Here is a 268,667-nt window from a genome sequence, read left to right as displayed (position 1 = left end):
TGGGCTGAATCATCTGGCCACTCAGTCGAGGGAGACAGTGAAGGGCATTTGGGAGAGTGAACTGAAAGGACAAGCAGGGGTGACTGCACGTGCGGGGCGTGTGGGGCCGTCACCTTCAGCACCGCTCTGTCATCCCTGCTGCCACACAGCCTGCTTTTTACTTCTGTCTGAATTGCTTGGTTGGGTTTTAGTTGCATGGCTGCATGCCATAATTCTTTTCTGTTTGGTTGGAATAATTTCTCTTTCTTCAAACAGGTGCCTGGAGAGCCAGCCAACCCAACTGGGTCATTTTGTAAAAAGAGGCATTACCTGTGCAGAAATGGAAATTCTTATTCTTAGCAAACATCCTCCAATGTCCCAATGACCTCCCTGAACAGTTTCACACCAGCTGCTTGGGGAGCATTTTCTACTAGTGCCGACTGTGATCAGGCCCCTACAGTGTGTTCCTCCACCATCCTGGGAGTTGCAGGGGTTGTCCTATTGGGATTATTTTATGGTAAATCAGGTGGTCAGAGCCATTGCCTTTCTATGTGCCCCTACACGGTCTCCCCTCTGCTCTGTGGTGCAGGATGCTGGCATTGCCCGTTGGCAACTGCAAAGACGGGAATTCATCCATTCATTTATGAATGTACCCACTTAGCAGACATTTCCTGTGCACCCACCACATGTCAGGAGAATACCACAGTGAGGATGAAACTTGGTGCCTTCCACAGGGGTCCAGGGGTGGTGAGAACCACGTGAAATAACCCTATAGTGAGGACACACTAGCTCAGGAAAGAGGGGGGCCTTTCCGGAAGGAGAGGGCTGTGTGGGGGAAGCTGTGCTGGAATGGAGACCTGCAGGGCCATAGTGGCTAACCTGGCTCCATGAGACAGAACATTCCAGAAAGATGCGGTGGCAGGTCCAGAGGTCCTGAGTGAGGGGAGAAGAGAGAAGGCTGGTGAGGCAGAGAGTGGTGTGGGAGTAAGTCAAGATAGATCTGAAGAGGTCGGCGCCTGATGAGAATTGCCGGGAAGTCTTGTTCCTACCCCAGTGCCAACAGGGGGCTGTCAGAGGGGGTTAGGGAGTGTTCGTGTGGATGTGTGCGTGTTAAACATGACTGATGTCCATTTTGCAAGAGCCTGGCTGACTGTGGGGTAGGAGGGACTGAAATGCCAATGGGAGAGCAGCCAGGGGAAGCCAGGGAGAGGGGTGGGAATGGAACCAAGTCAGTGCTGGAAATAATTGGATTTTGAAAGCAAGTCGGGAGATAAAATGGACAAGATGTTATTATGGATTCAGAAACCGAGGTGACAGAGAGGTGAAGCCGGAAGGGAGACATTTAGGTTCCCGACCTGAGACGGGGAAGGAGACAGGGCGGAGGCTGGGCGTGGAGAACCCGGAGCCCTCCTGGCACTTTCTGGGCCCTGCCTGGACATGTCCTGTGCCGCTCCACCCTGAGGGAGGTGCTGTGTCTGAATCCGATGTCACAAGCACTCCGGGGACAAGCTTCCAGCTTTCCCTTCAACACCACCAAATTGCTCCATTTTGTGTATTCCTCAGGACCTCAGTTCAGCCTGTGAGTGGCCAGCAATGCCATCCAGACCATTCGTCAAACTCACTCTACTTTTTGTGATGAATAGCGATCCTGAAAGCCGCCATGCCTAAGGGGCACCATGCTGGGACTTACCATTTGTGATTTCCCAGCTCAGTGCCAAGGTCCAAGCGCCAGCAAGCACCATGCCCCGTCTGGTTTAATGGTCAAGGAATTAACTCGATGATGTTTCTCCTTTGCTGTGCTATGCCCTTGGGATGTGAAAATAGAGGACAAGAACCTGTCGTCTGAGTGGGGAAGAATGAGCCTGTGTTGTGTTCACTACTGTGCTGGGCACAGGCACGGGGCACTTTGCTTCCTCAGCGAGGTAGGGACTCAGCTGGAGACAGGTCCGTGTTCGTTTTGTTGACCACTTCACAAGGGACAGTACCCTCTCTGCTCTGCTGCAGCCAGTTAGAGACTCAGGCCACTGTCCTGAAGTGAGTGTCCACGTGTGTCTCAACAGCACTGCCGTGGGCTAGGCACTCACTCATACAGGCCACAGGTCCTGGCTCGAGGAGGGAAGTTAGATACGTCAAATCCTGGCTATCAGCAGAAGGAATGGGCTCTGGATTGCAGTGGGAGAGGGATTAACTTACAGAAAGGATTGGGCAGGCTTCCTGGAGGGGGTGGCACTTGCTTTGGGGCATGAGGGATGAATAAGAGTTCAGGAGGTGGTGTGCTCATGGGAAGGACATTCTGGGCATAGAAAGGAAGTCCAAGTGCAGGGCCTGTTTGGGGGCTGCGATAATCCCAGATGTAAGCATGGGGAGATAGTGAGAGAAGGGGCCGGATAGTGGAGGGCTCGGTGCTACGGGTTCTGCAGATGGGTGGAGCTATGATCGATTTTCCAGGAAGGGGCTGACAGGGCACTTCTCAAATTTAGAAGAGTGACCCAGGTCAGTTGGTGGCAAAGTGAAGGGTGAGTGGCAATGGAGAGTATTTGTTTAAGATTTATTTATTTTAAAGTAAGAATTACAGAGAGAAGAGACAGAGACAGAGAGACAGAGAGACAGAGAGACAGAGATAGAGAGAGAGAGAGATCTTCTATTCTGTTTCACTCCCCAAATGGCCACAACAGCCAGGGCTGGGCCAGGCAGAAGCCAGGAGTCGAGAACTTCATTTGGGTTTCCCGTGTGGGTGCAGGGATCCAAGTGTACTTGGGCCATCTTTCCTAGGTGCGTTAACAGGGAGCTGGATTGGAAATGGAGCAACCGAGACATAAACCAGTGCTCATATAGGATGCCAGCACTGCAGACGGTGGCTTAACCCGCTTTGCCACAGTGCCACCCCCCGGAATGGGGAGATTTTAAGCCCACGTTTCCAGACTAAACCAGCTGTTATAGATTGAATTGTATACACCCAAAAAGATATGTAGACATTCCAACCCCCAGGGCCTGTGAATGTGATCTTATTTGGAAATAGGGTCAAGTTCAGCTGAGGTCATTAGGGACAGCCAGACACACTTGGATAGTGCAATGTGACAGCGATGGATGCAGAGACTGGAGGATGGGAGTAGCTGCCGACCGAGGAATGCCAAGGGTGACGACGGCAGAGTTGGGAGCAGCATGCCACGGATTCTTGCCAGTGGTCTCCATGCCTTGGTTAGAGCTGTGCGAGAGTGTATTTCTGGGTTTTGAAGCCACCGGGTTGTAGTAATTTGTTAGAGTAGCCTCAGGAAATCAATACACAGAAAACCATCTCGCCCTGGACTCACACAGAGTCTGCTGAGGGCTGTGGAATCCAACCACAGGGAGAATTTACAGCTTCAACTTTCTTGGTCAAGGGCAGCTGTGAGTGTCTGCAGCAGCCCAGGCAACTCCTCACGAGTCCCGCGGTTTCCAGGGAGGGAGCCATGAGCATCTCCACCTCTCCAGACGGGGTGAGGCCACTCTCCGGAGAAAAACGGAGAGGAGCAGCTGCTGGTCACCAGACAGCCGTGCTGCCCACCGAAGCCTCGGCTGCACCTGGCCCGCTCGGCAGAGTTAGAAGGGGAATGGCAAAGTTAGAACATACTTGCTGCCTCTGAGACGCTCAGAGCCTGACAGCTGGGTGAGAGTCGGACTTCCCGTGTGCCCTGCCTGGAGAGGGTGCTGACGGGGTCACGTGGAGGCTGCTTGTCTTCCCTTTGGGCGAAGGTGCTGCCTCCTCCTGTCCCCGACTACAGTGGCAGGTTAAAAATGAAAGCGAGAACCTCACTCCATAATTAAAGAATGCAAATCTGAGTGCCAAAGAGATGCCATTGTTCACCCATCAAGTCGGGAAGAATTAAATTCAGAGCTGTTGGGGACAGGGGAGGGAGGTGGTGCTTGGCAGTCAATCTCTGGTGTTGATGGAGTGGAAATGTTTGCAGCCACGTAAGGGGATAATTTGCTGATGTCTATCAAAATGTTTAACGCACAATTCGTGTTGATGAATTTGCCCTATGGTTATGCTTGCAAAGCTTTGCTAATCACATGCAATAATTCTAAATTAATAATTTCAGTATAATTTTTAAATTTTAATTAAAATTTTTCATCTAATTATTTGCCAATAATAATAATAAACTTTGCTAATCACAGTGCTGTTTATAAGAGCAAAATGTAAAATCTTAAAAACTGTAAACAACCCAAGTGTTTTTCAGTAGGAGATGGGAAAATTTAATTATGCACATCAATAGCACAGATGACTAAAATAAATTGGGATATTTATTCTGGAATCATTATGCTATTCGTTGGAATACAAATTAGAACAACTACGTTGGAAAACTACTGGCATCTGCCTGCGCTGAACAAATTCGTGCCATGCAGCCCAGCAAGCCCGCTCCTGTGTGTGCACCCCTCAGCTAAGCGTGCATACAAGTCTAATTACCAAAGACATTGTAAGGATATTCTTAGCTGCTGTATTTATATCCCTTCAAACAGGAAACAGTCCAAATACCAAAAAGTAAATAGATGAAGTCCACACGTTGTGCGGTAGTTGTAGTGAAAGTGGGTAATCTGTGCAACAACATGGATTAGCCTCCCAGGAGACACACGGAGGAGAAGCAGCAGATGTCAGAGAGTGGAGTGATCCAAACAACTCGTGTGGATCTAGGTAGCTAAAGCTCCCAGACAATGATTGGCATGAAAGTTGGGTGGGGTGACCTGTGTGGGGTGTTTCTAGCTGGGATGGGGCATGTGTGAGCCCTTTGGGGTGCCTGTTTATTAGAAAGGCACAGTTACAGAGAGATACAGAGAGAGAGACAAAGAGATTTTCCATCCACTGGCTCAGCCCCTACATGGCTGCAGTGGCCAGGTCTGGGCCAGGCCGAAGTTAGGAGGTTGGAACTGCATCTGGGTCCAAGCACTTGCTTCCTCAGGCACATTAGCAGGCAGCTGGATCAGAAGTGGAGCAGCTGAGACACAAACTGGTGCTCAAATGGGATGTGCTGATGTCACAAGCGGGACTTAACCCCCTGTGCTACAACACCAGGCCCAATATTTTCTCTCTCAACAGAGATAATGATCAATTGGTTTACTTTGAGGTTCACTGATGATTTTGGCATTTTATATACATAATAGTTCAATTTAAAAAAAAAAATTACTGGAAAATAAATAGATACAACTGGAGAGCACAAAGAAGAAATGACCTAGTTCCAAAGCGGGCAAAAGGCTTGAGACATCTCCCCAGGCGGGAGAGGCAGGTGCTCAGTCAGCACGGGAAAAGATGCCCAGCAAATCAGAGCCACAGGGAGATGCTGCTTCACACCTGCTCGGACGGCACTGTTTAAAAAGGACAAAAGCAAGCATGGTGGCAATGCCGGGAAGCTGGAGGCCTTGTGCGCTGCTGGTAGCAAGATAAGATGCTACAGCCTCTGCAGACGCCCCAGAAAGTTAGATGTGGAGTTCCATTCCCAGCTGAGTGTCCGGTGGAATTTAAAGAAGGGACGCAGCACATGACAGACACTGCCACAGTGGCTGCTTGCAGTGCGATTCACAAAAGCCGAAAGAGGGAAAGAACTCCAGCGCCCGTCAGCACATGAACAGATACGCAAAATGTGGTCTTTACAGTCAAGGGACTCAACCTCAGCCTTAGAAAGGAGGGGAGTTCTGACGCAAGCCAGGATATGGGTGAGGCTGGAGGACATCACGCTAAGTGGGATGAGCCAGGCCCTAACAGACACGTATTGTAGGAGCTGAAACAGGCAGCTGTGTGGAGACAGTAAGGAGGAGGAGGTTACCGGGGCCTGGGGGAGGGGAAGATGGAGAGCTGTTATTTAACGGGTAAGGATTTCTATCTGGGATTGTAAGAAAGCTCTGAAAATCGATACTGGTGATGATTATACAATATTGTGAATGTACTAAATGGCTTTGAATTATGCACTTAAAAATGGTTGAGATGGACAGTTTTACATTATATACCTTTTACCACAAAACCAAAATATAAATATAAATAAAAATATGACATATATATGATATGATCTTCAACATATACTAAAGGAAAAACCAAGAATAGAGAGTGGGGGGGTGGCATTAGCCTAATTCAATCTTGTGTTCTTTTTTTTTTTTTTTTCATTTTTCATATTTTTATTTAATTTTCATTCTAGAATCTCCAGTACAGTTTTTTTTCTTTGATTTTATTTTATTTTTTTTTTCAGATTTTTTTTTAAAATTTTTTTTTTAATCTTTTATTTAATGAATATAAATTTCCAAAGTACGACTCATGTGTTACAATGGCTTCCCCCCCATACCGTCCCTCCCACCCACAACCCTCCCCTTTCCCACTCCCTCTCCCCTTCCATTCACATCAAGATTCATTTTCGATTATCTTAATATACAGAAGATCAGCTTAGTATACCTTAAGTAAGTATTTCAACCGTTTGCTCCCACACAGAAACATAAAGTGAAAAATAATAGATGATTTTTTTAAATGATGATGAAATCAGATCAGACCTATTGTCATGTTTAATCCCAGTGAGAGTCAAGTTGGGAATTGATAATTTCTTTCTTTTTTTTTTTTTTTTTTTTTTTACAGAAGATCAGTTTAGTGTACATTAAGTAAAGATTTCAGTCGTTTGCACCCCCATAGAAACACAAAGTGAAATATACTGTTTGAGTACTCGTTATAGCATTAAGCCTCAGTGTACAGCACGTTAAGGACAGAGATCCTACATGAGGAGTAAGTGCACAGTGACTCCTGTTGTTGACTTTACCAATTGACACTCCTGTTTATGGCATCAGTAATCTCCCTATGCACCAGTCATGAGTTTCCAAGGCTATGGAAGCCCCTTGAGTTCTCCGACTCTTATCTTGTTTAGACACGGTCATAGTCAAAGTGGAGGTTCTCTCCTCCCTTCAGAGAAAGGCACCTCCCTCTTTGAAGACCTGTTCTTTCCACTGGGATCTCACTCACAGAGATCTTTTTGCCAGAGTGTCTTGGCTTTCCATGCCTGAAATACTCTCATGGGCTTTTCAGCCAGATCCGAGTGCCTTTAGGGCTGTCAATCTTGTGTTCTAATCATGCTTTCATTAATGGATATCCACGGGCCCACCCTGCCCCCCACCACCACCTAATTGAGTGCTTTGGCAGCATGTGCAATACGCGCAGTTACTCACGCGAGTGTTTTCCTGGAGGGACGTGCACTGCATGGTTGTCTTTGCTAAGGACTGGAAGTCAGGGCAGAGTGAGCAGTCCTTTGTGATTTCAAACCTTTCCCTACCTCGGTTGAGCTTTTCCTTTCCCCTCCCTAGGGTTAAGGTTAGGGTTGGGGCTATTTGGCTTTATTAAAATAACAGCACGTGTGATAGAAGATGTGCAAGGAAGATGACCGGTGGAAGTTGCACGCACATCTGTGCTTGGACTTGCTGGTCGCTCCTCTTCCGAGCCTGCGGTGCTGCATGGTCTGGGGCAGGCTGAACCTCGCAGCTCCACCCTGGGATGCGCCAAGCCTGTTAGCGCAGGGCTTCTGTTCCTGGAAGACCCAGTGCATGTCATTTGTGTAGGTCAAATTATGGAATTATTCATCTGCATTTTACATAGTCATTTTAATAACAGGTCAAAAGGGCACCAAATATTGATCGAGTCACTTGCCAGAGAGGGAAAGAGGGAAAGGAGGGAGGGATACAGAAGAGCTGTGTCATTGAACAATTATCGGTTGTGTAGTTAGTGCCTGAAAATCACCGACGTTCGCACATCAGGAAGAAGTACTTCATGTGCTTTGCACTTGCTGGAGTTGTTTGCATCGGCATCACCGTGGGGTACAGCCATTATCCTATCTAACCGTGACTGCTGTGACCACACAGCTGGGTCTTCCTGTCCCCTTGCTGCCTCCTAGGGAGGAAACAAGAAGTGCCTTGGGTGGGGACTGTTTGGTTCATTCAGGGAATTATTTGTTAGAATACGTCACGGGCAGCAGGGACAAAGCCCCATGTTCCTGGAGACTGTCACTGCAGAACAGCCCTGGTGCAAATGTTCCCAGAAAGTCTGGGGGTGTCTCCGCTGTTAACAGGCCCCCAAGAGACATGACAGAGACTCTCTGCTTCTAAACCACAGGACAGGGCACTGTTTAAGTACCTGACTACTAAGGAGTTTCTAATTGATTCAAGAGTTTAACTTCTCCTTGGAGGCGCATTGATCGTTTTAAAGTGTTATTAAATGGGGAAAAATCAAAATTTCAACAGATTTCAAAGCTGAGATTGATGCTGATTGCTGTGAGATGCACGTGTGTGTCCCACATCCCTACTTGCACACTGATTGCCGCTCCCCGTCTTTGTGGAGGAGCGACACAGGACCCTGCGCTGTTCTTTTGTCTGCTCGGCCCTCCCCGGGTTTGCTGCTGGTTCTTCCCGGGTTGGCTACTGTCCCTTCCACCTCCGTGGAAGGGCAGTTCCCCCTGCCACTTTCCCCACTTCCGCGGGGGAGCAGCACACCGCCGGCCGGCTCTCTCGGGGGCTGCACAGGTGTTCCTTCAGATAGATGTTCCTGGTGCATGTTGTCTCTCTCCTCCTTTATAGTCCTCTTCCACCAATCCCAACTCTGCTACCCACACGCCGAGTACGCTGCTCTCCTCCAATCAGGAGCAGGATCAGCTCCTGCAGGTCATCATTCAAGTTGGTGAGAGGCAGCTGCGTAGAAGTTGTTTACTCCCTTCTCAGTGCCATATTGTGGGAGAGCAGATGCATAGAATAAGTCTTAATTCCAGTAACTTAGTCTAGTCCGAGTTGCTCCCCACAATTGATGCCTCCATCTTCCATGTGTGGGCATTTGGAGGCGGGGCCTTTGGGAGGTACCTGGGTTCAGATCAGGTTACCAGAGTAGAGACTGTGTTGTGGGACTGGTGCAATCAAAAGTGACCATGTGAACACACAGTGAGAAGGTGGCCATCTACAAGCCACACACTGAGCTACTGGCCCCTTGGTCTTGGGCGTCACAGGCTGCAGAACTGTAAGAAATGAATGTGGTTGAAACTTCCCAGTCTATGTTTTGTTACAGTAGCCTGAACTGATTAAAAGTAGTATACAGGAACTTCATTGGACATAATCAGTGGGTACTTCGCAGCACAGTTTTGCCTGCGTTTTATGACACAATAGATCTATGGGAGCTGATGCTCTAGTTTCCAGGAATAATCCCCTGTGGAGTCAGTTCCAGCCTTAGTCCCACGGGATGCTTCTTTGGTAGTGGCACTGGCATCCACTGAAAACCAGGGAGTGTTAATGCTTGGATATGGGGCTCTTTCTCTTAGGAGTGGTGTGCTCATTGTTTTCACTGGAGCATACATAACCTGCAAGTAGCTACCACGTCCGCATTTCCACTTGACAACGGGGGTGTCTGATCGGTACCGACGCCATTGGTGTATTCAGTGTGGCGCCAGCCCGAGGTGGGCATATTTGGGATTCATCGGAATGTTACTTGGCATCTTTGCTGTTTGGCGTTGGTTAATTTCCTCTCTCAAAACTGGAAGCTTCAGAGTACACTTTCAAGGCACTGTAAAACACAAGGAACATGCTGGCGTTTGCATTTGAGCAGAGCCTGGAAGATGCCACAAACCAAATTTCGGATGCTCTGTGACTCAGTGGACGTCCCATGTGTTGCCTCAGAACTGCATCCTGTCATCCTATGACAGTGGGTGGTAGGAAGAAGGCTCCGGACAGCTGAGCGGCAGAGACGTGCTTCCCCTAACCAGCCCAGCCCAGGCTTTCTTGCCAGAACCGTGCTGTCCGAGTTGATCTCACCAGTGATGAGAATAACATAGTGGGCATATCAGGAAGTATAAATTAAGCTAAAGTCACAATGGCTGCCAGTCCTTTGGGGAAATTGCACTAAGAAGTAGATAGCATCTGCTTTTTTGTATGATGGTCTAGAAATAAGTCTTGATTCATTTTTGTGTATTATTTTATCAACCATGAGGATTCCCCCCATGCATCTGATAAGCTGTCATTTGCATCCTTCAATTGTTTTTTATTAGCCTTGTGTTATTAGATTGATCAGTCTTGTTTGTTCTCTACTCAGTGTTTTCCCAAGGAAGAAAGATGAAAGTGTAGCTATCCCAAGGAAGAGACCCCCAGGTATGAGAAGGGAACAAGCCCCTCCGTTCTTATCATGTGACTTCCTGGGCTCACCAGTGCCTGTGCACATGCTGCTCTCCTAACAGCCCTGTCTTCACTTTGCACACCTGCGGAATCTTGCTTTCCTAAGATATCTCCTTTGTGAGAGCTTCCGTGCCCTCCCAGGACATCTGTTCATTTAGACACCATCTGACATTCCCTAACAGGTTCTTGCTGGGACACTGAGGACATGCGGTTAATGTAGCAAACTGAACACTGGCTCACCAGTGAGGGTGTGAGACAAAAAGTCAGGAAATAAACACAAATGCTCTAAACTAGTGGTAGGTAACCTAAAGACAATCCAGTGCTAAGATGGGGAATGACAGAGTGGACCCTGGGGGGATAGGGAGGAGCCATGCCTTCCTAGAGCGGGGGGGGGGACAGGCGTTTCAGACCCTGAGAGCCAGCAGGCCTGGAGCATGGATTAAGGTCCCCAGGCTGTAGCCTGTAAGTGTGTGCAGTTCTACCTCCAGGGTGCGTCCTAGTTCCTGCAGTTGATTTTCTGGACTCCCATCATCTAGCCCACGGTTCCAGCCTGGGCAGTGGCAGGCACACAGCACACGCCTGTTGAGAGGAGGGGCCAATGGCTCCATCATCCTCTGTGTGCCGAATACTGTTATGTGCCTTCTTGTAGGTCAGTATTTGTAAAGGAGGTGGTAGGGACAGCAGGTCCTCCTGCAATGGCATCAAGAGGCCGTGGTGCCACAAGTTCTGATTGCCGGGATCTCTCCAGCTTTCTCCTGGGCACACATTATCCAGACTGTCTTTCAGCATCGGTGCCTTGCTCTGGTTAACTCTTGATTGCTTGGATGACTTTGTGGAAACTTTGGCTTAATGCCCTAAATTAATTCCAACAATAGAGTCATGTAGACGTTCCAGGCTCTGGGGCTGGGACAGACCACACAGGATAAGGCCATCCACAGTCACGGTTAGGCACCAGCAGGATAGATGATCACCTGGACCCTTGGGCTCCTCATCTTTTTTTTTTTTCTGGGAATTTTTTTTTATTTAGTAAATATAAATTTCCAAAGTACAGTTTATGGATTACATTGGCTCCCCACCCCCAATAACTTCCCTCCCACTCGCACCCCTCCCATCTCCTGCTCCCTCTCCCATTCCATTCACATCAAGATTCATTTTCAATTATCTTTATATACAGAAGATCAGTTTAGTACATATTAAGTAAAGATTTCATCAGTTTGCACCCACACAGAAACACAAAGTGTAAAAATACTGTTTCAGTACTAGTTATAGCATTACTTCACATTGGACAACACATTAAGGACAGATCCCACATGAGAAGTAAGTACACAGTGACTCCTGTTGTTGACTTAACAATTTGACACTCTTGTTTATGGCATCAGTAATCTCCCTAGGCTCTAGTCATGAGTTGCCAAGGCTGTGGAAGCCTTTTGGGTTCGCCAACTTCGATCTTATTCCGACAGGGTCATAGTCAAAGTGGAAGTTCTCTTCTCCCTTCAGAGAAAGGTACCTCCTTCTTTGATGGCCCCGTTCTTTCCACTGGGATCTCACTTGCAGAGATCTTTCATTTAGGTCTTCTTTTTTTTTTTTCCCAGAGTGTCTTGGCTTTCCATGCCTAAAATACTCTCATGGGCTCTTCAGCCAGATCTGAATGCCTTAAGGGCTGATTCTGAGGCCAGAGTGCTATTTAGGACATCTGCCATTCTGTGAGTCTGCTGTGTATTCCGCTTCCCATGTTGGATCGTTCTCTCCCTTTTTGATTCTATCAGTTAGTATTAGCAGACACTAGTCTTGTTTGTGTGATCCCTTTGACTCTTAGACCTATCAGTGTGATCAATTGTGAACTGAAGTTGATCACTTGGACTAGTGAGATGGCATTGTTACATGCCACCTTGATGGGATTGTGTTGGAATCCCCTGGCACGTTTCTAACTCCACCATTTGGGGCAAGTCCGATTGGGTCTTCTCATCTTACTATTTCCACTTTGTACTCGATCTCCCATTAGCAGCAACTCTCACTGTTTCCCACATACAGAGAGGTGGAAGAATGTGAGCTCTAGATCAGGCAGCCCACATGTGGATCCCAGCTTCACTGCCTGCCCTTGACTACAACATTGAACGAGGCCTCAGTTTCCCTATCTACAAAGTGGGGTAACAGCTAAATTTACCTTTTGGTACAGGGATAATATAATAAAATAATTAAATGAAACAATGCATGCAAAGAGCCTAGCATTTAGTGGGACCTTCCTAGCTATCAGCTGTTATCACTGTTCTTCCTCAAAGTGCTGCTCTGGAGACAGCACAAGCTCACTCAGCGCGTGTTATCAATGTGTTATCAGCTGTTATCCTTTCCTCTACCTAGGCACTGGTCTTGCTTTTTTTTTTTTTTTTTTTTTTTTTTTTTTTTGCCTACTGGCTACTCCACTGGATTTTCTTTATCCAGCTCTCCCTGGGCAGATGCTTTTAGCTGTTGGTTAAATTATAACCCCTAGTCATTATTTCCTTATTACATTTCAGGAAATGACACCACAACGCTTATGATGCATTCCTGTCCAACACTGACAGAGTGGAAAGGAGGCTTATTGTGATTAGAGAAGTTAATTAGTCATGCACAAGCAAAGCAAATAGCGTGGAGGAGAAAGGGCCTCTCTGGAGAGAAAAAAGCTTGAATTATGGTCTCGAAGATGAAATTATAAATGAGACAAGGGATTTACATGCATAAAATTTATCCTTATAAAGAGAAATTGAGAAAATGTAATTAGAAGTAAAGAGGTTTGAAAAGGCTTCCATTTTCTAAATGAAACACTAAACATCATGGTTTGTACTTACCAGGTGCATAATAAGGTTGTAGGTGGAATAGATGCGTGGGTAGTAGGAGGATGGGTGGACAGTAGGTAGCCAGGTAGGAGCATGGCTGCCTAGTGGGGTGGGGTGAATTTGTGGTTGAGAAGATGGATGCATGGGTAGATGGAAAGGTATGTAGGTGGTCGGCTGTGTTTGTGGTTGAGATGAATGGATGGGACGTGGAAGGTGGAGGGTACGGATGGGTGTGCGGATTCAAGTGAAAGGATCATCTGATTTTTTATATTAATTTAGTTGGTACGGTACTCCTCTGGCTGTGTCACTGCCTGGGACGGCTGATTTTATGTATCAACATGACTAGATGTAAGAGTACCCAGGTATCTAGGAAGTGTCATCTCTGGGTGTGTCTGTGAGGGTGTTTCTGGAAGAATCAGTAGACTGAGTGAGGAAGATCCCCTGTCACCAGCGTGGATCAGCATCCTTCCATCCACTGAGGGTCCACCAAGCAGGACAAGAGTGTGGGGGCAGGACAAATTCTCTCTCTCGGACATAGATCCACATATTCTCCTGCCCTGGGACATTGGAGCTCTCGGACTCTGGGACTCACACTGCTGGCCCTGGGGCTCCCAGTGAGGCACAGCATGGGCTTTCCTGGGTCTCCAGCTCACCCGCAGCGCATCACGGGACTTCTCAGCCTCTATGATCGCATGAGCCAAGTCCTGGAATAGATTTCCTCCCGTGTATCTCTACAGCCTCTTTGAAGAATCCTGACTAATGCAAACTGCCCGAATGGCAGAAGAAGTGTTACAAACAGTGTGTGTATCCGTGTGAAGTCACAAGTCTTATTTGCTCCAACTATCAGGAAAAACAGTATCAATCAAACTTATTAGAGAAAAGAATGAGTTACCTTTCCATTTCTGCATAGAAAATATCAAAAGGGGCTGGCACTGTGGCACAGTAGATTAATCCTCCGCCTGGATCACCGGCAACCCATATGGGTGCCAGTTCGCGTCCTGGCTGCTCCTCTTCCAATCCAGCTCTCTGCTATGGCCTGGGATAGCAGTAGAAGATGGCTCAAGTGCTTGGGCCCCTATACCCGCATGGGAGATCAGAAAGAAGCTCCTGGCTCCTGGCTTTGGATTGGTGTAGCTCTGGCCATTGCAGCCATTTGGGAAGTGAACCAACAGAAGAAAGACCTTTCTCTCTCTGTCTCTCCCTCTCACTGTCTGTAACTCTACATTTCAAATAAATAAATAAAATCTTAAAAAAAGAAAATATCAAAAAATTGTTTGCATATAAATAAAAAGTAGGAAATTATTGTAGTACAAAGTTGTGTTAATAAAAATTATATGCTATGCTTGTGGATTTAGTGATGTGTGGGGAGCAACTCAGACTAGACTAAGTTACTGGAATTAAGACTTATTCTATGCATCTGCTCTCCCACAATATGGCGCTGGGAGAGGAGTAAACAGCTTCTACACAGCTGCCTCCAGTTCAACCAATAAACTGTAGGACCTGCTCCTGATTGGAGGAGAGCAGCGTACTCGGCGTGTGGGTAGCAGAGTTGGGATTGGTGGAAGAGGACTATAAAGGAGGAGAGAGACAACATGCACAAGGAACATCTATCCGAATAACACCTGAGCAGCCCCCGAGAGAGCCGGCCGGCGGTGTGCCACTCCCCCGCGGAAGTGGGGAAAGTGGCAGGGGAAACCGCCCTTCCACGGAGATGGAAGGGTCGGTAGCCAACCCGGGAAGAACCAGCAGCAAACCCGGGGAGGGCCAAGCAGACAAAAGAACAGTGCAGGGTCCTGTGTCGTTCCTCCACGAAGACGGGGAGCGATATAATGGTGCCGTGACTCGGATAGGAAGCCTAGGCAGGGTTTAGTGTCGTTCCTCCATGAAGAGGGGGAGCAACAGTGATGTTTGATGATGTATTGAGTTTAAAATTTGATTTGTTATGATACATTTTATCCTTTTAAATATTCACTTTCCTATTAATTTTATATTTGTGATTTCTAAACTTTATCTTAAAAAGGGCACCAAAAGTGTCAGAAGTCACAAAAGCTGGATTCCTCCTGATGCCAAGGCATAAACCTAGACTCCTGGCTATCCTCTCCTCACTTCTTCACACATCTCTGACCATGCCCCAGCCTGATTCAGCCAGAACACCCACGTGCCAGCAGCTGAACGTCTGAACGTGGCTGGGAAGATTCCAGACTGCAGTGGCAGCTTCCATTCTCAGGTCACGGCTGCGTCCTGCCCCAGTCTGTGCAGCACTTCTGTGATGATTTCACTCCCCTACACTTTCCAGTGACATTTCCACACGTTGGTGCTCCAGCCTCCAACGCTTTCCCTGTCCACATCTGTAGCATATGATCTCCTTCCTTATTTCACTGAGAACATGGATGAGAATGGCCTCATGTCCTGAATCTACTGTTCTGATCCTGGTGCACTGTCTCAGTCACCTGTCCCTCACAATGGAATTGGGTCTGTTGCTGTCCATGGCAGCCTCCCCACCTGGGCACCAGCCCCAGCCCTTCCCCAGGACACAAAGGCCCTAGGGTAACAGATGCTATGAGTGTCCCACCCATCTCCTTAACCCGCCTTGGACCCAGGGGTGGTTGTTTGACATGCCAGCAGCTTCCTGGTTCTCGTTGGCCATGAGTGGAGAGTGGTTGGTCTGGAAGAGCCTGGAAATTACTCCCTGGAGAAGCCCTGAGTCTGCGGAGATCAGGGATTGGCAGATAGCAGCTCCAGCGCCCTGCCCTTCAAAGAGCAGTGTCGGCCGGTGCCGCGGCTCACTAGGCTAATCCTCCGCCTTGCAGCGCTGGCACACCGGGTTCTAGTCCCGGTCGGGGCGCTGGATTCTGTCCCGGTTGCCCCTCTTCCAGGCCAGCTCTCTGCTGTGGCCCGGGAGTGCAGTGGAGGATGGCCCAAGTGCTTGGGCCCTGCACCCGATGGGAAACCGGGAGAAGCACCTGGCTCCTGCCATCGGATCAGCTCAGTGCGCCGGCCACAGCGGCCATTGGAGGGTGAACCAACAGCAAAGGAAGACCTTTCTCTCTCACTGTCCACTCTGCCTGTCAAAAAAAAAAGCAGTGCCGACTGAGATTGGCCTGAGCCCAGGTGTCCACAGTGGTGAGCTCACCCTCCAGTGACTTTCGGCCATGCCCTCATTGCTTCTTTTTTTTAAATTTTTTTAATTTTTAATTCATTTTTTGACAGGCAGAGTGGACAGTGAGAGAGAGAGACAGAGAGAAAGGTCTTCCTTTGCTGTTGGTTCACCCTCCAATGGCCACCGTGGCCAGCACACTGCACCCGGCGCACCACGCTGATCCAAAGGCAGGAGCCAGGTGCTTCTCCTGGTCTCCCATGGGGTGCAGGGCCCAAGCACTTGGGCCATCCTCCACTGCACTCCCTGGCCACAGCAGAGAGCTGGCCTGGAAGAGGGGCAAGCGGGACAGAATCCGGCGCCCCGACCGGGACTAGAACCTGGTGGGCCGGTGCCGCAAGGCAGAGGATTAGCCTAGTGAGCCGCGGTGCCGGCCTCCTATTGCTTCTGAGGACCCACTCCGTGGAAACTACTCACACTTTACCTTTGCACAGGACCTTCACCATCTTTAGACTTAGCCCAGATCCACTGGGTTCTTATTACCCCCACCAGCTGGCCACTCCAGGCTAAGCTGCGGGCTTCACCGCCCACTGCAATACTGCAATAGCCTCCCTCTTTCTCTCTGCCTCTACTTTTGTCCCAATGTAGTTTAAGCTACACAGACTAGCCAGTATAATCTTAACTTTAAATCAAATCATGTGACTCTTTGGCTTCACGTCCTTGGGTAATTTCCTACCAAGTGTAGGGTAAAATCCAGGCAGTGTACTGCATGCCGTCCTGTGGGCCGTGTCTCATGCCCACTCTGTCCACTCAGCTCCATTTATACAAGTCTTTGCTCTTAAATATGAGAAACTCACGCCTGCCTCAGACTCTCAGCTTCAAACCCTCCTCCTCCTCCGTGGCTTCCTTCTTATGGTCGTTCCTAACCCTCTGTGGGAGAGAGAAAAGTGGCCCAGCACAGATGGCTGTGTCCTCATCTTCCAACCTCTACTTACTTTACATGGTAGAAAGGAACTTTGTGTGAAAAAGAACATGGGTACTGCTTCAGCAGGGAGGGTATGGGTCAGCATGTGTCAGACGTTCTTATATCAGGGTCCGAGTGAGGAAAGGAAAGATAGGGAGGGAGAGACCCTGGAGGATGCTACTGGAAGGTGGGTTGAGGATGGAGGATGGGCCATGAGCCTAGGGTACCACCCGCCAGTAGAAGTTGGAAAAGCTAGCAAGTGGGATCTCTCCTAGACTGTCTGGAAGGCCTGTGGCCCTGGCAGCACTGAGAAATAAAGACGTGTGCACTGCACAGCTGTGAGAAAATACACTCGTGCTCTTTTGAGCCCTTAGATTTGTGGAAGTTTGTTACAGCGGCTACAGGAAGCTAACCTTCCCTCCATGCCAGCTGCCCTGCGTTAGTTTTTCTCCAGCAATGACTGCAGTCCGATGAGTCACACCTGCGGTTTATTTGCCAGTGTGCTTGCATGTCACCTGGGGGACCTCTGTCAGAAGGGCAGGGGTTCTGGGTCGGCACTGCTGCTGTTGGGTGTGTAATGAAGACTGTTCCTGAACCTGCCCTTAGACACACGCTTTCCTTCACCCGCAGAGGCTCATGGCGGCCCCCTCCTTGTTGCACCTGCGTTTGAGTTTTCTCCCCCCACAGCGCTGATATGTTGACTGAGCTGGCTGCACCTGCTGCTTGGTCTTCTTGTAGGACCAGCCGCACTGGCTTGGGTCTTTTGCTGGCGAGGACCATTCAAGTTACCCCCAGTAACAGGAAAATTATAAGCATATGTGCCAAATTGGTAAGAAGAGTCAGTGGCACAGCTGCCCTTGTAGGGGACAGGAAGGCCATTTGGGTTCCAATGCCATCTTTGAGGCCACATTATTACAGCTGCTCAGAATGGCCAGCTATTGAGTCGTCGCTCCGTGTTCTGGTGTTCAGCCTGCAAGGAAACCACGCATTCTATTCATTTTTGCCACCGCCATTATTTGCTCTCTGTCGTGTGGTTTCTACTTCCTCATAGGTGCCGTGCACCTGGCTTTCCTCAGCCTGTGATCCAGAATTTCTGCCTTTCAGAGAGGGATGAACGCCTGATTTACAGACATCAAGTTGGTTCCTTGTTCCCAACAATGAAGGAAATGCAGGTTTTGTCGGTTTGCAGTGTAAACTACTCTTGATCAAATTAACAAATAAATTAAAGGGGCTGTGAACTGAGCACTGAACAATTTACATTGGGAGTCAAAAATTTACCAAGTCATTTCCTCATTAAAGGAGAAATCACCTTGAGCAGCTATCACAGGCCGGGTGAAATCAGCATTTTGAAACAATTCAATGCTTTCTTTCATCTTTCATGCTGTTACAGACTTTAATGGTGTAAACATAGACAGAAAACAGTTAGTAAAATATGAAAAGGAGAAATTGGACTGCTAATCCTGTAGCAGAATTAAACACAGACGCCTCAAAGGTATTTCTGAGTAGTTCTACAGAAAATAGCTAAATAATTAATTCGCTTTTTGTAGCCTCTTGTGGCAGCAACCGCCAGATCTCTCTGAAATGCAATGTTTGTTTCTGGGTGTCTCAGGAAAGTTCCAGGAGGAAGTGTTGTGATTCCCCCCATCATACAGTGGAGATGTCTCTGTGGTTGTGTGGGCGATCCCGGAGCCAGGGCCGCGTGGAGGAGGGCGCAGACCACCCCCACTGCAGTTTGGTGAAGGGGTTTTGAGCCTGTGAAACTTCGTCTTGGTCCTGGAAGCCTGGGGCCTTCGGTGGGAAACTGGAAGAATCATCGAAAGGAACCCTGCGTAATTAGCATTTCCTTCTTAACCATTCATCGTTGTGTTGGGAAGCTTGGAACTCCCCTCTTTTCCTTCTTCGTAAAATGTGTAGTAAATTGTTGAGGACAAATCGCCCCTGAAGATCCTGCAAAGCATTCAAGAGAAACAGCTCCAGGGACCTGAGGAGGGTCAGGACAGAGGTCTCCGTCCTACCCCCAGGCCAACCCGACTGGGTCCTGCGCACACGGGGTCTGCTCCGTCTCAGCCCTCTGGAGCCACCTTGCTCAGTCCTTTGTTCTTTATCCACACCGTCCTTATCTGTTCCAAAAATGTCTTCCTTAAAATTCATCAGCAGCCTGCTTTGCAGCATATCTTGTTTCTAAAGGTGCTTGTAATCAATCATGTTATAACAAATGGGATCTGCAGCCTATGAGAATTTCACCTCTGTTCACCTAAAGCCGGTGCTTTTTCACTGTGTAGTGATAAGGGAAACTCTATTGTCACAGTATACATACATCCTGACTAGAATTTGACCACTCTGGGACATTTCCCAAGACTCTTTACAGACGGCTGGGCTTCTAACTCCCTGGCCCATGTAACTCCTACTTTGCCTCATTAAACCTAACATGAACCTCTTTATGGCTCCTGTTTATTTCCATTAACAATTGCTGGTGTCCAATGTGGGCCTCAGAGAAGGCATTGGGACCCCCAGAGGAGGTACCCAGATCAGCACCTGGCACTAGCGTAGGCTCCTGGGGCCTCCTGGACCCCGAGTTTCTCCTCCAGGTAGAACCGTGAAGCCCTCCAGGCCTCGGGGCCTCTCTTCTTTGGCAGATGGTCCCCTCCGCTTGTTCTTGGCTCGTCTTTGTCTTTCTTGTTCAGAAACTTGGAGAATTATTTGTAAGAACCTTAAGTCATGCATCTAAAAGGCATCTTGATCTTCTCAACTGGCTGTGATTAAAATAGGAGAAAGCTCAGACTGTCCTGCCTTTGCTAGGACAAAGGGGACGCAGCTCATCAGCTCTGAAGAAATGGGGCCCCAGCTCCTCCTAACAGAAAGGTGCCCGAGTGACAGGGCCCTGGTGGGAGTGTGGAGGGGGTGTTCTCCCTATGACGTGTAGCAGCTCTGCAGGGACCTCTAACCAGGTCGCTAACATGGGCACCTTCAGGATGTACGTAAGGGCTGATCCCTGGGCTCTCTGTGCCCTCCCAGAAACACTAGGTTCTGCTGAGAGAAGACCGAGATGAGGAGAGGAAAAGACAATGACCCAAAGCAGCACACTCAGATCTAAGACGCACGGACCCACTTCCGGGCATTCCAGCCGCACGCTCTCCTTTTACAAAAATGGGCAAGGAGATTTCAAAGTCAGAGGACAAGTGGCTCAGCCTCCTTCAGGCACGCCAGCTGGCTTAATGCTTAATGTTCAGTGATTATGATGCCTTCGACTCGCAAGTGTTTGAGTAAATGGGAAAGTCTTGCCAAAGATGATTTAAGTCTTAGGTTTCCAAGCCAGGGGCTTTTGAGATTCCAAAACTAGTTTTTCTTAGGTCAAAATTGGGAAGGTTAGGATCTTGATAGAAAGATCAAGATGGGAAAATTATTTTGACTGATATCTTGAGGCATCAAAAAGAGGGGATGATAAATTCGCCTCCTCACAAGATGTAAATCTGAATGTTTCTGAGACTGACTCAGAACTTAAAAGGGCAGCTGAGGCTGCAGCAAGCAGTAAAATCAGCTACCCTCTAGGCTGTGCACCTGCTTAATTTACCCATAGTTCCTCCCTGTCTTCCCCTCTCTGAACGACTTTGTGCTGTGCATCTCAACTTTCCTTCTCCCCCTCTGCCTGAAACTTTACCTATGATTAGTGAAAAGAAAGAAAACCCAGATGACAGGATGAATGCTGTAATTGCTCTTTTTAGCAAAGCATCTATTGGGCATAGGGAACCAAGGGCTAGCTATGCACCAGGACGAAAACAGAATCGAAAAACCTTAGTCTCAGCATTCCCTGATTCAGTCCAAGACCCAGTAGGATCTTCAGTTACTCTTAGGATTTGTAACCCTGAACACTAGATCTAGTGGAACCCGTTGGTTCCATTATTGGTACCAGGGAGTAATTGAAAAGAATGATTTAGATTAGTAGAGTGGCAGAAACCACTAGAAAATTTTGATAAAAAATAGATGCTGATGCCAAAATGCTTGTATGGAGCTTGGTGATGGTTTGTGTACAGTGTGGCCAAAAGTTTTCCTAGAGGTAGAGACTTAGCTAAGATACAGCAGTACAAGATAAGACCAATGAAACTATTCCCCATTTGTATGCTTGATTTGAAAACACCTTTAAACAAGGCCCTAGGATTCTTCCCTCCTCCAGAATTTTGAAAACAAAAAACTTAACAGTTTTCCAATTCTGGCTTCATAGAAAGGCTCGATGAAGAGCCAACTGCCCTAATAAAAAGAGATGATGTAACCTGGACAGCTCTTTCCACCGATGGACTAGTGACTCATTGAGCTGACCAACTGTCTCAGACTACAATTACAAGGGGAAAAGAAACAAACTCCAAAATCATAACCTTGCAACTAAATTATATGTGTTCCCAGTGAGTTCCTGGGAATTCAAGACATGAAAAACTGTGGGCTGAACCCTGGGGACTTCACATATTACAAAAGCCATCAGTGAAAGGACTCCCTCCAGCCACAGTGGAAAGGACCCTATCCAGGACGTCTCGCTGACTTCGGTGCCGCCAGATTGAAAGGAGTCAACTCCTAGATGCACACTGTGTGTTTCAAGCATGCACCTGACTCAGCCCTGAACCAGTGTGAACTTCTAAACTATCCCCAATACTCAACTAAAGTTACATAAGATAACACAGAGTAATTGATGACTCCAGAATTTGTGTTTGACCTATATGTTGTCACCTTGTTCCTCCAGTGACCCTAAAAGTTTCCCTGTTGAAGAACTTGCTGGGAGTACTGGGTATTATCCTTGGCATATTCCCTCACTTGGTTACATAATCATTAGAATTGTGGTTAAGCTCTCTGCTGTGGCCCGGGAGTGCAGTGGAGGATGGCCCAAGTGCTTGGGCCCTGCACCCCATGGGAGACCAGGATAAGCACCTGGCTTCTGCCTTGGGATCAGCGCGGTGCGCCGGCCGCAGCACGCCGGCTATGGCGGCCATTGGAGGGTGAACCAATGGCAAAGGAAGACCTTTCTCTCTGTCTCTCTCTCTCACTGTCCACTCTGCCTGTAAAAAAAAATTATGGTTAAACTTTACCATATACTCATGGTTGGTATACTCCTTTTAATTAATCCTCTGTCTTCCATAACTACCACCTTATTCCTCCTTATAAAGTAATCTCAGTGGAAACGGCTTGGCCAAAACCAAAAATGTTAAAATGATTATAAAATCAATATTTAATAACACTGCCACAAACCTCTAATGGGGTCTATCACACAGTCAAAATGGCTAGAGATAGAAAGATAAACACGGTGTGGAGTTGGCATAGGAATGCAGCAATGCAGATAGGGAAAGTTTTGGTTGGTTAGGACGCAAGTTACCTTCTGATTCAAGGTGCTGTTCTCGGGACATACACCTTTTGTTAACATTGTTGGTTGTTTAATATGTCACCTGCAAAAGTTGATCCAGATGTCATGGGAGTCAACAGATTCAAATAAAAAACTTAGATCATGATAGCAGAGACACTGGATGTAATCCAGGATATGTTAGATCTTATCCACCTGAAATTGCTGCCACATTGCCATTGAGAGACCCCTTGGGGTGACCTTCCCAGGTAGGTGGGAGCAGCATGTCAGACCCGCTCCCTGCCTCTGGGTTCTGAAGAGTAGTGGGACCACAGCCAAGCACAGCACACGCAGAGAAGCGCTGGGGAAACCACTGTGCAGTGGCACAGATCAGCAGGAGGAAGGGCTCATTGCATGGAAATGAACCCTGGAGCTCAGACATCAGAGATGGAGCAGGTTCACTGGAGGGGAGGCCTCGTGCGAGCGTGAAAACAGCTCAGGGTGTTCCCGGAGCTGGGGAAGGCACACGTGAGTAGGAGTCGTCAGTGTGGGGAGGAACAACTTTGCTTGTATCCTCTTAAGTTTAATGACTGCAAATACAACAGAAAAAAAAAAAGACTAACAGAAGAAAAAGAATTCACATTTTATATGGATGAAGGTTTATAGAAAAGTAAATCTCACAGGAGCACTTGGACTTAGGACTTATATACCATTTTAACAAAGGCAAGAGAGTTGAGTTCTGAGGCACACTGACTTGTAGGAAGTGTGTGGTGGAAACCAATGGGAGAAAAGGACCATTTTAGTAAGATTTGTTTGTGCAGAGTCATCTCCATGCTGACTCTCCATCTCCAAGAATGAGTCACTCTTCTGTTCTTTGTATGGGGGTGGGGGGCATCTTCACAAAAGGAAAGTGATGTCCTGATTTTAGGCAACAAAGGGGGGGGGGCAAGAGAGCCATTTCTGCATCTGTTCATTCTCAGATGCCTTGGCTCAAATGATCCTGATGCCAAAGGGGCATGTTGTGGGGTCATGTGTCCTGGTCCCCATCAAAGAAGACACAGATGACAGGAGAGGCAGAGGATATACTGCGGGGGTATGCATGGAGAAGCCTGAGGATTTTATTCCAATTGTAATGGGGGTGCCATTGGAGGACTGTAGGTGGGGGAAAGTGGAGATTGAGGTTGGCCATCTCTATTGGAAGCCAGTGAATTAGGCAATGCACCCTGAAGCCTAGAGCCCTCCCCGTGGTAGTGGGGTCAGTTACCACTTTATAAGGGGGTGTCCAAGGGCATGACTCTTAATAGAAGTTCAAGGCAGAGCAGTGCTCTATCATCTGTCATGGCTCCCCCTGTCTGGGAGTGGACGAGGCTCTCCCTACTCCTTCCCCTTCTCAGGAAACCAAAAATATGGGAAGGACTTGAAGTATTACAGGCTCAAACCAAAGCTCTAATTGGAAAATAAGCAAGTCCTAAATAAGATGAGAATAAAATTGTGAATGATTCCCTTGTACTACATTAAATATAAAATCTTAATCATAATGACCAAAATTAAAAGAAACAACATTGAGACTGTGATTTAAAAAAAAAAAAAAATACCAGGGCTGGCGTCATGGCGCACTAGGTTAATCCTCCACCTGCAGTGCCGGCATCCCATATGGGCGCCGGGTTCTAGTCCCGGTTGCTCCTCTTCCAGTCCAGCTCTCTGCTGTGGCCCAGGAAGGCAGTGGAGGATGGCCCAAGTGCTTGGGCCCCTGCACCCACATGGGAGACCAAGAAGAAACTCCTGGCTCCTGGCTTCGGATCAGTGCAGCTCTGGTTGTTGCGGCCATTTGGAGAGTGAACCAACAGAAGGAAGACCTTTCTCTCTGTCTCTCTCTCACACTGTCTGTAAACTCTACCTGTCAAATAAATTTTAAAAAATACCAAAGAAGTCATAAATGCTAGGAAGTACTTAACATGCAAAAAGGAGGGGAGGAATAAATGAAAATCGTTTAAACAAGTGCTTTACTGTGTAGAAAAACTTGGCTGAATCCAATAAACCAAGGGCTTAAAGAAGACAATATAAATTAGATAATAGATAAGAGGGAAACTGAACATTAGAAAAAATTGATGAAATTGCAAGAAAGAATGAACAAGGCAGCGATGGCTAAATTAAAAGTCTGAGGTGATCACTATGATAGCTGAGGACCACAACAGAGACATTGAAACAGAGCGATCCAACTCGGGGTAACTGGGTCCTTGACAGCGAAGAAAATGAATGGTGTAGACAGAATATTCAAAAACATGTTAGAAAAATGCTTTCTCCCACCCAAAGGGAGACCTGATCCAGAGGCAGTATTGTTGGGGAAAAAAAAAAGATAAAGACTAATTAATATTAAGATATAAGTAACTCTGCCTTTCAAATAAATAAATAAATCTTTTTTAAAAAAAGATATAAATAAATGGAAAAAAAGGAAGTAAGGAGTTGAGGTATCTAAGGGGTGGAGCAGGTTGGGGGATGAAGTTGAGTGGGAGAGAGAGCAGGAGCTAAGCCTTGAGTCCTGGTCACGCACAGAGAGAGCCCAGGCTGCTGCCACAGCTGCAGAAGTCACTCAATACCATGACGACAACAATGACAGAACAACAATTTGACAAATACACGTGTGAGCTGTGTCTGTGTGAGAGATGAGAAGAAGAATAAATGAATGTTTTCATTCAGGAAGAGGATTCGATAGGTGCATGCAATACGCATAAATCAGCTAATAGAGAGGTTCAAGCAGATTTATGAATGCATACATGTAACCAATCGAATCTAAAAGATGAGAAAGATTTTGAAGACGTGAGAGCGGAAGGCTGCATGTTGTAGGTAAGACTGAGAAGCGATCACCACATAGCAGAAGAACGTGAAGAGAACACGTGTACAAAATAAGACGGCCAAGTAAGACACACACAGAACCAGGAGAACGCAGGACTGAACTGCTCACTGAAATAAGAAAATCGCAGGCTCAGTTTTTTGAGAGTTCAAGTTCTGAATGAAAGAAAGACATTTAAAAGTGATTTAAAAGTGTGGAAGCAGAGGGCTGGACAAAGACATGTTAAGCAAATGTGAGGATTAACAAATAGTACTAATGTCACACAAGGTTAAATTCCAGGAAAAGGATGAAGTAAGGAAACCATGGCACTGGAAAGTGATAAAAGACATTGTCCACAATGAAATCATAGTGCTAACCTGTGTAGACCTGGTTCTATGGGGGGCAGAATGACACCCCCTCCTTCGTCCATGTACAAGGCCCAGCACCTGTGAATACGGTACCTTCCCTGGCAAAGGGACATTGCAGATTCATTAAAATGAGGATCCTAAGTTGGGGACGTTATCCTGAATTATTCTAGAGGAGTCAGTGTGGTCGTGGGGATCCTCGTAAGTGGAAGAGGGAGGCAGGGGGTCGGAGAGGGAGACACAGTGGGAAAAGTTGAGGTCAGAGTGATGCAGTTTCTGGCTTTGAAAATAGGAGAGGGCCACAGTCCGGTGACCATAGACAGCCTCCAGGAGCAAGGAATGCAAGAAAACAGACTTCCCCCAGAGCCTCCGGGAGGACGCCGGCCCCAGCAACACCTTGACATTAGCTCAGTGGGATTTCTGGACTCTAGAACCATATAATACTGTATTTGTGTTGTTTAAGCCCCCATGTTTGTGGCCATTTGTGATAGCAGCAAATATACCCAATAACAAAGCATCAAATTATGTGCAAAATAAAGAACAAGGAATACAGTGAGAAATGGAGAAGAACATAAAAGCCATTAACTCACATTTGCATGCACAAAGCATTGAGCCAGATATTGCTAGCTGCTCGTCACAGCCAGGGTTCCCTTCTCCCCAGACCACATGACCCAGCTTCCCTGGCAGCTGAACGTGGCCACGTGACTGGTTCCTGCCAGAGTGATGTAAGGCATTTTGAGGTGAAGGCTCCTGAGAAGCTCCTCCTCCCTCTTCCCCCTCAGGTGGAGACGGCACATAATATTGGACCTTCGTTTTATACCTCACTGATAAGGCCTGGAGGGACAGGTGGGCGAGCCCCAAGGCAGAAGGAACTGGGTCCTTGAGTCGCTGCCCGGAGGAGAACCAACTTACTCCTGGGATATTTTATAAGCATGAGAAATGAATTTCCACTGTATTTGAACCATTGTGTAGTTGGAGGTCTTTTTTATGTAGTCATCTACTGTAGCCTAGTAATTAGTTAAAATAAGGGGAATACAGCATACTTAAGAATTTGAGGGCCGGCGCTGTGGCGCAGTGGGTTAACGCCCTGACCTGAAGTGCTGGCATCCCATATGGGCACCGGTTCTAGTCCTGGCTGCTCCTCTTCCGATCCAGCTCTCTGCTATGGCCTGGGAAAGCAGTAGAAGATGGCCCAAGTGCTTGGGCCCCTGCACCCACGTGGGAGACCCAGAAGAAGCTCCTGGCTCCTGGCTTCAGGTCGGCACAGCTCCAGCCGTTGCGGTCAATTAGGGAGTGAACCATAAGATGGAAGACCTCTCTCTCTGTCTCTACCTCTCTGTGTAACTCTGTCTTTCAAATAAATAAATAAAAAGAAAAGAATTTGAAAGACCTTAACAATGTAACTTATAAGGCCAATCTAAACAGTTGATGGAGACTTAGCTTCAAGTTGTGTCTTAACATTTATGTAAATCAGTCATATAATGGATCATGGAGAAAATCATGATAAATTCTATTAAGTCAAAAGTTTTCTAATCACTATGCAGGAAAAAAGACAAGGCTTCTGTGTTTCCTATAGATCTGAGCACCTTGACCAAAAATACTCCCAAAGTCTTAAATTATACATTTGTATGCTTTTGTCTTTTACTTTACACATTTGCATAATATTTAAAATTTCTGACTTTATTTATTCTTGTGAGTCAGGACAGAAATCCGGTGAGTATCAGGGACTCGGGGTAGAGAAAGAGATGGATGAGCAAACAGACCTGCGGGGACTTGTGGGACTGAGCCTCCGTGGTGCTCATGATTCCATGACCTTACCCAAAGTCACTGCACCATTCACTCACAGAAGGGTGAACTTTATCATCCTTGGACCATATCTTCATACACCCAAATCTCAAAAAAAACTAAAATTCAGTTGGTGTTTTACGGGCGATAGATTGGTGGGATGGTTTCTCTTAATTTTCCGTACATGGAAACCACACCCATAGATGTTATTTAAAATGCCGGTTTGAACTGGGCACTGGCACGGGGTTCTCACGAGCTGTAGGAATTAGTACGAGAAGCTGGAAGATCGTCTGTTACGTTGCTGCAATGCCGGTTCCCAGACTGTACTGCAACATCTTAATCTCAAGGAACATCTGGCTGTTCTCTAATTTGAAGAGGGAAGCAAATCACTTTTGCACACACTCATCTCAAATGTGATTCAGTGGAATGGAGAAAAACCCTTCTGGGCTCATCTGGGACTTGCACCATCAACCAAACTCTGCCTCCAGCACCCTGGAAAGCCATCATCCTGACATCCATAACTTTCTCAAAGTGGACCATTTTATCTTAGAAAGGCATGTCAACAAGGGTTGAAATAAACCTTTAACCAATGTTTAACAAACATTACTTACCACCCTCCCCTAGAGTGCTACAGACTTGATCCAAAAATGACAAAATGTCTGTGCACCTAAGGCGCCGCGGAGGCTCCAGGCTGAGATGCCAGTGGGCGTGCTCATGCTCTGATGTAAACTGGCATTCGAGGCCCCCACCCTGTTACCGGGGCCCAGCCTGCCCCTCTCACGTCTTCTCCCACGTCCATAGCAATCCACCCTTGAGGCTTGAGCAGTGCCAATCAGCTTGTTTAATCTGCGTGCATTCACTGCGTGCTTGATTTGGGATGCTTTCCTCATCCTTCTTTGCCTAAATACTCTGCCTTGTCATCTCTGTCTCCTTATGGACGTCTCAGAATCTTCCAGCTAAGCAAAGGACTCGTGGTTTTTGTCCTCAGAGCTCTCTGTGTATGCTGAAGAGGGCTGATACTGAGACTGTGTGTACCTGTGTCAGTCTCCTGCACTGGACTAGACCAGGAAGGCAAGTTCTGTCTCTTACTGGCCATCACCATCCAGGCCTTAAAGGCAGGGTTTGGCTCCCCTTGGGGCTCAAGACACTTACTGGGCAGAAGTGGGAAGTGCATCTCTTCTCAAGCCCACGACGTGCTGAGCTCTCTTCCTCCCTGCTTGCTGTGGGGGTTGGGCTCAGAGTCCCAGGGACAAGTGTAGCTGCTGCTAGGACAGGTGTGGAGGGCGGGGACAGGGCAGGGGCCAGGCCACCCAGGGAGAGGTGAAGCAGGAGACACAGGCATGGCTTTGCCTGGGCACCTCAGCTCTTCAGGATATTATTGTAGTGATGCGACTGCAATGCAACCAATGCCAAATGACTTAGACTTCTCAGACACTGAGCTGATCTATTTCAGAATCTTGGAAGGCAAACCAAATCCGTATGGACACGGCAGAGAAAGAGTGCAGTGGAAAAGCTTTCTCTAGCTATGTCACCAGGTGATGCTACGAATTTGCCCTCTTATAGCTATAGATATGGGGAGTTTCTTCTTTCTTGAGCTTTGAGACCAAGGGATTTTTAACCTTACCTCTGGGGCAGGGTAAGGGAATCTATGTATAAGGAAAAGGAAGCTTCTTAGGTTGGTCCAAGGTCAAATGGTGGGTGCACGGCCAGATGTCCTGAGCCTTAGATGACACGCACAGGTGGGGTCAGGGATAGGCCAGGAGTCCGAATCCACTCACGGCTGGCCTAGGTGAAGCAGGAGCCAGCAGAGTAAGCTGGAGATTCAAAGGCAGGCTGGACCAGGCCGTGTGCCCAGCAGGGCTTCAGCTGAGCAGGGCTGTTGTGGAACCCTGTGGGACACCTCCCAGGAGCCTCCTCTGTGTGGTGATAGCACAGGGCCTTTACCTCTTACTTTTTTTTTAAATTTTGTTTTTAAGATTTGTTTTATCTACTTGAGAGGTAGGATTACAGACAGTGAGAGGGAGGGACAGAGAGAAAGATCTTCCTTCCGTTGGTTCACTCCCCTGATGGCTGCAACAGCCAGAGCTACACTGATCCAAAGCCAGGAGCCAGGTGCTTCTTCCCAGTCTCCCATGCGGGTGCAGGGGCCCAAGCATTTGGGCCATCTTCTACTGCTTTCCCAGGCCACTGCAGAGAGCTGGACTGGAAGAGGAGCAACCGGGACTAGAACCCGGCGCCCAAAAGGGATGCCGGCACCGCAGGCGGAGGATTAACCTACTATGCCATAGCGCCAGCCCCTGCCTCTTTCTTTTAATGGAAGATTTTTAAAGAAAATCATAGCCATGTGTGACTGTAATTTCCTATAAAAGTCAAATATTTTGGATTTTTTTTAAATCCAAGTCCTCTTTCCTCTGTTCCTTCCAGGAAACCACAGGTAAGAACTTGCTTATTGTTCTTTCAAAAGCATCTCGGGGCTGGCGCTGTGGCGCAGCAGGTTAAAGCCCTGGTCTGAAGTGCCGGCATCCCATATGGGCGCCAGTTCTAGTCCCGGCTGCTTCACTTTCGATCCAGCTCTCTGCTATGGCCTGGGAAAGCAGTAGAAGATGGCCCAAGTGCTTGGGCCCCTGCACCCGCGTGGGAGACCCAGAAGAAGCTCCTGGCTCCTGGCTTCGGATTGGCGCAGCTCTGGCCGTTGTGGCCATCTGGGGAGTGAACCAGCGGATGGAAGACCTTTCTCTCTATCTACCTTTCTCTGTAACTCTGTCTTTCAAATAAATAAAAAATAAATCTTTGAAAAAAAAGCATCCCAGACATTTCTCAGCATACGTGTTCATCCGTGTGTGTGCATGTGCGAATGTCTGTGCCTACACGTGCACAGCTTGGGTTTCTTTCTTTTTAAATGCTTAAATGGGACGTTTTGAACACAGTCAAATGCTACGTGACTCTTTGCACTTAGCACGATCCTTTCACATGCGTCTTGATCAAAGTCCTTTTTAAAAATTGTTCCAGAATATTTCACACAATATGATGGTGCCATACAGGTAGTGCATACTAATCGATGTAGTTAGTGGATTTCACTATTAACAAATACTTGACTTTTTAATCATCCGTTTTGGGGCTTTGTCGATAGCTACCTTTCTACACCTCTTTAAAGATTTGCAGGGACCTTGGCAGCACAAATAATTGAAAGGGAAATCACAGTTGAAAGTCTTGATTTCTGCAGTTTGTTTATTGACCCCACAGATTCTCGGTGAGTAGCTTCCCTGTTTGTCCACTTTGACACCGCGAGAGGCTCTTCCCTTGTTCTCCAGCCGTGCTCTGTGTTTCCAGTGTCACCAGCAGATCCTCTGACGGACGGCTGTCCCTCTCACCAGCTCTCTCATCTGGACAGCACAGGGTCACCCACATCAGTGTCCTCCCAGGCAGGTCTTTTCCGACGCTCTGCGGTAGCTTTGAGCTCTGAGACGCCTGCGTGGCGGCCTACGCTGCTTTGTCGCTGTGGGTGTGCTGAGTAATTACTTGTCTAATGTTCGCCCCACACTTCCTGCTCCTCTCTTCCACTCGTCCTTGTAGTCATTCATGCGTTTGCTCATTCATTCATTCAAAAGTCCGACAAGTCGAGTGCTGGCTTAGGAGGCCATGTGCTGGAATCCAACTTCCTGGGTTGAAAATCCAACGTCGTCTCTTAGTGTGTGGCCAAAGAATTCAGCATCTCCCTTCCTCTGCCAGCACTCGCCTGGCAGGCTTGCCAGGGTGCTTACGTCGGAGCCCACACGCAAGACTCTCCAAAGGGTAACTAGCGCAGGTTAAGCGCCAGGTAAGTTCTGTCTGTTACGTCTCTCTCAGTGTGAGACGGTGTCCCAGGTCCTGGGGATACAGGAGGGAAGACAAACAAAGAAATACAAAAGGAAATAAATATGGGTACTTTCACAGCAGCCATGGAGAACATTCAGGCAGGGTGCAGGGGGAGGCTCTTGTTTAGGCGATGTGGTCACGGAAGGCCTCTCTGAGCCAGGGCCGGGAGGGTGGGGAAGGTGCAAGTTCTATGAAAAGTCAGAAGAAGAACACTTTAGACACAGAAAACAATAAGTGCAAACGTCCTGGAGTAGGAATAGGGTGTGCAGAAAGAGCCTGTGTGATGGGAGAAGGGAGGGCAGATGAGAGGTCAGATCTGGGTCCTGTTCGTCATGGCATCCCAGTGGCCTGGCACAGGGCACACCCCTGTGTGTGTACTCCACACATGGAATGAATGAGCAAGGGGTGAGTGAATGAGTGAGTAGAGAAAACAAGGAGTGATGAGGGTGGGTTAGAGGCTTTCTTCGCTCTCCGGCAACCCCTGCCTGTCCCTTTCATTCCAGTCTTGTCAGGGGGAAGCGGGTGGGTGTCAGCTTTGGTGTGCTGACCGGTCAGAGCAGAGACAGGGGTGGACAGCTTAGTCTGGGTGAGACCTGAAGGCCTCTCAGATCACACACGGCACGCAGGCACAGCCGGAGGTCACGCGCGGCACCCGGGCACAGCCGGAGGTCACGTGTGGCACCCGGGCACAGCTGGAGGTCACGCGCGGCACCCAGGCACAGCCGGAGGTCAGCACGGCACCCGGGCACAGCCGGAGGTCAGCACGGCACCCGGGCACAGCCGGAGGTCGCGCGCGGCACCTAGGCACAGCCGGAGGTCACGCGTGGCACCTAGGCACAGCCGGAGGTCACGCGTGGCACCTGGGCACAGCCGGAGGTCACGCGTGACACGCGGGCACAGCTGGAGGTCACGCGCTGCACGCGGGCACAGCCGGAGGTCATGCGCGGCACCTGGGCACAGCCGGAGGTCACGCGTGACACGCGGGCACAGCTGGAGGTCACGCGCTGCACGCGGGCACAGCCGGAGGTCACGCGTGGCACCTGGGCACAGCCGTGCCTGCTGAGAAATGGAGACTCACCTGGCGCCAAGGTTGCTGCTGTGACGCCCATCACAGATGCCAGGGTTATGCAAGATGGTAGCTCCCTGGGGGGCACAGCTTCTCAAAGCCTTGGAATGCAGGGTCCTAGCCCTGAAGTTCAAAGGCTAAAGGTCAGCTTTGTGAAGAGCCTCTGGCATCCCAGAGCCAAGAGTGCCCCAGCTTCTTGTCCCTGCCTGCAGCTCTGCAGGGCCTTACGCATGAGGTCCTGATGAACGCAGAACAGAATCCTAATGGAGCCGGAGGGCCGAAGCCAAAAATGCCCACCCAGGAGGCCATGGGGCCTAGCACTGGTGGCCTGAGAAGGGACGAGGCTAGGGCTGGTGTTCAAGGGAGGTGGGCACTTTTGAGGATCATGTGTATGGAAAAGGTGACCAAGTCCGTTGCAAGCAGGGGAGCCTGGTGGATTTGGATGAAACCCTCCCATCTCCAGCAGTTGGGTGAAGTCATTTGCCCTAAACCAAACCCTGCTCAGAGTCCGGGCACCAGGCTCCAGGCACCAGGCACCTGCTTGGCGGGTCCTAGAGGCTCGAGGTTTCCCTTCACTGAACAGAATCCTGCTGCCCAGTGCTGGGTGTACGTGTGCACACACGTGTGTACTGCTCCTTGGGCGCTGGCTGGGCCTGCAACCATCCACGACCACAGAGCAGGGGTGTTCCAGACCCGCTGCACCGAGAAAGGCGGTCCAAATTAGCAGAAACGGAAGACCCAAGGCTGGCAAAAGGGATCACCCAGACGTTGTTAGTATTGATCGAGTACTTCAGCTCTTCTGATCTGTTTGCAATCATAGACTGTCTTGTTTATTATCACAGCCGGCCTCGGGCACAAAAAAAAATAGCTTGGTCAAAACCCCAAGTTTTTCCCAGGAGCCGGTGTTGATGTCCTAATTATAAACGACAGTGCCTTGGGAAAAGTCGCTCTTGCCGGCTGCTCTAGTATTCCAGGCAGCTTTATGGCAAAATTAAACAGATTTTTCTACGTCTCCATGAGAGAAGTCAGTTGTATAAACCATATTCTTCGTTTTTCTATTAGAAATCTCAGTTTTTGAACAAACTGCATGCCAGGGAAAATGAGGAAAAAATTCAGATTTCAAAATGTCACCAAGCCTGAGTCAGTGGGGTGAAAATTAGGGCGATTTCCCTGCAATCCCCTTTGTTTGCCATCCCTCAGTCTTTTTCCCGGGGCTGGCTGTCGGGGGAGAAGCCCTCCAAAGAGGCACCCGCCCTCTGCTGTGTCTGCCTGTTTTTCTCATGAAGTCTGTAGCACTGGGGTGATCTTGGTCATGAGACTCCAAATATGAAGGGTCAGGTTGCCATGGCAACTAATGCAAACAGACGGCTCCTGCAGGGGGTGAGCAGCAGCCTGGAACCCTCCCGACTCGGGGGCTGCCGCGGGGTCCCTGCAGACATCACCAGAGGGGCACTGTGCGGGAGCTCCGTCTGAGCTCCAAGCCCCACGCCGGCCACGTCTGAGGCCCCGTCACGCTGCAAGCTCAGACCCAGGTCTGCGTCAGGCTTGCATCTCGCACAGCTGTTGGCAGCAGCGTCACAGAGCTGGCCTGTGTGCTCCGAGGGCTGCATGATGGTCGTGAGGGTTGCATGATGGTCGTGTTGATTTTCCATGGGAGCCTAAAAAGCCCAAGAAGAATGGGAGGCTCCCATGTCCTCATTCTGTCCTTTGACAAGTTACACTGTCTCTGTTATACTGCAGACAACTGCTTCCCCCCACGATCGCTTCCAGGCCCCCCGCAGGTACAAAAGTCCACAGATCCTCCAGTCCCTTAGAGAGAGTGGCGTGGGATTTGCATACAGTCCATTCACAAGCTCCAGCACATTGGCCGTCACCTCTGGGTTCCTTATGCACCCACTGCTTTGTAAGTGCTGCAGAAACAGTGTGTCACTCAAGGAACAATAAGGAAAAATGCCCACTGAGCACCCACTACTGCCGGGTGCTGCCTTAGGAATAGGGGACTCAAGGAGCCAGGGTCAGGGGACCTGCATTACTATCGTACTAACCACGTGGGTGCTTCATAACTCGCCGCGGGCTGTTTCTGGTGGAGGGAGGGGGCCACAGTGCCCTGAAGTCTCTCCTGCAGGTGTGCTGTACACAGTAGGTGCTCAGCAAACACTGTCCACATCAGAAATGAGGGCAGGAGAGGCAGCGATGGCCATGGATTCAACCCAGGAGGCCGCTGGCTCCAGGCACGTCACTTCTGCCTCTCTGGATCTGCTCCATTCAGAGATGGGATTAGTGACACCTCCCCTGCAGGGCTGTGTGAGGAGCTGCTAAGGTCACATCCGTGAAAGGGGCCGTGCAGTGGGTGAAGGTGAGGCTGGAGCAGGCCGTGGGAGAGGAGGACATAGCAGGAGCAGGGGCCAGGCCAGGCAGGCTGCATGGGGCACCCTTGCCATCTTGGACCTTCCTCTAAGAGCCAGTGGGAGTCCCTACAAGACAGAGGGTCGGGATGGGGCCCGCCTTTTGAGGAGAACCCTCTGGCTACAGCCTGGAGCGGGGCAGCACAGCCGGCAGACTTTTGTCTTCACACAGATGTAGCCACCATGGCCTGTGCAGGGAAGTGTGCCTGGCGGTGGGGAGCAGCAGGTGCACTCCAGTGCTCCCGGGGAGGCGCAGTGAGCAGGGCTCGGTGCTCATCACTGTGGGCCAGGAGGAGGGGGCTCTTCCAATGCAGGGGAGACAAAGGACACCCTGACTGCTGGCTTGGGCAGCTGCCCGGAGAGAGATGCTAACAGGAACAGGCAGGAATTGTGGGGCAACACGCAGGGGGTTAGCTTTGAATGCAGAGGGCGAGGCATGTGAGGCCAGCTCAGGTAGATGTCTGGGAACTTGCACCAGCCAGTCCCCAAGGCACTGCTCAGCAGGAGCCAGCCATGCGTGGACCCAAGCCACGCACCTGTTCAGCACAGGGGCTCACTGGGCACCTTGTCCAGAGGCGCACGAGTGGATGAGACAGTGTGGACCCCTGGGGGTTACTGTTCTGGGAATGTGAGGCATGTAGCTGGCACGCGGCCAGGGCAGGACTGGGGTCAGAGAGGTCGGAGTGTTCAGCACGACCCGGTATGAGTGGCTGAGCGTGGCTTTCTACAGATGGCTCAGAGAAGGGCTCTCTGAGGAGACGGCATTTTAAAATCAGGCCGGAAAGAAGGAAGGGCTCAGGCAGGTCCCACCGTCCCTTGGAGCCTTGGGTCCAGCATCCTTGCACCTCGGCGGTTATCATCCATCAGGGAGCCCCGGGAGAGGCGTTGCTGTTGGGTGACTGGCAGCGTGGGAAGGTTTGGGCTCTGTCCTGGTGGTGTCCCCGGTGGCCTCCAGGAGGAGAGAATGTTGTTTTGTAACCGCTTAGCTTTTTTAACATCGGAGTTCTGGCCTAGAGAAGAGGGTCACCATTCACACTCAGACTTTAGATCCCACCCGCAACCTCCCACTCTGGGGCAGAAGTGAGGCCCTGGCTGCACTGCACGCGGCAGCCACAAGAGGGCTCACAGCTCACAGCCTTCGTGTGCCACAAATCTTCCATGTCCGCTCTTGACACAGTTGCATCCAGTCTGTAATGCTCGAAATTGCTATTTAATTATGCGCGATCGTTGGACAATTATAAGCACTTGTATAATAGCTAAACATTAATTTCAGCATCTTAATTTTATAAATGTTTAAGTGTGTTGCTCATGCACAGCTATTCAAATGCAGATGATTCAATCAAATTATTGAGTTGATGATTTTCTGGGGGTTTTGCCTTTGAAATTAAATTTCCCCATTAAAAGTTTCTCTTTCTTGCCATCAGCTGTCGGGTCCATGTTCATGTTCATGTTCACGGTGGTGATTGTTCTCTCTGCACTGCACGCACACCCCTGCCTTGGTGGTGTCAGCTGTTGATTTGCTAGGCGTGTGCGTAGCGTCCTGTTAATGATTCCCCACCTGACCCTCTGGTGTCAAGCTGGAAAGAGGCAAAAAGATGGCCGTGCACTCACAGGAGAGCCGTGGGAGGCTGGCAAAGCGGGTCAGTGCAGGGGAGACGCCGTGTCAGGTCCAGGCGGTGTAGGCGAGGACATCGGATGCAGCTCGGAAGGAAAAAGCAATCCTGAGACTACAGTGACTTCCCTGCTGATGGGAGGTAGGCAGACCGGCATGAGCTTGACCTCTTGAGCACATTTTCCCACTGTGTTTCCTCTGAGTGCTGGCTGCTCAAGCGTGCTCATGCTGGGCTCAGGGCCGAGGTGGTTCCAGCCCACTGACTCTGGGAGAGCTTGGTCCTCCTCCTGGCCTCTGCTCATCCATCACTAGTAACAACGATCTTGTTCTTTGGTTGGTAGAAGGACCTCAGGGTCGTAGGGTCCTCCTGAGTGGAGGAGGCCTTTGCCCAAGCCTGACAACCTTGACCCTCAGGGAGAAAGACTCTCAGAGCAGAGGTGTTTCTGTCTGCATGACTCTGAGTCCAATTCTTAACTTCTTTGTGTCTCAGATTCCTAGGCGTACACAGCATATCATAGCATAGTATAGTATGGTATCATGGTTCTATCACCCCTAAAGCTGTAATAATAATGAAATTCATGATGACGTGTGAAGGCCCAGTGAGTGCTCGGTAACAATAGCTTTTAATCATTATCTGTTGATTTGTTAAGAGGATTAGTTAGGCGATGGATGCAATATGTTTAGCATAATTACTGACACATCTGAAGGCTCATGGAAAAATGGGGTATTCTAAAAAAACTATGTATGAATTTCCAAATTTTTTGGCATCAAAATAAACTTACTTTAAAATTCAATTTTCCATAGAGTTTTTAGAGCCCGCTCATTGTTGGTGCACAGTCGTGATTCATGGTTGCCACCCCTCATCAGGAGGACGCTTCCCCCTCTTCCAGATCTGGCCAGACCCCTCCGTCTGTCTCGGACTCACCTGCTCTTGCTGGGCTTAGTGCAGAGGGGTGAGTGAGCAGAAGAGTGATGAGCTACACGTTTGGGTTAGGAATTCAGCTGAGAAGGGAAAGAAATATCCTGCCCGTCAGCTTGGCTCCCCTGGGCTGCGGACAGCTCTCGGGCTCCAAAATCAAGAAGCAGGTGTGTGGCGAGCTGTCACTGTAGGCTCCAACCCGGTCCTCACTGAGCACCACTGGTTTTCTGGGTTCTGGGTGTGCGTCTGTTATTTTCTACTCTCCCCTTTGGTTTTGGAAAAGCTTTGGTAGGAAGTTCCCAGCCAGAGTGGGAGGATGCAAGGGGAGGATATTTGTCCAGGGACAGGAGAGCAGCGTGTTTGAAGGTGGGTCATGGTCATGGGGCCGCAAAAAGTGAGGGGCCTTGGAGAGGGCATGGTGGGGAGCTGGAGTCTGCCCAGGCACAACCCCGCCTTCCTTCCTCATCCCTGGTGCTGCCCAACTCTGTCCCGTCGCTACCCGGAGCCCCCACTCCCACCCTTCTATAGACATACTCATTCTTCGATGGGAGAAGACTTTGTAAGAAAAAGGGGGAGTGGGACAGAGGAGACAGGATACGCACTCACAGCCAAAACAAGCTTATTCAAAAGAAAAATAAACTTGCAAAGGTGGCCAGCTGCTGGCAGGCACACAGACCAAACCTGTGGTGCAGGGCGCAGGAACGAACGACTGCTGTGTCCCGAGCCGTCACCCAGAAACAACCCAGGATGTGCTTCTTCTTCAGCCAACCCGATCCAGAGTGTAGGTACCCATCCTGCGTCGACGCCCTATAACAGCAGGAAGTAGCCAGAAAGAGATCGGCGCCCCACCTCCCCGTCTGTACTCAGTCAGGGTTGGCGGAACAAGGACATGAACCTCAGCCATTCTAGTTCCTTGCCTGAAAGTAAATCAAAGTCCCCGATGGGCTCCTTTATCCCTGCATTCTTTCAAGAGACGGTTCCGTTCCACACACTACACCCTTCCCCACCCCACCCTCTGCATTCGTTTCCAAGTTTGAAAGCTCACAAAATCCTGAAAAATCTATAAGAAGAAGCTCATCTCCACCCACTGTCTCCACCTCCGGACCCTTAGCCCACCCTAAGCTGTGTAAGACCCAGCCCCCTGGAGTCTGTGTGCATGCCGGCTGCCGGCCAACTCTGCAAATTTATTTTTCCTTTATTAAACAGAAATTCGTTCTGGCTGTAAGTTCGTACCCTGTCTCCTCTCTGGTCTCCTCTGTCGTCAGGATCCTGGGAGTACAGAACGTGGATGTTCAAGACTAATAGTAGGATGAGGTTTGGCTGGGCAGATGCGTATTACAGATGAAGGATTCCATCAGTGATACTTGACTGGGTCCCCTCTGTACTGCTGAGTTGGGGTGGCTGTTTCTTAGAATTCCCACCTATGACTTGCAGACAATCTTTGCCCTCTAACAGTATTCCCTGTCAGATCCAGGCACCAGGAGCAATGGTGATAACAGCCAGAAGCAGGTCTGGAGCAGCCGCCGTGCTCTGTGCACTGGGAGCAGCCAGCACCTTTGACTTTATTCACTCCAGGTGATGCTGTAAATGTCCGGTCTTACTGCCATGCCACAGAGAAGCAAGCTGAGATGTACACTGTTTATTAAAAAATCCATTTATTTATTTGAAATGGAGAGAGACTGAGAGACAGAGAGAGCAGAGAGACCTACCATCCACTGGTACTCCACAAGTGACGACAGCTGGAGTTAGACCAGGCTGAAGCCAGGATCCAGGAACTTAATCTGAACCTCCCACACAGGTGGCAGGGACCCAGCTACTTGAACTATCCCCCGTCTCTTGATGTACATGAGCAGGAAGCCGGAATTGGGAGTGGAGTCAGGACTCCAATCCAGGCACTCCAACACGGGGTGCCGGTGTCCCAGGTGGCGTCCTTACTGCTCTCCCAAGTGCCAGCCACAAAGGTTGCAGTTTGGACGACTTGCCAAAGGTCGCAGCGGCAAGGATTTGATTCTAGATGAGCTCGTTCACTATCCAACTCATGGCGTGGAGTAGACACAAAGCGCTTACCATGCTGTGCACTCAGTTCAGTTATTATTTTTCTCAAACTTGGAGGGTGTGTTAAACACAGAATGTTGGCTCCTGTCCCACGGTTTATGTTACAGACTTTGCATTTCTAATGTTTCCGGTGACCTTGATGCTTCCAGTCCAGAGACCACATGTCGAGCACCACTGTCGTAGAGCAATATTGATGATTGTGTATCGGCTGGAAATAGTCAGCCTTAGAACTTGGTTAATTTAGACCCAGCTTGTAGGGGCTTTCTGATGAAAACCCATAGCCTAGGGCTATGATGTCCGTGTGCACAGGAAAGATAACATCTTTCCCACAAATCAGCAGCAAACAGGGTTATCAAGAGGGAGTTTCAGCTGTGAGAAACCAGATTGCCCTCCGGCACTCAGAGGTGCAAAAGCAATGATTTTCCCAGAACCCCTTTCCCTAAGAGATGCGGTACATTGTGCCCTGCCACGTGGTAAATAACTGACCCACAGAACAAGAAAGTCACTCATTTTATAGTTCTCTTTCAGTTCCAGCTATGCTAGTGAGAAAGCTTCAGTTTGGGGCTATTTTCTTTAATACCCCTGGAAACACGCCTTCATCACCCCTGTCAACAAAGACAGTGAGCTCCAGGGCCGGCAGCAGCAACAGCATTGACTAGCCCGTTTGTTTTTATTGATGTGCTTTATTTTTTCATTAACTTACATGCACCCTAAATTAACAGCTTGGCACACATTGTGAAGACAGACCGTGCTGGCTTGTAGCAGCTCTGCCGTTTCCAGCTGTGTGACTGTGAGCAGAGATCTAAGCCTCTCTGATTCAGTGGCCTCACTTTAAAAAACAAAAAGTATTTATTTATTCATTTGTTTGAGAGGCTGGGAGACAGAGAGCGCGTGAAATCTATCTGCGGGGTTCACTCCCCAAAAGCGTACAGTGGCTGGGGTGAGCCAGGAGCTCAATCCAGGTCTCCCATGCAGACGTCAGGGACCCAACTACTTGAACCGTCCCACTGTTTCCCCGGATCTGCACGGGCGGGAAGCTGGAGTCAGCAGCCAAAGTCAGGAATCGAACACAGGTTCTCTGATATGAGGTGCAGAGGTCTTTATTGGCATGCTAATGATCTGGCTAAACCCCTCCCCCCTGCCATGCCTTAATTTTAAACGAGGATAAAGACAGTCTCTGCATCAATATTGCTATAAATGTTAAATGAATTAATATTTTATAGGTTCCAAGATTTTCTGGGGCATAGAAAATGCTATAGGAGGAGACTTCAAAAAGTTCATAGGGAAATGGGATTTTTTTAAAAAAAGATTTACTTGTTTATTTGAGAGACAGGGTTATAGAGAGAAAGGTCTCCTGTCTGCTGGTTCACTCCCCAAATGGCTGCAAGGGCCGGAGCTGGACCACTCAGAAGCCAGGAGCCAGGAGCTTCTTCCTGGTCTCCCATGTGAGTGCAGGGGCCAAAGCATTTGGGCCATCTTCCACTGCTTTCCCAGGCACATTTGCAGTGAGCTGGATGGGAAGAGGAGCAGCCGGGACACGAACTGGCACCCATATGGGATGTGGGTACCTCAGGCAGAGGCTTGACCTACTATGCTGCAGGGCTGGCCCCGAAAAGGAGATTAAAAGATAATTTTGATTCAAAATAATTTTGACATCCATGCGATAGTTTTTTTCCATGAGCTTTTTAAAGACCCCCTTGTGTAAGGACTTGTGAATGAACACGTGAGTAGGCGATTCACTCAAGAATGAAGAATCCGCTGAAGGCTTCCAAGGGCAGAGAGGCAGGCCTGGCCCTCCCAGGCCGTGCTGGACATCGCTGACTCAGCTGTCCCCCACCACAGCCCAGCAGGGCCCCCCATAGGGACGGGAGTCCACACACAGGACCACGATGGGTTTGCCTAGCGGGTCTGCTCTCACCAGCAGAGCTAACCAGGGGGCTGCAGGGTCTCATCAGGGCAAGGAGATTGGAAAGGGGGGTGTCGGGAGCCATGAGGCAGCGGGGCTGAGGCACGTGGGGAGGGGACGCAGACTGACTGTGGAATCACTCAGGCCCTGGGGCCTACCTGTTGCCTCTCCCAAGCCAGCTTTCGACAGAGACCCTCAAGACCCGAACCAAACTTGGTTGTGCGCGTCCCCTTGCTCGGGCAGGCCTTCCCCTCGCTTCAGGGACTTTTATACTAAGAGGCGGATCCAGGCTCTGCACCCCGGGATGACTCGGCGGATCAGCTGCGTTTTCAACAAGCGCGCTAGTGGCTGAGTCAGAGGGCTTTGGAAATCCTGCTTCTTCAAGGGGGTGCCCCTGTGTCTCAGAACCATCTGTGTACCTCTGCTGCTGCAGCACCTTGGGAAAGACAGAACGTGAGACAGGCTGCCAGGGAGACGAGTCTGGAATGCGTGGTGAGCGTCAAAACAAGAAGTCAAAGTCACTCTCCCCACTTGACCTCCCCTCCTTTGAGTGATCTAAAAATTTACAGAGGTAGCTCTCAGGTTATCAGCAGGAAGCTTTATGTGTCTTTACAATCTTTAGCTAAAAACACACGTTTCAGAGCTTGTATTTTTCTATAGTAAAAAAAAAAATTCACTTCAATATGAATGTCCTTGCCAGATTTTTTAAAAACATAATTGTTTATTTGAAAGGCAGAATGATGGAGTTGCGGGAGGTGGGGAGAGAAAGAGAGAGAGAGAGAGAGGTCTTTCATCTGCGGGTTCACTCCCCAAATTCCTGCAATGGCCAGGGTTGGACCAGGCTGAAGCCGGGAACCAGGAACTCCACCAGGTCTCAGCAGGGCTGATCAGCTGATGCCTCCCGTGTGCGTTAGCAGGAAGCCGGGCTGGAAGCGGAGGTGGGCGACTCCAGGCTCTCCTGTATGGAATGCAGGCTTTGGTGGCTTCACCCAGTGCGCCACAGCGCCCACTCCCCTTTCCAGGGTTTTTGAAACAGGGGTTAAGAGCTGGTTTTTATTTTAGCTTTCCCCCTAATATCTTCCTTGTGGAGGAAAGCCTACTCCACAGGACTTCCAACTTAGAAAAGTATCAGTTGCCAAGGAATCCTACCATGTCAGCCCCAAGGAGGATGTGGACGACGTTAAAACAGAAACAACTTGAACTTGAGGGTGCTGGGAACCACTGCTGTGCTTGGTTCCGTGCTTGGTGTAAAGACATCAAGACGGGAAATTCTTCCAGCAGGAAGATTTTTTTTTTTTTTTACTGTAGTGGAATATAATAATTTAAAATGTACCCCTGTAACTGTTGTTGAGTGCAGGGTCTGTGGCGGAAGTCGCATCCACGTTGTTGTGTAATGGTTCCCGGCCATCGTCTTCCCAAGCTGAAGTTCTGTACTCATGAAGCCCCAACCCTGTCTCCCCATGTCCCTCGGCGCCTGGCCACCCACACCCTGCTCCCTGTCTGTGGATCTGGGCACCGCCTGCAAGAGGCATCACACAGTTGGCCTTCTGTGACTGGCTCACTTCCTTTTGCATACTTATCTCAGGTTCACCGAGTTGTAGCTCGTGCTGGAATTCCCAGCCTTTTGAAAGCTGAGCAATATCCCATGATCAGCGTATACAAGGGGGCTTCAAAGTGTTCACGGAAACTGGGTATCATGAAAAAAAAAAAAAACTCTGCATGCATTTAAAAATTCTCTGTGAATTCCATTTGCCCATAAAGTCCCTTCACAGAAGTGACTCTGTTTGTCCATTCATCCGCTGGTGGCTCCTGGGTGGCTTTTGTCTTGTGGCCACCATGAGTCCTGCTGCTGTGACCCAGGGTGCACAAGCGCCCAGCAGGGGATTTTAATCTAGGAAGTGGTGATCTCCTTGCTGCCTGCCCTGCCAAGCCTGGCCTACCACCCCAGAGCAGGCAGGGGGGCTGGCCTATTGCTTGAGTGACCAATTAGCAGTGGGAGAGGCTGAACAGGTAGTTAACTCTCAGGATCAGTGACCAAGCTCTGGCTCATCTCTCCTGACTCAGTTTGTCTCTGTAGCGCATCAGTTAGAGATCCTCGTATTTTCCCTCACAAGGAGACCCTTGCTTCCTGTTCCGGATTTTTCTTTTAATCGAATGAGCCCGAATGATTCCAGTCGAGGACTGGAAACCCCAGAGGAGGAGGAGGCTGCCGCGGGCAGAGACGCGGGCACAGCACGATAATGTCGTCAGCTCTGGGCCTCTGTCCCCAGCATTGCTCCCTGTCTGCAAGGGGCATTTCTCTGTGTGCAGAGGGCAGTCACAGAGAGGCGGAGAGCTCCTGGGGAGTGCCACTTGATGTCCAAGAGACAGCACGTGCTGCCTGCTAATTGTTTGCCAGTCTCACCATGCTGTGTGTCCTGGTGGGATGTAGAGCTTATTCCCTGGGCACCCTGTGCCAGTTTTCACCCCCAAAGCGCCAGGTACCACGTGGGAACAGGAACAGATGAGACAGGTGCCTGCCTCTCATCTTCAAGGCTATGTATGAGGGGGTCATCGTCCACCCACTCCCTTGGGAGGGTGGGTTTTCAAAGCCGTGGGGGCTCTCTGGAAGGGCGGTGGGTGGTCAGCTCAGAGCACCTGCTGCACTCGGGTGTGGCCCGGCAGGTGCCTGCACAGGTCTCACCACCTCTCCCACTCTGCCTGGCATCAGCCACTCTGCGGTGCCTCCTAGGACACTGGGCTGTTTCTGAACCCAGTCTTTGAAAGGGCTTTGAAGATTAAAAGAGGTGTCTTCCCTTCCTGCTTCTTTATCTCGCTCCCTAGCGGTGATTCTGGGAGCTGTGGGGCTGGGATCCCCCTGCGCCTCTAGCGAGGCCCTGGCTCACCTGCCCCCGAGGGGGCCACAGGGGCTGCTTCCAGGCCATCCCTCACCCTTTCTCATCCCAGCTCTGAAACAGAGGGAGCTGGCTTAGAGCTTTGGCAGTGAGTGAAATTTGGTGACATGATAAACAGCGAGTTCATTATTTTTTTTTTAAACTTATTTATTTGAGAGACAAGGAGAGCGAGCTCCCATCCACTGGTCCACTCCCCAAATGCAACAACAGCCAGGGCCAAAATTGGAGTCAGGAACTCAGACCGGATCTCCCACACTTGAGCTATCGACACTGCCTCCAGGAAGCTGGAATCAGGAGACGGAGCCAGGACTCGAGCCCAGGCAGGTGGGGCACAGACGTCTTAACCAGGAGGCATCCTGAAGTCAGAGCTCCGGTGCTGGATTCAGAGTCAGCCTGAGTGCCGCCACCTTGGGCTGGTTCTCCAACCTCACCAAGCCTTGCTTTCCTCTTCTGCAGCGCGTGTGCTGGGTGGAGATCGCCCCAGGTGATCTAGACCTGGTGTCCTATGTGGGGAGCAACTCGGACTAGACTGTTACTCGAATTAAGACTTATTCTATGCATCTGCTCTCCCACAATATGGCGCTGGGAGAGGAGTAAACAGCTTCTACACAGCTGCCTTTCATCAACTTGACAAGCTGCAGGAGCTGCTCCTGATTGGAGGAGAGCAGTGTACTCGGCATGTGGGTAGCAGAGTTGGGATTGGTGGAAGAGGACTATAAAGGAGGAGAGAGACAACATGCACCAGGAACATCTATCTGAAGGAACACCTGTGCAGCCCCCGAGAGAGCCGGCCGGCGGTGTGCTGCTCCCCCGCGGAAGTGGGGAAAGTGGCAGGGGGAACCGCCCTTCCACGGAGGTGGAAGGGTCGGTAGCCAACCCGGGAAGAACCAGCAGCAAACCCGGGGAGGGCCGAGCAGACAAAAGAACAGCGCAGGGTTCTGTGTCGTTCCTCCGTGAAGAGGGGGAGCGACAGTCCTACACACTAACTTCTCAGCTGTTGTTAACAATGGTGGCGAGAGGGGAGAACAGCAGATCCTATTCTGCTCTGCCCATGTCCCACCCGGCCTCACCCCTACACCTCCAGGTCTCAGTACCTTTGCCCAGGGCTCTCTTTCGTCATTGTCTTCTGCTTGACCAGAGCTCTGGGAAGGTCAGCTGTGCCTTGAACGGATCCCTGGGCCCCGCAGGAGTGGTCTCTGGTGACTGACAGCAGTTGGCACAGGGGAACTCTGTAGGGGGGCTGGGCGTGGGGGCACCCGGAGACTGGGCTCCCATAGCTGCCCACCCTGGCCACCTGCTTGGCCACATGCTGTGCATGGACTTTCCTCCTTTTTCCGTCGCACTTCCTTACTCTTCACCAGGTTTCCTTGTATAATCTCGTCTGATTTCTTGTTACAGATGAATTGGAATTTGGGAGTATAAATTCCTACTTACTTCCCACATAAGTTACAGGTGTGTGTACCCTCCTCTTAGTGCTGGCTCCCATAGGAACCCAAACTAAGACATTATAGCGATTGACAGACACCTGTATGATTTTCCCCTTTTCTTCTGTATGTGGTTTGATTTTTACAGAAGAGAAAAATTCTGCTTTCACTCAGGTAGAGTCACAAATACTGGCAATAGGTCTTCAAGATCTTCGCACTTGCAGGCTATAATCTTCAATTAAACTATTCTAGAAGCATAAGAGATGAGTAATAATTATTTTTGGAATTGAGTCATTAGCAAAATCTAAGAACCACTCTATTTCACAGATCTTAGTCAAGCAAGAAACAGCAGAACCTTTTAAAAATTATTTATTTGATGTGTGTGTGGTGGGGTTCAGAAACATACAAAGAAGAGAAAGAGCTTCTAGCTACAAGTTCCGCCCACTCCCCCACTCCCACCCCTCTGAATGCTTGCAAAGGCAAAGATTGGGCCAGGACTGAAGCTCGGAGCCAGGAATGCAATCCACACCTCCTGTGTGGGTGGAAGGGATCCAGTTCCTTGAGTCAACACTGCTGCTTTCCATCAGCAGGAAGCTGGAGCCAGGAGTCAAACCCAGGCACGCTGACACGGGATGTGTAGGCTGCACGCCCACTCCCGGAAGAACCTTTAGATAAAGTGAAACCTGCCTGCAGCCTGCGGTATTGTTCTGATGGGACCGCTGCACGTCTTGCCTGGCTTGCGTGTCCATTCGTTCACCATTCGTTCACAGCTGATGGTTTCAAAATGATGAGTGTGCACTGGGCAGGCAGAGCCGTCCTCGTGTGTGTGTGCGTGTGTGTGTGTGAAGGCTAGAACTTTGAGAACCAGCTTTGCAGAGCAGAGCGTTCTGAGCCCCATCACCTTTATGTGATTTGGGCAGAGGTAGGAGACGGATTTTCCCAGCGTTTGCACAAAATTGCGCTCCTGAAGCTACACCAGCTCACACACTGGCCACCTCTGATGTGTTGGGACTCAGTATGCCATAGAGGCAGGTGCACATTCTTCTTTTTTTTTTTTTTTTCTTTTTACAGTTTCTGAAGTGGTTAAAATATGTTATCCGGGCCGGCGCTGTGGCTCACTAGGCTAATCCTCCACCTTGCGGTGCCGGCACACCGGGTTCTAGTCCCAGCCGGGGCGCCGGATTCTGTCCCGGTTGCCCCTCTTCCAGACCAGCTCTTTGCTGTGGCCAGGGAGTGCAGTGGAGGATGGCCCAAGTGCTTGGGCCCTGCACCCCATGGGAGACCAGGAGAAGCACCTGGCTCCTGCCTTCAGATCAGCATGGTGCACCAGCCGCAGTGCCCCGGCTGCAGCGGCCATTGGAGGGTGAACCAACGGCAAAGGAAGACCTTTCTCTCTGTCTCTCTCTCACTGTCCACTCTGCCTGCCAAAAAAAAATAAAAATAAATAAATAAATAAATAAATAAATAAATAAATAAATAAAACCCATCCCATTCCAGCAGGCAGCCTGCAGAAAGCCAGCCCCTTCCAGCTCCAGGGGAGACAGATGGACGCAGAAGACTTTGGCTGCAAGTTGCTGAGGTGGCTTGAGCCTTTTGACCCATCCGCTCTGATCCTGGCAACACAGTTGTTGCCTAAATAGCACCTGCTCCCACTGCCTGGGCACTGGCACGGTGCCACTCATTCTGGACCCGCAGCTACCTGCTTCATCTCACTGGGCACCTCAGACGCCCTGCCAGGCAGGTCTAATTCTATCACCTTTTATAAAAACCGAGAGGTCGGGCCTCTTGTTCAAGGTCACACGGTGAAGGAGTAGAAGAGTGGGGTTTGACTCAGACCTCTTGGGCTCCAGAGGTGACGTCAAGACCATTTCCCCAGTGGGCCTAATTTCTTTTTTTTCTTTTTTTTTTTTTTTTTTTTTTTTGCTATTAAATCAGGGTCGCTTTATTGGATTCCAACCAAGACAGCAGGGAAGGGGGCTGTGGGGGGCCGTGGGTGACGCCGGGATGGGGCGGCCGGGGGCGGGGAGGCCCCAGCGTTCTGCCGTCGCTGTCCCTGTCCACCCCGTCTGTGATGCGGCTGAAGGCACTTGGATGTCGTTTTGGGGGGCCCTTGGGGTTCTGCCTGCCTCGCGGGGGCGGGGTTTCAGCCCCAGGCGCGCCCCTGCGTGGCCAGGGCTCCAGCCGGGCAGGAGGGGACCCTGCCTCCGGACGCACACCCCTGAGCCTCGGCCCCGCCCTGCAGAGGGCGCTGTCGGTCCCAGGGGCCCCCGCGGCCGGGCAGCACAGCTGGCTCCGGGCCTCCCGGGGGTGGCCAGGCCACACGCGGTCACCATGCTGAGGTCACGGACGGTCACCATCTGCCACCCGAGTTCTGCTCGCTCACCCCGGTGACAGGGGCCCGGCCCTTCACAGCCAGCGGCAATGGTGCTGGGGGAGCTGGGACCCCCCCCACGCCCCGCAGAGCGGCAGCAGCCGGGGTCGCCTGGCCATGGCTGGGTCCCGCCCTCCCCCCAGCGGAGTCAGCTTCCCTGGCCGCCCCCACGCTGCTGGGCTTCCCCTGTGGGCAGTGGGTTAGTGGGGGCCGCAGCGGGGGGGGGGGGAGGGAGGTCCCCCCAGCTGGCCTGGCGAGAGGACCCCCGGAGGCCCCACCCAGCGCCAGCTGCGGGGCAGGTGGAGGCGGCTGGAGTTGTGTGGCTCCCGACCACGGGCAGCCCCAGTGGGCCAGTGTCCCGGCGTGAGCCATGCTGTCTCTAGTGCGAGCCATGCGTGTTCCTGTGTGTCATGTATGTCCATTGGGCCATGCATGTCCCTGTGTGAGCCATGTGTGTTCCTGTGTGGCCTATGTGTGGCTCTGGTGTGTCCGTGTCAGCTATGCGTGTCCCTGGCGTGAGCCATACATGTCTCTGCTGTACCATGTCTGTCCCTGTATGAGCCATGCATGTCTCTGTGTGTCATGTATGTCCATGTGAGCCATGCCTGTCCCTGTGTGACCTATGTGTGTCCATGTGTGACCCATGCATGTCCCCGGGTGTCATGTGTGTCCCTGGTGGGAGCCATTCATGGCTCTGCTGTATGTCCCTGTATGAGCCATGCGTGTCCCTGTGTGTCATGCGTGTCTCTGGCGTGTCGTGTGTCCGTGTGAGCCATGCCTGTGCCTGGTGAGAGCAGTGGTCTCAGAGCATCCCTTACGCCCCCGGGGGCCGCTCTGGAGCCCACGGCCTGACCCAGGGCTAGCTGGGTGCGAGCTGCGTGTGGGGGTCCCAGGTGTGCAGCGTGTGCTCTGTGTGTGGGGGGCGGCCAGGGGACAGCGGCGCAGGCCTCCCAGGCACCGCCCCTTGGCCCCCCACCCCGCAGGAGCCAGCCAGGTGGGACAGGGACAAGGACAGGAGCCCTACGGGGCAGCAGCTGGCGCCTCCTGGCCTGCACTGAGGGCCCAGCCCCCAGCCGCGCGCTGTCCCCCACTCCAGCAGGGCGGGGCGTGGAAACCTCTAGAACCCGCAGCTGAGAACCAGCCCTGCCCGTGCGGCCGGCGAGGAGGGGGAGCGGAGCCCAGCGCTGGTGGGGCCGCCCCTCCCCCTGCACAGGTGGGGCCCCCACCCCGCACGGCGGCCGTGCGCCCTCCCGCCCCGCGCGCGCCCTCAGATCATCTTCATGTTGGACTTGCGCGCGCTGTCCGGGCCCGCGGCCGTGCGCCCTCCCGCCCTGCACAGGTGGGGCTGCAGTGGGCCTAATTTCAAAGCCGTGTCTCCACTGCACAAATGTGTTCACCTCTCCTGGCACAGAGGAAGAAAGGACGAGAGAAGGGGCTTTCCCCTCTGGGAACGGGGCGGGTTTTGTCCACCTGATGCTCCTAGGACTTGGCACAAATGATGAAGAATTGTGTATAATCGTGTTCCTCTTTCATTTGAAAGGGAGAGGCAGAGACAGTCTCAGTCTCCCATGTGGGTGGCAGAGACCCAAACACGTGGGCCCTCACCTGCTGCCTCCCAGGGTGTGCATCAGCAGGGAGCTGGAACTGGGAGTACAGCTGAGACTTGAACTTGAGAGCTCTGATAAGGGATGCGGGAGTCGTAAATGCCTCCCCACGATCTCTATTACAAATCAGGACTTCTGATGCTCAAGGTATAGGAGTACTGCATCTATCTCCCATAGAGATCTGAATTCTCATTTTTCTTTATTACCAACAATTCTTTGGAACTGTAAGTATTTTCAATAAAAATAACAAAAATAAGCTGGTAGGGAGTAACTGGCTTTGACTGAGAGATCTGCAAGCTGCTTGGGGGAATTTTAATTTACTTGCTTTAGAGCCAAACAGTGAGCAGTAGGATTTCCCTCTGAGGGTTCCAGCAGGCTCCCTGGAAAAGGGGAGAGTCCTCAGGGTTTGGATTTGCAGTTGAGACCACAAGCATGGTTACTGAGCAAGAATGTCAGTAGAGAAACTGAGGGTCAGAGACGCTGGCTCACATGCCAGGGCTCCGTGGTGACAGAGCCTGCCTGTCTGAACTCAGCCCGGGAGACCTGGGCTGTAAGACCTCTGGGAGTTGCCCAGGGCAGCCTGGGAGAGAGGAGCCCATCAGGAGTGGGTGGGTGGCTGCGAAGGAGGTCTGAGCAGGAGCCCCCAGGCAGTGCCAGTCCTGGTCAGTTTGCAGTGACAGAGCTTTGGCTTTAGGGGCCTCACACAAGTGCACAGCTGGGTTCTAACCATGCGTATTTGTAACACTGCATTCCAACAGTTTTTGCCCACTTTCTCTATGTGTCTTGGTGACTGCCTTCCTTCCACCCCTGGGTTTTTGGGTTCTGATCCAACATGAGGGGACCCAGGGGTGTGCTCTGGTCATAGTTGGGAGATTGGGGTGCAGTCCCAGGACTGGGATGGAGGGGCAAGCTGGGAAGTCAGGGAAGGTGGGTTCAGGGCTCTCGTCTGGGGGACATGTGGGTGCCCGGGGTCCTCACCAGCTTGCAGTCCACCAGTCTTCTGTCTGTAAATTAATTCCTCCCCATCCCCAACTCGCCTTCCTCCTCATGCCTTCTGTGTGCAACACAGGCTTACTTAATGCCCACTCATGTAAGGCTGAGCGTGTGGGTTGGTGGTCTCTGGCACCTAAAGGGCCCGGATGCAAGGCTGATGGTCTACACAACCGTACGTCTTTTCAATGACAAGGGGAGCATCGTGGCATGATCTGGTGGTCACCGCTGGAGCCATGGACTCCCATTTGATATCATCAATAAAGGGCCAGCGTTTGTCACTAGGGACTTCCTGATGTGAGGCAACATGGAATGTCCAGACTCCTCTGTGAGTCGGTAGTGTCCAGAACTTTTCCCGGCATCTAATCAAGCCTGTTACATAACTCCCAGTTTGTAGGAACTCCCTGGGGGAGGTAGCAGAGGAACAAGTGCAGGGATACCCGGGGGAAACAGCCAAGTCAGGAATGAGAACTGGACAATGTTGGCAGTAGACAAGACAAATAGTCTGGATTCTTCAAGATTTCAATGCCATGAAAAAATGAGAGAGGGATCCAAGGGTGCTGAAGAGACATGATAACCCATGAGATGTGCTGGACCAAATCCTTACACATCTTAAGATGTATTTTGGGACATTTGAATATGCACTAGATAATGGGTAATGTTATGGAATTATTTTTAATTTTTCTCAGGTATAAAAGTGGTGTTGTGGTTACATAGGAAAATATCCTTTGGAGGTTGATACTGAAGTTTATAGGGTATCATGTCATAATATCAGCATATTTTGAAGTGATTCAGTGAAGATGAGTAGGCGTGCACACACACACACACAGGGGACTTCAAAATATTTCTGGAAAATGGAATTAAAAGATGTTTATTTTGCGGGCTGGCGCTGTGGCGTAGCGGGTAAAGCTGCCTCCTGCAGTGCCAGCATCCCATATGTGTTCTGGTTCAAGTCCTGGTGGCTCCACTTCTGATCCAACTCTCTGCTATGGCCTGGGAAAGCGATAGAAGATAGCCCAAGTCCTAGGGCCCCTGCACCCACATGGGCCATTTGAGGAGTGAACCAGTGGATGGAAGACATCTCTCTCTTTGCCTCTCTGTAACTCTGCCTTTCAAATCAATCAATCAATAAATAAATATTTTTCACAAAAAGATGTTTATTTTGGTGCTAAAAAGTGTTGAATACAATAAAGGCTCTTCAGAATATTCATGAAAATGCAAATTATGAAAAGTTATGCATGGACTTCAAAAATTTTTTGCACCAAAATCAACTTATCATCTAATTCCATTTTCCATGAATTTGTTGCAGCACCCTCATATCTATCTATCTTTTCTTTCTTTCTTTCTTTCTTTTTTTTTTGGACAGGCAGAGTGGACAGTGAGAGAGAGAGACAGAGAGAGAAAGGTCTTCCTTTGCCGCTGGTTCACCCTCCAATGGCCGCCGCTGCAGCCGGCGCACCGCGCTGATCCTGGCAGGAGCCAGGAGCCAGGTGCTTTTTCCTGGTCTCCCATGGGGTGCAGGGCCCAAGCACCTGGGCCATCCTCCACTGCACTCCCGGGCCATAGCAGAGAGCTGGCCTGGAAGAGGGGCAACCGGGACAGAATCCGGCGCCCCAACCGGGACTAGAACCCGGTGTGCCGGCGCCGCAAGGTGGAGGATTAGCCTATTGAGCCACGGCGCCGGCTTCTTTTCTTTCTTTCTTTCTTTCTTTCTTTCTTTCTTTCTTTCTTTCTTTCTTTCTTTCTTTCTTTCTTTCTTTCTTTCTTTCTTTCTTTCTTTCTTTCTTTCTTTCTTTCTTTCTTTCTTTCTTTCTTTCTATCATATCTAGCTACCTACCTACCTATCATCTTTCAATCTATCACCCATTTGTCTATTCATCTATTAGAGAATAAAACAAATGTGGCAAAACATTAGTGCTTGGTGACTGTAGGTGAGAATTTATGAACGTTTGTTACACTATTTTTTTTTGACAGGCAGAGTGGACAGTGAGAGAGAGAGACAGAGAGAAAGGTCTTCCTTTGCCGTTGGTTCACCCTCCAAATGGCCACTATGGCCGGAGTGCTGTGCCGATCCGAAGGCAGGAGCCAGGTGCTTCTCCTGGTCTCCCATGGGGTGCAGGGCCCAAGTACTTGGGCCATCCTCCACTGCACTCCCGGGCCACAGCAGAGAGCTGGCCTGGAAGAGGAGCAACCGGGACAGAACCGGCGCCCCGACCGGGACTAGAACCTGGTGTGCCGGCACCGCAAGGCGGAGGATTAGCCTAGTGAGCCGCGGCGCCAGCCCTCGTTATACTATTCTGTAAACAAAATATTTCAAAGAGATTTAGAAGATCTGAAATCACACAGGTGGTGGTGCAGACTTGATCCCGTGTGGTGCTCCTAACCCATGTCTCTGCTGATGTCCAGTGGCGATCCACTCACTCGCCCCACCACCGGGCCCCTTGCTTTGAACATGGCCATTATTTATTAAAAGGCTATTTGGCTGCCTCACATGGTGGGCCATCTAGAACCCTGCCTGTTTATTAACCTTCTACTTCAACTCAGCAGGACACACCAAAGCTATTCTAGGTTCTTGGCATGGATTCAGTTCTCCGACTGCACGTTGCTTTTCCTTGTGTGGATTATAGATGTTGTTGGTGTTTGGGCCCAGTGATGATACAGGAGTTGGAGAGGGGAGGGGACCACTTTATTACTTTGGCAGATGTTGGGAATAGAGGAGATGTGACACCCGTTCTCATTAGCACTTTTTGCATGTAGAAGGGGAAAACATCTTGTGAATATCACTTATTACTCAGGTGTCAGAACATCTCGTATCCTGGAAAGTTACAAAGCAGACTGTGAATTAAATAAGGAGATGAGCTGATCAGGTAAGTTGGGGCGGGGCTGGCCTGGAGAGATCACTTCTCCTACTGCCCTCCACACGGCTCACTACAGGGCAAGGAGGGAGCAAGCCCCTCTGGAATGCGATTTCACGCTAGAGCTGATGGGTGTACTGAAAAGGCACGCTCTTGCCAGCATTCAACATGGTCCCTGGTCGTGAACGTCTTGCTTTGTGGGTGATGATCTTGCCTTCCTGTCTAAACCTGGGTGGCCTCTATGCCTTCTGTATCCCTCAGGGGTGCTTGGCTCAAGGTAGATATTTGGTAAATAACCTGGGTTTGATACAATAGATTTTAAAGATTGTGTCTGGTCTCAGTGATAGAAAAAAAAAAAATCCCCCAAATCAAACTGTGTTAAACAAAACCAGGGATGTAAGGGCAATAAGACTGGGAAGTCTGAGGATTAATGGCTTTAGGTACAGCTTGCCTCAGGGACTTCCGCGGTGTCAACAGGGCCTGCTATCTCCGAATCTTATCTCTGGTTCACTGCATATCAACTTGATTCTAAAATCAATTGGGCACAAGGCGCCTTCTGCAGTTCTACCTCCTCCAAAGTCTGAGTTCAAATGAGAAGGAGGAAGAAGTTCCACTGTATCCCATTGGTTCAAACTGGGCCATGTGCCCATCCCTAAGCCATTCATTGTGGCCAGGAGAATATGCATTCTAATTGACCACGTGAGAGTCAAATGCATATCTCTCAGGCCAGAAGCAACCTCGTTGTCACTGGAAGCACAAGATCTGAGAGCGGGGGAGGGGCAGTTGTCTTAATCACTTCCTATTCACCCCACTGCTGAGTGGGAGAGTCCTGTCTATGGTTACCAGGTCGTCTGATCTGTGACACCTGACACTGCACAGACCAGATTGATGCAATTCATTAGTTACAGACACCCACAGCCGGGGGAAGAGGTCACGGCTGACCACGTGGGGCAATTAGGAGCCTGCATCTGTGCACAGAGGAATAACCAGGGAGACTGGCTTGCAGGATAGAGAAAGTTGGGTGACCCCTGATGCAGTGGGAGGCTGTGATTGGCTTGTTTGTTCCAGTGGGAGGCTGTGATTGGCTTGTTTGAATAATTCTGTGGGCTTGAAGGAACTGAAATCTCACACTCAGGACACGCAGGAGCTGCTCCTGGTGCCCTCTACAAGGAGGACCATTTGGCTTGGGGACCTTATCTGTGGGAATGGAGTGGGAGGGAAATCTGCAGTTAGGTTACCTGAAGCTCTCTCTGTCTCTCCAGATGTCAAGACAGCACATACTACTGGCACTTCCTTTTCTCACCTTCTATCACCTTGTAGTGGTGTCAGCTGAGGACTGTTTGCCCAAGAAAGGCAAACTGGGGCTGGATGACAAAGCAGCAGGGGCTCACGCTTCCTGAGTCAAGCAGCTTCAGCAAAGTGGTCGGTGGGAGCTGGTCATCAAATGCCAATTTGCTGTTTGTCTGGGCTGGTCATCTTCATGCTGACCCAGTCTTGGGAATCTTGCATAAATGTCTCTAAGGTTTTAAAGGAGGAGCTAAGACAAGCACATGTGGATTGCTGGAGGACCAAGCCCTGAGGATGACAGCTCTAGGGAAGTGGGTCATTCTTTTGGAAAAAGAGCGTTTGGAATTCGCAGCCTCCAGGGAGACTTTGGTAGACCTACTGCACTGTTCCATGCCAAGTCTGAAAAGGCACTCTCGCTGTTCTCTTGCCAGCATTCAACATGATCCCTAGTGGTGAACTTCTTTCTTTGTGGGTGATGATCTTGCCTTCCTGTCAAACCTGGGTAGCCTCTATGCCTTCTGTATCCCTCTCTTTTTCATATGCAGGGGCCTCCGCTGAATTGAGTATTTTGGTGGACTGGGTCAGGTCAGTTGCTTGGGTGGACTTGATTCTAAGTCTGATGATTTTTTAATCTGGTTTGTGTTGCTTTAACAAAATACTATAGGATGGGTAACTTATAAAAATATTGTTAAGTTCTGGAGGCTGGGAAGACCAAGGTCAAGGGATCCCCATCTGGCATGGAATCCATGCTGTGTCATTCCCTGGTGGAACGCAGAGGGCCAAGAACCAGGGAGCTGGAGGGGCTGAAATGCTCATATTGCAATCTACTCATGATAACTCATGATAACTAACCTGCTTTTACAATGACTTCAGTCCGTTAACCAGCTCTTAGTAGGCCCCGCCTCCCATCCCTGTGGCACTGAGGATGAAGATTAGAGCTCATGAACTTCTGAGAACACATTCTGACCACATCACTACTCATGGCAGGAAATTGCTGTGATCCAACTATAACCATTTATAAGATGCCATCCATTGCTTGGGGGTGTGTAGTGTTAGAACTGCTGCTCATCATAGCTTGTTGGGTTCATAACTGACTTGACCTTATCATTATGCCCACAGAGGTTCTTGAATTATTTTTTCTATGAAACTTTCCGAGATGAAGATAAAAATTATGGACTTATCAGAAAAATAAACACATAGATCAAACAATTTCTGAAGATTTCATGTAGCTCCAAAACTCCAACGTTTTACCCACCTCATGATGAGAGAACTCTGTAAGCTTCACGGGCGTATTTGGATAAGTTGTTAGTAGCAAGTCAGTAAGGAAGATGTATTCCAAGAGGAAGGCTGTTTTAAGTTCCATACCTGCAAAGACTGCACGTCCACCCCAAACAGCTTGGGAAATCCAGGTGGCCTGTGCTGCTGGTCATCAGCTGTGCTGTTTGGGGCCACCGAGTCAGGGAAGTCCATCCATTGCCACTCTAAACATAGTATCCTCCAGTGATAGGCTCTTCTTCTTATCTCTGAGGGAGAATAGGAAATGGGAAAGACTTTCAGAAATTGGACTCCAAGATTCAGTCTTAATACATATATTAACTTGAGAAATCCATCAATGTCAGTAGCACTGTGCTGGAAAATAACAGGTACTGTCTGCTTTAAACTCAGTGGCAAATGACCTCTCAGGCAACTGAATTTCACATGAACAGAGAGAGCTGTTGAGTATAGCTGGGTCCATACTCAACTCTGAAGTCCAGAGTTAGCAGCTTCTCTCAATGCATGACTTTTATTTGTCCATACAACAAATATGAATACTGAGCTCCCATTCTGTGCCACTTACTTTTCTAGAACAAAGGTTCTGTTCTAATAGTGACTACTGATCCATGCATAGACACTTGAAATTTGCCTTCCCAACATCCCTTCACCCTTTTTCTGATCACAGCATCTGACTTTAGCTTGAGGATTTAACCCTTTTCTGGTCTTGATCATTTTGGTTTGAAGGATGGGTCTTTGACCCAAAGCTAATTGAATCAGAATAATTAAGTCCCAAATCCTTAGTCACAGTGGTCCCATGACCCAAACTGGTCTAAACAGAACAAATTTCAAAGTTTTTGCAGTATCTGTTCATGTGACCGGTGTTGACTTGCTCCACAAAGAGGCAACCAGTTGAGCATGGAGACAAGAGAGAAGTGGTATTGGGTGATTTTTACCAAAGACACTGAGGCTTCAGCGTCTGATGCCTGGATCAAGCTGAGCATGAACATCAACCAGGGAACCCCGCTGGACACTATTATCCTGGCCAGTTTGAGCTGGGTTTCCACCTGTTGCCACTAGAGGAGCCACAGTAGATTCACCTGCTGGCCTGGAACATTTGGTGAAGTCTTGCAGCTGTAAGTATATTCTGACTACCTCCGCGGCTCAATAGGCTAATCCTCCACCTAGCGGCGCCGGCACACCGGGTTCTAGTCCCAGTCGGGGCGCCAGATTCTGTCTCGGTTGCTCCTCTTCCAGGCCAGCTCTCTGCTGTGGCCCAGGAAGGCAGTGGAGGATGGCCCAAGTGCTTGGGCCCTGCACCCGCATGGGAGACCAGAAGCACCTGGCTCCTGCCTTCGGATCGGCACAGCACTCCGGCCATAGCAGCCATTTGGAGGGTGAACCAACGGCAAAGGAAGACCTTTCTCTCTGTCTCTCTCTCTCTCTCTCACTGTCCACTCTGCCTGTTAAAAAAAAGAGTATGTCAGTTCTCTGAGCACAGATTTGCCTGTTCAAATGTGGGACAAGAGAAGGGGAGTCTGGTCACCCCTGCTTCCTATCATCAGACCTTGCTCCTCACCCCCTAATGCCCTATCCCATGCAATCCTCTTATCTTTCTCAGGCACTGGTACTGTGTTCCATTTCTGCTCCCCCGGGAGCCAATCAATCTCTACTTAAATAAGTAGAGATTAAATAAGGACCTTGGTGAATGGCAACAGAGCTGTACCTGGCTGGCTGGGCGAACCATGCAATTGCTTGATGTTTATCATCCCAAGAGAAAAGTGGAAATAGTACTAATATCCCATTCTCTTTCACCTGAACTCCTGCTAAGGCTCAAATGAGGGGATGCATGGGAGACTGCTGTGAATAGCAAACTGACAAATGAAAAATAAGATGCTGCCAATAAACAGATGCATGCGGGACTTTCCTTGGGGCATCCTGCACTTAACAAGGGGATCTTTGAGGAGGGAACTCCCTTCACTACCTGCAGGAATGAGGCTGTAACAGTGAAATAATAGCCTTTGGTAAGGGTTGCTATTTAGAGATGAAGAGGTTCTGCCTCACTCTGCAGTCCTCTTGTGTGTGCTTCACTGGGGATTGGCTGCTGACTTCATTCACAGGGAGTGCTTTGGACCCGAGAGTTCCTGATTCATAAAAGAGAACATTTTCCTTTTCATGGGTGGAGGCTTGTGCAACACTCATAGGGCACGATGTGATGCTAAGGAAGGACGATGGGTTGAATGAACAGTCTGGCTTCCCTTGGCTCCCAGAAGATTGGAGATGAGGAGTTGGGTGGAGCTGTCTTCTTCTTCTGAATGTTAAAATGTGACCAGCACATGAAAGATTGGAAGAAAGAAGATTGTGGTTAAAGGAGAAGAACTTGCAAACAAATGAAGAGTTGGCTGGAAAGTATGCAGCTCACCGGTTGGAGCAGATCAGTGGCCAGATTCATAACCGGCAGGGATCCTGGAGAAGAGACCTTGGTGTTATGGGTTGAGCAGCACTTAGCTCTCCAAACCCACGTAGATGTTTAAACTCTGCAGTTGGGTCGGCGCCACGGCTCACTAGGCTAATCCTCCGCCTTGCAGCGCTGGCACACCAGGTTCTAGTCCCAGTCGGGGCGCCGGATTCTGTCCTGGTTGCCCCCCTTCCAAGCCAGCTCTCTGCTGTGGCCAGGGAGTGCAGTGGAGGATGGCCCAAGTGCTTGGGCCCTGCACCCCGTGGGAGACCAGGAGAAGCACCTGGCTCCTGCCATCGGATCAGCGTGGTGCACTGGCCGTGGCAGCCATTGGAGGATGAACCAATGGCAAAAGGAAGACCTTTCTCTCTGTCTCTCTCACTGTCCACTCTGCCTGTAAAACAAACAAACAAACAAAAAAACCTCTGCAGTCTTAACTTGGAAGGACTGGGGATGAAGACCTGAACTAATTATGGCATCTGAAGGTGGGTCTGGCGAGGGGGTCTTGAGATCAAGGGGGCGTGCCCTCAGAAGGGAGTGCTCCTGAGAGGGCTGGCTCTCTGCGCTAGTTCAGCCTGGCTTCTCTCTGCTTCCTGGCCCACCGGAGTGATCACCCCTCTGCACCTGCTCTGCCGTGGCCTCCACCAGACACCAGATTGACACCACCTGATCCTGAACTCCAACCTGGCCCTCCGAACCGTAACATGAATTCAACCTTTTCCCGCCCCAGCAGCCCCTCTTGGGTGTTTTAGTTGATGTAGTGAGAGGCTGACTGCTACGCCTGGTTTCAACGAAGGCTGAACAGATAGTGTCAGAGTTCTGTCCACTCCAGAGATGCCAAGATCCCGAATCTTTGGTGTTTACCATGCCCACCGTGGGGAAAGCCTTACAGATTCTCCCCTGCCTCTTGGCTCCTCTACCCAGTTGCATCAGGAAATAGAACGTTACATTTTTGACCACCCTTTTGGGGTAGCTTCTTTTTCAGAGTGAGTATATTTCTTCAGAAACAATTTACACCATTATCTGAGTGTTTCCTTGCAAAGGAGCATTTGAGGAATTTCCCAGTATTTTCTGGAAGCAGCCTTTTAGTCTGGGTCTTTGTGAGACAACATAGCATTGTTTGTTGAGTGCTTCTGACTCACTGGCAGGCGGAATACTTGGACGGATTGAGGAGCTGGCATGATTTGCTTGGGAGAGTCTCACTGAGAATTTCCCTCCACATCCTGTGACCTATTATTTTCTTTTAAAAAATTGAAATATAATTTACACAGAATAAAGTCATGTTTTTTTTTTTAATTTTTGTTAAAGATATATCTATTTTGAAAGAGTTACACACAGGGAGGGAGGGAGGGAGGGAGACAGAGAGAGAGAGAGAGAGATCTTCCATCCGCTTGTTCACTCCCCCAGAGGACTGCACTGGATAGCTCTGGGCCAGGCCAAAGTCAGGAGATTTTCCAGGTCTCCTGCTTGGTGGCAGGGGCCCAAACACTTGGCCATCTTCTGCTGCCTTTCCCAGGCTGTTAGCAGGGAGCTGGATCAGAAGTAGAGCAACTAGGACACAAACTGGCACCATATGGGATGCTGGCATCACAGGCAGTGGCTTTTCCCGCTATGTCACAATGCTGGCCCCATAACATCATAGATATGAAGTGTAGAGTACTGACAAATGTTAACAACATTTAAATTAAATATAGCCTGTTTCTAACACCTCACAAAGTCTCCTTTACTTCTTTCTTGTATCGCCAGGAGGTGACCACCATTTTGCTTTCTATCACCAGAGCCCTGTTCTGCTTGTTCTGGACTGTGCTGTAAATTCGCCCACATGGATGTCTTCGGTTATCCACTGGTTTTTTGCTTACATGTGCATGTGCTTTGGAGATCTACTCATGTGTTTGCATCAGTACCTCTCTCCTTTTATTATGTGGGTAGAATCCCACTGTCTGGGCCACTATCAGTCCATCCTGTGAGTGAGCATGTGCATGGATTCCAGCGTCTAGGATGTAAATTATGAATAAAGCTGCTAGGAACATTTTGCCCAAGTTCCCTTGGTGTTGACTATGAGCAGGACCTCAGAGAAATGGGGGGACTCCTACAAGTTTTCAGTCCTCCTGCACGGGGTTGAACTCAGTGACCTACTTTGAAATTCCTCTCGGATCTTTTGGTGTCTCAGGCACAGGTTTGCATCTCCACAGGGAAGGGCCACTCAGGGCAGCTAGACACTTGTCAATCTGACACACAGCGTAACTTTGGGAAATGAGATTATAAGTTGTTGCCAATTTGTGTTCTCTGAAAGTGGCTTTGGATTTGTAAAAGTCTGGCCAATCTGGGATCATTGTGCTGGACAATTCTGCTGAGGGTTTAAGAACCCTCCAATGACATTGGCCATGCCTGCAGAGGCATGACGGGAATTTTCTTGGCATGCCCATAAGCTCATTGTGAAGTATGAGAGATTTCTTCAAAGTGGCGCTTTGAAAATGTGAATCTCCGTGAAAACACTGGGGACAGCGCCACTCAATGAGTGTCTAAATTCTGGACAGGGCAGGCCCAAGGCACTGATGTTAAGTTGCAGGACAACGTGGTGCAGTTCCTGATCCGACAGAGCTATCTGCCGAAGGCATGAGCTCCCTCCAGGGTGAGTCTGCTGCCCGCACAGGACCACAGCAGGAGGGCACAGTGTAGAATAACCTGCAGCATCACATTGGCAGGGCAGGGGGCGGGGGAGGGGCTGACCTGGGCAGCTCCTGTGGTCTGTGTGCTCCAAAGTCACTTAATGTCTCCAGTGATAGCCATGTGCCCAAATGCCCTCCCTGGGTATCACAAACAAGAAACATAGTATGGTGCTAAGTCCTCATTTTGTGATCCTGGTAATGACCGCCACACTCAGCTTCACACCATCACCCCAGACTTGGCTCCGTCCCTGCACGCTGGCCAGCTCCCGTCTTGAGAGCAACGGCGGATTCGGAACGCTGCACCCAGCACACAGCCACGGCGGACTCGGAACGCCGGCACCCAGCACACAGCCACGGCGGACTCGGAACGCCGGCACCCAGCACACAGCCTTGCAGGGCTGTGCTCAATGCATGCTTGTGGATGGGCAATGCCTCAATATGAGGGGCTCCTGCCGGCGTCTCCCCTGGAAGATGGCCACCTGACAGTGTCTGGTCTCGGCCATCAGAGTTCCCTGGGCTGACTTTGCACTCTCCCATCCCATTTTGTCAACCCATGGGGTGTCCTGTTCTGCTCAGGGTGCTGCTGGGCCCGACACAGGAGAGACAAACACACCTCTCCAAGTCTCTCCTACTCCTTTGCACCTGACACTCGCAGGGCCTGATGAGCTAGCTACCTAATCTCCCATTCACTTATTCATTAATTGAATACTCACCAAGGACTAGGGGTGGGCCTTGGCATTGGGTTTACAGTGATGAGGAAGGCAGAGACAGCCCTTGCCACACCGAGCCTGGGTCCCTTCCCAGAGATGTGTCTGAGACAGAACCGGAGAGGTCTTGGTTCTGAGATCTGGGATCTGTCACGCGTTTCCTCTGGAGGTAGGGTCAGTTTGCCCTTTGCTCCAACCCTCCTCTTTTGTCCAAGATGGAGAACAGGGCGCCTCCACCCCAGGAACCACCTGGGGCTCCCGAAATCGTGGCTGGATCTCTCCTAAAAAGCAGGGAAGCCCGGAGCTCGCTAGGAACGACTTGATGGTTACTGATAATGCCGAGTTGCGCATTTCGCATGTGTTTTTGCTTTAAAGTATTAAGGCCCAGCTCAGATTCCAAGAGAAGTCTACAAAGTCCTGACAGGTGATGGAAAAGCAAAGCCAAATCGGGCTCCAGCTTGCGGCCACTGTTGGGGGGTTGGGCTTTCAGCTCTGAACCCCGAGGAGGGAGCTCCGGTTCCCCCTGCTGCCTGAATGCTGTGTCAGCCAGGAGCGCCCCCGACCGCCCGCCGCGCGCAGCCAGGGGTGCCGCGCCACAGCCAGCGCACAGCTGCGGGCGCCGGGGAGGGGGTGGTCGAGGGGGATCCCGCCCCTCCCCGAGCCACCTGCCGCCGTGGAATGGCGGGGAGCCAGGTTCGGTTTTGCTCTCAGACTGTATCAGAGCTGGCCTCCTGAGAGCAAAGCGAAGCCCGTCAGTGATCTCTGGGGAACTTCCTAGAGAAAACAAAGAATTTCAGGTTGGAAAGGTGTAGGGAGGGCAGAGAACGGAAGGGAGGAGCGATCCGCGGCAGGGACGGAAGGAGCCTGGGCTTCCCCGAGCCCAGAGCCACCCCAGAGCGCCCCAGACTCCGAGCCCACGTGCGGGCGTGCGCCAGGGGCCGAGAGCCGAGGGCGGGGGTCGGAGGCAGAACTCCGGGGCGCAGAGGGGCGCAGGCAGAGCCCCGGCGAGCGCGCCGCCCGGGCGCGGAGCCCAGGGGCCGCCCACTGGCTGGGGAGCCGAGGAGCGCGCAGAGGCGGCGGCGGCGGCGGCCGCGGGGCTTCCCCGGCCTCCCTTCCCCGGGCCGTGGGCGGCCAGCGCCGGCTCCGGACGCGGAGGTGGCGCCCGGCGCGGGGAAGCGGGGAGTCCCCGAGGTGTCCCCCGCTCGGTGCGCGGACGCGGCCCCGCGGCGCGGCGTCCCGGAGCCCCGGGACCCGAGGCGGGCGATTTGGGCTGAGCCCTCCCCGCCGCCTGCCCGCCCCCGCCTGGCGCCCGCCTCCCGCCCCCGCCCGCGGCCTGGAGCGCGCCTCCCTCGCCGCCCAGGGTCTGGCGAGCCCGCGTCGGCCGAGCTGCGGGAGCCGCGGAGAGCACCAGCCGGCGCCGCGGGAGCCGCTCGGGCCGCACCATGCGGGAGCTGGCCATCGAGATCGGGGTGCGAGCCCTGCTCTTCGGGGTCTTCGTGTAAGTAGCGGCGAGCTGCAGGCGGGGCGCCCGGACCGGCGCCCAGCGACCGAGCCTCTCTGCGCCCCAACTTTGTTGTGCGCCGCCGCGTCCCGCCGCGGCCGGGGTCCCCTCCCCGCCGAGTGCCCGGGAGGTGCCCTCCGGGACCCAGAGAGCGCCTTTCCGGGACTCTGGTCTGCAGGAGACCCGCGCGCCGTGGGGCTGGGACCTGCTCCGGCCGCCGCCACCGCGCCGGCACGCGGGACCAGCCGCCGCCTGGGGGTCCGGGGCTGCTCCCCTGGCCCGCGCCCCGGGAAGTTCCCCGCCTGTGCGGGTTTGCGCGGCGGCGGCGGCAGCTTCTGCTCCTGGCCGCATCTCGCGCTGGCCCCGCGGCGCCCTTCCGAGTCCGGCCCAGCGTCTCCCAGGCGGCGTTTGCGGAGCCTCTCCCGCGGGAAAACTGTTGCGGCGGAGGCTCGGGCGTCCGGCGCCGCAGCCCGGGGTGGGGGGGGGGGGTCGAGTCGGCGTCCGCCCCGGGCGCTCTCGGCGCTGGAGCCTGGGATCCGCGGTCCGGGAAAGAGGCGGGGAACTGGCGCAGGTTCTCTCGGAGATGTCCGACCCTCCTCTCGGGCTCCAGCGGTGGGGAGCGGGCGCCTCGCGTTCGGAGGCGAGCCCAGAGCCACCGCGCAGCCCCCGGGGGCACCTGCCACCCAGGCGCCCCCGCCTGCCCTTGGCGCTGCCTTCGCGGCCGGGCTGGCTGTCTCCGCTTCCGCCCGAGGCTGCTCTCTGACACATTTTGGATATGAAGTTGCATGAACTTTCTGGCCTTGCCTCTGTTTGAGGGCACAGCCCCTCCCCTGGCTTTCTGCCCGGTCCACGGCAGGTGTGCGGGATCAAAGATGATTTCTGTTCCCTGCAGGCCAGGGCATGACCGTGGAAAGAAATGCCCTTTCCTGCGTGTTTTTCTTTCCTGGGGATTAAATTCATCCGGGGCGCTTATTCACTTCTTCAGAAAAGGCGGTGAGTGAGCCCCTCCAGATGCAGGCGAGCCCCCCTCTCCCGCCCCGCGGCCGAACACTGGTGTCGTTCTCTGGGAACAGGAGCGAGACTTTCCGTTGGGTTTTGATGGCGTTTGGGAAAGCAAAGCACTTTCCCCTGCTCTCACCCCGTGTTTCTACCTCTGGGATATGCATTGGGATTGGTGATTGCTGTGTGACCAGATGGGGACAGTTTCCAGTCGGCAGATAAGCCAAACCCCCATTAAAATATGCGTTAGAAAAGTGCTCAGTGCACAGAAGTTAATGTGTGTTGGAGGAATGCATGAAAAATGCCGAAATAAAGCAAAACAGCCGCTTAGGCTGTGTGGTTTGTTGGCTGCAGGGGAATCATATGTAAAAAAGTGTTTAAAACGTCTGTAAAATGTTTAGACTGCATTGCTTCAAATAGCCCCCCTCCCAAATACTCATGAGATGTTTATGAATATACAGTGGCCCATGCAGTGAATTTGGAAACTCGATGATCAGTGTTCCTGTGTCTCTGGCTTCCTCTAAGGATGTTATGTAAAAACCAGACCGGTCGGTTACAGCGTTTTCCTCCGAAGTCCCCTCTGTGTTACTTCATGCCGGGTTGGCTGTCCTTGCCCACGGGGGGACAGACATGGGCACCCAGGGTAGTTCTGAGTGATCCCTGGGTTTCCCAGCACACTGGACACGTCAACCGTGGGTCCAACTTGTGGCTCTTAACACCTGCTCCGCTACTGCTCCCGGTGGGAGCCTCCCTGGCTGGTCAGATGCTGTTCTCGGCAGGCGGACAACGACTTCCGGAGGCCGGCCAGGAGCACATGGAGACAGATGACCCTTTGTTTTCTCAGACGCGCTTCTGGCGCCTTGGCAGAGGCCGGCTTTGGGGACGATTTGATTTGGTTTTTCCTTTCACCAGCACTGGCATGATGGCAAGAGGCAGTGGGTCTCTCCCACTTCTGCCCTCGGAGATGGGGGTCCTGGTGACTTGAGTATATTTCTGGAAGGTCTCTCCAGGCAGGCTGAATTCCACTTGCTGCAGCGTCCAATTTAGCTGATAGAATCCATCATCTATTTCTTGTTGGTATTTCTACTCTCTTTCTCTGGGTGAGAGACTGTTGAGGGGTGAGGGTGCAGGGCATATCCCACCTCTTTGTAAACTCGGGAGAAGCATCCCCTGTGGCTGTGTCTCAGCACGGGGACCCTGCAGCACTTGGCGTCCCACGTTGGTGTTAATGCAGTGGGTTGTGGACTCGAGTAGTGGGGATGCAAGCTCTCCCCTGCTGACCGCTGAGGAGCGAGTTTTCTGTTTTGTAGATCAGGTGTGGTGCTGGGGTTTTGGGCTTTCAGGATTCTATGAGGATGCTGTGCAGACAGCCCCCATGGACGCTCTGCACCTTTTGGGCAGTCCCACCTAAGAGCCTCAACTCCTTGGGCCGAAACTTAGCCCAGGAGGGCTGGCACGGGGAGCTTAACCTAACAAGAAACAAATCAGCTACATGAGCCCAACAGTGAAGGAAACCACAAGTGCAGTGTGTGCGCTGAGGCCGCACTTACTCGTTCTGAACCTTGTGGGCCTAAGGCTCTGTAGCTCGTACTCAGGGACCTCGGGAGAATCTGTGTTTCCTCAAATGCCACAGCCGGCGCTGCACCTTGCTCAGCAGCGCTGCAGACCAGTGGCGCCCACTGCTGGGCAGCGTTACCTGTGCGCCACGGTCGCCAGCGCAACGCCTCCTGCTTGTTGCGCCCTTGCTGCGTGGCAGACAGTCAGGAAGAGCATCAGGTGTGCTGCTGGAACCCGCGACGGTTCTTCATCACGTGCGAGGAAGCTGAGGCGCCATCAGGTCAACAAACGGCTCAGCTTAGGGCGCTCATAGGGGAAGCTCTGAGATCTCAGTCTGGATGCATCAGCCGCCTCTCCTGGACTGGCAGTCACCTCCCTTGAGGCAAAGTGACGGCCAGTGCTGGTCAGGAGAGGGCTTGCCCTGGGCCACAGGCACCCCCTGGGATTTCTCCAGGAAGTTCCATGTCCCTTGCGGTGGACATTGTCCATTTTCCTCACTTTACAGATGGAAACACCAAGGTTTAGAAAGGCCGACTAACTGGCCTGAAGACGCTCAGCCGGCAGGCGGTCCAGCCCAGGTTCAGACAGACCCCCTGTCCCAGAGCTGTCAGCCACTGAGCCGGTACACCTCCAGCCTACAGAAGTGACCTAGAAGCAGTCGCCTTGTGGGACCTGTTCCCTCCAGAGAAATACGTGCCTGTCTCCAGGGCCACGCATGGAACTGAGGTCACTCTGGCTCCAAAGTCCAACCCTAGGGTGGTTCCTCAAAGGTGGAGGAGTGGCAGTGGTGGCCCACACTCCCTGTAAGATGGGACTTGGTGGTGGTGGTGGGGGGGGGGTCGTTGTGGTGCACTGGGTTGGTCCTCCGCCTGCAGTGTCGGCATCCCATATGGGCGCCAGTTCTAGTCCCGGTTGCTCCTCTTCCAGTCCAGCTCTCTGCTGTGGCCCAGGAAGGCAGTGGAGGATGGCCCAAGTACTTGGGCCCTGCACCCGCATGGAAGACCAGGAGGAAGCTCCTGGCTTTGGATCGGCATACCTCCAGCTGTTGCGGCCATTTGGGGAGTGAACCAACAGAAGGAAGACCTCTCTCTCTCTCTCTCTCTCTCTCACTGTCTGTAACTCTACCTGTCAAATAAATAAAAAAATCTAAAAAAAAAATAAATGGGACTGGGACTTGACCTGTACCATGAGGCTAAGGGGTGGTGAGCAGAGTGCTGCTGAGAATCTAAGCAGTAGTGATCAAGAACAGGTGGCTCTTTGCTTTCTCTCATTGGCCATCTCCCCTGGGACATTGGCTGATCTGAAGGCCCCTCGTCTTCAGCAGTGCAAGTGAGGATCCCGGGAAGGCACCAACCTTCTGCTGGACCAGGGGCAGGGGGTCTGCCTGCCTCACCTGCCAGCCTGTGTTCCCTGGGGTCCTCCATGACCCACCCCCCCACCATCTTCCCTTCTTTTCCTTCCGCCCCATGGCTTCCTGCCTGCAGAGTCCTCACAGGAGTTGTGGGTCTGCTCAGGCTGCCAGGTGCTTGGGCACTTGTGTTTGCCTCTCCCGGGACCAGCCCAGCATCCCGTTCTGAGGTCCTCCTATGTGGGGAAACCTCGCCAGGTGCTGGGGACGCGAGGAGAGGGCAGGCCAGGCGGGCTCCAGGGAGCAAGCCCATGCTGGGCCACTGCTTGCTAGTTTCCCCTCGTACCATCGCTGGGGTTGAAACCCCCAGTAGGTCTTGTTGACCAGGTGTCCGGTGGACAGGCCCTGATCTGGCATCTTTGAGGTGCCGGCACGCATGGTGGCTATTTTCTCTGTTTTGTTGGTAAACTTTGGGTGTTGTAATTCCATCCAATCCCAGGGGAGCTTGGGACTTGAACTGTTCCAGGTGACTTGTGAGGGCATTGGATGTCAGGTAGGTTATGGCAATACTGACAATCACAGATCTGTTGTTATTGCCCTAAGCGGCCAAGTCCGGGCTGGGAGAGCAGAGTGCTCAGTGTTACTGAGGAGGAGGGGTGCTAACTGCTCAGTGCCAGGGAAGGCTGCCAGAGCTGGTGTCTCCCCTGAGTCCTGAGTGCCAGGGGTACCAACCTGCGCCCTGAGCACTTTCCTACAAAGCAAAGACCTGGGGGCACCTGCTGGGTGGGGAGGAGGTCCGCAGGTGTAGCTTCAGGCAGTGTGGGACTCAGGTGAGTGGGAGGTGGTGGGGAAGCGGAGAGGAAGTGAGCCTGGGGTGAGGACGTGAACGGTGTCAGCACTGCCAGTGTGGATGCCTCCTTGGGGCTGATGACTGGGGAGCTCTGGGGTTTGGAACAAAGCGACCACGCTCTGACACTTGGCTGCTGGTGGGACGGCCCCGCTCCCTTCTGAGTGACGGTACAGGGCTCGGCTGTGCTGCGCCACCTTGATGCTCTCTGGGACAGGGCCTTGGCTCTGCCCTGCATGGTGGTCGGCCCCCTCCGTGGCTGGCTGCTGTCCAGGGCCGGGGGCTGCATCCTCATCGTCTTTGCTTTCCCCCATCCCTCGCGTGGCCTTGGCACGAGTGTAGCTGGTGCCTCCTGACTCCATTCCCAGTCTTGCATCTTGTGAGCGTGACGCCTCTGTCGAGAACAGAGCTACTTAAAGGGCTGAGTAAATCAACATAGACAAGGGAGCCCCTGGAATCCGCATTTTGAACAGGTTTGGGAACTCTTGCCATGCAGTCTACAGTAATTCGAGGGTCTCCTTGGCGTCCTCTCTCCTTCCTGGCCACGCAGGAGGTCTGTCCCCCTGCCTTTGCGTAGGGCCACATGACAAGCTCTGGCCAATGGAACATGGGCGGAATGACAGGTGTCACCACCCTGTGGAGGCAGCATAAATCTCTTCAGTGCTGAGCACTGAGCTGTGGGCTGAGATGGCAGAGCGGCCCTGGAGGGCCCTGCCATTGCAAGTGCACTTTGTGGGAGAGAAGCAGATGCCTTGTGTTAACCGGGATTTGGGAGCTGGTCTGAGGCTGTAGCGTCTGCCTACTCTTTCTCACTAATACACCTGCATTAGGAAGTTCATCTAAGTTCTTTGGGGCGCTAGCTAGCTGTCTTTGAATTTTGAGTCTGACACCAATTAGCAAATTGCTAAAAATATCCAAGCCTCGTTTCTTTGTGTCCAGGAAATGGAGATAATACTTCACTGGATTTGGGTAGACAGGGCACTTTACGTGTGGTCTGTTGGGTGCCTTTTCCCTGCTCTCGTTAATTGCTGCCTCCCACAGGTGGGGTTCAAGGGTGGCGCTATAGCGTAGTGGTTACGAGTGTGGCATCAGGTTGCTGGGGCTCGAATCCTGGTTTTGCCCCTTATGGTCTGTGTGTGTCTTTGGGTAAATTATTTATACAGCTTAATTCTTTGTTTCGCCATCTGTTCAAGCGGAATGCGCACACTGTCCACGAATGCAAGGCTGGTGAGTGTTGAAGGAGACAGCGTTCAGCTGGTTGTGTGTGCTTGCCAGATGTCATTATTATCCTGCTCTTGAACTGTAAGCATCACATGTACCAAGGAGAAGCATGGCGGGCAGGTAACGACATTGTTATCACAAATGATTCACTGTGGGGTTTCTGGAAAAGGATTGAGAATATTCCAGATTGTTCCTTCTAGCACCCCCAGAGTGAGGTGTGTGACTTGCCGTGGTTCATTCAGTGAGGAAGACCTTTGCAGTGGATGGGGGCCAGTCTCAGCCCTTAAATCGCTGGCTCTTTATGACCGTGACTCTAGGACACCGCATCGGAAGTGTGGGCGGTGCAGCTGCATTAGGTAACGTTCGTGGCAGATGCTGTGGCTCGTGGTCTGTTTTCATGGTGTGGAGTTGGGCCAGAAGCCCCCTCCAAGGCTGTCTTCCCATTAGAACCTCTGTTTCCCGTCCCACGCAGGCCGCAATGAGTGTCCCGGGGCATTGCTTCTCCTACCCCGGAAGGCTTCTGCTCTGTTGTCTGATAAATCACCATTCTGTTTGAAATATTGTTGGCCACCGTGAAATGCGCCGGCTGTCCCTGGAATTCTGCAAATCGATGATATTTTCCCATAGGGAGGTGAATGCTCATATAACAACACTACAAAGGGAGCTTCTTGGTTTCATACCTCGTGGATACAGGTATCTCAATTAGTTATAAAGACTGCCTTTTACGATGCAAACCAGGCTTGTTAATGTGAGAGTTATCTCAGTGATACTCTTTAAAAAAAAAATCAGGCAGACGTTTGACGTCGTGGTGAAGTTGCCCATATCCGTCAGTGGAGTGCCCGAGTTCAGGTCCCAGCTCCACTCCTGATTCCAGCTCCCTGCTAACGCACACCTTGGGAGGCAGCAGGTGATAACTCAGTTAGGTACCTGCCACCCGCGTGGGAGACCTGGATGGGGTTCCTGGCTCCTGGCTTCAGCCCTGGCTCATCTGATGCGGGAAGTGAACCAGTAGGTGGGAGCGCTCTCTTCCTGCCTCTGTCTCTCACATGGATAAATAGATCAGAGAGCGAGTCTCCCACTGTTCTCCGTGGGTGAGTCAGAATCACTGGTGTAGCAGGAAGTGGACGCAGACGGGGCCTCTGCCTGCCCGCGCTGCAGCCCTGTCCTACTTGAAGCCACGAAGCGTTAAGGGGGTGCTGGGAGGTTCCTGGGACCAGTGAGCAGGGCGCTGGGAGGAGCTGGCCTGGGGAGCCCAGGGAGGGCTTTGTCACTGTGACGCATTGTCCCGTCGCACCCAGGGACCACGCATTTCCTGTCTGCTCTGGACTCCGGAGCGGGAAATGGGGCAGACGCTGAGGGCCATAGAGGCCGCTGTCCCCAGAGGCGGCGCGCGCTGGCCAGGGCTGGCGGCCCCTCTCCTGTGCAGGGGAGTTCATCAGGCGTGTTCTCGCTGCAGCGTGGGCTCGAGCCGCATGCAGCCGTTCATCTTTGACCGTTTTGACCTACAAACCCGGGAGTTCCATCTAGTTCAACCTAAAAATAACCCGCACAGAGCCAAGTGTGCTATTTGTGTTTGTGCAGCTGCGCAGGGCAGCCCCCTCTCCCACCCTGAGAGCCCCTGCCCGTCCCACGCCGTCTCTGAGTTCTGTGCACACGGATCGTCCCGGGGGAACCCTCTGCGTGACATTTTGCTCCCAGTGTTTGGAGAGTCATCCGTGTGGTCGTGAGTGGTTGTGCTCCGTTCACTGTCATCCCATAGCGCATCCCCCAGGAGGACGGCACCCTGGCCCTGTCTGCTCCTTTTCCTGACGATGGCTCTCTGGGTCATTGTCGGTTTTGGCTGTTAAGCCTACTGCCGGAATTGTTTCTCAGTGAACATATTTGTGGTTTCTGTCGGGTGTATGTATTTGCAGGAATGGAAATGCTGAGTTACTCATCACAGGTTTTTAAAGAGGGCTCTGGCTTCCTGTTGTCCAGCTCTGACTGCAAGCCGTGTCTGGTCTGCTCGGTGCCTCCATCTGTCTGGAGCAGCTGTGACAGGCCTGGTCAGTGATACAGAGACGCATACAGCCAGGTCTCCACCCTCTGGGATGGCGGGCATCAAGGCATCAGGGGCAAAGTCAAATCCTGATGAAGATGCGCCCTGGCTCCCTCCTCTGTGGAGCAGGGACACAGCCTCCCCTCTCTAGAGGGCTGGGAAGAAGAAGTGGCATAGTACATGGCAGGTGCAGAGGTGGCACACGGGGCAATGCCAGTGTCTTCTCCGCCACTTCCCTTCCTAGGGCTGGGATCATTTAAAAGGTACCTGATACCCAAGGATGAAGATGATGATGACCTCAGAACTGCAGGAGAGAGCAGAACCTTGAACTAGGGTAGGCGGAGTCATCCAGGACAGTTGTCCAAGGAGAAATGAGAAACAGATACTGACATGTAGATGCCTTTATTTTTACTTATTTTTTAAAATATTTATTTAGTTATTTGAAAGGCAGAGTTACAGAGAGAGAGAGAGATTTTCCATCTGTTCCCCAATGGTTGCAGTGGCTGGGGCTGGACCAGGAAGCCAGGAGCCTGGAATTCTGTCTGGGTGTCTCACGTGGGTGGCAGTGGCCAAAATGCTTGGGCCATCCTCTGCTGCTTTCCTAGGTGCATGGGGAGCTGGATCAGCTGGGACTTGAATTGGTGCCCATATGGGATGCAGGTGGCAGCTTAACCTGTTCCTCCATGATACTGGCCCCTGTGGGTGTCTTTTAGTGGGTGGTCTTTCCTCCTGAGCTTTGGGAAGGAAGGGAGGCAGAGGAAGGAAGCCGCACCACATGCTGTGTGTACAGCTTTGTGCTAAGCTCTTGTCACAGGCTGGACGCTTTCCTCTCCACGGCCCCTCAGGAGGTAACGTTGCTGCGATTTACAGAGTTGAGAGTTAATGCCCCGTGTGTTCAGAGAGCACTTACCAATCAATAAGAGAAGAGCCCTTTGTGTAGAAAGATGGGCAATGGATATGGACAGGGAAGGGCCAAGCATACGCAGTACAGCTTTCAACCTGTGAGTTCTGTGCAAGTTCAAGACTGTATCTGAAAACAACCACATGCCAATGAGCGTAGAATGCAGAAGCTTTTTATGTGCTACAACAAAAGCGCTCATATGTGGGGAGCAATTCGGACTGGACTGAGTTACTGGAATTAAGACTTATTCTATGCATCTGCTCTCCCACAATATGGCGCTGGGAGAGAAGTAAACAGCTTCCGCACAGCTGCCTCCAGTTCAGTTAATAAACAGCAGGACTTGCTCCTGATTGGAGGAGAGCAGCGTACTCGGCGTGTGGGCAGCCGAGTTGGGATTGGTGGAAGAGGACTATAAAGGAGGAGAGAGACGGCATGCACCGGGAACATCTAAGGGGAACATCTAGCTGAAGGAACACCTGTGCAGCCCCCGAGAGAGCCGGCCGGCGGTGTGCCGCTCCCCTGCGGAAGTGGGGAATGTGGCCAGGGGGAACTGCCCTTCCACGGAGGTGGAAGGGATAGTAGCCAACCCGGGAAGAACCAGCAGCAAACCCGGGGAGGGCCGAGCAGACGAAAGAACAAGGCAGGGTCCTGTGTTGCTCCTCCACGAAGAGGGGGAGCGACATAATGGTGCCGTGACTCGGATATGAAGCCTAGGCAGGGCTTAGTGTCGTTCCTCCACAAAGAGGGGGAGCGACATAATGGTGCCGTGACTCGGATAGGAAACCTAGCTCGGATAGGAAACCCAGGACGGATAGAAAACTTAGGATGGATAGGAAACTTAGGAGGGAAGAAACGGGAAGAACTGGGAAAATACCGGAGAGAGAGACTAGCAAACAGCCTAGGGAAAAGCCGGACGAAAAAGGAGCCGGAAGAAGCTATTGAAAGCCTAGGCATAGACTCAGATACGGACTACGGGGGGAAGCTGGGAGAAATCTCTAAGGTCGAAAGCGAAAGTGAAAGCTAGAACAAACAGACTCGGATGCGGACTGTGGGGAGAGGCCAGGAGAAATGAGGGAGGAATATTGTTGGAAGAAAACTTAGGGAAACATACCGGGTAGAGAAAAATGTTAGGGAAATTGAAGCCGCGGGGGGCAGGCCGAGGCTGAAACGAAAGCCACTTTGGGATTCTCAAGTTAGCCCAGGAATAGGGGGCGAAAAGTTGAAACCAGAAGCTGAAACGTAAGCCTGGTTGGGATCCGTCTGATTAGCCCGGGGAGCAAAGGACGGGAAGCCAAACCGTGGGGTGGAGACGTAAGCTGGGTTGAATTCGCCAGGCTAGCCCGGGGAACTTGGATTGAATGCTAGTGGCGGACACGTAAGCTACGCTGTGTGACTCGTGGAGGCTGCCGCGCGCAGACAGAGCGTGCGGGGCTCAAGTACATAGGGAACGCGGGGCTGGCGCGAGGCCGTGGTTCAGACGCGAAAGGGTTAAGTGCGAGACCGCGGAGTGTGCGCGCAAAGCCGAGCCGCGCAGATGAGAGAGGCGCGGGCTGAAGCGGCGCAGAGCCAGGAACCCGCCGGCGGGGCGAGGCACCGGAAAGCCGCAGGGATAAGAGAAACAGAAGTTTAGAAGTAAAAGAGAAATAGGAATGCTGGAAGATAGAAGTAAAATGGGAGAGATAGGAATGCCCGGAGATAGAGAAATAGAGAAAGAGAAAGGCCTCCCCACAACACAGCAATGTGAGAGCTTGGATTCGGTCTGCTTGATTAAGTGAGGCGATGAGCACCTGCGGCGGCTAGCAGCTTCTGCGCCGCAGGTCACCGAAGACAGGCACGAATTAACATCAGTAAGGCCTCCCCACAATACAACAATTAGGAGGCTTGGATTCGGTCTGCCTGATTAAGGCGGTAAGCACCAGCAAGCAGCTCGACCAGAGTATGAGTTGCAGGTCACCGAAGATAGGCACGAACCAACACTAATAAGTCTCCCCCACAATACGGCAATGAGAAAGCTTGGATTCGGTCTGCCTGATTAAGGCGGTAAGCGCCAGCAGGCGGCTCGACCAGAGTATGAGCTGCAGGTCACCGAACACAGGCACGCATCAGCGCCTAAAAACCTCCTCACAACATGGCAAAGAGAGGACCCGGATTCGGTTTGCCTGATTGATAGGGCTTGTAAGAACCTGTGGCAACTCTAGCAAGTAGAGCAGAGTGTGTGCCGCGGGACACCGAAGACAGGTGCGTATCAACCCCAAAAAATAAAAAGAAAGGGGGATCTGTGGGGAGCAATTCGGACTGGACTGAGTTACTGGAATTAAGACTTATTCTATGCATCTGCTCTCCCACAATATGGCGCTGGGAGAGAAGTAAACAGCTTCTGCACAGCTGCCTCCAGTTCAGTTAATAAACTGTAGGACTTGCTCCTGATTGGAGGAGAGCAGCGTACTCGGCGTGTGGGCAGCCGAGTTGGGATTGGTGGAAGAGGACTATAAAGGAGGAGAGAGACGGCATGCACCGGGAACATCTAAGGGGAACATCTAGCTGAAGGAACACCTGTGCAGCCCCCGAGAGAGCCGGCCGGCGGTGTGCCGCTCCCCTGCGGAAGTGGGGAATGTGGCCAGGGGGAACTGCCCTTCCACGGAGGTGGAAGGGATAGTAGCCAACCCGGGAAGAACCAGCAGCAAACCCGGGGAGGGCCGAGCAGACGAAAGAACAGCGCAGGGTCCTGTGTTGCTCCTCCACGAAGAGGGGGAGCGACACTCATAGCCATTAAAAGTAATATATAGGCAGTTATTTGTTGACTTGGAAGACATCTATGAGTGTGTGTTGGTGAGTGATCAAAGCAGGCAGCGAAAGTTGTGTGGCACTGTTTTAACGTGGTACTGTGATATGATTAGTGTGCCTGTATCTGCCCGAAAAGGCCTATAAAGACACACCAAGATCTTAATGGTGGTTCTTTCAGGTTGATGGGATTGTGCAGTGTTTGATTTTTTTTTATTGCCTAAATTATTTTACAATAAACATTTATTGCTTTCATACATAGACAGGAAAATCAATGTAGATGTTTCCTATTACGGGAAAAAAAGAAAAGACAACGAAATATGCTTGAATGGTGCACTCAATGATTCTCTTGTGATTGCTTTAGAAATAGTTACAGCGGGAATGTGTCAGAAATCAACCTTCCTGTGTGCCTGGCGGCTGCAGTATTTAAGAAAAATCAGAGCTTAAAGGTGAACACTCAGAATGGGCATTTGTGTTGAAGCAGAGGTCAGAGGCTGCCAGGGGAAGCATGGGTGGGCCCGGCCCTTTCAGAGAGCAGCTTTGCAGGGCTCCAGGGTCCTGCCATGATCCCTGCCCTCCGACCTGGAATTCTTGGAAGACAGATGTCGAGTCACTAATGCGAGAGACGGGAAGAAGCCTCGCAGTCCGTACTTGCATTGCTGTGTTCGCTGCGGAGCATGGGAGTTGTGCTCTCCAATGGAAGTGAAATGCGGATGTCAGCATTTGTAGGTTTGGTGAACTGCTCCTGGAGACCAGGGAGAAGCGCAGTTGAGGTTTGTGAGGTAGTAGTTGGGGGAAAAGGCACCATTCAGTAATAGATCTTGGCGCTGGCGCTGTGGCATAACGGGTGAAGCCACTGGCTGCAGTGCCAGCATCCCATATGGGTGCCAGTATGAGTCCTGGCTACTCCACTTCCTGCCCAACTCTGCTATGGCCTGGGAAAGCAGTGGAAGATGGTCCTAGTGCTTGGGCCCCTGCACCCATGTGGGAGACCCAGAAGAAGCTCCTGGCTCCTGGCTTCTGATTGGCGCAGCTCTGGCCGCTGTGACCATCTGAGGAGTGAACCAGCGGATAGAAGACCTCTCTCTCTCTCTCTCTCTCTCTGCGCCTCTCTCTCTCTGCCTCTCTCTCTCTGTAACTTTGCCTTTCAAATAAGTAAATCAATCTAAAAAAATAGATCTCGGGCTTGGGCATTGTGGCAGCAGGTTAAGCCACTGGTGGGGATGCCCATGTCCTGTGTGGGCGTGCCTGGTTCCCGTCCTGGCTGCTGGACGTTTCCAATCCACTCCCTGCTAATGCACCTGGCAGGCAGGATGATGGCCCACATAGTTGGGTTCTTTTTTTTTTTTTTTTTTTTGACAGGCAGAGTGGACAGTGAGAGAGAGAGACAGAGAGGTCTTCCTTTTGCCGTTGGGTCACCCTCCAATGGCCACCGCGGCCGGCGTGCTGTGGCCGGTGCACCACGCTGATCCGATGGCAGGAGCCAGGTACTTATCCTGGTCTCCCATGCAGGTGCAGGGCCCAAGCACTTGGGCCATCCTCCACTGCACTCCCTGGCCACAGCAGAGAGCTGGCCTGGAAGAGGGGCAACCGGGACAGAATCCGGCACCCTGACCGGGACTAGAACCTGGTGTGCGGGTGCCGCTAGGCGGAGGATTAGCCTAGTGAGCCACAGCGCCGGCCATAGTTGGGTTCTTGCCACCACATGGGAGACATAGATGGAGTTCCTGGCTCCTGGCTGTGGTGGACATTTGGGGAGTGAACCAGAGGGTAGAAGATTCTCATTTATTTTCCTCTCCCTGCCTCCCTCTCTCTGTCACTCTGCCTTTCAAATGAATAAATAAATAAAATCTTTATATAGCACAGAATTACAGCTTTTTGAAAGGATCACACCAGGATGAATGTGATGGGAATGAATGTATTTCCTCTTATACAGTTTTTAAAGAAATCAGAAAATACCTGTAATAATTAAAACAAGCAAAAAGCATAAGTCTTCTAGAACCCTTTCACCTTTCCCTTTATTTCTTTAAAGTTAAACTTTATAATATACATTCATATATAAAACACTGGAAAAAAATTTTATATATACTTTAAATTTCTTTGCTTAGTATATCTTAAAAATGTTTTCTATCTATACAGATTTAATGGATTCTTTTTTTAAAAGATTTATTTATTTATTTGAAAGGCAGAGTTGCAGAGAGGCAGAGACAGAGCAGAGAGAGAGAGAGGTCTTCCATCCGCTAGTTCACTCCCCAGTGGCCAGAGCTGGACTGATCCAAAGCTAGGAGCCAGGAACTCTGGGTCTCCCACAAGGGTTCAGGGGCCCAAGGACTTGGGCCATCTTCTTCTGCTTTCTCAGGCCACAGCAGAGAGCTGGATCAGAAGAGGAGTAGCCGGGACTCGAACTGGTGCTCATATGGGATGCTGGCACTGCAGGTGGTGGTTTACCTGCTGCGCCACATTGCCAGTCCTGGATTCTATTTCTTGACTGTGTGTTATTCACTAACCTAGTCATGTAATTCTGGAATTTTTTTTTTTTTTGCAATAGTATTGCACTTGTGTGTGCATTATAATGCGCCTGCTCATGTATTGCTGTGTGATAAACTTTAACAAGTAAATTTTCTGGGTCAAAGCCAATACAGACTGTCTTAATTCAGATGGACAATACCATCTGTAAGTACACCTACTTATATTTCACCAACCGTGTGTGAAAGTGTGTGTGGCTGGCGCCGCGTCTCAATAGGCTAATCCTCCACCTAGCAGCACCGGCACACCGGGTTCTAGTCCCGGTCAGGGTGCCGGATTCTGTCCCGGTTGCCCCTCTTCCAGGCCAGCTCTCTGCTGTGGCCAGGGAGTGCAGTGAAGGATGACCCAAGTGCTTGGGCCCTGCACTCCACGGGAGACCAGGAGAAGCACCTGGCTCCTGGCTCCTGCCATCGGATCAGTGCGGTGCGCCGGCTGCAGCATGCTGGCCGCGGCGGCCCTTGGAGGGTGAACCAACGGCAAAGGAAGACCTTTCTCTCTGTCTCTCTCTCTCACTGTCCACTCTGCCTGTAAAAAAAAAAAAAAAAAGAAAAAGAAAAAGTGTGTGTGTTTTCCACCTGCTTCTCCATGCTGCGTGTTAATGTTGTGTATTTCTGCCACGGGAGGGAATGTGGCATTTACTTTGCTTTCTAGTTCAGTATATTTCATAGTGGGCATCCTTTCACGGGTGTGTGGGCAGTTTATACTTCTTCAGTGAAATATCTGTCTTCGCCCTTTACCCATGCTTTCATGGATCTCTGAATTGATCTTACTGTGTAGGGGTGCTTTATGCCTTATGGATACTAATCTTTTCTCTCATACATTGCAAATCTTTTTTTCCACAGCTATGGTTGATTTGTAAGTATCTTTGTGGTTTCCATTAGGTGTTCAAGGTTTAGCTTTTAAATTTTTTATTATTTCTTTATTTGAGAGGCAAGGATTGAGGGAGGCAGAGAGGGAAAAGAGAGTTCCCATCTGCTGGTTTTTCAAACGCCTGCAGTGGCTAAGACTTGGCTGAGACTGGCCCTGGGCCAGGCCAGAGCCAGAAACTCAATCCAGGACTCCCACCTGGGTGCAAGACTCAATTATCTGACCCATCACGGCTGCTGCATGGCCTGCGTTAGCAGGAAGCTGGAGGCAGGAGCTTGGGCTGGGCCTGGAACCCAGGCACTCTACTGGGGGACACAGGTGTCTTAACTACTAGATTAAATGCCAACCCCTAGTTTCAGGTTTTATGTAATTAAAATCTATCAGTCTTTTGTTTCTTTTAATGACTTCAGAGTTTCAGTCCTATTTATAAAGTCCTTTCCCATCTAAAATGAATTTTCTGTATTGCTTAGTAATTCATACTTATTTAATTTTGATTCCTTGATGTATTGGTTGTTTTTTTGCTTACGGGTGAGGGAGAGGGATTGACTCCCCTCCCCCCACACGATGTGTCAGTTGTGAGCCAGATCATTATTTTCTGGGTAACACTTGTATCAGGTACACATTTCCATCCATCGATGGGGTTGCAGTTGAATTCTGTTCTGATGGCCTGTTTGCCTTATGGCGCCATTGACATTCTAGTTATGGCAGTTTTACAGTGATTTATATTTGTGTGAGAGGCCCCTCCCTAGGCTCCGTGACAGTGGTTGAGACTGCAGACTCTGAGCTGTGATGCCTGGGTCCAGAACACGGATCTGCTGCTTACTAGTGGTGCGCACTTGGGCACGTTGCCCCGTCGCTCTGTGTTTGACTTGCCTGGCCTTCAGTGCGGATAATGACAGTGCTGGGGCAGCCTCATTGAATTGAGAATAGAGACTCGGATGTGTGTGAATTCTGTGTTCTGTAATTAGTTAAGCTTTTTCTGTGTGGCCACACCCTTTTTAGTAAATTCACATAGCTTGAACATAATGATTAGTTTCTGTTTAGTGGGTGCAGAGCTTTAAAGCAAAGCAAGGGGGCGGTGCTATTGGAATCTTCTATAACCCTGTGCTTTCGAACTTGCTCTTTTTAATTTGAAGATACGCTATCCCTGCCAAACCAGGGTAATTAAAGCCTTCACATTTTTTCCAATCTTTTGTTTTTGAGATAGCTAATATTTCATGTTATTGCTGCCAACTTATTCTGTCTTTCCTTTTTTAGTGCTTTATTTTGTAGGCTCCCCCCGCCCCGAATGTGTCCCCTCAAAAGCGTGTGCTAGAAATTTCGGCTCCAGTGCCTCAGCGTTGGGAGGGCAGGGCTGAGAGGGAGGTGCTGAGGTCCCCAGGGCTCTGCCCTCAGGAGTGGATGGAGGCTTGGGGCTCTGAACTCAACCCCTGCTCTTCCACCGTGGGGTCATGCGGGGTCATGCGGCAGGCACAGAGGCCCTCCCCAAACGCTGACCCTCCCACACCGGCCCTATTAGCCACCAGAATTGTAAGGATGCGGTTTAGCTCTCTGTGAATGACCCGGTCTTGGGGAATTCTGTTACAGCAGCACAAAACAGACTGAGACCCCCCCTGCAAGCCCCCCCTCCCGTTGTCACTTGTAGTTGAATGCCTCACATTTTTCTCTGCCACCCTCCTCTTCCTCCTTTATTGACTTGAATGTTAAAATTTATATTCGCGTATTTCTAGCTAACCTTCATTCCTGTTACCTTCTTCACACTCTCTTTGTTTTATTTTTAAAATCTTTTCCAATCTGTGACTCAGCTGAATTGTGTTTACTTATCCCAAATTCACTTAGTATTTCTTCCACTATATTTACTCTGCTAGTAAGCCCATATAATAAATGTTTTTATTTCAAGATGTTTATCCCTCCCTCCCCCCCGATTCCAGGATTTCCATCTGGCTGATTTTTAGAGTTTTAAGTTTCTCTCTTGATGTTGTCCATCTGTTCATTCTTTGTGTCTAACTTTACCTATGATTTTTAAATATGCTTATAATAGAAAGTTTTGTTTTGCTAACTCCAACATCAAGATAATCTCTGATTTTTTTTCTGTGGCTTTTGAGTCACATTTTCCTGCTTCCTTTGCATGTCTTGTGATTTTTTATTATCTATTTGACATTGTGGATCATACATGTGGAGATTCTGGTTGTTATTTCCCCCTAAAACCATCCAGTTTTGTTCCTGCATGCAATTCATTTACTGTCGGGCCATCTTCCTCCTTGGAACCTTCGTTCCAGTCTGTTTTGGTGTTTCCTTTGGTCTTAGGTGGTATCCTGTAATCCTGTGTTTTCACCCCACGTTTGGTCCTTCTGAGGTTGCAGTAGAAACTCTCACTTGGAGAATTTTCAGCTCCAAGCTCTCTCTCCTGGCAGTGGCTGCCTGCGAAATCCCCACTTGACTCTTCAGACTGCAGCTGTCACTTTCTACTAGAGTCGTTAGAGTTGTTCTGCACACTGTAAACTCTGAGTTAGCAAATGATTTGACGATGTGTGCACATAGAATTTTTGGTTCCCCCTTGGTGGCTAACTTCCTTTATAGGAAGTTTTCTTCTTCGTTGTATTTTCCATTTATCTTTTTTCATTCTCTTCCTAATTGGATATGCTAATTAGGTTTTGAAACTCTTCAGCCTAGGGGCTGGTGCTGTGACACAACTGCCAGCCTGCAGCGCTGGCATCCCATATGGGCGCTGGTTCGAGTCCTTGCTGCTCCCCTTCCAGCTCTCTGCTATGGCCTGGGAAAGCAGTAGAAGATGGCCCAAGTCCTTAGGTCCCTGCACCTGTGTGGGAGACCAGGAGGAAGCTCCTGCCCTCGAATCAGCAGAGCTCTGGCCATTGTGGTCATTTGTGGAGTGAACTAGCAGATTGGAAGAACTTTACCTCTCTCTGTAACTCTGTCTTTCAAATAAATAAATAAATCTTTTTTTTTTTTTTAAAGAAACTCTGCAGTCGATGTGGATTTGTGTTCGTGTATTCGTTCTTTTTAGTGATGTTTTGAGAGTCAGGGGAGGCAGGTTCACTCAGCCATCTTGAACTCTGTCTCTTTAAAAAGCTTTTTTTTTAAATTTTCCTTTGACACAGAGTTTACATTTTACATATACAAAATTATATTTTACAAATGCACTGATTTCTTAATTTCACTATGAATATTTTTATGATTTTCTGAGTTATTCAGATGGCCTCACTTTTCCATCTAAAGTCCTAGCAGGTTTTTTTTTTTTTTTTTTTTTTTTTTTTTTTTTTTTTTTTTTTTTGACAGGCAGAGTGGACAGAGAGAGAGAAAGGTCTTCCTTTGCTGTTGGTTCACCCTCCAATGGCCGCCACGGCCGGAGCGCTGATCCGAAGGCAGGAGCCAGGTGCTTCTCCTGGTCTCCCATGGGGTGCAGGGCCCAAGCACTTGGGCCATCCTTCACTGCACTCCCTGGCCGCAGCAAAGAGCTGGCCTGGAAGAGGGGCAACCGGGACAGAATCTGGCGCCCCGACCGGGACTAGAACCCGGTGTGCTGGCACTGCTAGGCGGAGGATTAGCCTAGTGAGCCGCGACGCCGGCCCCAGGTTTTCATAACTTGCTCAGCATTTACTTGTCTGTGATGTCTTGTCCGAATGTTTCAGCTCTGAAGTAATGGGCACAAGACTAATGGCAGAGTTGCAGAGAAGTCCTACTTTTATTTATTTATTTTTTAATACTTGGTTCATGGATGTGTTGTGCTTTAATTCTGTCTTGCAGACCCATGAAAAGATCTTCAGTCATGTAATGAATATATGAAAGTCTTTTAACTATTAATAGTTTATGTAATTAATACTTATTTATGAAAATCCACATGAAACAGTGGTGCTTTGCTTTGATTTCTCCTGGCACAGAATATCCTGTACTGCCTACCCAACGTCGCGCACTTGGACTGTTTGGCTGTAGGGATGCGGGGGAGGGGGTGGGAGGAAGCAGGAGGATAATAACTAATATTTAATGAATTCTTAGTGTAAGCCAAGCTGTGTCCTCGGGCAGTTCACTCCTTACATCTTCAAGCAACGCATGAGGAAGGAATTTTCTAATTCTTTCATTTTCAGATGAGAAATCCAAAGCTTAGGGAAGTTGAAGAAGCTGCCCAGTGCCACACTCTTAATGAGGGGGATGACAGTGCAAGAAGTGAACGCTGTAAGTCGAGTGTTTTACGTGAGGAACAGTTTGCATCAGGTTTGTGTGGGCGAGCAGGAGGGATGCTGGCAGTGAGGCTTTCTGACAGGCAGATGGCCCGACTCCCTTGGTGCAGCCGTGGACACGCAGGGGACCGTCATGTCGGAAGCAAGTAGAACGCTGACGTTTCACCCACGTGAATTATCTTATTCCCAGTATCTGAATGGGGACAGTCCTTGGGGGGTTGTGTCATCTACCCTCCTTATTTAAAAAAGTTATTTGAGAGGAAGAGAGAGAGTGGAGAGAGGAGAAAGGGCTCCCCATCTGCTGGTTTAACCCCCAAGTGTCTGCTGTGGTTGCAGTCAAAGCCAGGAGGCAGGAACACAGACTGGCTCTCCCTTAATGTTAGCCTGGGTCCAACTACCTGAGCCATCGCTAGCTGCCTCCCAGGGAACTCATTAGCAGGAAGCTGAAACCAGGAGCACAGCTAGGACTCGAACCCAGACACTTCAGTATGGGATGGGGGCATCCCAGTCAGCAGTCCAACAGGCTCAAGGCCCAGCAACCTCCTCCTGTTTTCAGGGGTGGAGCTGAGCCTGTATCTTGGTTTAGGATGCACAGGCCTGTAGTCACCTGTGGCCTTTCTGTTCCAACAGTGTTTTGGTTCTGCTCATTTGGGCCTGCCCCTTACCCAGCTGTGTTGCTGATAGCCTGTGGGGGCAGCTAGTTGGGAGAAGTGATTCACAAACTTCATGCATTTCATAAATACAACTTCAGGAACATAGGATTCTTCCTGCTGTACCCACCCTCCCACCTTGCCTCCTCTCCCCTCTCTTAGTCCCATTCTTGTTTTTTACTAAGATCTATTTTCAATTAACTTTACACACATATTAACTCTCTACTAAGTAAAGAGTTCAACAAACAGTAAGAAAAAAAACCTCTTCAACAGTTGAGACAAAGGCTGTTCAAAGTCATTGCGTCTCAGAGTGTCAATTTCACTTCTATAGATTACCTTTTAGGTGCTCTATTATCACAGATCAGGGATAGCACATGGTATTTGTCCTTTTGGGACTGGCTTATTTCACTAAGTATGATGTTTTCCAGTTTCATCTATTTTGTTGCAGAAGACAAGATTTCATTCTTTTTAATCACTGTGTAGTGTTCCATGGTGTACTTATCCCATAATTTATCTGGTCTTCTGTTGATGGACATTTGGGTGATTCCATGTCTTAGCTATTGTGAATTGAGCTGCAATAAACATGGGTGTATGGATAACTCTTTCATATGCTGATTTCATTTCCCCTGGGTAAATTCCCAGGAGTGGGATGGCTGGGTCACATGGTAGGTCTATATTCAGATTTCTGAGGTATCTCCCTGCTGTCTTCCACAGTGGCTGTACCAGTTAACATTCCCACCAACAGTGGACTTAGGTACCTTTTTCCCTACATCTTCTCCAGCGTTTGTTGTTTGTTGATTTCTGTATGAGAGCCATTCTAACCAGGATGAGGTGAAACCTCATTGTGGTTTTGATTTGCATTTCCCTGATGGCTAGTGATCCTGAGCATTTTTTCTTTTTCCTGTTGGCCATTTGGATTTCCTATTTTAATAAATGTCTGCTTAAGCCCTTTGTCCATTTCTTAACTGGGTTGTTTGTTTTGTTGTTGTTGAGTTTCTTGATCCCTTTATATATCCTGTCATTAATCTTATCAGTTGCATAATTTGCAAATGATTTCTCCCATTATGTCGGTGGCCTCTTCACTTTCCTGAGTGTTTCTTTTGTAGTGCAGAAGCTTCTCAACTTGATATAATTCCATTTGTCAATTTTGTCTCTGATTGCCTGTGCCTCTGATGTCTTTTCCAAGAACTCTGCCTATGCCAATGTCTTGTAGGGTTTCCCCAATGTTCTCTAATAATTTGATGGCATTGGGTCTTTGATCCATCTTGAGTGGATTTTTGTTTAAGGTGTAAGGGGGCGGTCTTGCTTCATACTTCTGCATGTGGAGATCCAGTTTCCCCAGCACCATTTGTTGGAGAGACTGTCCTTGCTCCAGGGATTGCTTTTATCTCCTTTCTCAAAGATAAGTTGGTTGTAGATGTGTGAGTTGATTTCTAGCGTTTCTATTCTGTTCCATTGGCCTATCCATCTGATTTTGTACCAGTACCACAGCTGTTTTGATTATAATTGCCTTGTAGTATGTCTTTAAACCTGGTATTGTGATGCTTCCTACTTTGTTTTTGTTGTATACGATTTCTTTAGCTATTTGGGCTTTCCTGTGTTTCCATATGAATTTCAGCATCATTTTTTCTAGATCTGTGAAGAATGTGCTTGGTTTTTTGATTGGTATTGCATTGAATCTGTACATTGCTTTTGGTCATAGGGACGTTTTGATGATATTGATTCTTCCAATTCATGAACATGGAAGATTTTTTCATATTTTTATGTCTTCTTCAATTTCTTTAATGTTTTGTAATTCTCATTGTAGAGATATTTAATGTCCTCAGTTAAATTTATTCCAAGGTATTTGGAGGGTTTTTGTAACTATTTTGAGTGGGATTGATCTTACAAGTTCTTTCTCAGCTATGGCATTGTCCATGTATACAAAGACTATTGATTTTTGTGTGTTGATTTTATATTCTGCCACTTTACCAAACTCTTATGAGGTCCAATAATCTCTTAATGGAGTATTTTGGATCCCCATGTATAGAATCATGTCATCTGCAACTAGGGATAGTTTTACTTCCTCCTTCCTGATTTGTATCATTTTGATTTCTTTTTCTTGCCTAATTGTTCTGGCTAGAACTTCCTGGACTATATTGAATAGCAGTGGTGAGAGTGGGCATCCTTGTCTGGTTCCAGATCTCAGTGGGAATGCTTCCAGCTTTTCCCCATCCAGTAGGACACTGGCCATAGGTTTGTCAGAAATTGCCTTGATTGTGTTGAGAAATGTTCCTTTTATACCCAATTTTCTTAAAGTTTTCATCATGAAAAGGTGTTGTATTTTTTTTCAAATGGTTTCTCTGCATCTGTTGAGATAATCATATGATTTTTGTTCTTCAGTTTGTTAATGTGATTTATCACATTGATTTGTGAATGTCGAACCATCCCTGCATACCAGGGATAGATCCCAGTTGGTTCGGGTGAACGATCTTTCTGATGGTGTTGGATCTAATTGTACAGTATTTTGTTGATGATTTTTGCATCTCTGTTCATCAGGGGAATTGGTCTGAGTCCTCTCTGTTATATATTTTTCAGGTTTAGGAATTAAGGTAATGCTGGCTTCCTAGAAGGAGTTTGGGAGAATTCCCTCCCTTTCAGTTGTTTTGAATAGCTTGAGTAGAATTTTTTTTAAACTTTTATTTAATGAATATAAATTTCCGAAGTACAGTTTATGGATTACAATAGCTTCCCCCCCCATAACTTCCCTCCACCCACAACGCTCCCCTCTCCCGCTCCCTCTCTCCTTCCATTCACATCAAGATTCATTCTCTTTATATACAGAAGATCAATTTAGCATATATTAAGTAAAGCTTTCAACAGTTTGCAGCCACACAGAAACAAAAAGTGTAAAATACTGTTTGAGTACTAGTTATAGCATTAAATCACAATGTACAACATATTTAGGATAGAGATCCTACATGAGGAGTAAGTGCACAGTGACTCCTGTTGTTGACTTAACAAACTGACACTCTTGTTTATGGTGTCAGTAATCTCCATAGGCTCTTGTCATGAGTTGCCAATGCTATAGAAGCCTTTTGAGTTTGCTGACTCTGATCATATTTAGACAAGGTCATAGTCAAAGTGGAAGTTCTCTCCTCCCTTCAGAGAAAGGTACCTTCTTCTTTGTTTTTTTATTATTATTATTATTTTTTTGACTGGCAGAGTGGACAGTGAGAGAGAGAGACAGAGAGAAAGGTCTTCCTTTTCTGTTGGTTCACCCCCTAATGGCTGCTGCGGCCGGCGCGCTGCGGCTGGCACACCGCGCTGATCCGAAGCCAGAAGCCAGGTGCTTCTCCTGGTCTCTCATGCGGGTGCAGGGCCCAAGTACTTGGGCCATCCTCCACTGCCTTCCCGGGCCACATCAGAGAGCTGGACAGGAAGAGGGGCAACCGGGACAGAATCCAGCGCCCTGACCGTGACTAGAACCCGGTGTGCCGGCATCACAAGGCAGAGGATTAGCCTATTGAGCCGCGGCGCCGGCCACTACCTCCTTCTTTGATGACCTGTTCTTTCCACTGGGATCTCACTCGCAGAGATCTTTCATTTGGGTCTTTTTTTTTTTTTTTTTTTTGCCACAGTGTCTTGGCTTTCCATGCCTGAAATACAGCTTGAGTAGAATTGTAGTTAGTTCTTTAAATGTCTGGTAGAGTTCAGCAGTGAAGTCATCCAGCTCTGGGCTTTTCTTTGTTGGGAGGGTCTTTATTATTGATTTGATTTCCATCTTGGTTATTGGTCTGTTTAGGTTTTCTGTCTTCATGGCTCAATTTAGGTAGTTTGCATGGGTCCAGGAATCCACCCATTTCTTCTAGGTTTCCTGATTTGTTGGCCTACAGCTCTTTGTAGTAAGTTCTGATGATTCTTTTTATTTCTGTTGTGTCTGTTGTTACATTTCCTTTTTAATCTCTAATTTTGTAGATTTGGGCCTTTTCCCTCCTTTTTTTGGTTAGTTGGACCAATGGTGTGTCAATTTGGTTTATTTTTTTTTTTTTTCAAAAAACTAGCTCTTCATTTTACTAATCTTTTGTATTTTTTTTGACTTTAATTTTTTCTTTAATTTTAATAATTTTTTTCTCCCTACTAGCTTTGGGTTTGGCTTGCTGTTGTTTTTCTAGGTCCTTGAGATGCATTGATAGCTCCTTTATTTGGTGTTTTCTGATTTCTTGCCGTAGGCACCAATTGCTATTAACTGTCCTCTTAACACTGCTTTTGCTGTACCCCGTAAGTTCTGATGTGATGTGTTATCTTCATTTGCTTCCAGAGCATTTTTGGTTTCTGATTTCCTCAGTGACGCAGTGTTCGTCCAGGAGCACATGGCTCAGTCTCCATGTGTTTGCGTGTGTCGTGGAGGTTCTTGAGTTGTGGATTTCCAGCTGCGTGCAGGCATCTTCTCTGACCACAGTGGAATGAAGCTCTCTTCGTCCTCCTCCTCTTCCTCTTTTCCCTCCTCCTCTGAGCACCTCCTTCGTGCCAGGTGAGAGTCTGTGCTTTTTGTATGAAAGCTCCTCTAACCACTTCTGCCACAACCGTGCTGCAGACGCTGCCGTTTCCCTCACTGGACAGATGGGGAAGCTAAGCTCAGAGGGGCATTGCTTGCCCAGGGTCAGTTACTAACAGGTGGCAGAAGTGGAATTAGAATCCACGCCTCCCTGACTCTGAAGCCTCCTTGCTCCCCTCTCTCTGTGGCTGCAGCTGGGCCCAGAGGACGCTGTGCGGAGTCTCCCGCACACGAGTCCCCTGCCTGCTGCACCTGGCGTGCGTCTTGGCTGTAACAAACCCATATGCAGACGCAGTTGAGTCCGAGGTGGAGGTTCTGGGATCTGCAGCCGCAGTGTCTGTCTGGAGTCAGAGCTTGGCTTAGGCGTCTTCAGGGAAGGGGTCACTGTAGGGCCTTCCAGATGGGATCCTTAGGGCGGTGCCTGCTGGGCATGTGGGCAGCATGCTTTGTCTCAGGGTCTCCCTGCCTGACCCCATCCTTTTGTTGTGCTGTTCCCTCAGTGGTCCTTTTGTCACCGTGACCTTGTCCTGCATGCAAGAGCTACTTGTTTGCAAGAATTACCTGTCTGAGGTCACCACGATCATAGTTTCTATAGCCAATGGAGACTCCCCTGGGTGCCAGTGGACCGTACTGGGGAAGCGGTGTCTGCCGTACAACAGCCGACATAAAAGGCGTCGGGGGCCTGGCTGAGCTTGGTGAATTAGCTGTGCACTTGATGCCTTTCAGGGAGGTGAGCCACCTGCTTTAAATTAGTCCAGAGCAGTGTTTTTTTTTTTTTTTTTTTTTTTTTTTTTTTAACTGTCCACCTGCTGTGTCAGCACTGAGAATTACTGCCCGAGGGCTTGCTTTTTCCTTCTCAGGCAGTCTATAAAGAAATGTCAGATACTTCGGGGTTAGGTTTAATTAGTTCCAAGTTTTCATAGGCTTCTCTAGAGAAGACCGTTTTGTAGCTTGAGTTCCGGAAGGAAGTGCTCCCGCTGCCAGCGGTTTTGATTCTGAGCAAGCTGCTGGTGTGTTTTGCCAGCTCGGTGTTCGCCGAGGCGGGTCCTCGCCTGGGACGGGAGATCTGAAAGCAGGTGTCGCTGTGGACCCGGCTGGGTCTGGTTTCCTGCCTGCGAGAGCCGGGCCCTAAGTACAAAGCCGTGCGAGGTGGAAACCAGCCTGCCTGTGATTTCCCTGTGCAGCTTCGCAAGATGAAGACACTCACTCTGCCAGCCTGTGGGCCCCTGGCGAGGGCCTGTTGCGTTCTTACCCGCCGTCTCCCCAAGCCCAGTAACGCCAGGTGCAAAGGAGACGCTCAGGAAGGAGGCGGGGACTTAGAAAAGTTCGTGGAAAAGTGGACCCAGAGATAAGCTTATGTGGTGCAAACGTTTTTAGGAAACCCATGCATAATTTTTTCACAGTACACATTTTCCATGTACTTTTGGAAGACCCTTCATGTCGAGTGAATGAATTGACGGGAATGAGTTTCTAAAAAATTCTTTGCCAGTTTATTTTATTTGGAAGACAAAGAGGCAGAAGGGTGTCTGTCTGTAGGGGGTGGGGAGGGGAGGAGATCAATCTTCCACCTGCTGGTTCACTCCCTGAATGCCCCCAGCTGGAGCTGGGCAGGGCGGAACCCAGGAGCCTGGAACTCGGTCTGGGCTCTTACTCCTGCTTACACCTGCTGCCTCCCAGGGCGCGTGTTGTCAGGAAGCTGAGACAGGAGTCGGGAGCGGGGCCTGCACTGGAGCTCAGGCGCTCCGAGACAGAGTGCGGGATGTGGGTGTCCCAAGTGGGGTCTGAAGGCTGAGGTGAGGTCCGGCAGACCTCTGCCTGTTGGGGGAAGGGGCTCGGCGCCCTGGCGTCTCTGGGCTGGAGTCGGGGCTTGGCCCTCAGACGCGGAGACTTGGAGGACAAACCGAGGAGGGGTGCATCGTGTGGGTTCAGCCTGCTGCTCAGGAAGAGATGCAGTGAGGAGCTGTGTGCTGGGCTGTGTCCCTCCCCGGTCTGGGCCACCCCGCCTCTCCCTGTGTGCTTTGCCATTGAGAGGCTTTGCAGAGCCAGTGGAGGAATGGTTTGTGAACCTGCAGACCAGCACTGGGGCCGCCAGGTGTCAGGGCTAGGGCAGGCACCCCTTCTCGCAGAGCCGGCTGTCCTGGTAGAGTCCAGCCCTTGCCAGGTGCAGGCCCGGGGCCCAGGGCCTCAGCGCCTCTTCCAGGGAGGGGCTGCGTGGTGGGATTGCCTCGCCTGGAGCCCTGAGGCCCGCCTCATCCAGGGTCACAGCTTGCAACGCGTTACCCCTTTGCTGGAATTCCTTCTTTTCATTTTAAATGAGCAGATTTTTTTTATGAGCCCAATCTTGGCTTGATGGTGGAAACTTACATAATACAGAGAGAAAAATGGGAAAAAAAGGAAATTATTTATGATCCTACTACCCAGAGAACCCCACAGTGAATATTTGGGCTTGTGGTTTTTTTTTTTTTTTTTAACTCCTTTTTCATCACACAGGATGCTTTTTCTCCACAGGAGGCCTCCTCTGAAGTGAGGTTGTGTGGCCTGCCATTCTCACTTGGCTATCAGGCAAATAAACACCTCTCCCCAGCTGGCTCAGGGGAGGGCAGGTCCTTTCATGCCCTCAGGCCACTAATGCCTTCAGGCTGATGTGGGTGACACCACGGTGCACAGGGCACAGGTGTCACCATGCGCATCTGGGTGAGGAATTTCTGGATCAGTCTCCATCCCCCATCCCCCACCCCCAGCTTTGCCAAGTTGTCCTCCAGAGAGGTGGAGCCAAGCCACATTTCCCCAGCAGTGCCTGCCGGATCTGGCTGGCTCCTCTCTTGGGTCCTGCCCAAATGTCCTTCCCTGGGAGACCCTCCCCAGGACATTCTATCTGAGCCTTGTCCCATGCCCTGCCCTTGTTGCACTGTCTCGGCCCCCTGTTTTGCTTCTCTGAAGCGTTTACTGTAAGCGGAAGCAATGCTGTGTTAGTGCCGGTGCCCCTGCTCACTGTCCACCCTGCTCAGTGGGCTGCACACGCCGTAGCCTCGGGTCACTGCTGTCCTGCACACGCCATGGCCTCAGGTCACTGCTGTCCTGCACACGCCATGGCCTCGGGTCACTGCTGTCCTGCACACGCCATGGCCTCAGGTCACTGCTGTCCTGAACACGCCATGGCCTCAGGTCACCGCTGTCCTGCACACGCCATGGCCTCAGGTCACTGCTGTCCTGCACACGCCATGGCCTCAGGTCACTGCTGTCCTGCACACGCCATGGCCTCAGGTCACTGCTGTCCTGCACACGCCATGGCCTCGGGTCACTGCTGTCCTGCACACGCCATGGCCTCGGGTCACTGCTGTCCTGCACACGCCATGGCCTCGGGTCACCGCTGTCCTGCACACGCCATGGCCTCGGGTCACCGCTGTCCTGAACACGCCATGGCCTCGGGTCACTGCTGTCCTGCACACGCCATGGCCTCGGGTCACCGCTGTCCTGCACACGCCATGGCCTCGGGTCACTGCTGTCCTGCACACGCCATGGCCTCAGGTCACTGCTGTCCTGCACACGCCATGGCCTCAGGTCACTGCTGTCCTGCACACGCCATGGCCTCAGGTCACTGCTGTCCTGCACACGCCATGGCCTCGGGTCACCGCTGTCCTGCAGTGCCTTGCCACAGTTCCCAGGACCTGTCTCTTCCTGGCGTTTGCTGAATGAATCAGTGTTTACCTGCACCATCAGCTACACTCACCATGGATGTAAAAAAAAAAAAAAAAGTTGTTGCCTTTATTCTAATACCAGGATGTGCAGCATATTTTAACCTTTAGATGGTCGTCTGATTCTTGCTGGCCTCCTGAGGAGCGACCCCTACCCTCTTTCCCACATGTTAACTGGGGAGTTTTCATCATGTTTCTAAGGTTTTCTCTCTTCTTGGAAAGCTGTAGCCAGTATGCTGCCCAGAGCAAGTGACAATTCCGCTTCCGGTTGCCCCTGTGGTCTGCCACCGTCTTATCAAACTCTGTTGGAAGAGTGAGCTGCCTGGCTTGAGTGTCTGGATCTGGGGTTCAAGTGCATGTCCAGGGGCTTGGTGGGCGGCCCGTGGCCTCTGACTGCAGGGCCATCTTCACAGGTCTCACAGTTCCCCTTGCTGAGTGTGCTGGTCCCTGGGGCACAGTGGCCAACATCTCTGGACTCATCCAGTAGTGAGAGAGGAGAGAAGACGGCGCTGTCGGAGCACCCAGGCGTGCCGGGGGATGCTGTCCAGAGCCAAGCCTCAGGACTCAGACTTCCTCTGTCCCAGGTTTTTATCAACAACTCGGATAAAGACCTAGAAGGCAGGCTTATCAGATTTATGAATGGCACCCAACGGGGAGGGAGGGCTAATAGGTCCGATAATAGAATCAAGAGCCGTGAAAAAATATCCTGCCAGGAATGATGGGTCTGAAAGCAACGAGGTAAACCCTAACAGGGCTCCCCACGGAGGCTGCCACTCATTCAGCGGGGCCAGCAGAGCGTCCCCGCTGGGGTAGGCCCGGCCCGCAGGCAGTGTGTGGGCCTGGGACAGCCCCTGGCTTTCCGTGATGCCAAGTTTAACGTTAACTTTTGCCTTCTGTCCTGTTAACAGCAGCAGGGCGTCCAGATCTCAAGGAGGTGCCCCCCAGCCCTGCTCCGGTCCCTCGAGGCTGCTTTCTTCCTGTGGGGACAGCACTTCACCCAGTGTCCCTCTCCTACCCCCTCACCCAACTCAGCTGGGCTCGGACTTGCTCTGGGAGCTTTCCCTGTGCCTGCAAGGTCAGGGAAACGATGCTGTCCTTGTGAGTGCCCAGGCGGTCCCCTTTGTCCCCACTGTAGTGCCCAGCAGACTGTGTGGCCAATGTCCGTCAGTCGTCCCCTCTGGACCATGGACTGTCTGCCTTGTCACAGCCTCCACCCTGAGCGGTGACTCCGGGGACGCCCTGTTGTGTATAATGTCCACCACTGGGGTCTGGTAGGGGCTGGCCCCCACGCCGTTGGATCTTACATCTTCACAGGTCTCCAAGGAGTGACAGCCCCGTAGACCTCGTCCTAGGGGGAACTATGGATGCTCTGCCAGAATAGCAAGAGGCGAGGGAGGGCTGTGCCGTACGTAGCCTGCCGAGGAAGGGGGCGTGGGCTGTTCGGAGGGGCTCCTGGGCAGCACAGGGGACACTGAGGACAAGGATGACAGCTCCTTGAGTGAGAGCCGTTTAAAACAGGTGGTGCGGCGCTCTGGCCACGCAGGGACGGCTCGTTTGGTGGAGTCACTCGTTAGCTGCAGAGGTTGAGTTGTGGACAGCTTTGACTTGCAAGATAATGGTGTTGACAGCCGTGGCATCCACAGCTGACCCTCGGCTCTCCTGGGCACCGGTGCCTTACATAGCCCACGCACCCAGCCTCCCACGAAGGATGGAGCTTTTGTCACCTCCATGGGTGCACAGGACACCAAGGCCTGCGTGAGGTTACCCAGCTGGTGGCTGAACTTGGTTCCTGCGCTAAGAGTCTCTGATGTTGCGATTCTGTGAAGGTACTTCCCAAAGATTGTAGAATCACAGGATCAGTTTATTTTGGTGCAAAAGTAATTTTTTAAAGATTTGTTTACTTGAAAGGCAGAGTTACAGAGAGAAAAGGTGAGAGAGGGGGAGTAGGAGAGAGAAAGAGAGAGAGAAATCTTCTATCTGCTGTTTTACTCCCCAAATAGCCACAATGGCCAGGACTGGGCCAAGCCAAAGCCAGGAGCTGCTTCCAGGTCTTCCACCTGAGTGCAAGTGTTCAAATACTTGGGCCAACTTCCACTGCCTCCCGGGTGCTTTAGCAGGGAGCTGGATTGGAGGTGGAGCAGCCAGGGCTCAAACTGGTGCTCATTTGGGATGCCAACATTGCAGGTGGCAGCCCAACCCACTGCGTCACAGTATGGGCCTTGGTGAAAAGAATTTTCATGTCCTTGCGTAGTTCTTCCATCACAGGCATTTTCCACGAACTTTTGAAGACACCCTCGTGTGTCTCGTGCCAGTCTCTGATGAGAGTAGCATTTTTGTGGCTTTGCTTTTAGTCGCTGGCCATAGACTTGTGTCTCCCCCATGGCGTCCTTTAATGGCTCATCTGTTGATGATCTTGGGTTGGCTGCAGAGCCGTCACTGCTTCTGATAGTAGCCATTCCAACACAGTTCCTATGCTGTGGGTCCAGAGGCGGTGTGGGGTGGGGGAAGGCCCTTGGGGGCCGGAAGTTAGCAGCTCTGGTTTAGAGTCCCTGCTGCCACCCGCCGGCTGTGTCACTCTTGCAGTCGCTTCACTCTGAACCTCAGCTGTGCAATGTAGAATTCATGTCCGGCTCCGTAAAGCGCTTGACACCGTGCCTCCCGGATTCCCATCTGCTTGATGGGTCTCAGCTGTGTTGCTCATGGCCAGGGTTGATGGAAGTCTGCTGTCCAGAGAGGCTGAGCCTTTCCACGAAGGCCAGTTGACTCCCAGAGTGTAGCTGACAAAGCTTTCCCTGCCTCGTAAACAATAGGAGAGCAGAGAGGCGGAGGGGATCCAACTGTCCAACTCCGCTGGCCGCAGGCTGACCCAGGAAGCTTCCTGCACCTTTGTCATCTGCCTGTGCTTGGCTTTCCAGCTCTCATGGAGGCAGGTGTGAGTGTGTGCAGATGTGTAAGTGCACACATGTGTGAGTGCATGCATATACATATGTAAGCACACACATATGTGTGAGTGTGCCTGTGAGTGCACACACATGCAGGTGTGCATGTGTGAGTACACATGTGTGAGTGTGCATATGCATGAGTGCATTTGTGTGAGTGCCTTTGTGAGTGCACACACGTGTGAGCGTGTGTACCTGCATGTGTGTGTTGTGCGTGTGCATGTGTGTTAATGACCCCTCAAGATGTAATCCATTGTCTGTAGCTCCCTTCTGTAGCTAAAAGTGCAACCCCAGGCCATTTGTTGGAGGGAGTCTCAGTAAGAGTTGAGTTATCTTCTCTTTGAAATGACAGAGAAAAGTCATTCACTCACTCAACGAATTCCTTTGAGTAGCACCTGGACACCAGGCAGAACTGCAGACTCTGGGTATTTAGCAGTGAACAGAACAGGTAAAGTCCTCTTGGGACTTATTCTTTCAGCTGGGGAGACAGACTAAACAAGCACACAAGGACAGTCAGAAGGTGATGAATGGTAGACAGGAGATCAAGGGCAAGGAGTGGGCTGGTGTGGGAAGACAGGGCCAGCCGGGCTCTGAGTGTGGATGAGGGCCCCACAGGAAGTGGGGAGTGAGCCAGGCTTCTCTCTGAGGAGGAGCATTCCGGGTGATCAGCAAGGACAGAGCTCCTGATGTGGGAGTCTGGCAAGTTCAAGGGTCCTCAGGGCGGCCAGCGTGACTGAAGGGAGTGAGAGAGAAAGGAAGACATCGACAGGAGATTCCAGGCCCGGGCCCGGCTGCCTGTGCGTCTCCTGCAGCCCTCACCATTTAAGCCTTGGGGGCTAAGACCATGGTCCTGGCTGAGACTCAAGATGGACAAGTGACACACCCAGGATCACGGCTCCAGGATTCCAACCCACAGCCTCAGCACTCTGGAGTCTTTGTACCTTGCCCTGTGCTGGGCTGGGGGTCAGACCCAGTTCCCTTTCTCAGCCAAATCAGTCCCCTGGTTCCCTGCACTCCACCCAGCCCGGGGACTTCCTCCCTGCTCCCCGCCCCTGCCACACTGTGGGAAGCGGCTTCTACAGGTTCCAGCCCATCATGCGCAAGGTCTCTGGGAATAGCCTTCATCCCAGTCAGAATCGGAAGATAGCAGACATTGCTAATTGGGAACAGGACAAGGAGTTGGCACTGGGCTCCAGGAGCAGAGGCAGGCGGGAGGGCCAGGCCACCTCGTTGAGGACCCCGGCTGTGGCTTTGAGCGAGGTGGGCTGGAGCAGTTTACTGTGAGCCAACCATGGTGCTCAGTGGTGCTGCCCTCTTGGGGGTCCCATGAGGACGGAGTTCAGCGAAGCACACAGAATGCACTGGACTCGTTGTGAGTCCTAGGTCATGGTCCCCTGTGGTTGCCACCACCGGCCTGGCGCCTTCCCAGGGATGGGGCTCTGGCGAGGAGGGGGCAGCAGACTGGGTCATGGAGCTTGCCGGGCGGTGCAGCTGACAAGTGACATGCAAGTACCTGTGTGGTGCCAGCTGCTACACTGGACTGGAACGTGATGGGACAGTGAGTGAGTGGACAATGCCACGTTCACATTTTAGGGATTTTTTTCTCATCTCTTGTTCCTCTGTATATTTTCATTGTTCTTACTTTTTAAGTAAGAAAAAGAGAAAGAAAGGACAACCTAGAATCCTCTCTTTCAGTAGCCATGAATGGTCAGTGTGTGGCAGAATAATGTCCGCTGATGTGGCCACGTCCTCCTCCCTGGAGCCTGAGACTGTGTCGCCCGTGAGGAGAGTGAGGGCTGCAGGTGGAGTTCAGCGCTCATCAGCTGACCTCGAGCTGGGGAGAGGAGGTAGGGGGAGGGTCAGGTGATGCGTGGTGGCTGGCGCTGGGCCTGCCTGTCGTCGGCAGCTTGGCAGCCTCGAGGGTGAAGAGCCCGCCAGCTGGGAATGAAGGCAGCCTCTGGGGAGTGGGAGAGGCATGGACGTGCTCTCTGCTCCAGGAAGGAGGGCAGCCCTGCTCGCACACTGGCTTAGCCCAGAGAGATCTGCACCACACTTCTAGAACTGTTTTTCTTTTTTTTTTAAATTTCTTAAACATTTATTTCCTTGAAAGAGAGAAGGGAGGGGGGAGGGAGGGGGAGAGGGGAGAAGGAGAGATGTCTTCCATCTGTTGGTTCAGTCTCCAAATGGCTGTAACAGCCAGGGCTGGGCCAGGCTGAAGCCAGGAATCAGGAGCCAGGAGCTTCATCCCAGTCTCCCACATGGGTGCAGGGGCCCAAGCACTTGGGCCATCTTCCTGTGCTTTCCCAGGTGCATTAGCAGGGAACTGGTTCGGAAGTGGAGCAGCTGGGGTTTGAACGGGTACCCATGGAGATGCTGGATTGCAGGCGGTAGCTTTACCCACTACACCACAGCACCGGCCCTGGAACCCTGTTGTTTAAAGCCACAGTAGCGGCAGAAAACTTGGTAGGGCAAGGGCTGTGCCCCTTTGCTCTGGATCCCAGGGCTTGGCACAGCCTTCAGGCCCAACAGATGTTTTCCAAACTGCGCCTGCGCAGGAGTTGAGTCTCTAGTTGGGGCTGGCAGGAAACTCCTTTGTCTCTTCCCTCAAGCCAAGCCCTGGTCTTCATGTGGCCACTAGGAGTGGCCTCCAAGGTTCAGGGACCTGCTTCCAGTCCAGGCCAGTGTAAAGCAAGGACAAGAGGCACAGAAGGAGGGAGAGAACGCTGCCCACTGGCCACGCTCACAGCAAATAGCGCTCCTTCAGATTGGGAGTCTTTGTTAGGCAGGACTCACGGGTGGGTGGAGCTAGCGCTGGCTCTTGTGGATTTCATAATAAATTTTAAAAGAGTTAGAGGGAGACAGAGGAGAGAGTGACTTGCATCTGCTGGTTCACTCCCCAGAAGCCGCAACAGCCATCACTGGCCCAGGCCAAAGCCAGGAGCTTCATGTGGGTCTCCCACGTGGGTGGCAGGGGCTCAGACGCATGGGCCGTTTTCTGCTACTTTTCTCAGGCGCATTAGCAGGGAGCTGGGTAGGAAGTGGAGCAGCCAGGCAGGAACTGGCACCCACATGGGATGCCGGCGTTGCAGGCTATGGCTTTACCGGCCACGCCACAGTGCTGCCCCCATCTTACTCGATTTTTTTTTAAAAAAGACTGCTATTGATTCATTCAGCTGGGAAACAAATGAGGTAGAGACAAAAATCCAAGAGAAAATTCAAGTAAAATAACGAGAAGTAGAAGCTAGGGGAGAGGAGCTCCATGAAGCCTCATGGGCCGCCTGCCTGCCTCTCTCTGGAGGGCAGCTCCAGGGCAGGGCTTCGTCCTGGCCGCCCAGAGGTTCTGATTTCACTGGTCTGGGGGAGAGGCGAGGGCAGTGATGCTCTCAGAAGCCCTGAGCCTAACCAGCAGCAGGTGGAGAAGCACACCAGGAGTTCCTGTTCTGCTCTCAAAGCCCCAAGCCACCACCTGGCCAGGCAACCGGAAACTGAGGCTCAGAGGCCCCGGTGCCATCCCCAAGGCCCCGCTGCACTTGGTGGCTGCAAGCCGGGTCCCTTTACGAGATTTCTCCTGCTCGTCGCGATCACTCTGGTTCAGCCAGGACGGCCGCCAGCCCATCTCTGCGAGCGGTTTGCTTTCTGCTGAATTTTTCTTGCTGCTTCCCAGATGCTCCTTTAAAAGATTGGCTTTTGGGGCCGGCGCCATGGCGCAGTAGGGGAATCCTCCGCCTGCGGCGCCGGCATCCCACATGGGCGCCGGTTCTAGTCCCGGCTGCTCCTCTTCCAGTCCAGCTCTCTGCTGTGGCCTGGGAAAGCAGAGGAAGATGGTCCAAGTCCTTGGGCCCCTGCACCCACGTGGGAGACTGGGAAGAAGCTCCTAGCTTCGGATCGGCACAGCTCCGACTGTTGCGGCCACTTGGGGAGTGAACCAGCAGATGGAAGGCCTTTCTCTCTGTCTCTCCCTCTCACTGTCTGTAACTCTACCTCTCAAATAAATAAATAAAATCTTTTTTTTTTTTTAAGATTGACTTTTGGTGTTAAACACAAACCTGCTCTTGGCTCCTCCTGACTCCCCTTTCCCTTGAGGGGGGCATAGCAGTCAACTGCTGTGAACACGGGGTTCCAGGGTCACCAGGCTGTGGGTCCCAGATCTGACTACACTAATGCTATCCTGAGACCTCCGTCTGATTATCTGTAAAATGGGTTGAATATTAGTACATAACTCATAGTGGGTATGAGGTTGAGAAGACCTAGTGCATTGGAAGTGCCCGGAACAGCGTGTGGCACATAAATACCAGGTGTTACTAAGAACAAGCCCCTTCTAACTCCTGTTGATGCAGGGAGGATGCGAGGTTTCAAGCCTCAGAGCCAGCAGCAAACACTGATGGATGTGGCTTTCACTGTGCTCTTCAACTTTCTTTGGAATGTGCCTGGTAGTGGTCAGTGGCTGGGCAGGGAAGGAGTCCCATGCCAGGGTCTGGCAGTAGCTTCTGAGTGAGTGCAGCGTGTAGGGAGCTTGTTAGCAGTGGGCTGAAGGCCCTCTGGGCATTTGCACCTTACTTACACCTGCCAGGCCTGGGCCGTCTCCTGCAGGGACTCCAGCTTCATGGACAGAGCTGAGCTCACTGTAGGATTGAGGGAGCATCTGTTGCTTTCTCTGTCACTGGCTCCACCACATAAAAATTTCCCATGCAAGTAATTGCAGAACGGGGTAGCAAGAAGGATTCTAGGGATGGTAATTGTGGCTAAATCGGCCTGATTACCCCATCTCCCACACTGATTATCTGGATTTGCAGTGCTGTGCAAAACCTCAGAAGCCAATTGCGAGCTTAAAGTAGCAGCTGCAGGGCCTGGGGACTTCTCTCCCACAGGTCCAGCAGGTTGACAATGGCAAGAACAACTGTCCAGTTTCTGGATTGTTCTCAGGCACAGGGGTTGTCATTGGGAATTTAAATGAAGCAGTTCTCCATCCGGGGGAAGGCGGGTTTGGCACGTGGTCACTGGAGCGTCTTTGGTATTTGCAGTGGGATCATCATGGCGGCTCATGCGTCCTCTTGCACTGGGTGCTGACACATTGGTGCTGTTTATGAAATAGCAAGTTATGTGACTTGGAGAAATCATTTAAGGTGGAGAGGCAACAGTCAATTTGTTTCTCAGATGACTCTTAGCTTCCTTTTACCAAGTTTTTTAGTAGGCAGGATAGCCTTGGATTGTCACTGTGAAGTTTGAATTAATGTAGGCCAGTGCCAGTGCTGTAGCGTAGTGGGTAAAGCTGGCACCTGCGACATCAGCATCCCATATGGGCTGCCCCACTTCCGATCCAGCTCCCTGCTTATGGCCTGGGAAAAGCAGCAGAAAATGGCCCAAGTGCTTGGGCCCCTGCCACCTGTGTGGGAGACTTCCCTTTCTCTGTGTAACACTTCATCCCTCTCTCTTTCCCTCCCTCTCTGTGTGAAACCCTTTCAAATATATAAACAAATCAAAAAAAAATAATGTATGGCACATGCACCCAAATTGTGCGGTTCTCCCTTGTGTGGGAGAATGCAGACAGCAGGCGCTCTGAAGTTGTCAGTCCCGATCCTTAGTGACGAAGATGAGGGAAAGAGAGAAAGGAAGCAGTGACTGCCTCTCACTGCTTCAGCGGTTCAGGGGACTGGAACGCAGGTGTCTGTGCTGGCAGGAGGCAGGGTGACCGTGCCTCGGCCGTCACTTGTGTCCTGTGCCAGCAGGAAACCCACAACTGCCAGCCAGAGGCACCGGAAGATTCAAGATGCTAGTGGGGGATCCAGGGATGATGGTGACATTAATGAGGACAAGGCCCAGAAGTCAGGGGCTCCTAGGAGTGGATGTTGTCCTCACTGGAGAGGGCCTGAGTCCCCAGATGGCCTCGGGCGGTGACGTTTCCTGTGGACAGAGGGAAGAGGAGTTTGGGGAAGAGAAAGTGAGCAGAGAGAAGGATCACAGAACAGGAGGGCGGTGCCCCAGGAGCGCAGGGCCACACCCCCTTAGAGTAGGGTCAGTCCTCAGGCGGGTTTGGCTGCCTGGCGGGATGTTGGCGTGTGCTGAGTGAATGGTAAAAGGGACATTCATGCAGCCTGCCTACTGTGCGCTGGCCTCTTGGTTTATAACGGCGCCGTCACAGGCAAGCAGACTGAGGCACGCGGACGTGAAGGGATCTGACTTAGGGTAAAGCGCAGGGCAGCATATTTCAGAATCTCTGCTTTCTGTTTAGCCACCTCGCTGCACTGCCAGTGTGTGAGCGAGTGAATAAATCGGCACATTTCCTAACGACGCTGAAGGGCAGGTTGGTTGGTAGCTGGTGGTTGAATCTAGGCAGGGCAGCTCTTCCCACCCCTCCTCCAACATGTGCGACCAGCCCGCATCCCGCACCACTAGGCAGCCCCTGGTCCTGCCATGAGGTCACCTGTTGCCACCTATCCCATCTGTTCATGCTCCACATTTCCAAAAATGGGTGCAATGGAAAAGCCCAGGAATGTGGTTAGAAGTCCAAGCTCCAGCTGTGCTGCCTGTTAGCCGAATGGCAGCTCAAGAAATCTCTGAGCTTCCGTTTCTCTCTCTGGAGATAACAGTGCCCACTTTTCACTTACGGAGATGCTGAGATAAGGAGTAGAATGTGTGGAGTAGGTTCCCGGCAGGTGGAGGCTCACAGCAGACGATGAGCTGACCCCTCCCTCCCTCCTGTTCTTCCCGCCTTCCTCTAGTGCTTCTGCTGATGGTATCTCGTTACTGTGCAGAAGGAGCAGTTGAGGCAGTCTGCGATACAAACCCGGCTCCCAGTGAGGGCGGCAGGCTCACTTCTAGCCCTGGGGGCAGGTGAGGAAGAGAGCAAGGCACGGATTGATTTGGGGGGCTCCGTGGTGGTGGTGGAGGGACTGTTAGACACGACTGCTGCAGACTGACTCGTCTTAATAAACCGCTCAGCAAATTGGCACCCAGGAAAGCCAGGCTCCCTGGGAGCAGGCAGGTGCACCTCTCCATGGGGGAGCTGGCCTCACAGGGAGGGTCCAAGTCCATCTGAGCAGCCAGGAGAGGGGAGCTCATGGATCACACTGTGCCGTCCACGTGAGAGTGGGGTGTGGCTGCCTGGATGGGAGAGCCTATGAGTTGGGCATCTGCCTGGTCCAGTTTGGGCAGCTGCATCTTGACTGACTGTCGCCCGGAGGGATGTGGATATGTGGGTGCCAGCCGGCATTCCTCAACAGAAAGCGGATATTCCGATTGTGATGCAGGAGCTCTGTCCTCATTTTTAAATATTGACCATGGGTTCCATCTTCTTCTACACCAAGCAGCTCAGAGCAGACAGCGGTAGATGGCATTCAGTCCAAGGGCTGCCAGCCTCGCGCTCAGGAGTCCGTGCGGCAGAGGCCTGGGTCTTTACTGAGACATGTTAGGCAGCTCGTTCATTGACTCAACAGATATTTACTGAGAACCTGCTACCTGCCCTGCTCTGCACGCGGGGCCAGGGACACGGCTCTAATCAAAGCCCCTTTGCAGCTGATTTCTGCCTGGGGCCGCTGAATCCTTCGGCAGTGGCGATAACCCTCTTTTTCTTTAGGAGATGCCCACTGAGTGGTTCATTCTCAACCACAGAGCTGACTTCAGCCAGGAGGCCACTGTTGCTGGTCCTTGACTCGGGCACTGGCCACTGGTGGAGCCACAGACGCCAACGAGGGGAGCGAGTGTCTCCAGCTGTCCAAGGTCAAGTCCAGGTCCACAGGCTGGTGTGTCTGTTGGACTTTGCATTGAGGAGTGCAGGGTTTGCAGGGCAGGCAGTGGTGAAAACATCTAGTGATGCTTGCTTTTGGGGGAGCAGTGAGGACCCCTATTTGCTTAAAAATTGCAGCCCAGGGAGAGGAGAAGCTGCTGCCTCCCCGGTGCTCAGCCGCCGAGCAGGCTGAGAGGTTGTAGGAGCTGATCCCAGCACCTGTCTCACACTCAGATGGTCTCAGCTCTGTCCTGGGCCCTGCGCTGTCAGACTCCCATCTCATCCTGGCTGGCCCCAGACCTTGACCTTGACCTTCTGGCCTGTGGCTGCTTCCATCTTTGACTCTCCTCACCTGCCAACCTAACTGAAGACTGCGTTGTCCTTGCAGGGGGGACACTAGGTCATAAAGAAATAGTCAGGGCCTTCGGGTTAGGGTGGTGCTCATTTGGCGTCCTCAAGCTGAGACCTCTAGGGAGCCGAAGAATGGCCAAATGCCACTGTCCCCCTGCCCTCTGCCCCCAGGGGAGTCAGCTGAGGTTACAAGGCAGGAGAATCTCAAAGACACGGCCCAGGCCCCTCTTTAGGAGCGTGTGCTGTCTGGGTGGTACCTTTTAATTAAAGCAGCAGCAACAGAAGAAGCCCCTTCAAGTTAAGTCCCCTCATCACTGTGTTCCCACAGAGCACCAAGTGGCATTCCCTCCCGCCTCAGTTCCTGCTCAGTGGTGTGTCCCCGGGGTCTTGCTATGGCCTGGTCCAGGGTGTGGCGAATGTCCCAGGGTGCTGTTGTAGGCTCTGGCTAAATTCCCAAAGGCTCCTTCTAGCTTCAGGAATGGACAGTTCACTGGACGCTCCAAAGTCAGGTTCAGTGGAGACTGAGGTCTCCTAGCACAGAAGCGAGACTTTTGCCCTGGGCCATCTCTTGCTAGTTTGTCTTTGGTGTCACCTCCGTTTGTGTGGGCTGGGTGGGTTCTGTGCTGAGTGTCCTTTCCCATGGGAAATCGTTGTGGCCCATTGAGAAATCCAGTCCTGGTGGTCTCTGGGCTCCTGGCTCTGCTGGGGCAGCCTGAGGTCTGGGGAGCCCTGGAGCCTGCGGGAGGCGATTCCATGGTTTCACGGAGTCGCAGCTCAGTCACCTGCCTCCGAGTCACCTGCCGTGAAGCAGGTGCTTTGTACTGAGCCAGGAGACAGTTCCCGGGGGCCCTGGCTAAAGGGCTGCTTTGACCTTAGGGCTTTTGAAGGCGACTCATTTTGTGAATGACCCAAGCTCTTTCCAGTTTCTCTTCCTGATTTTATTCTCCCATTCTTTCTCTTGCCCTCCCCATTCTCACACTTTCCTGAAATCCAGTGGAAGCTACAGACTTCCCAAAGTGACTGACCACTGCATGAAAGCAACAAGAGGTTCTTTGAATCGGGATCCAAATAAGTGTACACACTTTATTTGGTGTGCGAATTCTGGGGGGGATTTTTTTTAATAAGGACTTTTTCAGGGCTTAGTCATGTTGATACTAGTTGTTGAGTGCCTCTTGTAGGTCCTGTCCCAAATTCTTACCACCTCCCAGCAGAGTGTTCTACCCATATCAGAGGAGGAGGGGCTTTAAAAATATTTATGTATTTATTTGAGAGGCAGAGAGTCCCAGAGAGTAAAAAGAGAAACAGAGACATACATAGGGAGAGAAACAGACCGAGAGCTCCCATCCTCTGGTTCACTCCCAAAGTGCCCACACTAACCGGGAATGGGCCAGGCCAGTGCCTGGAGCTAGGAACTCAGGTCGCCCACATGGGTGGCAGGGACCCAAGTACTTGAGCCATCACCTGCTGCCTCCCAGGAAGCTGGAGTTGGAAGCGGAGCCAGGACTCAACCCCAGACGGTGTGGGTGTGGGTGTGGGTGTGGGTATTCCAATCCCCAGGCCAAACACCTGCCCTTTGGGGTTTAGCAGGCTCCTCTAGGTCACGGAGCCCCCACAGGACCTGTCATAGGCTCTGCCGCTGGGCTGTTGTAGACCAGGATTTGCAGTGTGAGTCCAGACATAAAAGCATTTTCAGTCTTCTACTACTTACTTTCGAAGAACAGGCACCCTCTTGGGAATGTTTCCAAACAGTGGCGCCAAGCAGCGTGTGGATTCCTGGGTGCTGCAGATGGTCCCTACTATGCTCTTGCTGCCAGGCTCCCGCTGCGGTTCCTTGTCTGGCCTGGGGCTGGGTTCAGGGAGGCAGGTCTCCCTTCTCCAGGCAAGGGGCGAGGTTGATCAAATCAGGTGTCGGGGAAGCTGCTGCTCTCTGAGTGACAGGTAGGAGGGAGCTGGTGGGCGCGATTTCCTAGGGTCACCTTTTCTCTTTCCGCTCCTTCCTTCCGTACCAGAAAACCTCCGATGCTTTCTGCAAGATTCTGGTGTTGGTCATTCACCCAGGCTGAGAGGCACACCTGCATGTCGCCCTTCACAAAGCAGAGGCCCCACCTCTGTACCTCGAACCGTGGGAAGGCTTTCCTCTTACTAAAATAACTGTGGGGGCAGGGGCTCGGCCCGGTGATTACACTGCCAGTTGGGATGCCCCCATCCCTCCAAGCAGAGTGGGGTGGCAGCGTCGTGTTTGCGCAGTGTCCTGATGCCTCTAAGAACCTGGCGTCTGCTTCCCCAAGTGCTCTGACTCGGGTCCCTTGACTCAGCAGTGTTATAGGATGCTACCTGGCATGCTGTAGACTGAAAATATTCTTGAATGAATAAACCATCAGCATAGACGATAGCCCGTTTCTGTCCCCTACCCTCTCCTCCTGTGTAACCATATGTGTAGCCTAGGCTGTGTAAGTCATGTTGAACTATGGAAATGGGATGAGCTGCCAGGAGTATGGCTGTGTGTTCACATGTGTGTACTCATGTATGTGTGAGTGTACCCACATGTGTGCCCCTGTGTGTGCTCACATGTATGTGGGGGGGTGTATGCGAGTACATGGTTCATTTGTCAGGAGTCTGGATGCTATCCCGGTTGACCCTAGTCTGGACGTCCTCTGAGGTGTGGGGCCTTGTTCTTGTTGGATGCCAGGCTGACGAAAGGCCTGGAGAGCCCTGGTGATGCCATGTGTGTCCCTGGAATTGCACCCAAGACTCAGGGGCCACAGGAGGGGAGGAGGCAGACGGTGATTTCGTGGTTCAGCGTGGAAGAGTGAGGAGCAGTAGGGGCTGGCCAGCGGGCACAGGTGATTTGCTTTGACTTTACTCTGCTTTGGCTTTCTGCCTGCAATATTTCATTCTCTTTCAGATCTTCCTTTCTCTCCTTTCTAGTTAATTTTAGTGGATTCTCCCAGTATCTTAGGAAATTATTTGCTTTAGCTTGCACCTGCTCACATAAAGTCAAGCTTGGGGAATGTGTGGTGTGTGTGATGTATGTGAATGGTGTGTGTATGCATCTTGTGTGTGCGTGCGTGTGATGTGCATGTGTTTATGTGATGTGTGTGCATGTGTGATGTGTGTGATGTGCATGCCTGCATGTGTTTGTGTGATGTGTGTGTGCACATGCATGTATGTGTGTGATGTGTGTACGTGTGTGTGTGATGTGTGTGTCTGTACACAGTATATGTGTGCATCTTGTGTGTCTGCATAGCTAAGAATCCCATCTGAGCCACATTTAGGCGTCTACATTACTGTGTATGAACTGTACATGAACTCAAGAGAGAATTTCTTGGTGTAAATTAGAAGAATGTCTTTGAATTTTTATCGTGAATGTTTTTCAGGTTCTTCAGACTATATCATGAGAACCCCAAGGAGAATGCTTTAGCACTATATGCACTTTGCAAGGAAAAATTAAGCTATATCTGGACTGGGAATTCTCTGACTCTCAAAGAAATTAGCAGCGTGTCTTGGATTCAGATCCAGCAGCAAGTTACTTGACTTTGGACAGCAATAATTCTCATCAAAGAAAATGATAAGTGTACTTTAGCAGTAAATCCACGCTTTCACGTGGAAACATTTGACCTACAGAGTTCCGGCCTTTTGTTTGTAGTTGGAATCGCCACTGAGTGAGACCAGGTGGACAGTATCAGCGTTCAGTGAATGCCGTGGTAAGGAAGAAGTCCGTCATTTCGAGGTCAGACTGGCTCTGGCTGGCGCGTCAGGGGTGTTGATGACAGTGAGGAAAGTACTGCTTTCACGCCGACGCGGGCTCGTGAAGCAGCAGTTGTTCTCTGAAGCGACTGATGCGTGACCCCTTGCGACCCGTGGGGTCCCGATGCTTCCGCCTCACTTGGGGTCCTCTCTCCCTGTCTGTCTGTCTCTGACCCTCAGACCTGATGAGGTCTCAGGAGCCCTTGCCCACCCTTCAGCACTGGTGATAGGCGGTGTGTGCAGAGGACTGAGCGACTCCGTGGTCACCCCAGCTCGGTTCCCAGTGGGGCCCCCCCAGAGACTGGTAGACGCCATCCCTGGAGGCCCTCGAGTGGCTCAGTTACAGCCGCTTTGGTCTGCCCTGCACTTACTGGAAGTTCAAGTAAACCACGTGGTGTGCCCACCTGTCCATGTGCCCTGCAGCCAGCCCTTGGGAACTCCGGGAGATCAGTTGCTGGGCTGGTGGGGGACAGGGGACACTCGCGCGTGACTGACCTCTGCCTGGCCATCTTCCTCTTGACCCAGTGGCCCCGGACGATGGTGCCTGTGAGTTTTCACCTTTGGTTTTTGTGTTTTTTTCCTACTGTGACCTAAGTGGTGTTTGAGATGATTGAGGGGCTGTGCGTGTGCACTGTGAGTTTATTTTTAATTTATTGTCATTTTATTTGGCAATAGCCAGAGCTAGGCCAGGCTGAGCCAGGAGCCAGGAACGTCATCCAGGCCTCCCGTTTGGGTGGCAGGGACCCATGTGCTTGAGGCATCATCTGCTGCTTTCTCAGGGTGCCCATAAGTAGGACTCTGGATCCAACCAGGCGCTTTGGTATTTGGTGTGGGGGCCCTAAACAGCAGCTTAACTACTGGGCCCGGTGCCCACCCCACGCATGCCGAGATTACATTGTGCGTGGACGGGACCTGCCCAGCACCAAAGTCAAGGAGAGGACCACTCCCGCTCCCCACCCCGTAGTTCTGGTTCATTGTTTCTTCTGGCATGGAAGGTCTGTGCGACACAGCTTCGTCACCCCTCTTGGGGAAGAAGGACCTCTGCTCTGGAGGTGGGATTTGATAGCACGCTTCTGTTTCTGCCGTATTTGTTTTGATGTTTACCAGCCCCTCATGAAGGAATGCCAGTGTTATTATGAAGGAGTGATGTGGATTTCTCCCGTAGTAAACGTGTTTACTTTTCAACCAGGGTTCACTCTAGAGAAAGCTAAAGAGTGCAGCTGGGGGGAGGATGAGGCAAAACCGGCCAGCCCCCGGGAGGCCCGGCTTTCCCTGGAGCACTGTGGGTCTCAATGCAGCTTGCACAGAGCCCCCAGGGCCCTTGTTGGATGCAGGCCTGGACGCAGCGAGGTCAGTGATGGCCACAGAGCCTGCCTTTTCCAACAGCTGCTGGGCGATGCTGACCCTCTAGGCTCTTGCCAATCAAGGTTGGACCCTCAGATCGGTAGCAATACCAGAAAGCCTGCTGGAAGGGCCAGCTCCCGGGGCCTTCCCTGGCCCTGCTGTAGCTGGATCTGCAGTCACAAGACCCCATGGGGTGCCGGCGCTGTGGCATAGTGGGTAAAGCCGCCACCTGCAGTGCTGGCATCCCATATGGACACCGGTTCCAGTCCTGCCTGCTCCACTTCCGATCCAGCGCTCTGCTGTGGCCTGGGAAAGCAGTAGAAGATGGCCCAAGTCCTTGGGCCCCTGTACCCTCGTGGGATACCTGGAAGAAGCTCCTGGATCCTGGCTTCGGATTGGTGCAGTTCTGGCCATTTGGCCAATTGGGGAGTGAGCCAGCAAATGGAAGACCTCTCTCTCTTTCTCTGCCTCTTCTCTCTGTGTAACTTTGACTTTCAAATAAATAAATAAAAATCTTAAAAAGAGACCCATGGAATTCTGGGGTACACTGAAGCTTGGGAACTGCTGGCCTTACACAGTGCAGGGAGTTCTCAGTGGGTAATGAGCCTGGGCGTGGCTGGAGCGGGGTGGTGGTGGTGGTGGTGGTGGGGAGGAGTGGGGAGGGGGAAGAGGTCAGGTGAGACCAGGCCCCAGTCTGTGCCTAGAAGCAGGGTTGTCCTTTCTTGGTTTCCAGCCTGCTTTTGAAGAGTTCAGAGAAGGACGTTTCTGGGCCTGGATGTGTCCTCTCTTGGGGGCAGCTTGAATGCCTCCAGGACAAGTCCCCACGTGGACCCCTGCTTTCTTTGCTAAGACCTGGCCCCCCTGAGCAGCTGCCCGCTGTCTGGATTCTCTGCGCCGACGCTGGGGGCTGGAGCGTGATTGCAGGAGGGACATCTGTCTTTCTCGGTTCTGCTGCTCCCAGGGGAGATCATTTGCTTGATAGATGTGCGCGGGCTGTGGCAGCTCGGGGTCAGGTGAGGCACTGTGCAGAAGGCTGGCGCACAAGGCTTTAGAAACGTCGCCAAGGGGAGACAGCGAGGCGAAGCTGGAAGGTGCCTGGCTGTGTGTGCAGACCCCTGGCCCCGCGGCCGGCCGCGGGGGACGGCCGTGTGTGCAGACCCCTGGCCCCGCGGCCGGCCGCGGGGGACGGCCGTGTGTGCAGACCCCTGGCCCCGCGGCCGGCCGCGGGGGACGGCCGTGTGTGCAGACCCCTGGCCCCGCGGCCGGCCGCGGGGGACGGCCGTGTGTGCAGACCCCTGGCCCCGCGGCCGGCCGCGGGGGACGGCCGTGTGTGCAGACCCCTGGCCCCGCGGCCGGCTGTGGGGGACGCTGTGTGTGCAGACCCCTAGCTCTGCGGCCAGCCGCAGGGGAAGACATGGTTCAGGGTCTCTGAGAGTGGGGCTCCCTCATGCACCTGCTTTTCTGTGGTGGAGCCTTGCCACACCCAGTCGGAGGGAGAGCCAGCCACCTCCCCGAATGTGGGCTGACCTTGAGACTCACCTAACAGGCAGCGATGGGAGTGACACTGCACGGCTCTGGAAGGGAGGTCAGATGCAGCCACTCAGCTGCAGCCCGCTTGCTCGGGGTGCTCGGGTTCTTGTCCCCACGAGTAGTCCTGAGAATGAACTGTCACTGTGTGTGTGTGTGTTGGGGGGTGGGGTTGTGCGGTGCACCTGTTTGGAATTCGAGAGCAGTAGGCTTAGCCATGGCAGGCCCTGGGTGTGTGTGTGGGGGGGAGGGGTTTGTGCGGTGCACCTGTTTGGAATGTGAGAGCAGTAGGCTTAGCCATGGCAGGCCCTGAGAGCCAGAACCTCCAGCAGGAGCTGTGGGCAGGCCTCGTTTTGCTGCTGTTTGACCTTCTGACAGGTGGGGTTGGGACACCCAGACTGTGGGATATTTGTAGTTTTGCTCCTCAGATTAGAGGGGCTACTGCCCCAGGCAGGTCAGCATTGAACCTGTTGAATGTAGAAATCCCAACCGGCATCTAGACTGCTGCATCAAATGCCTGCCTCAAATGCCTGCCTCAATAGGCAGATTTTTAGGACCTAAAACTTCACCTCTGGGGGAGGCTGGGGTACGAAAAGGAGGAGAGACAGGTATAGACATGAAAGGTTGACTTTTAGATCTCTTGGACTCTCAATATGACTGAGTGTGAAGCTGATCAAATTGAAAATACTGGGACAGCTGTTGTCCCTGCAGTCTCTGAGCTCCTTTGATGGTCTGGCTCTCCTGGTGGGTGCTGAGATCACTCCTGAGTGCCACAGCCCTGCCTGGCCTCCGTGTAGCTGAGGGTCCAGACAGATTGTGATCATGCAATATCCCAAGTATAAGGTAGACACCAAGGCTGTGGCAACTCTGATTGCAGGGTTTGGGATGATAAATTTAGGACGACTCTCTGTCCCGGTGTGCTGGAGACTGAGGGTGTCCTGGGCTACAGGACTGTCAGTGCTGGACTAGGGAAGTTGTGGGCAACCTGGGATCCTAGATGGTTTCCTAGATCTGGCGATGGCTAACCCTACCCCCACCCCACCCTCCACCCCTGGGCTGCTCATCTTGGTTCAAACCAGAGACCTTGGAATGAGCTGCCACCTGCCGCCTGTGTGTCCTTCTGCACTGTCCACTCCTCTACCCTGCAGGCATCTGTTGCCGGGACGGGTACCCTCCCGTCTGCCCTTCCTGGCTCTGCTCCACGTCACAGCCTCACCAATGCCAGGCCGTCATTAGGAACTGGAACTCCTGTCCCACGCTTCTCTGCCGGCTCCAAATTGAGCTTCCTTAGCCTGACACTCAAGGAGCAAATGGCCCTTTGGCTCACTCGAACAACATCTGAAGCCAGCATCTGGGGAAGCTGGGCTAGAGAGCTGGGGGGTGATGGGTGGCGTCCAAAAAACCAAACTCAAGCCCCAGCATCCTCCAGATTCTCTCCTGGCAGTGACCGCTCTTGCTGCCCAGCCAGCGATGACACGGCACGGGCACCTGAGTGTTGGGGGTTCCTGGGTGTGAACGTGTCCCGGGGGGAGAAGGGAGGAGGAGGGAGGTGGCTTAAGGCTGTCATGTCATGTCCGTAGCCCCAGGATGCACCTCACCCCCTTTGTCCTCCTCTCTGCAATCTCTCCTGGGCATCCTTACTCTGACCCTAGGGATGGCAGTGGCAGCATGGGCAACAGACCATCAGGGTGGCCCATTGAGGGGAGGACAGCTCTTGCCCCCAGTGAAAGGGACAGCCTTTACTTTTATTCCAGCTCAAGCCCACTTCATTCCAGAGGCTGTGCTGCCAGCTTTGCCTGGCACAGTCTTAGCCGCCGTGCTGCACATCTGCATCTAGCTCACTTTGGAACCTCTCGTTCTTGGTGTCTTTGAATGTTGGCCTCACAGCTGTTCCCTACTGTGCAGAGTTGGGCCTTAGAAGATTCTACAGAGGGCTGGTGCCGCAGTTCACTAGGCTAATCCACCACCTGCGGCGCCGGTACCCAGGGTTCTAGTCACAGCTGGGGTGCTGGATTCTGTCCCGGTTGCTCCTCTTCCAGTCCAGCTCTCTGCTGTGGCCCGGGAAGGCACTGGAGGATGGCCCAAGTCCTTGGGGCCTGCACCTGCATGGGATACCAGGAGGAAGTACCTGGCTCCTGGCTTTGGATCGGCACAGCATTCCAGCCATAACGGCCATTTGGAGGGTGAACCAACAGAAGGAAGACCTTTCTCTCTGTCTTTCTCTCTCAGAGGCTCGGGAATTCTCGCAGTCTTTCCCAGGTTGGAGCTGGCTGAGCCATCAGCAGGGCCTGCCTACTTCTGTCTGCCCCCAGGAGGCTGGACTCCCCCCTACCCTCCGTGGGTGTGCAGCAGTGGTCTACTTGGGAACTGCCCGTGGCAGCAGAATGTTCAGTCTTCATGCGCTCTTTTTTTTGCTTTGTTTCAGTTTCACAGAGTTTTTGGATCCATTCCAGAGAGTCATCCAGCCGGAAGAGATCTGGCTCTATAAAAATCCTTTGGTGCAATCAGACAACATACCTACCCGCCTCATGTTTGTAAGTACCACAAGTTCATGGCCACTTTGACCATATCCCACGTGTGCACCAGATGGGTCTTGTCTTTGCTTGTGTATTTCCAGCTGACGATAGGGGGCAGCTTGGAAGGAAGGAACGTGAGCAGCTCACTTGATGACAGTTCAGTTCTAGGTCGTGGGAGCCGCTTGGTCCTGTGAGAAGTAGTAACTGCCCACACCATTGGGAAGAGACTTGCTCACCCAAGCTGTGTTGAGTTGTTCCAGATATCGACAGTAAATAAAGAGTAGAAGTCATTGACAACTTCCTGTCCCCTGTTTTTTTTAGGATAAACCTTTCTTTGCCAACATGTGGCACCACGAATAGTTCTGTTAATCACTTTTCTGGTTTAAGCTGGTCCGTAACAAGTGACCATGGATAAGGCCACTGCAGCCCACTTTCTGGATAGTTTGTTATCTTCTAGAATAAACGGGCAAACATCCAAAGAGCTGGTTGATTTATTAGGATTTGTTTTACGTCCTCCCCGTGCCACAGGGTAGTTGCAACATTTACACGTCACTTCCTGTGTGCCAGGCACTTCTCCGGAAGCTTCCGGGAGGATATCTCACTTGGTCCCACCCAGCATCCCAGAGGGAAAGGTGTCATCACTGTCCAAATTTTGCAGCTGCAGTTTCCACACCAGACACAGGGGAACTTGCCTGACGTCACACAACTGGTGAGCCAGCTCCGAGCAGCCAGCCCTGGGGTCCAGTTCTCAGCCCAGGCACTGCCCTGTGGGTTGTGAGCCGGGTGTCCAGGACTCCTTGCTGATGCGGGTTAACTCCTGGAGAATTGCTGTCAAACCTTTCTGAAACAGAGGCCATATTTAGCCTCCTCCTTTTTATGGACCAAGAGGAGAACTCTTGGGCGGGCAGCCTTGTGGCTTCAAGAGTCACTCCTGCTGCCCAGAGCTTTTTATGGAGCACATGAGGAATCCTTCTGCATGTGTTTATTTTTCGAAAGAAATCCCCCTGATTTCATGGATGAGATTTCTATGATTTCATAGAAATGAATGGAGAGACTTTTGTGTCTGTGAATTGCTGTAACACCATATACATAGTGACGTACTGCTGTAACTGCTCTTACGTAAGTACTGTTCTGCGGGAGAATGAACTGGACTTTTGTAAATCTCAGATGAATCTAAAAATGAGGGTGGTTTTGAGCGGAGCATTGCTAGCCCCTGAGTTTAAAATCAAACCTTTTCCATTCCTGCTCTGGCTCAAAGCTTCTGCAGATCTTTACAGTGAAGGGAGCCATGTATGTTTAATGAGTTGACTCCGTGGCTTCGAGAGGGAGAGGCATCTATTTATTGCTGATCCCCACTCCTTCGCAAGGTTTTGCATTTCATATGCCATAAAACACAACGTGGCGATGAAGGCTTATTTGGGATATTGCGGCAAATTTGTGGCTGTGCCCTAGATTTATGAACAATGGATTGTTTTGAAGTCTAATACAAATGCCCAAATATTCTGGCTACCGACACAAATAGGATGGGGCAATTTGCATATTGGCAGTGGCTGCAGTGGGACAGAAGTGGAGTGATTCAGCGCTGGGGTCCTCAGAGGAGAGGGGGCTACTCAGCTACACTTGCTTATCCGTTCCCTCCAGTCCCCTAATGAGGGAAGCTCAGCTTTTGATTTCCTTAATAGTAGTTGATGAATGTCATGATTTGGTCATAGGATTTATTGCCTTTCCATGATAACATGAGGAAAGCAGTAGATCTATGTATAATACCTGCAGCACAAAGATGAAGAATACTTTGTCATCACATAAATTAGATTTGTTCACTTGGATTTTATGAAGCCCTTAATGTAAAATATCATTTGTCTGTTTAGATCCTTTAAGACCTCCAGACTTTTGTAGAAGAATTTCTGATACAGCATGTGTTTTCACTGTTTAAGAGAGCTTCATTTCTTTTCTTTTTTTTTAATTTTTTTAATTTTAATTTTTTTATTTTTTGACAGGCAGAGTGGACAGTGAGAGAGAGAGACAGAGGGAAAGGTCTTCCTTTGCCGTTGGTTCACCCTCCAATGGCTGCCGCGGCCGGCGCGCTGCGGCCGGCGCACCACGCTGATCCGATGGCAGGAGCCAGGTACTTCTCCTGGTCTCCCATGGGGTGCAGGGCCCAAGGACTTGGGCCATCCTCCACTGCCTTCCCGGGCCACAGCGGAGAGCTGGCCTGGAAGAGGGGCAACCAGGACAGAATCTGGTGCCTTGACCGGGACTAGAACCTGGTGTGCCGGCGCCGCAGGTGGAGGATTAGCCTAGTGAGCCGCGGCGCCGGCCCTTCATTTCTTTTCAAAGCTCAAATTTCGTTATTTAATGCACAGTCTTGGAGTCTCTTTCACTTTGGATTGAAATGCTTTAATCTAAAGGTGAACTTTTGAATTTCCTAACCAGTATGTTTTTTTAAAGGCAGATGGTACTGACCCAGATGTTTGTTTATTGGGTAATTAGTGACTGTAGAGTTGTGTGTGTGTGTCTGTCTGTCTGTGGACTCAATTGGACAAACGGAACAAGCCAAGAACAGAATAATGGTTGGGGTTAGGGGCAGAGTGAGTGGCAATGGCACCACCAGGGGGCACCCTCACTGGCTTTTCTCTCTGGGGCGCTCTGAGCTCCGGTCAACATGACAGTGGGCATGGCTGGGCCGGCTTGGCTCCTGGAGTTTGTGGCCCTGGGTTCTCACTGTTTCCCTGCTGGCCGGACACACAGGCCGAGAATCCTTTCTGGATGCACTGAGTCTTTACTGCACGTCTTCTGGCTTCTTCCTAAGCAGGAAGCCCCCTGGTGGGAAGGCGGCTGCCTCACTCAGAAGACGTCATGGGTTCTTGCTGAGTCGGCGAGGCTCAGCAGAGTGCCAGCATCAGGTCGGCGGGTGCTGGGTGCTGCTTTATGTCACACGCCTTGTTGTCCTCTGTAGTGGTCACCTGCTGTGACAAGGAGAGCCACAAGGTACGTAGGTGATTGGGCATCCAGTCAGAACCTGGGGTGTCCCTCAGGGGCCCTGCAGCGTCCTTCAGTACCAAATGGAATCAGGAAGGGGCCGAGAGGAAGGCTCAGGCGAGCCCCTAGGGAGCTTCATCACCATCATCATCATCATCGTGACCTCCAACAACAGTCAGGGTTTCCCGAGTGCAGGAACTGTGCTGTTACTTTACAAGCAGTATCTCGGTGGCTCCTTCCCAGAATCCTGTGAGATTAACTTTATAATTTCAGCAGAGAAAGCGAAGCAAATGGCCAAGGTCTTGTCTACAGCCTCGAGTGGTAGGGCCAGGATGTGAGCGCTGGCTGCCGGAGAGCAGGACCCCACTGAGGGTCATTCTGCGGGTTCCTCCCTCCTCGGGGATGTGGGGGAGGGGGAGAGGTGGCGAGTGGCGTGCTACACAGAAAAGAGCAGGTGTGTAAGGGCATGGGTGTGGCAGAGCAAGGGGCTCGTGGGCCCACTGCCTAGGGGTTAGCTTGGAGTATCTGTGAGGCAAAAGGACTAGAAGAAGGCAGAGATAGAACCAGACCACGGACTGCTTTAGGTTGTTAGGACTTAGTTCAGCACAGAAGAGCACCTGCCACGCGGCAAGCATGGAGCCACATAGTGTGGGCTTGGAGCTGAGTAGGATGGTGATTTCCAGTGTAATCGGGCACAGACATGGACAGGGCTGGGTGACTGAGCATCGCGGGGAAGTCTTTGAAGGCCAGGTAAGTCTCAGGGAGCTGAAGGAATGATAGGGTTTGAAAGCTTCTTTACTTGGCTTAAAAGAAATCCAGCGAAAGATCCCCTTCGCCCTTGCCTCTTTTTGTTCCAACCAGACTATGTCCAGAAGAGGTGTTCTCATAGAAAATGCCGCCACTGTGTGGACTTACGGCGGGGGTCCTCTTGTGGGGTGGGAAGCTTCCGAGGAAGACCGCAGTGAAGTCGGTTTTAGAGAGGGTGGAGGGAGCAGAGACGCACTGCTTGTGACGGTTTAACCTGCAGGCTCTTTGTGAGAGCGCTTGGCAGTGCCTGCCTTTGCGAGGGGAAGTCGTTACTTGCCAGTGTCTGCGTGTCCTGACGTGGTCTTCATAATCCCTCTGCAGGGAAAGGCACTCGGGGCTCTTAGGCTGACGCCGATGAACCCTGCGTGACAAGCTCTTCTCTACTGTCCCGACATTGAGGCTGCGCTGGCCTTGATCCCTTCTGGCTGCTAGGAGTTGTTGGCATCCTCATGTCCTTCCCTCAGACGCGCTGTTCCGTGCTTTGTCCTTTCCCAGAAGCCTCTGGGGCAGTGCCAGGGTCAACCTGCTTTCCTGGGTAGAGCCATGGCAGGGATTAATGGCACTTCTGGTGTGTTTTCATGAGCAGAAGCTCATGGTAGGGCCCTGGTGGGAGACATTATCATTTAGGGAGTAAGACTCCCTGGGGGACTTAGCCTCGTCCCTGTTTCTGTCCCCTCCCTGCACGCAGAGGTGTGCACTGCTCAGGCCTCCGGGCACAGATGGACTGGAGTAGAGGCTGCCTTGGTCTGTGTGTCTGGTTTGGGTCATCCGTCAACAGTCTCTCCAGGGCAATAAAGAGAGAGAGGAGCCCAGAACCAGCGTGTGCTGGACTCTGCTTCTGGGTAGTGGGTGTGGGCTCTGGGGTAGCTGGTTCATGTCAATGCCCACGGCTCTGCGATTTGGCAAATTGCCCGCTAGTCAGTTCCTAAGTTGCCTCACCTGTAGAAGGTGGGCTTTATGACACGCCCTCGCAGGAGCAGAGAGCTCCCAGGCCACTGGCACGTCTCTCAGCCTGTCATGCATGAGTATCCAGTGGCTGTGAGGGAGGCCCTCCCAGCAGTGATGCTTGGCCACAAGGGTGATATTAGAGGCAGCAGTCACAGACAAGAGGCTACGTGCCTTGCTCAGGGACACAGAGCCCTGCTCGCCTGAATTTGAGTCCATTTTCTCCTACAGCTCTGGGTTCCCGGCCTGTGGAATAAGTACTCAAAACAGGCCATGTGCTGGATCCTGTCTGCTCATTTCAAGGCATTATCTTACTGTGTGGATGCTGTGTAGTGCAGTCAGTATAAAACAATATGGCATTTCAGATGTAAGCCCAGCCTCAGTTTCCCCATCTGTAAAATGAAGCTGTTGGATGAAGAGGATCCCTGAGATCAGGACTCTGACCTGGAGTCTGGTAGCTCAGGCTGGGGGTCCGGCTGTCACTGTGCCTCTGTGTGTTCATTTGCAGCTCTGAGCTTTACTTTTGTTACTTGTACAATGGGGATACTGTGTTCCCCAGCGGAGCAGCTAGGACATTAGATGAATGCAAGGAAAAGCCCCAACACATAGCTTCATCCAGGATGGCTGTTGCCCACGTTTCTAGGACATACCCTTGTCCTGGACAGTTGCGTCTCTATCTTTCTCCTCCAACGGGGAGAAAAAGCATTCGCCATTTTTATTCCTTGCCTCTCACCTTCTCCGGTGAGATCTGCTCTACCCTGTTGGATGTGCCCAGCTTCACATCAGCAGCCTGTGTGACCTGGAGCAGGTGGCTTGAGTTCTCTGTGCCTTAGTCTCCTATCCATCAGGTCAGGAGCCTTGTGTGAGGACTGAGCGAGTCACTTGGCCTGGAGTGCCTCAAATACTGTGTGGTCCCCAGCAGGCCGTCGGCTCGTGCTGGCCTCTGCTGTCCCAGCCAGGCGTGTACTCAGGGCCTGTGAGCAATCCAAGCCCCGAGGGGGTGCCCTGTGTAGTCTGCATTCCGCAGCACTGCTTGGCAGGGATTCCTTGTTCTTTCTCAGGTCCGGTCAGTAGGCCTTGACCACACATCCTAGACTTGTTCGAGGATTTTCAGACTTCGTTCACCATGGAAACATTAACACATGGGGAAACTATCTCTGATGAAGTTTTGCCTGCCTATTTCCCCCCTCTCCGTCTCCATACCCGCGTGGAGGTGGGAGTGGCCCCTCCCTACCTCTCTGTCCGTCTGTCTGTCTGTTTCCCCACAGGCTCAGGGCAGGCAGGTGTCAGCTTCTCTGGGCCTTTGGCAGGTGAGTGGTCAGGTGTGCCCTGGCCCTGACTGGTTTTCTGGGTAGAAGTGGGCGTGGTTCTCCCCTCCTTCCGCTTACTCAGTTCAGAGGTGCTTTGCTTCCTGATAGCGCATTGTTTTCCTAAGTGTTGGCTTCTGGGGCTCACCTCTCATTTCCTACTCTCAGTTGGAAATTATTTGCTTAGAAGGGGGTAGATTATAAAGGTAAACATGTCTCTGTCTCAATTTGAGGATGTAGACATATGTGTCTGCCCAGTGATATAGCAGGTATGTGTCCACAAAGGAAAAATGAGACCAGACTCTGAATGGTGTTAGAATGAGGGGCAGAGACATGCCACGCAATCACACACACACACACACACACACACACTCACATACACTCACATGCTGATACACACACACACAGACGTTGCTGTTGCTGCCATGCAGAGGTGGGGGCTGAGGGCCTTTGCCCTAACAGCTCACAGCTGGGCCTTCCCAGGTGCTCAGCATTGGCTCTGAATGTAGAGCTGACCAGTGGTTCTAGAGAAGATGCCAAGATGTGTCTACCTAGAGAAAATATAAATTGGGTTACATTAGGTCTGCTTTCATCAAGGGGGTGGAGCTGGGCGTCCAGTTAGAACAGAGACAAGGGGGTGGTGCTAACAGACACCCTTCCCCTGCAACCACGACCCCCTACCATCAAGCCACATGTTGGGCATCGCTGGGTGACTCCACTGACTGCTGGTGTCTCCCACCTGGTGTTCCCATTTCCTGTTTGGTCAGCACCTTCTGGCTCCGGGATTTTCTTTGGCAATTTTTTTTTTTTTTTTAGAAAAAGATTTATTTGAAAATGGGAAATGGAGAGGGTGAGGGAGAGGGGGGTTGTGGCTGGGTCTGGCTGCATTGCTTGAGAGGACAGGAAAAAGGGAGCTCGATTGGTAGCTTTGAGGTGTGGGTTTGGGGAAACAAGGACTTCCTTGGCTTTGACCATGACTTTGGACTTACGTAGGTGGTCTTCAGTCATTGCTGTCTCAGTGCTGAATGCACAAGTCAGAACATGGAGCGGTGTTTGTCCACACCCAGTGTCAGGGCCCCTGGAGACACTCATCCTTTAAGTGTATTGAGGGGACCAGCGTTGTAGTCAGCTCTTTTGCCAGGTCTGAGAGTCCCCAGGAACTTCACTTGTGGAATCACTCACAGACTCACTGTGACAGCTCGTGGGTGAGCGTGGCTTTTCCATGCCACCCTGGGGCAGTCTTCCACCTTCTCTCGTTCAGTTCTGAGCACCGTGGTGGTGACAGGCTTTCTCAGTTGTAAACTGCTGTTGTAGGGGACCATCAAAGCAGTTACTGACGTCTGTGGTCAGGAAGCAACAGTGGCAAGCTAGGACAGTGTTTTTGTTGTGTCTCTTTTTTTTTTTTTTGACAGGCAGAGTGGACAGTGAGAGAGAGAGAGAGAAAGGTCTTCCTTTGCCATTGGTTCACCCTCCAATGGCTGCCGCGGCCGGCGCACTGCGCTATGTGTCTCTTAAACTCCGAGGCAGCTCCCAAGGAGGAGCCCTCAGGGTGATTTGAGCTCTGGCAGTCGGGTGGTGGTGAGTGTGCAGAGCATCTCACATGATTTTGCAAGATTGTGTTCATTTGGGTTAATTCCATTTTTTTAAAGAGAAAAGTATCTTCCAGCCATGCCTTGGTCCAAGCAGGAAGGCCCTCCCCAGAGTGACAACTCATTAGAGGACACATGAAGATTTGTAAAAGTGTGAACACTGCCAGTCATCACTACACCCTCCCACTGACTGCTAAACCAATTGTGTGTTTGTGAGAGTATCAGTCCCTTCTGATATTGTTTTTCTGAGAAGTTGTTCTCATAGGAAGTAACATACTTTTATTGGGAGAGTTGTTGGAGTATTTAAGGATAACTTCTTCATCATGGACTTTCGGAATGAAGACTTGCTGTGGGAGGCAGAAGACATGGCCTCTGAACCCTGCCTTGCCTTTTACCTGTGGTGTGCCCTCGGGCATGTCACTTAGCCCTGGGGTCTGGAGCAGGCAGTCACAGAGCCATCACCAGAGTTCAAGAGTGTGTGTTCAGGGCTTAGGGGCTGGGAGCAACAGATTGGGATTCCAACGGGTCAGGGAACCACTTGCAACTGTTTCACTCACAGTGTTGGTGAGAAATGCACAAGGAAAAGCCACTTGCCCCAAAAGGCAGTGGGGCTACAGGAGGTATCTGCCTTTGTGTCCACGGTGATCGCTGGACACACACGGACATCTGTGCACTGCCACATCCAGCCACATCCACCAATAGCTGCCCACATATCCACATCCATCCACTGGGAGCTGCATCTAGCCATGCACCCCAAGTGCTTGTAGGGGGACCTACAGACAAACATGGCCCAAAGCCAAACCATTGCATCACAGGGCTGTGGAGAGTTAGCCAAGCAGGTGGACCTGTTGGTTACCATGACACCTGTTACCATATGGGTGCGGGTGCACAGAGATAAGGGGGCAAGGGCAAAAGGCCTGGGAACTTGATAACTTCAACCCCCCAAGTTCATCTCCTCAACAAAGAGGCTCCTGGGCTTGAAGGTCCCTTGTACAGATACTGCAACTGTAGTTGGGTTTGTGGTGAGTGTCGGTTACATCTGGATACCACCAGCTTGATTCATTAATTATGTGTTGTGCATGTATGCGGAGGAAAGGGAGTGAGGAAAGGAAGAGGTGAGACTGAGTCCTGCTTTGGGGAAGGAGTAAGTATTCAACAAAAGAACACCAAAACAAATGAATTGGCTCCAGGTACCACCTGCTGTCTGTTGTCAGAGATGGGATGGGTAGGCCAAGGGTTTCCCACCCTTCCTCGGAGGACACAGGGGAGTTGCTGGCCCTAATGAGTCATTGTAATTGTAGACTGTTCTGTTTAAAGAGCCCCCACTTTGAACATGGCCCCCAGCAATTACAAATGAGTTGTAACCTGCAGTTTCTCATGTCTCTGTGGCTTCCCCATATGGATATAAATCACCCCCCTTTGTTCGAGGTCAGGAGTTCAATGGGGTCCTTCAACTAGTGAGTTGAAATGAAGCTAACTGGAACTAATGACCAATCAGCCCTCTAATAGCAAACCAATGTCCTCATAAGGGATTATTTGTTATCTTTTCCAGGCAATTTCATTCCTCACACCCCTGGCTGTTATTTGTGTGGTGAAAATTATCCGGCGAACAGACAAGACTGAAATTAAAGAAGCCTTCTTAGGTAGAGTACCTGCCGTTCCTGCTTTAGGGGATGGGGCACAATTTAAGCAGATCATCATGTGTTTCAAAGTCTCAGTTGTACCCAACTGGGTTTTCTTGGGGTCAAATGAAGCTTGGGAGAAAAACAAGACAAAAACAGTCAACTTGTACTCCTGAGGTAAGGGAGCCTCAGAGGTGGAGGCTGTGGTCGCTGTCCACGGTGCTGAAGTCTGTCCCTACACACTGGAAATCTGTGTTGTTCAGGCATAGAGGCAGGGTAGCCGCAGGCAGTGAAGACAACACTGACTGTCACCGCTGACTGTCTAGTCTCACATTTGTGTCCAATAGGCCTACATTATGGGCAATTCAGAAATAAACATTGGCTGGAAGCAAAAGTGGGAAAAAGATGTAAAACAAAATAGAAATTGGAACCCAGCGGCACCACCCTTCTTCACTTTGGGGACAGTCAGGCAGGGGAGCAATTGTCAGGTGCAGGAGGCTGCAGTGACGCCGTTGTCGGAAACCCCTCCTGCAGGCAGTGTGCGTGTGATGAGGCATCGACATTGTGGGGATCAGTCTGTTCTAGTCAGCATATCAATCCAATGCCAAGTAGATGATGATATTAAGAGATGGTTAAAACTAACTGGCTTATTTAACAACCCAAATAAAGCTGGTTGAAGTCAGGTTTTTAGATTTTTGATCATGAGGCAAAATGAATTAGGTTGATTTTTTTTGACACCTTGCATAAGAGTTACCCAAACCCTTACCCCCAAATTTTGTGTTTGCTGTGTGCATATGGACTTACCATTCAGGGAGGTAGTAAATCTGGAAAAATGAGATGCCTCATTTAAGAGTGTGTGTTAATAATTGGGGTTTGAAAAAGTGAATATGTAGCAGATAACATGCTTGGGAAGGCGGTTGTGTAAGGGCTGAATCCAAGATGTAGGGACCAAGGGGGCTTCTGCCTTAAAGCAACACAGAACATTCCTTACATAACCAGGCTTTAGTTAGGCCCTGTCTAGTTGAAAAGAGCAGAATCTCTCTCAAATTAGCGCAAAAAAAAAATTAGAGGTTTAATACAGGGCTATAATTAGCAATCTCATAGACATCCAAGAACAGAAGAGGAAAGTTCAGAGGCGCCTCATGCAGAGAGGAGAGCTGGCCAGCCACTTGAAGACCCCCCTCCTGGCTCAGGACCATCCCTGTGTGGGAGGTGCCTCCCTCCTCACCCACCCCCTTCCTGCCTGACTCTCCTGGGTGGACATGGTGGAGGTTTGGGCTTGTGCCAATGGCTGCCTCTACCCCAAGTCACCAGACCGTTCAGCATCAGTGCCAACCACCAGATTCACTGTGTGACTTGGTCCAGACTTCCTAGATTGAGACCCTGGTTTAATTCATGTCTCCAGCTGGGACACAAAGTCTAGAGTAGCTGGCAGCCTGTGGATGCTCTCCCTCAGGTCAGGTGTGTGCCCAGGCTGCTCCTCTGTGGTTTGGGGATCTGCTCACAGTCTCCGCCTCTGTAGCTGAGGTGGTTTCCACAGGGGCATACGTGCCCTCCCACCGGAGACTCAGCTCCTGGGCAGTGTTTAGACAGATAACGCAGTGAATCCTAACACAGCGTGTTTGAGCCCTCGCAGTTGGCCTGGAAATCCGTTTGCTTTAATTTTTTTTTAAATTTATTTATTTGAGAGGTAGAGTTGACAGAGAGAGAGAGGGAGAAACACAGAGAGAGGGCTTCCTTCTGCTGGTCCGCTCCCCAAATGGCCGCAACAGCTGGAGCTATGCCAATCCAAAGCCAGGAGCCAGGAGCTTCTTCCGGTCTCCCATATGAGTGCGGGGGCCCGAGCTCTTGGGCCATCCTCCACTGCTTTCCCAGGCCAAAGCAGAGAGCTGGATCTGAAGCGGGGCAGCCGGGACGAGAACTGGCACCCATATGGGATGCACCACAGGCAGAGGATTAACCTACTGTGCCACAGCGCCAGCCCCTGCTTTACTTTTTATGCAGTTGCTGTCCTGGCACGGAGTCCCGAGATAAATGACTGTGGGTAAGAACTGTCTGTCATGGTTATGGCTCTGATTTACTGCGGCTTCTGGAGTCAGGCTGTTGTGATGGCGGTAAGCAGCTGACGGTCACCTTCTGCAGACCTTTCTGTTCTCAGCTAAATCTCCCTAGGGGTGACATTTCAGAACTGGGCACCACACTCTGCCCCTCTGCATGAAGCAAGAAGGCGGAATGATTGGATGTTCTGTTTGCCTACATGAATGAGAAACTGTCCTGTAAAGATGAAGCAGAGCCTCCCATCGTGCACAGACTCTTTTTTCCTTTTTTTTAAAAAAGCACTGGTTTGGCCGGCACCGCGGCTCACTAGGCTAATCCTCCACCTAGCGGCGCTGGCACACCGGGTTCTAGTCCAGGTCGGGGCGCCGGATTCTGTCCCGGTTGCCCCTCTTCCAGGCCAGCTCTCTGCTGTGGCCCGGGAAGGCAGTGGAGGATGGCCCAAGTGTTTGGGCCCTGCACCCCATGGGAGACCAGGAGAAGCACCTGGCTCCTGCCATCAAATCAGCGCGGTGCGCTGGCTGTGGCAACCATTGGAGGGTGAACCAACGGCAAAAGGAAGACCTTTCTCTCTCTCTTTCACTGTCCACTCTGCCTATCAAAAAAAAAAAAAAAAAAAAAAAAAACACAAATCCTGGTTTTAGGAAGTGTCTGAAGTAGTGGGTGTGGGGGAGTGTGATCTTTAAAAACCAAGAATAGGAAACCAGGTACAGATTTTCCAGTGCTGTGTGAATTCAGGACGATCTCAGTGGGTCAGTCCTTCCTTCACTCAGGTGTCTTCAACAGACTTGAACGAAGCCTCCCACACTTGACCCCAGAGCCCTTCCCTGACCTGTGTGTGCACAGGGCCACATCCGCGCATCTGGTGCTGCAGCAGAGGAGTGAGGTCTGCCCGCGCAGCATAGGGATGTTAGGAATCCAGGCTTCAGAACGTCCTGGTCCGCTTCTTGGAGAACCTGTTATCCACGTGCCCGAGGGTTGGGTTCCCCACACCAGCCATGGTGGCAGCACGAGTCCTCTAGGCTCTGGAGTGCTTGCAGCCAGTAGCACCCTCAGTACAGGCTGCCCTCAGTGCAAGCCCATTCACAGGATGGGTTGCTGTAGATGTTTTCGTCAGCCACAGTTTGGTTCATCTTTCCGACTCTTCTCCCACAGTGCTGTGGGGTCCCGGACAAACTGTCTTTATGAGCCAGACGCACCTGGTTATAGTCATGGGACCTGTCGTGTTCCTGATTGTCAGGTCTTTCCAGCATCGGATCTCAGCACAGCTTTCTCTCTGGTGTCAACGAGAGGCCTTGGCATTGATTCTGTGGGAGTTGTGCTGTTCAGATGAAAATAACAATCAGTTTGCCTCTGGAATGCCGACGTGCCTTCCACACCACAGACACCCTCACTCTGGTCCCCCACCCTTCTCTGTCTCTGTGAGGCACATGGGGGTTGTTGCCAGCCCTTGGTGGCCGTATCACATCCACACATTTTTCTAGCTCAGCTCCTTCAAATTTTTATTTTTATTTATTTATTTATTTATTTTTGACAGGCAGAGTGGACAGTGAGAGGAGAGACAGAGAGAAAGGTCTTCCTTTGCCGTTGGTTCACCCTCCAATGGCCGCCGCTGCGGCCGGCGCACCACGCTGTGGCCCGGGAGGGCAGTGGAGGATGGCCCAAGGGGTTGGGCCCCTGCATCTGCGTGGGAGACCAAGAGGAAGCACCTGGCTCCTGGCTTCGGATCGGCGCGGCTCTGGCCATTGTGGCCATTTGGGGGGTGAACCATCGGATGGAAGAACTCTGTCTCTCACTGTCTGTAACTCTACCTATCAAATAAATAAATAAAAAGAATGCAATCAGTGGGTCTTCCCAGCCTCCCCCACATAGGTCTCTATCTTTGCATCCCAGCTCCATGATCAGTGCTGCAGTGACAGCACCGAGCCACTGGCCCCTGCTCTGCTCACCAGCTGGAGGGCCCGTGCCTCCGGTGCCGCCACACTCAGCTACAGCTGTTTCTCATTCCACACGGGGGTGATTTCTCATTCCACACGGGGGTGATCAGCTTCCTCCCGACGAGTTTGTGTGAGTGTGTCCCTGCAGGTGGGTTTGTCCCCATCGCAGGTCCTGTGCCCTTGGTGACCACGTTGGCCATTCCACACTACTCACTGCTTGTAGAGCAGCACATTTGTCCCCCTCGATGGCCAAGCATTGCTCCAGGCAACTCCTTCCCGAAAATGTCCCTCCACTGCGATAGGCTGCATAAATCGCAGCTGGTTTCGAGCGGTTACTATTTGCCAAAGGGGAATGGTAGCTCGCATGCCTTATTATTCAACAAAGCAGAAGAACGGGGCATCGATAGGCTTTTATTGCTTTCGTGCCCGGCATCTGACCTTCCACCACACTGATGGTGATGACTGCTTTTTATGTACGCTTGATTTTTTCTTCAGGGGAAAGCCCTGTGGATGATCTGTACTTCACCCAGCAAAGTCTTTCCAAGCTACCTGGACAAAGTCCATGTGTGCTGTAAACTTTAAAACAATATATGTGGGAAATTCTTGATGTTTTACCTGGCAAACGCAACACCTGGGCAAGCTCATCTGGGTAAACCTCAAAGCCCAGAGAGGTTTTTGGTCTCCTCACCCTCCCAGATTACAAATGGACGGCTGTCCGTTGGTGAGGCGTCCGCAGTGAGACACTGCTGAGTGGGACTGTCCCCCTCTGCAGTAGAATTCCCGCAGCTGCTCTGATTGTAGCGACACCTGAGAAGGTAGCGGGGGGGGGCGTGGGGGGAGTAGTTGTTTGTTGCTACACAGCAGAAGACGTTCTCCGTGGTGTGGTGTTAAATCTGTCCCTATCTCCGTGGTGTGGTGTTAAATCTGTCCCTGTCAAGCCAGAAGATGAAACATGGGCTCCTCTGTGATGACCAGGAGGAGAGAGAAATCTCATGTCACGGCGGGGGGAGGGGGGGGTCGCATTTTATGAGTCACTCTGCAGAGTTTGTCCTAGTTGTACGTTCCTCCAGCAACCCAAGTTTCCCTCTGCTTTGAAAGTCCTGGTTAGTATCCTTCTGGTCACAAATTGAGTGGCAGTATAATGTAACAGAGATGATGATGGTTCTGATTTCAGAGCCAGCTGGTAATGTTCTGTCTGTTGGTTTTGTCTTGCAGCGGTGTCCTTGGCTCTTGCTTTGAATGGAGTCTGCACAAACACTATTAAGTTAATAGTGGGAAGGTAAGTTCCTCAAAGCAACGGATGGTGACTTAGATGCCCAAGGCCATCTCTATAGGAACCCTGGCCAGAGGACGCTGGATGGGGCAGATTTGAGCTCTTCAGATTTTCCCTAAAATTGTCCTCTGGGCTCTTCATCCTTGGCATAGGTCTTGCCTTGACTTCGAGTTATGAATTCACTGTTTTACAAAGAAAGAGGTTAATAGTAAAGAATATGAGACATCTTCAAATAAATTCATGGGAAATGTGCTTTATGAACAATTATGCATGGATTTCCAATTTTAAACACCACAGTACATTTATCTTTTAATTCCATTTTCCACGAACTTTTTGAAGTTCTCTCACGTTGTCTTGTGGGTCAGCGTCTGCTGTTGACATTTCTCGGGTGGTCATCACGGCCGTCCTCAAGCCTCACCACACACGTATTCACTTGCTAGCTTGGGCCTCTAGCAATAAATATCACATATTCGTCATGATGAGGCACATGGGTTGACGTGCGACCTTTGGCCTGTGGCACATTCCTCTTATGGCCCCTGAGAAGTACTTTCTGTTCTCTATTTACCTCCCCTTCTCCTCTGGCTACACTGACAGAGAGCCAGTTTCTGTAGAGATTGTCAGCCCAAAGACCCGAGTTCAAGACCTGCCTGGGCCCTGACTAGCAGTTGGCTGTGGACACAAGTTATACCCCCCATCCAAGAGAGTCAGCATTTATTGTCTAATTGGTGCTGGCCAAGGACCAGGGTGGGTGGAAGGTGGATTAAAAACCAGGCAGCGTGTAAGCTGGGGCTACCATGTTCTTCCAACTCCATGTCCTTAAAATGCTGAGCCCAAGGCCTCACCCCTCTGAGGTTCAGTTCTGGCGGGTGGACAGCCATACTTGGAGAAATGCCGGCTGAGGAGGGGAGAGCCAGTGCACCCACAGCTTAGATGGTTGACTGAGGCCCTGCCCAGATTGCACAGCTAGGAGTGCCAGGGAGTCCTTCCCTGTGAACCGTGACTCGGCACCTGCAGAGAAAGGGCTACAGCCTTGGCACAGCCTCGTCCATGGCAGGGGCTCAGCAGTGTTAGCTGGAGGACTGTGAGGTGGGTGGCTCTCACATGTCTACATGTGAATGAATCCTCCCTTGAGTGAGGCACTCAGCATGGGGGATGGGGAATGTCTAGGTGCAAGGACTTCCGAGCCTGTCTTTGCCACTTACAGGTTGTGTGCGGCCTTTGGGAGGGGTGTAGTTTTCCTTTTTTAGCACTGCTACAGTCACGAAAGCCCCAGGCTCAAATTCATCTGATTTTCCTAAGAATCATATGGTGCAAGAAGTGCCTTAGCCCAGGAAGAACTCAATGCATGGTAGCTGTGCTGCTGCAGGAGGCTCAGTGCCAAGGCCAGGGATCCCTGTTCCCTTCAGAGGCCTCCCTGCCTTGTCCTAGACCAGAGAAACACCCAGGTGCCTGTGTTCCTGGCATCCAGGGGCCCTCGGCGAGGTTCAGTGAGACTGGGCTGCCCACACGCAGGAGACAGTGACATGAGGAGCCTGGACTCATGGATCCCGTGTCCAGGCTCTGAGTTGGTGGAGCTGTAGCTTGTTGCAGGGGGTACCTTTTACACTGCTGGCACCGTGCCTGGCACCTCCTTAAGTCACATCATCAACCCTCAGGACCTCACCTTTGGACAGGTGTTGATTTACTCCTTTTATAAATGTGGAGACCGAGGTTGGGAGAGGATGAGTGCTGCACCTGCCCAGGGTCACGTGCCAGCAAGTAGCAAGTGGGGGGCTGCCACTCAGATCTTTCTCACCCCAAAGCTTGAGCCCCCCACCCATGTCTGTAGGCTCCGTGGGAAGTTCCGGGGTTGGTGGCAAAGGGGGCTTGAGGAAGGAGCTGGGGGCAGCAGGGAGGGTGGGGGGCAGCTTGGGGCTCGCTTGTGATGGCAGCATTTTATATTGAAAATGTCCCTGGTGTCTTTTGTAGACCTCGCCCCGATTTCTTTTACCGCTGCTTTCCAGATGGAGTGATGAACTCGGAAATGCACTGCACGGGTGACCCTGACCTGGTGTCCGAGGGCCGCAAAAGCTTCCCCAGCATCCACTCCTCCTGTGAGTCCGTGGCGGGGAATGCCCGGTGATGGCCCCTGGTCACGTTTCCTGATCGCTTCGGAGCTCAGGGGGAGAGAAAAGTGTTGGTGCATGAGTGTCAAGTTAGAGTGGTTTAGCTAGAAACAAGACGTCCCACACAAGGTAATCAGCCTGCTTAGGTTCCAGCACTTGTAAAGCATCCTGTGTGCTGCTTGTGCGTTGTGTGAGCTCTGCAGAGTGGGACATGTGACCTTTATCCTTTGATGAGATGATTCAAGAAATTGACATGCAAGGAAATTTAGCATGTTCCCTAGGGTGTTAGTTTTGAGGTCAGTGTTCTCTCTACTTTATGTCTTCAGTTAGGGAGTGTGTGTGCATACAGACTACATGTATGTGTAGAGATACATGTATGTGTACAGATTCATACATGTACACAAGCATTTGCACATGTCCCAGTATGTAGTCTCACTGTAGAGATGGGAGCTGGGACCAGCCTGACAGTGAGGACTGGATAGCGTGGGTCAGGAGTGGTGTGGTTAGCAGAGAGAACCACCGGTCTCTGTATCGGGACAGATCCTAGCTCTGCAGGTGCAGCTCTGTGACCTTACCTCTCTTCCTGCGTTCCTGCTGTGTAACTGGGAGTAAGGATGCCTCCACCACCTGTTGGGGTGAGGACTGGAGTAAGTGATGGTGAGCCCTAACGTTTCTGGAGCACCTGCCGTGCCCAGTGTGCAGGGCGTCACCTTGTTTAATGCTCACAGTACGCAGAGAGCACGCAGCGCTGTGAGCTGAACTCAGCAGCAGCTCTCCATGTTGTTATTTGGGACCAGAGCAGAGGCGTCCAGAGCGTCCTGGCTCCTGTCCTCCTTCTTGCCAACAGTGTTTATCGGACGCTACAGGTGCCAGGCACTGTGCCAGGAGTTGGGGACACAAGAGAGAAGACAGAGCTCCACCCTGGCAGGTCCACGTGGAGTGGCAGACTGCACCGTGAAGTCGGGGATGCTTGGGGTGTTTGGAGAAACACGGTCTTGGTGTGACTCGCTGGGTGGGACAGGGTTGGTGCTTCCTGTGATGTGAAGCCTCGGTTCCCCGTGGGTCTCATCATTGCTCACCTTCGGCAAGTCTGCTGTCCCAGTCTTTTCAGAATGCCTAAGACACACCCTCGTAGGGGCTGGATCAAGACGTAACTGTGGGTGGCTCTTGGACGTTTTCCCCAGAGCCATCGGGCACAAGATACTGGGATGCCGGGTGCTCTAAATGATTCTCCATCAACCTGTACATCTGCCAGGACAGGTTGTGTCCGTGTTACACACAAGGGCATGGTGTCTTGTCAGCCTCTGATGCAGCAGTGTCTTGGGTGTTCAGTGATTAAATGCAGTAAAGTGTTTGTGGCCCACTTTAATTTAAGCAAATAATTAGTTTTCTTCCTCTAGTTTGCTGGAGACTGTTGTGGGTTGGCTCCATCCCCAAAAGAGCTAAGTCCAAGATCTCTGGAAAATGTCAATGCAACCTTATGGAGAAAACGTGTTAAAGAATAACACTGTATTAATACTGCAACTCTACTCACCATGTACATGCACATGCGTACGTGAAGAGATGGGTGTGTTGACTTGGCTGTCGTAGTCATTTCCCTATGTACGTTTTTATTTAAAATTAATAAACACTGTTTTGCATGTTAAAGAACAAAGAACCTTTGCAGACATAATTAAGTTAAGGATCTTGGGACGAAATCATGACCTAGGCCCCTGGAGGAGGAAGGCAGAGAGAGATTGGAGACACAGGGACACAGGGGACAAGGCCAAGTGAGGACGGAGGCAGACATTGTCTTTGCTAATGTCGCTCCCCCTCTTCGTGGAGGAACGACACAGGACCCTGCGCTGTTCTTTTGTCTGCTCGGCCCTCCCCGGGTTTGCTGCTGGTTCTTCCCGGGTTGGCTACCGTCCCTTCCACCTCCGTGGAAGGGCGGTTCCCCCTGGCCACTTTCCCCACTTCCGCAGGGGAGCGGCACACCGCCGGCCGGCTCTCTCGGGGGCTGCACAGGTGTTCCTTCAGATAGATGTTCCCCTTAGATGTTCCTGGTGCATGTTGTCTCTCTCCTCCTTTATAGTCCTCTTCCGCCAATCCCAACTCTGCTACCCACACACCGAGTACGCTGCTCTCCTCCAATCAGGAGCAGGTCCTGCAGCTTGTCAAGTTGGTGAGAGGCAGCTGTGTAGAAGCTGTTTCCTCCTCTCCCAGCGCCATATTGTGGGAGAGCAGATGCATAGAATAAGTCTTAATTCCAGTAACTCAGTCCAGTCCGAGTTGCTCCCCACAGCTAACATTTATTTACTTGAAAGGCAATGATAGAGAGAAGGAGAGACAGAGAGCGAGATCTTCCATCCGCTGGTCCACTCCCCAAATGATTACAACAACCGGGCTACACCGGGCTTCTTCCTGGTCTCCCATGTGGGTACAGGGGCCCAAGGACTTGGGCCATCTTTTGCTGCTTTTCCCAGGTGCATTAGAAGGGAGCTGGATCAGAAGTGGAGCAGCCGGGATTCAAGCCGGTGCCCAGTATGGGATGCTGGCGCTGCAGGCCATGGCTTAACCTGCTGGGCCACAGCGCTGGCCCCTGGAGGCAGGGATTTTAGTGTTCCAGGCTGCAAATCCAAGCACACCTGGAGCTACCAGAAGGGAAAGAGGCCAGGAAGGGTGGTTTCTTAGGGCCTTGGAGGGAGGGTGGCCCAGCTGACCCCTTGTGTCCTGCTGTCAGTTCTGTGGGAGTGTGGATTTATGGTTTTCAGCCACCAGGTGTGTGGTGGCTTAGTGGAGCAGGCTGGGGACTCACACAGAGATTCACTGCTGCGCAGTCAGCTGGAAGCTTGGGGCTGAGCCAGGTGTGTGTTCTGCTTTCCATGTGCACCGAGGCTCCCGTAGGGGGCCTGAGGCTGCCTGAAGCCACAGGACTCCCGTTCCCCTCCTCTCGGTCATGGCTGTGACGTCGGGCAACACACCTACATGGAACTGCGTCCGCACCACGTTTGTGTTTCACTTTGTGTTTCCTCTGTGAAGTCACATTTGAAGCGAGTGTCTGGGAGGAGCTGTGGGTGCCAGCTGGGGGGACTTCTGCCATGTGCAGTCCTTGTCTGCTTACGGTGAGAGGCTCCACGTGGGTGGCGTGTGGAGGTTCCTGGGGTCAGGTCCCGTCTGCTCTGCGTCTGTCCCTGCAGGGTCACTTGCCTCCTGGTTTTGGTTTTGCTGGTTGTTTTTTAAGGATGTATTCTCCAAAAGACTTAAGTTTTAAGGGGCTTCAAATATGGAAAGCACTAAGTGAAACGCTACAGGAAAAGCTAATCCTGCATGTTTGAATGGTTGATTGAGGACCGTAGCACAGTTTAGTATCCCCTGTTGCATTTGAACTTGGGGAGCGGATGACTGTCGTGTAAATACCTCAGGCTGGCAGACGGTGGGACCTCAGACGCAGAGGGCCAGGTCCCAGTGAGATCTTTGTTCTAGATTCATTCTCTTCCCCTGCAGTTCCCCAGAGCATTTTCCAGCAGGGCCGCCTCTGGCTGCCCGCGCGGCTGTGTGGCTGAGCTCTAGCCTCTGTGGGCTGAGCTTCCTGGCAGGGGCGGTTCCCTCTTTAAGATGCTGTTTGCAGTGTTACTGATGTTTACTGCTTGGCACACAGAGAATTCCACCCAGCCTCCAGGCTTTGACAGTGTGTATTTGCCTTTTTTTTTTTTTTTTTTTTGTATCTGTCTTTCCCCTCTAATGGCAGGGCAGTGATTGGCTGGAAGGGAGCTGCCCAGTCCACTTAGGAAACCCCCAGTGCTGTTTTCTGAACTCTCTAGGGTCTCTGCCACAAGCCTTGTAGGAGGTGTGGCTTTGTTCCCCAGGGGAGGTGACCTCTGTGGAATCCCATTTGGATTTTAAAAAACAAACAAAAGCCACTCTTTCTTCCTTACAAATCTTCAGTTTCCTTGGCTAGACTGGACAGAGGTGTTCTGGACCAGGGGTGCCCAAAGACTCGTTCCCAGGAGAGTTGACTGGGGGTTTGCTCCTGCTCTGTTTGTAGATAATTGGCTGCTGATACGCAGCCTGTGTGCCCGCGTCACCCTGTAGAACAGCTGGTGTTTTCTTGTTTTCTGCACTTAAAAAACATTGATTTTTCTTAGAAACAAAGGATCTTGTTCTTAATCCACCATGAGCAGGCAGATACCACTTGCCCAAGGTGCTCAGGTGTCGATTCTAACGTCCCCATGGCCCCGCTGTCATGGGCCTTGCTCTGCAAGGCAGCCTGAGCCACTCCGGGTTGGACAAGAAGAGACCACAACTTCAGAGAGCAGATTTCCTTCAATCTAGGAGTGGCCAGGATTTACAGCAGAGAAAAGCAGCACGCCTTCCACACAGAGCTTAACACAGGGGTGTTCTGCAAAGGGGGATCTCTCACTGCACGCTCAGTGTTGACTGGGATAGATTTAAGAGATGAAAGTAGAAAACACCGGGTCTTAATGCCAAGTCAAGCTGTCTGGCAACTCCTTGATGAGGACCAACAAGCGGTACAGTTGTCCAGGTATCAGCAAATGGCAGCATGCGGGCACATTCAGCAACTGCTCGCTTTTGCAACTAAAACTTGACAGAAGCATAGAGGTGCCCGTTCATGTGTATTCTGTCTGTAGCTGGTCTCATTCGACGACGGCCTAGTCTGTAGTTGCCATCAAAGCATCACCAAACGCATCACTAGAGCAAGACCAGTGCGCTCCAATTGCAGGCATGGATGTCTCATTTTTCAACACCTCTGTGACAACGTAGAGGGGGCAGCTGTTTCCTGTTGGACTCATCCTTTAATTGACAGGGAAGGTCTGAAGGTCTGGCTGGCTGACGAAGATTCAGCACACTCTTCTCGAGCCCTTAGTGTTTGGCAGGTACCTGGGGGCAAGGACACTCAAACCTGGCCATGGCCTCCTGGAGGGTGAGAGCAGACACCGGAGCTTGGACTCCAGGCTCTGGGATGGAGGGGCCGAGAGTTCTGAAAGAGACAGGGAAGCCCCCTGGGAGGAAGAGCACTGTGTCCTGTGTTTGCTCCCAGAGGGTACTTACGCGGCACATGCTTTGCGATGTTGAAGTTAGTGCTGTTCTTAGCTGTATGTACTTAGCTGAGAGACCTGTGTACGGCGTCCGTGAGAGACGTCTTGGAGTTCCTTGTTTTTCCCTTCTTTTGCTTTGATTTTTCTTTTTCCTCCACTGGAACCTCTAATGTTCTTTTCTCTATCACCGGTGATTTAACGGTTCGCAAGAGCGTGACTTCCTGGGCTTCGGATTTTGTGCTCATTCTTGTGGTCGCTCCCTGGGTCCCTCAGTCTGGAACGTGGTGTCCCTCCTCATCTGTGTTTCCTGCTTCTTCTGTCTTGAACTTGATTAGGCAGAGGCTGGGGCTCCTGGATTGATCTTTTTATCTTTTCTTTCCTCATCGTCTCTATCTTTTCTATTCATTTCTCAGGAGACTTAAGAAGAAATTATCTACTGACTGTTCCATTGAGTGCTCATTCTGATTTTTAAGTTTTGATTTCCAAGAGTTCTTTCTTGACCTCCTCTTTAAACAAATGAACATCTGGTTCTTCTCTGCCTCCCCCTCCTCTCCACCCCGTGGATGCAGTGTCTCCTCCCTCTCTGGGTCTGCAGGGTTCCTCTGCTCCTGCCTTCTCTCTCTCTCTATTTAGTCCAGTGTTCCTTAAATACCTGCTGTCGGCTGCTGCTTACTCGTAATTAAGGTTGACTCACTCAAGCTAATGGGGTGTTTCCATTAATTGGGCTTTACTGAAGGGTGACTGGTGGAAGCTGGGTTTTCCTTGGCCTTGGCTCTGAAGTTGGCTGATTCCTCAGAGGCTGCTGCCCCGGTGTCTGCCACGTGCATGAGCGTGCCGTGCTGGCAGCTGTGCGGGGCACGTTGGCGCTCACAGCTCTTGTTTCAGACTTTGATTTTTACCTCTCTGGTTGTTCAGCCATGCCCTTTGCTTGCTTGTTTTCCCCAAGCTGAGAACTTGAGGTGATTAAACCTTCTGTCTTCTTCAGGAGTTGGGGAGGGTGTGGTTATTGGCTTCCTACCATGGGGTAGGGCATGGAAAGTTATCTTTTTTAGGGACTTGCTGCTTCCCTGTTTCCAGCCCCGTGTTTCACCCCTGCCTTCCACAGCACCTGGTGCCTCTTGCTCTCAAGCTTTGCAGGGTCCTGCCTGGTGAATGGGTGGCTTCCTCTCAGCCCTGCCCTCTGTAGGCAAGTGGATGGGTCTGACTTCAGCTCTGCATGTCAGTCTCCACTCCCCCTTCTGCTTCCTGTGTGCAGATAGAGTAAAGTAGACTTCAGGTACTCCTAGATGCAGTTTGTGTTCCAGTGCAGGCAGGGTTCTCCAGAAAAACAGAAGAGTAGAGTGAATGTTTATATCTCTACCTCATGCATGCACACACCCATACAACTACCCATCCATCCACTCATCCATCCACCCACCTACCATCCATCCATCCACCCACCTACCCACCTGTCCTTGCATCCATCTACCTATCCATCCATCCACTCATCCATCCACCCATCTACTATCCATCCATCTACCTATCCATCCATCCATCCATCCACTCATCCATCCATTCATCCATCCACCCATCTACTATCCATCCATCCATCCACCCACCTACCCACCTGTCCTTGCATCCATCCATCCATCCATCCACCCATCTACCTATTTATCCATTTCCTGTCTATCCATCCATCCACTCATCTGTCTATTTATCCATCCCTCCACCTATGTGTCTTACTATCATTTGTCTATCTTGATCTATTTTAAGGAATTGGCTCATGAAATTGTGGGGGCTGGCAAGTCTGAAGTCCTTAGGGCAGACCAGCAGGCTGGAAACAGGCAGGATTTCTCCTTACTGGGGAAGTCTCAGTCTTTACTCTAAAGGCCTTTTTGGATGAGGCTCGCCTCCTTCACATCGCAGAGGGCAGTCTGCTGACTTAATGTCAACTGGTGGTCGGTGTTCATTGCTTCCACAGGCACATCACAGCATCATCTAGACTGAGCTTGACCGAGTAGCTGGCCGCCCCAACCTAGCCAGGTTGACACACAGTTAGCTGTCATACTCTGCTCCCTCCTCCTGTATTATTTTACTGTCAGAAATACCATCATGATGCTTGAATTCCTCTGCTGTTGAGGAACCGTTTGTTGTTAGGTTCTTATTCAGCCTCAATGTTCCTTTTTTTTTTTTTTTTAATTTATTTGAAAGACAGGGTTACAGGGAGGGAGGGGAAGAGAAAGAGAGACAGAGAGAGATACAGACAGACAGACTGACTTCCATCTGCTGGTTCACTCCCCAAATAGTCCCAAATGCTAGGGCTGAGCCAAGCCGATGCCAAGAGCCTAGAACTCCATCCAAGTCTCCCACATAGGTGGCAGGGGTCCAGGCAGTTGGGCCATTTCTGCTGCTTTCTCAGGCGCCGTAGCAGAGAGCTGCGTTGGAAGTAGAGTAGCCGGGAGCTGAACTGATGCTCATGTGGGATGCCGGCATCGTAGGTAATGGCGTAACCTGCTGTGCCACCGGGCTGGCCCCACCTTGCTAGTTTTGATGGCAGAGCCCTAAAGAGTGGAGCATTCACGCTAAAGGATCTTTGCAGAGTGTCTGGGAGTTTGCTTTCGCTGAAGGAATCTAAATAGGCTTTAACTATGAATTAAAAATTTATCACAAAACAGCATCTATGCCAGGTTTAACTCCATCAAGCGTGAATACTCAGTATTATATACCAGCTGGCTCTTGGAGTGGTTAGGCCGATTTTTCATGCAAGGAAAGAAGAAAAAACAACAGGCATGCAGAGGGAAATGCAGGATTTGTTTGTTTTGTATCATTGAGTAAAAGCAATTTCTGTCAAGGGGTTTTCCTGGTAGATGGGGAGTTTGAAAAATGCCACTTTCTCCTTCTTTTAAGAATTGTGCAAGACAGTATTGGCTGCTTAGGTCATTGATTCATCCAGGACAAATTGGTTTTCATTTTTCTGAGGTCCTCTTAACTAGTGTGGCTTTTTCTTGTAACGGAAAAGTGCAAGTTCCCAGGTTCACGCTCATGGGAAGGGACATCAGCAGACTTGGCAAGAGCACCTCATGGTTTTTCTCCCCCTACATATTTTATTATCCTACTTCTCAGGCTTCTGGGAAGCAGCTGCACTCATTGGGACGTCCTCCTATCCAGGTGATGACGCGACCCCCCACACCCCCCACACCCCCACACACCTCCCCGCCCCCAGCTTCAGACGTGGCAACTCAGAGGAGATGCATGCTGGGAGCAGATTCTCTTTGCAGGCCACTGTTTCATTGTTATCCCCCCCCCCCGGGGGGCCTTTGAATCCAGTTTTTCCTCACTCCTGCCGTGAACTTTTCATGCCACAGGTCTGTTGTTTCCCTGTTTGTGCACTTTCATGTCAAGGGGCATCAGGAGGCTTGGCCAGAGCCCCATCTTCCCGAGAACCAATGTGTGCCCCTTGGGGGTGACGCCATCCCAGGTGAGAATACAAAGCTAGGGCTGTGGGTCTGCACTGGACAGGTTTGTCCCCTAGGAGATGGTCACCAGTATTGGGAAACACTTTCTGTGGTCACGTGTGTGTGTGTGTGTGTGTGTGTGTGCAGTGTAGGTGCTGCTGTTGGCGTGCAGTACATAGACGCTGGGGAGACTGCTGGGCATCCTATATCACCCAGGATAGCCCCCGCGACATAGAATTATCTGGCTCCAAATGTCACCAGGTTCCAGGTTGAGAAGCTGTGTTTTAGGGTAATTAGGCTACTGTATGGGAGAAACTGATCACTTGTGTGTTAAATTTATCCACACTCCAAGTTCCAGGTCTGAATAAATAGAATATTTTTAGAAGTGGATACTGTTTAATTAAATGCAAAGTACTCTTCCTCAAAGAACTGGCTCATTATTTGATTTCTAGGAAAAAATGATCAGAGTCAAATTAAAGGTTATAATTAAAGTCCAGCACCTGCCAGCCTTCTTTTCTCCTCTCCCTTCCCCCCTTCCCCTCCCTTGCCATCCCTCGCCCTCTCTCCCTGGCCCTCTTGCCCTCACTCGCCCTCCCTTCCTCCCTCCCTCCCTCCTTCCCTCCCTTCCTTCCTTCCAACATTTTGTTATTGAAAATATCAGATTTTAAAAGAAAAAGCAAAATATCTCCAGGATCCGCATACTCTGGGGACAGCATTTTTCACATCTTGTTCGCAGTTTGTCTCCACACATATCCTGCTACCAGTCATCGATGACAAGTTGTTTTAATTAATGTTATGATTTTCAGGTAACATTTGCAGTGAAGTGCATAGATCATAGTTTGCTCTGACCATGGACAGCCTGAGTAATCCACATTCCTCTTCACAGCATGGAACACGTCCCTGATGCCAGAAAGTTCTTTTCTGGCCATTTCCAGTCCAGCATTATCCCCTGGAGGGAGGCAGCCACTCTTTTTTTTTTTTTTTTTTTTTTTAACTTGAGATGAGTTTTGCCTATTTAGAGCTTCATTTAAATGGGGTCTCACAGCGCTCTTTTGTGTCTGGGAGCCTTTGTCTCAAAATTCATTTATGTTATTGCAAGTGCCAGTAATTGATTCCTTTTTATTGCTGAGACATAACTCACTGTAATGGATATCACACATTGTTTATCCACTCCATCACTGGAAACATTTGGATTGTTGATTTAGTTGTGAATAAGCGGCTGTAAGCATTTGTACACAGTTCTTTAGTGGATGTTGTCATTTTATCTTGGCTAAATATCTTTGAGAGGCATTAATGGGTTAAAAGTTTTATTTCAATAAAGATATGAATATTCAAAGAGTTTTTGTATGCAAATTCTTTGCATGGAAAACTATAAAAACATTGCTGGGAAAAATTAAAAATGATGGAAGTGAATGAAATATAATGTGTTCATGGATCAGAACATGGATGTTCTCTCCCATTCTGATCATAATCCAAGCAGGCTTTCTTACAGAAATTCATGGACGTGTAGTTTAACCTCAGAAAACACGGCCAATGCTTTTTACAAAATGCTTCTATCCAACTTGCAGCGTAGGAAAATTTGGATTCTCCATATCTTTACTAAGATTTGGTACTACCAGTTTTAAAAAATTTTAATCATTTTAGTGGGTGATGTCTGATTGTAGGTTTAATTTTCATTTCCCTGATGAATAGTAATATGTGTCCCTTGTTATCTGCATAGTGGTTGTCCACATATTTTCTTGTTTGCAAATTGTTCAGGTTCTTTGCCCATTAATGTTTTTGTCTATTTATGAATAGTAGGCAGAGTTTCCTTACATCATAAGCCTCATGTTGGATAAATGTCTTGTCAATGGGCTTGCCTGTGTATTTCCTTCATGGTGTCTTTTTAAATAATTTTATGTCTGTTGAAGAAGCTAAGAGGATAAAAGGAAAGTGACTTATAGATAGTTTGCAATATTTACTTTCTTATTTACCATCTTTGGTTCCCTTCATCTGTTCCTATGGATTCAAGTTACCATCTGGTGTAATGTTCTTGCTTCTGCATAGCTCACTAATCTCCTTTGTGTTGCTGTGAGCAAATATGTAATCTTCCTGTATAGGTGCAGCAACACAATTATGTACATATAAATTTTGACAATTACCGTTTACTTCAGTTATGAAAAAGAAAAAGGGAACAGAATTGTGGCACAGAAAGTTAAGCCACATCTCACATCTGAATCAGTTTGAGTCCTGGCTGCTCTGCCTCCAATCCAGCTTCCTGCTGATGTGACAAGGAAGACTACAGAGATGGCCCAGGTACTTGACACCCGTGTGGGAGACCAGGATTGAGTTCCTGGCTCTTGGTTTTGGATAGACCAGACCTGGCTGTTGTGGCTAACTGGGGAGTGAAAAATAGGTGAAACAGACACACACACTCTCTTTCTCTCTTCCCTCACCCCCCAACTGTGTGTGTGTGTGTGTGTGTGTGTGTATTGCTCTGCCTTTCAAATAAATAAAAAAGAAAGGAAAGGAAAAAGAGTGAATATGCATTAATGCTGTCTTTTTCAATTACATATTTAACTTTATTGGTGCTCTCTGGTTTTTTTGGTGATTTGAATTACTATCTGGGAACACTTGTTTTCAGGCTGAAGGCTTTCAGGTTGCTTTTTTGTAATGTGGGTCTGCAAGCAATGATTTTTCTCAGTGTTTACTTCTCTGGGAACATCTTTATTTTACTTTCACATTAAAAGACAGTTTTGATGTCGCAATGGACAGGTTTGTTTTTCTTTAAACATTTTGAAGACATTGTCCTGTTCTCTTCTGAGACTGTTTCTAATGAGAAGTCGGCTGTTAATCTTGTTAGGTTCTCTTGTGAACGGCATTATCGTTTTTCTCTTGGTGCTTTCTATGTTTTCTCCATATTCAGCTGTCCTTATTTTTAAGAGATGTGTATCTCTTTGTGCTTATCTGCTTGGGGTTCATTGAACTTCTTGGGCGTGCACATGAACTTTTTTTTTTTTTTTTTGAGATTTATTTATTTGAAAGTTGAAGTTACACAGAGAGAGAATGAGAGGCAGAGAGAGAGAGGGAGGGAGGGAGGGAGGGCGGGCGGGAGGTCTTCCATCTACTGGTTCACTCCCCAGTTGGCCACAACAGCCAGAGTTGCACCGATCCGAAGCCAAGAGCCAGGAGCTTCTCCACATCTTCTATGTGGATGCAGGAGCCCAAAGACTTGGGCCATCTTCTACTGCTATCCCAGGCCATAGCAGAGAGCTGGATCAGAAGTGGAGCAGTCAGGTCTCGAACCGGCATCCATATGGGATGCCAGCACTACAGGCAGTGGCTTTACCCGCTGTGCCACAGTGCCGGCCCCCACGAATGCTTTTCATGTGAGAACCTTGTCAGCCATTGTTTCTTAGAACATTTTCTCTGCTGCATTATTTCTCCTGCTTCTCCTTCAGGTTCTCTGGTGTGCTTACAAGTGTCCTTCAAGTCTCTGAGACCGTTTATTGTTCTAGTTTTTTTCTGTATTCTTTGGATTACATAAACTCAATTGCATTTCTTTAAATGTCGGATTCTTTCTTCCCCAGTTCTGTTCTACTCTTGAGACTCCATTGAATTTTTTATTTCAATTATTATACTTTCCAACTCCAGGATTTCCATTTTGTTCTCATAATTTCTATCTCTTATTGATATTCTCGATTGGATGAGGCATCATCATCAAACATTCCTTTCTTTCCTTGGTTTCCTTTGGTTCTCTGAACAGATTTCTGCAGCCTACGTTGAAGTCTTTGTCTGTTACATCTGACATTGGTTTATTCTCACAGGCAGTTTCTGTTTCCTGCTTTCCTCCCTTGGTACATGGGTTGGACTTGTCTGTTTATTTGTGTGTCTTGTTTTTGTTGTTGGATACTGGACAACTTAGGTAATACACTGGGGAAACTCTGAGTTCACCATGCATTCTCAGTCTTATTTGCTTATCTGATTAGGAACTGGCTGGGTTGGTTTAGTATGTCTGTTTGCCCAAAGTGTGATGCCTCTGTTGTTAGTCCTTAGTGTACATCCTTGAGCAGGTGCACAGCACACAGGACTGACAATGGTTTTGGTAGGGCTCTCTGATTGTTCATCCCTGACCACATCTGGCTGTTGGTGCCACTAAGATTTCTGTATTGTTTTCAGCAGTGCCCTGGGACATAAAATGCTCTACAGATTCATTGAGTTAAACCCGGGCTCTTTGCAGAGAGAGAGTTTTTGAGGTTTGAGATTTAGTCTTGCTCCAGGGGAGCTTTTCTTAGCTATCTCTTTCCCTGGTTCCTGGTGGGAACCCTGCTGGCCTGCAGCTGCTTCAGTGTGTGACTCCAGGAAAGCCACTCTCTTAATCGTCTTTTCCACCACACTGTCTAGCTTTCTCACATCAGGGCTTGACTTGAGCTTTCTCACATCAGGGCTCTGTTTTAAGGCCTGCCTCTCTCTGACCCATGCTGGGGTTTTAGGGGTTTGGGGGGAGAGGGGAGGAGGGGAGCACAGTAGCCGCTGGCCTCTCAAGGAGTGAGAAATGCTGAAAGCTTGCACCTCCCAGGAAGATGTCACAGCCTTGACCAGGAGCTGAGGGGAAGGAAGCCCTGTGCTCTGGCTGCACCCACCTGGAGTGGAGTTTCCTTTACACCAGACACGGAGGGATGTGGGGGGAAGGAGTCGGGTTCAGATCCCACAGATGCTCACTCCTGCACATGCCCCTGAATAAGTGGTCTTCGCTTGCTGCATATCCCTAGGGACGTTCCCAAAGACTGAACAGTGAAAAATGTTTGTTTTCCCCCAGTTTGCTTGAAAGTGGGGCCATGGAGCTCTTCACGTTGCCATCTGGAAGTGTAGCTCTGTTGTCGGCTTTGATAAATTGTGTTTTTAGAGTAATTTGTATGTGTTTTCATATGGTTTGTCACACTGATCAGCATGAAGTTGTTTATAATAGTCCCATATTGACTTTGGTGTCAATTAAGATCAGTAGTGATATTCGCTCGTCCGTTCCTAATATTAACATCTATATTTCTTTTTTCTTGATTAATTTTACTTCATTTTTATGAATTTTACTAGTCTTCAAAAGTCGAATTTTCTATTTTTTTCTGTATTTAGCCTCTTTCCTAGTTTATTGGTTTTGGCTTTTCTTTTTATGGTGTCCTTGAGTGAAATGTGTGTTAATTTGTTCATACTTTTCTGATTTCTTAAGCTGGAGGTTCACATCATAGGTTTAAAGTCTTTCTTCCTTTCTCATGTAAAGGTCCACTTTAGTTGTGTCCCACAAAATTTGATGTGGCATCTTTTTATTATTTTCAAGTATTTTCTTCTTTCCCCTTGCAAATTTTTCTTTGATCTGTGAGTTTTTCAGAAGTGGGTTGTTCATTTTCCAAACCTTTAAGGCTTCCCTAGTTCCTTTAATGTTATGAATCTTTAATGTAGTTTTATTGAAACATAAGGTAAAATTTCAGCCTTTTGACATGTATTTAGGTTTGTTATATTGCTCAGCGTGTACTTGGCCTTGGTGGGTGCTCCCGCAATATCTGAATGTGTCCTGCACTTATATTGGTTGGGTGCAGTTGGGGGTGCCCCGAAATCTTCATCCCTTGCTCCCCTCTTGACGCACTGCTTGCGCAGTTCCCAAGGGTGACGTTCGGTCATCTTCAACTGTGATCAGAGATTGGACGACTGCTCCTTTTGGTTCCGCTGGGTGCCACGTCGTATGTGTTGGAGCACAGGCTGCAGGGTGGGGGCAAGCAGTCCACAGGCCATGTGGGGTGCAGGATCATTTGGTGTGGCCCTGCCAAGGCAGCCACAGGCAGTGCCAGAAATTTAATAAATCTGTAGCAGGCTGGTCTTTAAGTTGATAATTTTCTACGGCCCGTGGATGAAGTTATGAATCCCCAGATGGCCGTTGGTTATGGGAACATTCACATTTATGATCCTTATGTGTCCTTCATGTTCTGATCCTTTTATCAATGTTAAATGTCCTGTGCCCCTCATTTTATCTCTTCCTGTTTCGTGATTTGACTTCATATGAGTATGAGATCCCTGGGTCCATCAATTGTGAAATATTTTTTCAGAACAGAGCCCTTGTTCTTGGCTCTTGCTGACAGAATGAGTCTGACTGTAAAGCAAAGGGTAGATAGCTATTTTGGGTGGGTTTAAACCACTGTTTCAAACCATTGGTCTTTTAACACAGTCTGCTAAATTTGGACCCAGACATCATTCAAGATGTTAGATGTATTCCAAAAATAGAAGTAGAAAATTAGCATATGCCCTCTGTAATGGACGTCTCCTGGAAAACAGATGGACGGATGGATGGATGGATGTGTGGATGCATAGATACCATGAGGAAGTAAGAGATCTGTACACAGAAGGCTAGTTAACGTCAATGAAAGAAATTAAAGACCCAAGTAAGTGGAAATCTATGCCATGCTCCAGGATTTGAGCATCAGTGTTGTATCTGTCTCTGAGTAAGTGGATAAAGAAAATGTGAGATGTGTAGAAAATGCGGTGAAATCTGCCGTTAGTGACAAACAACCTGCATGAACCTAAAGGATGTGACACTGAGATGAGTCAGATACCGCATGATCTCCCTTCTATGTGAAACCTTAGAAAGTTGAATTCAGAGGAGCAGAGAGTAGAACAGCGGTTCCCAAGAGGTAGGGGAAATGACGAGATGTTTGCAAACTTTCAATTGGAAGATGAATAGCTTCTGGAGACTTAACGGACAGCAAAGTGGCTGTAGTTAGTAATAACCACATGTGTGAGTATGGCTGATACTATAATAATGTATGAAATATGCTAAGGGGGTAGGTAAGTACTAAGTACTACCAGCCCCTCCCCAAGGTCACTGTGTAAGGTGATAGATAAGTTAATTAGCTTGGTTATGGCAGTGATTTCCTAATACATACGTGTAGAGTGCATCATATGTGCACCTGGAGTATATACAATTTGATTTGTCAACTGCACCTCAGTAAATCTGAATTTAAAGGTAGGTAGCATGAGCCCACCCTCTTCCACGGTCCCCTTCTCTGGAAGCTGTCCCAGTCCTGAGGCCTGTGTCACCCGTAGCTGAGACTCTGCTGTAGAAACGTCACTTGGGGGTTCCAAGGCACCGGGCTCTTTGTGTTTTCCCAGATTCCCACCCAGTACGCATTTCCTTAGAACGGAATGTTTTCTTTTCCCTCTGGGATGAACTCGGGAACCTACACAAGCTATTCCCAGGAGGGTCCGCCACAGCACGCGTTTCGCTGCCAGCTGGCATCCTTGCGCCTCCCGGTGGCACTGGGGCTGCCTCCCCTGGCTCCGCTGGCGTCCACTTGGAAAATGCAGACTCATTTGGATGTGAGCTGAGGCCAGCCTAAGCAGGGAGCTAAGTCTGCTGGAGGAAAATGAACAGATCCGTCTGCTGCCAAGTCGGCGCCACCTTTGGCTGATGCCGATCGATGGCTCTTCCCATCCATCAGCGTTGCAGTCTGTTAATTAGTGCTAAACGGCGCCTTTCTTCCTGACCAGCCGTGGACTGGCACTGGGGGTGGAGGAGTGAAGAGCTGTTTATGCTGTTGGAGCGTGTGACGCTCTAAAGTGACTGTGTCGGGTCTCTCCACGGCTTTAACTCCTCGGTGCCTCCCAACGCACCTAAAGAAAATGCAGGATCTTTCAGGCGCTCTCCCGACCCTTGCGTGGTGTAGCCCCTGCGGCCGCCTCAGCCTGGTGTCCCGCCCCTTCCCTCATCTCCTGTGTGCCAGCCACCCTGCCTGCTGATGGCAATGCAAATGGCTGTCACTGTGGCATGTGGAAAGATGTCAGGCCTTGCGTTGGGAACTTTAAAACTCTTATTCCATTTAACCTTCACCATGAATCTTGAAAGGTCAGCACTCTGTAAGTCCCTTTGTCCCGAAGAGGAAACTGAGGCTTAGGCAGCGATTTGCCCCAGTGTCACGCAGCCAGCGTTGTCACGGGGCTGGCAGTGTGACCCAGTCCATCTGAGTCCCTGACAGCTCCCTCCTTCAACAGGAAACATCGGACTCTCTCCTCGCTTGGTCTCTGCACCTGCCTGCCTCCTGTGCTCCCCCCACAATCTCAGAACCCCACCCACATTCACCCCTTAAAATGTCCTTGCACACCCATGTGATTTCCAACTGCCAGCACCCGTGTCTGTCTTGCTGATGACCTCTGCTGGCTTCCAGCACCCACCCTGCCCGGGCGCATGGCAGTCCAGATGGGTGTGGAGCAGGTGCTCAGCCAGTCCCCTGGGGCATCCCCACCCAGTAACTAACGAGGAAGATTGTATAAACACCCCAGCTCCTTGCCACCACTGTGGGAGCACTGCCCTCCCCCGGGGTCCCAGCAGGACTGGGCTCTGGCTGCCCTTGGTGGCACCTTGCTTGCCTCCTTCCTGTCCCTGCCTCACTCATGTTCCTGGCACCGTCTTCCTAATAAACTGCTGGTGCTGGAATTCATCCCCGGGGCTCCTCTTGAGAACCCAAATGCAGACGGTCCCCGGCTGACTCCTGCTTCCTCGTGGGTTCATCCTCAGGAAGCCATCCTGAATTTCCCAAAAACTTCCTCTCGTGGTTCTTTGGCATGGCACTTAGTCATCCTCGTTGTTTATCTTGTTTTTATTTTTTCCTTTTTCTCCTGATTCCAGTGTTAGGCTTCAGTGTTGGGGCAGCAGGGACCTTGCCCTGGGCCCTGATATGCTCTGAGCGCCTGGCACGGTGAATGGTTGGGAATGGGTTACACCCCCCGCCCACCATGTTGATTGAATAAATGGATTTGTTGACTGAACTGAACAAAGACGTAAATGATATAAAATGGACCCCAAGTTCACCCTGGATGGTGCCTGCCTTTGGACTCAGAGAGGGACCCACGGGGCAGGAAAACACGATCCCCCCAGCTGCCCCGGAGCGTCCCCATGCCTGCTTAGCCTTTCTCCTGCTCTCAGAAGATGAAGGGGTTGGCTGTGGTATGGGTCCTGGGGAGCCAGGAGGCTCTGTGGTCCCTTGCAGCCTGAGTGGCCTCCGCTTTGGTAAGGTTTAGAGAAGCCGCAGAAGGCGGTGCTGTGGGGACTGGGAGGGGTCCAGGGCGTGGTCCGCCTTGTGCTGGTCCCTCTCTGCAGAGCTGCAGGCTCCCAGCTGAAGGCTCGGGGGGCCAAAGTGACCTGGGGCTCTCTCCCGGAAAGCTGGAGCCCCCTCCAAGGCGCTGGGGGAGGGGAGACCCCCAGCTTCTCTGCTCCAGAGCCCGCAGGTCTTCCCGTGGCCTTTGCTTCTGAAGAGACGTTCCCAGGAGTGGGAAGTGCGTTGGGAGCCGCTTTGTGCTGATTTCCATCAATATATGGATTCAGTTCCAGAAGTCCTGAAATCTCCCGCAGTTTTCTTGATCATGAGAATGTTTACAGCGATTCATTAAAAAAAAAAAAAAAAAAAGGAGGAAGGAAAGGGGCGGAGAGGAAGAGAGGGCCCTTTGTTTACCACTAGTTGTAGATGAGGCTCTGGGTGTCCTTGAACCCTGCTGGGGACCCTTGCCCCTGGCTTCCAAGGTGATTGTGTAAAAAAAAAAATGGGGCTCATATTTTGCCCTGACGAATGGGATCTTCTGGTCACATCTTCACATATTCTGGCCCAGGTGTTGCTTACCGCATCTTACTAACAAAACAAGATTCCAGTTATTTTCCTCCAAAGCATTCCCTCCTGAGAAAGGAGAAAAAAGGCTGGCGTTTAGCGAGTGTGGTTAGAGCGAGGGCCTCCCGGACAGCTGCCCGCCTCTCCCCGTCTTGCCCTGTGCGCCGCGGGCGTGCTTCCTTCTGTTACTAAGGCTTTCGTGGCTGGGACAGGCAAGGTGACAACATGGATTCTTGTTTCACAACCTGCCTTTGTCACAGCGGCTTCGATAAAACTCCCCGTACTCTGTAAGCTCCAGAAGTTACTCACGTAGTCAGTCTCTTGGTCATTTCGTCTCCACATATTTGCCGGGTGCCTGCTGTGCACTGGATCTGTGTTTGGTGCAGGGGAAACAGAGGTGAGTAAGACAGACCTAATCTCTGTGAGCCTGTATGGGGCCTTATGCCTGCTAGGGAAAGATGTCCCTCGTCCCAGAGGTGGCAACCTAAAATCCAAGGCAGAGTGGCCAGAGAGCGAGCCTCCCTTCTCTGCTAAGCACCCTTGGGCAGTGGACATCCTGAACAACCATCCTTGGCTGCCCTGATGGACAGCGATGCACATTAAGCAAATAATTACACAGTGGCCATTTAGTTACAGCTCTGATCCACACTAGTAAGGAAAATACATGGTACATGATAGTTAAATTGTGTCTCGGACATGGAGGAGTTTGGGATGGTTACTTCTGAAGGAGAAGGAAGGGGAGACCAGGTCAGGTGAGAGGGTTTCTGACTAAGAGAAATCAGTGTGCCTGCCCCTCCCCCACCATAGTGCGTGGGCGGGGGCTGGACACAGGTCCTCCTGGTGGTGGGGAAAGGGGCCAGAGCCCGGAGCTCATCTGAGACTGCTGGATTTCTGGCCTGAATACCATGAGCACTCATCTCCTCCTCTCTCTGTTCATACCACATGTGATTGAATGCCAGAAGACTGATTTTGTTTTTCCAAAGGAAACCACTTATTTAATGAGTACAAATTTCATTAGTACAACTTTAGGAATATAGATTGACTTTTTCAGACCTAATCTAGGGCCCAAACCGACATCTTTGTTTCTGTAATCACTGGCTCTGCATAACTCGTGATTTTTGTATTGGAGTATGTTTTGTGTTGTTATGATGGAGGGAGGGGATGGGGTTTCAGACTGAACGTGACCTGGCCGTGTGACTTGGTAAGGAGGTGTCGCTTCAGGGACCTTGTGTCTTGGTTAAGCACCTGTTAAACAGGAGTTCCAGTGCCTGCCCTTTGTTGGGGTGGGGGCGGGGGTGGAGTTAAAAAGAGGTAACTTAGGGCCATGCCCTGTTCAACCCTGACTCTGGAAAAGATCAGAAAGGTTTGGTCTGCCCTGGGCAGTGGTGATGGGGGGGGGGACACCCCCACCCCTAGCCACGCCCTGGGTGGACCTGACTCCTGGGGATGTTCTTGACCCAGCACTACACTGGGTGCAGATCTCTCTGTGTAGGTGAGGTCCCTGTGGGGAGGCTGTGTTCCGTTCTCAGTAATGACCTTTGCAGGGTGTGTGTGGCTGTGAGAGTGGGGCCCATCATTCCTTTTAGACTGGATCTCTCATCTGCAACTACATTTAATTTCTTTTTTCTTTTTTTAAATAAAGATTTATTTATTTATTTAAAAGTCAGAGTTACACAGAGAGAGGAGAGCCAGAGAGAGAGAGAGAGAGAGAGAGAGAGAGAGGGGTCTTCCATTCGTTGGTTCACTCCCCAATTGGCTGCAACGGCTGGAGCTGCACTGATCCGAAGCCAGGAGCTTCCTCCAGGTCTCCCATGTGGGTGCAGGGGCCCAAGCACTTGGGCCAACTTCTACTGCTTTCCCAGGTCACAGCAGAGAGCTGGATGGGAAGTGGAGCAGCCGGGACTCAAACAGGCACCCATATGGGATGCCAGCACTGCAGGCAGTGGCTCTAACCAGCTACGCCACAGTGCCGGCCCCCACTACATTCAATTTCATTGGAAGCAGAATTCCAAAGGCTTTGGAAACTTGGGGTCTTGTAACATCTCAAGGCAAAGAATAAAACACTGAGAAGAGTTTCTGTGTCCCTGGCCTGCTGTGTGCTCAAGGAGCTGAGAGTGTCATTTAGATCCTTCTGGAAAACCAGCGTGTGCTTCCAAGCCGCTGCCTGGAGTGCGGCTTCTGCCCAAGCACAGGTGGCTCTGCTGCCTGCCGGCCCCGGCCTGGGTGAGGGAGCCTGTGGGAGGCTCATTTCTGGGAACACAGGGGCATGGCTCCACCCACAGGCATCGGAGTCCCAGAGGCAGGGACGCCAGAGGGAGGCCGGCCAGCAGGGCAGTCGCTGGGCACCGGGACTCAAGCCCTGGCGGGTCTGAACTTGACCTGACTTCATGGGGCAAAGGGCCAGGGCCACAGCCCGCGCTTCCACTCATGGGGCTGAGTCTTCACCGGCTCCTTCCTCCTTCCTCCGCTGTGCAGCCCTTCAGGTGGGGGTCAGAATTCATTAATTTATGGAGCAGTGTGAGAGGTGAAAAGGGAGCCTCGGGGGCACTTCTGTCCTGGCTGGAATGGTTGCCCTCGAAAGAAAGAAGCAAGCCGAGCAGCTCAGTGTATGAAAGACGGAGCCTGGATCAGCCCGGCTTGGCCCTGCAAGTTCAATGCTGCTGGCTGCCTCTCCCCCCGTGGAGGGATGGTGGCGGCCTCAGCAGACGGGGCCCTGGGTACCATAAGTCTCGTGCCTTCCTGGGTCCAGCCCCTTCTGTTTGTGCTGGTGAGAGCTGCTCAGCCCGACAGCTACAGACCCGCTGCAGAGCCCCGGCCAGGGCTGCTGCTTCTGAGACTTTGGGACCCCGGGCGCCCTGGCTGTTGGCAGAGCTGGCTTCCTGTTCCAAAGGTGCCACACATCCTCCTGTGCATTGGTGACTCTTACTACGATGGGACTTTTTTCCCTCCTGCACAGTCTGCACACTCAATGCTTAGGCGCTGCTACGAGAGGCACCTGTCGTGTGTTGGCAGAACCAGACTGGGAGAAGGTGGCGCCTCCGCGTGCCCTAGCAGTGGGCAGGTGGGAGTGTGGGCAGTGGGAGGAAGTGTGAGGAGGAGCCACTGCCCCCTGACCCGAGTCCTGCCTGCCACAAGCCCAGTGGCCCAGAGCGGGGAGGCTCCCAGGACACTCATGAGTGGTGAGTGACTTCTCCAATGCCTTTTAGGTTTTTCCTGTACGAGACCGTGTTGTCCAGAGGAGTTCTTGCCTGGAGACGGCTGAGGCACAAGAGGGGTGCCCGGGTGACCCCTGTACCCCACAGCTTGCCTTCTTAGGGTACCCTGCTCCTGTGGTCCCGCCAGCTCCTGTCGGGGGGAGAGCTGGAGTGGGAGGGGCCTGTGAGCCCCACCTGGGAGGAAGGAGGATCCCCAGCCTGCAGCCAGCAGGAAGGTGACGTGGGAAGAGACCACACCCAGCCTGTCGCTTGATCATCCGTGGCAGTCATATCCTGGGGGGCGTCCCCCACGCCTGCACCTGAGCTGTTCTCCGTGTGCTGGAAGGTGTTCGCATCGCTGTGCTTCATGGGGGGGGGGTGCTCTGTCCCCACCATCCATCTCGGGACTCCCCCATCCTGCAGGACTGAAGCTCTGTCCCCACCGGACAGGAGCTCCATGGCCTCCTTCTCCTCACTGCCTGGTTCTGTCGCCCTGAACCCGACTGCTCCAGTTCCGACTCTAAGTGGAATCAGGCAGTGTCTGTCCTTCCGTGACCAGCTTATTTCTGTTAGCACAATGCCTTCAAGTTCCTCCCTGTGGCAGCGTGCTGCAGAATTTCTTCCTTGTCAAGGCTGAATGGTGTTCTATTACACACACAAACACACACACACCCTAATTTCTCTTATCCATCCATCCGTCCGTCCGTCTGTCAGTGGACACGTCTTGCCTCCACTTTCTGGCTGTCACAAGTATTGCTGTTCTGTCTGCGGGCATACAGATAGCTCCGAGTCTGTTGTTTTCAGTTCTCTTGGCTGTGTACCCTGATGTGGAGCTGCTGTACCACATGGGGGTCTGTTTTCATTTTGTAATATACTCTTTTCCACAGAACTTGACCAACAGCATGTGTCCAACATCCTTGCCAACACTTGTTGGTTTCTGCTTTTTGTTTACTTGCTTTTTTCTTTAATAGTGGGTTTGCTGAGATTATTACATAGTCCCTAAGAGCTGTGTCATCTTTCCTGTCCCAGGAGTCTCGAGTCAGAGATGTAGCTCTCACAGCCCTATGCCCAGCCCTCCTTGTCCCCTCCCCACCCCCAAGCAAGCTGCTTATTTCCACTGCTGGGCCGCCACCACCTACCTGCCCCCAACACTGACCCTGGTCAAGGCTGTCATTCCAGGCCTGGCTCGTACTTCTCCTTCCAGGCAGCCCCTCCCATACATAGACCAGAATCTTCTCTGGCCCTGCCTCTTCCCTCCACACCATCCCTGTCTCACCTTCTAGGCTCCAGAGTGCAGGAACGCAGGCTTCTCCACGCACCTGTGCATCTTCTCTGGGCCTAGCCAGCACTTTGCTTACATAGAGGTTCAGTGGACAGTGGGCAGGCTGCAGTGTTGAGCTTCCACGGGGCCACGCTGGGGGAACTTCCAGATCAGATTAGCAGAAGCATGTTGGTCTGGGGTCTTGTGTAGTCCATCTGGGGACAGCCAGGGGGCTGCAGTGTCACAGGGGGGACAAGGACTGCCACCCAGCTGTGTCTGCTTGGGTGCTTGCTGGGCAAGTCCATCCCCAGAAGAAGAGCAGGGTCATTGCCAGGGACAGGGGTTCTTCCTGTGTCCTTGTCCTTGGGCTGAGAAGTGGTAGGGGTTGGGCTGCTGCCACCACTCCTGCACTGAACAGGCATTTGTAGCCAGAGTTCTGGGGACCATCCTTAGCTCCCTGGAGCTGAGGGCACCTTGTAGGGCTGGCAGCCTGCCTGTGTGACACTGGCAGGCACAGACAGTGAAACCTGCCAGTTAGCCCCCACCTGCCCAGTGCCCAGTGCCAGATCTCTTTGCTCTTCCTCTTGCCTGGCCCTTCAGGAAGCTAAGTCCTGGGTGGCAGCCTGGGGCTTCCTCATCAGTAGGCAGTGGCTGGATATATGGATGATGGCCGTTTGTCACCGGCCTTCTCTGCCCACCACGTGGTGCACTGGAGCCGCAGGGATCGGCCACACCAAGTCAGTGTCTGGAGGAATGAGGATTATCTGCCGAGCCTCCAAGTTGCTTCCTTCCGTCACGCAGACAGCCTGTGTTCTCCTGGCTCTGCGCGTCGTCTCCTTGTGGTCACAGGCCCGGAGAAGGCTTGAGCTCCAACTCCTCCTCCCTTTGTGTTAAAATTAGTAATTGTAGGTGTTTGTGGGCTACATGGCAGCATTTCAGTGCACACGCACAGTGTGTCCTGAGTAAATCAGGGTGGTCAGTAGTTCCCCTTTGTTGACGGTACTTCACGATCAGGGCCAGGGCTCTCCTTTGTAATGTTTGCTCTTCAAACATGGAGCAGCTTACCCTGGCCTGTAGGCACCCCACGCGCGGTGCTTTCGTGACACCGGGACCTCACTGCTTCGGTCTGACGCTGACTTGGTACCTGTTACCCAAACTCCCTCTACCCCCTCCCCTCCACCCTGCGGCAGTCACTGTTCTGTAGTCAGATGGGGTTCTCTCTGCATAGGAGGGAGACCGAGTGGTGCCTCTCTCTCCGTGTCTGACTCATTTCATTGAACTGATGACCTCCCTCCCCGTCCAGTTTCCTGTCATTTTCTGGCCAAACACCGTCCCATCATGTGTACGCACCAGCTTTTCTTTGCTCATCCGTCTGAGTTGGTTGACTGGCCAATCTGCCGGGTGTGAACTTACTGTATCGTAGATACACCTGCTCACCCTCTCACCCTGTTACTGCTGCTCCACCCCATTGCACCTGTCTGGCCTTTGCAACGCCCTGGATGCTGCTTCTGCTGTGGAGGGAGGCTGGGCAGACCCTCCTTGGCTCTGCTGTCCAGGCTGGGCAGGAGTGGCCTCCTCGGCTGCTGTCCCCCTCCCTCCCTTTGCCCTGGGGGTGGCAGTGCGGCTTCCAGCACTGGGGAGGAAGGCGTGGCTGTCTTCAAGGTCTTCACTTCACTCCTCCCAGAGGATGAAAGATTGGCCTGGATTCTGCACCTGCCCTGGCCCCGCCCACTCTGCGTCTTGTCTTCATTTCTGCACCAGAGGCCTGAGCCTCTGCTCTCTGGCACTGACCCGAGGACCTACCAGTGTCTGTAGTGACCCAGCGGGGAGCTCTCACCTGGGGACTTCTCTGCCCCGGGCCTGAGCCGCTCCGAGTTCCTCTTTGCTGCTTTGAGGACAGCACCTTCCTCCCCTGTCCAGCAGGTGTTCCTCAAGCGAATCAGCCTCCCCTCCTCACAGTCCCTGCCCAGTCCAGGGCCTCCTGGCCTTCTGTGAAGTCCACCTGCCTGGAACAGAAGATTCATCCACCCCCTCCCGTCGGTTAAGGTAGACACAAGTCTCCGGGTCCTTCCGGAAGCCTCCTGTGATTGCCAGAGCCCACACTTGCTTCTCCCGCTCACCTTCCTGCTTGTCCTGAGCCGTTGTCAGCGGGATGCTGGAGGAGACACACACGAGGCCCTGTTAACAGCAGTGCCACGGGGTTGGTGCAGAGAAGAAGAAAAGGCACTGTTCCAGTTGCTCCCAGCGCTGAATGATTGACTGTTTGCTTGTACATTGAATAGCAGGTGAAATGAACAATGCTAAGTGCACAACTGGTAGGTCTGGTATTTTACTAGAATTCAGGGACACTGCACAAGTTGTTCTTCGTCCTAAAGTAGTCATCCCTGAAACAGTTGTCTCTTTTTAATGCTTAACAATTGATGAGCACAGAAAATGGGTGAAAAGTTATTTTTCTTCATTTTCTAAAACAAGGTACTCAGAACAAATTCTGAGATAAATGTCTACTCAGACCCTAATATTCCTTGACTAAGAAGAAATAAATGCCTTTCAAAGCAATGTCCAGAAACCAGAGGGCAAAGCATAACCCTGGAAAATGTTTTATTAAATCAGCAGACTTGGCCTGGTTTTGACCAAACATAGTGCATCGTAAGCCTGCAAGTGACATTTCCCATCCTCATCCGTCACATTTCAGAAGTGGAACTTGAAGGCTGTGTATTCAGAAAGACAAGAAGCAATTGGTAATTTGCAAGAGAAGCCCTGTTAGGAGAGTGTGGTTGGTGTGAATTCCTCAACACGTCGCTCTGTGAGTGTAGACCTGGTCAAAGAGCTGTTCTCTGTCATTTCTACCAGCAACGGTGCGCTGGGCAGTGCCCTGCGACCCCTCTTGACCCGTGCGGGAGGACGGATGGACATCTTCTCCTGTCACATCATCCTTTCCCCTCTGCGTCCAGCCCCGCTTCCCGAGGGACTGTGCCTCTCCGAGGTGGCTGTTCGAGTGCTGACGACAAGGCCCTTGGGTGTCTGCTTGTGGGAACCTCACCACCGGGGGGAAGGTCCATTGGCCCTGGAATCAGAAAGACATGAGTCCGATCCAGAATAGTTGTTGTGACTTTGGTAATAATTTCTCCAGGCGTTGGTTTTCTCATCTTTCAAATGGATATGATGGTGTTTCTTAGTACTATTGGGAGGACTGTGCCACTGAACTTCTAAACATGCTGGTTTCTTCATGTTAGTCATTTGCTGTTAAATTTCTTAAGGGTGGTAAGTTCATCTGACCCAAGAGGATTGGTGTTAAATTTGGAGGATTGATTTATGTGACAATTATTTGGAATTCCAAAGCTCTTAGGTAACGGACTTCTGGTTTGAGAAGTGAAGTAGAGGTTGATCCTGGACTTGAGGTTATTACTGTTTTCTAGGTTTAATGAAATCAATAAACTCCTAGCATGGCTGATCATGGGAAATTAAAGAGAGAACGTACCAATTACCAGCATCAGGAAATAAAATGTATCTATTCCTAAAGAGCCTAAATATATTAAAAGGACTATTGGGGAATAGTTTGAACAGTTTTGTGCCAGCAAGACCTCTTCTCACCAAAACGGATACAGAATGAAGCGGAAATTTAATTTGTAGTGACGCACTTTTCAAAGGAAGCTCCAGGCCCTGAGAGGCTGCAGGCGATGGCTCAAGTTGTTTGGTCCCTGCCACCCACACGGGAGACCTGGGTTGTTTCCAGCTCCCGGCTTGGCCTGGCCAAGCCCTGGTTGTTGCAGACATTGGGGGAAGTGAACCAGTGAATGACAGCATGTTCTCTCTCTCTCTCTTTCTCTCTCTCTCTCTCTTCCTCCCTCTCCCTCTCTCCTTGCCTCTTAGATAAAATTAAGCCAATTTTTAAAATTAGAACAGAACTCCCTCAATCTGAAAAAAGCCATATATGAAAAGCCTGCTGAGTAGTGAGACTGGAGGCTTGTCCTTTTTGATTGCAAGCATGTTGAAGAAATACCTAGTTGTACCGTATCTGTTTGAAACCGTGGTGGTGCCTAATGTATAAGATAAGAAATTGAAGTCCAGGAAGAAGTTGAATCATTTTTTTTAACTTTCAGATAACATGGTTAAATTTGTAGAAAATTCAAACATATCTACGAAACGTACTATAACTAATAAGAAAGTTTTGCAAGATCATAGGATGTAAGGTCAATGTAAAAATCAGTTTTGTGTAACTAAGAGCAAAAGCTATTTAGAAAATAATTTTTAAATTTTCATTTTATTTGAAAGAGTGTGACAGGGTAGGGGAAGAGAAAGAGAGACAGAAAGATAGGTGGGGAAGAGAGAGGGAAAAAAAGAGAGAGAAAGATCGAATGCGTCCAGGAATCTGGAATTCGGTGTGTGGCCCAGACTTGAACCTCAATACTCCAGTATGGGAAATGGGTGTCTCAAGGGATGTCTTAACTGCTGTGTGGGATGCCTGCCCAAAAAAGTAATTTTTTAAAAGATTTATTTATTTATTTGAAAGTCATAGTTACACAGAGAGAGGAGAAGCAGAAAGAGAGAGAGAGGTCTTCTAGCTGCTGGTTCACTCTCCAATTGGCCGCAACAGCCGGAGTTGCACCGAGAAGCCAGGAGCCAGGAGCTTCTTCTGGGTCTCCCACGTGGGTGCAGGGGCCCAAGCACTTGGGCCATCTTTCACTGCTTTCTCAGGCTATAGCAGAGAACTGGATCGGAAGAGGAGCAGCCGGGACTCAAACCAGCGCCCATATTGGGATACCGGCGTTTCAGGCCAAGGCATTAACCTGCTGCACCATAGCACCAGCCCCCAAGAAAGTAATTTTTTAAAGTTACTTTTACAGTGGCATCAACTTAGGAATTCACAGAAAATGCAAGACCTAGGTTTTTAAAATCTCAAAACATGGCTGGAAAAAAAACTAAAGACTTAAATAAGTGGAAATATATGCCATGTTCATAAATCAGGTAACCCAATATTGTTAAAATATCAATTCTCCCTAACTTTAACAGTAGATTTAACATAGCTCCATTTAAATTTTTAAAATAAATGTTGAAAAGCTGATTATAAAATGCATATGAAAACTCAAAGGTCTCGGGGCTGCACCAACAATACAAAATAAAAAGATTACCTGAATTTTACCAAAATTAAAATTTCTGCTTTTCCAAAGACATCATTATAAAAGCAAAGGGTAAATCCTAGACTGAAAGAAAACATTTATCATTCAAATATCTCACGAGGGATTTGTACACTGATGTCCATAATATGTAAAGAATTCCTGAAGATCAACAGTAAAAGAGCAACCGATAATATAGACAAAATCCTTGAACAGAGACTCTATAAAATAAGATGTATAATTATCAGTGAGCACATAAAAAGACACCTTATTATTACTCATGAAGTGTTGGGCAGTGTTTTTTCTCCCCAGGACCGTTTGGATGTGCATAACATCATCTGTAAGCCATAGAAAATTATCAGCTTAAAAATTAACCTGCTATAGATTTATTGAATTTCAAGTCCCACCTACAGTTGCCTTTGGCAGGGCCAGATGATTTTGTGGGCTTTATATAACCCGCTAGCTGGATGTTGTCCGCCCCTGCTAGAGAAATAGAGCCTAAAATTGCAGTGAGATATGACTTCACAGCCAGTAGAGTAGCTACATTTAAAAAGACTGACAACCCAAGTGATGCGTGTGGATTCAAGTGGAACCCTCATACATGGCTGGTGGAAATATAAATTTTTATAACCACTTTGTAAATTGGTTGTCAGTCTTCTTGTAAAAGATAGTCATATACTGCTACTAGTCATATCCTGCTACCCAGCAGGTCCAAGGTACTTATCCAAGAGAAAGAAAAGCATTTAGGTCTGCAAAAGCATATGTACAAAATATCATTGGCAGTGTTATTATTACTCACTACTTATTATTACTAATGAGCCCAAACCAGAAACAGTCCAAAAGCTGATCCATAGAAGGAATGGATAATAATGAAAAGGAACCACTTGGACAGATTTCAAAGATGCTGGGTTGAGACAACACAGGAGCGCATGCTGTGGTGTTCGGCTTATGGGCGGTCCCAGGACAGTCAGCACCCGTCCACGGCACAGTCAGGAGCGTTGTCCTCAGTGGGCGGTCAAGGGCAGGGGGAGCATGGGCTGGAAAGCGTTCTGCAATGATGGTGATGATCTGCATCTCTGCTGGGCGCTTGCGTACATGAGGGTCTGTGGTTTGGGGGACCCAAGAGCTGTACATTTCACTGTGTATAAATTTTATTTCATTTAAAACGATCTCAAAAGCAAAAAAAAAATGTCTAGATGCTTATGATATACCATTCACATGTCAAGGAATCTCAAAGATACACAAGAACAGCTTGATCCGTGATGAAGGCCTCCCCGTGGTATTCACTTGAACTTGACACATGAGCAGGTGGTGAGTTGTGACGACAAAGAGGGGGCATGTGAGATGACGTTGCAAAGCCTGGGAGTGGCCTCAGGCCAGCTGGGGTCCTCAGACGCTGAGGGACTCAGGCCGGTGGGCTCTCAGCCTCCCCTTTTGCTCACCTCCTGTGCCACTCGCACAGCAACTGATTGATTTTTACTACTCTTTAAAAACTCTTAGGATAAAAATCAGACTTCTAGAATAAAATTAAAATGCCTTGCCATGTTCCACAAAGAGCTGTCTCCTGCCTAGTTCTGTAGCGGCAGCTCTGTGCAGCTGAACCAACCGTCTGCTTATAAGTTCTTCCTCTTCAGAGTGTCCACTGCTGGTCCCTGCTGGGACGTCCTTCTAACGTTCCTTGTGTCGTGTGCTCCTTTGCCTGGGATGTCCTTTCTAATGTTCCTTGTGTTTGCTCCTTCCTCCTGTTCAGATGGGTATAGATTGGAGTCTCCCCACTCTTACCAACTACTCTCTCTTCCGAAAGCCTATTTGGTTTCCTTTCCTGTCATTTTTTACATTGGTGACTGTTATTTCAGTGTTTATTTTTCATCTATTTGAGAGAGAGATGAGTGTGTGTGTGTGTTCCATCCCCTGGTTCATTCCCCAAATGCCTGCAATAGCCAGGGCTGGGCCAGGCTGAAGCCGGGGGCCGGGAGCTCCATCCGGATCTCCCACTTGGATGGCAGAAATCCAAGGACTTGGGCCATTGTCAGCTGCTTCCCAGGTGCACTAACAGGAAGCTGGATTGGAAGTGCAGAAGCCAGCGCTGGAACAGGTGTTCTGATTTGGGATGTGGACCTCCCACTGTGTTACAGCACCCACTCTAGGTTGTAGTTAGTTCTGTCTCTAAATTCCATAAGGCCAAAACCAGCTCTTTATGTTTGTTGCCCAGAAGTGAGGCTACCACCTGGCCAGGGGCATAGCAGGAGCTGAATAAACCTTGTGTGGATAAATGGCTTTGTAATGAAGCTCAGCCCTGCTGCTCCTGCTGGTGATGATGATGGTGACTGCGCTGGGCAGTGTGTGTCGGGGTGTGTGTGTGTGTGTTGTGAAGTCCACAAATTTTTTTTCAATCCCAGCAGGCCATACTCTTATTCATTGACAACAGCTTGTGTTATGGTCGGGACTAAGGCATTCTTCCCTAAACTCGGGAATTTGGCCATGCACGATTAGAGAACCTCCCACTGAATTATCGCTTCTTTATCTAACGGATGAAACATGGAGGCTGGAACCAGCGATGCATCCTCATTGCTGCTCTGGGGAGACAGCTGGGATCTGATTTGATTTCAAGGTTTTACAGCCATCCATCCTCATTCTGTCAGCGTTGGCCATCAGGAGAGTGTCTGTGAGTTATTTGAATTCGTGGTGCATCTTCTCCACGTCCCAGATGTGCTCATTCTCGGGAAGCAGTGGCTCGTGGACCACACAGACCATGTCTGACTGAGTGAGTGGCTTGAGTGATTTTTTTTATCTGAACTTTACTGAATCTGTGACCTACTTGGGCACTTCGGAAAACAAGCCAGCTTCCCCCGCCGAGCCTCCGTGCGCACAGCTGTACACGTGCGGTGCGTTGGGGATGGGAAAGGCGGATCCGCGGTGCTGACTTCCCCATCTCTGCAGGGAGCCCAGCGAGAAGGCACTGGAGCAGGAAACAGTCTTGGGAAGGGGCAAAGCAGGAAGCCGGGACTGCGCCCTTGAAGCGCTCGTCTTCTGCCGATTGATCCACTGCAGACAGCACTCGCACTGCCCCTGAGAGGTTCACCATCCGAGTCATCATCTGGTTCTCCCCACGTGATTGCCTGGGGAAGCCCCCAGATCAGCATTCCAGGAGGGGAAACCAGGGATGAGCTGGCCTTCCTGGAATAAACCTGCCGTCGAACACCTGTCCTGGCCAGATCCTGGTGGGAGGCTCCCTGGCTCAGCTCTCACCGGCCTCCTGGTGTTTCAGAGCACGCGTGCTGTGGTCTGAACGTGTCCCTTCAGAATTCACATGTTGAGTCGTAATCACGGTGTGAAGGTACTAGTGGGCGGGGTGTTTGGGAGGCGACCAGGTCGGGAGAACCGAGTCCCCGCTGGTGCAGTGAGTGCCCTCATACCTGAGTCCTCCGAGAGCTGCCTCCCCCACTAGCCCAACGCCAGAGGTCGCAGTGAGAAGGCATCCATGGGCCAGGACGGGGCCTCCCGTCCTTTGCACAGACTTGACCTTGGATTTCCCCGCCTCCAGAACTGAGAGAAATACATTTCCGTGGTTTATGAGCCACGGAGCGGCCGCCTGGAGTTAAGACAAGAAACAGCGCAAAGCAGACACATTGTGAGTGATGACAAAGGAACCCTGCAGCTTTGGGAAAGATGAAGTTGGTGGAAGTGCAGTTTGAGAACCGTGGCATCACTGGTGAGCTGCTTCGTGCGGAGGTCTGGTGGTGAGGCTGGTGAGCCGCTGCGGGCGGAGGTCTGGCGGTGAGGCCGGGTAGCAGTGGAGAGGAGGAAACACCCCCCCCCCCCGCCCCCGAAGGCCCCGGGATGAGGCCAGCAGAGTTGCTTCTGCTGAGACTGGTTTGAATGTCAGACGTTTCTGAGATGTCGTTCGGGAAGATGGATGAAGACGACAAACATTTCTGCAAAATGATTTTCCTGGTGATTTTGAGGGAAAAGCGTTAGATTGTGCTGTGGTTCTTTTTTTTTAATAATGTCAAAAATAATCAAAATTTTATTTGTTCTTTGTTCTAAAAATTAGCTTAGCTGCAGCCCATCTTATGCTAAATCTAAGTAAGCCTATATTCTGTTAAATGTCAGGCTTTATAGTTTATAAAATTTAGCGTAATTTTTCAAGTTGGACTCAAAACCCTCCTTGTATTTGTTCATATGATATGCTGCTCACTGTTTTGAGTGGATTCCTGTAAGTATTTTTTTAAATGATTTATTTATTTTATTTATTTGAAAGGCAGAGAGGAGAGAGACAGAGAATAGGGGGTGAGATTTTCCATGTGAGTTTCACACATGGATGTCAGGAGCCCAAACACTTGGGCCATCTTCTTCTGCTGTCCCAGGCACATTAGCAGGAAGCTGGATCAGAAGCAGAGCAGTTGGCACACAGACTGGTACTCCGATACAGATGCCAGCCTCACAAGATGTGGTCTAACCTGCACCATTTAGCCTTTTTTTTTTTTTTTTTTTTTTGGAGGAGGGTGGTCACTGAGACTATTGTCTGTCCCCATGAGCAACCTGGGCACTGTGTACCTGGGGTCTCCTGATGTCTGTGGGTATCTGAGACTCCTGGAGAATCCCAGAGCTGGAGAGACAGGTCTGAGAGGCCCAGTGCGGTGGCCTGAGCTGCCAGCCTGACATGGCCTCTCCCTTCTGTCTCTAGCACCTGCATGCACATCTGGGCCCAAGGCTGTTGGCTCTTTGGGCACACAGCATGTGTGTCTGTGTTGTCTACCTCTAACCTACGTTCAAGATGGTACACTTGGAGCTGCAGGTTAAAGTGAATGCCAAATTCAGGGAATAGTGTTGGAAGAGAGTTGGGAAAATAACAGCAAAGGAGAAATCAGCTAAAAACATTAAACCAAGCAAAGCCCCAAGAGCAAAGCACTTATTTTTTGGCTCTAAAGTAAAATCTGGCTCCCTGGAAGAACTTTTATACCCATAGTTAGGCTGAGAAAACTTCATCTTTGTTCTGTGATTGATCTGGAAAATTCAGGCACTTCCAAATGGTATGCTGGCCCCGACTGGCTTCTTTCCTTAGCATTTGGATCACATTTTATGTTTTCCTTGCACCATGCACAGGGCATACGAGACTGCCATAGATGAAGGGGACTTTGACTTCTTGCGAGCACCACAAAGACTTCCTTTGGTGCCTTGTTTTCCAGTCTCTTGTCACTCAAGTCAGCGAGAAAGACTTGGAATAGAAATAAAGACCAAGTGCCTGAGTGGGTTGACATTAATTTTTTTTAGTTTAGTCTTTTTTGTCTACTCCCCAAACTTCAAAATTGTCCTGTTGCTCAGCTTGTTAAACTTCCTGGGTGTGGCCGGCGCCGCGGCTCACTAGGCTAATCCTCCGCCTAGTGGCACTGGCACACCGGGTTCTAGTCCCGGTTGGGGCGCTGGATTCTGTCCCGGTTGCCCCCCTTCCAGGCCAGCTCTCTGCTGTGGCCAGGGAGTGCAGTGGAGGATGGCCCAAGTGCTTGGGCCCTGCACCCCATGGGAGACCAGGAAAAGCACCTAGCTCCTGCCATCGGATCAGCGCGGTGCGCCGGCCGCAGCGCACCAGCCACGGCGGCCATTGGAGGGTGAACCAACGGCAAAGGAAGACCTTTCTCTCTGTCTCTCTCTCTCACTGTCCACTCTGCCTGTTAAAAAAAAAAAAAAAAAAAACTTCCTGGGTGTGAGTTTGGCAAACTCCTTATTCAGTCAAGACCCAGTGGATACAAAGACCGAAAGGGCACAGATCTTGGGGTCTGCCTAGCTCAGCGCCTATTTGGATGTTTGGATGTTTGGATAGATGGGTGGATGGACGGGTGAGTGGGTGGGTGTGTGGGTGGGTGGATGGGAGGACGGTTGAGTGGGTGGATGGGTGAGTGGGTGGGTGGGTGGATGGGTGGGCAGATGGGAGGATGGTTGAGTGGATGGGAGGATGGATGTGTGGGATGGGTGGATGGATGGATGAGTGGGTGGATAGGTGGGTGGATGGGTGGGTGGTGGATGGATGGTTGTAATTTCGGGTCTTGAATCTATCACTTGCCAGACGTGACCTTGAGCAGGTTGCCTGACATCTCATCCATTCACCCAGCAGACATTTATTGATCGCCTCTTGGTGCCGGGCTCCAGATTAAGAGTTGAGGATCCCGAGGTGAATCAGACAGCATCTGTTCTCCTTCTGGTAGGGAGGGAAAGACAGCAAAGGAGGGGTTCGCCCAGGAGAGCGACTGACTCTCCTTACTGTGCGGTGAAATTATAGCTGGGGGCTCACCGGCTGCTCCCCTGGCCCCACACAGGCTGTTCTGTGATGATTGCGAGGCTGATAGCAGATATTTGGGTCTTTAACTTCTGGAATTCCAATTTCTTCTTTAAATCTTTCTGTGTTCAGTGAATCAGAGTATTTTCATGTTACGAGGCACCCGATTGTCCATGTTTTACAAAAGTTTCTGAAAGTCATTTTTGATCACACAAGGAGGGTCCCTTCATGTTCTGGGAGGTAGTTCTTTGAGTCCTGGAGATGTCATTTCTCTTCAACAGCTGACTGCATCCTTCTTGCTCCTGATGTCCAGTCTCCTGTTGAGTATATTCAGCCAAGCACAGAGGCTCTCTGCTAAGTACCAGCAGGCCCGAAATGCAACCAACATTCCTTGAGCACTTACTGCATGCTAGGCATGACCAGATGTTCTACATGCACTGTCTTATGTAATTCTCAGGAAAATCCTTTTGAAGATGTATTTACTTACTTGAAAGGCAGCGTTACAGAGAGGCAGCGGCAGACAGAGAGAGGTCTTCCATCCACTCGTTCAGTCCCCAAATGACTGCAGTGGCTGGAGCTGGGTTGATCTGAAGCCAGGAGCCAGGAGCTGCTTCTGGGTCTCCCACATGGGTGCAGCAGTCCAAGCACTTGGGCCATCTGCTGCTGCTTTCCCAGGCACCTTAGTGGGGAGCTGGATAAGAAGTGATGCCGCACCCATACGGGATGCTGGTGCTGCAGTGGCGGCTTTACCCACTGCACCACGGCTCCGGCCCCTCGGGAAAATCTTACAAGATAGATTCTTATTAATCCTATTTTATAGATGAGAATCAGAGGGTGAAGTATCCTGCCCAAGGTTAGACAATTAGTAGTAAGTAGTGAAACTAGGATTCACACACTTAGGTGCTATTTCACATAAATATCCACTCATCTTACACAGTGTCCCTTGGTATCCCCAGGAGGTTGGTTCCAGGACCCCCATGGATACTAAAATCTGTGGACACCCAAGGTCTTATATAAAGTAGTTGTGCATTTGCATCTGACCGGTGCACATCCCCTGTCACTTTAAATCATCACTGTGTTACTTACAATGCCTAATGTAATGTAAATGCTATGCAAATAGTTGTTGTGCTGTATTGTTTAGGGAATAATGACAAGGAAGACGCCTCTGTATTCAGGACACACTTTTTCCCCAAATATTTTTGATCTGCAGTTCCTGGAGTCCACAGATACAGCAGGGCGGACTATTTAGGTCAAGATGTTTTAGTTGGGGAAGAAATCACCAATGGATGACTCATGAAGCTGTTTTCTTCCTCAAAACTTTGCAATGAAACAATTTTATTTTCATGTTTGTAGAGCATTTTTCAGCACCAATAATTTTCAAAGAAAAATAAATAAGTCCTGGCTTAGCATTTTTTGGAACCCATGCAAATCATGCAAGACATCACGACAAATGGCACAGAAGTCTCAGGTGTGTGTGCAAAAAGGGAAGAAGTGAGATGTCTGTCTCTTCCCCGTAAATAAATAGCTACTTAGAAAAATAAACTAGCAATGAAGCTTGAACTATGTTCCGGTGTAAGATCTGTAACAGGCTACCAGACGGGTTTCATTTATTCTGTATTTATTCCCATTATGAACCTTGAATGCTCCCTGGGCTGCTTCCTGCTAAATCATTGTTTTCAGAATGCTCAGGAGCTTGAATTTTGTAATCTGAGAAATCAGTCAGGAGCCTCCAGCGAATGCCAGGGCTTATTCTACCCTGAGCCTCCAAAACGCCTCTTGTAATTAAGTATTAGTAGGAGTTCATTGCACTTGAATAATGAGGTGATGTTTGGGTAGGCTTCCTTTGTTGTTTTTTCTTGAAGAGCATTGCTTCTGTTTTCTGGTTAACCAAATCACTGTCATCACAAAAATGCAATTTAAAGACTCCATCATTCTAATACATGGCATCTCTGAAAACCAAATCTGGTTCTTCAAGGTCATTAGCATGTTGCTTTAGCTGCGCACGTAACCCTGGCCTGCACGGGGTGTGCCCTGTGGTCACGCAGCTTTCACAGCTAAGCTCTGACAGTGAAAGGAGACTAGGGCTGGGGTACTTGGAATTGGTCATCTCTTAAGGGCTCTGTCTTGCCTGATGACCGAAGGAATGGCTGCGTAGTCCCTGCTGTCAAGCGAACAGTGTGGTGACTGCCTGCGGTTCTGCGTTTGCTCTTGGACTATGGCATTTTCTTGGCGCTGTGCCATTATTTCACAGGGTTGGTTAACCATGAAATACATGAAGGGAGTGCTATGTAAAATGTATCTGTGTGGTCTAGCAGATGTTGTTACTGTTAATAAATCAAATCCTATTAATAGGAAACAGATCTTCAGGCCCTGGCCGCCTGACACCTTACCTCACATGACACTCCCTGAGGCTGATCCTTGCCTTTCCCACTCCGGACATTATATTGAGATTGGAACAGATCATATCTTTGCTTTTCTAGATAGTTTTACACATGGACAGACAAAGTCTTCCTAAGAAATGTATTGCCTGGTCTTTTCTCTTTTTAAGCTTTGCATAGCGTCCTATAGAATATATTTTTGTGATTTGCTACTTCGGCTCACTGTTTTTGAGATTCTCCTATTGATGGGTGTAGGTGGCAGAGTTTATTTATTTTTATTGCTCTGTGGTGCTCCAAAGCAAAACTTACCACAGTTTTTAAAAATCGTTCTAAAGTTTATGGACATTTGAGTCTTTACCTGTTCAGACCTGTTACGAACAGCATTACTGTGCATCCTTGCAAATGTAATTCTCAGGTATATGTATTTTATTTATTGAAAGGCAGAGAGAGAGAGAGAGAGGCAGAGGCGGGCAGAGGTCTTCTGTCCCCTGGTTCACTCTCTAAATGGCTGTAATGATAGGGTCTGTACCAGGCTGAAACCAGGAGCCAGGATTTTCTTTTGGGTGTCCCAGTTGGGTGCAGGGGCCCATGTACTTGGACCATCTTTCACTGCTTTCCCAGGTGTATTAGCAGGGAGCTGGATCAGAAATGGAGCAGCTGGAACTCGAACCAGTGCCCATCTGAGATGCTGGTTTTGCAGGCAGAGGCTTAGCCTTCTGTGCTGCAGCACCTGCCCCAATTATCTGATGTATTACACACAGTAAGATATTTGGATCATTCGCTAATCTTCAGCTCCAATAAATAGTGCAAACTGTGTTACAGTCTCACCAGCAGGGTGTGAGCGTACCCATCATCCCACACCTTGTCAGCACTTGACATTGTCAGTGCGCAGCTTTGGCCTGTCTGAAAAGGATGCTGGTACCTCCCCGTGGTTGTGATATAAGTATGCTCTCTCTCTCTCTTTTTTAAAAAAAGATTATTTACTTATTTGAAAGGCAGAGCTACAGAGAGGCAGAGAGGCAGAGAGACAAAGAGAAAGAGAGAGAGAGAGAAAGACAGAGAGAGAGAGAGAAAGAGAAAGAGCCTTACATCCACTGGTTCATTCCACAAATGGCTGCAATGGCTGGAGCTGGTCCAGTCCAAAGCCAGGAGCCAGGAGCTTCTTCCAGGTCTCCCATGCGGGTGCAGGGGCCCAAGGACTTGGGCCATCTTCCACTGCTTTCCCAGGCCACAGCAGAGAGCTGGATTGGAAGTGGAGCAGCCAGGACTTGAACCAGCGCCCATATAGGATGGCAGCACTGCAGGTGGCGCTTTACCCTCTAAACCACGGCGTGGGCCTTGAGGTATACTTTCTTGAGGACTAGTGAGCTAGACCATCTTCTCATAAGTTTATTGGAACTTAGATTTCCTCTTCACATAATGTTCTTGTTAATGTCTTTTGCCTATTTTTGCAATAAAATTGTCTGCCTTTTCTCATTAATTACTATGTTTGGATGCTTGTTTCTTGTTGATTATATCTGTGGCAAACATCTTCTACTCTTCTATTCTTTTTAAAGATTTATTTTATTTGAAAGACAGAGTTAGAGACAGAGAGAGGGAGAGAGAGAGAATATTTTCCATCTGCTGGTTCACTCCCCAAATGGCTGTAACGGCTGGAGCTGAGCTGATCCGAAATGAGGAGCGAGGAGCTTCTTCCAGGCCTCCCACACAGGCCCAAGGACTTCAGCCATCCTCTGCTGCTTTCCCAGGCGCCTTATTCAGGAAGCTGGATCGGAAGTGGAGCAGCTTTAACCTGCTATGCCACAGCACCGGCCCCTACCTTTCTGTTCTTAACTTTTTCATTTTCTTAGGATTCTTTTTGCATCCCCAGCTTGAGTATTTATTTTTTATTTCATGTATTTTATTCATTGGTTTATTTTAATATTTTATTATATGCACATTGTAGAAAGCTTATGAATACAGAGAAGCAAACTTTCTTCTTAAACAAACTTTACATTCCCAGCAGTCAAAGCATTAACAGCCTATTAGTCTTCTGCTGGATCCCACCTATGTGTGTATGTGTGCGTGCACATGTGTGCAGTTCAAATGAATTTTTACTCGAGAGTAGTCAGTGTGATGGCACACCATGGAACTGGACCGTGCTCTATTTTTTTTTTAAGATTAAGATTTATTCTATTTATTTGACAGAGTTACAGAGAGAGGTAGACACATGCAGAGAGGGAGGGAGAGAGATGTCTTCCATCCACTGGTTCACCCCGCAAATGGCTGCAATGGCTGGAGTTGAGCTGATCCAAGCCAGGAGCCAGGAGCTTCTGGGTTTCCCACACAGGTGCAGGGGCCCAAGCACTTGGGCCACCTTCTTCTGCTTTCCCAGGCCACAGCAGAGAGCTGGATTGGAAGTGGGGCAGCCGGGACTCGAACTGGCGCCCATATGGGATGCCGGCGCTGCAGGCCGGGGCTTTAACCCACTACACCACAGCGCTGGCCCCCTGCTATCTTCTGCTTTTTCTCTGTTAGGCCTGTGATCCACCTGGCATTGGTTGCTGGGGGTATTGAGCAGCTGCAGGACAATTTTCGTCTTTCTGTGTGGATGCCCCTCTTGCCTCACACGATGTATTGATCCACACTGATCCACAACACGACTGCAGTGCCTCACGTGTGTGTGCAGTGGTGAGATTCCTCCTCGGCTCTCCGTCATCATCCGTTAGTCTACTTGCTTATCTGTCCCAGTGCCTCATTCCCCATCATTAAAGCTTTATCACAGGGGCCGGTGCTGTGGCGTAGCAGGGGAACCTACTGCCTGTGGTGCCAGCATCCCGTAGGGGCACCGGTTCAAGTCCAGGCTGCTCCACTTCCAATCGAGCTCCTTGCTAAATGCTTGGGAAAAGCAGCAGAAGATGGCCCAAGTCCTTGGGCCCTGCCACCCACATAGGAGACACATGTCAAGCTCCTGGCTCCTGGCTTAGGCCTGGGCTAGCCCTGGCCCTTGTGGCCATTTAGGGAGTGAACCAGTGGATGGAAGATTCTCTCTCTCCCTCTGTCTTCTCTCTCTCTGTAACTCTGCCTTTCAAGTAAAATAAGTAAATCTTAAAAAAAAAAAAAGCTTTATATATATATATATATTTCTTTTTGACAGGCAGAGTGCACAGTGAGAGAGAGAGAGAGAGAAAGGTCTTCCTTTGCCGTTGGTTCACCCTCCAATGGCCGCCGCAGCCGGCACGCTGTGGCCAGCGCACCACGCCTATCCGAAGGCAGGAGCCAGGTACTTCTCCTGGTCTCCCATGGGGTGCAGGGCCCAAGGACTTGGGCCATCCTCCACTGCACTCCCTGGCCACAGCAGAGAGCTGGCCTGGAAGAGGGGCAACCGGGACAGAATCCGGCGCCCCAACCGGGACTAGAACCCGGTGTGCCGGCACCACAAGGCGGAGGATTAGCCTACTGAGCCGCTGCGCCGGCCTTGTATTTTGTTTTGAGATAGTAAGTTTTGTGCTAAGTTTTGAATAGGGCAAACCCTCATGTTGGGATGGATTAGACTGCCCTAGAGTGGTTCAACACTGAAAGGGCTGGTTTTCTGCTTGTGCTGTCTATACAGTTGTAGTCACCCAGGGACCCAGACAGACGGAAGCGCTGTTACTACGATGGGACTTCAAATATTGGGTGGAAAATGGAATTCAAAGATAAGTATATTTTGATGAAAACAATTGAGATCTGTGCATAGTTTCTTCATAATGTTTATTTTCATGAACTTTTTAGAAAATCCCTTTATGCATAGACTTCAGGTTTTTTTTTTTTTTTGCATCAAAATAAACGTTTTAAAATCCTGTTTTCCACAGGCTTTTTCCTCTCATGTGGGAAGAAGAGCGTGTGGAGAGTCCCATGTTGGCGCACAAAGCTCCCTCCCAGAGGGGACACCGTCAGGCGTGTGTTTCATCAGCAGGGCTAGTCACTGAGGTGGAGGTTCTGGGCAGTGTAACCTTGTGCACGTGGAGGCAGGGTCTCTGGCCTTGTGTTCCTGTGTTAGGGTCTTCGCTGTTCTCAGCCCTGTAGAGCCAGCTGCTCACATTCCATGAAAACCCTTACTGAGATTCTGATAGGAATTTTAGTGGACCTGTGGTTCAGTCTGGGGAGAAGTGGCGTCTTCCTAGCCCAGTGGCTGGTTTATTTGTCTACTTATTTAGGCCTTACTATCTTTTAATAGTTGTACATTTGTCTCTAAAGATTTACATATTATTTGTTAGATTAATTCCTGGCATGCTATATTTTTATTGTTATTGTAAATTGTACTTTTTAAAATTGCATTCTCCAGCTGATTATTTTCTGGTATCCAGAAATGCAATTGACTTTGGTACCTTGATTTTTTTTTGCTAAATTCTTCTGGTAATTCTAATGACTTATCAATAGATTATTTTGGGTTTTCTACGTAGCAAATTGTGCCAACTGTAAATAATGAGAGTTTTATTTCTTTTCCTTTCCAGTTTTTAAAATTTATTTTTTTATTTGTAAGGCAGAGTTACAGAGAGAAAGGGAGAGAAATAGAGAGGGAGAGAACTAAGAAAGAGAGAGAGAGAATGAATCTTCCCTCTGCTGGTTCACTCCCCAGATGGCCAGGCCAAAGCCAGGAGCCAGGAGCTTCTCCAGGGTCTCCCACGTGGGTGCAGGGGCCCAAGCACTTGGGCCATCTTCCACTGCTTCTCCCAGGCAGAAGGGAGCTGGATCAGGAAGTGGAGCAGCCAGGACTCGAACCCTCAAAGCAGGCGGCGGCTTTACCTGCTGTGCCACAATGCCAGCCTCTTTCCTTTCCAATTTTGAAGTTTGACCTTTTGTGCAGTATTTTACAAGAGGGGTAGCAGGCATCCCTGTGTTGTTACTGATTTTAAGGGAGCGCTTTCAACATTCCATTAACTGGAAGACGATTCTGCATCAGGTTCCTTCCATTTTTGGTTTACCAAGAATGGATTTTTAATTTTCCACATGTAATAAGATGATCTTTTCCCCTTTACATGTTAAAGTGGTAATTTATAGTAACCATTTTTTTAAATATTAAGCCCACGTTAGTTCCCGGTATTAATCCACTTTGGTTAAGAGGTATTCCCCTGAGGGGCCGGCCTTGTGGTGTAGCAGGTTAAGCCTTTGCCTATGATGCTGGTATCCCATAATGGGCACTGGTTCAAGACCTGGCTACTCCACTTCTGATCCAGCTCCCTGCTAGTGACCTGGGAAAAGCAGCCGAAGATGCACCCGTGTGGGAGACCTGGAAGAAGCTCCAGGCTCCTGGCTTTGGCCTGGCTCAGCCCTGGCTGTTGTGGCCGTTTCGGGAATGAACCATTGGATAGATTTCTCTTTATCTGTCTCTCCTTCTTCTCTCTTTAACTCTGCCTTTCAATTAAATAAAAAAAATGGGTCTTCATTAAAAATGTTTTTTAAAAAAGCAGTATTCCCCCTTTTTACTCAGTATTAGATTTATTTGGTTGATCATGTTCTACTTAAGACTTTGTAAATATCTTGAGTGGTAGTCCTTGGTAATTCTTGTTGTTTAGGTAGCACTTATCTGGTTCTGGAATCACTGTTACTAACACAAGACAGAAGCACAAACAGGGCCTTCATAATCCACAGAAATGGATAAGTTAAATAGAAATGGGCAAATAAGGAAAATTTGAACAGCACAGTTAACAAGTTTCATAAAATGAATGTTCCCTCATTTTTAATTCTCTGTAAAGAGTCTGTGTAAGATGATTTATTTCCTTTTGGATGTCTGGCAGATATGCCCATAAAACATTCAGTTCTAGATTTTAAAATACTGGATCAATTTACTTAGAGTTATAAAGCTCCGGAGTTCTAAAATATGTTCTTGAGGTATTTTAATAATCTCTATTTATTTTTAGGACTTGGTCATTTCCTATTAGCTTTCAAATGTATTGACATAAAGCATTTTATAATAATCATTTAATTTTTATTTAATATCTCCAAGATTTATTTTTATATTGCTTGTACATGTGCACTGTCTCTCAAAGTTCTTTCCATTTAATCTTGCCATAAATTTATCTGTTTCAAGGAGCTAATATTGACCTTCAGCCTTTTTCCTATATGTTTGTTTTACTTCCGTTATTCGTCATTTGTTACCTTTATCATTTTCTTCCCCAATTTTAAATTTATTCTTTTTCTAACCTATTAAGCTAACTTAATTGAATCTTAATATGTTAACCTTTCCTCCTTTTTCCAACGTAAGCAGTTTAGGCTGTACATTTTCTTCTAAATGTTGTTTTAGTACATTTCATAAGCTTTAATAATATTGTTTCCATTATACTTATTTCTGTACATTTTATAATTTATATCATTTTCTTCTACGACCCATAAGTTATTTGAGATTTTTTTAAAAGATTTATTTATTTATTTGAAATTCAGAGTTACACAGAGAGAGGAGAGGCAGAGAGAGAGGTCTTCCATCCGATGGCTCACTCCCCAAATGACCGCAATGGCCAGAGCTGAGCTGATCTGAAGCTGGGAGCCAGGAGCCAGGAGCTTCCTCCAGGTCTCCCACACGGGTGCAGAGCCCAAGGACTTGGACCATCTTCTGCTGCTTTCCCAGGACATAGCAGAGAGCTGGATCAGAAGAGGAGCAGCCAGGACTAGAACCGGCACCCATATGGGATGCCAGCACTGCAGGCCAGCCTCGTTATTTGAGATTTTTTTAAATTCCCATTCTTGTTGTATTTTTTTATATGACTTACAGTTTCGTTGTAGTCAGATAATCTATAAAAAGAACTGTCTTTTTGATCTTGAGACTGGCTTTGAGGATGGTCAGTTTTCACCAATATCCTATAGGGCTTAAAGATAATGTGAATTTTAACACTGTTGGATGAGGGGCCAGTGCTATGGCGTAGAGGGTAGAGCCTATGCCTGCAGTGCCAGCATCTCATATGGGCACCAGTTCAAGTCTTGACTGCTCGTCTTCTGATCCAGCTCTCTGCTATGGCCTGGGAAAGCAGCAGAGGATGGGCCAAGTCCTTGGGCCTCTGCACCCATGTGGGAGACCCAGAAGAAGCTCCTGGCTCCTGGCTTCAGATCAGCCCAGCTCTGGCCGTTGCAGTTATCTGGGGAGTGAACCAGCGAATGGAATACCTTCCCCTCTCTCTCTCTGTCTCTCTCTCTGCCTCTCTGTAACTGTGTCTTTCAAATAAATAAATAAATAAATCTTTAAGAAAATGAAATAAAATTATTGGATGAAAAGTTATTATATGCCCTTTAGACCAAGCTTTCTGTTTATATCTTATATATCCTACCTAATTTTCCTATTTATTCTTACTTTATCAATTACAAAGATATAGATGAACATTTTTCACAATTATGGGTAGATATTATCATTCTGTGGTACTTGTAATTTTGTCCACTTTTAAAAGATTTATTTATTTACTTTAAAGAACTACAGAGAGAGAGAGGTCATCCATCTGCTGATTCACTCCCTAGATGCTGCAGCAGCCAGGGCTGAGTCAGGCTAAACGCAGAAGCCAGAAGCTTCTTCCAGCTCTCCCACATGGGTGGCAGGGGCCCAAGCACTTGGACCATCTTCTGCTGCCTTCCCAGGCCATTAGCAGGGAGCTGGATCAGAACTGGAGCAGCAGGGACTTGAACTGGTGCCCGTATGGATGCTGGCGTCTCAGACATTGACTTTACCCAGTGCACCACAATGCAGGCCCCTCCATTCTTAATTTGTATATTTTGAAATGACATGGAAACATGGTTTAGAATTGCCACATTTCATATTATACTTTTTTTTTTTTTTTGACAGGCAGAGTGGGCAGTGAGAGAGAGAGACAGAGAGAAAGGTCTTCCTTTGCCATTGGTTCACCCTCCAATGGCCGGTGCGGCCGGCGCTGCTGCCGGCGCACCCCGCTGATCCGATGGCAGGAGCCAGGTACTTATTCTGGTCTCCCATGGGGTGCAGGGCCCAAGCACTTGGGCCATCCTCCACTGCACTCCCTGGCCACAGCAGAGAGCTGGCCTGGAAGAGGGGCAACCGGGACAGAATCCGGCACCCCGACCGGGACTAGAACCCGGTGTGCCGGCGCCACAAGGCGGAGGATTAGCCTGTTGAACCACGGCGCCAGCCTTCATATTATACTTTATACTTTCACAATTAAGTTATGACCATATTTATCTGTAATCCTGCTTTTTATAATTAAGACTACCCAACAGTAATATTGACACCAGCTTTCTATTAATTACTATTTGTGTCTTATGTCTTATGCACCTTGTGACTGTGTCCTGTGTTTTACATATGCAGTTTTAAAATTTTTATCTGAGGAGCTAGTTTCAAGTATATTTATTGTCATTACTCAGAGATTGAAATTTACTTATTCCTTTTTCACTTCTTTCTTCTTTTTTTTTTGTATTTTCATGTCTGATTCCATCATTTTCCTCTTTTTGTTTGAAAGATCTTGGAGATCTCCAGTTTGACACTCATAGTTAACAAAGGCTTAGTTTAATATTTTTTTCTTTATCCTGAATAATACAAGGACATTACATGCTCCAGCCCTGTTCAGAACAATGTAGCCTACTCGGTAGTTTCGTCTGCTGCTTTAATGCTAGCCGGATTTCTTCCCTTTGCTTTCCAACAAAACCATCATATGTGCATGGCTTACTCATAGACTTGCGACTGTCAATGTCTTGTTTACCACTGCCTAAATGCCTTTCTGTCTCTGTCTCTCTACCTTCTGCTTCAAATATGCCCTTCAGATTTACTTTTTTGATGCTTGCATGTGCTGTGGTACTTTTTAATTTCCTCGATTTTCATGATTTGACTGCAGCCTTAGCAGGTGGCTTAACTCAAAGTGGAGCACTAGTGTGACAGTTTCTGCCTCTGCAGACTCGTTGCACACCTTTGACTGTTGTCAGTTTTTGACACCTGTGAGGCCAGCTGTAAGCTGTACTGCAGCTCCTTCGTAGGCAGTTCCTTCTTCCTTTCTACGTGCTTTTCAGTATGTTGCTTTCTCTTGTATGTCATGGAGTTTTATTACATCTCTGTGATACATATGTGTATTACATAACGTGTGGATTTCCTTTTATGCGTCTTAGTTGGGGTTCACTGGGCTTCGTAAACCTCAGGGTGCCATTGTCTATTTTTTTCAAAAGATTGATTTATGTATTTAAATGTTGGAATTAGAGAAGGAGGTGAGAGAGAGAGAAAGAAAGAGAAAGAGAGAAAGAACGAGAGAAAGAGAGAGAAAGACAGATCTTCCCTCTGCTGCTTCACCTCCTCAAATGGTTGCAGTGGCCGGAGCTGGGCCAATCCAAAGCCAGGAGCCAGAAGTTTCTTCTTGGTTTCCCACATGGGTGCAGAGGCCCAATGATTTGTGCCAATTCCACTGCTTTTCCAGGTGCATTAGCAGGGAGCTGGATCGAAAGTAGAGCAGCAGGGATTTGAACCGGCGTCCATATAGGATGCCACCACTGCCGCAGTGCTGGCCCCCATTTTCTATTTGATTATTACTTATTTTCCATCCTATTCTTTTCTTTTCTTTCTCCCCATATTAACCCATATCACTTACCCTTCCCTTCATATTTTCCATATCTCTCTTTCCTCCCCTTTAACAGAGTCCTGGATGAAATTTGAACTTTCCTTTCAATTTACTAATTCTCTGCTCAGCTTTGTCTTACCTGTTACTTGATCTATCATTGAACTGAAAAATGTTAACGTCAGCTTGGTCCTTTAAAAAAAAATCTACTTTTTGTAATGCTTGTTCTTTGTCCTTATTTTCACAATTCTCTGTAATTTCTCTGAACATAACACAGATAATTATGTTATACTTTATGACTTCTAATAGTAAAGTTGTATGAGTCTGTGTTTCCTGTATGTTCTGACTTATAATCTTTTGTATTTGGATTTTCTTTCTCTGGGCTTTTAGTTTTTTCTAGAACTTGATTTTTGGGGACTATGTTGGTATGTTGATATCTAGACTGAAGCTGAATTCCTCTAGAGAGAATTTGCCAGAACCGCCCATGGCCGCTCAAAGTTAGTTCTTCACTTCAGGTTTTCTGGAGGCCGTGTGAGAACCGTGAGTTGGACAGCTAAACCCCGTACACGTTGCCTTGTAGTAAGAAAAGTTCTCCACGCGGTACGAAGACGGCAAGTTTCCTTGCTGTTTGCTTCTTTCCTCACTCCCTCTTCAGCATGTGAGTGTCGTGTAGTCCTGGGGACCTGAGATTTACTCCGGGGTCCCCTAGTATGCCGTCCGCCTTGGACTGCCCTGAGACTTCTTTGTCTCCTGCCCTTGGGCCCCACGGAGACGTCCAAGTGGAATCTGCAGGCCCCCAGATCTCTGTGAGCACACTCAGGATCCACCTGACGTCGCTGTCTCCTTGCACCCAGAGTTCTCTCTCTCCTTTCACGTTGAGGAACCTCGGTTTTGTTATTTCTTCTCTCTGTGTCGACACAGGGATGTGTTTAAACAGTTACCTGATTTTATAATTCATCCCACAGGTAATTATTTCTAAGAAGATACATGTTCTGCCACACCACCAGAGACGGAAGAATAGGTATTTTTGTATTGGAGAAGGGGCACTGGACTGAATCTTGGGAGTAGACAGTCTGGGTTTGAGACCGGCTTCCGACAGCTGTTCCCTCAGCCGCACTAATCCGCGTGTGTGTTGAATTTCTGTTCACAGGTGTCCAGACGAATTCCAAGTCTTTTGAGAGTTTGCTGAGGCAGGAGCTATCATTCCCGTTCCGTTCAGCACTTGGACGTGGCCTGTGGTGGGAAACCACTCTGCGCCTCACATGCTGACACCCGGAAGGGTCCTGCTTTTTGTGTCAGTGCCGTTTTGGATTGAAAGATTTCTAAAAACCCAGCAGGTGGATTTTAGTTCACTGCCTGGGGCAAGACATTGCTGAAACACTGTCTTGAGGGAGGTTCTGCACTCAAAGCTGGCTTTCTTGGTAGAGCCCTTGTGGGCCAGCAGTGTCTGTGGAGGTCACAGGGGGTGAAAATGCAGCACGTTTGCATTCTCAAATCAAAAATGGCCCTCCTCACTCTACAAAGCCACACTTCTCGTGTGAACCTAAAATACATCTTTCTGGAGTCGGATGGTGTAAGTCAGAGCGGAGGAGACAGGTTTTGTATGCGTCAGATTAGGAAGCTGCTCGTCCTGTGGAATAGCAGTTTCCTTAGGGGTGGGTGAGATGTGCGTGGCTGGTCTCTGGCCAAAGGAAATGCCATGTTGGAAGAAGCAGAACGTGGGGCGAGCTCGGGTGCCCCCCCCCCCCATCAGCTGCACCGTCGTTCGGAGCTTCTTGGACTGGGAGGGGCGGTGGTTCTCTCCAGGAACCAAAATGGTGGTCTCGCCTGGCTCAAGACTGTCACTTACCCCCGTTCCTCTTGAGCAGCACATAAGAGATCTCACGGGGCCATGTGGCCAGCATCCGCTGTGGACTGTCGCTGTTGGCAACCTCAGGGGCACTTGCACCCACCATCAAGGCTCTCAGGTGAGCTCACTGAGCAGACCTGTGGCTGCTGCCTTTTTGGTGGTTTTTCAAAGTTAAACATTATTCCAATCTCTGCCAAGGCCCTCGGAGGTAACACAAAAATCATTTTTCATTAAAACATTATCTTTTGACGACTGCCCATCCGCTTATCAGCTCTGCTAATGGCATTACGGGAGAAGGCAATTTCTGCCTTTTGCAGGCTTATTCTTGTATTTATGTCTTAGATCATTGCGGGCCGTCAGCGAGGCTGAACAAGGAGAGCTGGTCCGGGGGATTTAGACCTTCTGTGCATGAGGGCGCTCTGATATGCAAAACCGCATCCTATCTCTGGGACTGCTCTCTGCTCCCTCCGGGGCGAGCAGGAGCATTCGTGACCCCTCGTCAGCGGAGTGGGGTGGGCGGGGGGAGCCAAGGTGGCTTCTGTTGTATGAAACTCTTAATCCTTCTCCGCCCTGCTTCCCTGTTCCCGGGATCAGGGCCTCCCAGTTGGACAGAAAATGGCCACCTCCTCCGGCTGCCTTTCTTCCCTCTGCCTCACTTCTTCTGCACTTCCTGTACACTGTGCCTGGTTCGTATATAGAAGAAAGAACAAAATCCTCCTGTTTTAAAAAGATTTACTTATTTATTTGGAAGGCAGAGAGAGATCTTCCATTTGATTCACTCCCCCAAATGGCCACAACAGCTGGAGCTGGGCTGATCAGGAGCCAGGAGCTTCCTTCGGGTCTCCCACATGGGTGCAGGGGCCCAAGGACTTGAACCATCCTCTGCTGCCCTCCCAGGAGCACCAGCAGGGAGCTGCATTGGAAGTGTAGCAGCCAGGACTTGAACCGGTGCCTGTGTGGGATGCCGGCACTGCAGGCGGCAGCTTTACCTGCTGTACCACAATGCGGGGCCCCAACAAAGTCTTCTTTGAAGATGCAAACCGGGGTCGCACAGGAGTTGCGGGTGTACTTTCTGTTTGCATCTCCTGCCTCTGACATTTGCCTGCAGGCTAATTACGAGCATCAGAGTTCCGTTTTTCCCCCATTGCTCATTCTCCAATAAAGCAGTACAGCCGTCTCCATCACAAGCTGGAAATGAACCCAGCTCAGCTGGCTGACGTCTCACCCTGCCTAGAAACGGGCAGTGAAGGGCACAGTCTTCATCTTATGTGTGTTTCCATCCTGAAGGACCTTGGCCTGTTGCCCTGGTACTTAATAGGGTCGACTGTGTTTGTGGAAGGGGTAGGTGATTCTTCCCATGTGTGTGTCCATTTGGGCACCATGCATTGAGTCGCTCTGTTGTCAGGCAGTGTACTGGGTCCTGGCGCTTCAGTGGTCACCCTAATGGACACATGCAGGGCTGGAACTGCAATGATGCCAAGAACATCTGTGAGTTTTGCTGTCTTTGCAAAGAATTGGCAGTTTCTGACGAGCTGTACAAAATATAGGCCAACAGCTCAAACTCTCCAGGCCTCCACTTCGCATGCATGAAATGCTATCGTCCTGTTGTTCTGGGGGTGAAGGAGGGTGAGCTGGTGAGGCTTTGTGCAGAGGGGAGGCCGCCACACCCGACCACCTCGCTGCCTTCCTGCTGGGGCCTCCTGAGGGTGCTGCGGTCCCTGCATTCCCCAGACCCTTGGAATCACCTGTGGCTCCCCCTGTTGTGACTTCACCTCACTGAGAACTCAGCAGCTTGCCTTGTCCCTGGAGCCTGCCCCGGGAAGTTGAGAAGCAGCCGTCAGCCCCTGGAGAACAGAGGGACCCCTGTTCAGAGTGCCCTGAGAAGGTTCCAGGATCACCCCCGCAGGAAGACCCCGGGGAGAGTGTGTGAGAGACAGACAGAAGCAGAGACAGACAAAGAAGGGGGGGGGGCTGATAAAGTCCCCAGTGAGTGCACTCACTGCAGTGAGCCCTTGTCCTTCAAGGAGATGTTAGACATCACTGGTATGAGATTCAGATTCAGGGACGTTCAGAATTCTCTTCCTTCCAGCAAAGACAGACTTTCTATCTCCTGTACCAGAGCAAAGCAAGTTCATTGTGAATAGACTGGAGAGCAGGTGGAATTTTTTAAAACACTGTGGACACTAAGTTTAGTATTATTTTTAAATTTTCATTGCTGTTTTCCATTGGAGTGAGATGCTGGCTGGCTGAGTAGCTACACTGGATGTCAGTGCTCATCTGGTGATATTTTCATGAGACAGTCATAACTTTGTCTCCTTAATCTGTGTTGAATGATCTAGGTATACTGTGGACTCATGTTCTCTCTAAGAGCTATAGCAACCCTATGTTCTTTTTTTGAAAATAAAACCTCCTAATGACCTAGCATATTATATTAATGAATATACTTTGTCATGAAAAAGAAGACAGAATGAGAAACTTAGCTAAGCTGAAACCGTGAATTGAGAAACTAGGAAATTGCAACTACGTATTTAGAAACTAGTCGGGTTACAGGATTTGGAACCATAGGTACGTTACAGTAGATCCCAACACCATGGACTTGCTTCTAGGGAATCCAGAAGACGGCCTAGATGATGGGCCACATAGCACTGGAATGGCCTCCTAAGGGTCCCCTCCTGAGAGCCTCAGACTTCCTGCAGAGTGGGATGGGACAGGAACTTCCGCTAAGTCATCTCCTTGAGTCTTCAAGTTGGTGAATTTCAGCAGCTAAGATCCGTTAACAGCCCTGGGAGCTGCACACTGCAAAAGTAGACACACACACACACACACACCCCACAAAGGCTTCTCTCTCAAGCTGGAGCTTTGTGGGTCAAGGCCGTGGCCCAGTGGCTGCTGCAGTGGCAGTGTTAGGGGACGGGCACCGTGCCATGCACTGGGTGGAGCAACTTTACAGTTTCTCATTGACTGATCCTCACGTTACCCTTCCAAGTCCAGGGCTACCAAGTGTACTGTACAGAAGGCAAAACTCAGGCCCCAGGAAGGCCATCCACACTGCACTCAGCGGCAGAGATGAGCACCACGTGTGTGTCAGAAGCTCTGGCTCCTCGCCAACACACATTGCTCCCTGCTGTTGGGCGGACCACTTAGTCTGCCAGTGACCTGTGTAATTTAGCATGTTCCTGCTATCATATTAAGTAGAATCCACCCCCCCCCCAACCTCATCATGTGATCTCTTGTGTAGAGAACGGTGACAGGCTGACACTGGAATTGTAAGAAGTCTAGCTAAGTCGACTGTTGGTGCTGGAAGGTAGGGCTTGAGTGAGGTCTGTGATTGGCAGCCTGCAGACCCAGCCCAGATGAATCAACCCTGATGAGCTGCATTTACTCTGCACTGTATTAATTTTTTTATTAATTTTTTAACATTTTGAAACAGGCGTGTCCCACATAAAGCAACAGGTGCTCAAACGGAAGGGAACACGAAGTCTGCCTTTCCTAGCTGGAGTGGAGGCAGGGTCGCATCTTTAGATAAAAGAGTTCTCTACAGTTTGTCCTGCTCCTCTCTGCTCCAGATTGTCTCCCGACAGTGAAGCCAGGTGTTGTCATTTATCATCACAAGTGAGCCACTGAGTATTTCTTGCATCTGAGTGCCTGGCAACACTGGAATGGTGGACGATGGATCAGCAAGGTTTGCCCTTGACTTCAGTATCCAACTTGGTGTTCTGTCTCTGCCCAGTCCCTTGGGCATGACCGGGTGGCCTCTGTGACTCTCATTATGGAACACTAAAGCCCAAAGACTGAAAGTAACTTGCCCAAGATCCTGTATTCCAGCGACTGCCAGCTCCCAACACCGCACTCCTACTTGGAGGGGCCAGGCTGGCACTGACCAAGCAGCCTGGTTTCCACCGTCTTGGCTTTGGAAGGTCTTGGAGCTGCACTTGCGTCCGCCCATAACACCCTTCAGTGCTGATATTTGTTCAGTTCTTTGTTGCTCTTCTCTCTCTCGGAGAAGAAAATCCTATCTCCTCGCACATGATAAAATCAAAATTGGTAAAAATTGCCTCATCCAAAAACCGTTCTATCTTCAGGGACAGAAATGATCCATTCGTCTAGGGAAATTTATGGCAATTAGAAAAAGTGAAAAATAACAGCATTAAAAGTGGGGTCTGTCCCCCTGATTCTTATCTCAGTTTTTAAAGGGTTCCTCTCTTTCTGGTGCCAAATTCTTGTTTCTTGCTTTCATTAGAGCCCAAAGATTTTCCATTTGGTTTAGAAGCCTCCTGGGGAGGCCGGCGCCGTGGCTCAATAGGCTAATCCTCTGCCTTGCGGCGCCGGCACACCGGGTTCTAGTCCCTGTTGGGGCACCGGATTCTGTCCCAGTTGCCCCTCTTCCAGGCCAGCTCTCTGCTGTGGCCCGGGAGTGCAGTGGAGGATGGCCCAAGTGCTTGGGCCCTGCACCCGCATGGGAGACCAGGAGAAGCACCTGGCTCCTGCCATCGGATCAGCGCGATGCGGCGGCTGCAGTGTGCCGGCCGCGGCGGCCATTGGAGGGTGAACCAACGTCAAAAGGAAGACCTTCCTCTCTGTCTCTCTCACTGTCCACTCTGCCTGTCAAAAAATAAAAAATAAAAATAAATAAAAAATAAAAAAAGCCTCCTGGGGAATAGTGGAAATCACACTCTTTTTTTAAAATTTATTATTTTGTGAGAAGTTTCAGATTCATAGCAAAATTGAGGGAAGGAACAGAAATCTCCCACCTGCCATCCCCAGCTTCATGCACTTTCTCTCCAGCAGCCAAAGCCTGCATCAGAACCATGCAGTTGTTAAAATCAGTGAACTTAAATTGGCGCATCACGCTAACTCCAGTTTGCATTAGGGTTCACGGTTGGTGTTGTGTGTTCTGTGAGCCTTGAACGTGTGCAGTGACACGTGCCCACCAGTAGAGCATCTTAAGTAGTTGCACTGCCCTCAAACCCTCTGTACTCAAGAAACAGGGTGGGAAACCATCATCATCGTTCGTCTTCTTCCAGTTGAGATCATCCTTGCTTCAAAGGCATGTCAGTATATAAATATTTACAACCAGCTGTTGGAAGGCAGGAGATCCTGTTATGAGCTCTGAAAACACGGGACATATGTTCTCCCCCACTGATCACTGTGCCTGCGTCTTTCTTGTCAGTTGCAAAGGGGTGTGTGTGTGTGAGATCTTGTACTTCCCATCTTGCAAGATGCACAGTGCCCTGGCTGGTGTCTTTGAGTTCTCATTTTGCAGTCTGGGTTCTTATCAAGCTGGAATCTAGACCCGTGTTTCAGGGAAGGGATTGACACTCCCATAAAATGAATGTCATCTCTGCCACTCTGCCCTGAGATTAAAGGCTTTACATTTTTATTTATTTGAAAAGCAGAGAGACAGGGGAGATCTTCATCCGCTGTTTCTCTCCTTGAATACTTACATCAGTGGGGGGTATGCCAGCCCTAAGTCAGGAGCCCAGAACTCAATCCAGGTCTCCCATGTGGCTCGTGGGAGGCTGCATTGAGAACCCCTAGTCCCTTAGGAAGAGGTGACAGGGACAGCGTGGACTCATACCTACTCAGAGTCAAGTTCTAGTTCAGGCAGTTATAAGAATCCAGTGTTTCTGTGACTCAGATGTGCCTCCTGGGCCAGAGGGAGTCAGTGCGGAAGTCCTGTGTCAGAGGACTTTATGTTGGCTCAGTAACTGTGTAAACGTCAATGAGACAGTGACAAGCATGAAACCGAAGCCTTATGTCTCCTAGAACAGGAAGGGCACACGGTGATGCCTTCACCATGTTATCCGAGGCCCAGCCACGTGTGCGGAAGAGATGGCTGCTCCTGGATACCTGTGGGTTCCGGGCCCTTGCACTCAGCCTTGAAAAATGCCTGTGAGGGGACCAGTGCTGTGGCATAGCCAGTTAAGCCACCACCCGCAGTGCCTGCATCCCATATAGGCACTGGTTCATGTCCCAACTGTTCAATTCCAACCTAGCTCCCTGCTATGGCCTGGGAAAGCAGCAGAAGATGGCCCAAGTCCTTGGGCCCCTGCTCCCACATGGGAGACCCTGAAGAGGCTCCTGGCTTTGGCCTGGCCCAGCCCTTGCCATTGCGACCATTTGAGGAATGAACCCGTGGGTGGAAGATTCTCATTCTCTCCCCCTCTCCCCCTCTCCCCCTTTCCCTCTCTTACTCTCTCCCCCTCCCTCCCACTCTCTCCCTCCCTCCCTCCCTCTGTATGTGGGTGCTGTCTACCTTTCAAACAGATAAAATGTATCTTTAAAAACTTCCCATGGATCCCTCCTCCTTTCCAAAGAAGCAGAGGCTTTAACGTTCTGAAGGGCTGAGGAGGAGGGGGCTGGTTCTCACTGTGCGGGAGAAAATGCATTGTACCTGCTCTCCAAAGATTAAGCCAAAGCCTGTGTGGCCAACTTAGAGTTCCTGGGGCAGGAGAGGTCAGGTGGAGGCTGCGGAGCTTCCAGGGTCATGACCGTGGAGGGCTAGACAGCCTCCTGCCTTCCCCATCCCCTGAGGGTGCTCAAAGGGACTTGAGCCGAGGACTCATTTGTCTTGAAGTCTCCAAGTTGTTTTTGGTGGGGACACACGCGAATCCCTGCTCACCACCCGCTCTCTGTCCATTTACTTTTAGTTTGTTTTTTTCTTTTTTTTAAGATTTGTTTATTTATTTGAAAGTCAGAGTTACATAGAGAAAGAAGGAGAGACACACAGAGAGAGAGAGAGAGAGAGAGAGAGAGAGGTTTTCCATCCGCTGGTTCACTCCCCAGTTGGCCGCAACAGCTGGAGCTGCGCTGATCTGAAGCCAGGAGCCAGGAGCTTCTTCCAGGTCTCCCATGTGGGTGCAGGGGCCCAAGCACTTGAGCCATCTTCCACTGCTATCCCAGGCCATAGTAGAGAGCTGGATCAGAAGTAGAGCAACCGGGACTCAAATTGGAGCCCATATAGGATGCTGGCACTGCAGGTGATGGCTTGACCCACTACGCCACAGCACCAGCCCCTTGTTTTTTTCTTTTCATGAGAGGTGCTGATCTGACAACCTGTGGCTGCTTCTCTCTGATTTGGGTCTTGGAGACCTTTACCCACAGCCCCGCAAAGCCCCAGGGCAGTTCTGTCTGCTGCCCACATTTAGTGTGATGCGGTGGACTGACTCGCTGTTGGAACGAAGTCCTTTGTTCCTTCTGTAAGAACTCGGAATGGGACCTACACCGGGAAGCGGCAGCGGTCTAGCCTGTCTCTCCCGCTCAGAGAGCAAAGACAGAGCGAAGTGGATGAGGGTGGGAATTGAGAAGCTGCTGCATTTGCTAGGATGATGGCCAAACGGGGCCACTTTGGAAGGCCATGTAAATCACTTACTGCCCTCCTACCTTAGCAAGCCTTCTAGGACCGGGCTGGACAACACAGTGTCTCACATACCCATCCTCTGTGCAGAATACTGACTATACGGTAGCACTGGGCTGCCGCCTGAGGACTGATCATTATTCAGAAAGTTTCAGTGCACAAGCCGCTCACGTGTGCATTTCCTTGCTTTTGCTTTGTCTTTATTCTCGGGTTACATCTGACTTAATATTCTCTTTTCCTTGTTTACTTGGGTTCTGGGTAAGTTACCCTTTGGTACAGTCCTGTGTTCATGACTGAGGTCCCTTTTAAGAAGATATCTGGAAAAGCGGCAGGTTATTCTTTATTATGAACGCCAGCTCTGATTGTCTTGAATCTACGAGTGGGGGCCCTGAACTTTTTGGTGAACACCGTCTCCTAAGTGTCGGTCTTAACGCAGCACGATCACACTCTGCGTGGTTGCCTCGCAGTCTGTTGAGTGGAAACACAACACTTTGCCGGTCTGTGCCTCGTGCTGACCACTCTGAGGTTTTCCTGTAATTATAAGTAACTTTTGAGCAGAGCATCACCTACATTCACCCCTGTTTGATATTTTATTAAAGGTGACTTTTGGAGATCTCTTGCAAAGATGACACAATGTGTGTGGGGTCAGGGCTTCTCTGACTGCTAAGTGCACAGGTGACTTGTGGATGGCATGAAATGCAGGTTCTGAGCCGTAGGTCTGGGGTGGACCTGGGGCCTGCCTCTGTAACCCCTCCCACGGGAGGCCTGAGTTGTCAGCGTGTTGGTGTTGGAGTTTTTGTATGACCCATTTACTAAGTCATGCTGTGGGTCACCCCCTGGAGTGTCTTCTGATAGAATAAAAAAGGGAGAGAATGATCCAACATGGGACGCGGGATACACAGCAGACTCATAGAATGGCAGATGTCCTAAACAGCACTCTTGCCTCAGAATCAGCCCTTAAGGCATTCGGATCTGGCTGAAGAGCCCATGAGAGTATTTTAGGCATGGAAAGCCAAGACACTCTGTGAGTGAGATCCCAGTAGAAAGAACGGGCCGTCAAAGAAGGAGGTACCCTTCTCTGAAGGGAGGAGAGAACTTCCACTTTGACTATGACCCTGTCGGAGTAAGATAGAAGTTGGCAAACTCAAAAGGCTTCCATAGCCTTGGCAACTCATGACTAGAGCCTAGGGAGATTACTGACTCCATAAACAAGAATGTCAAATTGTTAAGTCAGCAACTTAACAAGTCAGCACTTACTCCTCATGTGGGATCTCTGTCCTTAATGTGTTGTCCAATGTGAATTAATGCTTTAACTAGTACTGAAACAGTATTTTACACTTTATGTTCTATGGGGGTGCAAACTGATGAAATCTTTACTTAATATATACTGAATCGATCTTCTGTATATAAAGATAATTGAAAATGAATCTTGATGTGAATGGAATGGGAGAGGGAGTGGGAGATGGGAGGGGTGCCGGTGGGAGGGAAGTTATGGGGGGGGAAGCCAATGTAATCCATAAACTGTACTTTGGAAATTTATATTTACTAAATAAAAGTTTTTTAAAAAGTGACATTTGGGTGGGGCAGGTGTCAGAGAAGGTGAGGAGCTGTAGCGCCTGCCTTCAACAGAGATCACACTGACCACTGCCAGGATCACCTGGGGAGCTCAGAGGCATGCGTGTGCAGGTGCACACACACATGCACACAGACCAGGGCCCACCTCCGGCCACTGCACACAGAATGCCTGGCAACGGGACCTGCCTGCCTGGACGCTGCAGGTAGCTCCCTGTATAGCCCGGCTTCAGGCCCATGGCTCTGAGCCCACAGAGCCCCACCTTAAACCCCACTGCGTTCCTAATGTGTTTTAAGCCTGTTTGGTTGAGAAGCTCAGGGCTTCTTGTATGCTACACTCAGCCCTACACTTTGACAGTATATTTAACACAGTCTGAGCTGTCCTGGTGTTTCTGGAAAGCCATCAGCGTTATTTCTAACAGAAAACAAGGCATTTGGCATCACTGGCTTCTCCATCAAACCCACTGTTCCAGAGCACTTCCTGGTTCCGTCTTAGAGAAACCACCATTGTATACCGTCTCCCAGGCCCGCAATCTGGGCTCACCCTCCTAGTCTAAGCAGTTCTCACAATCTTCTGTTCTTCTAGAATGTAACACTCTATATGAAAACTGTTAGCATGGCCGTATCCTTCAATCAGACTGCAGCCTCTTGACAAAATATGAAATGCATTGTTGTATTCCCCACGCCTAGCACAGCACCTGTCTACACAGGGTGTATCCGTTAGTCAGGACTGAATGGATGAGGTACTGTAGACTTTGCTCGTGGGCAAGCCTGGAAGGTCACTCTCACGACCGAGAGCTTCTGCCAGCATGGTTCCCGCGGTAGCACAGATTGCCTAGACGGTGCCTGCTGTCACATGGCCTTGCCCTGGGGGTGTGCAAGATGGCGGACAGCGTGCCCAGCACGCCCTGAATCTGCCACTTACCACCTGCTGCCGTAACTCGTGCCGTTTCTCTTTGGCAGTTGCCTTCTCGGGCCTCGGCTTCACGACATTCTACTTGGCCGGCAAACTGCACTGCTTCACAGAGAGCGGGCGGGGGAAGAGCTGGCGGCTCTGTGCGGCCATCCTGCCCTTGTACTGCGCCATGATGATCGCCCTGTCCCGCATGTGCGACTACAAGCATCACTGGCAAGGTGAGTCCCCGCCCGGGCTCCAGGGACCGGGGTCGAAATGCTCCACAGGGGGAGGACCAAGTGTCCATGAGCAGAAACTCAAGTAGGCGTAGACGGCGAAGTCGGTGCACTTTGGAAGCCCGGTGAGCTGTGGCCTCCACGCTGCCCTTGCTGGGGAAGTGGGAGCTCCTCTGCTCCCCTTCCTTCGTGTTCAAGGACATCAGGTCCTCCTGACTCACCCTTGGCCTCAGCCCCAAATGTGATTTCCCTGCTGGATTGCTTGCCTCGTCCTGGGGCTTGGTGCCAAGTGCTTTTTGGCTCCTTCCCATATCAAACCCAGCCTGCAAGAACAAATTTCCCATCATGGACGCTCTCCCAACGTGTGTGCTCAGCCCAGGCGTGGAGTTCAGCAATGTTCCTCACCCCCGGGACGTTCATCCAAATCAAAACAGCACAAAACCAGGGAGGGGCTGGTTCCTGGGACAGAACTGACCCTGGCCCCCTGCGGATGAACTGCAGCTTACAGTCTGCCAGCAAGACAGCTGGGAGAGAGACGGAGAGGTGACAGTAACAGCAGCCTAGAGCAGTCCTCAGATCACCCTGACCAGGTTGCCCCAAGCTAGAAATTGTACCTGAGGGTGGGGAATGTTGGGGGGGGCGGGTGGGGAGTGTCAGAAACCTTCCTGATTGACAGGCAGACCCACCTGTCATTTCTGATGAAGTCTGAGAAGCCCTGGCAAAGCCTTCTATCTTGCAGGTTGACTTTAAGCAAACGAAGCAAATTCAGTGAGTTGACACTTAGCTTCTGCGTCGGCTTTTCACCAGCAGGCTGCCACCCAGCCTCTTCCTCTTGTGCTATTGTCAAAGGACAACACCAGGCACTGTGCCCGTCTCTGCTCCTTCCTGTCTCTGTATTGCGGGACTCCCTTCCTCTCACTCTTTTTTTTTTTTTTTATTGAAAGGCAGAGTTAGACAGAAAGAGAGACAGAGAGAGAGTTATAGACAGAGAGAGACAGAGAGAAAGGTCTTCCTTCCATTGGTTCACTCCCTTAATGGCCGCCACGGCTGGTGCTGTGCGCCAATCCAAAGCCAGGTGCTTCCTCCTGGTCTCCCATGCGGGTGCAGGGCCCCAAGGACCTGGGCCATCCTCCACTGCCTTCCCAGGCCACAGCAGAGCGGGACTGGAAGAGGAGCAACCGGGACTAGTACCCGGCACCCCAACTGGGACTAGAACCCAGGGTGCCGGCGCTGCAGGCAGAGGATTAGCCAAGTGAGCCATGGTGCCGGCATCCTCTCACACTTTCAGGGTTTTGTTCTGGTGGCACTCAGGAAGCAGGCAGGGCCAGACGTGAGGGCAACTCCAAAACAGGGCTCCGTCTCCCTGTTTTCTCTGGGGGCCGTGGGCTCCTCCCAGCACTGCCCCGGCTTCTCTCACTCCTTCCCGGCCTCAGCTCCACCCTCTACCCTCTTGGAGGTTGTGCCCCGGGTGTTGTGTGCCACCAGCAGCATTGAGCTGGAGGGTGCAGGGTGGGGGAGAGATGCTCAGACAGGGGTGGGACAGGTGGCTGCATCACAGGTCAGGTAGTGACCAGGCCTCCTGAGGGGGGGCAGGAGAGAGCCGCAGGGCGGGGCCTGGGCCCTCCTTTGTCGTCAGTTTTCATGGCTGACTTGATGAAGCTCTGGATGATATGAAACCACACCATGGGAGGCGGGAGAGGGGGACTCTGTGTCGGCAGCACAAGGGCACCCTTAGACCTGGGAATGTTTTCCCATAGAATCACGGGTGCCAGTGTGGGCAGGGCGCTCCCTACAAAGGGTCTTACAGGCCAGTGGTCATTTGTGGTTAGCTTTGCCCCCATGGAGCACAGGAGCAGTGACCCCCAAACATTTCAGAGCTGTTCCATGGATTCATGCAGTCCTGGGTCCTCGTGGACTCGGAACTAGAAAGGCAGCTGTGCCCGCCACCGTGCACCGGTGCCGCCACCTGCTCCGTACGGGACACCTCTCTACACAGGTGCACACTGGGGTCCTGGATGCCTAGGGCACTGCTTCTAAGGAACCATGCGCTGTGTTCCCCCAACACCTGACTCGGTGGCAGCCAGGTTCTTGGGACATAGTCTGTTGGTTCGCTGTGAGTGTCCAGTTACCACTTGTATTCAACCACCCTGGCTATGGAGGACGATCGAGGGTTTCAGAATCGCACCGGTTTTTCCTTTATCTTGGGAATCGCTAAGAGCCGTCTTGTGGCGATCATGGGCCGAGAGCCGGGGATGGGAGAGTGACCTCTCTGAAGCCCTCGCTGGCCCTAGCCTGTGCTCCTCCTCGTCGTCTCCCTGGCCGAGGGGAAGATTACGGCAGTGCAGCTCTCGGCTGCAGGGACGGCGGGTTCACGAGGCAGCGGGGGCTGAGGCCTGCTGGCAGCCGGACCTCACGGCCATCCCTGCTGGTGGGCCCACAGAGAACTCTGAGCAGCAGAGAATAGCGAGTGCCCGTGGGAGAGGCAAAGCAAGAGACTTTGTCACCAGCCATGTCCAGGGTCGTAGATGGGGTGCAGACCGAAACCAGGTCAAGTTAGGCTTCTGCGGCTGGAGCTGAACTTGCGGCAGCCAGTACACAGGCTCTGAGTGAGGCTCATGGTACCCGAGTTCCCCTTTTTGTGACAGTCATTGTCTACACTGCTTCCTCTCAACTTGGGGTGGGTGGGGTGATTGTATCTCCCAGGGGACATTTGGTGTTTTCGGTTGCCACGCGTTGGGAGGGAGGTGTTCCTGGCATCAGGTGGACAGAGGGCTAGAGGCTGCAGGCGCTGTTCAACCTCCCGCACTGCACAGGACAGCTCCTCACCCACCCCCGTCCTGTAGCCCCAGATGTCAGCACTGCCAAGCTGGAGAGACCCTGAGCTACGGCCGGGTTTTGGCTCCATCTTTCTTTCCCTTCTGACATGTCAAGAAGCAGCCATGTTTCAGGAGTGGGAAAATTTAGCCACGGAACACTCGGTTATTTTTTTAAAGATTTTATTTATTTATTTGAGATGCAGTTACAGAGAGAGGGAGAGACAGAGAGAAAGGTTTTCCATCCACTGGTTCACTCCCTAAATGCCCACAGCAGCCAGAGCTGGGCTGATCTGAAGCCAGGAGCCAGGAGCTTCTCTGGGTCTCCCACGCGGGTACAGGGGCCAAGCACTTGGGCCATCCTCCACTGCCTTCCCAGACCATTAACAGCAGAATTGGAAGTGGAGCAGCCAGGACACGAACCTGCACCCATATGGGATGGCAGCCTGGCAGGCAGAGGCTTAGCCCACTACACCACAGCCCTGGCCCCTGAATACCCAGTTATTAAGAGAGGAACCCAGGAAGCCTCGCAAGACCCCCTGCTTGGAGAAGGGGTGGACAGTGAGGCTTTGGGCGGCTGGGTGGGTGCGTGTTTGAGGCAGAGGCCTGATGGAGGTGAACTACTCGTTTTCCTTTGGTGGGTGGAGCCGCCCGTGACCATGGCCAAGGACCATCCCTCATGACGAGGGTTCCCGCAGAGCCCAGGAGCTTGAGCAGAACCCAGGTCCCTCTCATAATGGACCTCAGTTAGCAGCATTGATGCCGTGAGATTTTATGACTCCATTTCACTTTTGATTTGAGCAACTGTGCCTAGTGTGGAAGTGCATCCAGTTGCTCCATTACAGTTTCCTACCCAATAAATAGCCCGTCCGCCCCAGCAGCTTGCCACATCCATGGTCATGGTTGCTTCCTGTCATTTATTCCCGTCTCTCTGTTCTGCCTCTCCAACCTGCTCCACATCCACAAGTCTGTAGTTTCCATTAAATGAGGAAAATACACGGCCTGGACCACGGGAGAAGCGGGGACATAGCCCTGGCTCAGTCAGTCAACCCTGGATCTCTGTGTGGCTGACGTCCCCCGAGTCTGTGACACACTGGCCTCCGGCTCAGCGGGAAGCTAGGAGTCACAGGTGAGGAGCCTCATAGCAAAGCTCACCTGTAGGACTGAGTAAGAGTGTTTTCTAGTGCGAACGCTCCGCACAGTTCCCATTCTAGAGAAGGTAAATGCACAGAACGCGCAGAGCCTGCCATGAAGCCCGCTGTGCCTCTGCTCACACTGGTGTGCCTGTGGTTTCTGGCCAGCAGAGTCTTGCAGCTGGGAGCGGCAGGCATGTGTGGTTTGCACCGTCACTGGGCACGGGCCCAGTGTGTGGCTCCAGGCTCGCCGCATGTCACTCCAGGTTTGGGGATGGCCTTTAGCCCACTGACTGCTCTAATCATGTGTCCTGTAAGCAGCCCCGAGCACCTACTCCTTTCCAACAAACGGACGTGCTGCACACTGATGGTCGTCTGCCCCGTCCGCCAGACCGAGTCAGCAAACTTTGGGAAGGGTCGGGGGTAAGTGGCCCTGTCTGTGAGTGGCCGCCCGGTCTCTGTGGCAGCTGCTCTGGTTGTAATGCGTGCGTGCAGCTCCTGACCCCTGCCCTGGAATTTGGGGGATCTGTGCCCTTCTGTTGCCATGGCGCGGAGCAGGTGCTTCTGCGAGGCTCCGAGGGCTGCCACAGCGAAGGGCCAGAATCAGAAATGTTTCATCGCGCAGTCCCGGGACTGCATGACAGCCAGGTATGCGCAGGGACCCTCCCTTCCCCGCCTCTCCCAGCCGCTCATAGCCGTGGCTGTGGCTTGGCTGTGGCAGTGTGTGCCCACCCTCCGCCTCCACCCTCCCTGGATTTCCCCCGTCCTCTCCCCTCTGTGTCCACGCTGCCTCTTTGTAGAAGGACACTGGTCACAGTGGATGAGGGCCCGCTCAGGTCACCGCCTTCAAAGACCCTGATTCCAAAGAAGGTGGCAACCTGAGGAACTTCCGAGTGACTGTGGGAAGAACACCACTCCTTAAGATTTATTTTATTTATTTGAAAGACAGAGTTACAGAGAGAGGTAGAGCCAGAGAGAGGGAGGTCTTCCATTCTGTTAGTCCACTCCCCAAATGACCGCAACAGCCAGAGCTGAGCTGATCCGAAGCCAGGAGCCAGGAGCTTCCTCCTGGTGTCCCACGCAGGTGCAGGGGTCCAAGCACTTGGGCCATCTTCTACTGCTTTCCCTGCTCATGGCGGAGAGCTGTTTGGGAAGAGGAGCAGCTAGGACTAGAACCGGCGTCCATATGGGATGCCGGCGCTGCAGGCTGGGGCTTTAACATGCTGTGCCACAGCGCTAGCCCCAGAACACCACTCCTAACAGTGCTCAGTAAAAGCTGAATGAATGAGTGATTTTGACTAAATTGTGTTCCTTTGTGACTAGTATCAGTTTTCCATTAACCTTGTTGTCTACAAACTCTGTTTACTTTTGGAAATAAGAAGCTACAGAGCTAGCATTAGGACACCCACATTCCACACCAGAGGACCGGGGCTCAGCACCCAGCTCTGTCCTGATTCCAGCTGTGATGGCCCAGGCAGTTCCTGGGAGACCTGGATTGAGTGCCCGTGTCCCAGGGGTGCCACCCTGGCTGTTACGGGCATTTGAGAAGTAGACCAATGGATGGAAGCACGCGTTCTCTCTCTTTCTGCCTCTCAAATAAATAACATTTCAAATGGAAAACATTTAAAGTCACGCTTCATTTCTTAGTTCTCTTGTGTACGCCCCGTGCCTGTGTCAGGCACATTTCCCAGTGGAGGCGGGGCACGACGGTGCTGGGTAAGACATGGTGACCGCCCTTCTCACCTGCTGCATATCCGCCAGGTTGTGCACCCTCTGTGCTCCAGAACTCCTTTTAGAGAAGCTCAGAGTCACAGAGGCAGGGAGCCTCCCTCACAGCAGAACCACCGCAAATAATGAAAAGAACCACAGCAGAGGACTGGAGTTGTGGAGTTTGCCAGAGCTCGTTTTTGCCCTAGCGTCTGGAGTCACGGAGCCCGAGGCGTACCGGGTGCCCAGGCAGGCCAGCTCAGTGATGCTGTGTGTTGCCATGGTGACATGGGGTTGTCCCCCTCCTGAGACGCGGCTGCACCTCTTCAGAAGGCTCTCCGGCTGCCCGTGTCACCGCAGGTGGGCAGAGCCCAGTGTCTCAATGTGCCAGGCCTTGTGAGGTCTTTCCTCTCCTTTTTTTTTTTTTTTGACAGGCAGAGTGGACAGTGAGAGAGAGAGAGACAGAGAGAAAGGTCTTCCTTTTGCCGTTGGTTCACCCTCCAATGGCCATCGCGGCTGGCGCACCACGCTGATCCGAAGGCAGGAGCCAGGTGCTTCTTCTGGTCTCCCATGGGGTTCAGGGCCCAAGCACCTGGGCCATCCTCCACTGCACTTCCCAGGCCACAGCAGAGAGCTGGCCTGGAAGAGGGGCAACCGGGACAGAATCCGGTGCCCCGACCGGGACTAGAACCCGGTGTGCCGGCGCCGCTAGGTGGAGGATTAGCCTATTGAGCCACAGCGCCGGCCCCTCTCCTTTAACATTGTGAGAAGATAGTTAAGGACTCAATTCCTGGCTACCTCATTCAAAGTTTACCCCCTTTTCTATCATTAGAATTGATCCACAACCCGCCTTTTTATGAATAACTTTATTGGGATATTAATCTATTCTTCAATATTGCGGTTTCCCCTGTGAAAGTGCAGTTCAGCCGGCGCCGTGGCTCAATAGGCTAATCCTCCACCTTGAGGCGCCGGCACACCGGGTTCTAGTCCCGGTCGGGGCGCTGGATTCTGTCCCGGTTGCCCCTCTTCCAGGCCAGCTCTCTGCTGTGGCCAGGGAGTGCAGTGGAGGATGGCCCAAGTGCTTGGGCCCTGCACCCCATGGGAGACCAGGAGAAGCACCTGGCTCCTGCCATTGGATCAGTGCGGTGCGCCGGCTGCAGCGGCGGCCATTGGAGGGTGAACCAACGGCAAAAGGAAGACCTTTCTCTCTGTCTCTCTCTCTCACTGTCCACTCTGCCTGTCAAAAAAAAAAAAAAAAAAAAAAGCAGTTCAGTGGAGTGTGCACGTCCAGTTGTGCAGCCATCTCCACTGTCTGCTTCCAGAACTTTTCATCACCCCGCAGAGACCCGTCAGCAGCCACTCGCCAGTCCCCTGCCCCCAGGCCCCACCCCGCAAATCGCTTTCTCTGTGTGTAGGTTGCCCGTCCTGGACACTGCTTGTGAGCGGAGTCCTGCACCGCCTTCCTCTTAGTGCGTCCTGCAGCTCATCCCAGTCCCCTCAACATCTGGGGTAAAGACCGCCGAGCTCTGGGGACGTGAACATGGATGGGGTGGTCGGGGTCCTGGACACCACCGTGTGGGACGGCGGCAGACCTGGGGAAGGGATGCAGCACCGAGGGGCACGTGTGAGGCTGCGGCAGGCAGAGCGGGTGGCCCAGGACTGGAGTGGGACCCCGATCCCTGCCGAGCCGCAACAGTGCCATAAAGGAATGCGGAAAGCCATCTCCCCTAGCCCAGGCCAGGTGACCGGTCAGCCTGTGTCCTCCGAGACCCCACCCCTCCAATGTAACAGGTTCCCACATTGACCAGGTCCTTCCTTGGTGCCTTTATGCACACCCTTCCATTGCCCAGGAAGCCGCAGGTGCCTTCCTCGCCTCCGTGTCTTCCCCTGCCCTGGTTTATGCCTGCTCAGCCTTCGGGTCCTGCAGAGCACGCCCATTGCAGTCTCCTCCCTCAGGGTGCGCCTGGCTGCTCCTGGCCACTCGCCGAGCAGCGGTCGTCACTTGGTGTCCGCCCTGCCCCTTAGGACTGTCAGCACTGCAGGGCAGGGCTTTCCAGTTTCCTCCTTGCTCATGTCCAGGACCTCACTGTCATGCCTGACACCTGATCCCTGTGCAGTACATGTGTGTTGAAAGAACGACATCGACGCTAAGCAGGGAGCCAGCAGCGTTTGTATCCCAGGAGCGCCGAGATCCTTGTCTTTCCCTTTTGAGCCGCCCCGGGTTGCTGTACTTGGGATGAAGTCAGTCCCAGGTAGCTTTTCCTCCCCCCAGTACAGACCCACCTGCTTTCCGGCACACAGGATGGGGGTGTGAGTTTCTAGAATAGCAATAGGCCATACTCCCTCCTACAGTGAGCTGCGTTTTGGGTCTCGCTCACCACCTTCGTAATGAACAAAGCTCTGAGTGAGGCAGGGAAGGCAGCTTGGACAGGCTTCCCGTTGCTCTTGTTACTTCTGATAACCCCACGGTGGCGTCTGTCTCACCGCTTTACTCGTTCCATCCGACGGAAAGACGGCAGCGGTGGGAACCGCCACTTCCTCGTGTGCTGCTCCGTCGGGAGCCTGGGGAGCGTGCGCTTGGAGCAGTTTGATGTGGCCTGGTCCAGGACTCACCTAATGAAATGCCGTGCCGCAGGAGATGGAATGTAGAGCGGGGCTGCGTGTAGGCCTTGCTCTCTGGCCTGTTCCATAGTCAGTTGCTCAGATGCCAACGTTGTGGGTCATTTTAGATGCTAATAACACCCCACAGGGCTCTTCCCTGGGGGTGAGAAGAGAGAACAAAACAATGGCGCAACTCGGAGACCTTGGACTAGAATATATTTTACAGGCTACGTGAAAAGGTTCTTCATTTGAGCAACTGCCTGCCTTCACGGTAGCTGTGCCTGCGGCTCTGCTCCGGAATTGATGGTCCGTCCGGCTTTACAGTGTCGTGGGTGACAGTACTTTCTAAGTTCATTAGAAGTGCATTTAAAACCCTGTGAAAGTGTTGCCTTGCTGAAGGGATCAGGACTCTTGACTGCCGAGTTGCTATATGAGAGAGAGGAGAGGCAGGGAGAGATAGTGCCTGGCAGAGGTGAGGCGAGCAGGGCAAGAAGGAAAGGGGTGGCTACTATTTTTTAGGTCCTTTATTTTTGGCCTGGTCCGTGGCATAATGTGCAGAAGTGATGTACTATGAGTTGATCAGCACCCAGCGAGGTGGATGTTGACTTGAGAGATCAGGCAGCCGAAGCTCTGGGAGCGGAAGCGACTTCCCTGGGAGGCTGACACGGGGATCAAGTTCCTGGACCCCTGCACCCTGCACCCAAACGCCTCGCGCTTGTTGCGTGTTCTTACGTTAGAAGCCTGGTGCGGGAAAGTGGCTCCCCCATGGGCCAGCAGCTGAGCCAAACCCGAGTTACTGTGCACACGCTTCCCTCCCCACACTTAATTCTGCGGAGAGCAAGGTGTTGGTGGAGGTGTTCAAGGGAGTCAGCAGCCAACAGCAGAGACACAGCCGCTGTCTTTCTGGAGTTTTGAGTCCAGTGCTAAACATGAAATGATCACAGGTTGTCATTTGTCACGGCTGCGTGCAGGGAGCGGGGAGGGCTGTCAGTCTAGCCTGGATGTCAGCTGAGGCTCCGTAGCCCCGAGGTGTTGAGCTGTGCTCCATGGCAGCGGGAGGAGATGAGGCGAAGGGATGCCTTGGGCATCCAGGATCAGAACAGCACCTGCAGAGCCCTGAAGGCTGACAAATCAGGTGTCTGAAGAACAGAAAGGGAACCAAGGCTGTGGCAGATGGGGGTGGGGGTGTCCAGCATGGTGGGCAGGTCTGGACCAGCGGCTTTGAGAGATGCGGGCTTGGCTGGGGCTGTAACAGCAGCGGCAAGGATTCAGCCGGGCTGGCGTAGGGCTCCGTGCCCTTGCTTCAGGCACGCCGGCTATGGCTTCATCCCCTTGCACTTGAAAGTCAGCTGCTTCCAGCCTCCAGGGCCCTGATGTTGGCTGCAGTCACAGAAACATCTTAGGTAAAAGAACTTTTCTCCTCTCTATGCTTCTTTCCCTGTCTCGCCATTATAGGCCAAGAAAATTGCCTGCACTTAATAAACTTCTTTAAAAAGAACTGAAAGCTGTCTCTCAGGGAACATTTTACGTTGTACTATTAGACTGGTAGAAACACTGTGGGTGGAGGCAATTCTAGGAGTGCAAATGAAATACACACACGTTACCCCCATCCTGCAACGTTAGCCTGGTTAGATGTAGCTCGTGCCAAGGTACCTGGAAGGGAATCACAAAAGGACTGAGGAGTGGGGTGCATGCATCTAAGCCCTGACAGGTGCCTCTCCTTGACGGGCACTCAGTTTCACCTGCAGGAGACGGCGGAATTAAAGTCTCCGCTCAGTGGGATGCTTCCAGGGAAGTGCTGAGAAACACACCACCTGAGCAGTGATCCCCAAGGAAAACCCTTGGCCCCCACCCCCACCTTGGTGGCTGCACCTCTCGGGCGAGCTGCTGTCTCAACTGGGACTTGGGGAGCCCCATGGTAATCAAGCCTGATGGGCCCAGCACCGTGGGCCGGTGTGGGCTGCAGAGTCAGGGCTCCAGGGTGCATGCCCAGGGCTTCTGGGAGACTGGGGCTGCTGCTGCCTGCCCATGGGTAGTTTGTGTGAGCCAACAAGGGAGTGAGTGTGGGGCTGGCGCTGTGGCTCACTAGGCTAATCCTCTGCCTGCAGCACCAGCACACCGGGTTCTAGTCCCAGTCGGGGTGCCGGATTCTGTCCTGGTTGCCCCTCTTCCAGGCCAGCTCTCTGCTGTGGCCCGGGAGGGCAGTGGAGGATGGCCCAAGTGCTTGGGCCCTGCACCCCATGGGAGACCAGGATAAGTACCTGGCTTCTGGCTTCGGATCAGCGCGGTGCGCCGGCCGCAGCGGCCATTGGAGGGTGAACCAACGGCAAAAGGAAGACCTTTCTCTCTCTCTCTCTCTCTCTCTCTCTCTCACTGTCCACTCTGCCTGTTTAAAAAAAAAAAGAGAGAGAGTGAGTGTGGAAGTGGAAACCACCAGCAGGGAACTGGGCAGTCCAACCTGGCAGTGACCTTGATCCCCAGAGTTCCGCTTTTCTTCAGTTAGGGGAGATTTGCCATTGTGCTAGGCCCTTTTCAGCAAGAATAATCCATAGGAATGCTGGAAGTCCTCCCGCACCCACACCAGCCAGGGCTGCTGGGGCGAGCCGCTCTCATGGGGTCTCTGTTGGGCATCCTCTTTGGCAAGGGGCTGCCCCCAGGGGAGGGGCCTGTCCTGCCTGCAGCCACGCCCCCCCGCCACATCTTCCATCTTCTCCCCCTCCACGGTGAGACCTGCAGCTCGGCAGGGGGATTGGGCCCCTCCCGCCTAAATCCGCCAAGTGTGCGCGTGGGAAATGTTTTATTCACTTTGACTCAGGATCCATTTCCTCTCTGGGAAAACGCCTGCCCCGGGGCAGAGACCAGCATGCTCAGTGCGTTCCTGTGGTGCACCAGCTATCACTCAGGACGCTGGTGGGAACTTGCCCACCAAACAGCAGTGACAGTCCCTGAGGGGATTTAGAGCCTGTAGAGATGGCATTGAGAATTGACTTTGACACTCAGGAACACGGATCTGAGCGCCTGCGGGGCTCGTCTGGGAGTTAGGGAAGGCAAGGGAAGAGAGAAGCAAGTGCCTGTTTTCACCATTGGAGTGCTTGAAATGCTGACAGTCAGCAGAGGCCACCGGGATACGTAGCTCCAGCGTGGCTGCCCGTCTCCTAGTCTTCCGGGGGGTGCTAGGAGCCAGCCAGTCCCTGGCGCAGGTGGGAAACGCACTTTCTTGAACACATCACTGGCCGTGCAGGAAGGAAGAGTAACACGTTTCTCCCCTTCTCTTTCCTGCCCAGATTCCTTTGTTGGCGGCGTCATTGGCCTCATTTTCGCTTACATTTGCTACAGACAGCACTACCCTCCCCTGGCCAACACGGCGTGCCACAAACCGTACGTCAGCCTCCGAGTCTCGGCCGCGCTGAAGGAGGAGAGGCCCACGGCCGACAGCGCGCCCAGCTTGCCTCTGGAGGGCATCAGCGAGGGCCCCGTATGACGGGCGGCCCGGGAGGATGGACACTGAGCCCCCCTCCACCCCGGGCACGCCCTTGCACCCTGACATCAAAACGCAGTAGAACGAGTTTTCTGTAGTGTGTCCCTCACCCGTTGTTTCTCAAGGTTACCCTTCCGCTCCTGTTTCACCGATGGGGTTCCTGCTGCTCTCGGTGTCCACGTCCAAGGTTCTCCAGTTTGCAAGGGGAGGGCGCAGGACCAGTCCCCGAGGGACACGTGGCAGGGGGCTGCCAGGCCAGGGTCGCTCGGCCGGTTCCTGTCTCTGAAATGTTTGCTGTCACAGCCACCTTCTTGTTGTCACGGTTGTACACACAATAAAGCCTCCCACTTGGAAGACTCGGTGTTGGCCGTGTCCGGTGCAGCAACAGCCGCTTGGAGCTACACGGGTTTCACGCCGGAGGCCCAAGGCCAGCTCTGTCCGTAGGTCCTTCCAGACGGTGAGCTTCGAGCCAAGGCTCAGGGCTTTCTGAACCATCAGCTTCTCACAGCACAGGGCTCTGGGGTGGATTTGCAGCTTGGAGCTACGGCCTTAGCATTTCCAGAGCCCAGAAGGAAAGAGAGGGCTTTGTGTTTAGACCTCCACCCAACACCATGAACACGAAGGCGCCCGGGCTGGGGAGGAGGTTACTGCGTTGGCAGGGGCTCATGGGCATGGATCCTCCCCACCCTCCCCCGTAGGATTGTGAACCAGGTCCATGGCCCAGCCACTTCCAGGGGATTCTGTAGCACCCCTTTTTCGGGGGGAGGAGGGTCTTCATTGGCCCTTGTGCAGGAAGTAGTGTGACTAATCTCACAGATCCGGAAGTCGGTGCCTGGGGCCCATCTCGGAGTGACCACCAGAGGCAAGAAGGGCTTCGGGTGAGAGCTGTGCCTGTAGGGCCTGAGCTTCCCAGAGCTCTGCCGACGGTTCTGCAGGTGTGGTGGGAAGTGGCCCAGCGACGTCGGGCCCTGGCAGAATGGGAGATGAGAACAGAGCAGGAAGCAGCAGGGACTCCAGCTCAGCCTTTGCATTATTGAACGCGGCCAGCCAACATTAATCTTGCTCATTCGGAACAGAGCACGCCGCGCCTCGGCCAGCCTGCTCTCTTCAGAGCAGTAGGCGCGCCGTCCTCAGTTCCGAGGAGGTGCGGCACCTGCTTCTCCCGGTTCCTGGGCCCGAGTGCTGCGAGGTGCGGCACCTCCCCTTTCCAGCAGTTTCTGTGACACACTGCACTTGGAAAGACTCCAGTGGCTATGCAGATTGTCAGCCGAGCACTCCTGGGTGTGCCAGAGACACCCGTGGGGATGACCTTGATCAGCTGTCTCTGCCATGGCTGAGCCCCGGAGTGCACCCAGCACCTGGACCAGACCTCAGTCAGCGAGCCCAGTGCCGCCCTCCCCGGCCGTGGTCTTCCACACTGACTTTGGCACAGAGCCATGTGGTTGTCCCATGGTGGGGTGGGGGAGGGGACAGCCTAAAGTGGCTCCATCCAAAGCCAGACCATTGATGTTTTACGATTGTAGCAGTTACACTTGCAAGCACTGTTGAAAATGAATGTGAGATACCTCAAAAGCTAAAACATAGAAATTTATAAAGCATTTAAAATACAGAGCTAAAATTCATATAACATGAGAAAAACAATATTCTGGCTGAACTGAAAATTCTATTCTTTTCAAAACTAGCAATGCAGGAAAATAATCCTTTGCAACTGTTTAAAAAAAAAAAAAAGAACCGTGATGTAGCCCATTTATTGATTCCAGTTTTCCCCAAGATCTGGCGGAGCAAAAAGAAGGAAAGTCAAATGGTTGCACTTCTCTGAATGAGGACTTAAAATCATGGACCACGAAGTGTACGTTTATATAAATCCTAAAATAAAAAAAAAAGTCCTTACATCTACAGACAAATCTTCAAGAGTGACCCCACAAAGTAACAACGAACTGGATGTCGTTAATGCTGATAACTGCATTGACAGGCCTAAGGCAGGCCATGTGAAAGCTTTGATTAAAGTGTAATTAAAATTACAACGGGTGAAATAACATGAAGCTGATGGCTGGAGCCCTCGGGGCCGTGGCAGCGTCAGGCAGTCCATGGGTGGCAGGGGGGTTTGTGGATCCATATGTTTTAATTTCATGCTCGATTACTGTGAAGGAAATGTAACATTGTAATGAACCAATAAAATGGCTACCGATGCGGGGGTTTGTTCCTCAGCCCCGTGTGCTGGGGTGTGAGGGGTGACTGATCCCGGCCGTCTGGCAAGAAGCGGGTTCCCCACGAGGTCAGTAGTCAGAGCCCCCAAGGGAGCTGTGGACTGGAGGCTTTCCTCCCTGCACTGCCCAGCTGCTCGAGTCCCTGCTCGCAAGGTCAAGGTCACCCCCCTAGGGGCTAGGAACGGAGTGCGTGACCGAGGCACAAGGAAGCGTAGGGACTGTGCAGAGCTCGAGAGCACACCGCCCGGGGAGGAGGTGCTGGGCCAGGCAGCCCAGGGATGCCAGAGCTTCCGATCCTTCCGAAGACGCCAGGAATCCTGTGAAACTGCTCAGGCGGCTGCTGCCCTGGTGGTGCTAAAAACCACTGTCCGACCGAAAGCCATGTGACCCGGACGGGTCAGGGTGGTTCATGTTATAAATAAGCAGACACAGGAGCTAGGCGGTCTCGAAGACCCCGACCCTTCCCATGTTCAGTTTGCCAGGGCTACCCCTCTTCCAGGGCGACAAGGTGGCTGCTGTGCCCCCAAGTGTCACGCCCTCACCCAGCTGTGCTCAAGGGCAGGAAGAGAGGATCCATAGCACTAGCTGTGAGTCTCTCATTCCTGAAAAAACTCTCCCTGCATTGGCTAGGACTCTATTCCGTGGCCACTCTCGAAGGAAGGGGGCTTGGAAGAATGCGGTCCCAGCATTCCCGTCTCCCTGGGCAGAGGTGGGTCCTGCCTGGCTGGGAGAAAGGTTGAGGTGGCTTTGGGTTGACAGGCGGCAGCGGCGGCCTCACCTTAGTTAAAACACAGCAGGTGCAGCACAGAGCTGCCTGCCGGCTCCCTTAGGGGTCACGGGGCTTCCTGCTGGGTTCACATTTGAGCAAAACTCCTGGCTCTGCTACCAGTCCATGGAACCTTGCCGCACTGCCCTTCTCCTCAAGGGCTCTCCCAGCCCCAGCCATGGGGCTTATTTGGGCATATCCCAACACTCTAGAAGGTTCTGGCACATTCTTGCCCCCGGTTCTGCCTGCTCCGAGACACCGTCCTTGCTGGAGCTCGCCGTTCCCGCACCTCCCTCGGCTGTATCACCAGTGACGAGTTCCATGCTTCCCAGCACAGGGTCCCAGAGTCCTGTCCGTAGTTATCCGCGTCCCGCTGGCGTCTGGAGCTGACTGCACTCGAACAGGTTCTCTCTGTCCCCGGAAAGAATCCCCCCCACGCAGGGTGCGGTCAGAGGGGCAGTGGCTGGCCCCTACTCAGCCCCATGCCTGCTCGGGGAGACACGTGACTCAAGGGAGCCAGTCTTGGTCTCTGCCCTGGGAATCGGAGCAGAGCTGAGCTGCCTTGACGAGTGCAAGCCCCTGGTGACCCCAGGCCCCTTCCCTGCCTCCTTGCCAGTCCCTCGGCTCTTCCTTCAGTCCTGTGGGCTGCCCAGCCCCTGCGATGCCTGCGGGTTTGTCTTCAATTCTCTGCTGTGGTTGCTTTCTGTTGCTTACAGCAGAGGCAACTGCTAAGGAAGCACTTCAGTCTCGGGCCCAGCTCCCGGGACGCAGAGGGGCTGACACCCAGGAACCCACAGCATGGCGCCGCCAGGCCCAGCTCCCGGCACGCGGAGGGGCTGACACCCAGGAACCCACAGCATGGCGCCGCCAGGCCCAGCTCCCGGCACGCGGAGGGGCTGACACCCAGGAACCCACGGAACACGGCGCCGCCAGGCCCAGCTCCCGGGACGTGGAGGGGCTGATACAGCGGATACTGTGTCAGGCCCAGCTTTCGAAGCTGAACTCCCAGAGGCTAATGCAGCCGTCCCTCAGACCCTGGCGGGAGACCTCAGAGAACTCCTGGCAGGTCTTGATCAGAACTGCAAGGTTCCCAGAGTCTTGACTGATCCGTGAGCCACCCACCCTGCTCTGGCAGCTCCCACAAGAAAGGCCTCAGTGCGGCTTTGCTCTCTGTCCTGCTTCCAAACACACAAAAAGCACCCAGTGCTCTCCTGAATTCTTAAAGGCAAAATACCAACTTCAGCATGAAATCCGACAAGTGGTGCCTCCTTGGGGAGTGTTTTCCCCACGTAGATGTGTTTATGCAGCTTTTTTTTTTTTTTTTTTTTTTTTTTTTTTTTTTTTTGACAGGCAGAGTTAGACAGTGAGAGAGAGAGAGAGAGAAAGGTCTTCCTCTTTCCATCGGTTCACCCCCCAAGTGGCTGCTATGGCCAGTGCATTGCAGCCAGTGCGCTGCGCCAATCCAAAGCCAGGAGCCAGGTGCTTCTCCTGGTCTCCCATGTGGGTGCAGGGCCCAAGCACTTGGGCCATCCTCCACTGCACTCCCTGGCCACAGCAGAGAGCTAGACTGGAAGAGGAACAACTGGGACAGAACCGGTGCCCCAACTGGGATAGAACCGGGGTGCCAATGCTGCAGGCGGAGGATTAGCCTGGCCATTATACAGCTCTGATGGGAAAGGGGTTACGGCGCCTCTCGCATGGGGAGAGTGCGTGCCTGCTTTGGTCGAGCAGAGCTGTTAACGTGTCGGATGGCGACTGCTCTCTCGTGGCTGTAGCCATCCTAGTATAGAACAGTCCATGTGCCCCAGAGCTTGCTCTGATGCTGGGGTTTGTCCAAATGCCCAGGAGCGGCGAGCGCTCCCCATGGCGAGGAGCGGCCGTCACACAGCCTACGCCGGGGGTGGCTGACTCAGTGCTGGCCCCCAGCTGGTGGCCTTTGTCCTGCTTTTCCCTGGGACGCTCCCTGGACTGACACGGTCCGTGGCCACAGAATCCCTGGGGACCCCACACACCAATGCTCACCCCTGCTTTTCTCCACGCCCACAGTGCTGGTGCGCGGTCCCCAGTAGGTGCCTCCCACTGTAGGGTAGTGTGCGGGGGGTGGGGTGGGGTGAGGAACACTTCAATGGGGCCAGGAAGCCCTGCTAATAGCTCTGCCCTGTACGCGTGGGCAGATGGCTCCAACTCATGAGCCTCAGTGTCTACATCTGCAAAATGGCCAGAATACCAACCTTATTGGGCAATTCAGTGATGGGGAATGTAAGCTCCCAGGCCATGCAGGTTATACTTATTGCAGAACCCCTGGGGTGAATGCGGCATGGATAGAACGAGCGCCCTGGCGTTACAGATCTCCCTGGCCATGGTCTGTCTGAACTGCTGTCATGGAGGATCCTTCCCTGGGTGGTTCATGCATAGCACAGTTTTCTTTCTCACAGTCTTAGAGGCCAGGAAGTGCAAACTCAAGGTGCCTGCTTGTGGTTTATAGGTTGCCATCTTTCCCTGTGTGCTCCTGTCATGCAAGGGGCCAGGGAGCTGTCCAGGGCTCCTTTTGTAAGCACACTAACCCGGTTCATTAGGGCCATGTTTCGTAAGCCCGCCTCCCAAAGGCCCCCACCTCGTACCCAGCACCATCCCACTGGGCTGTGGATGTGCACATGAACTTGGGGAGGACATGACCTTGGTCTGTAGTACCCCTAAGGAGGCTTTCTACTGCAAGCAGAGAATTTCACCAGCATCCTAATCCAATATTGAAGCCCCAACTAATTTGTAACCTGCCCTCCAGCCACCCCTGCTGCCAGTAGGAAGTGGTGTAATTTGCGCCGTTACAGAGTGCAGGTTTCCATGCTAAGAAGGCTGAATTATTATTATGACCATAAAATCTGTTGTGTTGGTTTGTCCTAGAATTGCTCTCTCTGAGAGGTGCCCACCGTTAAGTCAGATGCTGCTGCAGACCCCAGCTGGGGGCAGGAAGAACAGCTTTGGGGGTGCAGGAAGGAGAGGCCCCTGGAGGATGAGGAGCAGCGCACCTCTGCCAGCCAAAGGAGCAGAGCCTCCTGAACCCGGTGCTTGGCTTCTCAGGGGAAAGCATGAAATGAGGAAAACGCACGGGAAGGCTCGAGGGCGTGCGAGCCTTTTAGTGATTGCCCAGAGTTCTGGTTCACATGGAAACCTGTGTGCAGGTGGCTGACTTGGCGCTGGGGAGGGTAACGAGTGTGCAGAGGGGGCAGGGCTGGCTTCTGTGGAAGGGGACCTCAGGAAAGGTGAGCCCAGCCTTACTGAAAAGGGGGAGTCAGATACCTCCTTGCACACGTGTGTATGCAGGCATGTATACATGTGTGCACGTGCAGACACACACATCCTTGGTAACCGGAAGGTTTGCGGTTTTCTAGCTCTTCCTGGAGCAATGAGCCACGTCCTCCAGGGCCTGCCCCAGCCTGAAACAGATGGATCTGGGCCTTAGCTGGTTACCCTGGCTGGGGTCTCCAGCTATACATGGAGCGCAAAAGGGATCCTTGAAGTCACGGCTCACTGCTGAGAGCTCACAAGAGAAAACTGAACCCAAAGCCAGGGCCTGTGCTCACTGAGGGTGGGGGACCTCCTTAGGGTGGGCGGGCATCCATGCCCGGGGACACTGCCTGACCCCGAGGGCCTGCAGGGCTCAGTGCTACACCATCAGGAGCCACAGGACAAGGGCGACACAGGAGTGGTTTGGAACAAGGAAGCTGCACTGTGTCTCAGGCTGAAGTCCTGTAGCTCCACCAGGCTCCTGAGTTCTGCTCAGTGTTCCACGGGGAGCAGCGGGGAGGAGCCCAGGTACAGTGGGCGGAGCCACAGCATCTCCCCAGCGACGGGCAGGCGGCCTTGGGGGCTTCTCTGCTGTGGCCTCAGCACACTCCCAGCCAGGGACGGGGACTTGCAGCTGGCAGCCTGACTCATGCGGCTGCCCTGAGCGGTGTGGCTGCAGCCCCAGCTCCGGCCCCCTTCAGGCAGCTCCCTTGGCTGGAGCCCACCTCCTGGTGAATCTGTGGCTCTGCAGGTAGCGTGCGTGTCCCCGGCAGGTGACTAGAATTCCTGATGTGCGTATCTGATCCCCTGATGTGTGGAATCAGAAATTCAATGTCCCCAGCCCAGTGGCTTCAGGCTAAGGTAGCACCTGTGTTTGATCCCCGTGACGTGACAGGTGTGTGGTGTGAAGGGGTATGGTGGGGAGTATGGGGGGGCGGTGATGAGGCCTGGATGACAGGGGGTGTCAAGTGGGGGTCCCGTGGTTCCATTCTTCCCACTGTGGCGTTTCTCCCAGTAGAGTTCTCAGGGTGCCAGTCCCAGTGCTGCCCCCTCCCGGGAGCTACTGAATGAGCAGCTGGGGAGGACTAGGGGTGTGGGGTGCACACTCCTCAGGCTCCTGTGGTTTGGGGGCCACGGCGTCTGCCTCCCATCACCCTGACGGAGCCATGGAGAGGAGCAGTTTTAGGGGGGCAGTTCCCAGGTCGTGCTCTGCCCTGGAGGGAGGGATCATGGGAAATGCTGGCACTGCTCTCACAGTGCATTGTGTGCAGTGGGAGTGGTTATCAGCTCATCCATTATACCTGAATGCTAGAGCCTCCCCTGACTGCTCCTTGTTCTGATTCCCTCTGTCCCATTGGCAGCCTCTCACGGCCCTACCTCCCGGGAGACCCCCAGGGAGCTCCCTGCCCTGCCCTCCACTGCACCCTCATTTGGGTACATGGTGGCAGCACTTCCTGCCTGTTAGTGCCACCCCACCTCTGACCCTGTGGCCCATTCTCTACTCAGGAGACAAAGTGCACAATGCCAGTGTATGTGGCCTCCTTTTTATTGAGATACCGATCACGTAGAACAAATGGCACCTATTTTCAGTGAACTTTAAAAAAAAAACCTTTTGATTAACGTGAAGTAGTTGTATGTTTTTGTGCGGCACAGCGCAATATGTCAATGCCTGTATACAGTGTAAGCTGATCAGATGAGACAGTTAGGACAAGCATATGGCACAGTGGTTGTCGCCACCTGGGACACCCCATCCCATACTGCAGTGCCTGGTTCACTCCCTAGCTACTTCCAATCCAGCTTCCTGCTGATGCACTTCCTGGGAGGCAGACCTTATGGCTCAGGTACTTGGGTCCCTGCCACTCACGTGAGAGACCCAGACTGAGTTCCAGGCTCCTGGCTTCAGCCTAGCTCAGCCCTGGCTGTTGCAAGCGTCTGGGGAGTGAGCCAGCAGATGGAAGATCCAAATCTCTCTTTCTGTTTCTCTGTCTTTCAAATAAAACGAAGATAAATAAACAAAAAATTTTTATTTATTTGAAAAACAGAGTTACAGAGAGAGAGAAGGAGAGACACAGAGTGAGAGAGATCTTCCATCTGCTGGTTCTCTGTCCAATGGCCACAACAGCTGGGGTGGGTCAGGCCAAAGCCAGGAACTTCATCTGGATCTCCCATGTGAGTGCAGGGCCTAAGCACTTGGGTGCTCCTCCACTTCCTTCCCAGGTGCATTAGCGGGGAGCTAGATGGGAAGTGGAGCAGTGGGACATGAACTGACACCCATATGGGATACCAGTGTTTCAGGCAGCAACTTTACCTGCTACACCACAATGCTGGCCCCCAACAAGAATTTTAAAGGACAATTAGCATACAGTCTTGTGAACTTTGGTCATTTTTGTGATTGTGTGGCTACTGCCACTGTTACACGTAGAGCAGTCCCTTGTCCCAGCCCCTCCTCCCACCCATGGATCAGCTTTCTCCTGTTGGTGCTCTGCCTTTGCTAAAATTCATATAACTGCCTTCATTCCGTATGTGTGGTCTTCAGTTGTGACTTCCTTCTGCTCTGGGGATCCATCCACATCATTGCCTGTTCCGTTTGGTCCCCCTGCTCTGCTTATGTTGGCCTCCTTTCTGCTCCTTGAACTGGCCCAGTGCTTTCTCATGTCTGGGCTCCATGCCCTTGGCCTGGGCATTCTCCCTTGCCTGGCTGCTTGTCTCCTGTCATCTCTGCATAGATGCCGCCTCCTCAGAGTGTCACTTGCTGTGCTGGCTTCTCCACATGTGTCCCCAAACCTCTACTGCAGCACACATTATGTTTTTCTGTCCTATTTGCCTATTTAGCCACTTTATGCCACCCACACAGTATATTATTCATGAATCCTTTTCTCAACATTTTTATAAGCAAGTAATAATTACACATGAATACTTCAAAATGTTAATGGAAAATGGAATTAAAACAAATTTATTTTGAGGCAAAAACCACTTGAAGTCCACATGTAATTTTTCATAAAAACATTTTCCCATGATTGTTTTTTAGTTCTCCCATATACTTGTATTGCAAAGATTTCTTTGAACCCAAAGAAACATTTCTAACTCCATTCTCTGTGAATTTTTAAAAAAGATTTTATTTATTTGAGAGGTAGAGCTACAAACAGACAGAGGGAGAGACAGAGAGAAAAGTCTTTCATTCACTGGTTTATTCCCTAAATGTCTGCAATGGCTGGAGCTGAGCCTGTCCAAAGCCAGAAGCCAGGAGCTTCTTCCAGGTCTCCCATGCCGGTGCAGGGGCCCAGGGACTTGGGCCATCTTCCACTCTTGCCCAGGCCATAGCAGAGAGCTGGATCAGAAGTGGAGCAGCCGGGACTTGAACCGGCGCCTATATGCATAGGATGCCGGCGCTGTGGTGTGAGATCTCACCACATGGGTGAGGGTGTTCTACGTCACAGAGACTAGCATTCCAGCTGTCGTCGTTTCTTTGTGTTGGAGCCTTTAGCGCCTGTCTCCCGGTTCTTTGCAAAGTGTCGGAGAGGTTAGTGTGAGCTGTGGTCGCCACGCTGATCTACAGATGCTGTAACTGAGTCCTTCTCTCTATCCGTGTGTCTGTGTTGGTGCCCACAATCCAACCTCCGCCTGTCCCCCTCTTCCCCCTTCCCAGCCTTTAGTAATCGGTGTTCTAAGCTCAGATTGTCTTGTCTCCTTGGGCTTCCTTGTGTAAGAAACAGCGCACGGCATTTGTCTGTGCCTGGCTGACTTCTCCAGCATAGTGTCCTCCAGTGTCATCGTGTTGCTTCAAATGACGGGATTTCCATCCTCTTATGGCTGGGTAGCAGTCCCTGGTGTAAACACGAGACCTTTTCCTTCTCCACGCATCCACTGATGACAGCTACGCTGATTAGGGCCCAGCTGGTGGGAATAGGGCTGCAGTGACCCTGGGAGTGTGGGGATCTCTTGGATGCACTGCCTTCATTTCCTTTGGATGCACAGCCTGCAGTGGGACGGCTGAGTCTCATGGAAGGTCTATGTTTAGCCTTTAGAGGAGACTCCATACTGTTCTCTATAGTGGCTAATTTACATCCCAGCCAACGGGGTCTCAGGCGCCCCCCCACCCCCGCACATCCTCACCAGCATCTGTAACGTCTTGTCTTTTTTATTTTATTTTTTTATTTTTTGCCAGGCAGAGTTAGACAGTGAGAGAGAGAGAGAGAGACAGAGAGAGACAGAGACAGAGAGGGAGAGTTATAGACAGTGAGAGAGAGAGACAGAGAGAAAGGTCTTCCTTCCATTGGTTCACGCCCCTCATGGCTGCTACGGCCAGCACGCTACGGCGATCCGAAGCCAGGAGCCGAGTACTTCCTCCCAGTTTCCCATGCGGGTGCAGGGACCCAAGCACTTGGGCCATCTTCCACTGCCCTCCCGGGCCACAGCAGAGAGCTGGACTGGAAGAGGAACAACCAGGACTGGTACCCGGTGCCCCAACCGGGACTAGAACCCGGGGTGCCGGTGCCACAGGCAGAGGATTAGCCAAGTGAGCCATGGCGCCAGCCAACATCTTGTCTTTGATAACTGCCTTCCTAACTGCGGTCAGAAAATACCTCCTTGTGGTTTCCGTTTGCATTTCCCTGGTGACGAAGGGCGGAAGGATGTTCACGTATTCTTGTGGGCTGAATCGTGTCCCTTCCACGAGTTCACAGGTTGAGGTCTTTAACTCTGGTGCCTCAGAGTGTGACCTTGCTTGGACACAGAGCCTGTCTGGAGGTAGTCACGTGAACACGAGGTCATCAGCATGGGCCCTCACCCCGTGTCAGTGACAGCCTCGTGAGGAGATGTGGCCCTGGCCACGTATGGCGGTGGGGGGTGCTGTGAAGGTGGCATCCACAAGCCATGGAGAGGGGCCCAGAGCAGCTCCCCACAGCCCCCGGAAGGAGCCCACCCTGCTGACACCTGTGTCTCGGCGTCCAGCTCTGGTGAGACTGTGGGACTGTGGGACTGTGAGTGTTGTCTGGGCCACCCCGCCTGTGGTTCCTTGTTAGGGCAATCCCAGGAGACCCCATAGGTATTTTTCCTTTCTGCCCTCCCTCGCGGGCAGGGATCCCCGCTGTCTCACTCACGGCCCCCTCCTCCAGGGGAGGAGAGACAGAGACAGACAGACAGAGCTCCCACCTGTTGGTTCACTCTCCAAATGCCCATAGCGGCTGTGGCTGGGCTAGGGCTGACGCCAGGAGCCATGAACTGAATCCAGGTCTCCCACGTGGGTGGCAGGGACCCAACTACTTGAGCCATCACTGTGGTCTCCCAGGTTCTGCACTGGCAGGAAGCTGAGATGGGAAGCAGAGTTGAGACTTGAACCCAGGCACTTCTATGTAGGAGGGCCCAGCTCTGAGCTGGAGAGCCCCGTCCTGATCTTATCCCCACATGATTGGCTCGTCCAGCCTAGGCCCCCTCACCAAGGCGCAGCTGAGAGCATGGGGCCTCCCGGTGCCGTGTCATTGGGCTTCTGCCACAGGGGCCCAAGGGCCTTCTGGCATAAAATAGAATCTGCAAATAAAATCTGAGTGTCCGTCGTACAGGACATGGAATTCTTGTTCTCCTGATGTGTTTCAGGAAGTTCAGAGCTGCCTCTTTTGGGATGTGGAGAGAAAAGCAGAACAAAGATAATCACAATGACATGCACTGACCTCAGACCCCTTGAAGGAGGTGACTTAACAAAGCTGCTTATCTCAACCCAGTTGAGCCTCCCGTTACACTCACGTATAAAGCCAGGGCCTCACTCCGTTCTCCTCTGATATACTTTATCCCAATTTGATTTACAAATTCCTATTGATTAAAACATACTCACAGGGTTGGGCATTTGAACAGTTAAGATACTAGGTAGGATTCTTACCTCCCACATAGAAGTGCCTGGGTTCAAGTCTCAGCTCTGCTTCCCATCTCAGCTTCCTGCCAGTGTGGAACCTGGGAGACCACAGTGATGGCTCAAGTAGTTGGGTCCCTGCCACCGACGTGGGAGACCTGGATTGAGTTCCTGGCTCCTGGCTTCAGCCGTAGCCCAGCCACAGCCACTGTGGGCATTTGGAGAGTGAACCAACAGGTGGGAGCTCTGTCTGTCTGTCTCTGTCTCTCTGTCTCCCACATAAATAAATAACAATTTATCAGGAAATACTTGCTAAAATGGCCAAAAAAGAGAGACCATAGAAATGTTTACACCAACACGAGAAAATCCAGGAGGGCAAATTCAAAACACCAAGTGCATGCAAAGAAGTGTCTGGAAAGAGGGGGAGGCAGTGGAGAGCAAATGTATTACTCCAAGTGGCCAGCTGCCCTGGAGCAGGTGTGCAGTGCAATTGCCCCCTTAGGGACCTACGAGATGCAGCTGTTACTTTAATTGGAAATCAGTTACGTTTGGGGAATGACAGACAGAAGATTTCAGTTACAGTTCAGCTCTGCTGTGCTCTGGCTCTTGCTGTTTTCTCTCTGGTGACGCCGTCACTGCGTGTCGGTGACTTCTGTGTGCATTTCTCTCTCCCTGTCATGTCGTATCTGTGTCTCAGTGTCTGTCTTCCTGTCCTGTCTCCCTGTGTGACAGGTGCGGATGCTGTGCATCTCGGTGTCTCAGTGTCCCTGTCTGCCGGGCTGTGCTAGAACTTCATCCGAGTCCCTCTGCAGAACAAAGGACTGGGACCCGAAGCCCCTGGGAGTGGGCAAGGCTGTTCCATTCCCCCAGGACCAGCGGGAGGGGCCTCAACTGAGTCGCTTCAGTGGGAAAGACTTTTGGAACCCTTATAGTCACCTTCCCACACATGTCTGTTTCCCACTGCCTGCTAACGATGGATGAGCAGTGCGGAGCGCTGGCCTGGGGAGGGCAGGCTGGGGGACTGGTCTGTCAGCTCTGTAAGGTCAGGCTCTGTCTTTGCTGCTGATGGAAAATCAAAGGACTGGAGGCCTGTGCTCTCCTGTCCTCTGGGTCCCTGAGCCTCAGGGCCTTGGCTGAGGGTCCGGCAGGAGGGCAGAAGGTGTGGCAAGCAGAAGCTGCTGCTGCAGATGCCCCGAGGTCTGCAGGGGGCCGGAGCAGAGGGGGAGTTTTGGGGGCATGAAAAGGGCAGAAGCGGCACAAAGCTTGCGTCAAGTGCTGACATCAGAGAATGAAGCAGATGCCTACACCTGTGGAGGGGACAGTGAGCTCTGATAGAGGACGAGAGCTTCCTGCCTGGGAGTGGGTGTTGCTGTGGATTCGTTCTGAGAGGAGGAGCATAGTGGGGGCAAGAGGTGCGGAGTCACCACACAGACCCCGGGAGTTGGGTGAAAGCAGGCCAGAAGCAAGCAGCCCACAGACTCATTTATTTCAGTTGGTACTGCAGCTTATATAGCTGAGGCAGCCAATCCGGTCAAGGGGCAGTTTATGCCCTAACCAATCACAGCCTGTTGCCGGGCAGGCTCCTTTGCCAGGCGGGTTCCGAAACCATTCCTGAGTAACCAACGCTCACTTGCCAGCGGCCATCTTGGCATAGCCTTCTCATTCCACCACAAGAAGGGCCTCATCCTCTCGGGTCCCCAGCCTCAGCAAAGGTTGACAGATGCAAGGATTGCAAGAAGGGAGCAGGACCTCCACCCTCTAAGGAACCACCTGAGTCCAGGCACTGAGTACAGTGGTGGCAGTGAGAACCATGAGGGCTCCCAACATGTCCTCCTCCCTATAGGGCCCCAGAAGCCCCCAGTTCACTGAGCTGGAATTCCTTGTCAGGGCAGTGGCACTGGGGAGGGGATTAGGGTCCTCTAGTTTGATTTAAAGGAAATGACGTAGCTTCGCAGATCTTGCCCACTTAAGCCTGTAATAGCCGCATGCACTCAGGCCAGATGGAAGGTGTGTGTGAAATGCAGCCCATGGGCGCTGCCTGCCGCTCGTCAGGTTTTTACCACTTATTCCCCATGAAAACTTGTCCTGCAGGTCCATGTTTGGGTTGAAAAAGTCTGTCTGAGTGGATCAGAGGGATAGCCCTAGAATTATTCAGATCTTAGTACAAACAGATCTACTGCCGCGGATTTTTATCCCAGCTGTACCTTATGGCCTGGTACAAGCTACCTGGGTTCTCTTATTCTCTGTTTGTTCACCTATAAAGTGATGATGATGCCAGTACTCACTGCAGGAAACCCGTGAATCAGTGTGTAAGAAAAATGCTTGACACCTGTCAAGTACCTGCGACATCTGAGCTTTTACTGTTTTATTGTTTCTTACTGACCAGTCTCGGAGAAAGGGACTGTTCACAGCCCCCCACCGCGATGCTCTGAGCAAGCTGGCTTCTGAAGTTCAGGACAGCTCCACTAGAGCGGGAGGATGTGGGACTCACGTAGCCTTAGTCCCTCCCCTTCTCTACATTGACTGACAGTGCATAGAAGTCATGATTAGGACTTGCCCTGATGAGACAGTGTCTTAAGAATTTCTTTTTCTTTTTTCTTTTCTTTTCTTTTTTTTTTTTTTTTTTTTTTTTTTTTTTTTTTTTTGACAGGAAGAGTTAGACAGTGAGAGAGAGAGGCAGAGAGCAAGGTCTTCCTTCTGTTGGTTTACTCCCCAAGTGGCCGCCATGGCTGGTGCTGTGCCGATCCGCAGCCAGGAGCCAGGTGCTTCCTCCTGGCGGGTGCAGGGCCCAAGCACTTGGGCCATCCTCCACTGCTCTCCCGGGCCACAGCAGAGAGCTGGACTGGAAGAGGAACAACCAGGACTGGTACCCGGTGCCCCAACCGGGACTAGAACCCGGGGTACTGGCGCCACAAGGCGGAAGATTAGCCTAGTGAGCCGCGGCACTGGCCGAGTGCCTTAAGACTTTTAAGAGGCTGATCTGGAGGTCAGAGACCAACCAGCCATCTGAGTTCATGGAATGAATATGATGAAAAACAGCATGCATGGATTTTAGAACTTTTTTTCATCAAAGTGAACTCCCTTTTGAATGGAGTTTTCCATGAACTATGTCAGGGAGAAGACAGGGCAGGGTCTAGGTTGTGTCGCCAGCAGCATTCTTGGCACAGCTCACAAATGCGTCTTCTGCTTCGGAACACTGGCTCTCCAGGGGGGATGGAGTTCACCCTGCAGAGCAGGTGTCTGATAAATAAAAGGAGGGAAGTGGAGAAGATGCTGAAACAAAGACAGTTCATCTGACTCACAGAAAAGAATTTGCTATGGGGCTGGCACCGTCTGCTGCACCGGCATCCCATATGGGTGCCAGTTCAAGTCCTGGATGCTCCACTTCCAATCCAGCTCCCTGTGAAGAACCTTAAAAATCAAACCAAGATGGAGTGACCTAAGCCAATACCATTAAAAACAAGAAGTCACCTTTGCCCCAAATAAAAATTAAAGTTTAAAATTACAGCCCTAAACTTTTTCCCCCAAAGCTAAAATTAGGTGCAGCTATAAAATAAGGGACCCTATGCTTAGCTAGCTGCGACACTTGCGCCTGGCTGTGCTAAGACCTAACCCAGTTTGTATACCTCCTAATACTCAAATAACGGTGTGGGAAGCGGACGCTGCTCTTCCTCCAGGGGAACAAAGGGAGCGAGACGTCGTCCCCCCTCAGGGTGAACAAGATGACGCTGGCAGGGAAAGGAACTACTAAAGAAGTAAACAACAAAATGGCGACGAGGTGCATGCCTCCCATGTGATCCCGTAGCTGATTGGATAGAGGACGCATGCCTTTCACATGATCAGCTCACAGATTGGACTGCTGTGTGCATGGCCTCCCATGTGATCCCGTAGCTGACTGGATAAAAGACGCATGCCTTTCACATGATCAGCTCACGGACTGGACTGCTGTGTGCATGGACACTATAGTGCTTTTGATTGGTCGCTGCGGCTATATAAACCACGTGGCTTTGTGCTGGGGGCGCTCTCTGGACTCCGGAGTTCAGGAGGCCCGTCTGCGCAGATGCCGAATAAATCCTCTTGCTTTTGCATCAGCTGGTCTGGACTCTGAGTCTTTGGGGTGTGCCTCTCGACGCATTAGCATTCTCACTCCGAGGGTCTAACACTTGCTAATGTGCCTGGGAAAGCAGTGGAAGGTGATTGAAGTCCTTTAGCCCCTACGCCCACCTGGGAGTCCAGGAAGAAGCTTCTGGCTCCTGGCTTGCAGCCATCTGGGAGAGTGAATCAGTGCATGGGAGATCTATCTGTCTCTCTCTCTGCCTTTGCCTCTCCTTCTCTGTAATTCTGACTTTCAAGTAAGTGAATAAATCTTTAAAAACAAGATTGACTCTCAAAAAATAAAAGAAAGAAAAGAATTTGCTACAAGGTGGCTGATGTCTCCTTCATCAAGCCTTTCACTTGCATAAACTCTGGGTCCCTGTGGAGACTGGCATATTCAAGGACCCGTTGGCTCCTTGCCAAGGAATCAAACGAGATGAGTGGCGCTGGCCCCCAATCAGCCTAGAGTTTGGGATCGAGCGGTGTGAAACAGTGGGAAGGCAGGAGGGGTAGCTGTCCCGGGTGTGTACCAGGCAGAATCTGTGGGGTGGACATCTGATCCTTTACCCTGGAGAAGGATTCCACAAGCAGCACTGTGCAATGGGTCCCCAGTGGCTGTGTGACCCTGGACAAACGTCATCTTGTCATCCATGAGATGGCCATGACACCTGCCCTGCCTGACCCACAGGCTGGCGGCAGGGCTCCCAGGAGACGGTACCCGTGAAAGCCTGGGAGTCCAGCCAGCTGCGTCTGTGCTGATGGGAAACAGTTCTATGTTCTCCTTTTCTCTTCTACTCAGTCCCGCCCTGGTATCTGTCGTCAGGCATGTGTGGAGTGAACAGCTGGGCTAAAAGTAGAGGGAACAGGGTGTGAAGGTTCAAAGGGCGCTTTGACAGTGCCGGCCAGGCCTGGTCTCTTCCACTTGACACTGGTTTGCTTTCTGCACATCACCACACATTCTCCTGTCAGTTGGAACCATCCTGGGGTGAGGTCTCGTTTCATGAAAACTCCTACTCCAAGAGGGAATTGCTAGGCATCAGCAGGAGGGACCACCAGAGACAGCAGAGATACCACTGCTGTTCCGTGGCCTCGCAGATGAACTCGCCAGCCACAGGCCTCCTGTCTGCTCCCTGACTTCAGAAGGACCTCAGCTCATTGTCGACATAGAGAGAACCAGAAATAATTCACATAGAGAGGCACCAGCATAATTCACACGCTCGGGAATGACGATCCTCCACTTCCTATAGAACAGAGAACCTCAGGGAGGTGTCGACAACTTTACATGTCCATGTTAGAAGGTTACTCCCTAAGGAATGAGTTGAAACAATGGTTTTGCCATGAAGAGCAAAGGAAACGTGAAAGTATACAAATTATCAGAATAATTACAGGGGCCGGCGCTGTGCAACAGTGGGCTAAGCCTCTGCCTGCGGCACCGGCTTCCCATATGGGCGCCAATTCAAGTCCCGCCTGTACCATTTCCGATCCAGCTCTCTGCTATGGCCTAGGAAAGCAGTAGAAGATGGCCCAAGTCCTTGGGCCCCTGCACCCGCATGGGAAGACCCAGAGGAAGCTTCTGGCTCTCCAAGCTTCGGGTTGGCGCAGCTCCAGCAGTTGTGGCCATCTGGGGAGTGAGCCAGTGGATGGAAGAACTCTCTCTCTCTCTCTCTCTCTCTCTCTCTCTCCCTTTGCCTCTCTGTAACTCTGCCTTTCAAATAAACAAATATTTAAAAAAGAAGAATTACTAGCAATCACAATCTGCTACATATTATTTTTATTTTTTGACAGGCAGAGTGGACAGTGAGAGAGAGAGACAGAGAGAAAGGTCTTCCTTTTGCCATTGGTTCACCCTCCAATGGCCGCCACGGCCGGCACGCTGTGGCCCTGTGGCCGGCACACCACGCTGATCCGATGGCAGGAGCCAGGTGCTTCTCCTGGTCTCCCATGGGGTGCAGGGCCCAAGGATGTGGGCCATCCTCCACTGCACTGCCTGGAAGAGGGGCAACCGGGACAGAATCTGGCGCCCCGACCGGGACTAGAACCCAGTGTGCCGACACTGCAAGGTGGAGGATTAGCCTAGTGAGCCGCGGCGCCGGCCACAATCTGCTATATTTTAAGCATCATCAGCCATCGGAACCTCTGACTGACTGCCGAGGAGGAAAAATTCATGTGGGGTTGTCCTTGATAACCTCGTCCTTTTTTCTCTCCGACAAGACCAGCGTGGGAGCCAGCGTCCCAGCAGTGGCCGTGGTCTAGGGGGAGGGAGCAGGAGCACAGCCCTCAGATTGTGTGGGCTCGTCTGAGACCCTCAGTGCTGATAAACAAAGCCACCACCTTGCGCTGTACTTGGCGTTCCTTGTCGGCCATAAGCCCTGCCCCCAGCCCTCCAGTCACTTTTGCTAACCCGAGCTGCTTACCTGTTTACTATCCTCCATCCTTTTCCCCTCATAGAATTCAACTCCTCTTGGAGACCACCTCATTCTTCCCTCTTTCCAAGTGGCAAATGAGGGGTGACCCCAGGCCCTCGGCGTCAGAGGCGAGCACATGACCTTGCATGGCCAACCAGATTATCACATCCCGTTGACCGCTGATGGACATGTGGCCCCCAGCAGACCCATCAATGACGGACGGTTCCAGAACTTCTGCTGGCACTGCTTTGGAAGAGTTCTCGTTCGGCCATGGTTGCTGCGAGGGTGTGAGGGTGGGATGGGAACCTGGGACGGTGGCAGTGGCCATCTTGCCAGCAGACGAGGGGCATCTGCTTGGGGGTGGAGTCACATACAGACGCTGATAGATGGGGTGGTGAACTACGGGCAGCACGTGGGTTCTGCCCCTCGCTGTGCCGGAAACCAGGCCTGCCCTGAGCATGTCACTGTGTGGGTGGCAGCGTTCTGATTTTCAGCTACTTGAGCCAGTGCATTCCCTTGGCTTCTTCGGGAGGTTTGGATGTGACATCCCATGCAACTGAACACAACAGACACTGTTGCCAGCAAGGGCCAGCACAGGGGCTCCAGGTCCTGAAACAGAGGTGCCGCTCACTTCCCCCATTCTCCTTGGTCTTTGTCCTCTTCAGTGGAGTCTGTGTGAGTCTGGCAGTTCTTTCGTGCCAGCTCCGTTTGCTTCTGTTCCGTTGCTCGCCTTCGGCCCTCAAGGCAGCTGTGGCACTCCATTTGTCCAGCTAATGTTTGGAAGCTGCAAAGTGGAACTTGGTGTTGCTCAACGTTCTCCCCCATTAGCACGCCGTTTTCCTGTCTCGGGGGAAGCAGGCTGAATGCAAAGCACCTGGCACACTGGTTTGAATTCCACGGTCTTCCTTCATCAGCCGGAGTGCTGTGTACGCGCAGCTGGGCTCCAACTGCGGTTTCTGCCTGATGGCTCCGAGCCATGGTTTCACCCTGTTATTGATGTTCATTATGTCATTTTGGAAAATGTAGGGATATGGCTCTCCAATTTCTCCAACTATCTGTATATAAATAAATATATGTCCATTGAAATCCACTCTTACTTTGATGTGATCTGAGGGGAGAATGTGGTCTTAGTGCTTTGTTTCCCACAGGAATAAGAAAAAAGTGGGTTGGTGCACCATCAATATCACAAACATTAACTTTAAATACCATTTGCAAATTATTTTTACACTTGCAATGTCATTTTGCATGAGGAGTCGTTGTGGTAATTAACTAGCCCCTCCCCCAAGATGTCTCTCTTAAGCCAGACCTCTGTTTGTTTATAAAAAGAAAGCAAAGAGGTCGCTAGGCTTGGTGCGCACTTGAAGCCATGTCTGCACATTCCATGATGAGGTTGAGGCTTAGGACATGAGTCAGAAAGCCTCGTGGTAATGAAAGGTGCTTTCCTTTTTTTTTTTTTTTTTTGACAGGCAGAGTAGACAGTGAGAGAGAGAGAGACAGAGAGAAAGGTCTTCCTTTTCTGTTGGTTCACCTCCCAAGTGGCCGCTGCGCCGATCAGAAGCTAGGAGCCAGGTGCTTATCCTGATCTCCCATGGGGTGCAGGGCCCAAGCACTTGGTCCATCCTCCACTGCACTCCCAGGCCACAGCAGAGAGCTGGACTGGAAGAGGAGCAACCGGGACAGAATCCGACGCCCCGACCAGGACTAGAACCCAGGGTGCCAGTGCCGCAGGTGGAGGATTAGCCTAGTGAGCCGCGGGCCGAAAGATGCTTTCTTGCATTGGCTATGGCGTTAGACCAGAAAGCTGCTTGTCTGAATTGAACCAAGTGATTCTCTTGACTTCAGCTCCACTTTGTACTCAGAAGAAAGCAGAAGTGCCATGCATGGAAAGGCGAGGTTTGGCCCTGGTAGATGTCAACATTCTGGGAAAAACAAGCAAAGCCTTTCACTGTGATTCCTTAGGTAAATAGGACCCAAGAGTCTTTTTTTTATGGCTCAATAAAGCAGTGGTTGCTAGGAGCATATTTGAGTCTAGAACTTCCAAAGAGATCCGAGGGAGATGTAGAGGCATGCTTGGTGTTATTCAGCAAATGGCGAAGGTTTTAAATCAAAAGCAATGGAGGGAGTGAGGGAGGGAAGGAGGAAGGCAGGGAGAGTGGAATAAGAGAAGGAAGAAAGGTGGGGGGGAGGGAGGAAGAAGGGATGGAAAAAGGAGGAAAGGAAGAATGGACAGGAATAAAAAAGACAAAGACACCAGGAGGGTCAGAATTGTACTGCATATTGTTGGCCAAGGGAGAGGACCTTTGGGGGTTGTCAGGGCCTGGGAAGTAGTTGTGGAGTTGGAGGAGAGCAGCACACATCGGAAGTTATATTTGGAAACTGAGTAGACTTGTTTCTTGCATGGCCGAAGGAAGGATTCGAATCAGTCAGTAGGAGAGAGCCTTTAGTTGCATTTGTGCACTTTCTTAAAAGAGAAATGGACTTCCCAGGGACAGAGGGAGCTCCCAGTCTGGAGCTCCCAGGAGAGACCAAACACATACACGACAGACTGACAAGGGAATTCAAATACGGGGGAAAACGTTGGCCTAGCTGTCTCCTGAGATCCTGTGCTTCATATTTGACTTGAAAATCAAGCAGTGGTCTTAACACAGTACCTAAAAGAAGCTGGAGCCACTTGGGGACAAATAGCTCCTGGACTTACCGAGGGTTCTGGAAGGAGAAAACTGTGGTAGCAGCAAGGAAACACACATTAAGTTAGGGCTTTGCGGTAATGAGAAGGCGATTACTTCCCTCCAAACCCTCAGGGGGAACAGTAGTAGGTAGGAGCTAAATCATAGACATTTCCTCTCATTATCTAGGAAATAACTTGAGCTGCCCTTCTAATTAGCATGCGAATGCAGCCTGTGCGCCAGCTCTGGAAAGCTCTCAGAGCCTAGGGAGATGGTTCTGAAAGTCGCTCAATCCCCAATTGTGCGTGGCGGTTGTTGGCCAGAACACTGCCGCCCACACAGTGACATGAGTAAGAGGCCATGTGGAAGCCAGTTAAACCCTGGGACCTGCAACACAATAACATTTGGAGCCATTCTGTGGTCCTGCAGCTCAATGAGCCTCAGCACATTTTGCAAGTAAATAGCACCCTTCCTGCAGTTGGAGATTTGTTTGCTGCCCGACTCCACACGCAAAGAACTACGTGTGCGTGTGCATGCTGACAACATCCTTCATGAAGCTGAACGTAAGCTTCCAAACTATCACTTAGAAGTTCCGATGGAAAACAGTCTCCTCCCACCTGTTCTTGGCGCTCTGAGTTCTGTGGACACAGCGAAGGCCGGATTCTTCAAGCTCTGCTCCGGAGCTATTAGGAAAATCTAATAGTCACTGAATATTGGGTCACTTCTTTAATGTGTTCATTAAAGAAACGGAAATAACTTGGCATAATTCCCCAATGATAATAATGAAAACCAAAGCACCATCCAAATCTTCTCACTTGTACATATCCCTGCTTCCACCTTCTGGGAGCTTGTTAATATTTGCTGTGTGGTTTTCTCATTGTTTTACTTTAAAATCATAATAGGTGTGGGGTAAGGAAGCAGGCTGGGGGATGCTTTTACAAAGCCCCGAGGGGCTGAAAAAGAGCAGGGCACATCGACGCCCTGGAAGGAATCCATCTGGTATTTATCACCTCGTGTGCCGTGGTGAGCCGCTTCTCGTCGTCTCACCCAAGCGAGCACAGCCTTGGCTCTTCCGAAGAAGAGGCTGTCAGGTGGCCTCAGAAGGCTTTTTGAAAATATTTAGTTAATTGGATGTCAAGCATATCAGATGGGAAATAAACATGAGCAGCTTCATATTCAGGGAGTCTGACAGAGGTAAAATTAACTGCTAATTATGAGGTGAGAGATTTGGGTAAGAGACAAAAATATAACTGAGTATTTATGTTCTGGGTCTCTGTTTCTATGGCTTAATTTTTCTTCTTGTTATAAATTACTTTTTTAATCTCTTGGCAAATATAGTGATTTCCAGTTATGTGCTGGACACTGTAAATTTTACTGTGACAAGCATCTAGAGTTGGTTGCCTTCCTTCAAGTAGCAGTGGACTTGCTCTGGCAGGCAGTTAAATTATTTGAAGACCACCATTGCCTTAGTCATGGTCTTCTGAGGAGTGTTAACAGATGCCAACCTTGATCCAGTATATCAACGTGGACTATGTATTTTCTCCCCTAAGTCCTGAGCCTGGAGCCCAGGCAAGGTGCACAGCAACAGTGGTGCCTTTGTGCAGAGGGGAAGGCCGGTGGCAGTGATGGGGTCTTTAGGCGACACAAGGAGATGACTGTGACCAGTGGGCACCCTCAGCCCCAGTTCCATTGCTTTTCTTGGCTGTCCTCCCTCCCCAGCTCTCTGAACAGAAGACCCCACCTGTCTGCACAGCCTCATAGCTCAGCAGCCGCCCAGCCCTGCTGTGGGCTTCTTATGTCAGGTGTGCCAGGATCCTGCCTGGAGGCACGGTTTCTGGCCAGCTTGTAGTCTGTTCCTGGAGTTACTTCCTAGTTAAGTGACGGGAACCCTGGAATGTCGCTGTCTGCGTCATTTAAGGTAGCAACTTGCGAACCGAGAAGTTTTCCCAAAGGGTAAAAACAGGCCTGAGGACATGCCACAACGTGGTAAAGATAGCGAGTGTTTAAAGGCAGGCGGAGGTGTATGAAGACAATGAGTTGTTTGTAGTTGCTGCCATGAATGCTGGAGTTTGATCTCTTTAAAGGTGATGAAAGCCCAGCTCTGAGCTCCATTTGCAGTTCTCAGCGCTGACTGGAGAGTGTCCCAGCATCTCCACAGAAAGCGAGTTTGCCAAAGCTCGTGCCTGCTCGTGGGGGCAGTGGCTGTATTGATACCAGGCCTGAACGTGCCTTCGAAACCACAGTAGAACCGAAAGACCTTAGAATTTGGCTTTTTAGTTTGTATTCCATTCATCCCATAAGAAGCCGAATTAAGGCAGCCATTGACTTGGTTTCAGCAACTGTGACTTGCGAATCTTGACTTGGCAAAGCTCCTGGTATCCCCTCGGATGCTGTAGCTACAGAGTGAGCCCTTAGCTCTCTCTGAGGATGTCCTGAAGGTGCCTGGAGGATGTGTCGACCTGCCTTCTTGAAGGACGAGATGTGGTTTCTCAGACGTGAAGATGCTGTGTGCTCTCTGATCTCCCACCTGCTGGTTCACTCCCCCAAATGCCACGATGCCCAGAGGTCGCCGGGAAAGCAGTCCAGCTCTGCAGCATGGGTGGTGAGAACACAACTACTTAAGCAGCCACCTGCTGCCTCCAGGGTCAGTGTTAGCAGGGAGCTGGAGTCAGGAGCTGGAGCTGGGGATTGAACTCAGGTGCTCCCATGCGCCCCGTAACCAGCCGCTTGACCACTAGACCAAATCCCATCCCCCGCTTCAACATTTTTTATTGAATTTTTTGAGGCAGAGATACAGAGAGTTCTGATTCCTGTTTTTTCTCCTTTAGAAAGTGGTTAAACACACACACACACACACACACACACCCCACAGTACACACCACCGCTGCCAACTTTTGTTACTGATGAACAGTTTGGTTCTGCTGGGCTGCTTTCTCCCCAGCACGGTGGAGGCTCCTGTGTGCCCCAGACCACCCTGCCCCATCCCAGTGCCCCTGCAGACGCACCACCCCTTCCCCTAGGGCCCCTTGGGGCGGAGGGCTGGGTGTCCCCTGTGCAGCTGCTGCCCTGTAACACCAGGCACTTTGCAGTTGCCCCATTTCTTTGGAAGTGTGACCCTGTCCTGCCGTGCCCGCAGGAGGATGGCTGTGTGCGGGGAGGGCTGGCTGAGGCTGCCGCTGCCACCGCCTGCCTTCCGGCATGGCCCATTTGCGTCTGTCTTTTCTCTGGCAATTATATTCTAGCTGTGGGCTGTTCCAAAGGGAGGAGAATTTATTAAATCAACTTTATTGAGGTATAATTTACACCGGTAACATGCACAGATTTTAAGTGTACGGTTTGATGCGTTTTGACAAACGTACATCGGTCTAACCGTCACTCTGGTGTGGAATATCGCCATCTCCCCAGAAAGCCAAGTGCACTCCTCACGGTCAGTCTGTCCCACAGGCAGCCACTGATCAAACTACTACCATCGCTGGTAGTGTCGCTGGTTCCAGCATTTCACATAAATGAAAGTAGTGGCATCCATTCTTTCACGTCTGGTTCCCTTGTTCAACCTGTCAGTGAAGGCAAACTATAGTTTTGTGTGTATCAGTTCTTTCTTTTTTTTTCCTTCCATTTTGACAGGCAGAGTTAGAGAGAGAGAGAGAGAGAGAGAGAGAGAGAAAGGTCTTCCTTCCTTTGGTTCACTCCCCAAATGGCCGCTACAGCCGGTGCTGCGCCGATCCAAAGCCGGGAGCCAGGTGCCTCCTCCTGGTCTCCCATGGGGTGCAGGGCCCAAGCACTTGGGCCATCCTCCACTGCACTCCTGGGCTACAGCAGAGAGCTGGACTGGAAGAGGAGCAACCAGGACAGAATCGGCACCCCAACGGGACTAGAACCCGGAGTGCCGGCGCCGCTAGGCGGAGGATTAGCCTAGTGAGCCACGGCGCCAGCCATGTGTGTATAAGTTCTTTTATCACTGACACTTGTGCTGGTTGAGTGTATTCCATTTATGAATGTATCACATTTTTTTCATTCATCTGTTTATGGACATGAAGAAGCTTCTAGTTTTGGGCTATTATAAATGAAGCTGCTATGAACGTTTGCGTCTGTGGTTTTTAAGCTCTATTTATTTTTTGTTTATTTAAAAGACAGAGTGACAGAGAGAGGCAGAGAAATCTGCTACCCACTGGTTCACTCCTCAAATGCTCACCACAGCTCATTCTGGGCCAGGTCAAGGCCAGGAGCCCAGAAATTCATCTGGGTCTCCCACATGGATGGTAGGGACCCAAGTACGCCGAACATCTCCCTGTGTCTCCCAGGTGCACATTAATGGCAAGCGGCATTGGAAGTGGAACAGGGACTCGAACTGGGGATGCCAGCCTGGGGTGTGCACTTCCCAAGTGCCATCTTAACCACTGTGCCACGACGGCTGCCCCTTTTTAAGATTTTTGTTGACATCTATTTTGATTTGTCTTGAGCAAACAGAGTAAAAGTAAAATTGTTGGGTCACAGGATAAGCAGAGGTTTGACTTTATAAGATACTTCTATAGTTTGCAAACTCTATCAGTTGATATTCCCACTAGCAATGTAGAGTTCAGTTGCCCTGCATCCCAGCAGTACTTGATACTGACAGGTTTTTAAAGTTGCAGCTGTCTCAGTGGGTGGTCTTGGTGCAGCACTGTGATGTCACCTCCCTGATGACGTGAGAGTTGGAGCATCAGCTCATGTGCATACTGGCCATTCATGTGTGTGCACATGTGTGTGTGCATGTGTGTGTGTGCATGTGTGTCTTTAAATGTGTTGCTCATTTGTAATTGTATTGTTGTCTTCCTGTTACTGAGTTATAGGAGTTCATTTTATACTTGGGATACATGTTCTTTTCAAAAATAGGCATTACTAGTACTTCCTCCTAGTTTGCCAGTTAACTTTTCATTTCCTTAACAGTGTCTTTCAAAGAATAGAAGTTCTTAATTTTGATGAAGTGCAATTTTTCAATTTTTGTTCTTCATGGTTTGTGTTCCTGGTGTTCTGTCAAAAAAAAATCTGTCTCTTCCAAAGTAGCAAAGACTTTTTCTTGTTTTACCCTTGAAGTTTTGATTTTACATTGAAACCTGTGATCCATTTTACATTACTTTTTGTTCAAGTAAAAAATTACAAACTATGTTTTTTAACATACACCAGAAATATATGTAAAACAAGAGCAAAATTAACAAATGGGGGTGAGTTTGAGAATGCACAGTTCTTGAGTTACTGCGGGAGTAGTGCAATACTGGGTAGCATGTGCTGAGTTGAAGACACACATGTTTCAAATCCTAGAGCAACCATTTAATAAAAGAGAGGCAGCTGATAAGCCAGTGTAGGAGGTAAAAATGAAATAAGAGAAATTCTCAATCCAAAGGTATGCAGCACAAAAGCACAGAAAACAAAAGCATGACTGTAAATTTAAACCCATCATAGCAATCACTACATTCCACGTAAGTAGTCTGAACACTCCAATTAACAGGCAAAAATGATCAGAGTGAGTACAAATATAAAACTCAGCTCTATGCCGTCTACAAGAGATTCTGTAAGCGTTAAGGTAGACGGGTTAAAGTCAGGGCTGAAAGATATACACATAGAAACAGTAATCCTAAGAAAGCTGAATGGCCCTGTTAAGCAACTAATGATGAAAGGGTTAATTCATTAGGAAGACATGTCAATCTTATAGATGTATGTGCCTAATAACAGAAATTCAAAACATTAAACACAAGTGATAGAACTGAGAAGCCAGATAGGTCTGTAATGTGTTTGGAAATCTTAACACTCATCTCTTAATAATTTGCAGAACAAGCTGGCCAAAAAGTAGTTAAGGACATAGAAGATTTGAATGACACGTCAACAAACTGACATTTATGGAATACTCAACCCAATAATACACATTCTTTCAAGAGTGCATGAGGCTGTAACCAAGATAGACCCTATGCTGGGTCATAAATGAGTTTTCATAAGTGTAAAAGGACTGATAATCATAGAGTATGTTCTCGGATCACAATGTAATATAATACAATAGAAAACGTTAACAAGATATATCTGAGAATTGCTCTTATATATGCAAAGTCAAAACCAGACTTCTGTATAACCTGATGAGTCACTGAAGAAATCCTAGGAAAAATTAGAGACTTGTTGAAGTGTGTGACAATAAAAGCAGAAAATTTTGAAGTGAATGATATATAAAAATTTCTTAATATGCAGCTAAAGTGATATTTAAAGGGGAATTGCTGGTTTTAAATCTTCATAATTTTGAAAATAAGAAAGATACAAAAATCAATGATTTGTTTTACCCTAAGAAGATAGAAAACCAAGAGCCAAAAATAAGTCAAGGGAAAGCAATAATAAAGATAAGACATTCTCTTACTACTAAGTGAGATTCTGAAGGTTATGGTGAGGTTCATCTAAGTCCATAAGGCATCGCACAGACGAGGTGCTGTAATCGTTGTTTCCATTGGGTTGAAGTCTTCTGCTTTCTAATACAGGGATAAAAACCAGTCTGGCTTAGTGAACAGAACATGATGAAAGAACCAGGGCTTTCATAAAAAAGCTAGTCCTGCCCTTGCTTCCCCAGTCGCCTCCTTCTCTCTCTCCCCCCAGCTCCTCCTCTCAGATCCGACCACGGCTCTCTCCTCCTGTCTTTTCCTTCCAAATGCTGTCTCTCTCCATACTTCCTCCCAGGAGAGGAGCCACTGTCTGCCCCGGGACATCTACTCCAATAGTATCTCAGATCCTTCCCACCTCCCCTTGTGCAGTCACTAACCTAGGTGTTCACCCCGCTGCTGAGCACAGCTCCTGAGCTCCATGCCAGACCCGCGATGTTTCTGGCACTCTGCGCTTGTATCTCACGTCATTTCCACAACCTCAGGAGGTAAATAGTATTCCCTCCCGCACTGTGCAGAGGGCAGCATTGAGAAATCACCCAAGTTGTGCAAGTAGAAAACGACAGAAGAGTCAAACCCAAATCCACGTTCCTGCATCCACGCCAGATTTTGACGCCACTCCCCAAACCACGTTGTCAGCCACCACGTGTGTGAGTTCCTGTGGCCACCCATGACTACTTGGGTGGCCGCAAGCCACAGAAATGTCTCCTCTCACAGTTCTGGAGGCCTGGAGCCCAAGATCAAGGGGATGGTAGGGGTGGTAGGGCAGGCTGGTGGGAGAATTCGTTCTGTACCTCCCTTCCAGCTTCCGGGGGCTGCTGCGGTCCTGGGTGTGTGTCCATCACTCCAGCTTCTCCTGCCTTCACACCTCCCTCTCCTCTGTTGTCTTCTTCCTTTTTCTGCTCCGAATACCTGCCGTTGGCGTTGGGACGCGGTGTAATCCAGGATGACCTCATCCCAAAATCCTTGGTCCTGAGAGACCCTTGTCCCAGAGAAAGTCCCCTTGATAGGGTCCGGTGGACACAGCCTGCAAGGAAGGGGTGTTGGACACCGGCCGTTTCTGGTCCGGGCTGCAGAGCACTCGTGCCAAATGCAGGTTCATTGTATCACGTCTCCCTCAGAAAATCAAGGGCGATTCCTTTCAATTTCAGAATTTCATGCGGATAACAGAAGGAATCATTGAAAGTGAAATTGACGTTACAGAGTAGCTGCACACACATACATGTTAACTAGGCTAATAGGTAGCACATTTTAAAGGCCATGTGTGTTTCATTCATCTGATTGGCGATCTCCACCGGTATTTCCTATCAAAAGTGGATGAGGGCCGGCGCAGCAGCTCACTAGGCTAATCCTCTGCCTACAGCGCCAGTACCCCGGGTTCTGGTCCCAGTTGGGGTGCCGGATTCTGTCCCGGTTGTTCCTCTTCCAGGCCAGCTCTCTGCTATGGCCCGGGAGTGCAGTGGAGGATGGCCCAGGTCCTTGGGCCCTGCACCCGCATGGAGACCAAGGAGAGGCTCCTGGCTCCTGGCTTTGGATCGGTGCAGTGCGCTGGCCGTGGCAGCCATTTGGGGGCTGAACCAATGGAAGGAAGACCTTTCTCTCTCTCTCACTGTAACTCTGCCTGCCAAAAAAAAAAAAAAAAAAGTGGATGAAACCCCGATCTGAAGTGTTGGGGGTCCAGCTTCCACTGTGGCCCATGTCACTCTCTGTCACCCCTGGCTCCAGCCCTCCCTGGGTGGCTCCTGTCCCTCACCCCAGGGCTCTCTGCCTTCCAGCCCTGGAGTCTTTCCTCTCAACAACACTTACACTGGGGGCGTCTCCTATGCCATCGTCCCTGCAGGCTCCAGTGACTAATTCTCAGATCTCTGCAGTGGAAGTCACAGCTGGCGGCACAGTGGAGGTGTCCCAGCAGCAGGAAGATGGATAGGGCGGGCTGGGATGCGGGAGGTAAGTCCCTCCTCTGCTGAGTTCCACTGGGTCGAGTCTTCCAGTCCAATCAGAGCTGGAGTTGGGGCCTTGCAGGCGGTGACAGAGTCAGACCCGTGGAGACATCTGCTATGTTTGGCCAGAGGGGGTTGCAGCTTGGTTGTCTTCTGTGGCTCTTCCCCAGAGGTGCCGGAGCGGGGCTCTGTGGGCAGGGAGACTGCAGGGCAGTGTTGTGGTGGGGTTATCGCTAGACCCTTCTTGCCTCGCAAGGAGAGTGGCGCTCTGCAGTTTGAAGGGTCTTGAAGGGACCTCTGATAGCTCCAGGGACTCTGAGAGTATTGGGGCCAGGTGGCCTCCCAAGACAGAAGGAGACACTGGGGTCTGATCAGAGCCTACCATGGTTAGAAGATTGTATACTCCTATGCCAGTGGGTACCCATTCCCTGCACCCATCCCGCCGGCAGTGGGTTAACACCTGACCCAACAGGGGCCCTGGAGGGAGGGCACCTGCTATGATTAGTTGGTGCTTTGTGGTTGCTCCCTAAACATTTTAATATTACCCTCGAGGAACAGGAGAATGGGGAACTGGAGACATTTCTACTTCCCTGGGAAGGAGGGCAGAGGGAGAGCTACAGTGGGCTGCAGCCAGGAGCCTTGGGCAGGAGCAGCACAGCGGCGGGGGCTTCCAAGCGTGTGTGCCATTGATGCAGCTTCTGTTTAACCTCTCCTGCTGGGTGGGGGAGTGGGAGGGGCTGAGCCCTTGGTCAAGGCAAGGTCAAAATGCAGAGAAGGGGAGCTGTATGCACTTGGAGCATGCCCACGTGCTCCAGTGCCAGATGTCAGTGAGTCAGAGCCCCACAGCCCTGCTTGGTCTGGGAAGGGATGTGGTCTGGCTACAGAGTCCAGGGGGCAGGTGAGGACAGCCAGGCGTGCTGGGCAGACAGAGGCACGATACAGCCTGTGCTACCACCTTTGGTGCATGAATTATCCAGAAGAGCCATGCTTCTGCTGCTTGGGCCACTAAGGCTGCTACCTCCTGGAATGCTCTCTCCCCGGCACAGCCTACCTCTTCCACCAGGAGGGCTTCCTGTGTCTCAGTCTCCACTGTCAACAGCAGGGGTAGGCAGAAGCATCAGGCAGGAGCTCAGACGACAGAGCTAGTGAAGTGGGCTGCTTTGTGTTACTGTAATGAAACACCTGCGGCTAGGTGACTTTCCAAGCTTGTGGCTTTGGAGGTCGAAGGTCAAGGGGCCTCATCTGGCTGGCAGAGACCTGAAGTGGCACAGAGCACCATATGGCAGGAGACAGGGAGCAGGCATGGGTCTTTGGTCTGTCCCCCTCCGCTTGGAAAGCCACCAGGATTCAACCATAGGGACTCTACCCTGGGAACCTCGTCTAGCCCAGGTCACATTCCAGACAGCCCACCTCTGAACACCATAGTGAGAATGGTGGGGGTGGGGGGATGAGGCAGGGAGTTAGGAAGGAAGGAATAAAGCTGGAAGATTTTTTTCCCATAATTTCTGTGTTGCACTGCATCATAGCTCTACCTCCTTACCTACCAGTCCTGTATACACACTTTCCCATGAAGCACCTGTGTCTCACCTGGACCAGGAAAGAGGAGACGCCATGATGGCCACATGGGTGGAAGCTAAGCTCCGTGTGAAACTCCCAGAATCCCTCACACACCCAAAACCCCACCCTGCTTGTATAATCAATTATGGCACAGAGCCCATCTCATGAGAAAGAGGCAGAGAGCGTGGGAGCAGCCCTTTTTTCCCTTGGCTCCTGGACCAGGCTTCTGTGTTCTTCCCTGGCCTCTTCCCCCTCTCTCTCCTGTAGGCAACTCTGGCCCACATGTGACAGGTGTCTCTCCGTGTGGGGATTGCCTGTGTTCACGTGTGAATGTACAGTCACTCTCTCTTTTAAGTAAATCCTGTTCTCACCTGTGCCCTGTAGTTATGCCTCTGCTTTGCTCATCTCTGCAGGAGCTACAACTTGGAATGAAGATTAAGATGCATAGGTCCATACCTGCAGGAAGCGCCTGTCCTCCTAATATCTCACAATGGGGACTTGATTCTGCCACATGAAGCCTTGGAGGACATTCAGGCTGTGTCAGACCACGGCAGTGAGTCGGGCGGTGCCCTTGGCTTTGAGGCAGCTCCAGCCCAGCTGTGAGCTGGGACACACTGTTTCCCAGGGACAGTTCCTTGCTCCCGTCGGGCTCATCTCTTCCGTCCTGGGCTTGGCTGCACACACGGGCTGTGCCTTCCTCCTGGACTCCCTCCACCATGGGGGAGCCTCCCTCCACAACGTGCCTCGGGTTTGTTGTTCCTTGTTTAGTGGTCAAACTCTCCTTCAACTACAATAAATCCGTCCTTCCTTTCCCAAGGTTTCTGGCTGAATTCGGTGCCGAATGCCTCAATTGTGGAATCTGTAAATCGAAGGCCTGGCAGCCCTCATCTCATCTTTTCAACTTTGCTGGTGGATGTGAGCCCACAGAACACCTTTACGCAAGTTCTGATTAGCAGTGTCGTCCTCCAGGGTGGAGTCTATTTCAGGCCCCATGGCATGGCAGGCAGAGCAAGGAATATTTAAGCCCCACCTTATACCTTGTGCAGTGAACAAACTGCCCAACTGTACATGGCAGCCTTGTTTCCTAAGTACTTGCAGGATGTACGATTGCAAAGAACAAGTAAACAATGAACCTGGTCTTTGTTCAGGAAGGTGGTTCTCAACCAGGGGCAACTTTGTCTCTTTCCTCCAGGGCTAATTTGTCAACATCTGGAGACATTTTTCGGGGCGGGGGGAGGTCAAAACAAAGGAGTGGAGTGAGCAGGTGGCAGGGGTGCCACTGTTATCTGGTGAGTAGAAATGCTGCTGACACCCTACAATGCGCAGGACAGCTCCCCACAACAGGAATCCTCCTGCCCCAAGTATCTTTCTCCACTCTGATCATCACAAGCCAACTCCTTACTGCAGATTAATTCACTACATTAAGGGAGTGGCGCCCGGGGCAGGCAGGCCCCGCAAGACCAGATCACGCAGCTCAGAGTTCGGTGTTCCTCTCTGTCGTCAGCATCGTAGCCTGAGACCTCATTTTGAGCCTCTTCACAAGAAGCCTTGGCCCTGATCAAACAAACACCTCCCTGTAGACCCAGGCCGACCAGAGCCCTTGGAGTCATCCCAGAATTCTCAAACACACCAGTGTCCCGTTGCCTTCTGCTCCCAGGAAGGCCGTGAGCACTGGGGAGGACAGGTGACCGTCCCCCCCCCCCCCCGGGGAGTGACTGCGCACGGCTCAGCCACAGTGTCCGTCTGTGGTCCTCTGTCAATCACACCTGTACTCCCTCGGGGATGGCGCGATGGCCACAGGGCTCCTCACTGTGCTCATGGCCCATAGCTCATTGCACCTGCTTTCTTCCACCTGGCCTGATTCAGTGGTGGGCTTGGGTTGCATCAGGTGGGTGAACTTGGGTTTTATTTGGGGCCGTACAACAGTCGTTGCATAAAGAAACCTAGCAATGCATTTAGCACGTTGTGGAAACATTTAAGTTGGGGGCGACTTTAACCAGTACTTCCTAATGGTGTCTTGAACTTGTCCATCTCTGTGTGCCTCTGAGTCCGTGCTTGCTGGGGCAGTACCTTCACCCTGGCCAGAAGTGCGGATTCTCGTCTGACAAAGCCAAAAAGAAAGCCTAATGCTCATGGCTTTCTTCGGTTCTTTCCTGTGCCTTTCCAAGCTTATGGAAACCCCTTTGTTAAATTGCAGGTTCAAATGACAAAGAGGATTTTAAATTAATACATGGGTGTTATGCTGTGAACTCAACTATAAATTAGCCTGCAAGTGAGTCTATGATTTGAATATTCACTCTACAAAAAAGCAGTAGGTAAAATGTTACCTGAAAGCTTTATTATGACTTTAGCTTTAAGCAGTAATTGAAAAATTATCAACCTTGGAAATATAATGGAAGTATTGGGGGATTTATTATTAAAATTACATGTTTGCGTGAACAGAAAGGTGGGCTAAGTAGAAATTCTGGTTGTAAGCTGGAAATCAGGTCGACTGTTCTCTTGTTTTGATCAGCCTGGTAGGGGGGTGCTTGGTGCAGCAGTAAAGACACCCACATCCCACATTGGAGTGCCTGGTTCAAGTCCCGGCTACTCCGCTTCCAATCCAGCCTCCTACTAAGTACACCTGGGGGGCAGCGGGTGATGGCCCAGGCGTGTGGTTCCCTCCCTCATGTGGGAGGGGGACCTGCACTGAGCTCCGGGCTCCTGGCTTCCATCTGGCCCAGGCCTGGCCGTGCCGGGAATTTGGAGGAGTGCACCAGGGATAGAAGATCTCTTTCTGTCTCTGCCTTCCAAATAAAATGAAAATGAATGCGTTCAAAACACGCAGAGAGGACTCCGCTGCCATCTAGGATGTAGGAAGTGACACCCACAGCGAAACAGGCAGAGCAATCTGCAGAGTCATGAGCATCCCCTGGAGCTCCTCAGAGGCAGCTGAGCAAGCTGAATCCTCACGAGGAATACACCCCCTCGGGGAGGTGGGACGCAGGCGTTCACCTTACACGGAGCAGGGCACAGTGAGGCGACTGTCTCGGCTGCTCCACTTCTGATCCAGCTCCCTGCTAATGTGCCTGGAATGGCAGCAGGTGATCCAAGTGCTTGGATCCCCTGCCACCGATGTGGGAGACGTGGATGGAGTTCCAGGTCCCTGGTTTTGTCCTAGTCCAGCTTCAACCATTGTGGCCATTTGAGGAGTGTACCAGCAGATGGAAGATTCTGTGTGTGTGTGTTGTACCAGCAGATGGAAGATTGTGTGTGTGTGTGTCTACTCCCCATCCCCCCCAGAATGCTGCCTTTCAAATTTTACTTGAAAGTCACAGTTACACAGAGAGAGGAAAGGCAGAGAGAGAGAGAGAGAGAGAGAGAGAGGTCAGTCTTCTACCTGCTGGTTCACTCTCCAGATGGCTGCAATGGCCGAAGCTGGATTGATCCGAAGCCAGGAGCCAGGAGCTTTTTCCTGGCCTCCCATGTGGGTGCAGGGGCCCAAGGACTTGGGCCATCTTGTACTGCTTTCCCAGGCCACAGCAGAGAGCTGGATCAGAAGTGGAACAGACAGGTCTCGAACTGGCGCCCATATGGGATGCCAGCACTGCAGGTGGCAGCTTTACCTGCTACATCATAGCGCCGGCACATAAATAAATAAATATTTAAAGAAAGATAAAAACTGTGGCCTTCCCGGTTCCTCTGCATCCTTCCTCCTGCGCCCCTGCAGTCTCTTCACCTCCCCAGGGTGGCCACCGTCTGCATTAAGTTGCATCGGTGATGTTTGCTATCTCGTCCATATGCAGATGGAATCCTGCACTGGTATTTGTGCTGTCCGACTTTTCTTGCTCCACATGTTTGCTTCCTCCGTGCTGTCTCCTGTGGCTGTAGTTGATTTAATCTTGTGGTTGGAAGAGTGTTCCATTCTGCTGTTGATAGGCCTTTGGGTTGTGTCCAGTTTGGGGCTATTATGAATACAGTAGGAGCAGTCTTGTACCAGGCACTTTGTGGTCAAGTGTTTTCTTTTAGATAAATCCCCATGAGTTGAAACGCTGAGGCTTAAGGCGTGCAGATGCTGCCAAACTGCTTATGAAAGTGGTTGCAGCAATCTGTATTCTCAGGAGTGATAGGTGAGACGGGGGGTTGAAGCAGCGGCAAATGGCACAATCAAACGTGAAGCACTTAACACTGTACAGACGGTGAGGGCCGGCAAGGAGAGACATTAGTGAGAGTGGCGCGTCAGAGAAGTTTCCCCAGGAGAGAGGGCGGCCAGGGGAGCCCCCGTGTGGTGGTCCAGGGCTCAAAGCTACCCTGTACTTGGTGAATCTGAGCCTCAGTGTTATCACCTGCGGAGTGGGGGAAGTAATGACGCCATTGTGGTTGCATTGACTTGACACCCGGGGACACCGGGTACGGTGACCAGCCTGTAGAAGGCTACTGGTTTGCTGCTCTCAGACACCAGGGCTGTGTGTGGAGTGTGCACTGCTAATGCTGCCGTGAACCACTCCCAACACGGGTTTTCCCTGAGCGCTGGAGCATCCATACCATCGCTCTCTAAGTTCATTAAGTGGGCTAGTGAGGGAGAGTGGATGAGAGAGGAGAGTAGTGATTGATGTAATGCAAGATGGTATTTAAAAACCTCATGGAGGCCAGGCTGGCAGAGGGCGGTCACTGCTCCTGTGGTTTGTGTCTGGCACGGAGCACCCACTCCCGGAAGCCCCTCTGATGCTCCCACCCCTGCCTCCTGCATCCTCTCGTGCCCTGTGGTCTCTCCGCTGACTTGCTTACCCATGAACCCAAACTGCTGGGTGGTTGGCCCCTGTTCAGTAAGTGATGGACCTCCATGATGACAAGGTTTGAGACTCACTGGAAGCCATGGACTTTGGTGCCTGGAATAGGGGTACTGTTCCATTCCAACAAAGGATTCTTTCCACACAAGTGCCTTGTGCTGGCTGCTACTGCAGTGTGGGACAGGAGACCCATTGTGGTCTTTAGAAGTCAACAAGGGGCCGCCTGTCCATCTGCAGGTGCCATCATGGCGGATATGGCCAGCCAGGTGCTCCTGGGCTCCAGTCTCACCATCCTGTCCCAGCCTCTCATGTTGGGTATGAACCTCTTCCTCCAACAATAGGACGACAATAGGGCGGCAAGTTTGTCAGCTTCCTGGTCTCTCTTGTTACGCTCAGCACATTGCCAGCATTGATGGGAGGCGTGGGTTGTTCACAGCCTTAACTCCTGGACTGTGTCCAGGAATCCTTGGAACCGTGATCCATGGTAAAGTTGTACAGCATTACCAGGCGTGTGACAAGGTTGAGGACGTGGGACCTGGACATGCACAGAAGGAAGTCTCATCTTCCTTTGACCAAGTTATCAAAGCGACAACGCAAGAGATAACCGCTCGATCTGCTGCTACCCTCCTCACACATGCCTTCCACGTGAGCGCGCTGAGATCATGGTACAATTCATTGGCAGAGAATCCAAGTACTCTGGGCTTGTGACTCCATAGCAACCATCTGTTGGGAAGAAGGCATCCTAGGAATTTTTGCAGGTCTTACTCCTCACCTCCTGGGTGACATAATTCTTTGCGGCTCTGTAACTCACTGGCGTCCTCATCAGTGCCTGTGCACTGGACAGTAGGGTGTCTACCTTGAATGAAAGGAAGAGTTACTCCCAAGTGTCACAGGATTTTTTGCCAGTATGTTGACCTGCCCCTCTGTGCTTGAGTCTAATCTTACGGCTGTCAACAACTGTGGGCTTCTGGTGGATGCCCTTACTCCCCCGGATGTACTTCTTGGATAGATTGCTGGTGCATGCTACAAAAAGACAGAAACATGAGCAGAGGAAGGAGCTTGCTTTTCCGGAAGGTCCACTTTGGAAGACTTATTGTTGTGACCTGAAAATGTTAATGTGAAGAAAGTGGGGCAGGGACAGTGACATTTCTGTGATCGCAGATGCACAGAATTATGGGAGAGAATGTTGATTTCTATACAGCGTGGCACACTTTTTAATGATCATTTAATCTTGGGGGGAAAAATAAGTCAACAAGGGGAAATTCTGTGCTTTACCCTGTAAGCACTGGTAATAGGGAGTTAGGAAGCCGTGAAAACTTGTAACAGAACAGAGGGAACCACATGAAGTACCCAGTGACTGCTGGCCACAAAGTGCACCGTAGTGTTTTGCAGCCTCGAGCCAGGTTAAGGCGCACCCCAGGTAGAATTTGTAAGTTAGAGTTAAGGTAGTGAGCTTGGGCTGGAGTAGACCCGAACATGATATGATGCGTTGTTGGCAGGAATCTGTAGTTCGAGCTATGTGGGTTCTTGTCCCATGACCAAGACGAATGAGGAGCACAGACAAGGAGGGGTGAGCAGAAAGGAAAGCTTTTCTTCTTCTTTTAAAGATTAATTTATTTATTTCAAAGTCAAAGTGAGAGAGAGAGAGAGAGAGAGAGAGAGAGAGAGAGAGAGAGATCTTCACTCCCCAAATGACCACAAGGGCTAGGACTGGGCCAGGAGCCAGGAGTTTCATCCAGGTCTCCCACGTGGGCATTTTAACCAGATAGTAATATGGCCAAGAACTGTGACAGACTTCAATATTAAAGGCTCGATTCACGAATAAACATCCACATACCCATGAAAGTAGAAAGATAAGATTTATTTACAAAGACTCCCATCCATTAGAAACTTACAACCACAACACTGGAATAAGGCGTAGTGGGCAACACATGTAGCATTCGGGAAGCAATGAGTACCACCTTCTTTGCTTTTCTTCTTACTTTTATATCCTTTCCTTATGTAATCCCTTACCTGACCTTAACCTTAGCAGTGCTTGCCAATCGGCCAGAGGCAGATGTTTTTAAAATTGTCTGTGAACTGGCCTGGCCAGGGCCATATTCCCACACAATTTAATTAGAACATTGTTTGGAAGAACAGAGCATGCCCTCTATTCCCCAAACAGCCTCTGTGTTCACCCAAGGTTGTACAGACTTAACTCCTATCTTACTTCTTGTCCTTGAGTCAAACTTTTTCCTTCTACTTTTAACAGTACTTTTTCATTCTCTTTCCAGTGGGTGGCAAGGGCCCAGGCGCTTAGGGCTATATTCCGCTTCTTTTTCCAGGCCATTAGCAGGGAGCTAGATCAGAAGTGGAGCAGTGGGACGTGAACCAGTGCTTGTATGGGATGCTGGCATTGCAGGCAGCAGCTTAACCCGCCATGCCCCGGGAAGACAAGTTTATTGAGCGGAAGGAAAAAGCCAAGTTGTACTGAAGCAAAGGAAGGCTCCCGCAGTGGGGGGATTCCTGAGCAGGAATCTGTTAGGGGAGGTTTGCGAGGGTGCTGTATCCTCTGGGCGAGGGGAAACCGCCAGGGTTTTGCAAACGTATCAGTTAATCATGGAAGACCTTCTTGTTGCTGGGAGTTGGTGTCTGGAACTGGGCGGGGCCATCTGTGAGCTCATCCTCTTTCGCTTCAGTCTCTCTGTCTTGTTTTTGAATAGTGAGGCGTTTCATGCCCTTCTGGGAGTCGGGCTTGGGTCACTTGGGCCCTCCGTCCATGGTGGCCTGTCTCAGACCTGGGCTGTCTCCTGTCTCTCTTGATATGCTTCTGTTCTACATGTTCCTTTAACCAACTCAGGTCAGGACAAAGGGAATCCAGCTCTCCACTCCCTGGCTGCCCTGGAACAGCTGCACTGCCTGGGGGTGAGGCGAAGGTGTTATTTGGTGGGCGAATGGGGAAAAGGGATGGATTTAGGAATAATACACATATCTCAGAATAAAGATAAAATACTTAGTAGCTTCACCTGACATTTAACTTTCCCAGTGACTCCCCCCAAGGAAGCCAGCAAGCTCCTGTAGATCTTTAGGTTGCCTCTGAAACCAGGACGTATTCCTCACAGACTTAACCTTAGAATAGTCACAGAGTGCGAGAGAAGCTGAGAGTGCACTGTAGGGGGCGCTGATGAGGTCAGCGGAGGAGGTTAGGGCTGGCATAGGTGGATATGAACAGCTATAGGGTGTCCAGCCAGTGTACAGTCCAGCAGGAGATGGGGCTCAGGGGCATCTCTGGAAGGCAGCCTGGAGGAAGTGGCATTTGTGGTGCAGAAGCTTCCTCTGAGGAGGGAACTGACTTCTTAATTACCAAGCATGGCGTCGAGACGCAGCGTCTCTCCGGGGATTCCTGCTTGCAGGCAGTCGAGATGCCCACGGTAACTCAGGGCTGCAGTGCGAGGGGCATGATGGGCGTGATGTGAGCCCATCCCCCGTTTGCACGAAGTTCCCCACACCCTGCTCTTGGCCAGTGGCTGAGCTTAGCAGGTTTCCTAAGCAAATCCCATGCCTGGGACACAGGACAGTCCTGCAGGAGACTTGGGCTCTGGACTTCCCGTCGGCTTTGCCAACGTCTCTGGAAGACTCAGCACCTGCCCCTCCCCCACTCGCCGTAGCAGGTGAGTTAATTCCTAATTCCCATTGCAAGCCTGCACCTCTGTTTAGGAACTGTGGCCTGCTCTCATTTATCCCTCTATTGCTCTATCTGTTGCCTGCCCAGGGCCTTCCACAATAAGTGACTTTGCAGACGGCAGAAGGATGTTAGAGATAGGTGGTGATGGACCAGAGAGCGCAGCAGCCTCTGAGCACAGGCTATGCAAAAGGCCACCATGACCCACCTACAGCCTGGCAAGAAAAGGGGTCACCTCCACGGACAGCAATTGTTGGGGAGCCCGGCTATGTGTGGTCGCCTCCTCTTTATGTGCTTATTATAGCACAAATGTCTAATTTTCTTTCTTCCTAAAGTAGCAGGGAGAAAACAGTAGTGTGTGTTGAATAATCCCCCCTCCCCATCTGTGTCATACTTTATTATCCAGGTCATACAGGTGTTCTGGGACATCTTGGGTGAAGTTGCTAACAGACTGCATTTGGCAAATGTGCCCCCACTTCCATTTCATGCTTTGCTTAGATCAATAGTTACATGGGTTTTCTGACTCTCTCAGGGTTCTAGTTGATTAATGCTTAATCCGCTTAACTCGCCATGCTTGTGCAAACACAGGGGCACCCTTGTGCTAGGCAGATTGAAGGACGTAAAAAAATATAACTGTCAGGACTCAAGCACTGTGCGTTGGTTCTCACACGCAAGTGTGAACGACTTTTTTTTAAAAAAGATTTATTTATTATATATTTGAAAGGCAGGCTGACAGTGAGAAAGGGAGACACAAGAGATCTTCTGTCTGCTGGTTCATTCCCCAAGTGCCCACAACAGCCAGGGCTGGGCCAGATTGAAGCCAGGAGTCAGGAACTCCATCCTGGTCTCACACGTGGGCAACAGGGTCCCAAGTATTTGGGCCATCTCCTGCTGCCTTCCCAGGTGCGTTGGAAGGAAGCTGGGTGATAAGCAGAGCTGCCTGGATGTGAACCAGCACTTTGATATGGGATGCCAAGGTCACCAGCAGTGGCTTAACCTGCTGTGCCACAATGCCGGCCACCGTCGGAGTTGTCGATGCAGTAGATACAGGGCAGGGTCTAAAGATCATGCCTGACCAGGAGTTCCTGAGCAGATTCCTCACCAGAATCACCAACCCATCCCTGGGCCTCACCCTGTGAGATGATGAGCCACGGGTCTGGGATCACCCCAGGAAACCGTGTTCGTTCGAAGATGCCACAGACCTCGGGGGGAGCCAGGTGGGGAGAGGGCACGGGGAGCCCAAACCTCGGTTCAGCCCAGAGTCATATCAGACTTTCCCGAGAGCCAGCGCGAATGCCCTCTAACCTTCCTGGGTCCGATAAAAATGAACAGCGCGTTTGTGTTGCTTTCAAACACACAGTCGCTACGCAGGGGCTACCTGTGAGTCTTTCGTGCCAAACTAGCCGGGCTCCTGCCGAAATGGGAAGCTTTAGATAGGGAAAGTTCAGGTCGACGTTCTGCTTTCGTTACTGGATGACCTGCTTTCATTACTAGGAGCTACTCTCTTCTAATTTTCCTTCTTGTGTTAGTAACAGTGGAACACTCCTCAGGTGAGCTTAAGTATCTTACACCTAAATTATGCTGCAGGTGCTGTTCAAGACACCTGATTTCACCGAGGGAAAATGCTAAGGAAATGCCATTCCTTAAACGGGCTTTGCTTGATCCCTATCTTGATGTTCATTTATTTCAGTCTTATCTGCACTTTGTAATCAACCAGTATCCGCTGGGTTCCTCCGCTGTGTGAAGTCCGGGTTTAGGAAGCAGGGAACCCGACTGCTGCCGGGAACATAAGGAAACAGGAGCCACAAGCCCTACTCCAAACAAGTTTACAAGCTGGCTGGGGAGATAAGACTAAAGCTCACGAAAACATTACTAATGATCCAAGGCACTCTGTGCTATCATCAAGTGACCAGTGCAGCCCACACAAGCTACAGAAGATCAGGTGACGGGGGAGAGCAGTGGGCTCAGCTGGTCCAGAAAGGCTTCCTGGAGGAGGCGCAATTTGTATTGGATGCAGGGTGAGATTTCATTGACAGGGAGACTCCTGTGGTGGGGGGAGGAGAGGACATGAGTTCAGACTGGGGACACATTCAGAGGACAGGGCTGGGTCAAGGGTCCCTGGGGAATCCTTGGAGGGAGATGGGATTGGATGGTGGGGTGGGGGAGGGGGGACCGTGGGTGCTGAGGTTCGGAGCAGTAGGCAGTGGGAGGGAGCGGGTTCTGACCCTGTTAGAGCAATAGCCGATGAGCAGAGCGTGGGGAGTGCTGAGCTGGAGGAGGGTGTCGGTGGGTTAGGGCAGCTGGCTGCCGCTGTGCTAGGTGAGCCTGAGGGCAGCCGTGGCACTCACATCCATTAGCGTGGGAACTGATAGATAATGCAACAGAAGAGGAGGGTCGGGGTCAGAGCCCATGCACGCTGGAAGGAAGGCACTGAGGACAGCACAACAAAAGCTATGGAGGGAGAAGCCCGCAGCCGGGCTCCAGGGCTCAGGGCTCCGGGGCCCAGGGACTGCCTCCTCGGGGTCCTGCCCTCGGGCTGCTCCGGCCCCCACTGACCTCCTCCTCGTGGCATCGAATGGTGGCACCAATGGTGGGCTGGGCCCTCGGGTCACATGGGAGGCTGTCCTCCTCCTCGCGGAGAGCTGGGAGGAAGAGTAGGGGTGCAAGGAGGAGGCTGTGGTCTGGGAGGCCACGCATGACCCTGATTATCAGCCCTGTGGGTGTGGCCACGGGCCTGTGGCTTTGCCTCCCCTTCAGGAGCCTGGAGGGTTTGTGGGACGACTGGGGAAGTTCGTGCCTGCACCGAGCCTGCCGAGGTTCCTGCATGGAGTGGGGGTCCGGGCGGGGAGGGTTCAAAAATGGTAGCTTTTCATCATGAACTGGAGTTGGACCAAACTCCCTGTTCGGTGTGATTTCTGGCTGACGAGGGCTTTACTTCTTTAACTTGTTTTGATCCCAGAACACACTCAAGATCAGAAATCCTTCTACTTAAAGATGCCTTTAAATGAAAATACTTATGCAAGTGAAGAGATGAATTCCCTCCCCGGATTTGTTATGGACGACACAGAGAAAGAGCCCGGTCGAGGCCGACCTGCCCTGGGCCCAGCTGCAGCAGAGGTCCTGCTCGGAGCCAGCAGCCTCGGGCACACCACCGCCCTCTCCCAGCTCCAGTTTCTTCATCTGTAAGGGGGCGGGGTTAACGGCTGACCCCAGACAATGGCTAACAGGTCTCTGCTGCTCTTCAGGGTGCAGGTTCTTCAATGTCTGTTACGGCATTTGAGTCTTCAAGTGTAACACTCAATCGTTGCATGAACTTGGTTTAGATCTCCGCCACCCACCACTGAGCCATGACAACAGCCGGTGTCTGGCTATTCTGGTTGGTGCCATTCTTCTCCATAAACCCGTAGAGTCTCCAGCCTCTTCCCAGTCTCTTTGAGAAGGAACTGAAGCAAGAAGAAGCCGACCACGACACAGCCTGGATACACTGGTCTGAACGAGTCGGCTTTCCTCGCGTGCCCGCTCAGGACAGGAGGCACTGCCGCCACGTGTTAGGGACAGGACTTTGCATCCTCCCCGTGAAAAGTGAGGGATTCATTCCCAAAAAGCTCTGCTTCTTCCTCGGGATGGAGGGCAGGTAGCACCCTCCCGTCTCTGTCACAGCTCACCTCACTGGTGGCTTTGTCCAGGCCTGAATTGATTCGGCCGCACTGGTGCTGAATGGGAGACTGAACTTGGCCTCGGAGGCCTTCAGTGTGTAGTCCACTCGGCTCATGTAGTCACTTCCCTCCCCCGTGATCCTCGATGCCTGCGTACTTCATTCAGTCCTTCCGCGGGGATAGATTCTCACTTTTCCTCATCATTACATCTGAAGGTATTTTTTTAAGATTATTTATTTATTTATTTGACAGGTAGAGTTACAGATAGTGAGAGACAGAGAGACAGAGAGAAAGGTCTTCCTTCCATTGGTTTACCCCCCAAATGGCCGCTACAGCCAGCGCACTGTGCCGATCCGAAGCCAGGAGCCAGGTGCTTCTCCTGGTCTCCCATGTGGGTGCAGGGTCCAAGCACTTGGGCCATCCTCCACTGCCTTCCCGGGCCACAGCAGAGAGCTGGACTGGAAGAGGAGCAATCGGGACTAGAACCCGGGGCCCATATGGGATTCTGGTGCCGCAGGTGGAGGATTAGCCAAGTGAGCCACGGCGCCAGCCCCGAAGGTTTTTTTTTTTTTTTAAAAAGATTTTATTTATTTATTTGAAAGCCAGAGTTACACAGAGAGAGAAAGAGAGGCAGAGAGAGAGAGAGGTCTTCCATCTGCTGGTTCACTTCCCAATTGGCCACAACGGCTGGAGCTGCACTGATCCAAAGCCAGGAGCCAGGAGCTTCTTCCGGGTCTCCCACACAGGTGCAGGGGCCCATGGGCTTGGGTCATCTTCCACTGCTTTCCCAGGCCATAGCAGAGAGCTGGATCGGCAGTGGAGCAGTTGGGACACCGGTGCCCATATGGGATGGCGGCACTGCAGGCAGCGGCTTTACCCGCTATGCCACAGTGCCAGCCCTGAAGGTATTTCTTACCCTCCTACTTAGCAGCCTAGATTTGGGCAGCTGCAGATCTTAGAGATAACGCACTCCTGTGTTAATATAAGTGAACTGACTTTCCAAGAGGTGAAGTGAATGGCTCAGGGTTCAGGCTCCAGCACCACCCAGAGCCCTTCCCACCTCAGCACTGCGCCCGGATGAAGACTGCGAGAATATTCTTTTATTGCCTTGGTATCAGTTCATGAACAATGGTGACAGACATGGACCTCAGAGGGAGGGCATGAGAGGCTAATGCTATAAAAGTAGGCGTGGCTTAGAAATCTCCATGGGGAAGTGGACAGCACTCTGCGGCAGGCTCACTTTGTGAAACTCGCGCCCTGACCCGCAGCGTGGCCTGCGGCTGGCTTTGGCCGCACTCTTGAATTGCACGGTGGGCTTCGTGTCGGCCGCTTCTCCCAGGAAGACGCCCGTAGGCACGCGTGGTCCGCGAGGCAGGACGTCCTCTGCGGTGGTCACTGCGGGACCTGCCTGCGGGTTGCCCGCACAGCTGCGGGGCCAGCTCTGCAAGTCTCTGGGGCTGGAACGACCCCACCCAGGCCTGTCAGTGTCCAGTGGGGACTCTTGGTGTTGGTGGGGAGAGGAAGGACCCAAACAAGGCCTCCCTTCTGTACCCAGGAACCATGGGGCTTTGCTCCCTGGATGGGTCCTGGCTGCAGCACCAACCTCCACTGTGGGAGGAATCCCCCGACCCAGGTGTGGCCTCATTCCCACTCCTCTCCTTTGCTGCCAGACTCCCTGGGGACAGGCGCGTGCTCCTGAGCCCTGGCCACTGAGCCTTCTTGCCCATGACCACCCCAGCTTTACCGGACTTCTACTTCATTATGCGACTGGAAAATCAACACCACGTGAAACTTCACAGGTGTGAGGTCTACACAGACTGCATCACGATAGCCAGACCAGACCTGGGGCCACCTACATGGCGCCACAAACCTCCCCCCACCTCAAAAACAGGAAGCCACCCCTACCTCCCTGTGCCCCAGGGAAGGCTCTGGGCTGCCATCCTCGACCTGAGCCCAAGGCAGAGGGATGGTTTGGGGTGGGCTGGATCTAGGCAAGCCCTCTGCCAGCAGGCTATGGTTCCCCTGGGTGGGATGACGGAGAAGGAGTACTGGCAGGAGGGGCGCAGTGGCACAGCCCGGCCACTGGCTTCATCCCCCTGAGTCTCTGAGTCTCAGAAGGTTGCAGGGAGGGGAGGGAGGGGAAATGGCAGGGGGGCTCTCTGGGTAGTGGGATTCCCCAGGCAGTGAAGGTGTTGGAGGAGAACTGCCCATCCCCTGCCTAGCAACACTGTGGCTGGTGGAGATGGCACCTGACTCCGGAGTCCTTGGGATCTGCTCAGCTGGAATTACCTTGGGCAAGTCACTGACCCTGGACCTGTTCCCTCCCAGCAGAGGGAGAGCTACACACACCTTGCTGGGTTGTGAGCAGTAGATGAGATGATGGATATTTTGTTGGGCACAGAGCCCATGCCTGAACAGCAAGTGCTGCCTACTGTAATCTACTTTTTTCACAACTAAGCATTTCTTATACTCCTTAAGAAAGGAAGCAATTGCAGTGCTGTTTCAAGAGCTTTATTATTTTTCTTAGATGCAATATATGCTCATAAACTCCAGACAGTTTTAAAAATATACTGTCTCTCCTAAAGAAAATATTCAGTTAAACAGAGACAACTTTTAATGTAAGTAAAATGTTGAATGACTTTCAAATTAAGCATCCGACTTTTCACAGCACAGTGTGCAGAGGTTGGCAAGCTTCTTGCTCGGAGCAGTAAAATCTTCCCTCTTGGGCAGGTGGTTCAATAGCCATCGGCCATCTCCCCCAAGTCCTGAACGCTGCCTTCCAGCATTCACGTTGCATGCGCACTTCTGTTTGGTTCATTGGCTTTGTCAGTTCTTCTGGCCCGAGACATTTTCTCAGCAAGATCTCTTTGCCTTTTCGTATGTGGGATAGCGAGTCTTCTCTGAATGTCCCATCTATAGCCTCTGTATTGTTCAGCCACACTCATGTCAGTATTTGAAGACTTCCATGAACCATCTCGCATGTTGCTAATTTATTCTGAACTGTTGTGCCTCTGTAGCTGCATCCTCATTGAATCCCTGCATCATCTTTTCCTGAGAAAAGCAAAGCAAATCTGGACACAGCTTCCCAACACATCGTCTCTGAACTTCACCCAGCTTTTTAATGGAACTTCCACTTAGGCACTTAAGCACTGAAGACTATTCACAGTAGTGTCTATGTTTCAGGAAGTTGAGCATCGTGGCCTTGACCTTGAAACAGAGTCATTATGTGCATCTGACTTACACATACTTGGGTTTTGTCTGGGTACATATAGTAATTTTAGAATCCGTTACTCTATGGCCATAAAGAACATAGCTCCGTCTTTATTTCCGGTTCTCAGTACTAGAAAGCAGTGCCATCTGCATCACCCATGTGAGTGAGTAAAGCCATCAGTTTCAATAAACCACGTCAAAAAGATCTGAAGTCTTCCGTGAGAGCCTCAAAAGCCTCTACCTGTCCTCATATATCCGACACATAAAATTTCTCCTCCTGTAGGACCGAGAACTGAGTATGATGGAGTAAGGTTCCTTTTCCAGCAAAGAAGGGAAATCATTCCTGTTTGTGCGAGATCCAGGTGGAATGATTGATCTAAGTTTGCCCTCAGCATCATCTGCCTGCACCCAAAGTCCTCATCAACGTTAGGTGCGTGTTAGCTCGTTGTTGACAGGCTACAGTCAGATAGTGTAACAGCACCTTCAGACCCTCGTAACCCAAAGTGTTTTCACTGATTTTGGTCCAGTTGCTGTGTTGGTGCTACAGCTGTACTCTGCCAGTTTCTTCCCCACGGAGTTCTTGTGGTCTACCAAAACGTCTCCCTAGCACCAAACCCTGCCTTCTCGGAGCTGTGAGCACCCAGGCTTGGCGGAAGGAAGAATCAGCCCACGCTCCTGGCTGCACGTGACCTCTGTGGTCAATGCACAGGGGCCAGGAACTTTTCTATAAAGGGTTCGGAAAGAAACATTTGATTTTGGAGCCCTGAACAGGCACTCAGGTCTGCCCTTGCAGGGACGGTGGCCTCAGGCCATATGTAAATAATTGGCTGTGGCTTTGTGCCAGTAAAACTTCTCTTTGCAAAAACTGGCAGCTGCTAGATTTGACTCGCACAGCCCAGTCTGCCATGCAGGGAGAGAGACAGCGAAGGGAGGGGAGAGGAAAGGCCAGGCCACGCCCACTGCACCTGCTCACGTTCCTCACCCGCAGGTTCACGGCAATGGGTTGAGTGGGGGGGGCACTGCTTTTGTTTATCTGTTTTACCCGCAATAGATAACTGACTCCACTTGTCAATTAGGAAATTCTGCCTGGAAGTCCTAAATTTCAGCTTCTCTCAAAGACTCAGAAGCCCTGGCCTGATGGACCTCTGTTTCCACAGGGTTGCAATTTCCTGAATGCCAGTATGGTGCCTGTCTTGAGTCATCCACTGACTGAGTGGGGCCGTGTCACTGGCTGTGTTCTCAGCGCCACTGGCCACCTGTCCCCAAGCTTCCTGTTGGTTTCTATCCCCTTGGCCTGCCTCAGTCATTTGTGCCACTGATTGACCCCTATAGGCATTTGAGCTTGCCACCCACAGCTTAAACTGATGTCCTTGAGTAGGCCAGGGGCCCCTCTGAGATTAGTGGCCAATCACTGAGCTTCTCTGTTAGAGCCAGTCCCTGACAGGGACAACGAGCCATCTATCAAAAATGCACCCGCCCCTTCTTCCTGGGAGGCAGCTGCCCAGCCTTGGGCTGCATTTTCCAACCTTCTTTGCATGCAGTGTGGTCTTAAAACCCTTCTCACCAGTGCAATCAGAGTGCCATAGTGCGCCCTCCAGAGGAACGTAGTGTTTAGTGGGTATCCCTTTTCTACTATGGAATAGCACAGAAAGAGCCCGGGGTCCCTCGTTGCCACACAGAGCTAGGCTGCCTGCAGAGCGTGCGCTCCAGCGCTGGGCTGATGTGTGAGAAGTGGACATCCGCTCTGCTGCGTGGTAGCACCGGGCTGTCGGTTGTTACAGCAACCGACGTGAACCCGGCACAGTGCTCCCTGTGTGCTCTCACACTTCGTCCTCACACTAAGCCTTTTCCTCAGGCAGGTCTTGTCTCCCCATTTTATTGATGAGATGACCAAGCCGGCCAACAGCTTCCCTGAGGTCCTAGTTCACAGGAGCTGGATTTGATGATAAGCACAAGTGGGTTCATCGTGAAGTCAATGAAGCTTGAGCTGCAGAATCCCTTTCTCGCGTGTTCACCTACAGAATGAGCCGTGTGCTCGTGTAGTCGTACATTTTTATACAATTTGCAAAAGGAAGGTGTTTGTCTGCAGTCAGTTAAGACCCCTGGCTCCTCCCACCCCCGCTGCCCATCCAGGGTGCTTCACTCTGACAGCTTTGAGTGGGTTTGACTGGGGCTGGGCTTATTCGGCGTCTGGCTAACAGCGTGGTGAATTCAGTAACATTTGGCTTTGTCACCGGTGTATTTTTCCATGGTTTGCTGCCACTTCTGCATAGACATGAATTATTGTTTGCCTTCCAACTGTGAGAATGACTTCCAAGAAGGCTCCTCACACTCGTTGCCAGCTCACCTCAACTCACGGAGGTCTGAACCTGGTATTCGACGCAGAGTTGGGTAGGAAGGGAAGAAGCGAGATTGGCAGTGTAGGGAGCAGTGATGCTGGTCTCGAGAAAGTTCTTCAGATGTTGCCTTTCAGATGTAGAAAAACCGTGACAGAGCCTCCATGTTTAACAGTATCCTAACAATCACAGGGCACTACAGGTTGTGGAGGTCATGGAAATGCTTCCAAGTCACCGACACATGAAAAGCGAATATCGATCCATCATACCAGAGCAACGGCAGAGTTAGCTTTCCATTTGACCTAATTGAAAATGTGACAAGATCGTTGTCACCTGAAGGGGAGACTACAGGATAAGTAGCAAAAGTAAACTGCAGGAAAAATACAGAAGTCAGACCGTTAATTAACAAAATTGTCGTACCGTTTCTCTGGCTATTCGTCAAATGTGTAAAATCGGAAATTTGCTGAATGAAGTTCCTTTTCTCAATTCAAATACACTCTATGATCAGATTGTTTCTTCTCTCTTTCTAAAAGAGAGTTCAATAATTGGCTGAGCCCCAGGCCCCACGAGACTCGTATCTGCGTGGACTCTAGGGCATTCGAATCATAAGCAGGCATTCTGTCCTCCCTCTGCCAGAGCCGGGCACAGCTGTGGAGCGGCCCCTGGAAGCTGTGCACCTGTTCATGTTTGCCCGGTCTCCGTTTGATCTTAAATTCACCCATGAGCTTCTCCAACTGCTACTAATTGGGAAACGTCTGGCTGAGGCCCCAGCCTCTCTGATCCTGCTTCCCCGAGAATCTATCACAAGATTATTGTTTTTGTTTTGTTTTGCTTTATACAGTTCCCTCTCCCCTGAATTTATGAGGCTCTACATGGAGTTCGGTCTTTGTGGCGGGGCTGCCCTGTGCCACCTAGAATTTCTCTGTGCCGTCTTGGGGCCCTCCAGGCAGGCCCACCAGCAGCAGGGAGGCCTCTGAACTCCACCTGCTCCTCCCCTCTGTGTCCTCAGCCCACCAGGGACCCCAGGGTGCACTGCCCTGAGGCATTGCATTGGGGGAGAAGGAAGCGGATGAGGCGCTAGGCCTGGGTGCCCACGCTCACTCTCCCACTGCTCCCACCGCTGTTTTAGTTTGCGATTACTGAAGTCCTTTTGTCTGTCTTCATTCTGTTCTCTCTTGGTCTGTGCTCCCGGGGGTGTTTTGGATGGAGAGAGGCTCTGAGGGGTTTAACTTCCCTGTCATTACCCTAGAGATCTTCAGCAGGAATGCTACTGTACCTGGTGTGCCTTTACTGTACATGGAAACTGCACAGCCTGTTTTTAAGTCTTTTACAGAATATTGAAGCCACAGTTTCGGAAGTTGTCAAAATCACGAGTGAAATCACACATCCTGATTTAATATAAAAAAGTAAACTTAAATACGCACTAACTCTCTTCATTCAGGTTTGGGGAGTATAAAGTAGGGATGAGAACTCTTATTTTAAAAAATGTATGTGAATTCTTCTACGTTTATTCTTGGAGAAAAGTTGTCTTCATGGCTGCTTAAGCTGCTTGGCTGCATTTTCCAGAGTTTGTCATCTTTGCTTCCCTCTGGGGCCCTTGAAATAAAGCCCTTTGAGGATCAGGGTCCCTAGGAATCCGTGTTAGCCCAGGAGCCCCAGTGCCATGACATCAGGGCAGCATTGCCTCCATCCGTCCTTGACTGTATATGTGGTCTCCCCACAGGAGATGTGGGCCATCCTTCCTTAAAAAATATTTATTTATTTATTTGAAAGTCAGAGCCACAGAGAGAACCAGAGACTGAGAGATCTTCCATCTGCTGGTTCACTCTGCAAATGACTTCAATGGCCAAGGTTGGGCCAGGCCAAAACCAGGAGCCAGGAGCTTCATCCAAGTCTCCCACATGGGGATAGGGGCTCAAGTACTTGGATCATCTGCCACTGCTTTCCCAGCCCGTTAGCAGTGAACTGGATCAGAAATGGAAAAGCCAGAACATGAACTGACATCCATATGGATGCCAGCATCCCAGGCATCAATGCCACTCTCTCTCTCTCTCTCTTTTTCTCCTCCTCTTCCTCTCTGTAACTCTTCCAAATAAATAAATATATTAAAAAAAAATCCTTTCTGAATTCTTCCCCAGTCGTTGATTTGAAATGTGTTAGGGGTTTGAAGTGGTCTCCACTTTCCAAATAACACCAGCTCACCTACCAAATCACTTCCGAAGCTATTATTGCGCCATGTGCATCCTCCTGGTTGTCACAAATGTTTCCCGAGTGACAGGCCTGGCATTAAGCATCTGGGCACATCACGGTTTCCAGTTCTCTTGCAAGTCAAGGAGAGAGACACTGTCATCATCCCAATAGCATGATCAGTTGAGTTCCTGCCTAAGACGACGCGTCTGGCAAGAGGCAGAGCACAGCGCTACTCCAAATCCATCGTGCTCCAAAGCACAGGCTGTGGGGCACCGCGACGCGGCACCTCTCACAGTTTTCCAAGCATTCCTTTATGGATTTGTCACATTCTGATAAGCCAAATGTCTCTCTCCATCCGGCTGTGACACTCATTTGCAGCAAATGTGTCACCTGGGGCTTTGATCAACTTCTCCAGGTCTTACTCCTCTGCCATAAGCGCTTTTCCTCTCTCGCCCTCCGTCCTGCTCCTAGAAAGAGTTTGCAATCATGCAGTAGTACTTCCTAAGGTCCCAGGCCAACAAAGAGACAAGCACGTGACTTGAGGCTGCTCTGCAGTGCAGTGCCAATCATCTGCATCTGTGATGGAAAAACGTGGATGCTACATCAGCTCCATCTCAAGCAGTTTCTTTAAAAAAAAAAAAAAAAGATTTGTTTATTTGTTTGAAAGAGAATTACAGAGAGGTAGAGAGAGAGAGGTCTTCTATCTGCTGGTTCACTCCCCAAATGGCCGCAATAGCCAGATCCAAAGCCAGGAGCCAGGAGCCAGGAGCCAGGAGCCAGGAGCCAGGAACTTCTTCTAGGCCTCACACATGGGTGCAGGGGCCGAAGGACTTGGGCCATCTTCCACTGCTTTCCCAGGCCACAGCAAAGAGCTGGATTGGAAGTGGAGCAGCCAGGACTCGAACTGGCGCCCATATGGGATGATGGCACTGCAGGCAGCGGCTTTACCACCACGCCACAGTGCCGGCCTCCTCAAGCAATTTCTGGTGCTGCTCTGAGTGTACACCGAACTTGGGGTATTAGAGGAAAGTGTTCTCACTATGCTGGAAGCTTTTATAAAATCCTAAATGCCAAAGCTTCCATTCCTATCTTGATTTGTGTTGTAAATGGTGCTGTTTAACGATTCGCCATCATCTTCCCTGATAGAACTGTAAAAGTTTTAGTGTCGTTTTACAGACACAGCTTGGTCTTTGATGTTATACAACTGTTTTCTCTCCAACAGGAGCCTGCAGGTCTTCGGGGTGTGCTCATAGCTCTCTCCTATCGTATATGATGAGCGGTATTCATAAGAGGCTCTCAGTGTCCTCGCAGGACCCATTAGGTGTTGCTCCCGGGGGAACGCTGAGCAAGGGTCAAACATGCAGATCTTGCCCCCTCTTGAGCAGGTTGTAAGTGCCCCCTGCAAGAGAGACCCCAGCTGGAAACCGCTCCCCGATTCCTCTCTTCAGAGCCGACGCTCACCTCTCATTAAGCCCTCACGCACCCAGGAGATGCTTGCCTAGATTTCTCCAAGATTGATGGCACCACGAAGCCTCACCCGCCCTTCCTCTCCCCAAGTCCGGGAGAAGGAAGTGAATATTTTCTCTGCTGTAGCACTTAGGCTGCAGAATTGCTTTCACGCCAGGCATTTTTGTAAAATCAAATAATAAACAGGGTCTTAAATTCTTTGTTCCTCTCAAATTGTATGCGCCTACAAGAATTTCTATGGAGAATTTTATTTCTTATGCTGCAACTTTAATGCTTCCATTAGAGCGCTGGCTCTCCCCTGGTCCCCAGCTGTGTATATTTGGGTGTGAATGTAATTTTCTCTGACCACAGCAAGGAGGAAGCTTCTTAAACTGTTCAATTTCTGCTAAAATATGGAACACAAGCACATTTCTCCTGGGAAAAGAATAGACTTTTATTGACTAATTCAGGGGTCTGCAAACTTTCTCTGGAAAGGCTCGAATAAGAAATAGTTTAAAGAAACCCCCAAATGCCCAGCAAACACTCACTGGAAGCAAATGCATGAAGCTGAGAGTGGGTGAGTGGAAGGTACCCTGGAAAGTTCTGGAAAGGAATGAAGCAGTCCCTACAGCCTTGAAACTGACTGGCCCGGGCTGCCTCTCAGGACAGAAAACACCCACCAAGGAAAAATATCTGGGGGCGCCGTCCAGACTGAGCCGGATGTGGACGATAGAGAGAAAGGAGAGAGGAGACATCAGAATTCAGAAAGTGAGCTTTCCTATGCTTGCACACTTGAAAAGCTGGGAGAGGAAACGCGGATAAGTTAGGGAAGCCGTCTGGAAACTCGCCTCCTGCTCGTTTCAGGATAAAAGAAATTTATAAAGATATAGTCATATAAAAATGTGCAACAGGAATATCTCTGGGTCAAGTCCATGCAGAATTATAGGGAGAAAAATGAGACTCAGGAGAAAAATATTATCATTAAGAACAATGAAGGATTGCCAGAAATGAACACAGAAAGTGTTCTATTTTTACATTAAAAATTTTTATTTAATTTAACTGGAGAAAAAGAATGCAAGCTCTCACCTGCAGGTTTACTCCCCAAATGCCCACAATGGCTTGGGCTGGGCCAGGACAGAGTCAGGAGACAGGAATGCAATGCAGGTGTCTCACAAAGTCAGGAGCCCAATCACTCGCGCTAACGCCTCTGCCCCCTAGGGTCTGCATTGGCAGGAACTGCAGTCCGGAGTGGAGCCAGCTGTTCACCCCTAACCAGCGTCTTACCTGCTAGGCCAAATGTCTGCTCCTCCTGGTTTTAAATGAGAAAAAAAAAGACATTGAAAAAAGAATTGAAATTTGAAGGAACAATATGAATTAGAATTAAAAATCAGGCAGGAAATACCAAGTTCAGAAAAGAACTAGCAATGAAATTTAAAATTATATTTCAAGAATGAATATGAGTGAATGAACTTTAAAAATTAAAAGGAAACAAGGAACGAGATAAGAAAGGTTCAAATGAAGGTGACAGAGTGGATGTGAGAAAGAATATACAACAATCAGGTGAGAGCCTGCATGGACAGGAAGGTAAGGCGAGGGGCAAAGACAGATCAGCTGCAGCTGGGGGAACGGTTACTGAATTAGGAGAAAGATTTACAACTCTTCCCAACCTCATAGGCTTTTGTTGTCTTGCACACTGACAACTAAAGTGAACTAAAGTAATGATCATTTATTCTTCATTCCTTAAGAACTCTACCACTGGGTCACCAAATCATGGATGAGAGAAAGGATCACTGCACAAAAGGTTTCCACTTAAAAAGGCAAAGATGGATTAGAGGTAACCTTTGATATTAAGATTTGTCAGAGCTGCCCAGTAATTTTCTCAAAGGATTTATTTATTTATTTATTTATTTGAAAGAGTTGCAGAGAGAGGAGGAGAGATGGAAGTGGAGAGGAGAGAGAAAGGGGGAGGGGGAGGGAGAGATAGAGAGAGAGAGAGAAAGAAAGAGAGATCTTGCATTTGGTGCTTCACTCCTCAAATGATCCTAATGGCCAGAGCTGGGCCAAGCTGAAGCCAGGAGCCTGGAGCTTCTTCTGAGTCTCCTGTGTGGGTGCAGGGCCCAACCACTTGGGCCATCCATCCTCCACTGCTTTCCCAGGTGCGTTAGCAGGGAGCTGGATCAGAAGTGGAGCAACTGGGATTTGAATGGGTGCCCCTATGGGATGCCAGTTACCTGCTATGCCACAATGCTGGCCCCTTCCAATACAAGTTTAAAGGCAAAATGAACCAGTGTCTAGAGATACACACCAGTGTGAAAAACACATTACAAACAAAAAAGCAAGGCAGTGACTACTTTAAGAGTCACAATGGAGGGGGCTGGGAGCTCTGGGGCAGGTGAGCGTGCTCCACTGCTTGATCTGGCTGCTGCCTACAAGAATGCTCATCGCATAATAATGCACAAGAGATAGATTTGTTCTGTGTGTGCCTATGTGTGATTTTACTGTTTTAAGAATATTTATTTGAAAGGCAGAGTGACAGAGGGAGAGAAAGAGAGAGAGATCTTTGATCACTGGTCTGCGCTCCAACTGGCCACGACAGCCAGGGCTGGGCCAGACTAAAGCTAGGAGCTTGGAACACCATTCTGGTCTCCTATGAGGGTGGCGTTTTCTTGGCCCATTTTCTGCTGTCTTCCCAGGGCATTAGCAGGGAGCTGGATTGGAAGCAGAGCAGCTGGGACTCTGATATTGGATGCTGGCATAGCAGATGGTGGCTTAACCCACTATGCCACAACACCAGCTGTTTTTTGTTTTTGCAAGGGTGTTGCTAGATGGATTCGAGACAGGGTGGTTCATCTGCTCTCAGGACAGGACACTGTATTCCTTGAGCCCAGGGAAACCAGGCACTGGGGGAGCAGCTCAGGTAGATTGTGTCTTAAAGTGCTGGCAGGAGTGTCAAATACACACTCATTGCTGAGCCGCGCCAGCGCCTGATGGCTCTCTGGTGTTGCACCAGAAGCTTCGGCAGCACCTGGGACAAATGTAAGAGATGCACCGTCCTCACCTGGGAGCCTGCTGGGCCTGCACAGTCTACGGGCTCAGAGGCTCGGGGCTCGGGGGTGGGGTCTAACACCTCTACTTTAACAAGCCCTGTGCGTGATTCCAAGGCAAGTTCTAGCGTGCAAGTCACAGGCTCTGCAAAACAGAACCTTCTCCTCCGGTTTGTGGAAGGGCCAAGCCTGTGCCAGGATGAGGAGAGCAAAGGTTCTGGGGAGTGCTGGGCGCTGCTGGGATTTTAGATTGAATTCATCGGCCCAGAGTGGCCCCTGGGCTGCCCTCCCAGCACAGCGAGTACCAGAGCGAAGGCAAATGCATGTTTGGGCCATTTTTCAATTTGTGACAGTCTGGTAGCTCCTCTCCACCCTGATAATGTAATGTGTGGGGACGATGATGACTGCCACGGAGCAGGCATGTTTTCAACTCTAAGCTGGTTCCATTACTGAACCTTAATGAATCTTCATGGTTGCATCACAGAAATCTGCATGTGGATTTAATATGCAGAAATTACCCTTTTAGAGCAGCCCAACAATAACAGCAACAAGAAAAACATGAATTTATGCTCATTTGGGTTCTTAGAGCACAGCCACCTCTTAGCCCATCAGGAGGTAAGCGAAATGGAAGTGCCTCACCCACAGGCTTAGGGGCTAGGCCAAGAAAGCTATTTATTTCTTATTTGTGAACACCAGGGCAGGTTTTCCGCAGCAGCCTTCGTCTGAACACTGTGTTAAGTAGAAAGGTCTGAAAATTGCTGTTTCTGAGTACTTTTGGAAGACATGGCTCTAAGACTAGGAAGCTTCACGCCATTTGATCGTTTGCAAGGGGAGATATTTTTAAAGGGATGTCAGGGAAAGACTATAATTGTTCCCTCTGGGTGGGTCTGGGCTCTGCAGATTCACTGGCAAGGATTAGACATGCTCTGTTGCTCGTGCCCCCAGGAAGGCACCGGCTTCCCGCTGCTTTTCCAGGACCAGGCACGCAGCCATCAGGAGGAGCTCTTCTGGGCCACAGCTTGAGTCGCAGCACACCCGTGCTGTCGGTGCCCAAGCTCTGCTGGTGGCAATGATGTCCTTAAAACACCTGAAGGCACTGGGTGCCCACTGCAGGAAGGGTCATGAAGGAAATCGGGGAGCCATCCATGCTATCGTTTTCTGGTTCCTGACCTAGGGGCACGTGTGTCTGGAATGCTGAGGTTACACCAGGGTCTGTGGGCCCTGGTCACAGACATCTTGCAACCCAATGAGCATTGCTTAGTGATGGCACGGGCCTTTGTTCAGAAGAATGCCTTAGAAGGAACCTCTCTGGGGGAAATCCATGGAAGAGACCCCAGGAAAACCAGACCTTGAGCTGAGGGGCAAAGAAGGAGAGGCCTTGGGAGGGTCAGCCTGGAACGTTCGGTGCTGTGGGACTGCAGCTGATCCTCTGGTCCTGTGTGTGCAAATGCAAGCTGCCAAGGTGGGGAGCACCGGAGACGATGGACCAGCAGGGTCTGCAGCTGAGTGAGTTCCACGTTAATCCAGCTTTTGAGGGCGGGCCTTTGAAGAATGCTGAGAGGAGAGCAGGCAGTCGGCAGCTCTTCTCGGCATTAGTACCACCTGCACCTGCTGTGTGCTGCGCACCAGACTGAGCAGTTCAGTTGAACCTTGCAAGCACTCTGTGCCATGACTATGACTCCCTTCCTTCTATACGCGAGGAAATCATCTCAGAAAAGGTAAGCAGCTGGCCTGAGACCACATACTGGGAAGTAGCCAAGGCCTGGGTGAGACGCAGGTGGCTCTGCCTCCAAAGTACTGGTCCAAAGACCCCTTAGCGGTCTGGGATGGGAGACTCGGAGCAGAGGAACCGTGGCAGGCAGGGGCAGAGCTGCAGTGGAACTGAAGATGTTTGGAGGTAGCATTTTTTTTCTTTTAAGGTTTTTTTAATTTTTATTTATTTTTTGACAGGCAGATTTAGACAGAGACAGAGAGAAAGGGCCTCCTTCCATTGGTTCACCCCCAAAATGGCTGCTATGGCCGGTGCTCTGCGCCAATCCAAAGCCAGGAGCCAGGTACTTGGAGGTAGCATTTTTCAGTAACTATGCCCCCATAGTATGCAGAACTCAGCTCCATTGCCCTCCTCCACGCTTCCATCCTGTTCACTGTGTGCCAGGTGCTGTGCTGAGTGTTGGAGACTCGAGGTGAACAAAATACGACGTGGCTGCCCCCAGCTCTCCCAGAAGCTTATGTGTTAATAGAAGAGTCTATTAATGATGGAGTGGTCACTCCATCAGTTTTCCTTGTATGTCAATCACCTGGACTTGTGTTCTGATGTCAAGTATCTGAGCTTTAAGGGTACGTAAGGGGGTGGAGTGGGAATCCAGCGTGGGGCAGGAGGACCCAGGAAGACTTCCCTGTGATGGGGCTTGAAGAGTGGGCAGAAGCCAAAAGTTGGCCTGGTCAGGCAGGACTGTAGGTGCCGGTGATTGAGAAAAAGCACAGCTGTTGGGCAGATGGAGGAGGGAGGGGTGGGGGGAGGAGCTGCGAGGCAGGTGGGGGCCGTCCTGTGAGGGTCTTGTAGCCATGGCAGGATCTGGGTCTTTGCATGAAAGCTTCATTCTCAGCCTAGGTGCGCACTGGATCCTCTGGGAAGCTTTACCGAGACGCAGCCCTGGGCCCTGCTCCCAGCCACTCTGGTTTAAATCGGTCTCCGGTGCTACCTGGCTGGCAGGTGTTTAAAGATGTTCAGATGTTCTGATGTGCAGGCGAGCTGGAGAGTGACTGATTAAAGTGGTTTTAGGCGCATCTATATCACGTGGCATCCATCTTGGGTGATGAGTCTGACCGTGGTGTGAGAACAGGTGGGCAGGGCGGGTGGGGAGGAGCCCCCAGGAGCAGACAAGGGCAGTGTCCTTGGCAGCCATTGGCCAGGCTGTTCGAGGGTGTTTTGCTGCTGACCACGGCAGCCAGCAATCTGCCTGCACCTGCTAGAACCTTGGGAGGAGCTCAACTGCTTTTCCTCTTTTTCTCCTTGTCTTTTAAAACTAAGAAGCCCAACCTGCTGTCTTGAATCTTAAAGGAATTGGTCTCATATCTGCTGCTCAGGACAAGACAGAACAAGCCTTGCCTGTCTTCTGCATGACCGCTGCAATGGCTGGAGCTGCACCGATCCACAGCCAGGAGCCAGGAGCTTCTTCCAGGTCTCCCATGTGGGTGCAGGGGCCCAAGGACTTGAGCCATCTTCCACTGCTCTCCCAGGCCACAGCAGAGAGCTGGATCGGAAGTGGAGCAGCGCCCATATGGGATAACGGCACCGCAAGTGGCGGCCTTACTCACCATGCCACAGTGCTGGCCCCAAGCCACCTTTTTAAATACCAGATGCTTGGACACACAAGGGTGCTTCAGAAAAACTAGTGGAAAAATGGAATTGAAAAATAAGTATTTTGGTGCAGAAAATGAGAGCCATATATAGTTTCTCCTAAGCATGCATTTCTCATACTCTACATAACTGTTTTTCCGGCATGGGCTCCAGGTTGCTCTGCTCGGTGTATGCTAATTTGTCACTAACATGTCCTCTTAAATCTGCTTTCTGGCTACATATTGCTTGCTTTTCCTGTTTTATGTTGGCCATTTCGGGTGTTAAGGGAAAATGCTAGGAGAAAATATTGTGCAAAGAATGAGGCTTTGGTTTAAAGAAAACTACCCATTTGTTTTCTCTAACAAATGATACTCAAGTGATATATGTAAAGGCACTCACAGCTTTACTCTTGGCCTTGGGAAGAGTCTAAGTCAGCATTTGAAGTTCTAACTTTCCTACTTCTGTATTCTTAATTAATGTGACTGCTTTTGAGCAGGAAATTGGAAACTACAGGGGACTTTTTCTCCATTTTTCTCAAAAATTAAAATTTTTCCATCGGAGAATCTGACTCAGCACAAAAACAACGTCTCCATTTCTGAGTGTGGGAAAGCATCGTGAATCGGCATTATCCGCATTTGTTGAGTGGTTACTGTGACTCGCTCACACAGAGCTCATCAGTTTGCAAGTGAGGGATCTCGGTCAATTTCCAACACATTCTAGGCACAAAGCTTGGTTGTGTGTCCATCCTCCAGGTGAAGAAGAGCTGTTAGAGGGCTTGCCCACATTGTACCATTAGCACCTCTGTCCGTCTCTCCCGCACGGCATGCCACCTTGAGTTTACACCTTGCCTGGGGTTGCAGCACAGTGCATTGATCTACTTGTGACAGCCACATCCCATGTTGGAGTGCCAGTTTGAGTCCTGCTCAGCTTATGATCCAGCTCCTTGCTAATGTACCTGGGAAGACAGGGGAAGCTGGTCCAAGGGCTTGTGCACCTGCTTCCCAGGTGGGAGACCAGGGTGGAATTACATCTCCTAGCTTCAGCCTCACCCAGCCTGGGCCATTGTGGCCATCTGGGGAGTAAACTGGCAGATGGAAGAGAGCTTCCTCCCCTCCCCCTCAGCCTCCCAGTACTGGAGTCATTGCTGCCTCCCGGAGTGTGTTAGCAAGAAGCTGGAGTGGAAATAGAGGAGCTGGGACTGGAACCAGCACTGTGGTGTGGGACTTGGGTGTTGCAAAAGGTAGCTTAACCCATTGTGCCACAACAGCTGCCCCAAACCACCCAACTGTTTAACTCCATATACCTGTAGGCCTTTTATCTCCACCAAGGCTGCCAGTTTCTTGGGGGAAGGACTGTGTGTTGTGAGTTTCTACCCTCAGCACCTAACGCATTGCTGCCTTCCTGTGAGAGACAATCCGTTTCCTTGACTGAATGAATGTGAGTGGGTGCAAAGCAGCCAGCCGTTCTCGGAAACATGAGGTAGAAGCCTTGGAAGAAGCTCCTGAAAAGCTAAGAACCGAGAGAGGGAGGGACTGAGAGAACAGGCGTGTGAGTCGTGCACTCCGGGCTGAGCGCTGGCTGTGCCACCTGCCAGCTCTGTGATCTGAGCAAGGTCCGTCTCCTCATCTGTAAAATATTCACTATATCGTAATACCCAGCTGGAGGATTGCTGTGAGTATTAGATGAGATAATATGTGTAAATTCATCTGATTCCAGGTCTGTCTCCACTTTCACATACATGGAAGCTGTTACGGTTGGATATCTGAGCCCCACTTTGTCATTCATCTAGAACTTTCCTGAGTGAGATTCCGTCCTTGACAGATGTTTGCCAAGCACTGCAGTGTGCAGGGTGGTGAGCACTCAGGCAGGGTCCCCGATGCCACGGAGTCTTCCCCACCTGTGGTGCAATGAGAAGGCCATGCCAAGGTGGCCGCTGGCAAGCGTGCATCAGTTACTCAGGAATGGCTCTGAAACCCACCTGGCAACAGAGCCTGCCTGGCAACAGGCTGTGATTGGATGGCTTTGGAAACTGCCTGGCAACAGGCTGTGATTGGATGGCTTTGGAAACTGCCTGGCAACAGGCTGTGATTGGATGGCTTCAGATACTTCCTGGCAACAGGCTGTGATTGGTTAGGGCATAGACCGCCCCTTGACCAGATTGGCTGCTTGGCTATTTAAGCTGCTGCACCAACTGAAATAAACGAGTCTACGGACTGCTCACCTCAGGCCTGCTTTTACCCGATTCCTGGGGTCTTTGTGGTGACTCTGCACCTCTTGCCCCCACCATGCTCCTCCTCTCAGAACGAATCCACCTCAACACCCACCCACACAGCAAGATCTGGAAAAGGGTGTGGTTCTCCCCACTCTCCTGATGCAGACAGAGGACCCAGGAGGTACAACTGAGGCTGGCCGCTTGGTGGCCCTCCATTTGAGCTGTGCTGTATGGGGATGCACTTACTGTGGCAGCCCAGAAAGAATTCCCTGAAAAGCTAAGAACAGGAAGGCAGAGGGGCTGAGTGCGTAGGTCTACAGGTTGCACACCTGTGGGCTCAGGTGCTGGCTCTGCCACCTCCCAGCTCTGGGGCAGCACTTTTCTGTGGGCTGTGCTGCTTCCAGACCAGGGAAGTGGTGCCCATTGTCAGTACCTTCATGTGCATGGCTGTTAACTTAGCTACAACCATTAGCTCTCATTTGTTTGAGGTTAAACAGGCTTGAGCAAACATGATGGTCTAATACTAAGCACCGCTTGGTTCCTCACTGCCTTTTCTACCGGTGAGTCACTGTGAATGTCAGCTCATGAGACCTGCAAATATCCAGTCCACCCTCTGCATGCCTGGGCTCCACAGCCGTGGATGTAACCAACAATGCACTGAAAATATTCAGAAAAAAATTTAAAATAACAATACAACAATAAAAATAATACAAATAGAAAGCACAGCTTAACAACTGTTACTATTGTAACAGGTAATGTATAATCTATGGATAACTTAGAGTAGACAGATAAATACTATGCCATATTCTATAAGGGGCTTTAGCCTTGGCAGGTGTTGGTATTTTGGAACCAGTCCCTCACAGATGCCAAGAGACATCTGTATTATTTGTAGGCCGATGTGTATTACAGGATTGGAAAGGAAAGTGAAATATCAAATTATGCTGCTTTAGATAAACTACTGCAGGTCTACAGGTGAGCTGGCTGGTTTCTGGGTATCCCACCTGCAATATCTGCCTCCCATTATCTGCCCATGAAACATGCGAGGGATCTTTTCTTCCTTTTGGATTGTTTTAACAATAAACCGTGTGTGTCTTCTAATTTGGTTTGGGGTTTGATCCTTAGTGGTCTCCTATCTTTATGATGTATATAATTCTGTAGATGAAATCTGCCTGTAAGTATGTTTGATTTTAGAAAATAGCCCAAAGGAAGTCCTCGAACTCAGATTTTTCTCCAAATTTCCAATTTGGAATTTTTCTGTTGGGATCTTATGAGCAGCGTTTATAACTTCTCCATAGCCAACTCACATGCTGGGGTCTTGAAAATATAGATTGATCCCCCCGCCCCGAGTAAATGTTTGTTCTAGGATCTGTTTGGCCCCTTATAAATAAATTTAGAGATAGCCACACCCTACTAAAATGATGATCTAATTGTGGAAGGGGGATTCAGGAGGACTGGGGCCCTGGCTCTGTCATTGACCAGCCCTGGAGCTGCAAGCAAGGCTAAAACTCTGCACCTCCATTTCCTTGGCTTTAAAATGGGCTAATGGCACCGCAGAGGGTGCTAGTGAGGGTCAAGTGAAGTGCACCTGTGGGCATGCTCAGTGGGGTCAGCCACTTCCTGCACTTCACCAATCCCTTGCCCTGCCTCCTTCCACAGAGATGGGGATGTCCCAGATGGCTCAGCCACTTTTGTGCCTAGAGCAAGTAGCCCATGGTCTACACTGCAGATGGAGATTTACAGCTTCTACAAAGATGATGGAAACTAGCAAGTCCCAAGGCCCATTACAAAACAAACAAAACCAGCAGCCCCTGTGATGTGAGTGTGGAGTATATTAACTTCACTCTAGGTGCTTGCCTCACGCCTAGACAAGCGTTCCACGTGCAAACATGTAGTCGGCACACAGAGTGATAGGATTTATTTAGAAGGTGAGAAAGTGAACCACATACACACGTGAGCATGGGTTGCTGCACACAGATACCCATCATGAGCTGGCGGTGGGCCAGAAGATTGCCCAAAAGGAGGAGGGGTGAGGGAAGAGGGAGCACCTGTGCAGCACGCCAGCCCCCAGCGGTGGTCTCTGGCACAAGGGAGAGCCCCTCCCAGTGGTTGGCCACCTTTATGGGGTAGGGGGTGGTGCCTCTCAATGTGACGCCACCTCGGAAATGCATGGCACCTCCACCTCAATAGCCAGATTTTCATGGGATCCCCCCACCTCCAGCCATAGGTCCCAGAATAAACACATGCATTCTGGGAAAGGGGGCGTTTTGATTGACAGGAAGATAGAATTACATGGGGCTTGCAGTTGAGTCTGCCTGGTCCCTGCACTTGGCTCCCAGGTGGTGGCATCGCTCACCGTGCATCTCCGAGGAAGCACTTTGACCTCTTCCCCATGCAGGGTTTTCATAAGATGGCTTAGAAACTATTAATGTGAAAGTAGTCTCAGAACAGTACAAAGAAAAAATCATTTGTATTATACCATAAAGCTCATTCAGCATTTTATTTCCTACTTATCCTTTAAAATATGCAGAGATAAAACAAAATCGGACACACTGCATTTTCAGTTTTCTGTCTCATGAATGTTCTTTCCGGTCATTAAACGTTCTTTAGAAATGATAAATACTTTTAAATTATATTTATTTTGAAAGACTGAGATCTCTCATGCATTGGTTCACTCCTCAACTATCCACAACAGCCACAGCTGGGCCAGGCTGAAGCCAGGAACTCCATCCAGGTCTCCCACATGGGTGGCAGGGACCCAAGTACTTGACCATCACCTGCTGCTGCCCAGGTTGTGCATGCGTGGGAAGCTGGACTTCTGAGCAGACAGAGCGAGGGCTCAGACTCGGGCACTCCAATATGGGGAGCAGCCATCCCAACTGGTATCTTGACCACTGCGCCAACATCTACCCAGAAATGATTTTTTTAATAGCTCACAGGGCTCTCTGTGTTGGCAGCCAGTGCACAGTATAAGAACATTGTTCTTCGGGCGGTACTGTTTACACACAGTGAAGTAGTGTTCTTTTAAAAGTACATTCATGTGCATGGATGGTAATACGGCCGCAGCTGTTAGCTTGTGTTTACTTGGTATCTAGTAATCCACTGTATAGATTTGTCTTTTTGTTGACCATTTCTCTCACACTGGGAATTCAAGTTCTTTTAGGTTTCTTGCTGCAAATAAACACTGCTATGTTCTATTTAATATTATGACCATGAATCAGATCTAGTGTTATTCTAACAGTATTGTATATTTTAAACTATAAAAATAAAAACCAGTATGCCTGTGACGTAAAAATCAAGCAACAAAACGATGAAACAGGAGGCAGTGGAGGAATAGGTCCAGATGTATTTAACAGGTCAGATGACAAAAAATGCATCGGAAACCGGTGGGGGAGGAGTGATTATTTCACAAGTGGTACTGGAAAATCCTGACCTCCTCCTGCGTCGGCAGAGTGAACGCTGCGTGGAATAATGAATTCGATCTTTAAAAAGTGAAGTTATGAAAATACTGGAATAAAACCTTAGTGACTAATTGTTCTAAGAGACACCAGGCATGAAAGCCAAGGGGGAAATCAAAGGGGCGATGATACATTTCCTAGGGAAGATGGATACTTTGAAGCAAATACGTACATGGACTTCTTCTTTGTTTCTGTAGGAATCATGGCTGAGCAGTGAACAAATTCTTCCTTCTCAAGAAACTTGCATTTCTAAGGGATGAAGGTAGGCAAAAAGAATATATATCAAAAAGAACCACGAAGTTGGGTAAGAAGAGAGAGATGTGCTTATTTCTGTTGTCAGCTGGAGTTTTCTTCTGGATTCAATTTCTGAATTCACTTTAGGACTTACTACCGATAGCTCTACACCAGGATGTCCCCATTAACTACAGGTAATCCCTGACCCAAATTGACTTAACCTAGGGTTTTCCAGTTTCGCAGTCCTATGAAAGCTGTGTGCAGTGGTAGGGACTGTGCGTGACTTGGAATTTGGAATTTTGATCTTCTCCTGGGCTAGTAACAGGCAGGACCAGGGAGTGCTGGTGGGCAGTGGCAGTGAGCAGAGCTCCCTTGGCGGCCAGGATGTGAGGTAGCCCAGGTGTGAGTGCTGACGTTCTCAGTTTCTGGTGGGTTCTTCCAGGATGTAACGCCATCCTAGGTTGAGGAATATCCGTACTTCATTTTCATTCTGATCTTGTTAAAAAATTAATAACTATGTTTAAGTGTTCTTCCCTCTCCCTGCTCCCCAAAAAGCAATGCTGTGTTTTCCTGAGTTTTGCCTTCGTGGTATCTTTCTCTTAGTTGTCCACATAAACAGCAACTTGGTCTTGGAAAATCCTTTGAAACCAAATTTTGGTCCTTGTATCTCTTTACCTGTTGCTCCATGCTGTTTTGTTCAGCCCTGTAGGGGAAAAAATTCACACTAGCACAGTTTTGAATGCTTTATATAGCTGTCTACTTTTTTTTTTTTGCTCCGTATTTCTGATTTAATTATTTCCTGTTTTAGATTGTTTTGGGATTTTAAATTTATTCTTTCAACTTAAAAAATTGGCATGATACTTTTAAGTACAAGTCGCTCCATGAATACGCCTTATGATGTAGTCAATACGTTGTCGGGGTCTCAAGCCTGATGCTAGCCTCTGACCAGCAGGGTTAGCACAAGCACTCCCCAACAAGGCGGATGGGAAGGGTAAGGTTGACGGGTGATGAACACACCACAAGCACCCGTGAGTTCTGTTGAAGCAGGAACCACTTTATTGAGGAAGCTACAGGCTTATAAAGCTTACGAAGGACATGCGCAGTAGGGGAGCCAATCAGCGAAAAGGTCACACAGGCACGGGTGGACCACGCACAGGGCACCTTAAGCGAGGTATAGGGATCACGCACTGTCCACGTGTCCGGAACTAAATCAGAGCTATCCCTGCTGGTGGTCTGATCTTGTGCGGTTTAACCGCAGTGGCCACAGACACGCCCCTCAATCATCCACCAGGCGCCATGTTGTTAGGAACTATTTTAGGCAATGCCCAACATTTCCCCCTTTTTGTTTTATATTAAAGAGAGAAAGAGGAACTGAGCGGAGAGTGTGCCTGTCTTAGGTTGTCCCCTCTGACTGGGATCAGCCCTTTAAGGAGCATGTCTGTCTTAGGTTGTCCCCCTCTGGGGATCTTACCTGTCTTTGACTACTACTCCAGCTGCTCCAGGGGCTGTCCCAGGGGATCTTACCTGTCATTGGCTAACACCTCAGCAACTCAGGGAATGATGTATCATACTTCTCCATCTTGGCAGTGGCCATGGGCAGATGTATAGCGTTCCAGATCTGGCGCTTAAAGAGCGGCATAACCTGGTTCTTCACGAGTGGCATACTGTTGTCGGACCACCATTAACTGGACCGCAGCGAAGCGATCTTGGACAAATTTAACAAGGACAATGAAGACCAAGGGGCCCACAAGGGGGAGGAGATAAGGAAGCCATCCCCCAAGGCCGGACCACAGGTAACTAGAGCTTAGTTCATTACCACGTTTTTCCAGGTCTTCTGGGAGGATCTTGATCTTGTCCTGGACAATGCAGAGCCATTAGCATAAAAGCAGCACTCCTGATGTAGCATGATGATCTGGTCACAATGAGGCAGAAAGTCCAATATGGTCTTTTCATCCCTGTAAGAGAAAAGTAAAATTACTCCTCAGGAGGGGTCCTCCTGGGTGACTTTCTGGTCTTGTAGCGTTCTCCATTTCCCAGAAGCCTTTTGAATAACAAAAACAGGGCTATTCCATGGACTCACAGAGGGCCCAATATGTCCCAGTTGTAATTGTTCTGATATGATTTCTTTTAATATTGACAATTTGTTTCGAGGCAGCGGCCACTGTTCCACCCATATAGGTGGCCCCGGGAGCCATTGAATTGCAGGGACCAATGGAACAGTGGCCTCTAGGACTGGGGGGAGGTCTGACCCGGGGGGCTGGAACACCAGTCCTAGAAGCCTCGAAGAACGGGTCACCCCTGCAGTTGCTTAAGGAGCCTGGTGACTTACGTTGCTGTTGCTGTTCCTCCTCCTCTAGGAGACCCTCATAGAATGCCTTATGATCTGTCCAGAAAGCATCCCGGAAGTTACTGGTATAGGAGGATTAGCGGCCTGGTTTCTTTCCGCCTGCGTATGACACTCGTCATTAAAAAAAGGTGCACCACTTTATGTATAGAGGACCAGGGAGTACAGCTTTAGCCAAATTTTTCCAGTCTTGGGTAGTACATTGTTGATGAGCGAGACCCTGGAGAATAGTCTCGGCCCATGGAGAATTTGGCCCATCTTCAGAAATAGCCTTTTTTAATTCTTTTAGCTCATGGGCTTCCCAAGGATACCAGGGTGCAGGCCGGTTGCCTCCCGGATTGACATTTACTGGAAAAGCCATGCAGGGTGAGGGTGAGACTCCACCCGGTCCATAAAATGGCGGTTGCAAGCCATCTTGGTTAGAAGGACAAGATGGCGGTGGGTGATCCAAGGGAGGGGAATGCCCATAACGGGGTGGCCATGTGGGTGGAACAAGGCTGGACGTTCCCTCTGTAAATGGAGGTACGGTGGGTTGAGGCCACGCTGGGCCTTTGGGGGTTACCGCCACACCTGAAGGCTCTACCTGAGTTTCAACTGCCTCTGGGGATTTCTGAGCCTCCTGACCTCCCTCATCAAAGGCCACCCAGCTCAGCTGTTTCATATCAACCGGCTTAGGTGTGCAAGATTTTTTGTGCGCTTTCCTTCGGTTGGGGTTGGTGGAAAGCAAGCCTTAAGGGCAGACAGGGTAGGCTAGGTCCCCAGTGGAGGAACAGTCCAGAGATTGAACAGTCCTGTTTTTGAACCAGCTGTTCCACCCGGTCCCATGTGGACCCGTCAGAAAGATTGGCAGCCCCGAGCCATGGCGCCGCTTCAGTAAGGGCTTCCCAAACCTCCTTGGCCTGAGAGCCAGAAATGCCTAAACCTTGAGTCTTTAGTATGTATCTCAGCGCCTTAAGCACTGGGTCCTCAAACTTAGCATGAGATTGGCCATCCTTTCGGGGATACTTTACCTCGAGAGCCTCACTTAGCCGCATCCGCCACTACTTTCACTTAGGCTGGAGTCAGTCCTTCTTTAGGGCTTGTTCGAGCCCATCGTGCCCCAGGTTGGGCACCACTTGTCGGGGTCTCAAGCCCTGGGCTGACAGACACTCCCCAACAAGGCGAACGGGAGAGGTGAGGTCGACGGGTGATGAACACATCACAAGCACCTGTGAGTTCTGTCCAAACAGGAACCACTTAATTGAGGAGGTGTGCAGGCTTATAAAGCTTATGAAAGACATGCGCAGTAGGGCAGCCAATCAGCGAAAAGGTCATGCAGGCACGGGTGGACCACGCACAGGGCACCTTAAGCGAGGTATAGGGATCACGCACTGTCCACGTGTCCGGAACTAAATCAGAGCTATCCCTGCTGGTGGTCTGATCTTGTGCGGTTTAACCGCAGTGGCCACAGACACGCCCCTCAATCATCCACCAGGCGCCATGTTGTTAGGAACTATTTTAGGCAATGCCCAACAATACGTTTATAAATACACATTGCCTTGTACCTTGGAAAAGTTCATTTCTTTTTTTATTATTTTTTTATGTGCCATTTCCTAGGAAAACCTAGAACTCTATGGCTCTTCCATGTCCTGAATCTTTTCTTTCATTAATTTGGTCTCTTAATTTTTTCTCTGCTTTCTGGAAGAACAATTCATTTTTTCATTAAATATTTTTGACCTAGTTTCTGTGTAAACTCCACTCTTCCTTGCCACCAATGCAGGTTCTAACTGGGCCCTTCTGTTTCTTTCCTAGCTGATCTGACTCCCTTCCCACAGTGTCTGCTTGTTTCAAGAACCCAAGTATTTCTGGAAATTATGAAGTTTGCCTGATGCATTTCTAAGAATGGCTTTTGATACCTGGAGTGAATTCTTTGGGTTTTCAAAATGATATTCCCTTGGGCTCACTTTACAGTTTTAGAATCCTGTGTTTTTTATTGTTTCTCTATTTTGCCCGGAAGCAAGGATGGTGTCTGCAGAGCAGGTATCCTACAGACGAGGCCTGTCCTGCCTGCGGCCCCTTCCTGTCCTCTCTCTGTCCACGTGGGGCATAGAAATGGCTCTGTCTCAGGACTGGAGACCAAGGCACGGTTCTGTGCGCAGGTTCCTGGCCTAATCCAGAGTTCATTAGGTCGTCACCTCCATCAGTCCCACGGGTTGGGTGGGATTAGCTACTTCAATGATTTACTGTTTTTTTTTTTTTAAGTTTTTTTATTTGAAAGTCAGAGTTACAGAGAGAGAGGGAGAAAGAGAGAGATAACTTCCATTCGCTGGTTCACTTGCTAGATGGCTGCAATGGCCAGGGCTGGGCCAGGCTGAAGCCAGGAGCCAGGAGCTTCTTCTGGGTCTCCCACATAGGTAGCAGCAGCCCAGACACTTGGGCCATCTTCTGCTGCTTTTCCCAAGCCATTAGCAGGGAGCTGGATCAGAAGTGGAGCATCCTGGACTCAAACCAGCACCCATACGGGATGCCGGCATTGCAGGCCACAGCTTCACCTGCTGCCTGGACCGTGTCTCAGCCCAATGACCGTTGCTTAAGTCAGGAAAGATGGGAAATCCCCTCTCCCTGTCCTTGCCTGTCTCTTCCACTCTGTGTCCTGTTGCTTTCTGGAAGCTTCTTTGATTCGTGGAATTCTTGAAGTCATTAAAGAGGGAGCTGTTGGTGAGGGCAGAGGGGAGGGAGTGGAGGGAGGCTGCTCAGCTTCCTGATTCATGCAGGTCCTGGCTGCCCCATTAGTGACCACATGTGGTGATACGTTTGAAAGACCCATGAATTACATTTAAATAATATTAAAAATTCAGTTCCTGGGGTGTTCTAACCACACTGTCAGTGCTCAGTAGCCACATGGGGTACTGTGCTGGGCAGAACAGATTGCAAAATGTTTCCATCATCATAGAAAGTTCTAGAAGGCATTGCTGGCATAGAACTTGGTGCTGAGGAAGGGCAGTGGGTTCACACGTAGTGGAGAAGAATGTACTTTATTCACTGTGTGCGTGTTTTCAAGGTTTTCTCTATTTCATGCGTGGGCTCAGATTGTGAGACTCTACTCATCTCTGTATGTCTTGGAGGTAGGAGAACATTCTCCCCATGTCTCACGGCAGCTCGACAGCTTCTTGGTCGTTCTAACATAAGTTAGAGTTTTTCTTTTTAATGGTCTTTTAGAGAGACGTTGAGAGAGGCTGGATTGCCAGCCAAAGTAGTTAAAGAAACTGCAGGGTGTAGTGGAAATCTGAAATGCTGGCACTAGCGTTCCCCTAGCCCAGTGAGGGGTGCCCTTCCGCCTGGATTGGGGCAGGGTCTTCCATTTGGATGGTTGTTCCGGCCCATGAGCTGTGCCGTGGTGGTGGGCCACGTGCCATGTTCTGTGTCAGCCTGCTTCTGGGTCTTTCTGCAGCTCCTCTCCCCTGTGTGGCCCCCGCTGCCCCCGCTGGCCCAGCTCCCTCTCCCCCAGCCTCAGCCTGGCTAGTCTATGCGGGAGACGGCACCGCCTGTCTCATGCTTGGAGAGAGAACTCTGAGACTTTTCGTCTGTTGGGGATGGGTTAGGATGTGCAGAAATGGCCCTGTGGTGCCAGTAATGTAGGAGAGAGGGGCGGGTGTGCAGAGACGGCCGAGCAGGGCTCCCTCCTCCCCACTCGTCACCCGTAATCCTGCTTCCCAGATTCCAATATCGTGTTCACATTTTGACCCGTTTTCTTCTGGATAGTATGCATCTTATAGTTGGAAATCATCTTTCTATATGGCTGAACATCATTAGAAAAACTGATAATACTACAGACTGGTAAAAATGTAGAAAGTCAACAACATGGTTGCTAGGGAGTAAATTAATACGAGCACTTTGAAAACAATTCCTGGCCGGCGCTGCGGCTCACTAGGCTAATCCTTCGCCTGCGGCGCTGGCACCCCGGGTTCTAGTCCTGGTTGGGGCACCGGTTCTGTCCCGGTTGCTCCTCTTCCAGTCCAGCTCTCTGCTGTGGCCCGGGAGGGCAGTGGAGGATGGCCCAGGTCCTTGGGCCCTGCACCCACATGGGAGACCAGGAGGAGGCACCTGGCTCCTGG

At 50.9% G+C, this 268,667-nt stretch overlaps 1 protein-coding gene, 1 long non-coding RNA gene and 2 pseudogenes across 7 annotated transcripts; 3 read left to right on the top strand and 1 right to left on the bottom strand.

The window, feature by feature from the left end:
* The first annotated feature begins 61,800 nt into the window (after positions 1 to 61,800).
* On the top strand, positions 61,801 to 197,877 carry PLPP4 (phospholipid phosphatase 4). Of its 6 annotated transcripts, none has more exons than XM_089313942.1 (7): positions 61,801 to 62,048; positions 111,345 to 111,453; positions 120,615 to 120,705; positions 125,892 to 125,955; positions 127,918 to 128,042; positions 185,622 to 185,792; positions 197,328 to 197,877. In XM_089313942.1, exons 1-7 carry the CDS (start codon positions 61,960 to 61,962, stop codon positions 197,522 to 197,524), a joined length of 846 nt encoding a protein of 281 aa, XP_089170068.1. In that variant the 5' UTR covers positions 61,801 to 61,959; the 3' UTR covers positions 197,525 to 197,877. The 6 variants fall into 6 exon arrangements, with proteins under 6 accessions (XP_089170068.1, XP_089170070.1, XP_069913224.1 ...); XM_089313944.1 differs by lacking the exon at positions 61,801 to 62,048 and adding an exon at positions 62,243 to 62,421; XM_002718742.6 differs by lacking the exon at positions 61,801 to 62,048 and adding an exon at positions 62,930 to 63,122.
* Positions 197,878 to 233,690: 35,813 nt separating this feature from the next.
* Positions 233,691 to 234,566, top strand: LOC100359071 (mitochondrial carrier homolog 2 pseudogene; annotated as a pseudogene).
* Positions 234,567 to 243,424: 8,858 nt separating this feature from the next.
* LOC127484173 (histone acetyltransferase type B catalytic subunit pseudogene) lies at positions 243,425 to 244,039 on the bottom strand (annotated as a pseudogene).
* An 8,461-nt stretch (positions 244,040 to 252,500) lies between these two features.
* On the top strand, positions 252,501 to 266,466 carry LOC149121903 (uncharacterized). Its single transcript, XR_016221510.1, has 4 exons — positions 252,501 to 253,603; positions 262,193 to 262,257; positions 263,817 to 264,022; positions 266,365 to 266,466. It is a non-coding gene; the product is annotated as an uncharacterized LOC149121903 (long non-coding RNA).
* Positions 266,467 to 268,667: the final 2,201 nt, after the last annotated feature.

This window comes from Oryctolagus cuniculus, chromosome 15 (assembly GCF_051225735.1).
Source record: "Oryctolagus cuniculus isolate XC-2025 breed Fujian yellow rabbit chromosome 15, ASM5122573v1, whole genome shotgun sequence".
Taxonomy (NCBI): Eukaryota; Metazoa; Chordata; class Mammalia; order Lagomorpha; family Leporidae; genus Oryctolagus; species Oryctolagus cuniculus.
Note: the sequence above shows the minus strand (reverse complement) of the source record. Positions and strands in the feature narration are given on the sequence as shown.

What these genes read in the sequence shown, in the direction of transcription:
- PLPP4 (XM_089313942.1), top strand. Translation starts at nt 61,960, where the DNA reads ATGCCGAGTTGCGCATTTCGCATGTGTTTTTGCTTTAAAGTATTAAGG. An exon ending in TACCTACCCGCCTCATGTTT is followed by an intron (nt 111,454 to 120,614) that starts GTAAGTACCACA and finishes TATCTTTTCCAG; the next exon opens with GCAATTTCATTCCTCACACC. An exon ending in CTACAAGCATCACTGGCAAG is followed by an intron (nt 185,793 to 197,327) that starts GTGAGTCCCCGC and finishes TTTCCTGCCCAG; the next exon opens with ATTCCTTTGTTGGCGGCGTC.